Raw genomic sequence first — 231,687 nt, forward strand, 5'->3', positions numbered from 1 at the left:
ACCACCTTGCTGAAGCTAAGCAGGTAGAGCAGCCGCTCACATACAGTGGTATCTCGGGTTAAGTACTTAATTCGTTCCGGAGGTCTGTACTTAACCTGAAACTGTTCTTAACCTGAAGCACCACTTTAGCTAATGTGGCCTCTCGCTGCCGCCGCACCACCAGAGCACAATTTCTGTTCTTATCCTGAAGCAAAGTTATTAACCTGAAGCACTATTTCTGGCTTAGTGGAGTGTGTAACCTGAAGTGTATGTAACCTGAAGCATATGTAACTCGAGGTACCACTGTATTGCCAGAAAAGAAGAAAATGCATCTCTGAAAGGGGGGACAGAAGAGGATATGGATTTTCATATATTAATTTAAATGTCTAGGGGCAGATTTAGAGTTTAAAAAGAAAAAGATAAAGGTAAAGGACCCCTGACAGTTTAGTCCAGTGGCGGACGACTCTGGGGTTGCGGCGCTCATCTCACTTTACTGGCCGAGGGAGCTGGCATTTGTCTGCAGACAGTTTTTCTGGGTCATGTGGCGCAACGTTCTGGCGCAACGGAACACCAAAACCAGAGCAGTGTGCGGAAACGCCGTTTACCTTCCTGCCGGAGCGGTACCTATTTATCTACTTGCACTTCGTGCTTTCGAACTGCTAGGTTGGCGGGAGCTGTGACTGAGCAACGGGAGCTCACCCTGTCGCGGGGATTCAAACCGAATAAAACAGCGTTATGGGATTTTAAATTGGCCGCAACTTTTATTGATTACAGATGTAGGTAGGCTTTTGATCAGGCATTGGGTGTATATCTATTTTCGGGATCCATATGGAGGGCTGACGCTTCAGCAGTGTCGCATCTGACAGGGCAAATTCGAAGCTTGCGATACCGGCTGGCTGGGAGGCATTCCTGGCTGTGGCAAAGTCATTTCTCCCTCTGGGGATGTGAAGGGCTTCTGTGCCAGGCCCGTCATGAAATTCTACTCAATATTGATCCAGAGCAGATTCCAGTGTGTAGTTAGCAGAGTAACAACTTAAACACATTGCAGGATTCCCAAAAAAATAGACCAGGGGCAATTAATATTTCATCCAGCAGATCTTTACTGCTACTGAAGGCAAATGGGCATAATGGTCACAAATCCAATACATTCAGGATTGGCACCGTCCATAAGAAATCCAGTTGCAGCAGACTTAACTTAAGCTTACAATAACTTATAATAAGTCTAAACCTTATGTGTTAAGTTGTGGGTGAACATATCAGACCACACAGCAATTCTTCAAACAGCTCTTGTTTATTCACAGGCCAGAACAGAACTAAACTGAAGGGTTCAGTCAGCCTGCTTATATAGAGCTCCACTACAACGCAACTGTAACAACTTTCTGTAACTGTCCAATCACTGAACATCACTTTCAATCCCTTATTTACATATGTGGACCTGAGTGAAAACTATCTACAGTATCCCCTGCTGGCCCAGGGTGAGAACTTCAGTACATAACACTAAGCATACTATGTACAGAACACCACACCAGAAGGAAAAGAGATAGAAAGAGAAAGAGAAACGCAGGCTCCTTCTGGCCTATTACAGTGGAACCTCTACTTACGGATGTAATCAGTTCCAGAGGTCCGTCCATCTGAATCGCGGTAAACCCAGTATTTTCTTCCGGGTTTGCTGCAATCGCAACTTGGATCGGGCCCAAGTAGAGGCAGTCGTAAGTAGAGGTTCTACCAGTGGAACCTCTACTTACAACCATAATCCCTTCCAGAAGTCCGGTCATAACTAGAAACGTACATAAGTAGAGGCACACTTTTCCATAGAAAGTAATGGAAAAGTGAATCAATCTGTTCTAGATGATGAAAAACGCCCCCTAAAACAGCAATTTAACACGGATTTTACTGTCTAACGAGTCCATAGATCCATAAAATGAAGGCAATAATCAATGTACTATAAAATAAATAAGACAGTATTGTAGATGAAAAAATTAACATTTTATTTTCCTTACGTGCACTGAGAGTGGATGGGCTTACTTGACTACAAGCTGCGGGTGGGGCAGTAAAGTGCTGGTTCACTTTGGCCAGGGTCACTTTTTTTTCTTGCCAGGCCAGGTTCTTCTTTGGAATTCCTCAGGTTAGTTTCTCGGTGGGGTTTGGGGCTGCAGTGTGCCTCTGTGCCTCTTGCAGGCGGAACCTCTTCCATAGTTTTGGAGGTGGGATGGGGGCCCTCTCCCTGGCAGCAGAGGCCTCAGCGCAGCTCTGCAGCCGGCCAGGTGAGCTCCGGGCTGCTGGCAAGGCCTCTGTTTGTATCTAGAGGAAAGTTCATAAGCCGAAGCACCTACTGAAGGTTGTAACTGGAATCGTACGTAAGTAGAGCCGTACATAAGTCAAGGTTTCACTGTATGCATAGGTAAAGGTAAAGGGACCCTTGACCATTTGGTCCAGTCATGGCCGACTTTGGGGTTGCGGAGATCAACTCGCTTTATTGGCCAAGGGAGCCGGCGTACAACTTCCAGGTCGTGGCCAGCATGACCAAGCCGCTTCTGGCGAACCAGAGCAGCGCACGGAAACGCTGTTTACCTTCCCGCCAGAGCGGTACCTATTTATCTACTTGCACTTTGATGTGCTTTTGAACTGCTAGGTTGGCAGGAGCAGGGACCAAGCAACGGGAGCTCACCCCGTCGCGGGGATTCGAACTGCTGACCTTCTGATCAGCAAGTCCTAGGCTCTGTGGTTTAACCCACAGCGCCACCCGCGTCCTAGGAAAGGTTAAAAAAGCAGCATATGCATAAAGTATAAAATGCATACACTGCAGAAATCAAAAGTTATGTAAAGTGATTGTGTTCAAAATGAACAAGATATAATCTTGGCTATTGCTTCATTTTCCTCATTCCGGCTGAAAACTGGTTATACAATAAAGATGGAGAACTGGTCATTCCACTTGCTAAAGCTTGGAAGTGTTGTTTACATGACTTTAAAAGTTCTTAAACTTTTTCTTCCTTACCAAGTTACCTCTGTTATAAGAAAAAAACCTGCTCTTTTCCCCTTATGGGGTACCCAAGAGCCCATATAGAGTCCTCTTTTTAGGTTCTCTGTCTATAGGAGAAAATAACAGAGGCCAACCAGAGAATATTGAGAAGCAAGGCAGCTAGTAAGCCTGATTGTAAGCTGTTGCAACAGGGTGCTCCCCCCATATACGGGGGGGGGGGGAGAGAGACCTGGAGCACAGGCGCATAAGCCCTTATATAGACATTTGAAATTGCCTGCCCTGGAGAACAAGACCACCTCCAAAAGCATCATAAATACATCACAGAAGGGGTGTAGCCCAGACCACTCCCTTAACAAATCTGGGTGTGTTGTTTCTTCCTGTCTGGCAGGTTAGCTGATCGGATTAAATGGCATCCTGGCCACTCTTTTGTTATGATAACTAATTCCTGACTCTAGGTCACAGGCTCACACCCTGATCATATCTTGAATGTGCCCTTAAGACAGGATTTGTGAGGACAGGATTTGTGAGGAAAGAGACAATGGGGAGGTTTCCCACTTTGTCCTTGCAGAGAAATATTTGAGATCAATTTGTTCAGGACCTTTTCTATGGGGTTTCAGACATGTGGTTTATTTATACAGTTATGAATATTTTTAATATATATATGATCTTAAAATTCTTATAACACCTCCTACGCCTATTTGTGTCTGCAATTGTTCATATGTGCAGTAGGCAAGACAGCGAGAGAGACTGGGGTGGAATCTAGACGCGTATTAAAAACATTGTGAAAATGTTTCTTTAAAAAAAAGTTTTGAAAAAATATATTGAATTTGCTATAGCTCACCATCGCCGTAAAGTGTCTCATTTGTATAATGCCCTTTACAATACACTTGAAACGTTTTATTTGCAGCTGTGTAGCTGAGTCCTGGGACGCGGGTGATGCTGTGCTCTAAACCAATGAGCCTAGGGTCTTTATATCCACTCAGTTGCCAAGTGCTTTTGTGACATCACAAGAAACCCACAGCCAATGGCAACAGCTGGGGAGGCATCATCTTCATTGCTTTGAGCCTCACAATGGCGGGTGGACCTATCAGTGATTGTGTTCTTGTTTATTTGGGACATGGGTGTGCTGTGGTCTAAACCACTGAGCCTCTTGGGCTTCCCAATCAGAACGTTGGCGGTTTGAATCCCTGTGACGGAGTGAGCTCCCGTTGCTCTGTCCCAGCTTCTGCCAACGTAGCAGTTTGAAAGCATGCCAGTGCAAGTAGATAAATAGGTACCGCTGCAGCAGGAAGGTAAACGGCGTTTCTGTGCGCTCTGGTTTCTGTCACAGTGTCCCATTGCACCAGAAGTGGTTTAGTCATGCTGGCCACATGACCTGGAAAAACTGTCTGTGGACAAACGTCAGCTCCCTCGGCCAGTAAAGTGAGATGAGCTCCGCAACTCCAGAGTCGTTTGTGACTGGACTTAACTGTCAGGGGTCCTTTACCTTTAGCCGAGTCCACTGAAAGGGCCAAACTGAAGCTGTACCTCCATGATACCTGACACTCATCTATGGAAACAAACCCAATGATTGATTTCACTCCATTTCCCAATAGAGGCATTGCAGTCAGCTAATTGAATCCAGCTAGTTTTGCCATGTCCTGATGATAATCAGCAGGTGTGCCAAGGGGGGTGGGGGGGTGGGGACAGGCCCCCCAAGTTCTGCAGTGGCTGTGCGCACATGCCACAGGGTGTGCTCACATCACATGTGCAAACACGGGGCATCCACATCACAGATAAGCACGCCCAGTGCTCTGAGATAGCCACAGAACCACCCATATTTCATATTTCTTTATAACATTTTTCATCGGTGTTCTCCTTGCTTCCTCCTCCTTGTTCCCAGAAAACCTTGCAAAAAACAAACTCAGTGTAAAAGGACTTTTATGACATCACAACCCCGTTGCCCTGGGAACCTCTTCCTTCTTCTAGGCTTGCCATACATGAAGAAAATTCCTGACATGTCCTGGTTTTCGGGTGTAAAAATGGTGTCGGGGGAAGATCTACAAAATGTCCGGAAAAACTCAGGTGTATAGAAAAAGCAGCTTATAATTACAACAATTTTGGTGGTTCTCTTTTAAAAAAGCCCAACAACTTTGCGGGTGTCAGGAATTTTACTTTCTGAAATATGGCAACCCTACCTTGGTTACCTTGGGCCTTTTGCCTTGTAAGATGGCTTAATGGCATGTTTTTTGGCTATCCCCTTATATTCTACTCAAGGAAAAAATGCCGTGGTTTTTTTTACAGGAAATAAATATTTGTTAAGCTGTGAAACCTTTTATATGTATGTACCCAGAAGTAAGCCCCTTTGAGCCCAGGCGGCAGCCTAAGAAAGGGAATTGAAGCCAGCACTAAACATCTGGAGGGGACCTCAACTTCCTCAGCACCGCACACAATTTTATTATTTTGGCTCTGAGGTTATGTGTGCACACAGACTCTTTCACTTCAGCGCCAGCTGCTACACAGAGCTATTTAATGCTGTAATCCTAACTCTATGGCAACTTTATATTGTGGCAGGTGCGGCAAGGCAGCTTGTTCTGTAGCTCTTGTTCTTAAGGCATCCCTTCAGCTTACAACAGACTGGGGAAAGCGGAGAGGAAAAACCTATGCATGTTCCATATATCATTAAAGGCCTGAACTGTGTAAAAAAAAAAAAAAAGAGGACACTGCTCTTTAATGTTTTTATAAAGGACTAATAGGATGTGGTATGAATGTATACATAGCAGCAGTTGCTACAGTTTTAGTCTCCCCTGAGGTGCGCCTTGATTCCTCCTGCATATTTTTCCAGAAACTCCAATGTTCAGACATGGTTCAGGTAGACTTTATTTCTTTACCTTTTCAAAGGGCATGCTTCTTTATTCAATTTAGCATCCATTGGTGCCTTCCTTCCGTCCATCTTTCTTTCTTTCTTTCTTTCTTTCTTTCTTTCTCTTTTTTCTTTAAAAAAGCACAGTGCATTTTTAGTTTTCTCAAACCTCTCCTGGATTGAAGGATGAGGGAGAAAACCATATTGTCAGGAAAGCATTGTTTAATGTCTGGACAAGATATAAGGATCTATTTGAAAATAAAACTCCAAGGTGGCTGTCACCAATGGAAGCGAAGGCCCAGAAAAAGTTCAATATGGAGGCCAAATGGCCGAAATATTGGGAAATTCTGGAACAAGAGGGAGATAAATTGAAATTGCAGAGCTTTGAAAAATTAAAAAATAAAGTGCGAGATTGGCTTCACTATTATCAAATAATGGAGGCATACAATTTGGACAAGAAAATTGGCTTCCAGGTGGAAAAATCAAAACTGGAAACAGAACTGTTAGAACCTAAAGTTAAGAATTTGTCAAGAATGTATAACTTGCTGCTGAAATGGAATACTCAAGATGAAACAGTGAAATCTGCTATGATTAAATGGGCACAAGATGTTGGACATAACATTATGATGGCTGACTGGGAACAGTTATGGACCACAGGTATGAAGTTCACGGCATGTAATGCCTTAAGAGAGAATATTATGAAAATGATATACAGGTGGTACATGACACCAGTCAAACTTGCAAAAATTTATCATTTGCCCGATAATAAATGTTGGAAATGCAAAGAAACTGAAGGTACATTCTTTCACCTTTGGTGGACGTGCCCAAGGATTAAGGCTTTCTGGGAGATGATCTATAACGAAATGAAAAAGGTATTTAAATATACCTTCCTGAAGAAACCAGAGGCCTTTCTCCTGGGCATTGTCAGCCAATTGGTGCCAAAGAAGGATAGAACTTTTTTTATGTATGCCACAACAGCAGCAAGAATTCTTATTGCAAAGTACTGGAAGACACAAGATCTACCCACCCTGGAAGAATGGCAGATGAAGGTGATGGACTATATGGAACTGGCGTAAATGACTGGCAGAATCCGAGACCAGGGAGAAGAGTCGGTGGAAGAAGACTGGAAGAAATTTAAAGACTATCTACAGAAATACTGTAAAATTAATGAATGTTAGAATGATGTTGGAATGAAGCTAAGGGGTTTTTACCAGCAATGTTATAAGGAGTATGTAAAAAAGGACTGTTAACAGATGAGAATATATAGTTATTACATATTAAGACAAAGGTTTAAGATAAAAACAAAAGAGGGAAAGGATTTGCTGAATTAACTTACTGAACTGGAATACAAAAAAGGGGAGGTGTGAGGAGGTCAGGGAAACAAGTGATTGAAAGACAAGATATGGAAAGATTGATTTGTTTTTAATTGTTTTTACTTTTTTGTATTTTGTACTCTTTTTTCTTTTTTTAATTCTCTTTTCTTTTTCTTATTATTACTATTGTAACTTCTTTATTTATTTTTGAAATTTTAATAAATATCTTCTAAAAAAAAATGAAGGATGAGGGAGAAAGGGATGTCCTATTGTGACATCACAGAACCAACCAATCAGCATCATGCACACCGGTGGCCAGCTTCTGCTAACAATGAGTAGAATTAGTTTCCTGAAGCTCAGCTCTGGAAAGCGACATTGATAGCTGACCCGAGCATGGTGAGTATGCTTTCAGAGTTGTTCCAATGTAAATTTGCAAATTCCGAACTTAAAAATGGAAAGTGTAATGCTGGTGGGCAACAAAAGAGGTTTAAAGACTCTCTCAAGGCAAATCTTTAAAAATGTAGTATAGACACTGACAACTGGGAAACACTGGCCTGCGAGCGCTCCAGTTGGAGAACAGCCTTGACCAAAAGTGTCATGGACTTTGAAGACGCTCAAACTCAGGACGAAAGGGAGAAACGTGCCAAGAGGAAGGCACGCTTGGTAAACCCTTACCATGATCAACTCCCGCCCGGAAACCTATGCCCCACTGTGGAAGGATGTGTGGATCCAGAATTGGCCTCCACAGCCACTTATGGACTCACTGTTAAAAGCCTTTGTCTTTCAAATTCTTTTTTAACATTCATCTGCTTGAGGGGGGGTTAGTTTCCTCTTTTGATTCAGATTTGACCATGTTGGCTTTTCTTGGCAATTGGCCATGTACTTGTATATTTCATTTAATAGCACTATGGCTACTGCTTCCAACTGGCTTAACAGCACTTCTTATACCTCGTGCCAGGTTCTAGGGTCACCACTCCTCTGATCAGTTCCATGAGCAACTGTTCTAGGGCAGAGTCATATTAGGGTATCTAGAAATTTTTCCTTTTTGTTGTGACTGGAACACATATGTAGCCAGTCTATGTGAGACTAGTTCTAGTAGCCCATTACTAACATAATCAACATTTCTTCTTCTGGATGCTTCCTTGATTTCATTCTTCTTAAGATTTCCTTGAGCATTTTCATCAGTGGGACGATAGCACACCCCCTGTACTATGTTATTCTTAGGGCCAGGTTCACCACCCACAATGTTTCTGTGGAGTAGTCTGTCCCTTTTGGGATTTCTAGCATGTTGGGCTCGGTCAATGACCTCTTTAATATACAGAATGATACCAGCTCCAGTACATTCTTCTCTGACCTTCCTAAAGCATTGTATCCAGATATAACAATGTCCCACTGGTTTCTCTATTCCTCCAGTTTTGCATTATTCCTATTATATCAATGCAGTCCTCTAAGACTAAGCACTCTGTTTCACCCATCTTGGCTCAGAGGCTTCTAGCATTAGCATATAAACACTTGTATATTCTCTCTCTTTAATGGACTATGACTCTTGCTTTTGGACCTGTGGTGCTTTGGCCTTGCTGAATTACTGTCCTTTGCTCCTGCACTCACAATGCCTAGTTGTACAGTCATTTGCCTCCAGAGGCATTTACTTATGAATTACATTCCATTTCTATTACTCCAGAACATGAGATGATACAGTTAATCTCGTATAATTTCCTGATTTTTCTCTATAACCAATGCTTCCTGACTTCATTTTATCTGCAGATTTCACCACTCCACATGTACTTTAGATTTCTAGCAAATGTTAAAGACTATATATTTCTGTCCGTTTCCTTGAAAAAGCACTCTCTTGAACTCAGTGGGACTTCTTCCAAGTAAACATTCCTAGGTGCAGAATGTGGGTTGCCACAGCTCTCCTGAGATTCTAATGCTGAGATTTAGATAGTTTGAGATCAGGATTAGTGCTTGTGAGAGGAAGCTGGTTTGCACTGATGACTAACAGATGAAAGAGGAAGTCTACCAAATCAGTGTGTGGTGAGTCAAAAATGGAAAGCTAGATTTATTGTGAGCAGTGTGAATAAGGAACAAAGGATTACCACCTCTTCCAATGTAGGGAGACTTACATTGGCTCCCAGTACGTTTCCGAGCACAATTCAAAGTGTTGGTGCTGAACTTTAAAACCCTAAATGGCCTCGGCCCAGTATACCTGAAGGAGCATCTCCACCCCCATCGTTCAGCCCAGACACTGAGGTCCAGCTCCAAGGGCCTTCTGGTGGTTCCCTCACTGTGCGAAGTGAGGTTACAGGTAACCAAGCAGAGGGCCTGCTCAGTGGAGGTGTCCGCCCCGTGGAACGCCCTCCCATCAGATATCAAGGAAATAAACAACAATCTGACTTTTAGAAGTACTTTATCTCAAAATGTCAGGAAACTTAGAAATACTTTTTGAAAACTCTGTATGCTAAAATAGGAACTTCAAAAGAGCTTCAAAATTTTCAGTTATGATAAGGAAAAGCATAGTACATAGAATATTAGCCATATCTCTCCTGTCTCATGAAATATTGTTTTGATTAATTTTAACCCAAACTAGATTCAGTATGAATTGAAAAAAGAACTTGGCTGTATTTTAAGACCACAATGTAGACTTGGCCTTATATGTCTATTCAGTTTACCCTGCATTACTTTGCAAGTGCAATTATGTAATTCTTAATCCATATCATTTTCTAAATAAGCTGCCTGCCATTTCCTCTATGTTGCTACATTTCCCTTCAAAGTCCATCAAATTTGTAACATTAGTTTCTGAATGATGCATTATGCATCAATAAAACAAGTGATTTGTTTCAGTTAACTTTTTGTATATGTACCATAGTCTTTTATACATACAGTACTGGGGTTATGCTTTACCCCAAGGGATGGGAATCTCTGGCCCTCCTGAGATGTAGTTAAGACTGCAGCTCCCATCACTCTTGACCAATGACTATGGTGGCTGGGGCCAACATCTAAAGAGCCCCAGGTTCCCCACTGCTGCTCTACCCTCTGACCCCATGGATTGCTAGAGTGCCAATTCAAACCCAGTTAAAATCTTTATTATTATTTATTAAATTTCTATAACACCCTTCACCTAAAAAATGCAGAGCTGCTTGCAATATAAAAACATAAAAATACATACCATAGCAACAAACAAAAACACCCCCCTCCAGTTTAAAAAAAACATAATTATTTGTGGGATGTAAAACTGCAGTCAAGTACAACATTTCTACAGTAGACATGTGACTTGAAGAGGGTATGGTCTGTTGTACTAGCATGGAGGAGCACACGGCCTCCACATTATGATCAGTGTGTGTGTTCTCCATTTTGGATGTTGCTGTATGCTTGGATACAGTCACTTGGGACTAACTTCTTTATGGAATAGTTCTAGTTGTTAAGTAACCTAAGTCTGCCTTCAGGGATATGTCTGTGAACCTGAATGAATCTGTGAGTAAATTATTTCTTATATTAACGTTAATCAGATTCTTGTTCTTATTCTTTTTAAGAGGGAAAGGCAAGGGATTTTACCAGGAATGAATCTTTAATATTGTAGTAGGACTCAGATGAGTCAGCAACAAGCTGATCACTGCGTAATCTAAAAAGGGGGATGTTTGGAACTCTGCTAGAATATGGGACTTGCTAGCGCAAGTTTGGAAGGATATTATTAAATAATATATCCTCTCCTGCCTCCCTAATCATCCCATTATTTAGCGTATTTACTCGAGTCCAATGTGCCATCAAATCTAATGCACACCTAAATTTTCAAAACCGAAAACGTTTTCGCTGGCAAATGTAAATGTGCCATCAAATCTAATGCACAACTTAAATTTTTGCAATAGTAATTAGTCAAGGCCTGGGAGACGGGGAATGTTTTTGCCTGGCACCTAAAGATAATGAAGGCGGCAGATGAGCCACCGTGAAGAGAGCATACCGCAAATGGAGAGCCACTGCAGAAAAGGCCTGTTCTTATGTTGCAACCCTCTGGCCCTCTCCTGGAGTGAGCACACAAAAAGGGGCCTCAGATGGTGATTGCTGAGTCCAGGTTGATTCATATGAGAGGAGATCCTTGAGGTATTGCAGTCCTGAGCCATTTAAGGCTTTATAGGTAAAAGCCAGCACTTTGAATTGGACCCAGAAACTAATTGGCTACCAGTGCAGTCAAACCAGGATGGCTTAAACTGTCTTGCTTCGGTGAGCAACTGGGCCTCTGAATTCTGCATTTGCTGAAGCTTCCCAACCGTCTTCAGAGGCTGCCACACATATTATCACACGATAATATATTTTTCTCTCTCTTGGTTTTTAGTCTTCAAGGAAAGGTGCACAAGAGATCAGAGTCCAGCTTTCCTATACAGTCATACCTTGGGTTACAGACGCTTCAGGTTGCGCTTTTTCGGGTTTCGGACCTGCTGAAACCCGGAAGTACCGGAACGGGTTACTTCCGGGTTTTGGCAGTCGCACATGCGCAGAAGTGCTAAATTGCGCTTTGTGCATGCGCAGAAGCGCTGAATCGCAACCCACGCGTGCACAGATGCGCCACTGGGGGTTCTGAACACTGCAGGTTGCAAACATGCATCCCGCCCAGATCACATTCGCAACCCGAGCGTCCACTGTATGTCGTGTATAGAACAGCCGTTGACAAATAATGTTAGCAGTGGCTTACCAGCCCCTCTTCAGAATTGCCTATTTTTTATCGGAAGAGAACCTGCCAATGAGTTTTTGTTTTCCTTACAGGGGATACGTTTAGATCTGCTCAGTATTGTCTTATAAATCTTAGTTCGTCTTGTGTCCATTGCCTCCAAGCAACATGCCAAGAAAACTCCACCTGTTGCAGAAAGGAAGCCTCTCTTCGCTGAAGCAAGGGAAAAGTTGTAGCTTCGCAGAAATGGGAGTACATATTTACAGGGGGCAGAGGACCTGGCAGGCTGTAACGAAACGGCCACTTGCTCCCACTTTCCTGGCAAGGTAGGACAGGCACTCCCTTCACAGAATTTCCTAAATCTGAATACATGTAATCTGAATTTATTTGCGGAGAAAAGGCAGGGCTTTTTAAAGAAGACTCCCCTTTTCCTCCTCAAACCTTGGAGCGCAGATTTAAAGGCCAGTTAGCACTGCGACAGTCAAATATGTTTTCATTTTCTTTATGTTGTGAACTGCCCTGTGAGGTTCAGCTGAAGGGAAGTGTACAAACGTAAGAACTAACAAGACAGAGAGCAGCAAAAGGCATCCCTGTCAATGGAGAGGTGTGCGGCCAAGTTACTTTATCATTATTTTTTATATTTATGATTTTCAGTTATTTCAATAGTTTTACTGTCATTTTCGAAACCTGACCTCTTTGTGCCGTTCCTTAATTTATTTTATCATTTCCTGCCTATTCTAAATTAACTTCTTTTATTCATTGACTTTAACTATTTACTCTTATGAAACTGCTGGTTATTACAATAATCCTGCCAATGCCCTTGTTGCCGGGAATATTTCTTCTCGGGTGCCTGCATAATAAAATGTGTGTGTATACACACACACGTACATACACACAAACACAAATTTCCAGTTTTGCCATTTAAAATACTCATTTAAACATCCTTAAAATCATTGACTTCCCTTCTTCTCTTTCCATAATTCATTTTGGATACCATAAATGCCAGCATATTTTACAAAAACTAAACCATGCAGTATTCCATTTTTGTATCCATCAAAACGGGTCGAGACCCTTTCGACCGGGCGCCTGAAGCGCTCACCTGTCTCCTCAACGCCAGGATTAAGCCCGCCTGTTTCAAAACCTTGGCCTTCCCATCCCCGCATCTTGGACGCCACCCTGAGCCGGCCACCGCAGCCCCTTCGGTTCCCCTCAGGGTTTTCCCGCCGAAAGCCAACGGTCCGCGTGTTCAAACAGACCGAACGGAAAAGGATGCTTAACAGCGGCCAGGGGAAGTTTCACGCCGCCAGCCCTCACATATAAGTCGGGAAAGACAAGTGCGTGTGCGAGGGGAAAGAAAAACAACACAGCGGCCCCTTCCAAGCGCTTTAGGGCCCGAGAAACAAGCAGCCCGCCCGCCCGCTCCTTTCCTCCGCCGCCTCCTCCTTCACAAGAGATGGCGGAGAGCGAGGGAGAGAAGAAAGGAACGGCGGCGGCCTAACCCCGCATGCGCACTTGAGGGTTTCAGGCCCAGCGAGCGGTGGGTGGGTCGGTGTGTTTGTGTGTGTGAGTGAGAGAGAGAGAGCGCGCGCGCGCGCCGCTGCCTCGCCGGCAGTTGCGGGTTTTGAATTTAGCGTCTAGACCTCGGCGAAGAGCCCCGCTCGGCGCCCTATTGGTTGAGCGCGGGTCACGTGCGGTGGGGGCATAGGCGAGCGGAGGAGGAGGAGGAGGAAGGGAAGAGAGGGAGGGGCGGCGCTCGAGCGCGCGACGGCCATATTGGTTCGGAGCAGAGCCCGCCTGTTTTGTGTGTTCTGCCCGGGGAGGAGCGGCCGGAGGCGGGATACGCGAGGCTGGCCGGGCGGGTGGCTCCGCTCCTTGCAGCGGCGCCGGGTCCCAGCTGAGCAGGAGCCGCTTCTCCTCGCTCCGTTTCTTTATTTGCTTGGAACATCCATTTCGCCTCAGCGAAGCACCTGCAGAGCCGCCTTCGTTTCTTTTCGCTCCTCCTCTTCCCCCCCCTCTTCTCCCTTTTTTCCCGCTCGCTCGCTTCCTCACCCTCGCGGGTTATTATCTTTATTCATTCATTTGCATCCTCGGTTCGCTCCCTTTCGCGCTTAACTTTTCCCTCTCCCTGCCTCGCTGCTCGTTTGGCAATTTGCTTTTAGGATTGCTGTGCTTTTTTTTTAACCTTTGCATTGCCAAGCTCTCCGCTTTTGAACCCCTTTCGGGCTCTTTTCCCCTCTTTTTTCCCTTTGGGCTTCTTTCCCTCCCCCCCCCTTTCCCCGCGCGTTTTTTGCGCGCCATGGCGGCGGCGGTGGCGGCCATGGCCTCGACGCCGTCGGGGCAGCGCTCGCGGGGCAGCGCGGCGAGCACCCCTCTGAGCCCCACGCGCATCAGCCGCCTGCAAGAGAAGGAAGAGCTGCGCGAGCTCAACGACCGCCTGGCCGTCTACATCGACAAGGTGCGCAGCTTGGAGATCGAGAACAGCGCGCTCCACCTCCAGGTCACCGAGCGAGAGGAGGTGCGCGGCCGGGAGCTCACCGGCCTCAAGTCCCTCTACGAAGCCGAGCTCGCCGATGCCCGGAGAGCCTTGGACGACACGGCCCGGGAAAGGGCCAAACTGCAGATCGAGCTGGGCAAGATCCGCAACGAGCACGACCAGCTCCTGGGCAAGTAAGTGGCCGAGGAGGAGACGGAGACCCCCTCGATCTCTCTTCCTTTCTTGGCTCCAATAAGAGTTCATAGGAGCCAATTCCTAGGGCTAGCCCCCTCCCCCCATCAATAAAATATGTGAGAGGGTCTGCCCCCCCTCCCCAAAGCTGATGGGCATTCAAATGTTGCGCGTGCACAGCATCATGTGATTGTGTGAGGCGGGGCTCCCCCCCCCCCCCCAATATTTTACTCCAGTTGGCACTCGGTGTTCCAAACTCCCATTGTTCTGGGCGCGTTTTGCGTGCTGTTTCTGAGCCCTGGGCACAGCACTGCGCCTTAGATTTTCGATTAAAACTGCAGAATGGAAGGAAAGGAGGAGCTTTTCCTGCCTCCCCGCTTCCAAAGACAGGAGAAGAGACCCTCTTAAGGATATTAGGGGGGTGGGCTAAACCAGGTGAAAAATGAACATAATATTTTAGCTGCCGTTCATTCATTTGCAACACTGTATTCTTGTTATAGAAAGCATGTGCCCAGACATTCAGTTGTTGCGCCTGTAACCTCGTTTTAAGGTGCCGTTTAGCTCCTAGCTTTCATATCCCACTTTCTAACACTGGCTGGCACCCTTGATGGGGTCATCAGGCCAGGAGCATGTGGCCTCTCTTGGTCCCCAAGAGGATCCCTTCTCACATTGCACCACATGACTGAGGCTGACTGCCTGCTGGGGAGACCTGGGTCTGGGTCTTACTCCGCTGCTTGCATGTTGACGTCATAGACCCTCTTCCATTTCCTGCCTTCTAAATAACTGCCTCCGACCCCACCCTGTCCCTTGGAATCTCCACACCATACTTCCTCCCACCCGTGCCTTCTCTACCCCTGCTTGGGGTAGCCACCTTAGATTTGCGTGCCCCCAAATCAGTTAATATAGGTCAGTGTGGAATTCCTCCATGAAGTTGGTTTCATAAGAGGGTTTGATAACTTCCCCTCACTTTCATGTTTGGGGAGATACCATGTCAGAAGTTAGAATCATGCTATCTACGGAGAAATGTTGGTGTGAGAGAACTCTTTATTCATGTGTTTCCCTCGGCAACACTTTTCATCCTGTTTTATAGAGATGTGCATGATGTTTGGTTCCTCCTTTCTGGCTCCTTCTGTTAATTTATTTGTATTTTCTGTCCATGCATGTTCTCTATGCTCTATTTGTAAAGGTGAGCAGTAAAGTAAGAGCATGTTTTGTAATCTTCACTTTAAAACAAGGCAAAACTTGAGCTAACAACAGATTCAAAATCCACCTTTTTACTCCATTGAAAGATGAGAATCAGGCATGGTTCAGAGCGTGTTATTGTCTCCTCCCCTTTCCTCCCATTCATTTCTCGAGTAGTGAGCATATTAGTCTGACTCCTCTAGCTGCTGCCATGTGCTATAGCTAGTGTGGTAATATTTGAATGAATGAAAAAGAGGCCTGGGAGGTGGTTTCTTAAGAGCAGTTTCCGGTCTAACTGACAGTATGAGGTGTATGACACTGGGGTGGGCCATGTTTTCATCATCATTTCATATGTTCTGATTTGATCTAGATACATGGGTCATTAACGTGATACTTATCTACAAAGTTGTCAACTTGCACAATTTGGCTAACTTTTTAAATAGCTTATCTAAAGTGGTAGTCCCCTTTAGAGCTAAAATAGAAGGGGAAGTTTTTCTGTGTTTGCTTTTGTTGATTTTAGAAAAAAAACCCACAAGATATATTGCAACAACATAGGTACTTACTTTAAATGCAGTTCTTGAAAGAGAAGCGTTTAATACGAATTTTTCCCTATTTTGGTAAGAGCATTCCTGTTCAAGCATTAACAATGCATGTGAGAATTGAAATCACTCCTATTTATGTTCATGTTTCGTTTTTGAGCTTTGCAGAGCTGCCTGCCTAAAGAAATGTGTGTAACTTTGGAAGAAGGCAGATTGCTCCTTTTCTCCAGTGCTCAGTGAATAATTTGGTTCATAACTCTATGGAACCTTTTCATTTTGTATGCTTTCTGGTATTGGGCTTGTTCCTTTTGCTGGCTGGCTTCACTTCTTTGGAATGAACAGGTGCTTGCTTGCACTGATAAGCTTGATTCATACACCTCCAGAGCTCTGCAGAGGAATGCTTTCAGGGGTGCCCTCAAAGCTTTCCTTTAACAGTTGTGTGCTGTCAGTTTGCTGTTGCTTTGCCTTTTTATTTTTTGTTAATGGCATTCAAAATTTGTTTCTTAGGAAGCTTTCACTTGTGCTATTTCTTGTTTTTTTAACCATTTTCAAATCTGGTGTGTGGCCATACACTTGGGGTGAGAAGACTTTTCTCCCTGTAGACCTCTGTTTCCCCAGTCTTATTCTGAAACAGAATGGGCATAGTGGAGGGGTAGCAGAAAGGCACTAAGAAGTCTTGTTGCCTGCCATTTTTCCTGTTCTCTTCTCTGATCCCCCTCCCCAGCTCTGCGTTTGTTTGTTTGTTTGTTGGCAGTGTACAGCTGCAATCGTGTAAGTGAAATTGGGTAAGATGTATTTAATTATATGTTGGAAAAGCTTTTTAAAATTCATTTAGGACAATTTTGTATTTAGGACAATTTTGGATACCTTGAAAAAATGGTTCAGGTGTTGCAATTTTTGTAGTATATTTCACAGTGAAAAACTATGCAAAGTAATCATCTTTTGCTCACTTCATCATCAAAGTTGGCCAACTTCTGTATTCTTATGGCAGTACTCCTGGAATTACAACTCTGAGGGGGCAGTAAACTACAGTTCCAGAATTCTTTGAGGAAAAGAATGTGCTGCAAATGTGCCTCTCCAGTGGCCTAGGAGAAGTAGAATGTTTTTGCCTGGTGCCTAACGATATGTAATGAAGGCACCAGGCAATGTTAGAAACTGGGATAGAAAAGCTAGGAGCCAAATGGCTTCTGGGATCTGGCTTGTGGGCACCAAAACAGAATGTCTAGGGGTGGGGGTGGGGCCGGCAACAATTTTTATTTATTATTTTGATAAGCATGAACTAATATGCAATTCACATAAGTCACACATTGTTAATACATGTTTAATTTGGTGTTTACAATAAAAAAATTGGTACCATGCTTCAGTTTTCAAAACACACTACTCTTTATTGTGAAACTCCTTAACATATTGTCTATCCTTAATGTACACTTCAAGGCTCCATACATTTCAGTAATCCTTGAGTGTCAGCCAGGGGGGAAAATGGCATCCAGACTTTTTGAGGTGCTCGCAAATGGGGAATCTTTAGGTGCAAAATGCTCCTGACACCCTTCTAATTTCAAACTCTGGTGCCAGGGGAGCCTCCCTGTGGAGATCATCCTGCAAACAGGGAGCCACTGCAGAAAAGGCCCTTTATCATGTTGCCACTCTCCAGGTGTCTTGTGGAGGGAGCAAAGAAGCGCCTCAGATGATGATTGGAACTCCTTGCGGTCTCTTTCTGTTTTTAATGCTCTGAATAATTTGGTGTCATCGGAAAACCTGGTCAATTCACTGCTCACCCCAACTGCATAATTTAAAATATATATATATATATATAAAGTACAGTGGACGCTCGGGTTGCAAACGTGATCTGTGTGGGATGCACATTCGCAACCCGTGTCTGCGCACATGTGGGTTGCGATTCAGCGCTTCTGCGCATGCGCAACCGCCGAAACCTGGAAGTAACCCGTTCCAGTACTTCCGGGTTTCAGCTGTCCATAACCCAAAAAAAAAACGCAACCTGAAGGGGCTGTAACCCGAGGTATGACTGTACTAGTTCCAATACAGATCCTTGAGGGACCCACTTCTTACATCCTGTCCATTTAAGCCTACACTCTGCTTCTTGTTCTTTAACCAGTTACTGATCCATAAGAGGGTCTGTCTCTTATCCCGTATGTTAAGATCACTTTGGTAAGGGACCCGATAGTAAAAGCTTTTTGAAAGTACCATGTATGCAATGTCTGTTGGATCATCCCTGTCCACATATTTAAATTGGATAAAATTGCTGCAGTGGTTGCATCTTACCTGCTGACTGCCTTTGATCCATGATCTAAAAGTTTCTTCAAGAAGAAAGTTATGTTCATTTTGCTGTTATGCTTATGGCGTCCTTCTTTGCGTCTGCTTGCATGCTTTTCTTGATTCAACTTGCACGTTTGAACTGCTAACTGGTTTTTTAATGCTATAAATTAGAGTTCAAAGCTTTGTTGCCACCATATTCAAAGCTCTGTTTTACTAATTGTGCCTTCTCAGCAACATTTGCTGTGGTATAATTTGTGGTGGGCAAGTTTTAAAGCTTGGGAAAAGCTACTTCTAAACATTAGTAATAGTCTCAGATAACAGCCTTCTCGTTTTGTGAGGTGTATTAGTATATATAAATATTTGAGAAGAAGAAGAATGTGTCTAGCTGCTGCAGCTTAGGGACTTTGTCTTGCAATGAGGAAAAGAAGGTGATGCTATTATTCCTGTAGAGCCAGGTATGTATCTTTTTGAGTTAGGAGATGCGTTGCACATCCATCAATCCATATGTGGTGGTAATGGAGTCATGAAGGATAAATTTGTAGAACCATCTATCTGTACACACACAAACACACACTCGTTAATTTTTTGCTGGACACTTTCAAATTGACTAGAGTGGTTGAGATAAAATTATGTTTTCATATGTTGGCAGTAGAATAGGAGAATCCACAATATTAGGTTGGAGTTACGGTGTTCTGCTTTTGTGAAGACCATTGCTTGTGGCTTGGTGGTGGTTCTTAAATCTTGAGGCCATCTTTACTGAGTTTCTGTTGCCTTGCTCTTTTTATAATTAGGTTTCTATGTAGCAGTAACTTCTAGGGTTTTGTATAGCTGGGCTAAATTGTAAGGGTGAAATTAAGTGTGGGAATTATGCATGTCAAATGGCTTTTAATCCAGCAGAAGTGTCTGCTAATTAAAGAGATTTTTTATTACTTCTCAGTCCACTGCATTCTCTCCAATAATGTTCTAGATGGTTTTGGGGGACCCTCCTGTGGTAAGTGGCATGTAGAGGAGGGATGAAGAGGGAATCGGCAAAAATGCCTCCTCTTTTCTTAAGTTAGCAGATGCCTCTGCTGGATTTTGCCCTAAAAATCATTGCTTGAAAAAGCAGTGCATGGGTCCAGAAATGATTGCAGGAGGATGAACTCATTCATTCCTTCTGTCTTTAGATACAGTGGAAGAGTGCACCTTTGGGGGTATAGTCAAACCATTGGAGAGTTACAGCGTCTGCTGTGGCTATAGAGATCAATACAGGAGAGACATGTTTTACTGCAGCTGGGGCAGATGAAGGCATCTGGTTTCACTGCTACAGATGTGTCATGACATCTCTTCTCTCTGTGCTCCTCCAGCAGCCATTTCTCCTGGTCAGTGCTGTGGATACATGACCTGTGTGTCTCCAGGCACTTCATCATTTGTCAGTCAATTCCAAAAAGAGTAGCTTTGTTAAATCGGTAGCAGAATGAAGTTGAGAAATATTGTGCTTAACTGTTGCCCCTTTTCTTGTTGCTTCTGTTCAAGTTGTATGCTTTCTAAATTACATTTATTCTTTTTTTAAAAACCGGGAAAATAAACTAGTGCTGTGCATGTGTTCGCTTGCCATAATTAGCTCTGAAGCATCTTATAGTAGAAATATGATGTGGTTTTCTGCCTAGTGACTGAATAGTGTAACTCTTGATATGGATTCTATTTCTCTGGAAACTCCAGCTTACCACTGACAAGCTGGATTTGCAAATTGCTAGAGTAATTATGGTGAATGGGATACTTTGAGATCAAAGTAAATGTACATCTTTTGAAGGGACAGGAATTTCTGTGCAGACTACCCCCTTAAACCTTTAATAAACAGGCTTTTCCATATTAATGAAAACAAGGTTGGAAACCGGGGGTGGGAGGGATATCTTAAAGTGCCAGTAATTTGATTCTCATCTATTTGTTTTAAATCCTCAGGCCCTGCTTCTCATCTTAAGGCCTGATTTGCACATGATTGGCAAAAGCAAAGCAGTTTATCTAGTTCCAAGCCCATGTGGGGTATTTAGATGTCATGTTCTAATTAATCGGATGGTGGTTGAGTTACTGTATTCCTACCTCAAAAACGAGTTGAAACTTTATTTATTTATTTTTTTGCAAAGGTTTTGAGTTAGAAGCAAATTTTATGTGATTTAGAAGTAGGGCTTGGATTAAAGTACATCTGTGGTAACTCCTGTTTGAGCTGTGAAATGTGCACTTACACGTAAGTATAATACTTAGGTTTAATATAATCACTGGTTCCTTTGTTACTTCTTATATTAGCTTATATTAATAGCCAGATAAAATGCAGAAATCTGTGATTCCTAATTGTGGGTGGTGTGTTTTGACACATCTCTTAAGGTTGTATTCAACTTTAAGTAGCAGGTTGGCTTTCTGGAAGCTAAGAAGGGAAAAACCAATATTATAGAGAGCTGCTTTCTCCATTAATGTTAAGAACAATCTTGTATAAGCACTCAGTTCTGGGTGAGCTACTTAACTTCTGCTGTTAAAATGAGTAACAACCCAGTGAGAAAGACCCTTGTAAGAGATATTACTGTATACAGGTGAGCACCCTGGAGAACCATAGTGGCTCGTGAGAAAACCCACCTGAGATCCCAAAGAGGACCTCTTCGGGCTCTGGGAAGGATCTCCTCGCAAGCTGGAGGGGCAGTGGGGCTTTATTGAGCTGCTCAGCCTCACTTCCTAGCATCAGACGTGTCCCCAGAACCCAAAGAAGATCTGTGTGAGCTGGAGGGGCAGCAGGGCTTGCTCAGCTGATACACTGGGATGCGGCTGCTGCTGCGCTACCCGGCACACAGTGTTAGAAACTGGGATAGAAAACCTAAGAGCCAAATGGTCCCTGGGACCTGGATTGTGGATGCCAAAACAGAATGTCTATGGGCCATTTTGGGGGAGGGGGGTCAGCCACACTTTCTATTTATTATTTTGATAAGCATGAACTAATATGCAATTCACATAAGTGACACATTGTTAATATCACATTTTTAGCAGAAATTGTTAATACTTTTTAATTTGGTGTTTATACTAAAAATATTGGTATCATGCTTCAGTTTTCAAAACACACTATTTATTGTTAAACTCCTTAACATATTGTCTATCCTTATTGTATACTTCAAGGCTTCAAAGCACATATAGTTCAGTAATCCTTTAGTGTAAGCCAGGTGCAAAAAATGGCACCCAGACTTTTTTGAGGTGCTCGCAAATGGAGAACCTTTAGGCATGAAATGTGCCTGGCACCCTTCTAATTTCGAACCCAGCCTGCACTCAGTTGTTAGGCAATGAGGCTGAACAGTTCAACAAAGCCCCGCTGCCCCTCCAGTTCACGATGAGATCCTCTGGGGTGAGTTTCCTTGCAAGCCAGGAGTGTGCTCCCTATTTCCGGATACCCGGCACCACGTATATGTGCAGTCACATACAAATAGATCACATGTAAATGGGAGTGGCCTGCATACATATAGCAGTAAATAGGATGGATTTGTGTTCTTGGTAAGTGTATTGCCTATTACCCTTGTGCATTCTACTGTAGGAAACAGAAACCTAGCTGCTTGTTAATTGTACCTCAACTTTGCTTCATTCCTTGTGCTGCTACTGCATGATTTTGAATATGGTCAAAATAAGTTTGACAGGGTTGGAAAAGTGAAATGGATATGTGAAGTTCTGTGGTATAATACTTAATGCTTGTAAAATCTGTATTGGGTGGCATTACCTGAAACCAAATACATCAGTTTCAAATTGCTTGAAAGATTGTGAAATCTTGCCTAAGAGTAAATTGTAAAGCATGGTACTTTTGCCATCTAAATATTATTGTGGAAAACTAGACTTCATATCAGTAACAGGGGCTTCTGTAATCTTCAGACTTTGTGTCTTAATTTTCCTCATATTATTTAAATGTGATGAAAAGTAAGTTTTAAAACAGTTAAATAAATTAGAACACAATTTAAAAAGAATATACTGCATGTAGTGCCAATTTCACATTAATCAATACCATAGTGTTTGAAAGTTCTGTGGTGAATAAGTGTATAGACTATATTTTGGAACTACTAGGTTGAGGATTGCCAGAAGAGAAACTCTTAAGCACACAGCTGCAGACGTGAAAGGTTGTACAGTATCTATTAGCTGTCAATCATTAACTTACATAGTAAGATTGCCAGCAGCTAAGAGGAACAGAATCTTGTACAATTTTTTTTCCTGTTACTATCATCCAGTTCCAGGAACAGAAGATTTCTTTTAAGGAAATAACGTTTTTTTCATTCTTACTTTCCTGCTTCCTTTTTTAAAAAAGGCATATTTATGAAATTGCATTGAAAATCTACATCCCTATGGGCCTGTTATTAAGACAATGACTTGATTGATTCAGCAAGTGTTAAGTATAGTTCAGCTGGTGCACAGGGCAACTGTTCAGAGGGTAAACATAGTTGAAACAGCTGTCCCAAGTCCATATTGCTGTGTTAAAGTATGGACCTCAATAGGAGAGTTAGTATAATCTGATTTAAATGAATGTTTCTCCCTCAGTTGCAATTCAGACTATTATCCAAATCATCCCTTTTGCACATGGCCGTTGTACTGATGGCACAATGATTATTTTCAGTGTTTGAATCCTTGTGCTTATGAAATCAGACTATAGGTAGATGAAGCTCTTGTCTGTCATTTACTCTGATTCAGCATACAACTACTATAATTGTAAGCTTTTCAGTGATTTGCCAAATGTGGCATATGGTTACGGCAAAGTAAGGCAGCTGGGTCACTTCAAGTATTTACTGAAAACTGTCCAATTTGTCATGTGCTGGCCCCACGTGTTTGGTGTAACACAGTACTCTTAAATCAAGAGTTTTTGAACTTTCATGAATTTAATATGTCTCAGATACTCCTTGGCATACCCCCCCGCCCCCAAATAGGGCATGGATGTAGAGTGGCATTCTTTTCAAGATAAGATAGGTGCACACTATCTGAGCTTTCTAGAAACAGAGAATTTACCAGCTGGGTGACTGGGTCTCTGCCATGAGTGTCTATTTTGTATTGTTTTGATTTAAATACATCTGCTGTTTTTGTGTGTTTAACTGTGTTTTTGCTGGTTTTATTGTACATCATCTTGAGCTGATGGTGTAAATAGCCATTGATAACTAAGGACAATAATAATGCAGAGAGAAAAAGCTAGTCAATATTATTCTCTTAAGGTCATTGATGCTGAATATTACAGCCTGTAATAATTAGGTACTATATGTTTTTAAAGGCTGTGCTTTGTAGCAGGAACCCCCCACCCCAATCGTTCAGTTTGTACAAACTTCACACACTCACACTCACACACTACATATGCCACACTTCTGTTATAAATTCATAGAAAAATCAACCATACATCGGATTTGCACTGTTCCATTTTTATTTTACTCCATATGACAAGGACTATCAAAGGGGAGTGGCTTGGTTCTGGTCAGCCATAATCCCTTCACCATCCCAGCACATCCACAGGAGCCCTGCCCAGTTGCTATGCCAACCCTGATGGTCCTAGACAGAAGACCATCAAGATCACAAAGAACTTGCATATGGGAGTGGATTCAGCATGGACTGAAACAAAGGACAATGATCAGATCTTCCCTCTGGGGGCAGGAAACTGCCAACTCCCCTTTGTCTCCTGGAAGTGACTCATGGGCAGGGGGAAAGGAGGAACCAGCCAGGTGACAGGACACTCAGGTTACCACCACAACTCCTCCCTCAACCCCTCCTTTCTGTAATGTATGCATGATGTTTCTGGGGGTGGGCTTGACCTAGAGGAGGGGAACTTCAAAAGTTTTTATAAGGTCTTGCACACCATCTTTCTGGGTCTTTCCTCTCTCTTGCAAGTGAGGGGAACACCCTGTTGCAACAGTTCAATAAAGGCCAAGCCTACAGGCTGCTGTTTTGCTCCAAGTTATCCTGGTTGGTGTCTTTGTTTTTGTCCAAGGGAGCCCTCGGATTTTTCCGGTAACACTTGAAATCTTAAAACTAAGTTACTTTTCACTGTATTTTTTTTACTGCCTTATCACTTTTTAAAAGCATATATGGGGTAGGGGTGGGGAACAAACTTAGGTTCCCAGGAAAGAGAGAACAAATCACCATCTACATTACAGTAATTTACTGTTTTTTGAATTGGGTGCCAAATTTAAAAAAGCAGTTAAGTATACCACCAGCAGCAAATGAAGACTCAAGAGTGCCCTTCGAATGCACTCCTGATGCTTGGTGATTAATTTGCCACACAGGATTACCTGTGCTGCGCCTGATGCCAGGTGATAACAGGTGGGCATAGTTCAAGCCAAATCATGTCATGGGCCCAATGGGGAGGCCTGGCAGACCTAACCCTAATTAGGCTCCAGACTGGAGGTTTCCTAGTACCAAACTGGCTCGGTGGCATGTGTGAACCTAGCACCCCTACTGGTTTGTTTGGCCAGCAGCTGCCTGCTTCCTTTACATTCCGTCTAGCCAATTGAATTGCAAGCCCTAGCTGTGGTGAAATGGCTGTAGTGGCCCTGAAACTCATGTTTTGTGAATAGTGTTGTGGCAAAGGGTTTGAGACTACTTGCATTTTTACCTAGGAGACTCAGAAACTGCCCTTTACTAAGCCAGACCATCTTGCTCAGTATTCTGGAAACCCAGAAGGGTAATAATAAGTAAAAGAAAAGAAACTCAGTTTTGCCCAAGAGGTAAACCAGGCTCCTGGTAAAAACGAATAAATGTGTGGGTTCTTAGTATGTTCCACCTCTTGTTATCTCTTCTGGGTCAGACTAATCTGTTCCCTGAGCTATTGGATTTGGAAACCGCCTTCCTTGCTGAGAATGGAATTTCTGTTTCTTCTCTGTAGCCCGGACTCATTTTGGTGACAGTATGGATAACAATGGATATTCCAGTTATGGGGTATGGCACCCCACAATAAGGAACTGCATTATAACATTACACAGCTTTGATAGCTTTAGCTGTGAAGTTGTTTATAAATAAACAAATACATAAAAGCCACAGTTGTACAACACTTAAGCAAATAAGCAAATGCTTGGAAAAGTACTTGTTACATATAGAAAGTCTCTAGTATGTTCTCATTAAGATGAGGATTTCATACGCTGGCTTCCTATGAAACTTATGAAGGCCCACCTCAGTGTTTGCATTGGGAAGAATGGTGGTTTTTTTGGTTTCCGCTGCAGGCCTGCCCACCAACTTATGTACTGTTGGGGTAGCTTCCGTTCTGGGGCCTGAAGGACCTCAAATCAAATCACTCTTCATCTAAGTTTTCTACCTAAGAGCTCTATAGATGTGCAGCAAGGAGAGAGAAAATTATAGGTCATATCCCACCAAGTTTTACTCAGCGTAGACCCATTAAATTTATTCCAGTGGCTGTGAGTGGAGTTTTAGTAACTTGAGTAGCTGCTTGCCTTTTCCCCATGACTAGGAAAAGGAGAGTAGATTGTACAAATTTGTTCTGCTTATGTATTTTATTCTGCTCACAGAACTGCTTTCCCTGGCACATAATTTGGATTGTACAAAATTCAAAGTTTTTTGTAGATATGTTTTGGGCTTTTACTTTTTACAGTGCTAGTGTCCCAGCTGCACAATAACAATTTTATGATGGTGCTAAAAGCAGTTGAGTGTGCTGAATAACTTGAACTTCAGGTTCTACAGTCATTCAGCAAGTTAATATTGCACTTTGGTTTTTCTCTATAAAATAGAGGCTATACTTAATCTTAGCATCTTTGCAATCTTATTCTTCACTGTTTTGGCATAGAGTGCTTGCATTGCAAAAATAGCTAAGTGTTTTTGATTGGTTTATATACAGCCAGCAAAATCTTAATCGCTTTTGAAAATCTAGCTATGTACTATGATGAAATATTAGTTTAGTGTTACAGTGGTACCTCGGGTTAAGAATTTAATTTGTTCTGGAGGTCCGTTCTTAACCTGAAACTGTTCTTAACCTGAAGCACCACTTTAGCTATTGGGGCCTCCTGCTGCTGCCGCACTGTCGCTGCACAATTTCTTTTCTCATCCTGAAGCAAAGTTCTTAACCCGAGATGCTATTTCTGGGTTAGCGAAGTCTGTAACCTGAAGCGTCTGTAACCCAAGGTACCACTGTACTAGTTCTTCACTAGAAAGGATTACACAGAATGAGGCTTTTATCTTCACATGGCTTATATATTAAGAACTGTAAGGATGAAGTAAATTACATCTCACTAGAGTTTAAGTCTTTTAGCAGATTTTCCATTCCCCACAAACCAGTGGAATCCAACTATAGTCATACAGCTCTTTTTAAGTTTCATCTTGCATTGAAGAAAATATCTGAGGTACCTTATTGAACTTCGTTTTCCTGTTTTTTAATTATTGTTGTTTTTAGCTATGCAAAAAAAGAATCTGATCTAAATGGAGCAATGCTTAAGCTTCGAGAGTTTGAAGCTGCTCTGAATGCTAAAGAAGCTGCACTTGCCACAGCACTTGGTGACAAGAAAAGCCTGGAGGTGGACCTTGAAGATTTAAAAGATCAGATTGCTCAGGTAAATATATAAGTTACTACACAGTGCGCTTCAGGCCAGCTTGGAATAAGCAGCAACAGCATCTTACAAATGTGGCTACAGCTCGTTGAGTAGTTAATAATGCTCACTATTTTAATTAAAACAAAACTGGTGAGTGTGTTGAGAAATTACGGGGTGGGATCTGCACAACAGAGCAGATTTTGGGGCGAACAGGAGGCTACAATGGGGGGTGGGAAAGGAAGGTGAAGTCTGTTGTGCAACCTGAAGTCTATTGCACTTGTGACACCATAGGAAGCAACTTAGTTTCTCATAATAGCCTAGTTTGGATGTAATGATAATGGTTACTGTAATGTACAGTAGCCTAGATCTCATGCACTCGCACCTCAGCTGTTTTGGTGCAGCCAGGAGGCAATCAAAACCTTTAACTTTTGATTTAGATCAATTACAGTTTAGCATTGTGGTCAGACTGTAAATTAGTTAATCCTAACTATGGTTATTTGAAGCAGATCCGTTTTCCTAAACTATGGGTTGAAATTTACTTGTTTTGGCCAATCATTGCTATGACCAGTATTTGACATTAGCCAGGTGCCAGGTGCATTTTGCAGCTAGCTTTTACCACTTGCAACCATGTGAAGATTCCAGGGTGCCAGGATGGCATCTGGCATATCCACCATCTGGGGATCATTGAATGGACTGTTTTCACACACTAAGACCCCATCTTGTAGAATTCTATTAGTTATATGTTATCTGCACAATCAGAATGAATTTCTGGAACCAAATTACTTTTTCTGTGCACCCTGAGCAGGCACAGTCACCATTAAGAAAAAGAGGTTGGAATAGGCCAGTATATATGTGGACTGCTCCTGAATCAAGTGACTTTTCTTCTTTAAGTTCTCAATGCTCTTGACCTAGCCCAGAGTCGTCATCTGAACTAGCCATATGTTTAACTGATAATCACAGTCAGTCCATTTGAATAATAAGGCTATAGAGCTGTCTTGCCCCAAAATGGCAACTAGACATTCCATTTTGGTGAGTGTAACCTTGGTTTAAGGGGAGCTATTTGGTGCCTAGTTTATATATGCATTTTTCACACTGGCTAAGACTAACTGTGGCTTGTCTGGGTTCACTTACCTAATGTTAGTTTTGAACTGACGCAAAAACCTCCCAGCTCTTTATGCCAGGCAAAGGGGTGCAGTGTGTAAGCCCCAAGACTTGCTGTTGCTTGTTCCCATGATGATAAACCAAACAACGGTACGTGAGACATTGTGGATCAGTAAATGAGCAGTACTTAATGAAGAGTGAACTTGACTTCAGTGCATCAAATGTGCTTTATTCTATAATTGGCCAGCTTTATGAAAACTTTGCCAGATGGCACTTAATTTTTACTTGTGATAATTATTTTATGCTGGAATTGTGTTTTTGCTAATTTGTAATTATTTCTTTTAAGCTTGAAGCAGCTTTAGCTGCTGCTAAGAAGCAGCTCGTGGATGAAACTTTACTGAAAGTGGATCTTGAAAATCGCTGTCAAAGTTTGATTGAAGACCTGGAGTTCCGAAAAAATATTTATGAAGAGGTAATATAGTTCAGGTTCTAAGGTAATGTTATGCAGTGACAAGCCAGTGTGCACCCTGGCTTCAAATCAGGTCTCTGTGTCTGCCTCCAAGTAGTGATAGACGGATCAGTCTATTTCTGATCTGTGTCAATTTTGCACATGTGTCTATCCCAAAGTCTGTCCTGTTACAGCACTAAACTTCGATTTTAAAAACAACAACACAAATTGGTGTTTTGATTTGAGCTTAAATATGGATGTGTGCTATGTCTTAATGTATGTATTTCTAAAGGTGATTTATCCTAAAATACATGTTTTATGCATTTTGGTAAAAATTTTGAGTAGAGAACAATCATAACATTTGCGAAAGCATGCTGTCCGAAGGATTATTGCGTTTTGATCCATGTATTAGTATGGGAAGTGAGTATAAGGTTGGTTGCTTATAAAAGCAAACCGAATACATTTCTCCATCTTTACTTCAGACTCTCCAAGGCTGTGGATTTTTTGTGCTTGTATTCCTGTCTGTCTCAGCATTGCTTCCAGTCAGTGAAGGAGGAGATATACCCTCATTTTTCTATACCTGAAGCGTTTCCAGCTATTTCCTGTGCCAGCCCATTGCCCTAGCTTACATGGCAAAAGGGGGGTATTTAAGAGACATGGCCAGGACTGTTTACTTAACAGAAGAACTGGTTTGACCTTTTTAGCAATATTCTCAGATCCAGTCTTACAAATAAAGAACCCTAAGACTGGAAGCAATCCCAAGAGGATACCCATTCTAATCCCCAAGCTCATAAAAGTAATATATTGGAGCACATTTAGTAAGAAGATTTGGGGGGGGGGGGCACCCTCGTAAAAGTGGCATATCAAAAAAAAATATTTGGAGTATTTCTCTTAAAAGCTGAGCCCCAAGAAACCTATTTAAGCGAGACTTTCCTTCTTATCAGTATACAAAGCAATTGCAATCTAGCTGGAAAGCCAATGGGGTCATACTTTATTTAATATGCCATCCTTGCTTTTCTTTGCTTAGTGAAATTGTGTTATTGAAAAGTAATGTTATTCCTCCTTAGGAAATCAATGAGACAAGAAGAAAGCATGAGACCCGTCTTGTTGAGGTGGACTCCGGGCGTCGGATAGATTATGAGCACAAACTTGCTCAGGCGCTTCAAGAAATGAGAGAGCAGCATGATGTGCAAGTGAAAATGTATAAGGAGGAGCTTGAAGAGACATACCATGCCAAAGTATTAATATTTACTCTTGCATATAATAAAATCCTGATAGTTGTGTTACAGAAACTTTGTCTGAATAATTGAAATAGAAACTGTTTCTGGATGTGAGCTTAAATTTCATTTCTTCTAGAGATTGATAGGTAGTAATGGGTTAAACACCAATATACAAAATAGAAATTTCCTTTAACGTGAATGCTTCTTTTAAAAACAACTTATTTTGAACTAGTGTAGCTGTAGTGAATAAAACTCAACACAATTTCTTTTAATCTGGGCAAAGAAGCAAAGTGGAATATATATTCAAGTCAACAAGGGTGCATGTTAACATTTCAGAAAAGCTTTGCTAATGTTAAAGATGAGTTACTGTAGACAACTGGAATGTTTGAAGAGCAGGGCGTTTTCTTATAGTCAACCTGGGGCTGCAGGCTTCCCTGTGTCATACTTGACTGATCTAGTACAGAATGAGCTGTTCAGAAACCACTTGCTTAAGAAAAGGTAGTGCGGGCCCGCACCATTTAAGTGCTATCCAATCAGTGCAGCCAAAGTTACTGCTAGTCCTCCATATCTGGCCAACATTCCAGGCTATCCCATTTCCTTGTCTTGTGCATCCTACTTGAGCTGAAAGGGCCTTTGCTATGCACCTAAAGACTCCTGCTCGCATTTGTAGATTTACTTCTATGGAGATCCTGAAGGTCTTAACATGGTGAATACAGTGGTACCTCTGGTTACGAATGGGATCCGTTCCGGAGGCCCGCTCGCAACATAAGCAGAACGCAACCCGCGTCTGTGCGGGTAATGATTCGCCGCTTCTGCGCATGCACATGACGGCATTTTGAGCATCTGCGCGTGCACGAGCAGTGAAACCCGGAAGTAACCCTTTCTGGTACTTCCGGGTCGCCGCGGGATGCAACCTGAAAATGCTCAACCTGAAGCAAACGTAACATGAGGTATGACTGTAGTGCTTTTCCAAGACGGAGTCATTCGGCAGTCAAATGAATTTCCTGCTTACTGTGCTTCTTTCCTTCATATGTAGCCTTAAAACTTAGCTAGCCTCAGAAGGCATTCTTAAAATACTGTATGTTAATCTTTGTGCTGTCTTGTGAAGCTGTACTTCATTGCATTGGAAAACTTGCAACTGTAGTATAGCTGGTGTGGATTGTTTTCTTTTAAAAGCATTAAGCAACAACACCATTACCTTCAACTAAGTTGAGTTCACTTGTAGCTATATGACTCTGAACAGTTTTGGATCACTGTTGAAAGTTATTGAGGAGCCATTCTATAAGTTCAGAAGGTCACTTTGATGGTTTTTCTAGTAAATCCTTGCATTCCTTTGAACATTATTTGCTATCATGGTTCCTTAGCTTATTAAATGCTTCCATATTTAGTTGATGAAAAAGTTGAGGAAATGGCACGTGGCCTAAGGGGAAAATAAGGATAAAAGGATCTGATTTTTTTTTGTGGTTGGAGGGGTTGTCCCGGAGAAATATTACATATGTTCTTAGCTGTCAGATTTTCAGAAAAGCCTGCATGACAGGTTTCCTGTATTACACGCAATGTGTGCCTTACTTAATGTTGTTGCAGATATTTTAAAGTACAAGCACTTGCTTCTCTATTTGTTGGCAGACCAAATGTGGAGTGTGTTCTGCTTGTTTTCCTGCAGCTTGAGAACGCCAGACTCTCTTCTGAAATGTCTAGCTCTGCAGCCAACACTGTCAGAGAAGAACTCATGGAAAGTCGCATGCGCATTGACAGCCTCTCTTCCCAACTGGCTAATTTGCAGAAAGAGGTAAGGGATTCCACAGTCCTGTCTTTATCACCTTAGTAGCAGGTAAGTACTTCTCAGATATTTTATGCATTACATTACAAGTAGTTCAGTGGTTTTCCAGGCTACTGTTGTGTGTGTTGTACTTTAATCTTTTTATTCTTTTTTTAAAAATCCTGCATTTGAAATAGACTGGGCCAATTTGTTGTCCATTTTGGGGTCAATTCCACCTTTTGTTCCCCTCTTGATTTATGAAACTCTTACTATTGTTCAGTCTGACTCCATTGTATTGATTACCGAAAATGAACAAATGCTTCTTTTTAGACAAGAGGAATTCATTGTGTGTTTGTGCTGTAATTCTGCTGGAGCATAGAATTCAGTTTCCTGAGATTCTCAGCTTTCATTTCTAATTTTTAAATAATAAACTGTGTTTTTGACCCTTAGGTTTATGAAGATTTGCTGGAATGTTTGTAGGGAATACCCAAATTTTGGGTGACTTTGTTGGCCAACTAAAAACTTGTCGCTAGGACATGCCCAAAGGAGTGGGGACTTCTCCCTGACCTTATGCTGCATCTTTGAAACATAGCACTTCAGGAGCAAACAGAAACTCCTCTATTGTTCCTCTCAAACTTGCCAATGGGGAGGGGTGGATTTGTTTGTTTTTGCCTGTCAGTTGGTGCTGCAGCCCCTCTCAAGGTTTGAAGTCAGTGAGGGGAGGTCAAGGATGGTTTGGGATCTCATCTTGTACCCAGTAAATACAGAGTTAAAACAAATGACAGACTTTCATCCCCGCGCCAGCACCCCATAGCTCTGGTCCCAGGAAGAAGCCTTTGGCTCAATCTCAGTCAGCAGAGCCTGGTTGACTTCTCTCACCACGTCAGGATAGGAGAGTGAAATTGACATACGGTAGTGATATGTAGTGATTCCTCAGAAGATTAGAGGGGCCCAAACATTATTTGCAGGGTCTGGGGTAGGGCTTCAGGGTCCTCCTTAGCCCCTTCTTTTAACCAGTAAAATCAAAATGGTCCTTCATAGCCAACCCAGGCATTTATGTAAGCTTGCTTAATTTACAGAACTATATGGGTTGCAAAATTGAGATTATTTTGGTTCACTTTCAATTTTCTGTTCAGTGTGCACAACATCACTGATTATCATCAGCTGCATCTTAATGCCATTCTCTTTCTTAAGCCATGCCCATGCCCTTTGCGTAATATGCTAGCAAATGAGAAAATATAAGTGCTTCAGCTTGTCTGTGTTCCAGTAATGAGCCAGTTCTGCAATTGTTCAGTGACTTGCTAGATTTATTCTTGCCCAACATAGGAAGTGTCTGTACGTGTGTGTGTTCTGTTTGTGCTTTTTTTGAAAACAGATTCACAACCATAGACATCAGCTTTGTCACTTTTAAATATGAAGCAATAGACACAATACCTTGCACAACAGGCAATTTGTATTAAAAACAGGAATGTAACACTTGCATAGCTCTTCATATTCATTCTATGTCTTTGAATATTGGCTTTTAGAAATTAAAATTCCTGAAGTTGGTGTCTGCATTTTTTATTTTCTTTTTTAGTCTAGAGAATGGCTAGAAAGGATGCAAGAACTGGAGGATATCCTGGCTAAAGAAAGAGATAACTTTCGCAGGGCACTGTCTGATAAAGAGAGAGAGATGGCAGAGATAAGAGACCAAATGCAACAGCAGTTGAGTGATTATGAACAACTCCTTGATGTAAAATTGGCGCTTGACATGGAGATCAGTGCATACAGAAAGCTCTTGGAAGGTGAAGAAGAAAGGTAAGAAATAGTTGTCATTTTACAGGAGAATGGAAGTTATCCTAAAGATTATGTACTCCAACTACCTGCCCAATTATTCCAGGCACATGCAGTCCATGTTTAAGAAGGGGAAGGGATATTGGCTATATGTGAAGAGCAAAATATTTTAACAACTAGAGATGAATGATGGAAAGAGCTTCTCAGTCAAGTGTAAAACTTTTCCCCAGTTGCTGAATGTGAACACTAGTATCTCTCCAGGTATAATGTCTTATGAAATAGAAGGCATTTAAATTATGGTTTATAGGTATATACAGCCAAACTATTCCTCTTATGCTTGGTGTTTTGCAAGGTAAATATTTTCTCTTGAAGTTTTAATGGTTGATTTAAATGTTGCTCTTCACCCTGGGCACTCCCAACTGAAATAGTATAATAATAATTTTTAAAGGAAACTTAATCCCTCATTCCCAGGCCAACCCTGTCCTTGAAAACCCTTAGTCCCAGCCCTGGTTCTTCCCACCCACTCTAAATGGTGGGGAAATAATCCAAAATGCACATACTTGCTTGAAATCCAACCTTGCAGGTAATTAATATATTCAACGTAATTATCAGAGTTTACAAAACATGTTACTAATCCATGCTGCCTGAGGAGAGAGATGAAAGCACACTTGAAAAGTGTGTGTTGATGGGTTTCCTTTTTCCCCCCCCTTCCGCAGATTGAAACTTACTCCCAGCCCATCTTCTCGTGTGACAGTCTCTCGGGCATCATCCAGCCGCAGTGTGCGCACAACCAGGGGAAAGAGGAAGAGGGTTGATGTTGAGGAATCTGAGGCCAGTAGTAGCGTTAGCATCTCTCATTCAGCTTCTGCTACTGGAAATATCTGCATTGAGGAAATAGATGTAGACGGGAAGTTTATCCGCTTGAAAAACACTTCTGAGCAGGTATGGAAACCTGAATAATCAGATGAGGTGGTTAAAATGTAGATGACATTTCCCTGGATGACCGGAGAAAGAAGCAGCAGCAGCAACAAACAAATGTTCTCCTGTGACTGATGACTTGTCCTGCAAAAGTTGAGAGTGGCTCAAGAGTGTAAAACTCTTAAATGGTCTTACAAGATGTGTCCCAGGTGAAACAATAAGGGTTGCATAGTGATCAAGTTGATATTGATAGAAAGGGTTAGAAGGCATATCTATTTCACCATCCTCCCTGTGTTTTGAATGGCTTGATGTTCAAGTGTATATAATGACTTATATGGTAAGCCAGCTACTTAAACGTTCCAGGGATAGTGCCTAAAGCCAAAATCATATCTAGTTAAAACAAACTGGGCGCCATGGCAGGTGGGATTGCCAAAGGCCTCCCCCCTCCAGATGCCCCCCTTCTTTCCACCCCATTTTTAATTAATATTTTTGCCAAGCTGAATGCGTACAAGACCAGCAGAAGACAAAGTAAAGTACAGGTACAATTATGAAGAAGATCTGCAGAAGGGACATGGAAAAGAGTTAAGATCCTCGGACATAAGATCACCAGGTTGATGGACTAGATGGAACAGACAGAAAGGACTGACAGAACCCGAGACCAGGAAGAAGAGACGGTGGATGAAGATTGGCAGAAAGCTTAAAAATTCATTTAGAGAAATATTGCAAAATTAATGACTGTTAGGAAAATCTTGGAATGAAACTATTAGGCTTTAGTAGAAATGTTATAAGGAGTTATGTATAAATAAGTTTTTAAGTTCTAAGGTGTGTTTTTTTATGGTAAGATAAGGCTAAAATAAATTAAGACAACTAAAGGACAGAATACAGTGAAAGATGGAAAGGATTTGCTGAGATAATTAATAATTAGAATACAAAAAAGGGAGGTTTGAGGAGGTCGAGGAAACAAGTTAATGAAGATAAGGGTATGGGAATATTGGATTTGTTTTTAAATTTATTCTTTTGCTCTTGTTTTTGATTTTAGTGTATTGTATGTTTTGTACTTTTTATTCTCCTTTTATTGATTTGTATTGTTTAATCTCTTTTTTCTTGCTTTTTCTTTTTCTTTTTTTTATGTAACTTTAAATTCCCAATAAATATCATTTTTTAAAAAAAATAATGAATGCGCACATGTTAAATGCATATAACTTGCAAGTGCACTGTAGTGACATTCTATACATTGATATTCAGAAGTATGCCCCATTGAATTCAGCAGGACTTCCTCCCAGGTAACCATATATAGTCGAAGTGGGGTACCTCTGGCCTGTGGTCTTAATCATGCCCACCAGAGCATTTTGTCCCAAGCCATGTGCACCTGTCCTACATTTGACATATATGATGGGTTGGGAGGGGGCAGCTAAAAACCTTACTAACTGAAAGGGATGCCTGCAGGCACTAGCAGTTGGCAAAGCCCTTTTCAATGTGCTGTGCAAGATCACAGAGGGATTTCTGAAGACCCCTGCAGTCAGAAAAGGTGACGTCAGGTGATTGACAGGTGGGCAGCCTGTCTGTGTCAAATGTTGTTCATAAGGGGTCAGGTGGGGATAAAAACAACCTGGTTTATAAGACTAGTCTTAATGTTCAGAAATAAGTACATAATGGCTTGACATTAAAACATCACCTGCTTTTGTTTAGGACCAACCAATGGGAGGTTGGGAGATGATAAGGAAAATAGGAGACTCTTCTGTCACTTACAAATATACCTCAAGATATGTGCTGAAGGCAGGCCAGACTGTTACAGTAAGTGAAACCTACTTTTTGAGATATCAAAATGTAACTTGGGATTAGCGTGTTGGAAACGTGCTTTGGGTCTAACGTGGGTTCTTTGGTAATTGCTGCTGCTGCTCCAATCTAGGTGTATGTATTTCATTTTCTATTAAGGACTTTCAGTGGCTTCCTAAAGAGTTGCAAACATTGTTACACACAGTGATCCTAGTAAATTCATCTCTTGAAAACCCTTTGGTGGAATAATAGGAAAATGGTGGTGGAATATTTATCTGGTTGGAACAGAATGAGCTTTTAACCTTTTCCCTGTGCCAGTCTCGATATTTTTCTCTCAGACTTGGGCTGTTTCTTCTACTGCCAGGCTTTCTGGTGCTGAGCCTGGTTAGAAGCAAAATGTAAAAGGTGGAGATGAGTGGGTTTGTCACTCCTCCCCAACACCAGTTTTCCTGTGTCAGTATTCTGAGGGAAACAGTAACTCCTGCTTAGCGAGTGATGCTACTTTGCACTTAGGCACCTCTAAACATGAGAGGGAAATAGAGCATGCATGAGCAAAAAGTGTGTCACCAACTGGAAAAGTTTGGAAAGCTCTGGTGTGAGCCATCTAACCTGCACCCATGGCAATTACAGAACTCTCCAGAAAGCTGTGGGTCCTGGGTCTGTTTTGGAAGGGCATGACTCCACCCTGCAGATATCTACATTATCTACAGATATTGCAAATGGGGTGCAACTTGTATGGTACTCTATAAATCGCTTTTTATAAAGTTCAGCTAAGAAAATTTAACTTATTACAAATGCAGTTATTATGGATCAATCCCTTTAAGCTGAATGTATTTGTCTAGGTCTTCCGCCATTTATTTGCTTCCAGAACTATTGCTGTAGATAGAGCTTGCATAATTCTTTTCTGGAAGACGTATTTTAATCCTGATTGACGTATCTTTCCCTTTCCCAGATATGGGCTGCTAATGCTGGAGTAACAGCCAGTCCTCCTTCTGACCTCATCTGGAAGAACCAAAACTCTTGGGGCACTGGCAAAGATGTGAAAGTTGTGCTGAAAAACTCTCAGGGAGAGGTAATGTTGGAAACCTGGCTAACCTATGCTCATCACAAACTAATTTGTATAGTGAGAATAGCCCCCAAAGTGGAACAGAACTGTACTTTTTGCTTGGATATATAGTGTACTGGTACAAGCCACTAGTACAGTCTGTGTCAGATTCTAGATTGACAACAGTCATACTAACATCCAACAAATGGTCACTAAAAAATGCCAGATAGCTTAACATTACCTTAATGTTGCAAGCATTGACTAACTGAACAGCTGCATCTGTTACAGGAAGTTGCTCAGAGAAGCACCGTCTTCAAGACAACTTTACTTGAAGTTGAAGAGGTGGAGGAAGTAGATGAAGAACCAGCTGAAGCTGTAGAAGAAGAGGATCTATTCCACCAGCAGGTATCTTATAACTTACTTGCACTGGTATGCTTTCGAACTGCTAGGTTGGCAGGAGCTGGGACAGAGCAACAGGAGCTCACTGCTGTCATGCAGATTTGAACCGCCAACCTTCCAATTGGCAATCCCAAGAGGCTCAGTGGTTTAGACCACAGCGTCACCTGCTTCCTGTAACTTAAATAGTGATGTGGAAAATAAACCTATTTCCCTAGTGACCTTGGCAGGAGAACAATCCAGGTAATTGGTTTTAAAAAAATCAAAATATTGGTATTTGGAAGAATTCCTGCAACTCTTTCATATTGCCACAGTGAAGTAAAGTTATGTCCATAGTAACCTTCTGTGTATCTAAAGGTCTTAAGATGTAGCAATTTTAGTGGCCACTATGAGGTAAGCATTATGTGAGTCCCAAGCAGAGCCCAAAGGTGGGGAACCTAGCCCTCCAGATGTTATTGGACCAACTTCCATCAGCCCCAGCCAGGATGACTTAATGGTCAGGGATGATGGGAGTTGTAGTCCAACAGCAACAGGAGGACCATGGGTTCCCTATGCCTAACATAGGCTCTCATTGGTAATTTGAGAATCTCGGCTGCAGAGACACTGATGTGCTAGAGAACATGTGGGCCAACTCTGGCTAAAAGGGCTGAAACTAAATTGTATTGCTCATCACAGCTTTAAACATGCATGGCTTGCATTGCACTAGATCAAAATCATGACCTAGAGCTGTGGCAGGCAATATTCTGTTTAACTCATTGTGCAGCCTACAATTTTATGCCAAGCATTACATTTTGAAACTTGACTTTCCAATAAGGCACTATATTGTGGAAAGCAGTGGTTTTGGTTCCTCTCTGAGCAAGATCTCTTTGCTCATCAGCCATGAATTTAGAATGTACTGGTAGTTACCCTTTGCACATGAACTCCTGCTCAAGCCCTTCAAAGGTTTCCATCCCTGAGCATTGCTCATGCTGGCAGGGACTGATGGGAGTGAACAATATCTGAAGAAAGTACATGTTCTCCACCCCTGGCTCAAAGTGTTTCCTGCTTGATAAAACATGTGCCCATGAATTTGTCCACAAGCAGTTCCCATGACAAAAAGCTCAGTGAAGAAGGCAGACTGTTAAAAACAGTTCATCAAACTACAATTATTGAAAGATATTTAAAATGTCCCTACTTTAACCTTAATTAAAGCTGTCTTTTCTCTCTTTAAAACAGGGAGACCCACGAACAGCCAACAAAAGCTGTGCAATCATGTAAACTCGTCATCTGTATATCCTCAGTTATGTTAATCCCTTCCTGCAGAGAAGAACTTGCTTGGAAGCACAATATTTTTGTATTTCCTTTTGTGAATTTTAAAGCTGTGTCTGGCCTTAATTTCATTTGTCACAGAGATGGAGCTTTTTGTAAGTGAAACCCATATATATAGCTTTTTGAAATGTGAAATATTGACACTGAATAATGTACTGTTTTTCAAAAACAGCCCTCATTTTTATGCTGGTCCTTTTCTAATATCTTCATTTAGGAATAATAAACTACTGTGTGGGGGGTTTGTTAGTTAGATTAGGCATCTACTCTTTGTCCTTTTACATTATTAGATTTTTTTTTTTTTTTTGGAAGGGGAAGTAAAGGGGCACTCAACAAAAAACCTTTTATACTGAAAACTTTTGTATTTTAGCTATCAGGTTATACAAGTTTTACTTGGAACATTTGTAAAGAACATTATCCAACAATTGCATCATAAATAGAAGGATGAAGGATTCAATAAAATTCTTTTGCTAGTTTTGCTTCACTTAGAAACTTTACCACAAATCAGGCTTATGATAATGTGTTAGGTGTGTTTTTTAAATTCTAGTGTAACCTGCATACCTTTTCATGTCAAATTAACAAATAAAAGTTACCTTAAGAAGGGACTTGTATTTTTTTTGGCGGGTGGGGGGGTACTCTTTTCCTTTAGAAATGAAATGTGGAACCATCAGATTTGTTGGTGAAAGAAACTGTCTTTAATGACCGGTGTACCTTTTGTGCTTAGACCAATTCTTTTTAGCTATGTACTTGTCTTTATTTTTATTAAACATTTATTCAAAAGTTGCAATACAGCTTTGTCCACTGCCATAATATCACAGAATGATCACTCCAGTCCTCAACCCCAATTGTACTTGCCTTCAACATTTTACAATATGCTTGTCACTTACACCTTTAAAACATCAATCAGCTTTCAGTAACCACAACAAAATACTGCTTAGATTTTTCTGGGGTGTTTGTGTGTTTGGAGTTTCACCACCTGATGTTGTACCCAGCCTATAACAAGATGGGGAGCAGTCTTCCTGCTTTTGTCAAGTCTCTTGTAGACTGGATGCTTCTGAGGGGCATTTCCCCACACTTTTCTCCAAGGCAAGGAGGTGCCTTGCACCCAGCCTCAAGCATATTTGGGAGACCATCCCTCTGCTTTGCAAACCATCCAATTTAATTCAAGGTCCGAGAGATCCTTTGCTCCTCCCTGCTCTTCCAAGACATGAGAACCTCAATGTCTTTCTCCCCTTAGGCTGTTTTCTAAAGGCAAGCAAGAATTGACCTGTAGACCAGGGATTCCTCACCCCTGCAAAGGGCCACCTGCATTTGATATTTAGAAGAAATTATTCTTTCATGCTAATAAAACACTAATAGAAAAGTTTGATATGTGAAGTAGGTAAGGAGTGTTCTAGTCCTTTAGCCAACCTTACATTGTCTGCATCTACCATGTCTCAACCAAACTAGAGAATCAGTGCTTAGAGCTGGGTCAGCAGCATCTCAGAACCATCTTTATTGTTCATAGATGCTTTTCCTTTGTTCATTGGTCTTATTACAGATTGCCTTTTCCTTATTGAGTGGGTGTTAACCCTCGATTATTAGCTGGATTGATTAGAGCTCCTCAGGTTGGCTACAGAGAAGCTTTGATATAGTTGGTTATAATTGGGAAAGTGGAATGTGCCCTTTTTTGTTAGTGTTATCAGTTAATGAAAGTGAAAAAACATATTCTGGCTTGTAGGTGCATTGTTTTAAATGTTTTGCAAGCAGAAATGTTCCTTTGCCAGGATCATAAAATCGAGCTAAATTGGTTTCCAGCCATCAAGATCAATGTTCAACGATACATATTTTGAGAAAGGATACTGAAATCAGAAATAGACATGACCTATTCTAAATGCCGTGAAAGCCAAAAGTTTTCTCTGGCGATTCGTGTTCTACAGTGATCCATTCCGCCACAAGATGGGAGTCTTGCTATTGGAGTGTTCATTGAAGATAGGAAAAGGGCAATTCACTGATAAAATTGACTTCCACTTTTGCCAGATTCATTACAGCACCGTATCAAACCCAAGAAGTAAACGTTTGAAGTACTGGAAATTTAAAATGTCTAATAATCTGCTTAATGTCTAAGAAAGATGCTACATTCATATGCATTATTGGCTATCATATCTTACAACAGTTGTTACCTAAGGATATGAATGTCATTGAAATGAAACAACACCCCAGAACACTTTTCACTTCTGTTACCCTTCCCCACAAAGCCTTTCAATGTGTGAAGTGGAGATTTGGACTGTTTATCCCCCCAAAGAGGATAAACTGGGTGGTGCTTGGTTCAAGCTGAGGATGGAGGAAAGTGGTCTGTGTTGAACTCAGGTTGATAACGTGTTTGAAATAGGCTACAAGTGTCTCATAGGGTGTGTGAAATAAAAAGATAATGTTGATGAAAGGACCTAAAAGTGGCCATCCTGCACCTTTTCATTCTGTATAAGTAATGTTGTTTGGCAGGGAAGTGTGTAAGAAAGTTGGTAAATTTTAACCAAAATTAATGCCCCATTTAAAGTTTAGTCTTGTATCAGAAATAGAATTTCTTTTGGAATCCTGGAATTGCATCAGTTTACACCTTGCTGGTGCTCTAGCTAAATAGCTCTGAGAAGAAGCCATGAAATTCAGGTTTGTAGACATATTTGTTCTTCTCGTTTATCAAAATAGTGTAATGGAGTCCTGAGAAATTAAAAAAAAAATGGGATTTGCTTTAAGGATAGCTTGAAAATCATTCTAGATAGTAGACTTTGTGTGCTGAGGAGCTGAAGTAAAGTTGCTTACATGTTAGATCTTTTGCTCTCCAGTACTGTTAAGACACCAGGAAAGGGACAGTTACTTATTGATTAGCATCTAATTTGATAATTATCATTTTTTGCAGTGTCATAAAATATCGTCAGATGGTGTAATGTTATGTAAAGGATCTTTATAGGATAAATTGCCTAATTCTGTGTCTTGTGTTTGCGAGAGAATCTTGGCAAAAGTAGTATACCACCTTTTTCCATGGTAGAAGAAAGACCGCGTTAAGCCAAGAGGTCACTTGACAGTATGCATATTAATAGGATTAAAAGAGAGAGGCAGTCGCTAGGCCATATTTTGTCTCTCTCCCCCCCCCCCCCATATTTATGTACAAGTTCATCTAACACATGCAGGCAGTCCCTCTCCTGTTATAACAGGATACTGGATGAGTTGAACATGTAGTTGAGGAAAAATAAATATCAACCTAGATCGACCTTCCCCAGCTTTGTTTCCTCCATAAGCTTTGAGCTTGCAGTTCCAGCCAGCATATCCATGCTGACTTGGGATGATGGGAGTTTGAATCCAAAACATCTGGAGGGTACTAGGCTGGGGAAGCTGACATAGACTCTCAGAATCATAGAGTTGGAAGGGATCACAAGAACCCTTTTGTCCAACCCCCTGCGATGCAGGAATTCTTTGCTCAGCGTGAGACTCAAACCCATGACCTTGAGATTTAAGAGTCTCCTGTTCTGACCGAGCCATAGTCCCTCTTATCAGCTATCCTGATGGGTGTCTTTGATGTGCAATTAGGAAATAATTAAATGTACGATTGTATTTGAATGTCAGCTAAAGATGCTGTGATGAGACATGTTCTTTCTTTGGAGGAGAAAGTGTTACATATTCTATTGCCAGCAAGCTCTGCCTCATCTTATTTTTGAAATTTCCTGTTGGGTGACAAGCCAGAAAAGTGAACTTCCAGCTGTTCTAATTTGGTTAGTTCTGGTCAAGGCATTTTCTTGGGAGAAATCCGAAGCCTTGCTTGTCAATAACTTCTATACCAAAGGCTGAAGTAGGATTTGCACTTTTGCTAAGTGTCAAGGTGTACAGATCTTACTGCTTTGGCAAAGCATCTTGAGACAATCTGAATCTCCCTGCATGACGTAGGATGGGGAAGGGGCTTCAGTGGAAAGAGATTTTCACGCCAAATCAAGCTTGTGTTGAAATAATATCTAGAACTAGGAAGTGTTCATTAGGTTGATGGCTGCTGGTTCCTGTTAGCTGTAAAAAAAAAAGATTTTTTGCTTTTCATATGATAGTTTGAATTCTATCTAGTTTGGGGTTTTTTGGCCAAATCTTGGCATCTTGTTCAGTAGCTGGGAGAGGAAGCTTGGGAAGAAACAAGCAACAAACAAACTTCTTCATTGGCTTTTTAATTCCATTTGTTCTAGACAAATTTCCCTTTACAGCTGCAAGGAATAAATTTATCATAACCTGTATAATTTTTCATCTCAGTTTGTATAAAAGCAAGCCTTTCAAAAAGTGGCACAAAGTTGCTTTGGAATTTAACATGGTAACAAAAATTACAGGATAGGAAAAAAAAACCTTTTTAAAAGCATAGCTTTCTGCTGAGAATCTGTCAGATGGCACAAGCTATTTACCTGTATTAAATACCGCTGATCCTCTTGCTTGAAATGCCTCTCTATATTATATAACTTTCTGTTGGAAATTAACAAATCTGCTACTGTGAAAAGCTGTTTGCAACCACCACCATCCTGGTTTACAAACATTTATTGAAATTGAAGTTTCATTTTTGTTTTAGTAGTAATTTCAGATACGTGGTGGCGGCTAATATTTCGAGAAGGCTCCAATGTTATCTTTCCCTATATAATTGTGAATTGTAGCAAATGTTTTGCCCAAGCCTAGTAATGGCTCATTGTGATATGTTTACAATATCTAGCTTCATGGCTTTTGCTCTGGAGGCTGTTTGCACAGAGAATTGGTTTTTCAAGGGAAGCCTTATTGCTTTTTAAAATTATATCTTTCTCTGCTTTTTTTACTTGGAGTAGCTAAGATTTGCCTGGACTATAGACCCAAAACAATTGTTTTCTTTCTAATGAGGTACTAGAGGTAGTTGTTGTTTTGCATTCTCTCTTTCCCTCTCAATTAAATATCAGGGCTGTCTTAACAACACTCCGAGTTTCTTTGGATTTGGCAAGTCCTTAAACATAACCCCATTTTTTTCATGCTAAATTGTTAATTAGACTTGTCATTGCAACATAAGGTGTAGTCTTCGTATCTCAGCAGGTTTGCTGCATTGTGGTATCTGCTAAGATTTTACAATAATGCCTGTATTTTATAACATTCCCGTTCCCAGTTTATTTTACTGTCTGAATGCATCGCAATGGCAAGTTCTGTATCTGTCTGCTTTTTGTACAAGGTTACAGCCAGGCATAGGCGGTAGTCAGATGATAGAGAGGTGGGAGCTACAAAACATCTCCCAAGAAGAAAGCCGTGATGCAGACACCCTTCATAGATAGCTCTACTAGTAAGTTTTCTTAGCTGAGACGCTGTTCTGCCTGCTTTGCACCCCAAAAACATAAATTGACCCTGTTATGACTATATTACACACTTAGGTGCTCCCCAACCATTTCATTCTTTGGTCACCTTGCTATTTTGTGTTTTTTTAAGCTACAAGGTTTCTAGACTTGTTTTTGTTCATTCTGTAATGAAGTTAATCACTTATAATCTCCCCTATAATCGCCACACCTCCCCTAAATTTATATTGGACAAACAGGCCAAACCCTACGCCAAAGGATAAATCTGACATCAGGAATCACAAGACAGAAAAACCAGTAGGAGAACACTTCAATTTCCCAGGACATTCTATACAAGATCTCAAAGTAGCTGTCATATTACAGAAAATTTTCAGAAATAGACTGGAAAGAGAAGTTGCTGAATTGCAACTTATTACCAAACTTAAAACCATGGAGAGACCTGGTCTGAATAGAGACATTGGATTCTTATCTCATTATACATGATAAAGCTATTTTTAGCCATCTCACCCCTTGCTTTTTCCTCTAAGTCCAATTGCAGTCGTAACTCCAATTCCCACCACCCTTCTGAGTAATACCCCTCCCCACCCTCTCACTATATATAAGGGTCTGGTGACTTCTGTTTCAGTGTATCTGAAGAAGTGTGCATGCACACGAAAGTTCATACCAGTAACAAACTTAGTTGGTCTCTAAGATGCTTCTGGAAGGAATTTTTTATTTTGTTTCGACTACAGCAGACCAACACACCTATCTACCTGTTACTGGATTACTGTTTGTTACATCTTGAATAATGATCCTTCACAGAATGCAACTTCATGCATAAACCAATATCCCAAGTTGAGAGCTTGGTTCTGCTTTCTCCCTGGGTTCATCTCTTAACATAATGTTGGTCATCCCCTTAGCTTTCCTGGACCATAAAACTGGTTATTTACCAGGCAGGTAGTGAAAAAGCTTTCTTGTTGAACCTCTCTGTGTTCTCCGTGAAAGCACTCAGGGTACAGTCAAAAGCAGCTATACTTTGAAATAAGTCTCACTGTCTTGCTCGTCAAATGTATGTATTAGAACTTCCATTAAACTAAATTTCTGATTGCACATTGATCGAAATGTTACAACAGTATCACAAACTCCCTCATCCAATTTTGCATCAGAACTTTGCTACCAATGCTAAATATTTTCTCTTGGTTAGATGGCAAGGTACCCTAGATTAACTTTTTTTTTGTCTCTTGGTGACACAGTTGCTGCTTGGGAAGCACTTCTTTCTGCCTTCTGCTGAGCTAAGCAATAATGTAAAACCTACTTCTTAGATCAGCTTTATTCTAAGATAAAAACCACACAGAAATATTTCTCTTTGCTTTCCCTATTGAATGTACTCTTACAATTAAACTGTAAAGTGTGAAGATTTTGGTATCTACTAAGATCAGCCTTTCGGATTCTGAAAGTTAAAAATGGATTTATCACATGTCTAAAATGCTGATATCGGAATTCTCACATTGCAAGGCTGCTGTCCCTAGGGAGCCGCAGGCAGCTGCTAAGGAGTGATGGAAATCCTTTCCTTATGCTTCTCCCCTTTGCTGCCCCATCTCATATTTTTGCGCCTGAGTTGGGTAGATGAGGAAACAGCAAAACCTGAAAAATGCCTTGCAAATGATTCTCAGTTGCGTTAACTAAACAATAGAGAGTTGTTTCTCAAATTGTATAACCCTGAGATCCTTCTCTACCCAGGTACAAGTTGATTGACAAGTCAACACTCACATTGGAAGTTTATGTTCCTGTCCTAAGAAAATGGACAGGCTTTTTGAGTCTTCCCTGTGCACCGACAAACTGGAACGAGGCATTTTACCCCTTTCTAGTTTGTTCATTGCACTATTTATGGTTCACTAGGCCAAACACACCCAGAGGACCACTTCACACATTCTCAAAAGGAGAATAAAATTGCATAAAATTTGCGCCTGCTAATTTATAGGTGCCAATCCACTATAAGTAAAAATACACTACATTTTGCCATAGTGGGGAAGACTGGCACCAGGTGGTTTCTGTCTCTGCTCAGTCTGTTATGCATGTGTTAAATGTTTCATGGGCATCTTCAGTTCTCCCTTATAGTTCCTCATCAACACTTGGATCCTTCAAAATAGAGACTCCTTTGAAGACTAGGATACATGGTGACAACTCATCCTCTGAATATGAGAGCCTACCAGGGCTTAATGAACTTAGGTTTGTTGCTGCATATTATTTATTATTAGTGGTAGTAGTCTGGGCAACTTTCAAACATAAAAAACTTCCCAATACAGGGCTGCCTTCAGATGTCTTCTAAAGGTTGTATAGTTACACCTTGACATCTGATGGCAGGGTGTTCCACAGGGCGGGTGCCACTACCGAGAAGGCCCTATGCCTGGTTCCCTATAACTTCACTTGTGCAGGCTGAACAATGAGGTGCAGATGCTCCTTCAGGTATACAATCTAATCAGCGGGCCAATCTATGTGCTTCTCCGTCATGAAAGCCCGCTTAGGCACCTGCCAGTGTTCTGGGAAGGGGTGAGAAACCCCTGCATAAGGCGTAAGTAGGCCTTCCAGTGCCAAAAGCCTGAGCAGGCATAAATCCTTGGCTCTGGAGTCTTAAGTCACATAGGTGCTATGATGAAGCTGCAGAACTAATCCTTTGAATAAGCCTCAGGACTTTGGCACTCGTTGCTCACATACCAAGCAGGTATAGATTAGGCAGTGGGGGGCCATTTTAATTAGGGTTTTGAGTGAAGGACCTCAGGCTCTGGTGCACTGCTGAAATAAGAAATGAAATACTGAAGTTGTCCTAATATCGTAGCTTTTACTGGATTGTCATTTCGAAGAATTCTGCAGTATCTAAAGGGCACCCGTGCTCTTGTTTTGAATGTATTCAAGATTATATAAGAATACATTCATTTGTTCAAAAAGTCAGGTGGTCAGACTTCTAAGTTTAATTACATGGGGTTTTTTGTTTTGCCAAATAACAGTTGCTTATTCCATCTGAAATATAAGCCATATTTTTTACATATCCCCTCCCATTCGACCCCCCACAACTGCACAGGAAATACAAGCCAAATGCGGGGCTTGCCCCCTATATATTTGCCATGACTTAGAAAAAGATAATAAATTGCACATAAGCTACATGTCACCGCCTTGCCAGCGGTAATTGTTGGTACAAGCAAGTCCATTTGATAGCTTAACTCTAAAATGGATAAGGGGACGAATAAAACAATTCTTTTTTTCTCTTTAGGAAGGGGCAGTTGTAAGCAAGGCGTACCACAACCCAGGAATTTTTTTTAAAAAATTCCAAATTGGAATTGGCCACAATTACAAAGCTTGCTGTAAACATTTGTTCACAAATAGACCTGAAGTCTCACTGGTACGAAGAAGTAGTCTTATATACTCTCATCTAAATTTACCTGTCAAGCGGAAAATCCAGCAGAGAATTGTAGCTTTACTTGATTGTTATGCAACTCAGGCCCAGACTTCCTAGAACATGTCTAATGAGGCAGTCCTTTATGTATGCAGAAGCTCCTCTTACAAAATAAATCTGGAGAACTAGGGCAAAACTCTGTTCTGATGTAACGTGGCTCACTCAAGATTTACACCAGTATTTACGGCACTGATATGTTTGATATGTGAGGTATGAAGCTACAACATTACTCTGGCCTTCAAGAGTAATGCCCCAGCATGTTCTGCTATGAATCCCAGAAGGAGGGGATCGATAGGGAAAACATGCAGAATCTCCTGTCTATCCCTCAAGGAAATTTCATCTGGTCAGATACAATATCGGATGTTTTAGACTACAGTTTTACCTCGGGTTACAGACACTTCAGGTTACAGACTCTGCTAAGCCAGAAATAGTACCTCGGGTTAAGAACTTTGCTTCAGGATGAGAAGAGAAATCGCCCAGCGGCAGTGGGAGGCCCCGTAAGCTGAAGTGGTACCTCAGGTTAAGAACAGTTTCGGGTTAAGAACGGACCTCCAGAATGAATTAAGTTCTTAACCCGAGGTACCACTGTACAACTGTCAGCCCCAGCTAACTTTGCTGGGTGATGTGGGAACTGTAGCTCAAGCTTCTTCAGGGGCCAAGGCTAGCAAAGCCTGTACTATACATTGCCTATTCTCCTCTGCAAACTCAGCATTCATGGTTAGCTATAATCCTATTCCTACTTTCCTGGAAAGAAGTCTCGCTGAACTCAACTGGACTTATTTCTGACTAAACGTGTACAAGACTATTGTTAGTAACCAGTCCACTATCTTTAAATGTAAAGGACCCTGACAGTTAAGTCCAGTTGCGAACGACACTGAGGCTGCAACACTCATCTCGCTTTACAGGCCGAGGGAGCCGACATTTGTCCGCTCTGCAGACAGTTTTTCCAGGTCATGTGGCCAGCATGACTAAGCTGCCTCTGGCGCAACGGAACACCAACACCAGAGCAGCGCACGGAAATGCCCCTCCCGCCAGAGCGGTACCTATTTATCTACTTGCACTTTTTGGAGAGCTTTCAAACGGCTAGGTTGGCAGGAGCTGGGACTGAGCAACGGGAGCTCACCCCATCATGGGGATTCGAACTGCCGACCTTCTCATCTGCAAGCCCGAGAGGCTCAGTGGTTTAGACCACAGCGCCACCCGCGTCCTGTCCATTATCCTTAGCATGGCCAAAATAAGTGTTTTCTTCCTTGTTTTTCTCTGCTCTTAAGATGATAATTTTAAAATAACCAATCAAAATATTTTAACCTTGCATGGAGCACATGAGTGGAGCAGACCACCCAACATTTGGCAGATTATGCTAATCGCTACCTAATTTGCAGGTTTTAAGCATTTTAAAGCAGGGGAGGGCAGATGCTGGACTCCCAGCTTTCATTAGCTGCAGCTAACATGGTCAGTGGTCAGAGATGGTGAGAGTTATAGCCCGATACTTGAGCAGCAGCTACCTTCTTCCCCATTAGCGGGGGAAAGGCACGCAGGAGCAGAATTTCATCTGCCATTGATTGGGAAGCTCTTGTTCCCATGGTGTGCATGTATGTATGCTAACCAAATAAAGGGTGATCAGTAAATAGACTTTCTTTTGCACATTTGGCAAGTCTTTGTGAGGCTTGAGCGGAAAATCTTAAGTCTCTTATGAGACCAATGTGTGTGTCAAACCAATACTTCTCTCTCTTTTCAAATGGCATTTCACTTATTAAAGTTCAATTGCAGCACAACATCCTCCTATTCTTCTCGTTCAATGTGGGTGGGAGAGGAGGAATGCGGCAGGAAACCTGTCAAACCACTTAAAGAAATACCGCCACAGACGTGTTTTGCATTGTTTGCCATCATAGTTTAATAATCTTTAAACAACAATAAAAAAGGGTTGCATCCCTAGCGATGCAGCTATATCAACATGGGATTGAGGAATTTCATACAGTATCTGCTAAAGTTTAAGCAGGTTTGGCAGCTCAGCAAATATCATATGATTGCAGCATCCATGATTTCAATTCCAACAGTCGTGTCCTCTCTTCGTCATAAAGAGTCTTGTATTTTCATAATAACCACTATCAGGTTTGGATGGAATTAGACCCCCGCATGTAGTTCATGGCCCCAGCTCATGATTATCACAATTAAACGATTGTCTCTTTTGAGTTCCTTTTGACCGAATGCAGGCCCAGCAATGACTGCTGGTTTGAAGGGATGCTGACAGACTTTGGGATGAGGAGGATAACTCTTTGATTGGTCCGACGCCATTCATTATATAATCTACAGTGGTACCTAAAGGATACCTGCAGGAAGAACAAGGGGAAAGGGCATATTTGAGATGAGAAGAGGGAAACATGGAGAGCAAAAAAATAAAATAAAAAAATTGCATTTCATATAGTGCATCTTCACTCAGCTATAGCATTTCAAGGTCCAGCATTAATCTGAATTTATGATATGGCTTATCTCTATAGATCGTGGCATAAGTATAAGATTAACTCAAATATGACATGAGACCCTCCATGATGAGCTTTGGTGATCCTGGAAGAAGCCAGATTCCAGCCCCCTGCTGAAAGACATTTGGGCATATCCTGAGTTGACCCATAAATGACCAGAAGACAAACACATGCAAATTTAGTTTTCAAGTACAGTCGTACCTTGGAAGTCGAACAGAATCCATTCCAGAAGTCCGTTTGACTTCCAAAACGTTTGGAAACCAAAGTGTGGCTTCTGAATCGGAAGCCGCAAAAGCCCCATTGGGAGTTCGACTTCCAAAAATAGTTTGCAAATCGGAACACTCACTTCCGGGTTTGCGGCGTTTGGGAACCAAAACGTTCGAGAACTGAGCTGTTCAAAAACCAAGATACGACTGTACATGATACTAAACTCCTCAGTGAGATCCATCCCCACAATGGTAAGGTGATGTAAAGGCAGATCACCGACAGAGATGGGCAGGTGCAGATACTATTGAAGTCTTTTGCTCTTTTGTTAAGCAATCAGGAACATGATGGCCAAAGATGGGTAAGGTGAGAACTAGACAGCAAAGTCTGGAAGGGATTGTGCAAATTGTCGGACACATTCTACAGCCCCTCCCCTCTCAACTGGCATACCTTGGCAAAAAGGTATACAAAAAACCATTATATACAGGTAAAGGTGAAACGGTAAAGGACCCCTGGATGGTTAGGCGACTATGGGGTTGCGGCGCTCATCTCGCTTTCAGGCTGAGGGAGCCGACATTTGTCCACAGACAGCTTTCTGGGTCATGTGGCCAGCATGACTAAACCGCTTCTGGTGCAACAGAACACCATGACAAAAACCAGAGCGCACGGAAACACTGTTTACCTTACCACCACAGCAGTACCTTTTTTTTTTTTTTGCAGTTTGCAAGTTTTTTTTTTTAAAAAAAATATTTTATTAAGGATTTTCTTGTTTTACAGAAGTGTAGTGCCTCGTATTTTTTTTCCCCATGTAACATTTTTACAAATCCGTTTCATTTGTTGAGGCCACAGCAGTACCTATTTATCTACTTGCACTGGTGTGCTTTTGAACTGCTAGGTTGGCAGGAGCTGGTACAGAGCAACGGGAGCTCACTCCATTGCAGGGATTTGAACCACCAACCTTCTGATTAACAAGCCCAAGAGGCTCACTGGTTTAGACCACAGCACCACGAGGTTAGTTGGCTAGCTGCAACAGGACAGCACTTACCCCAGTGCTCCTCAGGACTCAGCATATTTCTGCTTTACTTAAAGGGTAGATAAACTTCCCCCACCCCCTCTTCAATTCAAGTTTATGCCCACGTTTTTGTAAGCCTTTCAGAACAGTTAGAGAATCTTCTACTCTTTAATCAAGGTGTGTATGTATCATAATTTGCTAAACTGCTTAGAATTTAAGTTTGCTGTCTAAAGCAGCATCTTTATAGATTCTGTCACTCCCATTTCATCTAATAAACCAAACGTCCTTTATTTCTTTGTGAGAGCATCCTGTGGTCATAACGTTAACACACGTCCATAACAAGCGTATGCCATAACACCAGCTAAAGATCCCAAACCTCTCAGCAGTTGTGTATATGAACGTCCATGTGAGTCCAGGTGTGCACTCATAACAGAACCAGACCTATTAAACGTTACAGAAGAAGGTTGAGGTCCAGCCATCGAGAAGAAGTTCTGAGGCTCTTGCAAGATTATAAAGAGCTACCCAGCTGTGCAATGTATAAGCTCACAGTAGGGAGGTATGATTATTTCATTAACTTATTTCCTGCCCCTCCTCCTCCCAAAGGAGCCCAGGGCCACAAACACATCAATACTGAAAACACTGTTGATAGCATTCTAAAAAACGGTTAAATACATTTTCTCAACCAGTGATTTCAGTGGTGCCAGGAACGATGGGCAAGATTCACTCAGCAAATCCTGTGAGTTGAAGCCCTGAGCAAAGACTTCTGCTTGCACAACAGGGCTTCCCTCCCTGTATTCCCCCACCCAAATGCCTTGGGGGTGTTGGGGGAAGAGAGGGGAGTTCTTTGCATCTGGCAAGCTAAAATGCTTGCACTGATGGGATGATTGTCTCAGAGAGACACTGAATTTCACCCAGTACCTTTCAGCCATCAAATGTCTGGAAGTCAGTAAGGAAGACAGATGGACTTCATTAAGGTGGGCTTTCACAAATGGGGACCTACCACCCAATAGGCTCTGCCATGGGTCAATGCCTATTGGACAGCCCCCAGTGATGGCACCACCAATCAAAGGCTGGTTCTATGCTCTATGTCAGGGATGGGAGATTTGGCTCTCCAGGTGATACTGGGCTCTAGCTCTCATCAGCTGCAACCAGCATGGACAATAGTCAGGGATGATGAGATTTGCAATCCTACAATATTTCTCACCCCTTCTCTAAGTCTGTTCCAATCCCAGCTCAGCCAAAATTCTGGCAGGATTTAATAGCACAACTTAGCACAACTTGTTCTTGTTCTATGTCCATGTATTTTAAATTATTTAATTTAACAACAACAAAAAATTTATACCCGGCCCATTTGGCTGGGTTTCCCCAGCCACTCAGGGCAGCTCCCAACAGAATATTATTATTAATAATAATAAAGCGATAAAACATCAAACATTAAAAACTTCCCTAAACAGGGCTGCCTTCAGATGTCTTCTAAAAGTCAGATAGTTGTTTATTTCCTTGACATCTGATGGGATGGGCACCACTGATGAGAAGGCCCTCTGCCTGGTTGCTTGTAACCTCACTTCTCACAGTGAGTGAACGGCCAGAAGGCCCTCGGAGCTGGACCTCAGCGTCCGGACAGAACAATGGGGGTGGAGACGCTCCTTCAGGTATACTGAGCCGAGGCCATTTAGGGCTTTAAAGCTCAGCACCAACACTTTGAATTGTGCTCGGAACTGTACTGGGAGCCAATGTAGGTCTTTCAGGACTGGTCTAATATGGTCTCGGTGGCCACTCCCAGTCGCCAGTCTAGCTGCCGCATTCTGGATTAATTGTTGTTTCCGGGTCAGCTTCAAAGGTAGCCCCACGTAGAGCGCATTGCAGTAGGACTTAGTACATTAGCTTTCCACTCCCAGTTCCACATAACACAACCAATAAATGCGTATTAAGAAAAGGAAGTACATTCAATCCATATTGTGGATTGCCACTAGAAAAAAAAATCCCCTCTGATGAGAAACAAATTTTAATTTGCTAGCAGCATCAAAATTGCTGATTATTAGATGCCGGGGGGGGGGGGGAGCTATATCCCCTGATATGATGTAAGACTTCTAAATAACAGGGGGACCCTCCAGAAGTAGAAGACTTCCCACTTCGTAAAAATGATGGTCAACTGTTAAAAAGGAGACTGACAGGCTGGAGTGGGCAGATCTTGCCAGATGTGTGGGGAAGGAACCTAAGAGAAATGAATGCTTGAATATAGCTAGGTGGTGTCACTTGTGCCCACTGCTGTCAGTGGTCAGTGGTCACCACTGTCATGAAACCCCCAGGTGGTGCGCCAACAGGCAATGTAGCACTCAGTTGAAAATGATCCCCCATTTTAAGCCAAAGAAAAGTGATTTGGGTTGGGTTTAAAAAAATATTAAGTGCTTGCAGCTGCCTAGTTCACAGTGGCCATTGGGCTTCCATGTTCGCCATCATACTGATATCTTTTTGTAGGGCGGTGAACAACCACCTGGGTACAATTTAGGATGTAAAATTCTGGCTGGAAAAACCTAGTGGCGCCTCTTGAAAAAGCAGGATTTTCTCTTAAGATCGCCATGCAAGCTCAAGCAAGGCTTCTCCAGGAATAGCTGCTTTGTTGAGCCAGGCTCCAAGTGGCTGCTCGTTTGTTTAAGACATTTTCACAGGATATCCTAGTTAAGCCTGACAGCTTGTTTACAACGGGTTCTTGCCTTCAGGCACTCTCCAAGTGATGTCAGCTACTGAAATTTCAGCAGCGGCCAGGACAGCTCAGCCTCGCGTTTCGCCAGCAAGCTCTCTGGGCAGCAGCTGCAACTTGCTCAAGTGTTAGAGAAATAGTTCACAAACCCAAAATGTGAAGCCTAACCATTTCTAAATTCCCCTTTGAGTTTTCTGAAACACTGTGCAGCATCTTTGGTGAACTATCAGCCATTCTAGGGAGACGTAATTCTGTGCAATCTTGCTGAGGTGAGGCTCAATGAGCCAAGGAAGGATTTGCCCCTTCAATGCTTAAAGAAAACACGCACCCCAGAATCTTGGATTCAAAAGCTTTCCTGTGCAGAACAGAGACGAGGTTTGTGTGTTGATCATGGAAACAATGATGAGATTCATTCAAATGGATAAACAGCAGTCTCTATGGGAGACAGGATCTTATTTAAGGATGACGGAAAAGAGCTTCTCTGCAAATGTATGGGTCTCTGTTCCTAAAATAGTTACTTCCACTAAACTCTTAAGTTCAATGGGCTGCAGTAGTGCATTGATCACCCAGAGGGCAGCTTTTGATATATGCATCACTTGGTGTTGGCATACCCTCCAACATTTATCCGCTGAAAATACAGTGGTACCTCTGGATACGAACTTAATTCGTTCTGGGGGTCCGTTCTTACCCTGAAACATTCGCATCCAGAGGTGCACTGTTCTGCACAGGCGTGGGTAGCGGTAGCCCGCTCCAGCGCAGGAGCTGTCGGCGGAAACCTTTACTTTACTTCCGTGTTTGCCGCGTGCATAGCCTGAAGCATTCACAAAGGGGGTGGTTCATATCCAGAGGTACCACTGTTGTTGTTTAGTCGTTTAGTCGTGTCCGATTCTTCGTGACCCCATGGACCAGAGCATGCCGGGCACTCCTGTCTTCCACTGCCTCCCACAGTTTGGTCAAACTCATGCTGGTAGCTTCGAGAACACTGTCCCACCATCTCATCCTCTGTCTTCCCCTTCTCCTTGTGCCCTCCATCTTTTCCAACATCAGGGTCTTTTCCAGGGAGTCTTCTCTTCTCATGAGGTGGCCAAAGCATTGGAGCCTCAGCTTCAGGATCTTTCCTTCCAGTGAGCACTCAGGGCTGATTTCCTTAAGAATGGATAGGTTGGATCTTCTTGCAGTCTCAAGAGTCTCCTCCAGCACCATAATTCAAAAGCATCAATTCTTCAGCGATCAGCCTTCTTTATGGTCCTGCTCTCACTTCCATACATCAATACTGGGGTACCAGTGTAGGGACAACCTATTCCATAACAATGATGGTGATGGTGATTTTATTATTTAAACCCTGCCCATCTAATCTGGGTGGCTTCCAACAGGCAACTCTGTTAAGGGAAGTTTTTAATGTTTGATGTTTTACTGTATTTTTAATATTCTGTTGGGAGCCGCTGGGGAGTGGCTGGGGATGTCCAGCCAGATGGGCAAGGTATAAACAAAAAATTACTACTACTACTTCTACAGGTTGTCTAGTTACTTATCTCCTAGGCTCAGGGGTCGCATGACTCCACACCCTCCAACATTTCTCCAATGAAAAAGTGGGACATTCCGCGATCAAATCAGAAACCAGGGCGGCTTCTAAAAGTCTGGGTCTGTCCCTGGAAAAAAGGGACCCTTGGAAGGTCTGTGTTAGGGACAATGTAACTTAAAAAAACACACCTTTTAATGGCATGGTACCCAAATCATAAATAACCACACCTGAAATACAGCTATTAACAACTATTGGTTTTCTCTACCATACCCTCCAACATTTCTCCGATGAAAATAGGGACATCCTAAGAAAAAGCAGGACATTCCAGGATCAAACTGGAAACCGGGATGGCTTCTCTAAATTAGGGACATCCCTGGAAAATAGGGACACTTGGAGGGTCTGCTATGATAACCATTCCTCTAGGCACTGCCATTACGAAACTCAGAAATGTCCTGAGCAATTCATTTGGCCTCAACTTATCTGTGGGTATCTCAAAGCCAAAATTAAATGGGTGACACTGGGTGGCAAAGTTTAATCAAGCACCCATGGATTCAGCTATCCTCTTGCGATCCAACTGGCACACAGAATGCTTCTCTTTGGCCAGTACTCAGTTGTGGCAGCCAAAAGCACTGCAAGGCAGCAAATGGACTATTGGAAACAGAAAAGCCAGCACATTTTGGAAGCTAGCAGCCTGAGGTCGCTACCAAACTTAAAGTTTGGCTAGCTACTTTCTGTGATTATTTGGCCGTGTGTGCGATTAGGCAGCGTGGATTATCGGAGCTGCACTCATGTCTTTCCTGCCGAAGAGTTTTTAATGGGCTAAAAATAATCACCATACAACATTTGAAACCAAAGTGCTCAGGGAATATTACAGCCGAATGTTATGAGTGTTTGTCCGAGCAAAGGAACAATTAGATTCGCCTATAACGATCACTGTGTAGTTTGGGGTCACCTGCTGGGCCATTGTGAGTGAATCTAAGAACAATGATCTAGTGTCAATACTTTTAAGCAACAGGACCTAATGAAGCACACTGAAATATCAAAACTCGGCATGCAGCTGGACAGAAATTGAGATAGGGCTTGAAAACATCTATATAGCATCCCAGGAGGTTAGTTGTACCGAGCCTTGCCGGTGAGATCAGTCGGTTAGATCGTGGTGCTGATAACGTCAAAGTCATAGGTTTGAGCCCTGTATGGGGATATATTCCTGCATTGCAGGGGGCTAGACTAAAATATCAGGGGTCAGCAAACTTTTTCAGCAGGGGGCCAGTCCACTGTCCCTCAGACCTTGTGGCGGGCCGGACTATATTTTTTTTTGGGGGGGGGGGAATGAACAAATTCCTATGCCCCACAAATAACCCAGAGATGCATTTTAAATAAAAGGACACTTTCTACTCATGTAAAAAACACGCTGATTCCTGGGCCGTCCGTGGGCTGGATTTAGAAGGCGATTGGGCTGGATCCGGCCCCCGGGCCTTAGTTTGCCTACCCTTGGATGATCCATGGGATCCCTTTCAACTATGATTCTATGACTTTGGGGCAACTATGTTGACCCATTAGGGGTTCAGCTGGCAAGCAGATCAGAATTGCCTCTCAATCTCAATAGTGAGGACCCCTACACTATATCAAGGCAAGTCATTCCATACTCTGCTCAACAGTGCCTTACAGAACACCTAAAGACACAGTTGTACTTTGGATCTTGAACGCCTTGTGACTTGAATGTTTTGGCTCCCGAAGGCCACAAACCCGGAAGTGAGCGTTCTGGTTTGGGAACGTTCTTTGGAAGCCGAACGTCCGATGCGGCTTCTGATTGAGTGCGGGAAGCTCCTGCAGCCAATCGGAAGCTGCACCTTGGTTGTCAAATATTTTAGGAAGTCGAACCAACTCCCGGAATGGATTCCATTCGACAACCAAGGTATGACTGTACTTGAATGTGAGGGTTGGTTTGCCTGTAGGGCGGCCTCTAGACTGGACAGAGAGCCAGGCGAGAGTAAGGCTGAGGCTCGTACCATCTCCCATTATGTACAGAACCTTTAATGTCAACCACAGCCTTTACGCTTGGGCCTAACAACATCTGTGCCCCACTTTTCATGGATGAATCATGCCGGTTGCCCTATTATGCACTAAAACTTCCATGTGCAGTGGAACGCAGGAAGTTGTCATACACGGAGTCGGGCAACAGGTCCATCTAGCTCATAATGGTCTGCGCACTAGTAATGGTTCTCCAGGATTTCAGCCAAGGGAAAGTCCCAGCCCCAGTGGTGTGGCGTGGGGAAGGGGGCCACAGGGGCGGTTGCCCCGGGCACAAAATTTCAACACCTGGCGCTGTCTCAATACAGCTACATGCTTCCATCTCTGGGCTCCACTGAAAACAACTTCTCAATGAGAACCAGGAATGACCTCTCCAGACAATACAACTCTTCTTTTCTTAACCCTGCACCTGTGATCTCCTGGGTGATGTGGACACCTTAGGCAGTTGCGTGTGCATGCATACTCCATCCATTTCCTTCCTACCCTGCTTCTGTGCAGCCCTGGGCACTGGTAATCCATGCTACGCCACTGCCCAGCCCTACCAGGAAATGTTAGGCATTGAATCTGGGCCTTTTCTGCATGTAAGGAAGATGCTCTACCACTGAGCTATGCAGCCATTCAGTGGGGGAAGTGTGTGAGCTTGCAGCTTCCTCCAGCGCATAGGCCACATGCTCGGGCCACGTGTCGCATAGTTTCCTATGGAACTTGTTCCCATTATATATGTTTAGCACTACAGTGTACAAGTCCTCTGTATACACACTGCGTCCTCTTATTATATTGCCAGCTTTGTGTTCCAACTGTTATGCATGTTCCCTATTAAATTGAGCCCCTGCTGATACACAACGAAAATCTGAAATCTCTTCCTCGCCTGAGCTGGAGAGCACATTGCCTCATTAATAAAGCCCCCTCCTGTTGGACCTAATAGAATAGGAATGGAATCAGATCTCCCACTTGGCAGCAAAGACAAGCTATAGGTTACCATGCAATTGATAATTTATTAGAAGTACACTCATCTATCTAGTATTCGTATCAGGCTTATGACCATGATATATAAAAATGGGAAACAATGCAAAAAATATGTGAGGCTTATAGATATTTTGTTCCTGGCTGAAAAATACTTTAAAAATAATAATCTCATGAGTTATTTTAAGATGCAAATTATTCTGAGGAGTTGCACTGATAAATAGTTGTTAGCATTCGCAGTTAAAATGCATATTCACCTGAGCAGCGATTAAGCATATTCACGGTGCAAGTTAAATACTGTGTTTCAGGAAAGAACTCCTCCTACATCACTCCAAGTCACTAGCAGCAATTTGGGAGACATAATAAAAAATAGGAAGCTTTCAGGGCCCAGAGAAAGAGCGGCCAGCACCCTATAGTTAAAATGTCAACTTAAGATGACATTTACAGTCCATGGAGTGCAGCAAAGAAGCAGAGGAACATTACTGGAAAATAGAAACCATCAGTGATAAAAGTGTTAATATGCTCTGTATGCTCTTAATGTGCACAGAGTAATAGTTTCACAGCCCTTTTCTTTGAACAGCTATTTTCTGGAGAGAAGAGAATCTGTTATGAAAGGCTGACCACCATGTAAATGCTTATTAAAGAAATATAATATACTAGAGAAATATGAAAAAGATCTGTATTAAAAAGAGGTATTACTTTCCCTCCTTTGTTACTTGCCTGTTTTTTCAGTGTCTATATGTGTTGTGTTGTGTTGTGTTGTGTTGTGTTGTGTTGTGTGGTGTTGTGTGTGTGTGTAGTCGTACCTTGGAAGTTGAACAGCTTAGTTCCCGAACATTTTGGCTCCTGAACATCAAAAACGAGGAAGTGAGTGCTCCGGTTTGTGAACTATTTTTGGAACCTGAACGTCTGACAGGGCTTCTGTGGCTTCCGATTGGCTGCAGGAGCTTGGCTGTAGGGTTGGCTCTGCTATTAGCGGGGGCGCCATCTATGGGGTCCAGAGGGCCGAGGATCCCCCAATTGTTTGTTTGTGTGTGTGTGTGTGTGTGTGTGTGTGTGTAGAATGGTACCTCGGGTTAAATACTTAATTCGTTCCGAAGGTCCGTACTTAACCTGAAACTGCTCTTAACCTGAAGCACCACTTTAGCTAATGGGGCCTCCTGCTGCTGCTGCGCCACCAGAGCACGATTTCTGTTCCCATCCTGAAGCAAAGTTTTTAACCTGAAGCACTATTTCTGGGTTAGTGGAGTCTGTAACCTGAAGCGTATGTAACCTGAAGCGTATGTAACCCGAGGTACCACTGTGTGTATATATAATTTAGTTTTACAAATTAAAATTTACATTCAAAATCATGAATTATGAAAAAATAAACAACAATTCAACCATATCTCTGGATTCCCCGCCCACCCTTCCATGGGTTCCGTCGCTAGTCCTTTTCCGCTGCATATTTTAAGTCGCTCCAATTTTTAAATATCCCATATATCCCAAGTTCTTGTTACATTACAAGTGTTATTCAGATCCTGCTAAAGAGCTCAGCTGTGTGTGGTGGTCTCCAAGGTAAGTTATAAATTCTCCCCATTCTTTATTGAAATTCTGTTCTTCCTGGTTTCTGATTTTCCCAGTCATTTCCGCCATCTCCGTGTAGTCCATCGGTTTGGTCTGCCATCCCTCTCTGGTGGGATCTTTTTCTTCCTGAGGATCCTCCAAATTTTAAGCAGAGAGATGGGGCCCCCTCAATATTCCTTGGCGTATGACAGCCCTCGCCGGCCCCCTCCAGCTATGACAGGCCCCACTGGGCCCCACCAGTGGCCGGCCCTGTCAGACATCCTCCTGCCACATGACGTCAATTATGTGCACTGGGCCACCCCTAAGTTGGGCGGAACCCATCCCCTGTGGGTATTAGGCAAAGTGATGCAGGTGCAGATATTGGGGGACGGAGCCTTCTATGCCATGGGGCTCATCTTAGGCCCTCTAAGCTAGCCTACTGCCCTCAAGCGAGAAGGTTGTGGGGTGCTGTCACAGCAGCCATGATGAAGCAAGATTCAGTTGCCAGCCTGATAGGATCCTGTACATGGAAATGGCGAGATAAGTGGTACCATCATGCCCATCATCTCAGGCAGGCCAGCCCTGGCAGACAGCACTGTTTTATTTTAAGAGATTCTGCGTCTCCACAAAAACCTTTCATATTTTGTCTGGGATCCTTAATCCACCCCATTCAGAGTCCCCGAGGTGAACGGCAGCTCTTAGCACCACTTGATATAAAGCAATTAAAGAAATGGTGATTGCAGAATTTTCCATCCCTCTTAAGAGCCTGCTATTTTAGGGCATCGCAAGTATGATCTGCATTAAAATGTTGCCGCGAAGAGTGTTCTTGTTCATTGTTCCAGGCAGTCAGACCACACCCTCCTTCAGGACAATCCATTCCACTTCTCCCTCCATTTTCTATGTGCCCCCCCCAAATAAAACCACTCCATGGTTACTGAGCACATTCAGTTCTCAATGAGCTGTTTTCCGCACGCAGAATGATCACCCCCCTTTTAAAGGAGAAGTTAATTTCTGCAAACTTTAGGATTCCTGCAAGCCAGAAAATACCACCTGCTTGTGTGCAGATGGTACCAATTTAGCTGCATAATATTTCGTTTATAACCTATTCCCTTTGTATTTAGAGGTCCTATTCCTCCCTCAGCTTGGCAGAAAGTGAAAATAGTTGTTTCCAGGAAAGCTGCCATTGTCTCACAGCTATATGGGTACTGGAGTGACAATAACTAATACCACAGCTTCCTTCCCTGAAAACCTTTGCTGGTTGCAGAGATAAGGCTGTTGTGTCGCAAGCTGCTGTCGTGTTTAGGTGTGGAGATTTCCTTAAGGGAGGGTGGACCGGGTCAAACTGAAGGCTATAAAGATTTCTGCAGCGTCACAAACTGGTAGAGGAAACAGGGAACAGGGCACCAGCCACCCATTGATTTATGTTGAGTATTATGAGCGCTAAACAACACAAAGAAATAGCAGCCCGTCTAAAATTAAACGGTTTAACTTATGCAGAGATTGCACAGCTGACAGGCACCAATTTCTTTTGGCTGCTTTGGAACATTTATTTCATTTACTTGGTCTTAAGATAAATGCCAAAGATGCAGTTCTTGAAAAGCAGAGCAGGAAAATATGCACCTCAGATATATATATATATATATATATATATATATATATATATATATATGTCCACTCCAGTGGTTTCCTAACTGGGGGCAGTCAAAGAGCTACTAAGCACATGGCATTTCTTTAGAAAGGTACATATTTGGAAGGGACCAAAGCAAATCAGGTTCCAAATCATTTGGTTTACTGACTGGAGGAGACTGCTTGCACTGTAATCAGAAAACCGGTGACTTTCAAAGGCTGGAACAGATAACAAACAGTGGGGTGGTGGCAACAGAAAAATGTTAGTGTGAAATTACAGACTATGAAATTGGGGAGGCAGATGGAGGCAAAAGAAAATAAGGTCAGAATTACACCTGGAAAGAGTCTTACAGCACAACCCTACAATAATGATGATGATGATGATGATGATGTAAGGTAAAGTTAAAGGACCCCTGGACGGTTAAGTCCAGTCAAAAGTGACTATGAGGTTGCTGTGCTCATATCGCTTTCAGGCTGAGAGAGCTGGCATCTGTCTGCAGACAGCTTTCCGGGTCATGTGGCCAGAATGACTGAACCGCTTCTGGCACCACGGGACACTGTGACAGAAACCAGAGCACATGGAAATATCGTTTACCTTCCCACCGCAGTGGTACCTATTTATCTACTTGCACTGGCGTGCTTTTGAACTGCTAGGTTGGCAGGAGCTGGGACAGAGCAAGAGGAGCTCACCCCGTCGCGGGGATTCAAACCGCCGACCTTACAATTGGCAAGCCCAAGACCACAGTGCCACCCGCGTTCATAATAATAATAATAATAGTAAATCCCTCCTCATCTGACTGGGCTGCTCCAGCCACTATGTGCAGCTTCCAACATATACAAAAACCTAATAAAACATTAAATATTAAAAAACTTCCCTATACGGGGCTGCCTTCAGGTTGTCTAGTTACTTATCTCCTTGACATCTGATGGGTGGGTGCCACTACCAAGAAGGCCCTCAGTCTGATTCCCTGTAACTTCACCTCTATCAGCTGATTGTCTAATTTTTCAATGTGAGATACTTTCATTACTTTATTGTTTATATGACTACATTTGTTACATCTTCTGTTAGTGATTACACAACATGTTTTGATGCCAGGAGCCACCTTGAAGATGGTTTACTATGGAAAGGCAGCATTCAAAGACGCAAAGATGGCGATAAGTTTTAAAAGTTGGATTTTCTGAGATATTGGGGGGGGGGGGAGTTAATGACATTGAATGGATGCTCTGTAAAAGGTGAGTGGAACTCACTGTGGCTGTTCTCCAGTAAGAGCCCAATGTAAAAGCTGCCAGAGTCTTCTGGCACCTTAAAGGCAAAACAGATTTATTGTCACATAAGCTTTTGTAGACTAAAGCTCACTTAAGCAGATATATGAAGTGTCATTCTCATTTTGCAGAGGGGGGGGGGGGATATGACCGTTGGTTCCAAAAGATCACGAAACGCAAGAGGCACAGTCACAGAATGTCAGACTGTATCTCTCACTGCATGACCTTTTGGTCCTGCTGCTTACTATTTTCTTTGTAGGTCTCTCTCTCTCTGTAATTTCTCTCTCTCTCTGACAAATGAGGATAACACGCCAGGCATCTTTGAAAGCTTATGGCACACTAAATCTGCTAGACCTGTAGATATGCCCATAAAAATCACTAGCCTATCCCCCCCAAATACTAGCCAACTAAGAGGCTTGTCACCTACATTCTCATCCTTCACAGCCATTGTAAAAATGCTGACTACTCAACTTCCACTGGGTAGGATGACAGATGAGAGACACATCACTCTACATCCTGTTTGCCATTTCCATGCTGGTGATGGAAGAACTTTACTCCCTTGATGGCTAGCACAGAAACCAGGTGGGCTTCTGGGAGAGGTATGGAGATTCTTCTTCTTCCTTCTTCTTTGGCAATCACTTGTAGCCGAGTAAGATTGTCTTCCATAAACACAGTTTTAACAATGAGTCTGTAAGAGACTGTGGAGGCAAATGCTGGAACCACATGTCCTTCCACAGTGTTGATCACGGTGTGGATTTGCCAAGCATGCCTTCCTCTTAGCACGTTTCTCCCTCGCGTCCTGAGTTGAAGCGTCTTCAAAGCCCATGACATCTTTGGTAAAGGCTGTTCTCCAATTGGAGTGCTTGCAGGCAAGTGTTTCCCAGTTGTCGGTGTTTATACTACATTTTTTTTAAGATTTGCCTTGAGACAGCCTTTAAACCTCTTTTGTTGACCACCACCATTACGCTTTCCATTTTTAAGTTCAGAATAGAGTAGTTGCTTTGGAAGACGATCATCAGGCATCCGCACAACATGACCAGTCCAACCAAGTTGATGTTGAAGAATCATTGCCTCAACACTGGTGATCTTTGCTTCTTCCAGTACACTGGCATTAGTTCGCCTGTCTTCCCAAGTGAAGTGTAAAATTTTTCGGAGACACCGTTGATGGAATCTTTCGAGGAGTTGGAGATGGCGTTTATAAGCGGTCCATGTTTCACAAGCATACAGTAAGGTTGGTAGTATAACAGCTTTGTAAACAAGCATTTTGGTTTCCCTGCGAATGTCCCGGTTCTCAAACACTCTGCATTTCAATTGAGAGAAAGCCCCACTCATAGAGCTCAGGCGATGCTGGATTTTCGGCATCAATGTCGGCCCTTGTGGAAAGATAACTGCCCAGGTAGGAGACGTGATCGACATTTTCCAATGTTACACCATTGAGTTGGATTTGTGGTGCTGAAGAGGGGTTATTTTGTACTTGTTGGTGCAGCACTTTGGTTTTGGAGATATCTGTGTCTCCGTCCACTAAGCCACTCTTACTGCATGGAATTCCCAAGGCTACTTTAAGATGCCACAATATTTTTCGTTCACAAAACTCAAAATATCTATTTAATGCAGGGATGGGAAATCTCAGGCCTAGGGCCCGAATGGGGCCCTCTGTTCATTCTTTGGGACTCTTCACGCCACAGCCTCCTTGAGAGATTCTGCCTGGCTGGAATGTGTCCTTGAGCTATGATGATGCCCACTTGCTTCCCTGAACAGAGGCCGGGGAGATATGCATCTGTACAGAAACTTCTGACATTGGCGTGGCTCAAAATGTAGGCTTTTGTGCTCAGATAAGAGTCGCAACTGTTGGTCCACCTGCCTCTCTCTCTGCCCACCAAAGAGATCCAGTCCCCGCATGAGGGAATGCACCCAAAAAAGGATCCCACCCTCGATTTAGTGTGTCAACAGGTTAGTTATTGCACATTGCTGAAAACCTGAACATAGATGGAACTCACTTGTTTCCACTACTACAACTTTGATTATTACAACAGGCAGGGTGCATGGAGGAGCAGATCAGGTACTGCAAAATTTCAGGTAAGGAGAAGCAATTTCAGGGATGTCAGTTTTTGCCTTTCACATCAGGGTATTTCAGATGTGATGTACACACAGTTTAAACTTGCTATCTCATAGTAACACACACACAAAAGTGCAAGTATTGCAAGCGCAACTTCGAAAGCACTTCTACTTCCATGTCAAAATGCCTGTGGGGTGCTGACCTCAGACTCTCATCTGCTGCAACCAACATGCCTAATGGTTAGGGATGAGGGGGAGCTGGAGCCCAGTAACACCCGGAGGACCAGAGGTTTTTCCATCCCCATCCCTGCTTTATAAGCTGCTCCTTTCCCCAAATCCGTGTACCACAATAAGACATCTTCCAGGCAAGAGAATTCAGTGCAATTTCTCCATGCCTGTGCATCAGACTGGCAGTCCCCTGGAAACAGATAAGGCCAACTTGACGTATTCATGTATTCTGTCTCCAACGAACTTGTGATCGAGCTGCCAACCTTTCCCACAGATTAGAGGAGCAAGTTCAGTCAGTGACACCAAGTCACAGATGTCTAGACGAGGAAACCAGATTGTATTTTTAAAAGTGCTAGAACTCAAATTAGTGCAGTAAACCCCCCCACAAAACCAACCTTTCAACACTGTAACAACATTATCGTTGTCTAACCTACAGTGTTAAACTAACAGCTTCAGACTTGTTATTTCTGAACATCACTGAGCCTTGGAAAATGTTGACTTTTCAGTACTCCATATCAAAGGAATGAGAATGGTTCAGTTCTTTCCCACTGTAGTTCATTCAGTGCATTCCAGGTTGCTCTTGCCCAGTGTCAACAGAAGACCTATTTAGGGAGACTGAGAAAGGTCTTGTGAGCTTCTTGTCCTGAGGCAAGTTCAGCTGTCTTGCAGAATTTGCATTAGAATAAGAAAGCACACTTGTCTCAAATGTTTTCTTCCAACACCCACTAACTGAGGAAAGGAATGTATGCTGGGTGGGATCCCTATATTCCAGATTTTATTTTGCATTTAGCTGATATGGAAAGGTATTGCTTTGTAGGAGGGAAGCATCCACCTCTCCTTTGCGTGTACACATCGGAAACTGAAGTGCCCTGCCTCTTCAGCCCATTTTTCCAAGTCCATTCAACTTCTCCCTTCTCTAATTAGAGTCTGTCCAAAGTTCCTCTGTTTAGAGGCTAACTTTACATCTCTCAGGTGCCAAAATCCCAAAGGAGCAGAAAATACTATTGATGTATGCGACCACGGCTGCATGGATGTTACTGGCCCAGAGATGGAAAGAAGATAAAGTCCCTACCAGAGAAGAATGGCAGATGAAGTTAATGGACTACGCTGAAACGGCTAAAATGGCGGGAAGAGTCAGAAATCAGGAAGACCAAAATTTTAACAAGGAACGGAGGAAAATTTATAACTTATCTTAAAGACCACTCTAAACAGTTAAAAGCGTTGGTAGGGTTGGAATAGCACTCATAGTTTAAGGTTGATTCTGGACATAATGGAAGAAGTAAAAGGTTTGGATTATCATAAAATATGTGGGAGGAACTGATTAATAATAGGACTCACATTGGGGAGGATGGAAGTCCAGGATATTCCTTGGAATCTTGTTTTTATGATTTATTTTTGATATATTTCTGTAAATTTTTAAGTTGAGAAATCAAATAAATAAATGTATAATAACTTTACATCTCCACAGTCAAAATCAAAGTTATGAAGCTGGATCCTCTTTTGATAGAACAAGAGTTGTGCGGGGTGATCTCTGAACACTGCTACATTATGGCAACATGAAAAAAACCATGGCTCTCCAATCTAAATGAAACTTAACAACAAAACAACAAAAAAAGAGTACTTACTAGTGTCCAAAAGAGGTAAATTGTGAAGAGTGCGACAGTGAGTGCAATGAGGCCAACAGCTTCTAGCCTACTACTAAAGTGCAGGTGGTCCACTGCTCCCCGAAGACACAGCCAGCCAGAGATGGTAGCCAACGGAGTAATAAACAAGAAGCACACCATGTCCCCAAACAAAGTTCGTTTCTCGTGCTGGGGGCCGGGATTTCTTAGCCACTGTAGAAAGAATTAGCATAGAATAAGTCTCAGCAAAATCAATGCTTTCATCGGGATAACTTGGCTCCCTTCCCTTAACACAACTCACAACATTCCACTGTCTTTTTAGTTAGTTCTCTGCTCGGTTTGTAAAACGGATGGTTCAAACAACCCAAAACACAAGCCAGTTGATCGCAAAGAAAGAAAGGAAGGAAGGAAGGAAGGAAGGAAGAGGGAGGGAGGTAAGGTTCACAGGCTATGGAGGACTTGATCACAAATTTATTGACAGCTGCATGAATTATTATAGCTGGAAAGTGGAATATAAAATGGAAGAATGGTATGAAGAGGTGTGGGATATAGCTATTAACAAAAAATTAACATGTGCCATTATGGAAAGACGGGGAATATGCTGGAGAAATGATTTTGAAGAGATGTGGAGGATGTTTGTAGAATTTGTACTGTAAAAACGGAAAGGTGTCAAGCCATCACAAGAGGTGTTGAAATTTTGGGAGGTTGGATAGTTACAATGGAATGGTTTCAATGGTGGGGTGCACATGTTTATTCTTATTTATTTATGATTATTACTTTGTCAAAACAAACAAACAAACAAAAAAGAAAAAGAAAATGCTGTTAAAAACCACTATTAAAAAGAGGTAAAGTGAAGGTGTGTCATCTGAAATAGGGTAAGTTGGGTTTATTTGCTGTTTTCATTGACTTTTTTTTTCATTTCTGGGGTTCGATACTTGCAAAAAGCTGATAATTCACTCAGTGCTGTAAAAATTATTTAAGAATTTCTGTGCCATGTTGCAAAACAAAGTCCACACCCCACACACCCTGCTCCAAGGTGGCTTACAATCAAATGGAAAAAGATAGACAATATAAGACCAGTATATAAAATGTTAAAACAGCATCACGAAATAACTCAGACCAGGAAACTAAGTCAAATGTACTGTAATTTAAAAGCATTTTAAAAGCAGTATCAGTTTAAAACCCACCCCACCCTCTTTCTCTCAAAGAGAGAAAAAAAAAGTATTTAATGCTTATTTAAAAGAAGATAGGGAGGGAGCCAAGCAAACCTCTTGAGGGAGGGAGTTTCAAAGATATGAGGTAGCTGCTGAAAAGGCTCTTAGGAAAAAAAACTTATACAGACCAAGTATATAGGACAGAAAAGCACTTATTCTCACCCTTTCCCAAATCTGGACATTTCACAGCTTATCTGGGGAGTGCTGGCTTTTACAGGTGTGTTTTGTAAACTGAAGGTAAAACTAATTTAATGAAGACTAGTAATGGCTCTCTTGTTGAAACAGCATCAATAACCTGCCTTGTGATTTATTTACATATTTGTGAATGGATGGGCATGGGCATAGGAACAGGCTGAAAAGATCACTCTTTTTTATAATTTGCCAAACCTCTAGGTAGAGTCTGGGAGAGAGAAAACCACTGGCTGTTAGAGGTGCCATGAAACCTGTTACTTACTTACTTACTTTTTTAAAGAGGGAATTGCTAAAATGCAATGCTAAACAGTTTCGGATTACAATGCAAGAGTAGTCCATGTATTACAGTTTGGGACCAGGAAACCTAAAAGATCGTTTCCCCCCTTATATATCCCACCAATCATCAAAATTGCCTCCTGCGGATAACATCTTAACCAGGAGATGCATGCAATGTGGGAATCTGGCCTTCAGTGTGGTGACACCTATTTTTTGGAACTTCCTTCTGTTACATTAGACAGGTACCATCCATGTTGTCTTTTTGGAGCTTCGCCTTTCAACAACGCTTTTCGGTGGAGATATTTATCCTAGCTTGCACATATATTGGAACTACAGTGGTACCTCAGGTTAAGTACTTAATTCGTTCCGGAGGTCCGTTCTTAACCTGAAACTGTTCTTAACCTGAAGCACCACTTTAGCTAATGGGGCCTCCTGCTGCTGCTGCGCCGCCACTGCACAATTTCTGTTCTCATCCTGAAGCAAAGTTCTTAACCTGAAGCACTATTTCTGGGTTAGCGGAGTCTGTAACCTGAAGCGTATGTAACCTGAAGCGTATGTAACCCGAGGTACCACTGTATTTTAACTGTTTACACACACACACACACACACACACACACACAACAAAGTTTTTGTACTTTTCCTGTTTTATGGTTGTAACTGTTTTGTTTGTTTCATAATTGTATTAAAAAAAAAATGCACCCCACCCTGGGATGTTATGGTAAAGGTTAGCCAATAAAGCTAATGAATAAATAAGTTGTGCTGCTGAACTGCTGTGTCTCTCTTTTCTCAAACTAGCAGAGCCAATGCACTTAAAATCCTTAACTCTTAAAACATCTATAGTATCCTTATTCACTTACCGTAGATCCCAGCCCCTAGAGAAATAACTGTACAGATCACTATCCCTGCTTATAGATTGCACGATTGTTGCTATTCAGTTAATTATACGTGCATCTTGCCTTTCAAGGCAACGCACACAGATATCCTCCCTTCAATTTTATCATTGCAGCCACCTTGTGGGGTCGGTTAGGCTGAGAGAAAGTGACAAACTCAAGGTCACCCAGTGGAGCTATTACTACTACTTATGAGAAGGGTTTTGACCACACTGTTTTTCACTGATCATTATACTAGAGGTACAAAAGTATTCCACACTCAAATCTTGCCGATCAGAAGGTCGTCGGTTCGAATCCCCACAATGGGGTGAGCTCCTGTTGCTCGGTCCCAGCTCCTGCCAACCTAGCAGTTCGAAAGCACTTCAAAGTGCAAGTAGATAAATAGGTACCGCTCTGGTGGGAAGGTAAACAGCGTTTCCATGCACTGCTCTGCTTCACCAGAAGTGGCTTAGTCATGCTGGCCACATGACCTGGAAGCTGTACGCCGGCTCCCTTGGCCAATAAAGTGAGATGAGTGCCACAACCCCAGAGTTGGCCATGACTGGACCTAATGGTCAGGGTTCCCTTTACCTTTAAAAAAAAAGAAAATCTATATGGCTCATGACTTGTATTTTTTCCTGCTGAGTCTAGAGATTTTTCTAGCAACAAATCATGTTCCAAAGTGACCACTCTGCTTGATATTTGGAGTTGTGGCTGGGGTCTCTTCCTGCCTTAGAGCAAAGGATTTGACTAAGTTGACTCTTGTCCTTTCCAAAGTCCTAATTTGCAGTATCTCAAAGCACTTTTCACAATGAACTAAGAGAGGGTAAGGCTGCAATTGAGTTTTCTAACCTAAGAAACTTCTCCTGTGTTACTGAGATACTAAAAGTAATATGAAGCCAGTAATAAATCTCAACCGTTGAGAGGAGGAGGGAAAAGGGCAGAGGAAAAGAAGATGGGAAGAGCTGAAATGTCACCAAGTCCGCACAAAATAGGAAGGAAGATTTGGAAAACAAGAGCAGAGAAAACAAATGTCTCAGTTCCTACAATTGTAGCAAGAAGCATACAAAAACATAGCTCTAATGGCTACATTTCCCCCTCTAAAACAGGGTTAATAATATTCCCCCACCACCCCAAGTTACATTGTATGCTACGAATCATGAACTGAGTAATAAACCAGAAAGGTAACTGTAGCAAAGAAATATCAGGTCTCATATCTGTAGCCTTTGACTTGTTCTAATTATTTTTTATCCGACAGTTCAATTACTTTTGAAACCTAGATGGCAGCAAAATTTAACTCCTGTTAAAAAAATGAGAAGAATGCAAAATTCTCAAGTGTTAATAATTGTAAAAAATATTCATAAAAACCACCCTGATAAATGCATCTTTTAGTAGATCCAAAATAATTTCAAGTCATTTTCAGGCTGTGGTTATTTTGTGGGTGGGATTCAATCACATCCCATGCAATTCAAGCCGATTTGATGTCCTTGTGCAATAAACTCCCTTCCATAACAACAAGAACAACTACTGGGGAAATAGACAAGTGTGGAATAGCAATGCTCAGTAAACAGTGAACATTGTCTAACCTCCCAACACACCTTCTGCAAACAAATCAGGGTGAATGAGAACTAGAGCAAAACTAACAAAATGATTTTGACTAAACATCAGGAAGACCTTTTATTATTATTATTATTAGAAATTAGACTGGCCTCGACCAGAGCCAGGGCCTTTTTGGCCGTGGCCCCGGCCTGGTGGAACCCTCCCCCACAAGAGACCAGGGCCCTGCAGGATTTGACATCTTTCTGCAGGGCCTGCAAGACGGAGCTGTTCCACCAGGCCTTTGGGAAGGATGTATTTTGACTCACTTTCCTTTGTATAAAACAAGCCTGAAGGAGGCCCCCCAACCCACTCACAGGTCCTTGTATGATCAGTGGAAACAGTTGGTGCTGGCAAGTATTAACCACTCTCAATTAGACCCTGATACTTGCCACCTGCCCAGAGTTTAACTTGTCTGAATTAATTTTAAGATGTATTTTAATTAATTGATATCTGTTTTTATGCTTATTGTGTTGTTTTTATGATGTTAGCCGCTCTGAGCCCGGCCTCGGCCAGGGAGGGAGAGATACAAATAAAATATTATTATTATTATTATTATTATTATTATTATTATTATTATTATTACCCACCCATCTGGCAGCCACTCTGGGTGACTTCCAGCACATATAAAAACAGAATAATACTTTCTGATGGTAAGAGCTCAACTGTGGAATGGACTCCCTTGGAAATGGTGAGCTCTTCTTCCTTGGAGGTTTTTGGGTGGCTACCTGCCCTGTAAAGGGATGTGGGTGGTGCTGTGGGTTAAACCACAGAGCCTAGGGCTTGCTGATCAGAAGGTTGGTGGTTCGAATCCCCGCGACGGGGTGAGCTCCCGTTGCTCGGTCCCTGCTCCTGCCAACCTAGCAGTTCAAAAGCACGTCAAAGTGCAAGTAGATAAATAGGTACCGCTCTGGCGGCGGGAAGGTAAACGGTGTTTCCATGTGCTGCTCTGGTTCGCCAGAAGCGGCTTAGTCATGCTGGCCACAGGACCCAGAAGCTGTACGCCGGCTCCCTCGGCCAATAAAGCGAGATGAGCGTCGCAACCCCAGAGTCGGTCATGACTGGACCTAATGGTCAGGGGTCCCTTTACCTTTACCTGCCCTGTATGATCTAGTTGAGATTCCTGCATTGCAGGGGGTTGGACTAGATGACCCTCGGGGACCCTTCCAGCTCTACAGTTCTATGGTTCTATGAATGCTCAACAAACAGGTCACCTAGAAGCAACCTTTTCTCTTATCACTGGGCTGTTGCCCACAGTGTCACTCAGGAGACAGTAAGGTTCCACCAGCGAAATAGGGGCGGATTTGTGGCAATTCCATGTGCAACTCTCCCTAAATCCATTCCAGAAAGTTGGGGGACCCTCCAGACCAAACATGAGGGGAGCACATGAACGGCTTCAAATGGTAAAATATTCAGTGTGGACTGTCAGGAGTTCAGCCTACACTCGAGTAGGACTCTGGCAGAGACACATGCCCGACTGGCATGCTCTCTCCCTCCTGGTCAATCATTCGGGAGCTTCAAAAGCTTTCTTCAGCCCGAACATCACAGCGACCGATGCCAACTGACACTGGCACACTTAGGGATCTGCAGAGTTTGCGCATCATGCTTAACAGACCTCAGCAACTCAGCATTTTGGCTAATCTACTTTATTTACATATAAACACACACGGAGCACTGCAATATGGCTCCCTCTCTTTCTAGCATCAGACAGCAAAGAGAAGAAGAACAAAGGACAACAGTCCCACTTCACGGAACACAGTAACACAAACATCCTGTTTCCGTCACTTCCCCCTCTGTGGAGTCAAAACATATACTGTCATGTGATAGACAACAATCCTATGACTGCAATCATGGAGCAGGAAGTCTAACATTCATACAAGCTGAAAAATGAAAGTGTGTGAGACTTATTTGTAGCTTTATTTGCTACATTCTTCAGTGAAAAAATAAGGTCGTGGCACATGTAGATCCCACGAGTCTTAGATTCTTTGGCTTCAATGTTTTAAAGCACGATAGCCGCACAATTGTAATAACAGAACCAGGAAACCAGGCCTAGATGCAGGAAAGCAGACCTAGAACATTCCCAGAAATTGGCTGTTGAATTGTTCTTAATTGTAAGAGGAATTTCTCCTGATGTCCAGCTGATTCTACCATCCTGTAACTTAAACCCTTAACATCTTGCCCTCTCTTTTAGGGCAGCAGTAAACAAGTCTTCCTCCCCTTTTTGTGGCATTCAGCTATTTGGAGATGCCCTTATGTTTCCCACTGCTACCACCACCTCAGTTTCCTCTTCTCTAGGCTAAACATACCCAGTTCTTCCAATTTTTTTTCCTAGGACTTATTCTCCACACTGCTGGCAATCTTCGTTTCCTTCCTCTGAACCTGTTGCAATTGGCCTATGAGTCTGTAATCTATTTAACACACACACAACCCAGACGTCTTTCCTCAAGGTTGTATTTCCTTTGTGAGAATAATGGGTTCTGTGACCTGTCTAAATTGCATGTCTTCTTATTTTAATCCTATAAGAGATCGCAACAGTGATTTCTGGCGATGCTAACAAGGCCATTCCCTTCCAGAAGGCTAGAAATGCCATTTCACAAACATTCTATTTTGTTTTTCAATATTTCTGTTTCAGGCTAGGAAGGCGCAGCACTTTAAAAAATAATCTGAACATTTCTTAGGGAAGTCACTTGGGGTTGAGATTGCGAGATGTTTTTCTGTGCCCATTGAGCTGGCACCAGCAAAGACTATGATGTAAAACTTTTCCAAAATAGAATAAATAAAATAAAAATCCATACAGAAAATTCTTCACAATCTAGGATAATCATTTCCTTTAGGCATCACGTCCATCCTGAAGCTCTAATAAAACAGGTAGAGATAAAGAAATTTCTTTTCTTTTTTTTTTTTAAATCATATTTATTAGAATTTCCAATAATATAGAAATATAACAGAAAAGAAAAGATAGAATACATTTAGAGCCTTACTTTCGTTATCTTCTTTCTAGGACTCCCTCCTCCCCCCCCGACTGTATTCCCCTTTCATTAATTTGGTTTCACAAGCTCTCACTCCCAGTTTAAAACTTAATATGTTTAACCCATTAACCAATTTAAATTATACAATTTTATCATCATCCCTCATCATTAACAGAAAAAGAAAAAAGATTTTTCCCCAAGATCAACCCCAATTTCCTTCCACGAATTCCCTTTTTTTTAAACATGCCAAATCAAAATACCATGATATACAAAAGTTATATAAAGAAATAGAAGATAAAAAGTATAAGAAGGTTCAAAAAGATGGTTACATTAGCCTTTGGATTCCAAAACTCCCCCTTCCCTTCCCCGGTTTGAATTCCACATGTCCATCAGTCTATATAAATATAAATATAAATATACCTTTATATAAATATAAATATAAATATAAATATACCTTTATAAAATATGCATGTGTGCTTGGGCCCAGGGTCTTTTGCCTCAACATCCCCACTACTGACCCCCTGTTGCTACTCAACTGCAAAATAAAAATAAAAAAGTGTCCCCAGATTCATTAAAAAAAAATCTGGTAACCATACTTTAGGGGGGAACCGGGGAACCGCCCCCCCCCCCAGAACAGTGAACAGAGGGAGGGGGCGTCGTTCTATCTGGCAAGCTGAAAAGCTTGCATTTCCAGAACAACCACCATAGCACCTCTTTGAACTGCCTAGATTTAATATCAGCATAAAATGGATTAGTAGGATGCCAACAACACAGGAGAAATTGATACGGCGCCTTTTCGAATGCAATGGCAAAAAGTTAACCGGCAGGACACAATCTGGAAAGAAAATGGCTCTACTCATGAAGGATGAGAGGTACAACAACTGCCATTGTAGAAACAAAGTGAGACTTCGGCTCAGATAAATAGTGAAGCTCTTCCATGAAATGTTCAATCCATCAACCAGTAGCCACATTCCCTGCTAGAGATATAAATATCTGCCAAGCTTTCCTGGTCTTAATGCAGCCTCCATGCTTCAGCACCACAGAGATGATTTTTCACACACAGCAGAATCTCTTTCGTGCCTGCCGTGCACTACGTGTGGATATTTTTTTTTTACTACAAGATAGCGGGTGGCGCTGTGGGTTAAACTACAGAGCCTAGGACTTGCTGATCAGAAGGTTGGCGGTTTGAATCCCCGCGATGGGGTGAGCTCCTGTTGCTCGGTCCCAGCTCCTGCCAACCTAGCAGTTCGAAAGCATGTCAAAGTGCAAGTAGATAAATAGGTACCGCTCCGGCGGGAAGGTAAATGGCGTTTCCGTGTGCTGCTCTGGTTCGCCAGAAGTGGCTTAGTCATGCTGGCCACATGACCTGGAAGCTGTCTGCCGACAAACGCCGGCTCCCTCAGCCAATAAAGCGAGATGAGCGCTGCAACCCCAGAGTCGGCCACTACTGGACCTAATGGTCAGGGGTCCCTTTACCTTTACCTAGGATGCAAATGCCAAAGATAAACTGCATATACGCGATTGGGAATAAAGGTTTTTTACATTCACCGCTGGCCAGTTGAAGGAAATGCTGAAACACGAAGCCTCACCTGTGGCAACATCTTGAGATCTCAACTCCTTGAGTCTGAATTCGCCACTAGGCCCGTTGCATTTTCAGCCACGCTCTTTACCTCTCTCTTTTATAATATTGTTTTATTGGTTTTCCAAATTATTACAGATCAGACCAAATTACTTTAATACAATTTCTTTTTTAAAAAATCAGGTTTCCCGCTTCCACTTCATCTCTTCTTTAATATCCACTTCATCCTTCACTTGAAGTTAGTCCATTATCACAGCTGACCTTTATTCTCTCCTTACATACAGTGCCTGTTACTTCTCATAAATATAAAATCCATTTCACATGTGTAGTCCCTCATAAACATTGTACTCGGACCTGGTGTGTTTGCTCTTTACCTCTCTTTTTTTAAAAAAAAATTTTTTTTATTAACTTTTCCATTTTAGCAATACAGTAGAAACCACATCAAAACATTCAAAATTATAATACAATAAAAAAGCCAAATATTCATGCCAAATTATATATCTTTGGGTGACTTCCCATGTTCTGAAGTTCAGGGAGTGATGATCTAATATTGATCTAATATTGTACTGCATTCCTTAATTAGTCCAAACAGTCCCAATAAAACATTTCCAATGCTGATCCTTCATTTATTTATAACAGCCTCTGAATTCGTTTAGCAAGTGGGTTAGGCCTTTGTAGTTCTGTGCGAAATATTTTAATTTTCTCCTTCTTTATTTTCCTGTTGTGATCCAAAGTTCTCATTGACACCCATCCACTTTCGCTTTCTGCGCAGAAAGGCAATTCTCAGTGCGTCACATCCAAGACAAAGGGAGATCTAGCCTTCCGCCATTAGTGCCGGGCAGATATCCAAAATTCCCTTCTGTGATCTCGTTCCAGTTCTTTACCACTCTTGACCCAGTCAGATCCTGTAAACAGGAGTGACTATCTCAACATGCCTTCACACCAGCTTGCCTATCGATTGTTACTGTACAGGAGGAATGGGGAAACCCCAACGCACAAGTCTAGCTAGGCTTGCCAGGCACCTTCAGTTGACCCACGAGGCCATTTTGTCCATGTCACAGCCACCTGCTCAACACCTGACATCATTTATGACATTGATGGCACCAGGAAAGCCCCTTTCAAAGATATGGGATGGGCTTCTTGTGATCCAACCACGTCTTCAGAAGGTCCTCTCAAGGTGCTTCTAACTGGACTTCAGATCTTCTTTTTTTTTTTTTTTTTTTTAAATGATATTTATTAAGATTTTCAAAAATACAGAAAGTAAGAATTAAAATACATTCAAAACCTTATTTTCATACACCCACTTTCCGGGACTCCCCCCTTCCCCCACCCCTACCATATTCCTCTTTCATATTGTTGGCTCCACAAGCTCTCAGTTCTAATTGAAACTTAATTTGTTTAGACCATTATTCGAATTTAAAATTTATACACTCCTCATCAATACCCTTAATAAAAAGACAAAAATTCTCTCCCCAGGGCCCACCCCATTTTCATTCCACAATTTCCCTTTTTTTTAATGATAAGGACACCCCACACAATAGAAATATAAGAATTAAGAAATAAAAAGTATAATAGATGAGAAAAAGCTCATTCAGAAAAAAAAAGTTGACAAGCCTTTGGATTTTAGTTTCCCCCCCCCTGTCCCCGGTTTAATTTCCCCCTGACCACCAAACCATGTTATCTGCCTGGAATTCTTAAAGTCCATAAATCACCTATTTCCCCCAACTCCTTGCTGGCTTTTTCTTTTTATAGTTATTTTTTAAAACATTTAACTTCAAATCTTTAATAAAACTCCCCCCATTGTTCTTTCCAAGTTGTAGTCCAGTTTCCTCTTGTTCCGCTGCTGAAACGTTCTAATTCAGAAGCTTAATGACTCTGCAGGGATTATTATTATTCAGGAACAAAAACTTGCGTTCAGTCCCTTCCTTTCTTCAATAGAAAATTCTATTGTCTCCTTTAGCTGAACACCCTGTAGACAAAATATTATTTCCGTTTTGCAGCTTTCCCAGAAGATAACCAGTCCTGTAAAATTCCAATGGTATTTTTCCACTTACGACCATCTTTGTAATGTCCCAAAACTCCTCTAGGGGGATTGTTGTAACTTTGTTTTCTCTAGTCCAAAAGTTCGGTTGTTATCCATGTTTTCGCCATTTTGTATCCAAATTTTAGCGAGTTATAGCAAATTGTAACAAGTTTAACCAGCAAAGTTCTCATAATAAAATCCTCTCTGCTTTCCGACTTTGACAGCTACTTTGACAGCTGTCAAAATCTCCGACTCTTTTCACCAGGCTCTCTCTTCAATCACCCCGGTTCCCAGGGGGGGGGGGGTTACGTTTCTTCTCCCTCAATTCTTCCTCCAGCACAGTTCTTATAGTTCCCCATCGTGGAATTCTTAGTTTTAATCAGCAATACACATCATTTTGGACCTTGGTTTCCCCGTCCTTGTTTTGGAAGGTTTACAGTAGGGGGGGGGACTGACTTCCTTTTTGGATCCCCCCCCGCTCGTGTCCAATCCGGAAAAAAAAATTCTTTTTTTTTTCTCCTTTTGAACCCGGTTTCCAAATTACTCACGGGTTGTTGTTAAGAAGTCCGAATTTTCAATGGAAGAAGTCAGCGCTCTCCGCCGGATGGCATGCGGCTGCGCTCGGCAGGGATAGCAGAGGACTCAAAGCACCACGCTTCTCCCCGGCACCCGATCCGTAGCCTTTAAAAAGGCTCCTTCACGAGTCGGGAGGGCGCTAGCGGTGCCAGCCGAGTCTCCATGTCCACGGCCTCCGTGGCCGTGGTTTTTAAGGGTCCCCGCATCGCCGGTGCGGTAGGACCCAGCCCCTGCCGAGCAGGCTCCCTCCGGAGCTCGGAGGGAGTCCGCCATTCGGCGATGGCGCCAACCCGGAAGTGGACTTCAGATCTTCAAAGTGGCTTCTGAAGATCCCTGTGGGCAAAAAAAGGCTTCCTGACATCATTGTGACATCAGGAGATGGACAGGTCCACCCACCTGTCTAACATAGCCCATGAAGGGTGAGTGAGAGAAAAACCAGTCCCACTAGGCTTGAAAATTCTCCACTCCTGCTCTACAGATCATACAACTGAATGTGTACAACGACTGCAGTGAAACAATGTATTTTGTAGGGACAACAGGAGGTGTGAATACTCTCAGGGCTGCAAGATGTGCAACAGCTCATTTGTACATACAGTCGTACCTTGGTTCTCGAACAGAATCCATTCTGGAAGTCCATTCAACTTCTGAAAACGTTCAAAAACCAAGGCACAGTTTCCAATTGGCTGCAGGAGCTTCCTGCATACAATTGGAAGCCACGTAAGCTACGTCAGACATTCGGTTTCCAAAAAAAGTTCACAAACTGGAACACATACTTCCGGGTTTGTGGTGTTTGGGAGCCAAAACGTTCAAGTCACAAGGCATTTTTGAACCAAGGTATGACATTTCATGTTTATCACCAGAGGCTGAAGTTACGAAGGAATGATTAGCATGTATTAACCATGGGGTATACTTTTGGAGGATTAATTCAATGGCATTTTTAAAGAAAATTCTGGAACAGAAGGTCTTTGCAAATGCCAAATTTTGCTTGAAGGTGGGGACTAAATGTTCAAATTTCCTTGCATATCACTTATTGCTGTCACCTCAAGGTTAGTCAAACATTTTGGCAAGGCAGTTGGGAAGATGACATTTTAGAAAAAAAACACACAAAGCGGCGTGTTAAATTACATTCAGACAGAACTCTTGCGCAGTTCTTGGGTATTTTATGCAAAGTTGAAGGGTTCTGTTGTTAGGATTTATCTCATTTCCTTAGAAAATACCGCTGAGGATAGCAGCTGGATGAAGGCGCTGTTGCAATCCCTGATTACAATTGGGCTGCTTCTAGACATGATTGATTGCAAGCTACACCTTGTTCAATTTCCATGAATCCTTGTAATGAGAAACTGTAAGACAACCAAGAGGAACTTGAAAGTGCTTCTTTCAAAGCCGACTGCCAAAGAGTTGGAGGGAAAGTTGTTTGCTTAAAAGGTGACCTGCAGCGTTAGAGAATGAGCACCTGGACTTTTCATTGATTGTGGTGGGAACTGCAGGTGCAGAACCTGAGATCAGTCTACTGGGAACTTCTCTATGCACAACCTCACTGAATTGAGTTTGTTTTCTTTGACCCCTAGTTTCCAATTCTACTTTACTCAAATTAGATTCCTTAAACTGCATTTGGGGCGCAGGTGGCGCTGCGGGTTAAACCACAGAGCCTGGGACTTGCCGTTCAGAAGGTCGGCGGTTCAAATCCCTGCGACGGGGTGAGCTCCCGTTGCTCGGTCCCTGCTCCTGCCAACCTAGCAGTTTGAAAGCACGTCAAAGTGCAAGTAGATAAATAGGTACTGCTCTGGCAGGAAGGTAAACGGCGTTTCCGTGCGCTGCTCTGGTTCGCCAGAAGCGGCTTAGTCATGCTGGCCACATGACCCAGAAGCTGTATGCTGGCTCCCTTGGCCAATAAAGCGAGATGAGCACCGCAACCCCAGAGTCGTCCGCGACTGGACCTAATGGTCAGGGGTCCCTTTACTTTTTAAACTGCATTTGGTCAAGCTATCCTTCTACAGTGGCACCTTGGTTGTTGAACAGCTTGGTTCATGAACAAATCAGCTCCCAAACCCCGCAAACCTGGAAGTACCGTAAGTGTTCTGGTTTGCAAACATTTTTTTGGAAGCCGAACATCCGACACAGCTTCCGTGGCTTCCAATTGATTGCCAGAAGCTCCTGCAGCCAATTGGAAGCTGTACCTTGGTTTATGAATGGTTCCAGGAGTCGAATGGACTCTCAAAACAGATTAAGTTTGACAACTAAGGTACCACTGTATGCATGAACACAGGGATGGCGAAACGGGATTCCCTGCCCTTCAAATTCTTTTTTCCTGAAACAAGAAAATGAGACAGGAAGCCAAAGTGTGGGATTAAGGTAGCATCTAAATTTGGACCTCACATTAGTGTCACAATGGCATCTGGCTACGTTCAGGTGCCCAAGACTAGTACTATTGCAAGACTGGATATGACTAAAATAAATAAATAGAAGCACACCACCCCCACACAAATATATTACTGGAAAAACTTCACCATACACAGAACACAACTGAATACATTACATGTTATTTTACCCTCTGGTATAAATTAAGATGTATGATATTAAGCATCAGCAGTTACTGAAAATGGCATATGCATACATCCTAATATAGCATGCACTAATTTCTCCTAGACATGTTTCTGTTCTAAATGTAGTTTCCAGGCTGTGTTTCAGAAAAGTGCACTGTCAACCTACTCTACAGAGGAAAAAGTCAAGCCAGCAGATCCATTCATGGAGGCAAAGGCTGCACAATGATCTCGATAAAGTGCTGAATGGGCTTTTTGATGCAGACATATGGTAGGTGCTAGCAAGCTGTGAAAGACTCCTGTCTGGGGTGAAATGCGGAGGTGACCATGCACAGAAACAAATTAAAGCTATAGAAAATGTCAGTGGGGAGAGATCTGTTAAGTGGATGGCTATTAACAACAGAGGCAAACAGCAGAATTATTATCCATGCTCCGGTGACCCTAAAATATCACATACTATGGGGTTGTTTTTTCTTTCTCCACAAAGCTCTGCAGAAATGCATTTCTGTAAGCTGTTGTTGTTGTTTGGTTGTTTAGTCATGTCCGACTCTTCGTGACCCCATGGACCAGAGCACGCCAGGCACTCCTGTCTTCCACTGGTTCTCACAGTTTGGTCAAACTCATGCTGCTAGCTTCCAGAACACTGTTCAACCATCTCATCCTCTGTCGTCCCCTTCTCCTTGTGCCCTCAACCTTTCCCAACATCAGGGTCTTTTCCAGGGAGTTTTCTCTTCTCATGAGGTGGCCAAAGTATTGGAGCCTCAGCTTCACAATCTGTCCTTCCAGTGAGCACTCAGGGCTGATTTCCTTCAGAATGGATAGGTTTGATCTTCTTGCAGTCCATGGGACTCTCAAGAGTCTCCTCCAGCACCATAACTCAAAAGCATCAATTCTTCGTCGATCAGCCTTCTTTATGGTCCAGCTCTCACTTCCATACATCACTACTGGGAAAACCATAGCTTTAACTATACAGACCTTTGTTGGCAAGGTGATGTCTCTGCTTTTTAAGATGCTGTCTAGATTTGTCATTTCTGTAAGTACGCAGTTTAAATGGGAAGATTCATCTGAAAGTTGCACGAGCCTGCCACAGTCTGAAACACTTGAGGTAGACAAGGATTGGGATAATTCTCCCATCCTCTTAATAAACTGGCAGTAATGTTTACTCATCAATCCTAGGGATGTGGGTGGTGCTGTGATCTAAACCACTGAGCCTCTTGGGCTTGCCAATTGGAAGATCAGCAGTTCGAATCTACGCGACGGAGTGAGCTCCCGTTGCTCTGTCCCAGCTCCTGCCCACCTAGCAGTTTGAAAGCACACCAGTGCAAGTAGATAAATGGGTACCGCTGTAGTGGGAAGGTAAACAGTGTTTCCATGCGCTCTGGTTTCCATCACGGTGTTCCGTTGCGCCAGAAGTGGTTTAGTCCTGTTGGCCACATGACCCGGAAAGCTGCCTGTGGACAAACGCCAGCTCCCTCGGCCTGAAAGCAAGATGAGCGCTGCAACCCCATAGTCACCTTTGACTGGACTTAACCGTCCAGGGGTCCTTCACCTTTTACCTTTACCCATCAATCCAGCTATCCAACTGTCTGGGATGTCACCTGTTTTCAATGACAAAAACATCAGGATCGGAAAAATGAATGGCTTCGTACATCTTTCTAATCATTCTGATTCTGAAATGGCAGTGACTTGGAGAGGATCAGCAAAGAGGAGTGGGACAAAATACCTCCTGAGATGTGTGCAAACCTGGTGGCCACCTACAAGAAACGTCTGACCTCTGTAATTGCCAACAAGGGTTTCGCCACCAAGTACTAAGACATCTTTTGCAAAGGGATCAAATACTTATTTCACTCATTATAATGAACAACAATCTCTGACTTTTGTCTTCTGGGTTTCTGGGGGTTTTCCTGTTGTTATTCTGTCTCTCACAGCTACAATAAACCTACCACTAAAATTATGGACTGGTCATTTCTTCATCAGAGGGCAAACAGGCAAATTTAGCAGTGGATCAAATACTCCCCCCTCCCTCACTGTATGCTACCAGATCTTAATTTATACTCACATATATCAATATATAGTCTTGAGCCTCTCTTGTTTTGTACAAAAGAAATAAATAGTTCATAGAACCTGAAACTTTCTTTGTTAGGCCGAATTGCTGCTATCAAGATGAATGTATTGCCAAGGATGTTGTTTTTATTTCAAACACTTCAGGTTTTGGACAAAAAGGAGTGCTTTCAGAAGTGGCAGAGAGATATTTCTAAGTTTGTCTGGCAGGGCAAAAAGCCCAGAATTAAGTTTAAGATACTAACTGACGCAAAACAAAGAGGGGGCTTTGCCCTGCCAGACCTAAAGTTGTATTATGAAGCCGCAGCGTTCTGCTGGCTAAAAGACTGGCTACTTCTTGAAGACACTGATGTGTTAGATCTGGAAGGGTTTAACAATACTTTTGGATGGCATGCATATTTATGGTATGACAAGGTTAAAGCAAATAAGGCCTTTAAGAACCATATTGTCAGAAAATCACTGTTTAATGTCTGGACAAAATATAAAGACTTGCTGGAAAATAAAACACCAAGGTGGCTTTCACCTCTGGAAGCTAAGGCCCGAAAAAGACCCAATATGGAGGCTAAATGGCCAAAATATTGGGAAATACTAGAAAAGGATGGAGACAATTGGAAATTGCAGAGTTTGGAGAAAATGAAAGACAAAGTGCGAGATTGGTTACATTACGCTCAGATTAAAGAAGTTTTTAAAAATGATAAGAAACTAGGGTTCCAGGTGGAGAAATCGAAACTAGAAACAGAATTGTTAGAACCAAAGATTAAGGTACTTTCAAGGATGTATAACTTGCTGTTGAAATGGAATACACAAGATGAAACGGTTAAATCGGCTATGATAAGGTGGGCACAGGACATTGGGTACAATATCATGTTTGAGGACTGGGAAAGGTTGTGGAGTAATGGATTGAAATTTACTGCATGTAACGCTCTGAAAGAAAATGTAATGAAAATGATTTATAGATGGTATATGACCCCAGTCAAACTTGCAAAAATTTACCACCTCTCTGATAATAAGTGTTGGAAATGTAAAGAGTGTGAGGGAACGTTCTTCCACCTCTGGTGGACTTGCCCTAAAGTGAAGGCGTTCTGGGAAATGATTTATAATGAATTGAAAAAGGTATTTAAATATACCTTCACTAAGAAACCAGAGGCTTTCCTTTTGGGTATTGTCGGCCAAGGGGTGGCAAGGAAGGACCAGACATTTTTTATGTATGCAACAACAGCAGCAAGGATACTTCTCGCAAAACACTGGAAAACTCAAGATCTACCCACACTGGAAGAATGGCAGATGCAACTGATAGACTACATGGAACTGGCTGAAATGACCGGCAGAATTCGTGACCTGGGAGAAGAGAGGATTGAGGAGGATTGGAAGAAATTCAAGAATTATTTACAAAAACATTGTAATTTGAGTGAATGCTAAATAAGATGCTAGACCAAAATAACTGAGCACCACTAAAATTAGAAGTTCTTAAGAAAATAAGTAAGACTGTGAAAATTTAACCCCTTTTGAGAACTATAAGATTATGAAACATAGAAGGGATATAAGAATCTAAATAAGATGATAAATTGCTGACAAAATGTTATAACGATGAAAGTGGGAGCGGGAGATGTGAGGAAGTCCAAAGAAAATGTGAAACTATGTTAAGACAAATGTTATATTGTTTATTATGTTTATTTCTATTGTAAAACCCAATAAATTGCTTTAAAAAAAAAATAAATAGTTCATAGAACCATAGAATTGTAAAGCTGGAAGGGATCATCAGGATCATCTAGTCCAGTCTTGGGTCTCTAGCTGTTTTTGGACTACAATTCCCATCATCCCTGACCGCTGGTCCTGCTAGCTAGGGATGATGGGAGTTGTAGTCCAAAAACAGCTGGAGACCCAAGGTTGGGGAACCCTGATCTAGTCCAACTTCCTGCAATGCAGGAATCTTTTGCCCAGTGTGGGGCACAAACCCACAACCCTAAGATTAAAGAGTTTTAATTTTACACAGCTAACAAGAATGAACACTGAGCACTTCTTAAAGGAAAGTGTGCCATTTTTGTACAGGCACTTTTCAGAACAGAAGCAAATGTCAAGCAATCATTTGCCTTAGGTGGATTAAATGGGAACTCTTGACCTTCTCTAGATGAGCAATTAGCATATAGTGAACACATCTCATAAGACTCTGCACATATTCTAGCTAGCCTGAAGATCTAAGTGCAATTTCCAACACTCAGTCATTTAAATCCCTGGGGAATTTTAAATTCATCAGCTATTTAAATAGGAATGGATCCACAGCTAGAGCTTGAATATTTGGGTTTATCAGTCCTATCCTAACCATGTTGATTCAGAAATAAGTGTCACTGACTTTAATAAGACTTTGGCCTAGCTATATTTGCGTAGGATTACAGATGTACACACCTCGATCCTAAAATGCTGAGATGTTACACCACCATGTTCAATCAAAGGCACTCCCCAAGTAAGTGTGAATAGCATGTCAATCCTATGCAGAATAATTTGGGGAGCAGATTCCATGCACTTAGTGGAATTTATTTCCAGGGGAACGTATACAAAATCTAAATTTTCACCAGTGAAAATCAGCAATGTTTAAGGGTCAAAGTAGGCTCAGGCTGAACACACAAGCTGGATAACTTTGTAGATTTGGCTGTACAGAATCTTCCAGCAGGCTGCAACAGCAAATGTTCGACCTATCAGATATAAGGGGGAAGGTTATAAAGGACATGCGATGACCACCATCGGCAACAGAAGCCATTTTAAAAGGTCACAGCATGTTTTCAGCTTGTGTTAAGAGAAATTCACGTGCTAGAATCAATACGCAGGCTTTATCGTAAATTGGTTTACTTCATCACAGGCAAGAAGACACTAAAGTCATTGTTTTGTACCAGCTGCCAGGAAATATGCAAGACAAAGAGTAGGATTTGGGAGATTTAAAAATGTCAAATTACAGTAATTGGATAAATATACACTTCTTAATCTGGACTTTGAAAGCTGTCGGGCTTTTTCTAAAAGAGTACACGGCAACAACGCTCAGTGGAAGTTCACAATGAGAACACATAACAGAGTGTGTGCGTGAGCAAGCTAGAAACCCAAGATTGGTGCAGGAGCACATGGCGTGGGAGGTAGCCAGATTAGGAGTTTTTATGCCACAGCGGCACCTGAGCTACGTATATCGCACCAAAAAATGTTTTTGGGGTGCTAGCAACCATTTTTAAGTTACCACTCAGCTGAGGTATATAGGATATAGCTACAAGGTCTCATGTAGATCTCCTGTTGGTAGTGGGATCATTATTACTGTTATGTACTGAGTTGAATAGGCTCCAAAATGCAGCAGTATGATTGGTCCTAGAACAACAGGATTCAGAATGCAGCAGTATGACTGGTCTGCAGGAGCCACTCAATCCGGCTCCAGATTCAAGTGAATCCACAACCTAATTGGCCTACAGGAGAATTCCGGAATTAGCCAATCACGTGCAGCCCATTGTGTAAATAATGTATATAAACCAGATACTTTGAGGGGACTTTCAGTCCTCCTCACCACTATGAGCTGAATAAAGAGCATGAAATCCACTCTAGACTCAGAGTATATTTCAATTACCAGACCCCAAACATAGGAAGGTAAATGGCGTTTCCGTGCGCTGCTTTGGTGCGCCAGAAGCGGTTTAGTTATGCTGGCCACATGACCCGGAAGCTGTCTGTGGACAAACGCCAGCTCCCTTGGCCTATAGAGCGAGATGAGCGTGCAACCCAAGTCATCCGTGACTGGACCTAACGGTCAGGGGTACCTTTACTTTTACTATTTACACACAGAGTGGAGCCCATTCAGCATTTCTAAGCTGTTTATTCTAGCTGGGCATCATCATTTTTATTCTGTCCTAATGTCTCTCACTGCTCTCGTTTCTTACTCTTTGAAATGAGCTTTTAAAAGAAAAAGATAAATCTTTCAGCCCTGCCTTTAACCACCTCAGGAGAGTGTAATGAAGTTGTCCCCTGTTTGGCTTCAGCAGGGTGGATTGCCAGCTCTTGCCTCCGTTAGCCCTTAAAGCCAATGGGCCATTTCATCTCGCTGATTACATGCCGAAAACCCCTTTTCCCTTCTAGCCTTGACAGTGATCTCTTTGTGAACTGTGTCGGAGAGCATCTGGCCTTCTGCTGTGGTAACAGGATACCAAACTCCTGCTTCGCTGAACAGCGGAGGGCTGGGATGTACAAAAGGGAGGACGGAACGGAAGTCGGTTCAAAGCTTTACATGGAAAAACAGTCAGATGAGCTTCATATTTCAGTACAAGGCTTCAGAAAGCTTTCAATTACCAAGCAAGCTCATCTTAATCCTTTCATGAAGCTGACTGCCCATCCCCCAGCAACAGCTTCCCAGCTGCCAAGTGACTGGTTAAAAAGAGAGAGAGAAGAAAGTAACAAGTCCTAATCAATGATATTTATTGCAGGGCTCAAGATGCAAAGTTCAGTAGGAGCATCAAAGGATGGCTTGCATGTATTTTTAGATTGCATGTTAACTTTTATTATACTAGATTATAGCATTCCCTGCATTTTCTTTTAAAGTACATGTTCAATATGTGCACGACTGTGTTGACGTGCAACACACCAACCCAGAAATGTCATAAAGATGTCACTGAAATGCCACTAAAAGGGCAGAACGGGGGGCACAGTCTTCGCAGGCTTTTTCAACGGGTTTACATTATACGTGGTTTTACTGATGTGTGCGGTGCCTCAGAACTTAACCCTTGCACGGGTATAGGGGGCACTAAAGGCTCCAGCCCCCTCAATATTTTGAACCAGGGGGCCCAGCCCCCCAATAGTCAGGGGGCCGACATCCGCCGCCGCCACCCTCCGGGTGCCTCACCCCCCACCCGGGAGGGAACAAGTGAGGGGGAAGAAGAAGAAGAAGAAGAAGAAGAAGAAGAAGAAGAAGAAGAAGGGGAGGAGTTTGGATTTGATATCCCGCTTTATCACTACCCGAAGGAGACTCAAAGCGGCTAACAATCTCCTTTCCCTTCCTCCCCCACAACAAACACTGTGAGGTGAGTGAGGCTTAGAGACTTCAGAGAAGGGTGACTAGCCCAAGGTCACCCTGCAGCTGCATGTGGAGGAGCGGAGAGGCGAATCCGGTTCACCAGATTATGAGTCTACCGCTCTTAACCACTACACCACACTGGCTCTCTGTGTGTACTGTCCCCCACCGCATGCCCTGCGGCATGTCCCACTGGGCAGGGCATGTCACATGACATCACTTGTTGCGTCACACGATGCTTCCCCCTCCAATGTGTGGGGAGGGGTGCAAGTTGTCACCCCTGCCCTCGCATAAATGGGGGGCTGCCTGTATATAGTCCTTTATGATCTGGTAAGAGGTAACACGATTCTTTGTTACAAGAACACAGTAGTAACTTATAAAGTAACCCATGACTCTATTTTTAAATTTATGTGCACCTGAGCACTGGAAATAAAAATATCGACCCGGAAATTCATGCCCAAATTCCTTATATAGTGGTACCTCGGGTTACATACGCTTCAGGTTACATACGCTTCAGGTTACAGACTCCGCTAACCCAGAAATAGTACCTCGGGTTAAGAACTTTGCTTCAGGATGAGAACAGAAATTGTGCTCCGGCGGTGCAGCAGCAGCAGGAGGCCTCATTAGCTAAAGTGGTGCTTCAGGTTAAGAACAGTTTCAGGTTAAGAACAGACCTCCAGAACGAATTAAGTACTTAACCCGTGGTACCACTGTATTACTGACACCCAGAGTATAATCCAGAAACCATTCACTCTTTACTATATATTAAAGTCTGTGGGTATACTCAAAAATAAACCTTTTCTAGTCTTGCGATCCATGTCACTGAGTTTAATTTTCTAGAAGTTCTACTGTGCTTTTCACAAGAAGCAGCAGTGCAGGAATGGGCTGCCCATTTCATATAGGACTCTATGATAACACACGTTTCTGTCACGTCTTCATGCAGTGTGTTTTACTCCTTCAAATTACGTTTAAGCAGTTCTAAGATAACAGAAGAGAAAAAGAAGAAATGACATTTATCGGATCAATGAATGATCAAATTTTGTCATGGTGGAGCTCCTCCAAGTCAGGAAAATCACTAGTTTCCCCACATATAATTAAGACAAAAGCAAATTTGCCTGCAACACCTATTCTCTCCTTCATTCATGAATGGATCGGCAGTTATATTTTTGAAAATACGGGAGTCATTCCACATGTGCAAACTTAGCTAAATGTAACACGAAAGGGCAGTTTGAATTAAAGACAAAAATACAAAATCTGATGTGGAATTCTGGGCATGGAGAGAACTGCCACCTAACAAACCAACTTACAAATCTGTCCTTGGTTTAACAGGGATGAGAACCTGTGGACCTTCAACTCCCATAATCCCTGACAACTATTATTATTATTATTATTATTATTATTATTATTATTATTATATTAGAAGTTATATACTGCCCTATACCCAGGGATCCCACTACAGGTTCCCACCCCTGGACTAACACCATCAGCTTAATGGCTTTGTGATCCTCTTGTGCAGAAAATATAGGGTAACTCTTATCTATTAGTGTGTTTGAAAGTTTAAAAGCTGGCATTTGTTCATCCAGCTCAGTACGGTGACTGGCAGCAGAATTTCAGATGGGTGTCTTTTCTACTTGAAGATGCCAGGAATGGAAACTGAGACCAGGTGCAGGAATTCCACATAAGGAAGGACATGAACTCACTTTTATTACTAGCGTGGCCAAATGTAACATCAAATGAAGGTTTGAGTCTGTTTTAAAAATCTGTTTTGCAGGGTAGCTATCAGGCGTCAGGGAATCCTATCCCCTCCATGGTAGGCTGCCAGGAATAGATAGTCAAGAAAGGCTCTTACTAATGTCTTTTATTCAATATTCACAGAGAGAGGCTTAGAAATGCAGCCTCTTGGAGTAATGGCATTTCTCTGAGTAATCTCCACCCCCTTCTCTCCTCAATCGCCAACAGCAGGCATAGGTAAACTCAGCCCTCCAGATGTTTTGGGACTACAACTCCCATCATCCCTAGCTAACAGGACCAGTGGTCAGGGATGATGGGAGTTGTAGTCCCAAAACATCTGGAGGGCCGAGTTGGCCTATGCCTGGTCAATAGCATCACACACCTTATGGTGGCCACTTAAGGCCGTTTGCTCTCCTACTTTCAGTGCTTGCCAGGTTCTGGGAGAAGAGGGATCTGGAATGCTTTCTAGTAATAACGTGTTAGCCAGCTGCCCCTCTGGCTCTGCCGCCTCCTCCTCTCCCATTATTTCCCAACGTCGCCCCTCATCTACCTCTGAGCATTGACCTCCCGCAAACCACTGTTGTAAATCTATACTGTCTTCCTCTTCTCTGGAAGGTTGAGGAGGCAGAGGCAGTCTACACCATTCCTCCTCCTATCCTGTCCCTGACAGTAGCACAAACCACACTTCGCTGGTTGGGAGAAAAAGCAACCCATGATATGCCTCAAACCAGGAATGGAAGCAGGGAATTGCCATGCATAAAAGTCCAACGAGAAGGAGAGAGAATGTGTGCATCTGAGGCCCATCCCAGTCTCATGCACATGATGGTAGACCATAGTTTAGTGGTTGCTTTCTTGGGTCCAGCTGGGAGGAAAGAAGAGAGTTAAAATTCTACATGGGTCTGATACATCAGAATAAAATATTATTAAAAAGTGTGGAGTGCTGTGCTATATTTTGGCTAGTGAACTGCAACTTCCTTTGGAAGACCGAGTTTTGCAGCATTTCACAGCAGTAGATAAGGCATGCACCGTCAGCGATGCTCATTGCAAATGTGGTTTTTTGTTTTCGTTGTCGCAGTAAAATATAAACTGGTCCGCCTTCAGAATGCCTATTCACTATATCACTTCCGCTACATTTTTATGCCTGATCTTGTGAGAACAGAATCTCTGCTATTTGGTTAAAACTTCTGCCGCCTGCAGGAAACAAGCCTCTTTTATATTGCTCGTACAATTCTTATCTATAGCACTGTGGTCTTTTAATAGGAAAAAGAAATGAGAAAAATCTAATCTCTCCCACTAGGGCCAAAAAAGAAAAGAAAAAGATGCCTCTTATCAAAAGGAAGATCAAAACATCATGCAAAGCCTGGCATCTGAATTTTCATTTTCCTGGTTCCATTTCCTCACAATTATAAAGTATGCAGCTGACCTCATAAACTCTGCTCTAGGATTATTGTTCCAAACGGAAAAAGATCTTAGGCTAGACTGTGAAATAGTAAGAGAAGACCTATAATGACTGGCCTTTGTTTAAAAAGCTATGCTCTAGGTTTACTCTGAAAAAATGGAGCACAAGTACGTTGTTGTAAGATAAAAATGGAAAGGAAGCTGTGAACCAGGGGTAGGCAAACTAAGACCTGGGGGCTGGATCCGGCCCAATCGCCTTCTAAATCCGGCCCATGGACAGTCCAGGAATCAGTGTGTTTTTACATGAGTAGAATGTGTCCTTTTATTTAAAATGCATCTCTGGGTTATTTGTGGGGCATAGGAATTTGTTTACCCCCCCAAAAAAATATAGTCCGGCCCCCATAAGGTCTGAGGGACAGTGGACCGGCCCCCTGCTGACCCCTGCTGTAAACTGAAGCCTTCAAGCCCACCTGCTTTGCGCAATGAATGAGGCATAAGGCTAATGTAAAGTCAAGGCAGATTCTGGCACAAATCCATGTTCTCTGCAAAGCAAAACAAAAAAAGCTACAAGAGACTGGAGGATTAAGCATGTCACAGAAGTCGTCTTGTCCAACAGCTCATTGAAAGTTGTACCCAATGGAAACGTGTCTACTCTCTAATTTCATCAGTCGTATAAAGTATAATAGAACTCAGCAGTGCAGGGCTACCATCCATGAAGAACGATGGCAGGATACTTTTGGGCAGCCATGCTGACTCCTCAGTTTTTACACTAGTGGGGGGGGGGGGAGTTTACTCTGGAAGGAATACTGGTAAAAACATTGAAGCTACAGGCTTGGGGTGAGGGTCTGGAGTGGGGGTCAGCAACCTAAGGCCCATGGGCCACAAGTGGCTCATGGGGGTCGTATAACTGGCCCATGGAATCCGGCCGCCCACTAGGGTGGCTCCCGTGCACCGTGCTAAACCGGCACGGAGCAGAGCGGGGATCGCCTTCCGCGATGCTGGCCGGCTTCCCATTGGCTGCAGGAAGCTCCTGCAGCCAATGGGAAGCTGCGCACGCCTCCTCCGTGCAAGAAGGAGCACCGGAAATAGCGTTCGCGTGCACACACACTCCGGCCCACCGCAGCGTCCGTGGGACCGTGAACCATCCCAAGCCACAAAAACTTTGCTGGTCTGGAATGTCCATAGGCTGGGATAGGATCAATATTTTGCTGCCAGGTTACAGTGTGCATGCTCAGCCCCCACATCCACCAAGGGTCATTTAGTAGGGCAATGCCAGGCTTCAGGGAATCTGATCCCTCCCACAGTGGCAGCCAAGAAGCAGATAAACCAAAAAACAGTTCTTACCAAGTACCGTATTTTTCGCTCCATAAGACACACTTTTTTCTTCCTAAAAAGTATGGGGAAATGTGTGTGCGTCTTATGGAGCGAATGCAGGCTGCACAGCTATCGCTGAAGGCAGCACAGCAAGAGGGAGAACTGTGCAGTGCCTCTCGTTGTGCTGCCTTCCCAGCGAAGCAGGCTTCAGAGATAGCTGCTCAGCTTGCTCTGGCTTTTCAGGGAGGTGGGAGAAAGGGATGGAGGGCAGCCTGTCAGTTCCTTCTCCCACCTCTCGGAAAAGCCAGCAAGAGCCGCTCTATCTTTAAAGAGCCGCACTGAGCAAGCGTGCCTGCAGCTCTTGCTGGCTTTTCTTGTATTCCTCCACTAAAAACTAGGTGCGTCTTATGGTCGGGTGTGTCTTATAGAGCGGAAAATACGGTAATATATTCACTATGCACAGAGAGAGAGACAAAGGAATGCAGTCTCCCCTAGATAATGGCATTGCTCCGAGTAAAGTCCCACCCACTCCCTCTCTCCTATTCTACATCATCCCTACATCAGCTGAACTGAGCTTTCTGCCCCTGAGCTTTCAGTTCTACTACTCTCAACGAACTCCTGGTCCTGGGAGAGGGGGGTCAGGAATGCTTTTCAAGAACATTGAGTCTGTCAGCTCTCTCTGTGCTTCTTCCTGCTGTTCCTCTTCCAATATTTCCCAGCTTCTCCCTTCTGCAGCCTCTGAACTATGTCCTTCTGCAAACCATTGTTCTAAATCTATACAGTGGTACCTCGGGTTAAGAACTTAATTCGTTCCGGAGGTCCGTTCTTAACCTGAAACTGTTCTTAACCTGAGGTTCTTAACCACTTTAGCTAATGAGGCCTCCTGCTGCTGCCATGCAATTTCTGTTGTCATTCTGAAGCAAAGTTCTTAACCCGAGGTACTACTTCCAGGTTATCAGAGTCTGTAACCTGAAGCGTTTGTTATCAGAGTCTGTAACCTGAAGCGTTTGTAACCTGAAGCATCTGTAACCTGAGGTACCACAGTACTGGTCTCTGGAAGGTCCAAGACGAGGGGGGCGATCTTCACCATTCTTCCTCAGTCTAGTCCCTGACAGGCAATGGAGTACAGTCGTTACCTCAGAAGTCAAATGGAATCTGTTCCGGAAGTCTGTTCGACTGCCAAAGCGTTCGACTTCCAATTGCGGCTTCGGATTGGCTGCAGGAAGCTCCTGCAGCCAATCAGAAGCTGCGGAAGCCCTGTCAGACATTCGGCTTCCGAAAGAACATTCACAAACCAGAACAGTCACTTCCGGGTTTCAATCGTCTGAGTTTCGGGGCATTCAACAACCAAGGTACGACTGTACACACAGCCTGTGGCTAGGAAGCCACTGCATGTAGCAGTTGACATGTCCAGAGGATGCGGGAAAGGTGCTCCCCTATGTTTATGATTTGCAGGTCTTATGTTATATTTATGATTTGCTTATGATTTGCAGGTCTTAAGTTATATTTCAATAAATATAACCATTCCACGAATATGCCAGCTCTTAAGTCGTAGAATCATTGATTGTGGAGTTGGACAGAACCACGAGGCTCATCTACTGCAACCCTAGCATTGCAGGAAAGTTTTGCCTTGAACCCGCAACCCTGAGATTAAGAGTCTCATGTTCTACCAACTTCTTCAGGGGATAATAGAAAAAATGCCCATTTGGGGAGGAAATCTCATACTGTATATCAGTTCAGCGGCTTTACTGTTTGCATATGTTCCTCTTAACTGTACTTTGATATTTTATATACTTCCAGTTCTAATGAAGCCTTAGTTCACTGGCTTTCTACAAAGTAACAATCTCTTACATCTCTTACATCTCTTACATATTTTTTATTTAAATCAGAACAGGGGTCAGCAAACTTTTTCAGCAGGACTACTGTCCCTCAGACCTTGTGGGGGGCTGGACTATATTTTGAAAAAAAATCAAATGAACGAATTTCTATGCCCCACAAATAACCCAGAGATGCATTTTAAATAAAAGGACACATTCTACTCATGTAAAAACACACTGATTCCCAGACTGTCTGCTGGTCGCATTTAGAAGGTGATTGGGCTGGATCCGGCCCCCGGGCCTTAGTTTGCCTACCCATGAATTAGAACTTTGTTATTGCAAGCCCTGCAATACCAGTCAAATGTTTACTGGGTAGGATAACTGAAAAGTCTGCAACGATAAAATAGTCACTAGTATTGTGAATTTTGTTTTCCTGAATTTGGTTACTACTGTTCCTTTGTTTTTCCCTCCATTGAGCAAACGAACACAAATGTATTTATTGCTTCTTGATTTCGTCTGCTTTTTTCCTTTGGCCAGAGGGAATGTTCATTTCTCCATAGGATGTTAAAAAGCAAAGCTTCTCCAGCTCTGGAAGGGTTAACGTTCAATTTCAACTTCCCCAGTCACTATTAATTCTCAAGAAATGTCACATTCCATTTGTGCAAAGAACATTTTCAATCCCAAAGGTGAAATTGCAATAAATTGGGCCCAAAAATCTATTTATTTACTCAGTGCTATCTTGTGACGATTTCTTTATCTTAGTAGACTTACAGTCTGGCCCGCCCCCCTGCAAAAGTTGCATTTACTGATAATCAAAAATGTTGATTTTGGGCTTCTGCTGTATAAGACGCCTGTTCAAGATGCCACTGTCTTGTTATCCAAACTTAGCTGCTTAACTGAAAGCTAAAGCTCACGCCACAATAACTTTAGGGTACCGCAAGACTTTGTCAAATCAAACTAACCATGAAACTCGTAACTGCCAGAAAGAAGACTTGGATCAAATTGCCAGTGACCTTCAGACTGCAGTCCTTGAATGGAAGGACCCTTTGGCAAGGGGTTAAAGGGCTACTGGATTCCTAGGCCTCCTCCTTGCCAGGAAGAATATGGTGACAAAAAGATGACAGCGTGGCTCAAGCCATCAGTTGGAGACTGAACAGAAGAAGGCAGCTTGATTTCCTGCTCCCTGACCGAAAGAATACTCTCCTTCAACTGCCATATACCCTTGCATTACAAAATCCGAAGGGAAGCACATTCTGGACTGTCAGGGGCTGCTAAGCTGTGCTGCACATGCGTAGGGAATTCTTTTGTTGTATTACCAATTTGTTGCGGTCGGCATTTACATTTCAAATGGAAAGGGTAGTAGGTTAATGGCAGAGTTTTGCACGTAGAAGATCCCAACTTAAACCCCTGTCATCCACAGGAAGGGCGGCGAAAGACATCTGCCTATCAGTACAGACAAAATAATAATAATAATAATAATAATAATAATAATAATAATAATATTTATTATTGATACGCCACCCATCGGGTTGGGTTTCCCCAGCCACTCTGGGCAGCTCCCAACAGAATATTAAAAACATGATAAAAAAATCAAACATTGAAAACTTCCCTAAACAGGGTTGCCTTCAGATGTCTTCTAAAAGTCAGATAGTTGTTTATTTCCTAGACATCTGATGGGAGGGCGTTCCACAGGGCAGGTGCCACTACTGAGAAGGCCCTCTGCCTGGTTCCCTATAACCTCACTTCTCGCAAGTGAGGGAACCACCAGAGCTAGATGGGCCAAACAGCTTCCTATGAAGCAAGGCTCCACTGTTGTAGACAAGCACCCATGCAGTTTTGCATGATCAGACATATGCTGCCCCCACTGTGATTGATATAAGTTATTTTTATGTTGTCATTTTCTCAACCAACTTTCTATAATTCATTGTATAGCTGACTCTGAATTCTCATCATCACAGCTCTGTTTTCAAATTCCTAAAGGAAAGAAGTGACCTGTAATAATATCATATTTCAAAAGAAAGGAAGAGACTGCGGCTGCAGCCCAGAGAGCAGATTGAAATTTTATGTGCAGTCCAATTTATTTAAAATAATTGTATCCACAACCTGCAAGTCTCAGACCGTAAGTAACCAGAAGAAGAAAAATTGGCTGATGTGACTAATGTTTGGCCAATAAACAAACCAGCGTTAAAACTATAAAGTGGCAATACAAAAAATCCGTCCATGGGGTGACTTTTAAAAACATTAATCCTTGATCTACATTTTACAATCTGCAGTAATGTGTTTTTTAAAATAGTGTTCTGTAGATCTATGTTCCCCCCCAAGAGGTCTCCGTTAAAGCAAAGAACAAAATATATGCTGTAAATATTCTCCCCCAAAGTATGCAGAGTCCTACAAAGGAGCCAAACCATTTGTCCTATTGTTCTCACCCATGTTCTTTGAGGAAAAATGAAGGTTTTAATTACGGTTGCCCTCTTCCTGCCCTTCATTCCCCGCCCCCCGCTTCTAAAAACACCCCAAATGTATAGCTTTTCTTTTGCTTCATCGAAGCTGCAAATCTGTTGTGATCCTGGTGTAAAAACAGACATCATTAAAGCAAAGCTTGGGAGGACATGCCCCGTTTACTGACCTCGACCAGCGGCCTTGGTTTGCGCTCTACTGCAAACCTGAAGTGGCAGAGTTCACAGTAAGTGGTATTCGAAGACGACAGCCAGTGCTCCAGGCAGCTGCGATGTATAGTCCCCAGGGTTCCCGTACATTCACAGGGAGAGAGCAAGTCTTCTTGACTGCTGCCTTCGTGGCAAATCCTACACATTGGTCGGTCATTGAAAGGGCTAGAAGACAAGGAAGAGGGGTCGTGGGTTAGTATCGGAGTCACGGAGGGGAGGAAACGGGATGATTATCTGGCCCAACCGCATTGCCACGCCAACTCATCGCCACATGATAACAAGCCTTTCCACAGTAACCGCACCGTACAATAGTATACAAGGTAACTTCACTCATCAAGAGGACTCAGTCACATCCCACCCCAAATTAGGTGTACTGTATTTTTCTGTGTATTGAATGAGGTTTTTTGACACAAAAATCATGTCAAAAAACTGGGGTCGTCCAATACACGGATAGTGGCATGGGGGGGAGATGCCGCTGCTTGCAGGGAGCAATCTGGGGGTGCTGGCTAGTGGCACGCAGCTTCCCCCGATGCTGCTGCGTGAGGTAAACACTTGCTACCTGCCCGCGGGAAATGATCTAGAGAGTGTTTCCTGCCCGCAGCTGTGTGTGGGGAGAGGCTCAACAACTTTGGGCCGTGTCCCCTCATTTTCCTAAAATTGAGTCCCCCAAAATAGTGTGTGGGGGGTGTCTTATACATGGGGGTGTCTAATAGATGGAAAAGTATGGTATCTCCTCCATCTCTACTAGCTAACCTGACCTGGGGTGACATTTTTTCTCCCCCGCAAATATGGAGAACAACCAACTGCAGAGCAAATTCTGAGACACAAACTATCTAGAGAGGTGTAACATCTTTGGTCCCATAGTACAGCGGTACCTCAGGTTACATACGCTTCAGGTTACAGACTCCGCTAACCCAGAAATAGTACCTCAGGGTAAGAACTTTGCTTCAGGATGAGAACAGAAATTGCGCGGTGGCGGCAGCAGTGGCGGCCCCATTAGCTAAAGTGGTGCTTCAGGTTAAGAACAGTTTCAGGTTAAGAACGGACCTCAGGAACGAATTAGGTACATAACCAGAGGCACCACTGTATAGTTTCTCCCAGTGTTTTGTTTCTGTGCTGCAACGTACACTACAATTCAGCCAGGTAACAGCAGCAACAACAATTTATTATTTATACCCCGCCCATCTGGATGAGTTTCCCCAGCTACTCCCTAGTAGCTCCCAATAGAATATTAAAAACACGATAAAACATTAAACATTAAAAACTTCCCTAAACAGGGTTGCCTTCAGGTGTCTTCTAAAAGTCAGATAGTTGTTTTATCTCCTTGACATCCAATGGGAGGGCGTTCCACAGGGCGGGCGCCACTACCAAGAAGGCCCTCTGCCTGGTTCCCTGTAGCTTTACTTCTCGCAGTGAGGGAACTGCCAGAAGGCCCCCAGACCTGGACCTCAGTGTCCAGGCTGAGGAAGAGAACTCTATTTACACTAGTTGCTGGCACAACTGGTATTGTGTCCGTTTCTTTTCTCTTGTGCCTTAATGCAGCAGGAAAGATTGAAGGAACTGGGTATGTTTAGCCTGGAAAAGAGGAGACTGAGAGGAGATATGATAGCCATCTTCAAATATCTTAAGGGCTGCCACATGGAGGAGGGAGCAAGCTTGTTTTCTCCTGCTCCGGAATGGCTTCCAGTTGCAAGAAAGGAGATTACAACTAAACATTAGGAAGAACTTTCTGACAGCAAGAAGGGTTTGACAGTGGAACAGTCTCCCTCAGGATGTTGTGGACTTTCCCTCAGAGATTTTTAAGCAGAGGTTGGATGGCCATCTGTCATGGATGCTTTAGCGGAGATTCCTGCCGTGGCCTAGATGACCTTTGGGCTCCCTTCCAACTCTACAATTCTATGATTCTAATACAAAACCACATTAGTTAAAACCACAGTTTCTTTATTTTGACCAAACCACAACACTATGGTTTGTTTTTAAGGGACGCAGGTGGCGCTGTTGTCTAAACCACAGAGCCTAGGTATTGCTGATCGGAAGGTCAGCGGTTCGAATCCCCACGACGGGGTGAGCTCCCGTTGCTCAGTCCCAGCTCCTGCCCACCTAGCAGTTTGAAAGCATGTCAAAATGCAAGTAGATAAATAGGTACCGCTCCGGCGGGAAGGTAAATGGCATTTCCGTGCACTGCTCTGGTTCGCCAGAAGCAGCTTAGTCATCCTGGCCACATGACCCAGAAGCTGTACGCCAGCTCCCTCGGCCAGTAAAGCGAGATGAGCGCCACAACCTCAGAGTTGTCCGCGACTGACTTAACAGTCAGGGGTCCCTTTACCTTTACCTTTTTATGGTTTGTTTTTAGCCAGGGCTCAAGCTGTAATTTCTTTTGGTTTGGACTTTAAGCTGTAGTTCAACACACTCCTGAAGTGCTGCTTTAATGCTTTAGAGAGAAGGGAGTTTGTGGATACTGTTACATTTGAACCAGGCCAGTGACTTTTCCAAATTATGTTCATTGGGACACACCAACCTAGGTTTGTTTTCTCACTAGCACAGTTAGGCTATAAATGCACTAAAGGCATTGGGACCTTTGTGTCTACCACCCACCGACTGAACAATATATGCACAGTCTGCTCTCCCCTCTATAGCAGTAGCAGAGCATTACTGTGCAAACGGTTGCATGCTGTAAAAATGGCAGGGTATACTAAAGTCTTGGGTGGTAAAAGAACATTTCCTAGCCATTACTTTACACAAAACATGAATATTTTAAAAAAGAAAATCCTTTGTTAATGTTCTTTGAGTTCAGCGAGGTTCTTTGCTCAGATGATTATTTTGCAGTCTGTTTAAGAATTTTTTCGCCTCTTTTCCTTGGAAACCATATTCTGCTCCCAAGTTTTAATTTTTAATGGACGATGTATAGCCATTAGTTTTTATACCTATGGTCTTTCTCAGTCTCTCTAGTGTATTCATAGTGTGCAGTTATATGCACTCTACAACTCCTTTTGGCCAGGATGAACAGGCTACGCGTTTTCAATCTGTTCTCCATTCCTGTATTCATTCTGGTTATTGCACTTGGTGTATGCTCAAGAAGGGTAAACTTAAAATTGCAACAAACATGACCAAAACTGTATCTTCTCTTCCAAGTGAAACCTTAGGTGGTGACCCTTAAAGACAGGATTAAACATTCACTCTCTGACATTACCTATGCGTCATTTGTCAAGTACAAGGTTTTTATGTTGCAGGCCCCAGATACAGCCTCTGCAGCTATCAGATCTAGATGGAAACACAAGCTCTCTTGTCATCTTTAGCAAGTCTACTTTCTGTGGAGATAGCAATTCTATTTCCTGATAGAATTTTGCTGGCTAACATATGATCCCTAGCAGGTATCGATCCCTAACTTCCTTTCTGCTGTCTTCTCTTCCTTATGTCATAGCTATCACTTCTCCTCTTCCAGGTAGAACCAGTTCCTGTCTTTCCTACTCTCTTCTCCCAAGTTCATCGAAAGGTTCAATCTGTACTTCCAGTTTTCTTTTATGCTGGCTGGATTTGGCTTTGCCAAGATCAGGTGCGCTGTCTCTTGTTCTTGTTTGGTGGCAAGCAAGGAGTAGGAGGGGGAGGCGGGTGGCGCTGTGGGTTAAACCACAGAGCCTAGGACTTGCCAATCAGAAGGTTGGCAGTTTGAATCCCTGCGACGGGGTGAGCTCCCGTTGCTTGGTCTCTGCTCCTGCCAACCTAGCAGTTCGAAAGCACATCAAAGTGTAAGTAGATAAATAGGTACCGCTCCGGCGGGAAGGTAAATGGCATTTCCGTGTGCTGCTCTGGTTCGCCAGACCAGGACATGATCCGGAAGCTGTACGCCGGCTCCCTTGGCCAATGAAGTGAGATGAGCGCCGCAACCCCAGAGTCGGCCACGACTGGACCTAATGGTCAGGGGTCCCTTCACCTTTAAGGAGTAGGAGAGGCTTGCTTTGTTGAGGAGAGGCATCCTGCCCTTCTAAGGAAGAGTTATCATTGGTGAATCTCAGAGGCTTGCAATGGCCTGGCACATTTAGCTCAGCACAAACATGTTGAGTTCCAGCCACAGTCATTTTGCTCTTTGTTGGTCCTTGCCAATCAGAAGGTCAGTGGTTTGAATCCCCATGATGGGGTGAGCTCCCGTTGCTTTATTCCAGCTTCTGTCAACCTAACAGTTCGAAAGCATGCCAGTGCAAATAGATAAATAGGTACTTCTGCGGAGGGAAGGCAAACGGTGTTTCTGTGCATTTTGGTTTCCGTCACGGTGTTCCATTGCACCAAAAGTGGTTTACACATGCTGGCCACATGACCCAGAAAGCTGTCTTTGGACAAACGCTGGTTCCCTTGGCCTGAATGCGAGATGAGCGCTGCAACCCCATAGTCGCTTTTGACTAGACTTAACAGTCCAGGGGTCCTTTACCTTTACCAAGCTAAGCCAAGGTTTGGCTTATTGTGACATCCAAACTTGGGCTCACGGTTTCAATCCCTCATGGTAATCATGAGTCATAAACCAAGAGTCATAAACCATGGTTACAGCTCACGGTTAGCCCATAGAGCAGGGGTAGGCAACCTAAGGCCCGGAGGCCGGATGCGGCCCAATCGCCTTCTAAATCCAGCCTGCAGATGGTCAGGGAATCAGCATGTTTTTATATGAGTATAATGTGTCCTTTTGACAGCATCTTAAAAAGCAAAAAGCAGAGAAATCACCTTGCCAACAAAGGTCTGTATAGTTAAAGCTATGGTTTTCCCAGTAGTGATGTATGGAAGTGAGAGCTGGACCAGAAAGAAGGCTGATCGCCGAAGAATTGATACTTTTGAATTATGGTGCTGGAGGAGACACTTGGGAGTCCCATGGACTGCAAGAAGATCAAACCTATCCATTCTGAAGGAAATCAGCCCTGAATGCTCACTGCAAGGACAGATCCTGAAGCTGAGGCTCCAATACTTTGGCTACCTCATGAGAAGAGAAGACTCCCTGGAAAAGACCCTGATGTTGGGAAAGATGGAGGGCACAAGGAGAAGGGGACGACAGAGGACGAGATGGTTGGACAGTGTTCTCGAAGCTACCAGCATGAGTTTGACTGCGGGAGGCCGTGGAAGACAGGAGTGCCTAGCGTGCTCTGGTCCATGGAGTCATGAAGAGTCGGACACGACTAAATGACTAAACAACAACAACGTGTCCTTTTATTTAAAATGCATCTCTGGGTTATTTGTGGGGCATAGGAATTCGTTCATATTTTTTTCCCCAAAATATAGTCTGGCCCTCCACATGGTCTGAGGGACGGTGAACCGGTCCATGGCTGAAAATAGTTGCTGACCCCTGCCGTAGAGAGAGCTAAACCATCAGCCTAGGTTTAGACAACACGCTCAAACCTCGGCTTGATGTGGTGTGGCAGCAGCAAGGACTGTCAAGGAGCAAAGCGCCTGCAAGCTCCCCACTTGTGGAAGACCACCAGCTCATCTGCCACCACTTTGATTCTTTATATCTCTGTATGTGCTTGCCTGTTTTTCATGCTCCTTAGGCTTCCCAGACTCTTTCATGAATAAGGATTGAGGAAAGGATTGTTAAAAAAACCAACAACTATAAAAGGAAAGTGGATTATCTCAGAAGAGATGAATGAATCAATGTGGCTGGACCTTTCCTTAAGCTGAGGGAGGTGGAATTCTAGAATTGTAGAGTTGGAAGGGACCACGAGGGTCATCATGTTTAACCCCCTGCAATGCAGGAATCAACCTCAGGTAGCCCTATATACCTGAAGGAGCGTCTCCACCCCCATCATTCATCCTGGACACTGAGGTCCAGCTCCGAGGGTCTTTGGGCAGTTCCCTCACTGCAAGAAGTGAGGTTACAGGGAACCAGGCAGAGGGCCTTCTCAGTAGTGGTGCCAGCCCTGTGGAACACCTTCCCTTCAGATGTCAATGCTGAAGAAAGATTTAGCCCTGTAAGCTTTTGTACATGCAATTCAGAAGGGGCACCATATTGTCTTTTGCCTCAGGCAGCAAAACGTCTCAGGCTAACCCTGCCTATCAAGCAGCTTTAAACTGAGTTAGGCCCAGGGCTTCTTTTAGGGAGAACTCACAGGAACTCAGTTCCAGCACCTCTCAGGTGAGCACCATTGCTTTTCTAAGAGAATGAGGGAGGTGTTCATGGTGAGTTCTGATACCTTTTTTTCCTAGAAAAATAGCACTGGTTAGGCCTGTGGTTGATTCTAGACCAGTCTCCAATCTCAGCATCAGGGTTCCTGGATGAAACAGATTACCTAGATCCATTTCAATCTGGTTTTAGGCCTGGTTGTAAAAATAAGACTGCTTTGGTTACCTTGGTGGGTGATCTGCATTGTGAACTGGACCTCTCAGTGGCTTTGGAGACCAACAACCATGGCATCCTTTTGGACTGTCTCAGATGGGACTTGAGGGCACTGTTTTACATTGAATATTGTCCTTCTTAGAGGGGAAAGTTCAGAAGGTGGTGCTGGGGTGTGTGTCTGCCATTCAATCCTGTGGTGGTTTAAATATGGTGTCCCTCAGGTCTCCATCTTGTCCCATGCTATTTAACATACGTAAACATGAAACCTCTGGGAGAGCTCACCAGAGTTTTGGAGCCATGCTGATGACACACAACTTTGTCTCTCCTTTCCATCAGAACCAAGGAAGCAGTCTCCTTAACACAACAAGAAAGGTTGAAGGAGTTGGGTATGTTTAGCCTGGAAAAGAGGAGACTGAGAGGAGATATGATAGCCATCTTCAAATATCTCAAGGGCAGTCACATGGAGGAGGGAGCAAGCTTGTTTTCTCGTGTTCCGGAAGGCAGAACTCACACTCATGGCTTCCAGTTACAAGAAAGGAGACTCCTTCATCAGAACCAAGGAAGGCCTGATCCAACTTTTGCCAAGCCAAGAAAAGGAGACTGCCTGTGCATATTTTCATACATTGTTTTCTTTCTTAAACATTACCATTTGCTCAGCTGTCTTATTCCTAATTCAGATTTACATCAATTAAAAATAGCTTAGCAATATGATCCTCTTCTGCTTATTTTAAGTATTTCCATTTCGAGGCAGTATACCGTAGTGTAGCTTCTCCCAACAGCGTGGCATTTTAGACCACCATTCTCATCAGCCTCAAACCAGCATGGCCAATGGTCAGCTATTATTGTGACTGTAGTGCAAAACAGTTGGGTGGACCAAAGTTGCGGAAGGCTGGTGTAGTAGGTTTGGAGGCTCAAATTCCCTCTCAGTCATGCATCTTTCAGGGTAGCCTTTATGCACAGCATCACCTCTCACTAACCCTGAAGGGTAGTTATTGCAAGGATTAAACAAATTTCATGTATCCTGCTTTGACCTCCTTGGAGAAAAAGCATAGGATACAAATAGGATGGATGGATGGATAACTAACTAACTAAGTAAGTAATTGCACTTTTTTTAAAAAAAGCACACTAACACTGCTATAAAGGTAAAGGTAAAGGGACCCCTGACCATTAGGTCTAGTCGTGGCCAACTCTGGGGTTGCAGTGCTCATCTCGCTTTATTGGCCAAGGGAGCCGGCGTACACCTTCCGGGTCATGTGGCCAGCATGACTAAGCCGCTTCTGGCGAACCAGAGCAGCGCACGGAAATGCCGTTTACCTTCCCACCAGAATGGTACCTATTTATCTACTTGCACTTTGACATGCTTTCGAACTGCTAGGTTGGCAGGAGCAGGGACCGAGCAACGGGAGCTCACCCCGTCGCGGGGATTTGAACCGCCGACCTTCTGATCAGCAAGTCCTAGGCTCTGTGGTTTAACCCACAGCGCCACCCACATCCCTTGTCTACACTGCTATAAAAAAGTATTTAATAATAATAATAATAATAATAATAATAATAATAATAATAATTTATTACTTATACCCTGTCAATCTGGCTGGTTTTCCCTGTACACCATACTGTCACCCAGAAAGAACTTGCTGCCATAGTAAGGAGGCTGGTCAGTGATAATCATAATCATAATCATAATCATTTATTACTTATACCCCACCCATCTGGCTGGGTTTCCCCTGCCACTCTGGGCAGCTGCCAACATAATATTAAAAACACGATAAGACATCAAACATTAAAAACTTCCCTAAACAGGGCTGCCATCAGATGTCTTTTAAAAGTCAGATAGTTGCTTATTTCCTTGGCATCTGGTGGGAGGGCGTTCCACAGGGCGGGTGCCACTACCGAGGAGGCCCTCTGCCTGGTTTATTGCAAGGCAAATCTATGAATTTAAAAATGTAACTAAAGCACAGCTCTTCATACACAAAACTTTGTAGAAAGAGAGCAGCTTGCTCTAGGTGCTTCCAGTCTACCCTTCTGAAAAGAAAGGTATAATTAAGGGCATGACAGGGGATTTTTTTAAAAAATCCACCTTGGTTGAACAACATGTGTGTCCCCCCTTACAAAATATAACTATTTTCCTAAATACTATATTCTACACGCATTAACTGATTGCCTACCCATAGACATACCAAGCCATTAGACATTCTTCTAAATGGACTTAAATATATATATATAACACGACCACTGCTTACTTACACCATATCAAACTGCTGCCTGCCAGCGGTGAAAAAAATCTCATATAATACCACCCCCAAGACCCACTCCAATCCATGGACATGAAAAAGACCAGCAAATTCTGTACCTAGACAGTGGGCATTGTGTTGAATATCAAGTTTGCCCAGCTGCCCAGCTACACAAAACGTGGTCTAGAAGTATAAAAGATGAAAGTCCACAATACTCCACACAGAACGTGATAGGCTAGATATGAGTTTTCCTCTCAATCTCTCTCACACACATGCAAACGTGAAACGACAGCCCTCACTGGGAAGCTGCGAGCACCATGCTCAAGTCAGCAGAATGTCACTCCTGAACTTTTCTCTTTCGCATCAGGAGGATTAATGGCCTCTCCATCCCTTTGCCACCTGCCTCCCCCAACGGTCCCCGCACCCCCTTCCTTGCGCGAAGCGGAACGAGTTGAATCGCTGGGGATCGCGACAAAGTTGCAACACATTACGAACTCGAAGAGGAGTCGAGCTTTTGCTCTCTTTAAAGTGAGCAATGCTGTGTGCATCATTCGGAAAGCATGGCTATGACAATACAGAAGAATTGAACGTGCAGCTTCCCATTTGCCTGCCCCTGAAACGGACCTGTGACTTCGGAGATGAAAGCCCCCAAGTGCACTTAGGGAGGTTCGGGTCTTGCAATCACAAACCCCCTCCCCTTCCCGGCACTTTCTCCCCCTGCTTAACAAGCAATCTGATGTTTCCTTGGCTCGGTACGACCGTACCTCTGTGTGGCAAGCGTCCGTACTACTGATGACAGCAGCTGCCCGTCCTTGGCCGAAACTTGCATGACATACTGCGGTTGCCCATTCGCGAGGCTGCTACAGTCCTCCACCGTCTTCACCACCGGAGCAGCCGAGCTGGTGCAGTCTGGTAAGACTTCGGGCAGGTGACTGCAGCGGCTGGTTGTCATGGTAACAGACAGCAATTACTCTGCTAATGGCTTCCACATTCATACAGGATTTCCATCTAGGAAAGAAAGATTAGAAAACAATTTATCGAAGGCAGGGGCTGCTGAGAGCGGACGCCGGGCAAGTCACACATGCAACAAACCACCAACGTCTCCGTCATTAAAATTCAGCAGGACTCAAAGAGCACTGCTTCCCATTAGAAAATATTCTAACACAAAGGTGGAAAAGGGGGGGGGGAGAATAGAAAGGCAGGAATTGTTAATAACAATGCAGTAAGCACCTCTGTGTACAACACTGTCTTATTGATTCTCTTTGAAAATGAGATATTTCTCTCTCTGGCCCCCCTGCACCTCCTATTTATTCCCCCCCTTTTTAAAAATTGCTCCTGCTATTTGCAGGGGATGGGCAGCCTCACAATTACGTGGAGTTGAGAAACTGCGTCTCTATGAAGTGTGTATTATCTTGAAAAGCAATTTTTCTCCCTTTACTTTTCTCCACAGACTTTAATGCCTTGGTGATAAATGGAAAGGCTGAAAACCTTTTGTCTCTCTCTCTCTCCCTTGCCGCCACCTTCCACTCCCCCCCCTCCAGTTGTGAGGTGCTAAGGACACCTAGCTTGGGCTTGCTTCAGCTACACGTCAGCCTCTTCCCCATAAACGCAAGAAAAGTACCAAATAAATTCGCAATCTCTCGGAGAAAATAACCTGTTATTACGAAGTGCGTTACACCATCAAATAGGGAGCACAACACCCAAATCAGTATTTAATGACAGAGGGGTTTTCTTCCCCCAACCCCACGACTCCGGCCCCTTAATGATAACCTGCATGCAGTAATAACAGAGGCTGCAAGGTAAGGTTAGAGGGGGGTGGCGAAAAAGAGAAATCATACTTGTGTATGCCACGCTCTTTTCTCCCAAGCATTTCAAGTAATGACATTTAAAATGTTTTGCTGGACAGTAATTGTACAGGAAAACAGAACTTGTGATAGGCAGGAGTGGGCAACCCCCCTCCCCCAACAATTTAGGGGCCAATTTTTCACAGAAACACAAACAACAGAAATATGCGACATTAGAAATTGTGGGTTAATTTACTGGGAAGTGCCATGCCCTGCTCTCCTCAACCAGGGTGAGAGTATAACAACACCTCCAGGCCTTATAGAGGATGTGAGTGTATTGTATTGTTGGTTATTATACTACGTATTTGTGTGTGTGTGTTTATGCACATAAAAGACCACATACAGATTGTTCAAATACGAACATCACAGAACAAGCCCTTTCCTTAGAAGTCAGCGGCCCTAATAGCGAAGGACGTTTCAAAGGCCTGACTGCGGCTAGCTGCTAATTCCGTAGGTTCACTCTACTGATTTAAAAACAGCCAATAAAACAGGAAGAATAAAATTACCAGATAACATAACCATCAACTTCATCATCATCAGCAATAACATAGAAAACTTAAAAGAAAACGAGTGGCATAAAATATATTCCACAGTGGAATGCAAGGTTCATATTTCTACCAAACATACCAAATATTCATGGACGTTGCCAAATAAACTCATATTTGAAAGGACTGAGCCAACCAGGAGAAAGATTGGTCATATAAGTCACAAATGTCCCCCAAGAACAAGCAAAGTTGGAGGGGTCTGCATCATCCCTGGCAGTGTGTATTTTATTTTTTCCGGAAATGGCAATGGACACGACTTCTTTAAACCATCGAGCCACAGGAGAACAAGACGCATCTTTCCATCCTTGAGAGATCACTAGATGAGCAGCAACCAAAGGATATAGAATTCCCTGTTGAGAAGTTAAGGTCAGTAAGGCCAAATGGCTAAGAGACATAGCTTAGGGTCCAAGGAGGCCTGTTTGCCAGCAATAATGCCAATCTCAAATGTAACCTGCTTACAGAACTTGTGTACATAATGACATCCACACCACATATGCCAGTATGTTTCTCATACCTTACAACTCGGTCAGTGTAAGGGGGAACTATATCTTCCAATACATATTTTTATACAGTGGTAGACAGTGGTACCTCAGGTTAGGGACGCAGGTGGCGCTGTGGGTTAAACCACAAAGCCAAGGGCTTGTTGATCAGAAGGTTGGCGGTTCGAATCCCCGTGACGGGGTGAGCTCCCGTTGCTCGGTCCCTGCTCCTGCCAACCTAGCAGTTCAAAAGCACATCAAAGTGCAAGTAGATAAATAGGTACCACTCCAGCGGGAAGGTAAACGGCCAGAAGCGGCTTAGTCATGCTGGCCACATGACCCAGAAGCTGTACGCCGGCTCCCTCAGCCAATAAAGCGAGATGAGCGCCGCAACCCCAGAGTCGGTCATGACTGGACCTAATGGTCAGGGGTCCCTTTACCTTTACCTCAGGTTAAGAATCAATTCATTCTGGAGGTCTGTTCTTAACTGAAACTGTTCTTAACCTGAAGCACCACTTTGGCTAATGGGGCCTCCTGCTGCCACTGCGCCGCGGCTGCACGATTTCTGTTCTCATCCTGAAGCAAAGTTCTTAACCCGAGGTAATATTTCTGGGCTAGCGGTACCACTGTACTGTAAACTGCCCTGTGATCCTTGGATGAAGGGTGGTACGTTGAAGAAGGAGAAGGAGGAGGAGAAGAAGAAGAATTAAGAAGCCAGCCCCAACCTGGTGCTCTTTCACTGCCAATGGACTTCAACTCCCATCATTGTGCTGATAATGCCATGGTTTTAGGTTTGATCCCCGTATGGGACAGCTGCATTGCAGGGGGTTGGAAGAGGGAATCTTCAGGGTCCCTTTCCAACTCCACAATTCTATGATTCTATGATCTCTTGCTGTTGACTGTGCTGCCTGGAGCTAATGGAAGTTGTAGTCCAATACATCTGCAGTCACAGGTTGGGGGAAGGTGGCGTTAAAGCACATTAAAGGTAGAGAAAGAAATGTGCTTTAGTGCCCCTGGCATTAATTCAAAAAATGCCACCTAACTGCTTATCTGGGGAATACTCCTATCCAATGTATTTTATTGATTTTCTCCCCCCCCCTTCTTTTTTAATGGTATTCCACTGTCCTCTCACTGTTGAGGCTCAGTGTAGCAGCCACTGAAAACAGTTGCGCAACAGGAAAAGAAAGCTGAGAGTGGCTATGGGGCAACACATACAAAGAGTTCTATGCGCTTGTGTGTGTGTACCAGCAATCATTTTCATATTCTCCCCCTTCCCATTTCTGAGCCCTATCCTTTGATTCCCGTCCTCCCCAGAGTGAGTGCTTGTGTGATTCCTTGGGGAAAGGTTTATTCCCTCTTTCTTGTAAATCATTTTTATAGTTTTTTTGTGGAGCACAAAAAGGGCAGGAGAACACTTTGGGAATTCTGACTCCCCAGGGCTCTTCCCCACTCCCCCCCCCCATGTCTTCACAATGCTAAGGGCAGAACCAGGCATTATGGGAAATGCACTGTCGCTCCAGCAATCAGCAGCTTCTGGTACCCTACTTTTCTCAGACTCCTGTAGCAAGTACTAAGATGATGATTTTGTCACATTCTAAGATTCTGCATTATCAGCTCTGCTCCAATGGCTGAGATACCACAGGCAGAAGCCACCAATCTGGCCACACACACACACACACACACACACTGTAGATATATAAACAACCATGATAGAGCATGGCAGACACAATCCAAATACTGTACTGAACACCATTCTTTTATTTGCGTGTTCAGACCCAGAGACCTCCCCCCTAAATAAACACACATTTGATTCAAATTTTAGTTTTGGTTTTTGGCAGAATTTAGGCCACAACTTTATTGATTACATCAAGTGAATAGTTGCATAGGCTCTGGTTCGACTAGCTCCCTGCACGCTTGCAGGTAGCGCTGACCCAGAGCTCTATCATAGGTCAGCCAAAGGTGAACACCTGAGGTAGGTGGAAAGCCTGGGAACAGACTCTGTCCACTCCCTAGATGCTCCCCTGAACTCAGGCACAGGCACAACCCCCTCTTGGGGCTTGACCAAACCAGGTTGAGTCCCTGGATTCCTTTAACGGAATACCCTTCACATAGGGATGGTGAGACTGTTCTCCCATCCCTATCACCTGAATCAGTGCCTATCTGCAACCTTACAAGTTGTGACGATTTGCTACCCAAAATGGCAACAGCCAATCAGTCAAGTGGGGAAAATTCCTGCCGTGCCCCTGTCCCAATGACAGACGACGCATGACGGCATAGCAAGGTCAATCGCAAAATTCCCTAAATATAGGGAGAGGTGGGTGGGTGTTCCAATGAACAAGCTGAAAGAGGAAGCTCTGGGTCACGTGCATAGGTATATATAGGTCCCTTGGCCCGTTTAGACAGCTCCCCATTGGCCAGATTAAACCCAGCAACGAGGGACCTACCAATCGGGTGTTGTGGCTGTGCAATATACCCACCCACAACCAAGAGGTCAGTCTCCAGGTCTCACCGCAGCACGTGCCCTCTTTTAGGGAGGACATGCTTTCCTTGCCTTAACACCAAAATAATTTAAAAATCGAAACCTTGGCCATTCCTTTTGTAGTTTGATAATCAACTGGCACAACGCACTTTGTGGCACTTTCCAGAGTTAGCCAAGCAGCTGGCTGAGGCAAGAAAGCAATTGGATCTAGGCAGAGAGACATCAGGGATGCCATACCACTCCCATAGATCACCAGTGTAGAAGCAATGATTCTTCAACATCAACTTCGTTGGACTGGTCATGTTGTGCGGATGCCTGATGATCGTCTTCCAAAGCAACTACTCTATTCTGAACTTAAAAATGGAAAGCATAATGCTGGTGGTCAACAAAAGAGGTTTAAAGACTGTCTCAAGGCAAATCTAAAAAAAATGTAGTATAAACACCAACAACTGGGAAGCACTTGCCTGCGAGGGCTCCAGCTGGAGAACAGCCTTGAACAAAGGTGTCATGGGCTTTGAATACACTCAAACTCAGGACGCAAGGGAGAAACGTGCTAGGAGGAAGGCACGCTTGCCAAATTCACACCATGATCAGTTCCTGCCCAGAAACCAATGTCCCCACTGTGGAAGGATGTGTGGATCCAGAATTGGCCTCCACAGTCGCTTACAGACTCATTGTTAAAACCGTGTTTATGGATGACAATCTTACTCGGCTACAAGTGATCGCAGAAGAAGAAGAAGAAGAAGATTTACGAACAGGGCCGAGTGCTTGACGATACACCTATCATTGCGGGGATGGCTTTAGCTACTTTTGCAGAGAATACATTCCCTAGGGAGCATGCATGTTGCCTATGCGCTACTTCGTAGCAGTTCTGACGCTTAAAGAACAATGAAGAAAAAGAATAGCGTTGTGATCCTCATATACAATGACAATGGAGCAAATGACTAATTCCAAGACCATTAGCACACAAAGAAATGCAAAAGAATGCAGCCTTATGAGAACGGCAGCCACAGACTCTCAAAGGAGCGTGCGTAGGGACATGGATTATGAGCTACATTTTAGTTTTGAAATGCATGCTGAGACTGTTCAACGAGAGTATGCAGCAGCACAGTAGATGCCTCATTAAACTTAAATAGCCTAGACAGGGCTGTGCTTATAGACCCATGCTACAGAATTATACATTTCCTTGCTCACTGCTTCGCTGACCTCATTATGTACAGCAGGAAGATTATCATTCTGCATAAAGTGACCATCCATGCTTTGACAAAGGCATCCATCAGTCAGTTGAGGAGTTTAAGGGTATTTCTTAACCACCAGATGATGCCATTAAGAGCAAAATATTAATATATGCGCAACTCTTTGCTTTAGCGGCTACTTAAAAGAGAGAGAGAGCTATTTGGGCAGCCCAGCAGAATATGTTTCTTCTTAGCAGCTTGATAACATATTTTTAAAATAGGAATATCTGACTATTAATTTCAATGGATATGGGATTTCTGCTATGCAAGGCACTTGAAAATCTGATGTGGGTCAGCTATCATTTGTGTTATATGGAAAACAGAAAGCGAGGGAGCAGCTTGGCCAAGGCAGCTGACGTTCATGGCCGACGTTGACATTTGAAAACAGGTCTAATCCCAGCATTTTACCAGTGGCACCCTGATTTCCAAAGTTCTGATTTTTAGAAAAGCTCTGACAACACAAAATAAATACCAGCCTTTTGAACATTTATTAAAAATCATAATAATTCAACCCCGGCAGAAGCCCTATAATGCAATTCATTCAATTCCAACAGTTGAGTTTGTTTTCAATATTCTCCCTCATAAAATGCAGCATGATATACACTTTTGAAAATGGTGTAAGTAATAAGCAGCGCGTATTGAACTCTGGAGGTAAATATCAAGAATGATTGTTCTGAGAAGTACCTATTGACTAAGGCAATGCCAGTGCATACAAAAGCAAAAATAAATCTTGCTACCTAAGAAAACCCCGGCTGAATAAATGCTGCTGTATTCTTTTTATGCGCTTTCATATGAAACACATGGAAATAGCTTTTGACCATGAGCAGGTATTGTTCATTTTCAGGGCCATAAGGTTCATTCAGAGATGCTGACAAGGCCTATATTGTATCATTATAGCGGAGAGTCAGAAAACCAGGGGAAGCCAAGAGACTGAGTACTGGACCTACCGGAAAACGATCGCCAAATCACAAAAGTCAGAATCCAAAAGACTACCACAGGGATTTTCTAGTCATTCACACATTGCATCACGGTTTGGCACAGCTGTTAAGAGCTGTTAAGACATAGGTCTGAGGTGGTGAATATAGGCAGAAGACATTTGCCGATTTATATGCTTAAGGAATGATCTAAATTCTGCACCAAGAAATCTGAATTCTGCAACCTGCCTAAGTCATGCAAATGTACATGTATTTACTTATCTTGCATAATTTATTCTGATTCTGCTAATCATATTTTTTTGGGGGGGAGGGAGCAGAGAGCAATGCAGAACAGTGGAACATTGCTTTCTGGCCACTAAAAATCCTGCTAAGCTTCCTTCGTTGGCTCCAGTGATCTCACTGACACTTCTCATCTAGTTTCAAGGCTATCTTTGTAACCTTATGAGCTAGACAACAGAAGCGGAATTTTGGCACTGAATAAATACAACACTGAACCAAAACGATCATGTAGGTGTCCCAGAAGTACATTTTGGGGAGATGTTCAAAAGATGGGGTGCTGCCACTTGGCACTCATCTAATCTCCAAAATGGGGAGCCTCTGAAAAAGGTCATCTTCAAGCCAGTCTTAACAAACAAGATGGCTGAAATGAGAAAAAGTGGTCCCTTGCTATTAGAAACCATTTTTTCTGTCTGTAAGTCTGGTTAAACACAGAAATGCAGAGCTGCATTTCTAGCCTTCAGTATTCTTGTGAACAAGTTGCTCACCCAACTTCACCAAGTACTTTTGATGTGTTTTCCAATAAGCTCTGCAACTTGTGGGTTATAAGCAAGATCCTGCACCTTGCTCAACAGAGGAAAGGGCACCAAATGGAGGATGTTCCCTTTATCTGGTTCGCCCCGTTCAGGTGACACGTAAGTTCAAAATGTCATCATACCATTGCTGCATCTTAAAACGAATGCTTGCCATACTGCATTTTGTTTCTTGCAGTGTAGAAGGCAGAGGTCTGGGAGGAAAGTAGGCAAAGGGAAATTAAAATTTTAATGGAAAAGCGATGAAATACCAATGAAAGAACAGTGGCAAGAAAAGTTGATGGAATACGCTGAAATGGTGAAAATAACTGAGAAAGATAAGGACAACAATTGCCTTCAAAAAAGATTGGGAACCTTTTATGATGTATATACAGAAACAATGCATTGAAATGAACTCACTTGCAGGATTTGAGTAATACACTTACAATGGACAAACATAAACAGAAAATATAAATATGAGGTTAAAATGTTAACAACAGATTGACAAGGTACAATTTTAATTTTAGTACATGAGGCATATAAAATTATAAGCAGAAGAAATAAGTACCGCATTTTTCGCTCTATAAGACGCACCCGACCATAAGACGCACACAATTTTTAGAGGAGGAAAACAAGAAAAAAAATATTCTGAATCAAATGTTGTTGAAGAGGCTTTGCGTGGCTATCCCTGAAGCCAGAACAGCAGGAGGGATTGCTGCGCAGTGAAAGCAGCAATCCCTCTTGCTGTTCTGGCTTCTGGGATAGCTGCGCAGCCTGCATTCGCTCCATAAGACGCACACACATTTCCCCTTACTTTTTAGGAGGGAAAAAGTGCGTCTTATAGAGCGAAAAATACGGTATGCTATAAACCAAAAACAGAAGTTGGGGGAGCTGGGGGGGGGGTTAATTGAAAATGTAAAATGTAATTTAAATTTTTGATTATGCTAAAACTTCTTGTAAATTTTAAATAAAAATACTTTTTAAAAAACGTAAGATTTTCTTTTGCAGAAGGAGGAGAAAGAAATTACACTAGCTGCTGCAGAGAATACTGTCATTACAACCCGCTTGTTCCTCAAGGGAGCATCACGGAGTCAGGCGAGTATTTCCCTTTTGCATTTCTGCTGTTGATTTAAATGACAGGTGTGAAAAGTGCAGGGAGTCAGACTGTTCCCGACTGACTCCTCGTGTGTGGATGCTGAATGGTGATGGCACTGCAACACACACAACCGCCCCTCCAAGGAGTGCTAAAAATCTTGCAGCTAATGAATTGGCTCTCCTGTGAGGCATGGATATAGAAAAGCAATGCTATGTATAGCTAGAGCATTGCAGAGACTGGGGAAGCAATTTTGGCAGAATGCAAAGAAGTTAGGACAGTCTTAATACATAGTCTTCTGTTCTCGTATCCTCCAGGTGCAGACCTGTACTTTTAACAATTTGCTGGGAAGATCAAAGATTGCATTTCAGGAAGGCTAGAATTAGAGCTGGGGAAATCCTCCTGTTTTCAAGGAGGCATTAATCATCTCATCGATGCAGTTTGTCAAATCTCCGCTTGCTAGATGCTATCAGCCAAGTAGGGCAAGGATGGAGCCCGCAGGTAGAAGGTCATGCTTCTCCTAGAACCGTATCTATCACTTCTTTATTCTCAACACGGGGTAATCTTTGTTTGGAGTACTTACAGTAGTACTTCAAGCATGTTGGCTAGCCAGGTAATAGCTTGACCTTCACACTTCTAGTGGGCTTTAATGTTTCCTACTAAAAGAAACTGTCTTTTCCCCACATGACCCATTAGACCAACCTACAGAGCCTTCCAATTCACACTGGAGAATGGGAATCAGAAACAGGATATTTGTGGCTGACCTAAAGTTGTGCGATTCACTTCTCTTAGAAATTTGTCCAAGGCTGAGCGTTTACTGAAAGCTTTCCATTAGCTAAAAAAAGAAAGAGCGAGGCTGTGATTCAAATCTGTTGGGACTGGTGAATTTATATTAAGGTGTGGGCATTTTTATTCATGCCTAGTTTTCTCCCAGCGCTGTAATCCGTTTTCAGCCTGCAGGTTCAGACACCCAAAATAATACATTAAATAAAATAATATAATATTAGTCCAATAAAATATTTTTTCTTTCCTTATTCTGTTCCATTAATCCACTTCAGGTCAATATTATTTTACATACACAGCGGTACCTCAGGTTACAAATGCTTCGGGTTACAAATGCTTCAGGTTACAAACTCTGCTAACCCGGAAGTAGTTACCTCGGGTTGCAAACTGCCCCAGGATGAGAACGGAAACCGCACACCAGTAGCGCGGCGGCAGCAGGAGGCCCCATTAGCAAAAGTGCACCTCAGGTTAAGAACGGTTTCGGGTTAAGAACGGACCTCCGGAACAAATTAAGTTCGTAATCCAAGGTACCACTGCAATTTTATCATGTCACTCCCTCTGTATGTGTTCAAAATTTGAATGTACAGTGGTACCTCGGGTTAAGTACTTAATTTGTTCCGGAGGTCCGTTCTTAACCTGAAACTGTTCTTAACCTGAAGCACCACTTTAGCTAATGGGGCCTCCTGCTGCTGCCACACCTCCGGAGCACGATTTCTGTTCTCATCCTGAAGCACTATTTCTGGGTTAGCGGAGTCTGTAACCTGAAGCGTATGTAACCCAAGGTACCACTGTATACACTATGGAGCTCAGGGGTTGCTCTCTTTGGTATCGTGTTTGAGAATTCAAAATGTCACTGCCGATCACTGTGGCGTTTGCCCTCCTAGGTGTGTGACATCATACTGGGTTCATAAGGAAAGGGATAACTAATTGTAAAATGACTAACCAATGGGAACCCAAGGGGAGGAGTTAGAGTTAGGGTGGTTGAGAAGTCAGTTTGGAGTTAGAGAAGGACGGAGGGAGGATAAGTCTGTGGGTTGGGCTAGTCTGATGTGTGAGAGTGAGAGAATTTGTTAAGAGGAGTCAGTCAAACAGTTGATATAATCAGTTAGAAGGTATTACGAAGGTATAGGCCAGTAAAGAAACTAAAGTTAAGAAACCGACAGGAATGATATCTGAGAAACCATAAATTTGTTAATGCTTCTAAAATAAACTTGTTTATTTGGTTCAATTTTAAGAACTGTCTGGACTCAGTGTTTTACCCTGTGGTGGCACAGGGATCAATAGACAGTTAAACGTCCATGGACCCTGTGTGATCGCCACAATCACTCGCTGAGAAATTCCAAGGCAGTGAGGGACCCAGTGTGTAAGTTCTCATGCCAAGACAATGCCAACAAGGCAATATTATTGTCAACGTATTTGCAAGAAATTCTGCAAATGGTCCCATCAATGAAGTGCTCGTTTTCCATCGCGGAAGGACTGCGTAACAGGAGATGCGTGGCTCTGAAATCAAGGAAAACGGCAGGACTCCACACATGCCTGCGAGCGAGGCCCAGGGATTCTTATTAAGTTATAGTCAAACATATGGAGATGTCAAACGGCAGCCTTGCCAGCCTGGAGATGAATTTCAACACGGGCTCATTTGCATTTACAACAGAAAGCCAAGTTGGAGCCCTCATTGCACTTTTGACTACCGTGCATAAATTGAGCTCGTTTCTCCACTGCATCAAGAACTACCATGTTGATGAATTCAATTACCAAAGTGGATCTCCCCCCCCCCCCCGCCCATTTCAACAAGGAGAGATTCCCCTCAGAGCCGCTGCAGAAAACCCTGAGTGGTTTTTGATTCACATGAGACAAAAAAAGCTCTCATACTGTAAGCTGTGGGAGGCAGAAGTTATACAAATATTGAAGTAGAGCTCTTATGTGAATTTCCCATTTGTGCCTTTTCAGCACCTTTATTAAAAACAGCACAGAATGCATCCGCAGTCTTCAAACGCTTTCAAGCACTCAGAAACCCACACTAAACTTCCTATTTCACAGTATTCCCAGGAGTCTCCTATTAAGTTCCAAGAAATGCAACTCAAAAACTTGTATCCTGCAGCTTTGAGACTTTAAGACCAAGGGAAGAAAAATACAACTAGCTTGTTACCAAGGGAAGCTGTCCTAACAGCCGGGCAGCCAGTTATTTAAAATAGGGAGTTAGGGGAGAATCACCCTTAGAATGAAAAATATGTGTGTTGGGAAAGCAAATAATCATCCTTGGTTTTTATATTCTGTGCAAGAAACTATAAATTCTGCCAGCATGCGGTAAACATGCCATGTGTATTTTAGCTGACGTTCAAATATATTTAATTATTAAAATGCCATTGATTGTGGAAGTTAATCATTATCCACGGTTAATTATTTTCCAATTTAATATGAAGCTAAGGGCTTACAGCCTATTTATGAATCTTTTGAAACTGAGATACAAGTTTGCATAATTTCACGTTTCTGCAAATCACCCCCTGCATGTAGAGACAAGGGGATATTTTGACGTCCATTGAGAACTTCTGATGTAAAGGAAAGCGAGAGAAATGTAAAGCAGAATGAGAACTGATTTGACTAACAAAATTTAGCAAAAAAACATAGTCTTATACATGAAAAAATATCCTATTGGGGGGGGCACAGGTTCTCCATCCCAGAACCTGTTGCCCCAGCACATGGAATGCTGGGGTGTGGGAGAGAATGTTTCTTATTTAGTTAACTGGGAGACAACCAAAGATGCTGTAACACATGATCTCAGTGATCAAGGTGCAATGGAAGGGTTTGTGTGGCTGCTAAGCTATATTTAATGTAAACTTCCCAAAACGTGATGTCATACTGGGGTTGCAACATCATAACAGCAGCGCCAACACTATCTGCTAGCAAATATGCTCAGTAGGCAGAATCCTTTTCAAAGGTACACTGAAATCTCAGTTTGTAGACTGGAGGCACACAAAGGGCAAAACTATCACTGTCATTAATCAGAAGAGAGGGGAGCCAGGTTAAGTTTGAAATTGTGGGAGTTTAAATATGGATAGTTTCGCATGATAGGTATTAAGTAGTGGGTGGATATAGCAGACGACACAGAGATTTCTCCAAGTAGTTCTTTATAAGTAAGCTGGAACTGAACTGAACAGCTCAGCCAGCGTGCTTTTATAGGCAGCTGGCTGTCAACATTGTAACAACAGCAACCCAGGATTAACTGACGTGGACCTGAGTGAAAACTATATACACAATACCCCTGGTGGCCAGGGTGAGAACTTCAATACAATAGGGATGCATGCAGTAGTCCCCTAAATAAAGTTTGCCATGCTATTCAGAAATTAAAGAAAGTAAGGATTAGTATCTTAGAATTTTAGAGTTGGAAGGGACCACAAGGCTCATCTAAAAAGATAAAAGGTAAAGGACCCCTGGACGGTGATAAATCCAGTCAAAGGCGACTATTGGGTGTGGCGCTCATCTTGCTTCAGAGCCGGTGTTTGTCCATGGACAGCTTTCTGGGTCATGTGGCCAGCATGACTAAACCGCTTCTGGCACAACGGGACCTTGTGACGAAGCCAAAGCGCATGGAAACACTGTTTACCTTCCTGCTGCAGCGGTACCTATTTATCTACTTGCACTTTGACGTGTTTTTGAACTGCTAGGTTGGCAGGAGCAGGGACCGAGCAACGGGAGCTCACCCCGTCGCAGGGATTCGAACCGCCAATGTTCTGATTGGGAAGCCCAAGAGGCTCAGTGGTTTAGACCACAGCTCCACCCGTGTGCCGAATAAACAAGCACACAATCACTGATAGGTCCACCCAGCATTGTGAGGCTCAAAGCAATGAAGATGATGCCTCCCAAGCTGTTGCCATTGGCTGTGAGTTTCTTGTGATGTCACAAAAGCACTTGGCAACTGAGTGGATATAAAGGCAGGCCAAGGGGAAAGCCCTTTTCCATTTACAGCAGGACACACCTGGCAATGGAGGTGACATTCAGCACTGCCCAGGTTTCTTCCACTTGGAGGAGGCAAACTGGTGAATGGAAGGAGGCAATCCTTTGGCAGTGGGATGCTAGGGAGCAATAATAAGGCAAGTTTGCTTGCTTGAAGGCTGCTGGTATCTGTGGTTGGAAGCTGGTGGACATCTCATGATGGACCTAACAGTAGCTTCTGGCACAATGGGACACCGTGATGGAAACCAGAATGCACAGAAATGCTGTTTACCTTCCTGCCACAGCAGTACCTATTTATCTACTTGCACTGGTGTGCTTTCGAACTGCTAGGTTGGCAGGAGCTGGTACAGAGCAATGGGAGCTCACTCCGTCGCAGGGATTCGAACACTTCCATTTTGAGTGTTATGCTGAGGTCTGTCTCTTTTTGCTATTTATTTTGTGTTTTTTGTTTTTGCGGCTTTTTTGTTTTGTTTTTGTGACTGTGTGGAACCCAGTTCCACTAATGATTGATTGATTGCGTGACTGCAGTACATTGCTTATTGCTTTCATTTCATGGATAAATGGTCTTGTTAGATAGTAAAATTCATGTTCAATTGCTGTTTTAGGGGTTGTTTTTAAAAGTCTGGAACGGATTAATCCACTTTGCATTACTTTCTATGGGAAAGTGCACTTTGGTTTTGGAACGCTTTGGTTTTGGAACAGACTTCTGGAACGAATTAAGTTTGAGAACCAAGGTACCACTGTATATTGATAAAGGCAATTTTTGCTGAAGAAATGCTATTCTGCAAATCATTAGAGAGCACTACTACTGCCACTGATATATATAATAAGCCAAAAAATTACTTAGATGTCAATATTATATCAATGGAAGACATAACATGTCATGGGGGCAGGGGGAGATCAGGATTTTAGAGATGCTTAGATGGGGCACAGGGATGCGGGTGGCACTGTGGGTTAAACCACAGAGCCTAGGACTTGCCGATCAGAAGGTTGGCGGTTCGAATCCCCACGACGGGGTGAGCTCCCGTTGCTGGGTCCCTGCTCCTGCCAACCTAGCAGTTTGAAAGCACGTCAAAGTGCAAGTAGATAAATATGTATCACTCTGGCGGGAAGGTAAATGGCATTTCCATGCACAGCTTTGGTTCGCCAGAAGCGGCTTAGTCATGCTGGCCACATGACCCGGAGGCTGTACGCTGGCTCCCTTGACCAATAAAGCAAAATGAGCACCGGAACCCCAGAGTCGGTCACAACTGGACCTACTGGTCAGGGGTCCCTTTACTTTTACCTAGGTGGGGCACAGCCAAAAAAGGTTGGGAACCACTGGTCTAAAGTGTGAGCAGTTGTTTCTGCTTGTGTGAGCTCCCTATATAATGCAGATGCTCGCAAAACCAGAATTCTACATTGCATCAGCCTCCCCTACTTTGTGCTTTGCCCTCTTTCCAGAATACCCGAAGAAGGTATTCTGGTTGGAGGATATAGGACACTATCTCACAACATGATTTCGGACACCACACAGACAGTTTTAAATGATTGCACTGTGGTCATCTGATTCTGCCCTCTTGACAGGGACAAAAAAGTGTCATTTGAAAGTCTCGCGGTCCACAACAAGCAAACCATTGATTTTCCAGCTCAAACGGAGAATCAGCGAAAATCACTTGCTGCTCTTGGAAGCTTTTGCCATCAGATCAAAGAGCCTTCCATCAGTGGAGGGAGACAACTGGATGCAACCCACTGGATTTTGTAGTAATCTTTTTCAACATATAGCCATGCCAGATTTAATCAATACAGAAAAAGCAAATCTATCTGGTTTTCTTTGGGCTCGTATCACCCTTGCTTTGGATTCTGGGGTATAGGAAATTTTCAGCTGAGTTGGTCTGAAAGTAACTGCACAGAGCTTTGAGGGTCTTCTATGAACATCTATATAAATTACCTATGCAGTGCAACTGGGGGAGCAAGGAGCTGTTCTCCCAGAATTAATGATGAGTTTTAGATAAAGGGGCTAAGGCAATCCATTGTAACTACTCCTCAATTTATTGCACACTTATAAGAAAAACTTTCAGTGCACAACCATGACTCACGATACTTCTCAATATGCCTTAATTTCATTTTCAAGCCATTTGCTGCCAATGGTTTCTTCTTCTTCTTTTTTTGCTTTGCAAAACTGAGTAATGAAATCCATTCACTGGCAACGCCATTTCACTACATGCACAGTTCATGGAAGATTATACACTGCAATAAATGGGTAGCAAAAAATGGAAAAGATGATAAAAGTAAAATACAACGATGGAAATTGGTGTTTGGAATAAATGTCACTGATTTGGAATCTTCCAATATCAGGGTGTTTTTTTAAAAATATATATTATTTTCAAAAGTTTTTTTAAACATGGAGGAGCAAACCGCACACTGTGTGCATGAATAAAATGATGCCTCAGGGAATTTTGGAAGTCTATGGTTGGATGTGCCATCTGATTTTGAGTGACTCCCCACCCCCGAAAGTCCCCTCACACCACCCCAAAGCCCCCAATTTCCCAGAGAAGTTATTCAGATGTGCCAGTGGCAGGGGATGCTTTTGTTCCTTAAGTAAACTTATCTTAGGACTGAAGCCACTGTATTTTCTTTTTTTAAAAAAAATATAGATATATTACTATGTGTTGCACTGCGAACATCCTGCTCAGTAGACGATGTTTTAACTTTTTTGTGGATGTTGTGTTTGCTTTTTGTTTATTTATTCTTGGCTGTCCATTAAAATGGGAACTGGTAATGTTTGGATAAACAGCTCTAGGTCCTTTGTATTTCGCGATAAGTCAATTCCATCTTGTAATGAACCGCTATCTCGCAACTTCAGCAGCAACAGCCTTCATTGAATCATGAATCTTGGCAAATCTCTCTTATCGCTGGAGGAGCCACAGAGCAAAATAATGGCTGGGTGGCTGTGGCTCAGAAAGGAATTGGAGGCGGCTTTCCTTATTTCTTGCAACGAGGGAGAAAGTCACAAGAATCTGTACTCTGCAGAAACGGTGACCTCCTATCTAGGCGCAGATAAAAAGATCCTTTACTTGCAGTGTATTTTCAAAAATAGGGAAGGCTTAATTCGATCCTATGACACATTGATTTACTACAGCGCATCTTTTCTTCCAAGCCTGACCTCAGTTTGACTTTCACATTTACTGGCTAAAGTGAAAAACTAGACCACTGCACGTTAGCATGGCTGCAAAAGCCAAATGAGAAGGTGACAGAGTGCGCTCTGTGCCACTCTTGGGTTCCATAAAAAAGACCCCTGGGCTGAACTAAAACATTGATTAGGTTTACACCTCAGCATTTGGCGGGTTTTACTAGTTTCCTACAAACTGGAAGTGCCACACAAAGTCATATCTCTGGGCCAATGCCGGATTTACGTATAAGCTAAACAAGCTATAGTTTAGGGCCCCACTCTCTTGGGGGCCACTGAAAAATTATGAGTCTTTGTAAATTGTGTTTCTAAAGGAACTTTTGTTATTGCCAAATGCCAATGTGTTTGCATTATTAAGTCTGTTGTGAATAAAAAATCATTTTAAGTTAGAGCTTAATGATTATTTCACTATGAATATACTTCTTCTTAATTATATTTCACTATTAATATACTTCTTAATTGTATTTCAGTTCAGCAATCACTTCAATAAAATGCATATTTTGTTATGTGCAAATGGCTTTAGATACCTATTAGGTCCATAAATTACCATATAGCATATATTCAACACAAAAAACAGCGACAATTTGTTGTTGAAAAAGGACAGCTGGACATATAAAGGGCCCCATTACCTTCAGTGGCTTAGGGCCTCATCAAACCTAAATCTGGCCCTGCTCTGGGCTACTGGAATACTGGCACTGTCTGTCTTCTCAAATCCTAGCAGAATTTTTCTGCCTGGTACCCAGCTCTACGTCTCTTTAAAGCAGATCCAGTGAAGGTGTGAAGGTCCTGTGTGAGTGTCTGGAGGCAGTTGGAGGATGGATGGATGGCAGCTAACAGATTGAGGTTGAATCCTGACAAGGCAGAAGTACTGTTTTGGGAGGACAGGGTGTGTGGGGTATGTGGGAGACTCCCTGGTCCTGAATGGGGTAACAGTGCCCCTGAAGGACCAGGTGCGCAGCCTGGGAGTCATTTTGGACTCACAGCTGTCCATGGAGGTGCAGGTCAATTCTGTGTCCAGGGCAGCAGTCTATCAGCTCTATTTGGTACGCAGACTGAGACCCTACCTGCCTACAGACTGTCTTACCAGAGTGGTGCATGCTCTGGTTATCTCCTGCTTGGACTACTGCAATGCGCTCTATGTGGGGCTACCTTTGAAGGTGACCTGGAAACTACAACTAATGCATAATACGGCAACTAGACTGGTGACTGGGAGCAGCAAGCGGCAACAAAGGGCTTTTTCATTTGTGGTTTCCCAGTTCTGAAACACTCCCAAAAAGACGTACACCTTTTCCAATCTCTTTTTAAAGGCCCCAGCTTAAGATGATTTTATCCTGGCATTTTAATCACTGGCAATTTCAGAAATTTTCGAAATTGTTTTACTAGTCATTAATATTTCACCATATATATTTTTACTGCTGTTGCTTTGGATTTTTAATTGTCTTGCAAGCCATTCTGGGGAAAATGTTTATGAATGTCAGTGTACAAATGGCTGGAATTATTATGTTCACTACAGCTTTGTATTGCGACTTAATACTTCTTAATACTTTTTCATGGTTCCACTAAGCATGTGCTCTAGCCTTAAGAATTAAGTGATGTGAAGACAGGATGAAAGTTTCATTGTATGCCAAGCACACCTCTGGCACATCAAGTGTTGTCTCTTGCTTAATTAACACAGCTATTATTGAATTTCCTGATCACCGTGGAATAGGTAAGCAGGTCACGGCAGCTTAATCACAACCGTGTAACAAACTCCAAATCCTGTGCCAAGAAGACCCAGGTTTTTGGACTGAACTCTGCTAAATAAGAAATGTGCATGCAGATTATGATTCATTTTCACGCTATATTCTGCTTAACTGAGGAACGAAGGAACGAAAGCACTTAAAGATTAGGGCTAGAAGCACTTTAGAAACAGTGAGAAATGGAGTAAGAATGTTGGACCCTAATGTGTAAGCCCAGGGTTTCCCAAACCACAGTTCCTGCTAGCTAGGGATGATGGGAGTTGTAGTCCAAAAAAACAGCTGGAGACCCAAGTTTGGGAAGCCCTGCTCTAAGCCAATGGCTAGCAGAAGGCTTCTTGCTTCCGAAGGTTCTTAAATTATGGTTTTATATATATATATAGGTATATATGTGTGTGTGTGTGTGTGTGTGTGTACCTCAGGTTACAGATGCTTCAGGTTACAGACTCCGCTAACCCAGAAATACTACCTCGGGTTAAGAACTTTGCTTCAGGATGAGAACAGAAATTGTGCAGTGGCAGCGCAGTGGCAGCGGGAGGCCCCATTAGCTAAAGTGGTGCTTCAGGTTAAGAACAGTTTCAGGTTAAGAACGGACCTCCAGAACGAGTTAAGTTCTTAACCCGAGGTACCACTGTAGAATATAGCAGCAATCCTTTAAAAACTGGGGGGGGGGGGGTGGAGAGGAAGGGGGGAAAGAAAGACTTGAATTACATTGGTGACAAAATTTCAAGGAGCATTTAATGGGGCATGTGAGGTTGCAAAATACTAAAGCCAGTATGTCTGCTCATGCACTTCTTCAAAAATAAAAACCTTCCACCTTTTAAGAAGGATGGCATTAGGAGATATGGGTGTATTGTACGAATAAGTCAAAGCAGTGAGAACTGTCTAGGTTAAATGAGATCACAGGGGCATGAACTGAAGGTTATAAAACTGACCATTAATACATTGAGAGGAGTCCCTGCCATCGTTCGAAACTCTGAAAGATCCTCTTTTCATGACAGCAATCCCACTTATGTGCAATTATCAGGATCTCTCTCCCCCCCCCCAACTCCTCATGCACTTTTAATTCTTCAAGTTTTCTATTCACACAGTTGAGATGGCTGAATTGCTCCTGGTTAATTACAGTTCCCACACCATCTGGGCATTGTTCTGGGTTATTCATATGTGATGTCAATTTGTTTAATGGTCTGTCAAAAGCAACTCTGGTACAGCAGATTGTTTCCTCTAGAGTTTATACTTTCCAGTAATTCCCTCCTCCTAGGTTCGTTATATCCACAGCTGGGGAAAGAGAGGTGGGGCAGAGAAAAGAGAAGCGAGGAACTGTTGGATTTCAGACACAATAGTCGGGCTGCAATATAAACATGATGCGTAGCTTTGGTGCCTAAAAAAAGTCCATTGTTTCTTTTTAAACTCCCCAAACCAGAAGGAAACAATGATCCAGAAGGATGTCTGCTTAGCATGTGTTCCCACACCATCTATTGAAACTTCTTTCCTAAAAAGAAAATTTAGTGAAAAAACTCCCATCTGAAGACTATAACCAAAAACAGAACAGGGAATTACAGTGTATTCCTATAAATGTCTACTCAGAAGTAAGCCCTACTGAGTTATAAGACTTATTTCAAGGCAAATGTGTATACAACTGCAGACACAGCAGTGATGAGATGCATACGGATGGGTAATGTAATCTATTTTTAATTGTCAGCCTACTCCAGCATTAAGCAGTATAATAAATAATGATCGCTTTTATTTTTTTTAGTTACAGCTTTTATTAACCCACCCGCCAGTTCATGGTCCCTGGACAGAAGTTCATATATGACATTAAAACAATAAAATAACTCATCTGAAATCCAATACTCACAAAAAAATTAAGTCAATACTTTAACTGTCAGAAGCGTGCCCCACAGAAGCAGCCGGCAAATCAAATCAATAACTGAGGATAACAGAACTGACAATAAACCTCCCTCTGTCCCCAAAGCCTGGGCAAACAGGTGTGTCTTCACCTGTTGACAAAATGCCACGAAGTCAGAACAAGGCTTCAGCAGGGAGGTCGTGCCGCAAGTTCTCACACCACCAATCCTCTGTTGGAATCACAATTGGGGTTCACTGGTAGATCTTAAGCCCATAGGCAGGCCAATACTGGAGGAGGAATAATTTTAAATATTCCCAAGAGGTTCACAAGATGTCCAGGACTTTATATTTAGATATAAGCACCTGGAACTGAGCTCTGAAGAAAATTGGTAACCTGTGCAGTTCGTTCGTTCATTCATTCATTTATATACATACATATTGTACATACAGACATACTTTTCAAGTTTATACAGTTCACTAATTTTATACATTTCACTAATTTTACAATCATTTAGACATTTCAGAACTTGACTTCCTTCCCCCTCTTTCTGTAGTTCCTTAAATTTGTTTTTAATATCTTCTGCATATCCAAATTAACTTAATTTTCTCATTTATTCATCTTCTTTAAATATACAGTCGGACCTTGGCTGCTGAAAGCCTTTGAACCAGGGGCATAGGAAGGGCGGGGCAGGGGGCAGCAAGCCCTAAACTCTGATCAGCAAGCCCTAGGCTCTGTGGTTTAGACCACAGTGCCACCTGCATCCCTTAGTCCTATGGGACCTTGGGCCAATTCAATAGGGCCAAACAGTCACATTACAATACTATCCTCTGAAAGTTACCTTTCAGGAGAACCACTGTGTCTCCAATTCCCTAGGGAGAAGCTGCAAGGGGATGCTGTGGTCAACAAGATCAAAAGCTGCTCAACAAGGTTGAACTCCCCCTGCCTCTTCCCTGATGACCAAGGTAATTTCAAGGTAAGGGCCTGAGGCTTCTTAGAATTTGGTCCAGATAAATTGCTTCCTCCAAACATGCCAGAAGTTGAGCTGATACCACCAGCATCCCATAAACAATCTACAAGCAAGAGGCAAGTCCCTAACACCTCAACCTGCTGGAGCATTGAGCGACGCAGCTGTATGAGGAGAAATAAGTACCACCCATTTAGTTATTTAATTTATTAAAGTATCAGCTAAAAGTGTAGCAAGAGCACTGCAGAGGCTCTGTGTGCCAGGAGCTAAATTCATGGTGGTTAACTTTTGTAAAAATGTACAACTTCTGATAGGCCCGTGCAGAGCTTGTCTGAAGCCCAGGGCGGGAATATTGTAAGAATAAGGTTATAAACTCAATCTCATAAGGGACGCGGGTGGCGCTGTTGCCTAAACCACTGGGCCTCTTGGGCTTGCCGATCAGAAGGTCAGAGGTTCGAATGTGTGTGACGGGATGAGCTCCCGTTGCTCTGGCCCAGCTCCTGCCAACCTAGCAGTTTGAAAGCACGGCAGTAGTGCAAGTAGGTAAATAGGTACTGCTGTAGCGGGAAGGTAAACAGTGTTTCCATGCGCTCTGGTTTCCATCATGGTGTCCCGTTGCGCCAGAAGCAGTTTAGTCATGCTGGCTACATGACCTGGAAAGCTGTCTGCGGACAAATGCCGGCTGTCTCGGCCTGAAAGCGAGATGAGTGCGCAACCCCATAGTCGTCCGTGACTGGACCTAGTGGTCAGGGGGTACCTCTACATTTACCTTAGTCAGATTTGTGCTGTAACTAACAGGTTGGGGTAAGCATGAAATCTAAAGACCCCAAATCAATCGTATCATCATACCATCGCGAGTAGATAAATTGGTACCATTGTGGTGGGAAGGTAAATGATGTTTCCATGTGCTCTGGCTTCCATCACGGTGTCCCATTGCACCAGAAGCAGTTTAGTCATGACCTGGAAAGCTGTCTGCGGACAAACACCGGCTCCCTCCGCCTGAAAGCGAGATGAGCGCCACAACTCCATAGTCGCCTTTGACTGGACTTAACTGTCCAGGGGCCCTTTACCTTTAACCTATAAACTCAAACAAAAAAGCAGCCAGTCCCTGGTGGGGGCCCCTGACCAATTTATCCCTCCAAGGCCTGGGGCAAGTGTACACGACTGTCCCCTGTCCACTCTGCACATGCCTGGCCGAGGAGCTGATTCCTAGTGGTGACAAGCCTACAGAAACTAAATTTCCAGCTCTACTCTAGTAGGAAAGTATTGAGGGGCCACAGTGGACAACAACCAAACAACAACCAGAAACCCAGATTCAATCCCATTGTTAGAGAGGAGGAGGAGGATACCACCCTGATAGAAAGTTCTGTGGGAACGTTTATATAATTTAGAAGAGTTTAAATGATCCCCTGTTTAAGTTTATGCAGCGACAAGCGGGTTGCTAACTCGTTTGAGTCCTATCAATAATTATACCTTCCTGGTTGATAATCCCTTTCTGTCCCTCTTAAAGAAAACACGCATGAATCTGAATCTTATTAACATATACTACTTTGCTATCGTTTCCGTGCGCTGTTCTGGTTTGCCAGAAGCGGCTTAGTCATGCTGGCCACATAACCCGGAAGCTGTACGCCGGCTCCCTCGGCCAGTAAAGCGAGATGAGCGTCGCAACCCCAGGGTCGGTCACAACTGGACCTAATGGTCAGGGGTCCCTTTACCTTTTTACTTTACTATCAGATTCATTTAGGTTTACAGAGTTGTTTCTGAACGCAGGCTCAGATAAACTATATACTAGATTGTAGTGAGTCATGAGAAGACTGCATCTGAGCAGTTACCAGTTAACACTCCTAGCAGCAACTGACCAACCGACCAACTGACCAAACTGCCTGCCACATAGAGGCAGTTAGTCCTCTCGGAATGTTGGACTTGACTGACAGCTTTGTATCCTACAAGTTTCACACGTGCCAATGGAAATGTCAGCTATAAAATGTAAGCTTAGCATTCATCTCAAGCTCATTGCAGGCCTTAGTTTTAGTTTAAAGGGGCAACGTATAAACGAAATAAGTTTTATTCACTCTTTGCAGATCCAGGAACCCCACCTTTACCCCAGACTTGCATTTGGAGACCGCTTGATCATTTCTTTCCGTCAAAGCTCAAACTTCATTGCTTCATGATTTCTGATCCTGGCAATTTCATTCGTTTGGCTCATCTTGCCCCCCGGATCCCAAACTTTTGGAGACACTATTAAATTTATTAGGGTATATATGGATGCACAGATGCTATTGCACATTTAAAATATTAACAGACGTGTTTGTGGGATCTGATCCCATTCAAACGACCACATATAGCCTTATAGAAAGCATGCATAGATTCATGGCAGGGCAGTGAGTGACATAACGAAAATGAAATGCGGCAAGAGCGTTCACCTTGATGCACCTCTTAAACAGCAGCAGTGGTCCTCAGGCTTCTTTCTGTTGCTTCTCTTCTCCAGAGACAAGGCTGTCATTTCTGATGAGCTACCACTGGCTATTAGCACGCTAATGTTTATGCAATAAAGAGCCTATGGCAAGTCAGGACTAACCAGCCATTGTGCTCCATAGAGCTGAAAGGGGGGCAATTCTCGCTATTACGATTTGTGCCTGAGCAGGTAGGCAACACATTTTCCAACTGCCTTTGGCTTAAACTGTACTTTGCTTTTGTAATACTTTGATGTTTGCATGCACTATTCTCGGAAACCTATTATCGTCACAGATAGATGATGGACCCAAAGAAGAAAGGAAGTTGGCGGTGTTTTGCAGAGTGGTTTGGACAGATTGCTAAAATAAAAGAGTGATGGGCTCAGTAATTCTACCTACAGTCTAGTTGCTGAAGGTTTGGTGTGAAGGTAGAGGAGAGAGAGATTGGGAAGTCTTGTCACAATTTTATTTTTTTAAAAAAAATTGCTACTATCTTCCAAATACTCTGACATCGCCCCATAGGCACTATGACCTTGTTTAATTTTATGTCCTTCCCCTTTAAATCCAAGTGCAGCTGACAGGATTACATGCTGATACAATGCATTGCATTGTGAATCGGTGACTTCAGATAAAAAGCGGGCGCACATGCTTATCTGCTTCATTTTGGATAAATGAGGACTCCAGTCGCGCTGCATATTCACTGATATGCCTCCAACATTACTAGGTACAGTCCACTGGTTAGAAGCCTAGGCCACAAATCAGGAACTAACAGTAAGTTCAGACTCTCCAAGTGTCCCTGTTTTCCAGCGACAGCCCCAGATTTACAGAAGCCGTCACAGTTTCTGATTTGATCCCGGCATGTCCTGCTTTTCCTTAGGACATCCTTGTTTCCACCAGAGAAATATTGGGGGGAGGGGAAATGGAGTTATGCAACCCCGAGCCAAAGAGATAAGTAACTATACAACCTTCAGAAGACATCTGAAGGCTGCCATATATAGGGAATTTTTTTAATGTTGAATGTTTTAATATACAGTGGTACTTGGGGTTAAGTACTTAATTTGTTCCAGAGGTCCGTACTTAACCTGAAACTGTTCTTAACCTGAAGCACCACTTTACCAATGGGGCCTCCTGCTGCCGCCGTGCCGCTGGAGCACAATTTCTGTTCTCATCCTGAAGCAAAGTTCTTAACCTGAAGCACTATTTCTAGGTTAGCAGAGTCTGTAACCTGAAGCGTATGTAACCTGAAGCTTATGTAACCTGAGGTACCACTGTATGTTTGAAGCAGCCCAGAGTGGCTGGGGTCCAGTGAGATGGGTGGGGAATAATAATAATAATAATAATAACGGAATAGAACGTCCTAATTTTCATCAGAGAAATGTTGGAGGGTATGTAAGTTCAGTTTCAAACCAACCTCTGTGACATCAGAAATATGGGGAGAAGGTATACCTATTTCACAGGGTTATTATAAGGAGACCAAGGTCTGTCTGTGGTGCTTAGCTGCACAGTGCTAAGTAGTTTCTATTATTTTATCAATTACAAAAAAAAGAAAATAAATAAATATTGCAATATTGGGGGCTTGTTGCATATCCTGTATGTTTACTCTTTTCATAGGGATGCGGATGGCGCTGTGGTCTAAACCCCTGAGCCTCTTGGGCTTGCCGATCAGAAGGTAGGTGGTTTGAATCCCTGCAACAGAGTGAGCTCCCATTGCTCTGCCCCAGCTCCTGCCAACCTAGCAGTTCAAAAGTATGCCAGTGCAAGTAGATAAATAGGTACCACTGTGGTGGGAAGTTAAACAGCATTTCTGTGCATTCTGGCTTCTGTCACGGTGTCCCAAGCTACTGTTAGGTCCATCACGAGATGTCCGCCAGCTTCCAACCACAGATACCAGCAGCCTTCAAGCAAGCAAACTTGCCTTATTATCGCTCCCTAGCATCCCACTGCCAGAGGATTGCCTCCTTCCATTCACCAGTTTGCCTCCTCCAAGTGGAGGAAACCTGGGCAGTGCTGAATGTCACATCCATGGCCAGGTGTGTCCTGCTGGAAATAGAATAGGGCTTTCCCCTTGGTCTGGCATTATATCCACTCAGTTGCCAAGTGCTTTTGTGACATCACAAGAAACCCACAGCCAATGGCAACAGCTGGGGAGGCATCATCTTCATTGCTTTGAGCCTCACAATGCTGGGTGATTGTGTCAGTGATTGTGTGCTTGTTTATTTGGGACACGGGTTGAGCTGTGGTCTAAACCACTGAGCCTCTTGGGCTTCCCAATCAGAACGTTGGCGGTTTGAATCCCAGCTCCTGTCCCAGCTCCTGCCAACCTAGCAGTTCGAAAGCATGCCAGTGCAAATAGATAAATAGGTACCACAGCGGCGGGAAGGTAAACGACATTTCCGTACACTTTGGTTTCCATCATGGTGTCCTGTTGCGCCAGAAGCTGTTTAGTCCTGCTGGCCACATGACCTGGAAAGCTGTCTGTGGACAAACGCCGGCTCCCTTGGCCTGAAAGCGAGATGAGCACCGCAACCCCAGAGTCGCCTTTGACTGGACTTAACCGTCCAGGCATCCTTTACTTTTACCTTTCTTCTTCTTCTTCTTCTTCTTCTTCTTCTTCTTCTTCTTCTTCTTCTTCTTCTTCTTCTTTGCTCTTTTCATATTTACTTTAAACTCCCTAGATCAGGGGTTGGGAACCTGTGACTTTCCAGATGTGGGTGGACTCCAACCCCCAACAGCTCTATCAGCCTGGCAGATAGTCAGGAATGATGGGAGATGTAGTCCATCTGGAGGCACGCAGGTTCTCCAACGCTGCTTTAGACCACTGGTCTTCAACTGGTGGGTTGGGGCCCAGTAGTGGGCTGTGGCCAGATCCACAACAGATGACAATAGGAGAGCAACCGCTATGCAAATATATGGAAAAAAAGTTAAGAATTGGGTATCCAAAGGAGTGTTTCAGTTAAAAGTGGGTTCTGTGTCATCTTGGGAAAAGTTATGGAGGGAGGACTGAAAATTTACAGCATACTGTGCGTTGAAGGAGAACTAATTGAAAATGATGTATCGTTGGTATTTAACACCCAAAAAATTAGCAAAAATGTATAGAACTGCTTCAAATGTATGTTGGAAGTATAAGAAGGAAGGCACGTTTTGCTATATGTGGTGGATGTGCAAGATGACAAAAGCATTCTGCTTTTGAATTGAATTGAGTTGAAAAAAATGTTTAAAATAACGTTTGTGGAAAAAACCGAAGCTTTTTTACAGGAATTTTAGATGCAGAGATACCAAAGGAACAGAAACGATTATTCATGTATGCGATGACAGCAGCGCGGATACTACTGGCCCAGAGATGGAAAGAAGATAAAGTCAAGATCAGAGATGAATGGTTGATGAAGATGATGGACTACGCTGAAACGGCGAAATTGGTCAGGGAAATCAGAAACCAGGAAGATAGAAATTTTAATAAGGACTGGGGGGAAAATACAATTTACTTCAGAGAACACTGTAAACAACTAAAAACTTTGCCAGGATTTGAGTAACGCTTGTATTAAAAACTAAGGTAAAAATGGACTATTTTAAGAAAAATGGAGAAAATATATGATGCAGTAAAAAAAGTTTGATAATGGAAACCATGGAGGGAAGTCAGGGAATCTTAAATGTTGACGATTATGATTAATGTTTGAATTCAAATGTATAGTGTAAAATTGAATAATAAAAAAATAAAAGTGGGTTCTGTGTCTGAAGATGACTGCTGTAGACTGAACAAGTGACTTGGGATCTTTTTTACGTACCATGAGTTGATAAGCAGAAAAGGACGACTGATCTTGTGCCATTCCTATGCCTTTATTCAGTCCTTCGAAAAGCAAACGCCTGCCCTGTAATGGACTTATGACAGCAAGGCTCTGCCAGCGTTCAGCTAGCTCAGATTTGCCAAGCATCTGGCATGAGTAAACAACGCCGCTTTCCAACATTTTAATGTGACAAATTCAGACGGCATTTGTATTTGTGCGTGCGTGAGAGACCACTGGCAGGAGAGAAATAGTATACATTCATAAAAACCTCTGTCAATCACTGCTTCAACTGTAGCACAGGAGGTGGCGGCGAAGCCACTGCAGTTCGTTTAAGGGCTCTTCAACAGACACAAAGAGCTTTGCACTGAAGTAAATGGCTTGTGGATTTTAGCTGAAAATGACAGAACTGGTATTTGGTAGCTTAAATGCAGGTTATTAATTTGAAAAAGCAAACAGTTATAGCAGAAAATAAAATGTCGGATAACAACTGTGGCTCAGTTTTGCACTGTCTTCTACTGCCGCTTAGCATTTATGCAGCACATTTCAAATGTTTGAAGAAGTTCATATACGTTATCTCAATAATTCTGCTGGGGTGGGGAGTTAGCAGCTAGCCTAAGGCCACCCAGCGAGTACACAGCGACATCTCATCACAACAGCAATTCAACTTGATGTTTAGTTGGCATCAAACTGAAGACTAATCGTTGAGAAAAGGAGATCTGTTAGCTTACGGAAGGAGAGGGAAGACTCAGTTAAGTCCACTCACGGCTGCTGAATCCATGTCAATATCAGTCTTGTGTCACTGCTAGATGAAAAACACATGGCACTTGACTCCATCCCATTCCTCTCACACGACACGGGCCCTACATTGCCTGAAATCACTGAGGTGGGCAGAAATGGCTGGCTGGTTGAACGATAACTGTTTCTCGAGATAGGCGAGTTGTCACAAGCTTGTTTTCTATCACTGGGGTTTTGTCACATGAGGACTATTACACTAGACAATTTGACCAGTGGGGGAAATAACTGCATGGTGACTCTTTCACTAGTTTTTGATTGCAAATAAGTTTCAAAATGGAAGGGACTTTACCAAACCACAGACTTTACTCCACGAGGTCTTATGTTTTGTCAAACTTGGGACATAGCCAGTGTTTCTCTGTGGCGAGGGGTAAGCCATCATATTCTGAGGAGATTTTTTACATTTCATTTCCCTGTACACCATACTGTCAACCAGCAAGAACTTGCTGCCATAGTAAGGAGACTGGTCAGTAATCATCATAATTTATTATTTATACCCCACCTATCTGGCTGGGTTTCCCCAGCCACTCTGGGCAGCTCCCAACAGAATATTAAAAACACAATCAAACATTAAAAACTTCCCTAAACAGGGCTGCCTTCAGATGTCTTCTAAAACTCAGGTAGTTGTTTATTTCCTTGACATCTGATGGAAGGGCGTTCCACAGGGCGGGTGCCACTACCGAGAAGGCCCTCTGCCTGGTTCCCTGTAACCTCACTTTTTGCAGTGAGGGAACCACCAGAAGGCCCTTGGAGCTGGACCTCAGTGTCCTGGCTGAATGATGGGGGTGGAGATGCTCCTTCAGGTATATTGGGCTGAGGCCATTTAGGGCTTTAAAGGTCTGTGCCAACACTTTGAATGGTGCTCAGAAACGTACTGGGAGCCAATGTAGGTCTTTTAGGACTGGTGTTGTATGGTCTCAGCGGCCACTCTCAGTCACCAGTCTAGTTGCCGCATTTTGGATTAGTTGTAGTTTCCGTGTCACCTTCAAAGGTAGCTCCACGTAGAGCGCATTGCAGTAGTCCAAACGGGAGATAACCAGAGCATGCGCCACTCTGACAAGACAGTCTGTGGGCAGGTAGAGTCTCAGGCTGCGTATCAGATGGAGCTGATGGACAGCTGCCCTGGAAACAGAATTGACCTGCACCTCCATGGAAAGCTGTGAGTCCAAAATGACTCCCAGGCTGCGCACCTGGTCCTACAGGGGCACAGTTACCCCATTCAGGACCAGGGAGTCCTCCACACCTGCCCCCCACCCCCAAAACAGTATTTCTGTCTAGTCCGGATTCAACCCCAATCTGTTAGCCACCATCCATCCTCCAACCACCTCCAGACACTCACACAGGACCTTCACTGCCTTCACTGGTTCTGATTTAAAAGAGAGGTAGCGCTGGGTTTCATCCGCATACAGATGATAAGCTATCTCAAGTCCGGCATCAATCAATAAAGCAACACCTTGGCAAAAGATGCAACAGCTGAACTTGCTGGTACAAGAAATACAACTGATTAGAACCTTGTCTTAGAGGTTTAACCCCACTTAAAACTGCAGGTCCTTCCATAACAGGTGAGCACGTTGAAGTAATATCTCAAAGCAGAATCAGCGGGTTACCTGCTCTACCAGGTAAACCACAACTTCTGGAACAGCCCTAATCCTAACCCGGAGGGAATATCAGCAAACATTAGACAAAACATTGCCTTGCCTTTGGAAAGGCTAGCAATGAGTCATTGCTATTCAAGACCATCCAGTGATTAAAACCAGGTTACCACTCACATATTCAGAGCTAATCTAAAGTCCCTTTTTCTAGTTACATTTTCTCTTTTAAAACAAATGAGCCAGGACTTCATTAACATGCTCATCTGCTCAGAAACTTTTATGAAATAGCTGCAAACACTATGACTGGAGGCTTTCAGTTCAAAGCAAATTCTTCTTGCTTAAAAAAAAAAAAATCCAACTATTTTGTCCTTAGCAGGTACAATGTTAAAACGGTATCTCACAAGTTAGAAGAGGTCAAGACAGCACATTTCTTTTCACTCCTCGCTCTCTGCTAATAAAGCCTGAGACTGCATTATATGAAATTAAATGGGAACCGTTATCAACTTCCCTTTTTCCCCTGGAAAGTGCAGCATCATTGGTGCTCATAGAGTCCTTTTAATGAACTACCAATTACTACAAAGGACCCCAGTGGCCAGAAATCCTCAAGTCAGTCATCTAGCACAAACATCTATGCAGCTGCACTATAAATTCTTAGAGGACTGGACTGTTAGCCTGCTAAATCTCTAATGTTTCAGGTGCAAGAGATGACCTGCTCTCTCCTCGTTATATTTCTAAGTGGGAACCCAGCCTTTCTTTTCAGTTCATTTGCCAAGGTGCCTACTGAGCCAGTAAAGTTTCGACTGAGCGAAGGACTGCCATGGCATCCTCTGCTGGCAATGATGGCAGAACCACCCAACTGCTAGGCCATAGAATTAGTGAATGGCTGCAAAACAGCGGTATTTATTTCATGCCAATTCAGTCAAAATGACAAGCTAGCTTGTGTTTCAGTGTTTCTTGGTTAACCTCGGCAACTGCAGTTTTTCATTCGAAGTGTATTCATTTTATTTTATTAATTTGTATTTATACTTTTCAGGTCAACAAATTTGTTGTCTGCATTTTTTCAGAGGACAAATCTGATGTGCTGAATCCAAAAATCACATTGGTTTTGCTCAATCAGGTCAAGTTTTTGAGCTATGGCCACATGTCGTTTTTTTACGTTTTTGTTCACATGTACGCTTGTGTGGAGCATTTTAGAAGAAGTTGGTGGGGGTAAAATGCCATGTCAAATAATTGTTTTGATTGGAAATGATTATTTTAATGACAAGAAGTATTCAGGTCCGATAGTTCTGGGTGATTATGTCAAAAAGGGATCAGTTTGAAGTCATAAAACCTCGAATTCTTCCATAAATTGGTGTGGCAAAGCATAAAGTGGCTTACCATGCTTATTTTGGTATTAAACTTGGTGACCAGGATAAAGCTTGGGCGCCACACATGGTGTGCAAGGCATGCACCGAGACTCTACGTGGGTGGACCAATGGCAAGAGGAGTCTGAACTTTGGAATTCCCATGGTTTGGAGGGAGCCGACAAACCATGTCACTGACTGCTACTTCTGCGCTGTTGATGTGACTGGGATCAACAGAAAGAACCAGAGCAGCCTCAAGTATCCTGATCTTCAATCAGCACGTCGTCCTGCAGCTCATTGTGATGAAATTCCAGTGCCTATCTTCGGAGAACTTCCTGACATTAGAGACGAAGATGCCTCCAGTGTTGAAGGACATGAAGAAGAAGAAATGGTTCTTGAAGATGATGTTCCACATCCATTTTCCCAAAAGGAGTTGAATGATCTAGTTCGCGACCTCAGCTTGTCAAAGGACTCTGCCGAACTGTTTGCATCCAGATTGAAGGGAAAAAACCTCCTCTCTGACAGTGCTTGCATCAGCTTCTTCCGCAACAGGCATCAAGAGTACCTCCGTTTTTTCTCGGAAGAGAAGGACTTGGTGTACTGTGCAGATATTGCGCAGCTTCTGCTCAAGCTTGGAGTGCCACAGTACGAACCCAAAGATTGGAGACTGTTCATTGACAGCAGCAAGCGATCACTGAAATGTGTTCTGCTACACAACGGCAACCAGTTTGCCTCTATACCCCTGGCTCACTCGACTACACTGAAGGAGAACTATGAAGCGGTGAAGTATGTGCTGGAGAAAATTGGTTATGATGAGCCTAAGTGGTTTATTTGTGTTGACCTGAAGATGGTGAACTTTTTGTTGGGACAACAGTCTGGCTTCACCAAGTACCCATGTTTTCTGTGCATGTGGGATAGTAGGGACCGTGCTCAGCATTACACGAAGAAGGACTGGCCTGTGCGGGAGGAATTGATGCCTTGCAAAGAAAGGAACGTCATCAACGACCCTCTGGTGGACAGAGACAGAATACTCTTCCCACCGCTGCACATCAAGCTCAGCTTAATCAAGCAGTTCACCAAGGCTCTGGACAAAGATGGTGACTGCTTCACTTACTTGTGCCAGGCTTTTCCAGGATTGACCATGGAGAAGTTGAAAGCTGGCATCTTTGACGGTCCTCAGATCCGTCAGCTCATCAGAGATACAGAGTTTGGAAACTCAATGAATGAAGCGGAACTGGAAGCGTGGAAGGCATTTGTTCTGGTAGTGAAGAACTTTCTTGGCAACAATAAGGCCAGAAACTACGCAGAACTTGTCAACAACATGCTGACTGCTTTCAGAAACCTGGGCTGCAACATGAGCATCAAGATGCACTACCTATTTTCACATATGGACCAGTTTCCTGAGAACCTGGGTTCAATTAGTGACGAGCAGGGGGAGAGATTCCATCAGGACATGAAAGAGATGGAGACCAGGTATCAGGGTCGCTGGGACGCAGTCATGATGGCTGACTACTGTTGGACTCTGAAAAGAGACCTCCCTGCCGCTGAGCATTCCAGGAGTTCCAAGAAACAGAAGTTCAAGCCCTGAAGTTTGAAAAATGGTGAAGCAACATGCAATTTACGTGTACTTACCTTTATCAATGCCCACCATTCAGTTTACAGTAATCGATGTTTCTATCAGGTAATCAATATATGTTGTTGGAAAAGTATTTTTTTCTCTTAAAAACATATTTAGGATGATATGTGTTGACAAAAATCAGCTGATAATGCCACAAAAATGTAATCGATTTTGTCACAAGATCTGACTTTTTTCAAATCAACATAGCACAAAAACCTGACCTGATGGAGAGAAACGGATGCCAGTTCCTGATTCAGCAGTGCAAAAATACCCTAAAGCAGTTGTAGAAATCTAGACAACATTCAAAAAGTAAAAATTTTTTGCCCAGTGTAATCTTCTGCATATCCAAATTCATTTAATTTGCTCACTTGTTTATCTACTTTAAATATACACTCTTATTAAACTGCAGGTTATTACAATAATCCTGCTAATGTTTTTATCTGTTTGAAATTTATCTGTAAATATTCAATAAACCAGTTCCATTCTTTTATAAAAAGTTTGTTATCTTGATTTCTTATTATTCCAGTAAGTTTTGCCATTTCTGCATATTCCATAATTTTTGTATCCACTCTTCCTTTGCTGGGACTTCTGCTTCTTTCCATTTTGGGGCAAGTAATGTTCTTGCTGCTGTAGTAGCATACATAAATAATTTTCTATACGAATTAGGTAGTTCTGTCCCTTCTGGTTTCTTTACAAAGGTTATTTTAAACATCCTTTTCAATTCATTATATATCATTTCCCAGTAAGCTTTGACCTTACTACAATACAAACTCATATTAATTTAAAACATTTGTAGATGGTATAACTCAGTTGGTAGAGCCCAAGCCTCTTAATCTCAGGGGTTCGATCTCTGCAAATATTCCTGGATTGCAGAGGGTTGGACTAGATGACCCTTTTGGCACCTTCTACAATTCTATGATTCTGTGATTTATTTACCGCACTTTGTCAAAATATTCCAAGGTGGCATCCCAAAATGCAAATAAAGTCCAACTAAAATGTATTAAAGTCCATCTTCACAATCATCAAACCAGAACGCCCCACTAGCACATCATTAATGCAAATTAGCAGCTTGAAGTTAACTGCCTTTTTGTTCTGAGTTTTGTGAGCTCATATGTCACTGCTATCTGACATTTATACTCTTGCTGTTCCATCATAAGGCTTTAACGTATGCTATACCCATTATAAGGGACGCAGGTGGTGCTGTGGGTTAAACCACAGAGCCTCGGACTTGCTGATCGGAAGGTCAGCAGTTCGAATCCCCGCGACGGGGTGAGCTCCCGTTGCTCTGTCCTAGCTCCTGCCAACCTAGCAGTTCGAAAGCATGCCAGTGCAAGTAGATAAATAGGTACCACTCTGGCAGGAAGGTAAACAGCGTTTCTGTGCGCTGCTCTGGTCCGCCAGAAGCGGCTTAGTCATGCTGGCCACAGGACCCGGAAGCTGTACGCCGGCTCCCTCGGCCAGTAAAGTGAGATGAGCGCCGCAACCCCAGAGTCGGCCATGACTGGACCTAATGGTCAGGGGTCCCTTTACCTTTACCTTATACCCATTATAAACAAGAGCTAGAAAGGGGAGCAGTTAAAGCAGGAATATTCAAAGTCCCTTGCAGGGGGCAAGATGGAGCAATTCCATATGCATCCCACTCCCTAGAAATCAGTGAAATCAGCTGAGAGAGAAAAAGGAAACACATAACCAACTATAAGCAACAACTGATTTAGGCCCATCTGAATGACACATAATTGCACATGTGTGCACAGTGCCAAAGCCAGAAGTGGCCCCTAAAGGGCAGGGCAGGCTTATGCACACTCCTCAACCTGCACGGGAGTCTGGAACATAAAATAAGTACTGCCTGCATAGACCCACAAAATATTTCAATGAACAAGCAAATCCCAGCTGCGGTTGCAATGAACTCTGAAGACATCCTTGGTTAGGGACTTAAGGTACACAATTTATACAGGGCAATACTGGGAACAAAATAAAAAGAAAAGGAGATATCCTTACACAAAAAGCCACAAGACTCCTTTCATCCACCTGGTACTTTTCAATAGGGATTTCGTACTACTTGGCTGTCTAAAATCTATTCCGCATATACCTGTGTCTCATTCTCTCTCTGATGCCTGATCTTTTACAGATTGTGTGTGGTTTTGTGGGTGCCGTTTGAACATTCAGAATCTTTCATACTGTTCTGCAACACAAAGTTCATTGCCATGAATTATTTACGTAAGGAGAGCTATTTGTAAGGAGCGAGATCGTCACGAGAACATCAGATATGCAATTAGATAACCAGACTTCTTGTCCTCCCTTTGAAATGGACCAGATGATTGAATCTGGGCCAAGACAATTTCCTGTGTCCCTCTATTTTCCCTCCTAAACGTTTGTTAGATTGTCTTCTGACATTACACCTACTTCATGCTAAAGCGTTGCAAAAGCACTCATGTTCCAGTAACATTACCTATTTATTGTGGGTCGGTTGTTTATTATCCATCAATTGCCGAACCAAGCGCTTCCATCCAAAACAGGAATATTGTGCTATTCTGTATAATAATAATAATTTATTATTTGTACCCCGCCCATCTGGCTGAGTTCCCCAGCCACTCTGGGCGGCTCCAAATCAAGTGTTAAAAACAGTACAACGTTAAATATTAAAAACTTCCCTGAACAGGGCTGCCTTCAGATGTCTTTTAAAGATAGAATAGCTGCTATTTTCCTTCACATCTGAAGGGAGGGTGTTCCACAGGGTAGGCGCCACTACCGAGAAGGCCCTCTGTCTGGTTCCCTGTAGCCTCACTTCTCGCAATGAGGGAACTGCCAGAAGGCCCTTGGCGCTGGATCTCAGTGTCCGGGCTAAACGATGGGGTGGAGACGCTCCTTCAGGTATACAGGACCGAGGCCGTTTAGGGCTTTAAAGGTCAGCACCAACACTTTGAATTGTGCTCGGAAACATACTGGGAGCCAATGCAGATCTCTCAAAACTGGTGTTATGTGGTCCCGGCGGCCACTCCCAGTCACCAGTCTAGCTGCCGCATTCTGGATTAATTGCAGTTTCCGGGTCACCTTCTAAGGTAGCCCCACGTAGAGCGCGTTGCAGTAGTCCAAGCGGGAGATAACTAGAGCATGCACGACTCTGGTGAGACAGTCCGCGGGCAGGTAGGGTCTCAGCCTGTGTACCAGGTGGAGCTGGTAGACAGCTGCCCTGGACACAGAATTGACCTGTGCCTCCATGGACAGTTGTGAGTCCAAAATGATTCCCAGGCTGCGCACCTGGTCCTTCAGGGGCACAGTTACCCCATTCAGGACCAGGGAATCCCCCACACCCGCCCGCCCCCCGTCCCCCAAAAACAGTACTTCTGTCTTGTCAGGATTCAACTTCATATAACCTCATATGTATAAGCCTTCAACAACCTGGTGCTCTCCAGGTGTTTTGGACTACAATTTCCAACAGCTCCAGCCAAACCCTTCCATATTATTGTGATGGTTCAATGCTGATGGAGCAAGCCTGCACAACTTGTAACTCAACAAACCCAAGATGGCAATGCTCTGTTGCTTGACATTTACCCAACATTTTGTGTTCCAGGGAAGCCGTAAAAAACAGAAGTTTATAAACCCACCTACCTAGCTGGCAGGATATTACAAATAATTTGGTCTGGTTGATGTGGAAATAACACCTCTATTCCTTTCAAATCTTTCCTTTCAACCTGCTATAGCATAGACAGATGCAACCCCCCCCCCCCCAAAGCCAACACACAGGAAGTCAGCATTTAATTGTAGCCGTAGTTTGATATTTTAAAAACAATGAAAGGGAACTTCCAGTTCCTTCCTCAAACCAGCCAAATAAGTGAAATGCCTTTACACTTCCAACACATTGTTTGGTATTTCTGAGATAGCCAATGATGCACAAAAGTTAAAGGAGGAAACAAAAAGTATTGTCGTACTGAATGGCAGTGGCTCAGTGGCTCTGAGTTGGGGTCTCTCCCAGCCCAGACCTGGAAATGCCGAGACTACACCTAGGAGCACCTTTGCATGCAAAGCACTGCACGTATCACTGAGCGATGACAGTTCTATTTCCTTGGTGATATCGCTGTTTTATCATGGTTTATCTCCCAGCCTTACATTCTCGGGACTGAGGAATGACAACAAAGATAAGCATCAAAGGATCATCCTTGATTCTAGACTATACATCCTCACAGGTCAACCCATTCTTCCCCCCATTCTTCACATTTCCAGACTCAAGTTTGAAAAGGGATTTTTTTTTGGAGGGGTAGGAAAGTATTGGGAGGGTGGGAAAGAGAAGATGAAAAGAAGCCAAAGAATGATGTTAGAAAACCAGGAGCACAACCGCTAGCCTCAGGGCTGAATGTTTTAAGTGAATATGACCTATTAAACATGGAGAAATGGAGCGTTTATAGTAGATATCACACCAGCCCTTTTTAAACTAATAAAATATTTACAAAGAATACACAGTGGTATCTTGGGTTACGAACTTAATCCGTTCTGGAGGTCCGTTCTTAACCCGAAACCATTCTTATCCTGAGGCACGCTTTCGCTAATGGGGCCTCCCGCTGCCGCAGAGCCGCCAGCGTGTGATTTCTGTTCTCATCCTGAGGTAAAGTTCTTAACCCGGGGTACTACTTCTGGATTAGCGGAGTTTGTAACCCGAAGCGTTTGTAACCCGAGGTGCTTGTAACCCGAGGTACCACTGTATGATGTCCTGGCATCGTGCCTTTTGGGATTACAGTGGTACTTCGGGTTACATACGTTTCAGGTTACAGACTCCGCTAACCCAGAAATAGTACCTCGGGTTAAGAACTTTGCTTCAGGATGAGAACAGAAATTGTGCTCCGGCAGCGTGGTGGCAGCAGGAGGCCCCATTAGCTAAAGTGGTGCTTCAGGTTAAGAACAGTTTCAGGTTAAGAACGGACCTCCGGAACAAATTAAGTACTTAACCCGAGGTACCACTGTATATGTGTACAACACACATACACCCATTGGAATGTGTGGGGTGTATACACATCAGAAAAGGGACAATAATCAGGTGCCAGATTACCTTTGACAACTGGGAGTATTGTTTAGCCCCTTGTGGTATTGATAAAAATGCTACATTTTATAAGTGATATTGTGAAGAAAATCCTGGGCATCTGTTTCCATAGGAAGGATTCCATACAGCTTCCCCATTCCCAAAGAAAGCTACTAAATCATCATATGGGGGTGGGGGGCAGTGTTCAAAGAATCATAGAACTGGAACAGACTCTAAGGGGAATCTAGTCCAACCCCCTGCAATGCAATGGTTAGAGCAGGATAGTCAATATAATGCCTTCCATATGTTCTTGAACTGCAAGTTGCATTTGGCAGGAATGGCTAGGAATGATGGGAATTGTAGTTCACCAACATATGGAAAGTACCATGTTGGCTACCCCTGGGTTACAGTGTTGGATTAGGGCTGTGCTCACTGAGTTATTTTGGTCCATACTCACCCCATACCCTCCAACATTTCATTGATGAAAATAGAGACGTCCTATTCCATGCCTTCCAACCTTTCTCTGATGAAAATCCTAAGGAAAAGCAGGACATTCCAGGATTAAATCAGAAACCAGAATGGCTTCTGTAAATCTGGGACTGTCCCTGGAAAATAGGGACCCTCTCTTCCAGCCTAGGGTTTTCAGAAATATAAGAAACTGAAGTTCTAAGTATTATTCAACCTTCCCCATCTGAAGTTTTGCTTTGTTGCATAATTTGGGATAGTAGGTGATTTTTCAGATCAATTCACTTGAATGCTTGCTATCTCTCTAGCTTGTCACACCATTTCTAGGCTAAAGCTCTCGGTATGTATAATTTCTTTTCATAAAAGCACTTTCAGAAATACATTCCACTCCTTTTAAGCTAGTGCACCTTTCCACCTTCTATTTCCAGCTACCAAAAAAACCCCACACATTAAGAGAGAAAACAAAAGTTATTTTGAAAAATATTGCTACTCCTAAGTCACATACTGAGAATTTGAAGACTGGTGGAATTCTAAGGACATCAAAGGCTAGTTCTCTTTCTAGGCTAGTTTTCTCAAGCTTGGTGCCTTCCAAATGTTTTGGACTACAGGTCCCATCAACCATGCTGCCTCTGGCTGCTGGGAGTTGTATTTGAAACCATCTGGAGAGCCTCAGGAGAAGGAAGACTGCCCCAGAAGCACAACCAGCACTGCTCACCCAGCTTCCATTTTGCTTCAACAGAGGCTATGCAAGAGAATGGTGCCCTGTTTTGCTTTCTCCCTAATTCTTCAAATGAACCAGAAGCGACTTCATGTAGTACCCTACAACCTTGTGTAGAAAAATCTAGACCGTTTGCTCTCACAACCTGACCTGAGATGGAGCGGTTCTTAACATTTTGGATGCATGTGCTTAAAATTCTTATTTTAGTCAGCTGATAGTCTTCATTCAAAAAATAAAAATAAAAAAATGTATCCCAAAGTCTCCAGAAAAACCTAAGCTGCATTTTCAGAGCCTTATCATTCCATTCCATTCTGCAGTTTCAATGCTCATAGGATACCAAAGCTCACCATGTTCGTAATTTTTTTACTGCCCATAAGCCATTTCAAATGGAATGAATTTAGTGGCAGGCGATTGCAGTCATTCGCCTCATAACAGAGTCTTTTAAAGACGGGTCCAATTACCCCTTATATTACTCCACTATTTCATGCAGTTACTTATCTGCTCACATGGAAAATTTCCCCCTAGCAAGCATACGTCTGTGAAGGTACTCCAACCACAGGATTCCCATAAAAGACAAAGGGACGAGCTGGATAAAGAAAGTGGCTGTGCTCCTTAGCCCTGCGCTGTTTTGTTTCTCTGAATAAAGAGTGACTTTCCTGGCACCTTGTGAGCTATTGCTGAGCTGTGCCTGAATCTTGCCTTGACGTGCTGACATTTCTGAGAAGGATAATTCTGGTTTCAAATCATTTCTTTATGGCAAATGTTGACAGGCAGGGTTGGTCCTAGAACATCAGCTTTGCATGTAAAAAGCTCCAGGTTCAGTTCCAGGTATCTTCTGCTTGAAACCCTGGAGAGGGACTGCTGGTCAGTGTACAGAATACTTAGATGGGCACTAGCAATGATTCTTCAACATCAACTTCATTGGACCGGTCATGTTGTGTGAATGCCTGATTATCGTTTTCCAAAGCAACTACTCTATTCCGAACTTAAAAATCGAAAGCATAATGCTGGTGGTCAACAAAAGAGGTTCAAAGACTCTCTCAAGGTATGTAGGATAAACATCGACAACTGGGAAACACTGGCCTGCGAGCGTTCCATTGGAGAACAGCCTTGACCAAAGGTGTCATAGGCTTTGAAGACGCTCAAACTTAAGACAAAAGGGAGAAAAGTGCTAAGAGGCAGGCACATTTGGCAAACCCTCACCATGATCAGCTCCCACCCAGATGTCCCCACTCTGGAAGGATGTGTGGATCCAGAATTGGCCTCCACGGTCACTTACAGACTCATTGTTAAAACTGTGTTTATGGAAGACAATCTTACTCGGCTACAAGTGATTGAAGAAGAAGAAGAAGATGACAACTTAGATGGATCAATGGTCTGGCTCAGTATAAGACAATTTCCTGTATCCTTGTAATATGCACGTTTATCTTTGCTGATACCTGGCAAACAGGAGTGCTGCTGAATTCCGTTCTGGTAAAACCTTATGGGAAATAGATGGGCTGGAGACAAGAGAAGACATTTGACCCGTAGGTGTAGGCACAGGGCGCAGGTTTCTTGGCAGCCTGGTCCATACCCTCCAAGTGTCCCTATATTCCAGGGACAACCCTGGAATTACAGAAGCCATCCCGGTTTCTGATTTGATCCCGGAATGTCCCGCTTCTCCTTTTTCCTCCCCTCCATGTCTCGGAGAACAATTAAAAATGGGGTTTGTGTGTAGGTGTAAAAATGGAGTTTATACTGAAAATAAAATACCTGCACCAAATGAAGTCGAAGCTACAAACATGAGCCTGACCAAACTGCGGGAGGCAGTGGAAGACAGAAGTGCCTGGCGTGCTCTGGTCCATGGGGTCACGAAGAGTCGGACACGACTAAACGACTAAACAACAACAACACCAAATGAAAGAAATGGTGAGGTGGGCATATGAAGCCCTTCCCATAATTTTGAAGGAAGAGGTCACCAATCCACTTTGTTATGATGGTGATGGTGATACCCTGCCTTTTCTCGACAGGGACTCAAGACAGCTTATCACTAAAGGAATATTTCATTCCATTTATCAGTGGAAGATGTTGCACACGGTCCCTTCCCTCACACATTTTTTCTTTGCAATAATCCTGTGAGGTAGGTTCAGCAGAGAGGTTGCCATTGGCCCACAGTGACTAATGTATAATTGTCTATGAGATATACATATATTCAGTGAGATCAAATGCGGAAGAGGTTTCCTGATGTAGAATAGAACGTCCCTATTTTCATCGGAGAAATGTACATAGCTGAACTAAAAGCTGATGCTATGTAAAAGCTGATGTTGTGGAAGTTGGGTGTTTTTTTGGGGGGGGGAATGCTCACTGCTATTATGATTATTTCTAATTATTTCTCATACATTTCCTGCATTGTTTTACTTACTAACCACTTAATATGCCGTGAATCACTTACAGAACAATTTTCGGGGAAAGTGGCACTCGAATAAACAGACGGTGATGATCTCAGGCAGGAAAGCATTAAGGGTGGCGTTCAACTATGTTTTACTTGGAGTAAACCATTGGAATTAATGAACATGACTTAACTTTGGTCCATTCATTTCAACAAGCCCAGTCCGAGTAAAACCTAGCTGAAAATCACCCGAAGAATATTGGTTTAACTGCAAACATAATTCCTTTTATTAAACATTAACCATGTGCTCCCATAGGGGAAATATCCAAGCAGCCTTGAGGAAAAAATGAAAATCCTGGCTATTAACATTTTTATTGCCCTATTAACAAACCGCCTTAAAAAATCCCAACTGCAGACAATGGGCTTGGTGTTATAGAAGGGCCAATGCCCTTCCACCACTTAATTCTGCAGCTCTGTTTTGAATGCAAAGCTCCGTCTTGCGCTGCCCATTAACAAAGCCATTTTTCTTCCAGCTGTTAAGGGTTAGATGTGCAACATCCATTAAGAGAGCTACTTGATGGCATGACTGGCAAGGATGCTGCAAAAGGAGAAAGATCATCGCAGGCCCGGAAAATTAATGCATCCTTCACAACAGAGCTCCCACCATCCATTATTACCAAACATTGATTAAGCATCAGTGTGATCAGCAGAACCAAATATTTTTTATTGCTAACATAGGAAGATGTCATGTCCAGCGTTTAGGGCTGGGTTAGGGAAGGGAGAGCATTACACTAGCAAACACATCACAAGGAACCAGTGGCGTGACATTAGCATCCAACCTTAGGGCAGATGTTGGCGGGTCCCAATGAGTGTGCGTGTGTAAATAAAGCACCTACCTCTTTATTTCTTCCAGCTGAACATAGGGTGGATTTTGAACTACAGTGGTACCTCGGGTTAAGTACTTAATTCGTTCCAGAGGTCTGTACTTAACCTGACACTGTTCTTAACCTGAAGCACCACTTTAGCTAATGGAGCCTCCTGCTGCCACCACGCCTCCGGAGAATGATTTCTGTTCTCATCCTGAAGCAAAGTTCTTAACCTGAGGTAATATTTCTGGGTTAGCGGCGTGTGTAACCTGAAGCGTATGTAACCTGAAGCGTATGTAACCCGAAGTACCACTGTACTGCTAATCTCAGAAAAACTGAAGCTTTGAGCTGCAATTTGGAAGCGGGAGAAACACACAGGAAGACTGCCAAACAGTGGAGGTTAAACCAACCCATTTCCAGCCCCAGGAGAAGCAAGCAAGCGTTTGCACGACACACCTATACACACTGCAGGTGTCGCAATACACAGTTTGGAAAGCTCAGCCTTAAATGAAGTCTGGACTCAGCATCACAGGGGAGCAACTGGTGACCTTCAAGAGAGACAAGGCAACACGGGTGACCCCAGTCCCCTCACGCCAAGTTTTGAGTAGCAGCAGAAGAAATCCTTACATTTTTAACATTATGAAGTTTCTCTGCAGAAACACACAATCAAAACCTATGTTTTCTACCTCCTGACTCCTGGACTGGACACCTCTGGTTTGTGACATTTAAGCCAGAATTCAAAAAGATGTCACAAAGGAGGGCAGGTCACTGTTACCTTGACAACCCACCTACCTGGACACTGCTCCTCAGTCTTCAAAGTTCTTCAGAACTTTGAGGCACCTGATACATATTGTTGAAACATCTCTGTTCATATTCGTATCTCCATTTCAGTTTATCCTGATTTCTAAGAGAACCACCCCAATCTCCTTTTAAATACAATATGAAATGCATGTTGATAACACAGCATTAGGCAATCTTCTTTACAAGCAGGAGGACTCAGGTTCAATCTCAAACATCTCCAGGTAGGGACAGTGCTTTTTTTCTTTAAAAAATGTTTAGGGGTACTCTCTTTTAGACTCAAGAAAACCAACATTTTATAGTTCAAATCGGGGGAAATAAATACAGTAAATGGACCAAAGATTTACAAAATGTTTAGGGGTATGCGTACCCCCAGAAAAAAGCACTGCATACAGGAAAGGCCTGTTTGGGGTAGAGGAAGGGTGGAGCTTTCTAAATGTAAAGTTTACAATATACAAAGGAAATGTGCAGAAAAGGGAGCGTCTTTTGACTTGTCTCACTTTTAACCAGCAGGGAAGATTTACCATGGCTCTGCAGTCACAATGGTTTGGGGGAGGGATAAGTAAGTAGAAAGAAGACCACACAGAGGAAAGTGAATCCATTTTACTTACCTGCAATCAACTTTAAAGCACAAAAGCCCCTGGATCTGTTTGTCTGCAATTTGACGCGTTTGTTATTCAGGAGCACCTCTCGTGTGTCTCCAGTTTTCAAGCCACAAAACACTATGGGTGATTAAGCGATTCCTTTTTTTCACACCTCCCAAACTGCAAAGCCTGTTCTTGCAGGAAAAGCATCACAGCCATTCTTCTGAAATTTGGCAGGGATGCCTTTGCTGCAAATTTCATCCGGTTCTCCCCTCCAATGAACAAGTTTGAGGCAACTCCTTTTTCTACAAAGAAACAAAATGTCCAGCCCTCCAGCCCCCTAGATGGATTTGCTTGTAATTTGGCAGTCTTAATCCACTCTGAGGGGCGGCTGCTATGCCTACAAATGTCATCCACTTCTAGAAAAGAAGGAAACAACAATAATAATAATAAAAATAATAATACGGCCACTTTTTATTCCCTCTAATACTGAATGGTGAGAAACAGAGCTTTGTTTTTTAGCTAAACCGCTTCAGACCAGAAATAAAAGTATAATTGGATGGTTCAGAAAAAGACTCAGAATAGATCAGACTGCTTCCTAAAATGAGAGACAGATCTGAACCCAATCCTGTGGTCAGTGCACAATCAAATAAAATAGAAAGTTTTAATCTTATGGCGTATGAGGGTGGGAGCAGAGGGCAGGATCTGAGTGCATAATATATTAGGAGAAGTTGACTGGGGGCAATCGTCATGTAGGCAGAATATTAATTAGGAGGAATACAGTAATTTAAGAAGACTTAATTTAGAGGAGGTTTGGGGATAAGGTCTGCGCCACACAGCGGGACTTACTTCTGAGACACCATGCATAGGATCAGTTTTTGCCTGCTGAGATGGAGGAGATATTTGAGTGCTTCATATTTGAAGCATGTAAAGGACCCGAAGTAAAACCATTAAGTTAATTGTCTAAGATTTTTAAATATATACAGTCGTACCTTGGATCCCAAATAGCTTGCAAGTCGAACATTTTGGCACCCGAAAGCCGCAAATCTGGAAGTGAGTATTCTGGTTTGCGAACGTACTTTGGAACCCGAAGGTCCAACAGGGGTTCTGTGGCCTCCGATTGGCTGCAGGAGCTTCCTGCAGCCAATTGGAAGCCGCTCCTTGGTTTTCAAATGTTTTGGTAAAGGTAAAGGACCCCTGGACAGTTAAGTCCAGTCAAAGGTGACTATGGGGCTGCGGTTTTCAGGAGGAGGGGGCCACCGTTTGTCTGCAGACAGCTTTCCGGGTCATGTGGCCAGCATGACTAAACCGCTTCTGGTGCAACGGGACACCATGATGGAAACCAGGGCGCATGGAAATGCCATTTACCTTCCCACCACAGTGGTACCAGTTTATCTACTTGCGCTGGTATGCTTTCAAACTGCTAGTTTGGCAGGAGCTGGGACCAAGCAATGGGAGTTCACCCTGTCTCAGAGATTCGAACTGCCAACCTTCTGATCAGCAAGCCCAAGAAGCTCAGTGGTTTAGACCACAGCACCACCCGTGTCTCCTGAGTCAGCAGTAGCTTCACACCTTCCCTTAGGAAATATGCAAAACCTGTGGGAGAAAAAGTGACTGCAACATCTCCCAGGTGGGACAGAAAATAATGGCATAGCATCAATTTCCAGACTGCAGCCTTGTATCCCCTTTGCATCTTAATCACCTCAACTGTTTCTTCCGTTTGCCCAAGTTTAATTTTAGGTGACTAATCTCAAGTATTTGTCCAGGGATTTCCCCACCTCTAAACAGTGTTATCAACAACTGAGATAAGCTTTGCAAGAACTGAAGATCAAAAAAGCACTCTTTGGAAGAGTTCCTTTCAAAACCGAGCTGGTGCATGAGAGGTTGCTTGCAATACATTTTAGGGAGATTTGAACATGACACATGATGTCTACAGCAGATTGTTGCAGTGTATCAGAGGAGAGTGCAAAATATGGTTTGGAGCTCAACATCAAAAAAACGAAGATCATGGCCACTGGTCCCATCACCTCCTGGCAAATAGAAGGGGAAGAAATGGAGGCAGTGAGAGATTTTACTTTCTTGGGCTCCATGATCACTGCAGATGGTGACAGCAGTCACGAAATTAAAAGACGCCTGCTTCTTGGGAGAAAAGGAATGACAAACCTAGACAGCATCTTAAAAAGCAGAGACATCACCTTGCCAACAAAGGTCCGTATAGTAAAAGCTATGGTTTTCCCAGTAGTGATGTATGGAAGTGAGAGCTGGACCATAAAGAAGGCTGATCACCGAAGAATTGATGCTTTTGAATTATGGTGCTGGAGGAGACTCTTGAGAGTCCCATGGACTGCAAGAAGATTAAACCTATCCATTCTTAAGGAAATCAGCCCTGAGTGCTCACTGGAAGGACAGATCCTGAAGCTGAGACTCCAATACTTTGGCCACTTCATGAGAAGAGAAGACTCCCTGGAAAAGACCCTGATGTTGGGAAAGATGGAGGGCACAAGGAGAAGGGGACGACAGAGGACGAGATGGTTGGATAGTGTTCTTGAAGCTACCAGCATGAGTTTGACCAAACTGCAGGAGGCAGTGGAAGACAGAAGTGCCTGCCGTGCTCTGGTCCATGGGGTCACGAAGAGTCGAACACGACTAAACAACAACAATCCTACCCCTCTAACAGGAATGGTCCTAGTCAAGATTCCAGCTGGTCAGGTCCTCCTCCAGACTATGATAACCAATGAAGACGTTGGGATGTATTTCAAAGTAAACATGCTCAGACTTGCCCTGAAAGACTAGAGAATCACAATGGATTTTAAGGGAACTGACCAATTAGAAAGAGAGACTTTGTTTCCCATAACGTACACACAAAGTTCACCAGCGCTCTAGTCAAATGCATTTCGGAGATTTTCAAAACCAAGGTGGAGTCTACACACAGATAAAAAAACGTTCTGAAAATGCTTTGTTTTAAAAGCGTTTTTAAAAATACATTGAATTTTCCATGAGGCTCACCATCGCCATCTAGTGTCACATTGTATATTGCACTAAAAACACACTTAAAATGTTTTATTTGCAGCCGTATAGTTGAGTCCCAAGTGAAAATCTGAAGAACAGATTGTACCAGAGGCAAATGGAGGAGGCATGTAGAGATTAGGAGTGATTATTCCTTTTCTTCAGCCTAAGAAGTCAAGCAAATCATTTGCTATGTAAAGACATTAATCTTGCACCGTCCAATTCCAGCCCCTCTCTATATTGGGAAAGCATTCACAGTAAAGTTGGACATATTTGGACTGAGTAAATGAACCAAGGAGAGATTGTATCATCTCCACGATACTGGAACCTAAGTAAGGGGGATGCAGTGGATATTTAGCAACTGTATCTGAATGCTTCAGCCAGTGATATAATGCTTAACATATCAAGAAGAATCATAGGCAAACATAATTCAATTACCCAATTAGAATTTGAGTAATTTCCCTAAGGTCAGGATACAGAATAATTACCTTTTACCAAACCTTTGCCTAGGTTTATATTTTAAATATAGCACAAAACCCAGGAGAAGCTTGTACAGTCGTACCTTGGAAGTCAAATGGAATCCGTTCCGGAAGTCCATTTGACTTACAAAATGTCTGAAAACCAAATCATGGCTTCTGATTGGCTGCAGGAAGCTCCTGCAGCCAATCAGAAGCTGCGGAAGCCCCATCAGATGTTTGGGTTCCAAAAGAACTTTCCCAAACTGGAACAATCACTTCTGGGTTTGTGGCATTTGGGAGCCAAACCGTCCGAATTCCAGGGCATTCGGGATACAAGGTACGACTGTGGTTCCGTTGAATGAATCCTGGCTTGCCATTGAGCTAGAGCATAGAAGACAACACAGAAATAATACCTAATAGTGTGTGTGTGTGTGTGTGTGTGTAGGGGGGCAGGGATTGTATACAGACCTCTTCTTCCGTATTGATTTAAAAATCAACAAATTGATTATTTTATTGAATTAAGATGCAATTATCACACACAAACACACACACCAACGAAAGTGCTTTTAAGGATCAGGAAGGAAGCAAACAAACAGGCTTGTCTGTTTCGTTAACTGAAAGATTGTTTGTTTGCTTGCTTGCTTTTTGCAAAATACTATTCTTTGCCTATATTTCAAATTTTGAAATATAAAGCATATAGCCGAATTAGAACCACATCCATAATGGGCACCTACAAATTAGCATGTCAAAGACCTACGCATCACTACTGTGGGAAATTCAGGTTTAAAGAATATACTGGCACCTATTTCACCTGAACGTCAACAACACTGCTCAAAGCTATAGTGCAAAATGTAGAAAGCTTCCTTAGGGCAGAACTATGTGGGAAACAAGGATGCATGGAACAAGACTCAGAATCACTTCCACCAGAGTAGGGGTAGCTAACAGGATGCTCTCCAGATGTTGACTACAGACTCATCCTTTCTAACCATTGATCCTGGCGGTTGGGGCGGATGGGAGCTGCAATCTGGAAGACACGTAGTCAGCTTGGTCTGCTCTAAGGAAGAGAAGTTTTAGAAATGAGTAATTTTGAGTAGAGAAGCTCTGATTACAACAACAGACCCTCCAAGTGTCCCTATTTTCCAGGGACATCCCTGATTTAGAGAAGCCATCCCAGTTTCTGATTTGATCCTGGAATGTCCCACTTTTCCTTTGTTGTTGTTGTTGTTTAGTCGTTTCTGACTCTTCGTGACCCCATGGACCAGAGCACGGCAGGCACTTCTGTCTTCCACTGCCTCCTGCAGTTTCGCCAACTCATGCTGGTAGCTTCAAGAACACTATCCAACCATCTCGTCCTCTGTCGTCCCCTTCTCCTTGTGCCCTCCTCCATCTTTCCCAACATGAGGGTCTTTTCCAGGGAGTCTTCTCTTCTCATGAGGTTCCCAAAGTATTGGAGCCTCAGCTTCACGATCTGTCCTTCCAGTGAGAACTCAGGGCTGATTTCCTTCAGAATGGATAGGTTTGATCTTCTTGCAGTCCATGGGACTCTTAAGAGTCTCCTCCAGCACCATAATTCAAAAGCATCAATTCTTCGGTGATCAGCTTTCTTTATGGTCCAGCTCTCACTTCCATACATCACTACTGGGAAAACCATGGCTTTTACTATACGGACCTTTGTTGGCAAGGTGATGTCTCTGCTTTTTAAGATGCTGTCTAGGTTTGTCATTGCTTTTCTCCCAAGAAGCAGGCGTCTTTTAATTTCGTGGCTGCTGTCACCATCTGCAGTGATAATGGAGCCCAAGAAAGTAAAATCTCTCACTGCCTCCATTTCTTCCCCTTCTATTTGCCAGGAGGTGATGGGACCAATGGCCATGATCTTTGTTTTTTTGATGTTGAGCTTCAGACCATATTTTGCGCTCTCCTCTTTCACCCTCAATAAAAGGTTCATTAATTCTTCCTCACTTTCTGCCATCAAGGTTGTGTCATCTGCCTATCTGAGGTTGTTGATATTTCTTCCGGCAATCTTAATTCCGGCTAGGGATTCATCCAGCCCAGCCTTTCGCTTGATGAGTTCTGCATATAAGTTAAATAAGCAGGGAGACAATTTCCTTAGGATGTCCCTATTTTCATTGGAGAAATGTTGGAGGACATGGAGTTATCTGACCTCCAAGCCGTCTGAAGGCAATCCTAGATTCAGGTAGGAAGCCGTGTTGGTCTGAGGTAGTAGATATCTATCTATCTATCTATCTATCTATCTATCTATCTATCTGGTCCAGTAGCACCTTAGAGACCAACTAAGTTTGTTCAAGGTATGAGCTTTCGTGTGTTTTATTTATTTTATTTATATATGAAGGCAATCCTGTATAGAGAAGTGTTTTTTAAAAAATGTTTAACGTTTTATTGTGTTTTTATATATGTTGGAAGCTGCCCAAAGTGTCTGGGGCAACCCAGTCAGATGTGTGGGGTATAAACAGTAAATTTATTCAGTGGCGTAGCGTTGGTTGTCAGCACCCGGGGCAAGGCAAGTAATTTGCACCCCCTAACCCGTGGATTTGCGCCCCCTAACCCTAACCCCCAGAAGTTGCGCCCGGTGCGGCCGGCCCCCCCTGCACCCCCCACGCTACGCCATTGAATTTATTATTATGGTATGGGACGTCCTTATTTTCATCGGAGAAATGTTGGAGGGTATGCAACAATAATACAAACAACATGAGCTATTGTGTTATTTGTATTTTTAAAATATATTTTACATAGCCTATATGGCTGTAGGTTTTAAAAGAGATCTAGGACTTCACTTAATTTTCAGCTCCTCAGGCTTGCTCTTTCATGCATAACCTGCAACATTTATTTTTTTAAAAACAAAAACAGAAGGAGAGGATCATTTGGCCTAATCTTCAGGTAGGAAAATGTATTGTGCTGGCACTGTCAGCCGCCAACAATTAACCACAGTAGGAGGAGATTTTAATAAGATTTTAATTTCAATTGATTAGTGGGTGACATTAATCAACTAAAGTGTGCAACTTTCCACGTGGGTTTTCTTTTCATCACCATGCAGACATGCATACATCTTTCCATACATTTTATTAGCAAGCAAAATTGCTGCGAAAATTAGCTTATGGGTTACAGGCATACCTCTCTTTCTTTTAAGCTCCCCGCTTTTGCAATCGAGCCGCTGAGCCAGCATATATGGTAGTGACTTATATGAAGTACATGCAGCTGCGTGACCCAAATGCCATCCTCTGAAGTGTATACTCGGGCCACGGAACGGATCTCTGCTGAGCTGGTATTTTGCCTAATCCATTGCAACTGCCCCAGAAGCTACTGAAATGTCATGGTGATAATGAAGCGCCTTGCCTTTGTAGACCTCCATTCTCAAATTAACCTGAATTGACTTTCAATATGCAAAAGAGCAGGAGCTTGTCCTTAAAAGCATCGCAAAAGGACTTAGCATTCCAGTAAGTGTTGTATGCTGCTAAGAAGGCACAAGTCCCTTTGTTTCGTGGTCCATTCAGCCTGGGTTTCGGAGAGAGTCAAAGCAGTCTTTCTGATCCTGCAGACCGCAAGAAAACCAACCACATTCATCAATCACATCCTTGCTTTACTTGTGTCACTTTCCTGAGTGAAGAATCGCAGCTTCCTGCAGTCCCTGCCGGCCACGTGTTTGCAAAAGAGCAGTAGCTTCAGCAACAGCTGATTCAACATTTGCACCACCTAGATGATCCCAAACAGCGTGATGAAGACAGACAGAAGCAGCTGGAAGAAGCAGCCCCAAGCTCTGAGTGGTCAGCAGTGTTCAGATGACTGCTTTCTTTCTGCTCAGCTCCGGAAAGGATTCTTGTAAACTGAGATAAAAGTAAAAGATGGTGGGATTTTCCCTGGAGTCAGCATAGGATCTATTTATTCATTTTAAACTTCAATTCCTATAGAGTAATTGCCATGGTGAACTTGTTCACTAGGCAAAAAGGATCTCCAGGCACAGTTCTGAGCAAGGTTAGGCTTCTAATTCTGGGAATTTGCTGGCAAAAGTGTAGGAGTTTAAGTAACTTCAAGGTCCAGAGAGAGTTTTCTATGGCGTGCAACAGATACCCAACTAGAAGAAATACTGGGTTTTTATCAAAAGGCAATCACATTGTGTCTGCACTTCAGCCCAACAAATCTCTGCAGGAGCTTTTGAGAAACAGTGAGATTTCTTGTCAACACCTGAATCCTTATTTGCAACCAATGGAAAACCAATGTTACTAGAGAACAAAGAACGGTTGAGGAAGGGTGAGACAGCAAGCAATATTGAAAACAAACCTAGGTACATAAGGCACCAGCAAACCATGGTTTCAGACTGTGGTTTGTTGTCAAGCCATTGTTATGTGTGAACCTTGTCCAGCAATTTAGGATGATGCCATAGTTTAAAAAACCATGGTTTAATATTATGTGTGACCTAGGAAGAGCAGCCAGCATTTGTTGACCCCAGGACAACTCAAGAGTTTTGTTTTGATTTTTTAAAGAGCAGAAACTATGTTGATGCCTTTGTGATATTGTGTCATCTTTTGACACTCTGCTAAGACCGTGTTCATGGAAGACAATCTTATTCAGCTACAAGTGATCGCCAATGAAGAAGATTGTGATGGAGGGCCAAGAATTAATCTTTGAATATACTAACTAAATTCACCAGCAAACTTCATCAATTTTGGCAAATTCTCCTGTGCTAATCTGGTGCAATTCTTATTAGACGTTGTCAGGGAACTGCCATCAGAGCTGGAGGCAGAGGGAAGGCTCCAGAGGGATGCCGGAGAGGGTCCCAGTAGGGAGAGAGGCAGCCCGTCCGCTGGGGAAGGAAATCAGCGTAACACCAGTGGAGAAAGGGGGCAGATGGGGGAATCGGAGAGGAGGCTCCAAGACTCTTCGCCGGAGACCAGCAGAGAGAGTACGGGTCCTCCGCTGCCCACACCCTCCCTGCGCAGAAAGCTTCCGCGCAGGGAGACTAGGCGGAGACTAGGTGTCAAGGAACTTTTGTGCTGGAAGAAGTTCAAGAAACCCCCACTGACGGATTTTGCCAGCGACTGAGACAGCCATGAAGCTAGAGGCTGTCCGGTCAGAAAGGGTTCAACCAGGTAACCTAGCCAGGAGTGGAGGCAACTTACGCACGAGCAACCCCTAAACCCATTACATAGAATCATAGAATCATAGAATCATAGAGTTGGAAGAGACCACAAGGGCCATCGAGTCCAACCCCCTGCCAAGCAGGAAACACCATCAGAGCACTCCTGACATATGGTTGTCAAGCCTCTGCTTAAAGACCTCCAAAGAAGGAGACTCCACCACACTCCTTGGCAGCAAATTCCACTGTCGAACAGCTCTTACTGTCAGGAAGTTCTTCCTAATGTTTAGGTGGAATCTTCTTTCTTGTAGTTTGGATCCATTGCTCCGTGTCCGCTTCTCTGGAGCAGCAGAAAACAACCTTTCTCCCTCCTCTATGTGACATCCTTTTATATATTTGAACATGGCTATCATATCACCCCTTAACCTCCTCTTCTCCAGGCTAAACATGCCCAGCTCCCTTAGCCGTTCCTCATAAGGCATCGTTTCCAGGCCTTTGACCATTTTGGTTGCCCTCCTCTGGACACGTTCCAGTTTGTCAGTGTCCTTCTTGAACTGTGGTGCCCAGAACTGGACACAGTACTCCAGGTGAGGTCTGACCAGAGCAGAATACAGTGGCACTATTACTTCCCTTGATCTAGATGCTATACTCCTATTGATGCAGCCCAGAATTGCATTGGCTTTTTTAGCTGCCGCGTCACACTGTTGGCTCATGTCAAGTTTGTGGTCAACCAAGACTCCTAGATCCTTTTCACATGTACTGCTCTCAAGCCAGGTGTCACCCATCTTGTATTTGTGCCTCTCATTTTTTTTGCCCAAGTGCAATACTTTACATTTCTCCCTGTTAAAATTCATCTTGTTTGTTTTGGCCCAGTTCTCTAATCTGTCAAGGTCATTTTGAAGTGTGATCCTGTCCTCTGGGGTGTTAGCCACCCCTCCCAGTTTGGTGTCATCTGCAAATTTGATCAGGATGCCCTTGAGTCCATCATCCAAGTCGTTGATAAAGATGTTGAATAAGACCGGGCCCAAGACAGAACCCTGTGGCACCCCACTAGTCACTCTTCTCCAGGATGAAGAGGAACCATTGATGAGCACCCTTTGGGTTCGGTCAGTCAGCCAGTTACAAATCCACTGAGTGGTAGTATAGTCAAGACCGCATTTTACCAGCTTCTTTACAAGAATATCATGGGGCACCTTGTCAAATGCCTTGCTGAAATCAAGGTAGGCTACATCCACTGCGTTCCCTTCATCTACCAGGTTTGTAATTCTGTCAAAAAACGAGATCAGGTTAGTCTGACATGACTTCTTTTTCAGAAATCCATGCTGACTATTGGTGATCACAGCATTCCTTTCTAGGTGCTCACAGACTGTTTGCTTAATGATCTGCTCCAGAATCTTCCCTGGTATTGATGTCAGACTGACTGGGCGGTAATTATTTGGGTCCTCTCTTTTCCCCTTTTTGAAAATAGGGACAACATTTGCCCTCCTCCAGTCTGCCGGGACGTCGCCTGTTCTCCAGGAATTCTCAAAGATGACTGCCAGTGGTTCTGAGATCACATCTGCCAGTTCTTTTAATACTCTTGGATGCAGTTCATCTGGCCCTGGAGACTTGAATACATCTAGACTAGCCAAGTATTCTTGTACTATCTCCTTAGTTATTCTGGGCTGTGTTTCCTCTGCTGAATCATTTGCTCCAAATTCTTCAGGTCGGGCATTGTTTTCTTTATCGGAGAAGACTGAGGCAAAGAAGGCATTGAGGAGTTCAGCCCTTTCTGTGTCCCCTGTTTGCATTTCACCATCTTCTCCTCTGAGTGACCCCACTGTTTCTTTGTTCTTCCTTTTGCTGCGAACATACCCATAAAAGCCTTTTTTGTTGCTTTTAACCTCTCTAGCAAGCCTGAGTTCATTCTGTGCTTTAGCTTTTCTGACTTTGTGTCTACATGTGCTGGCTATTTGTTTGAATTCCTCTTTGGTGGTTTCCCCCCTTTTCCATTTTTTGTACACATCCTTTTTAAATCTTAACTCAGTTAAAAGTTCTTTAGATAGCCACCCTGGCTTCTTTAGGCACCTTCCATGTTTCCGTCTCATTGGTATTGCCTGACTTTGTGCTTTTACTATCTCCCTCTTAACAAACTCCCAGCCATCATGAACTCCCTTTCCTTTTAGTATTACTGTCCATGGGATCTCACCCAGCACTTCCCTAAGTTTTATGAAGTCGGCTTTCTTAAAGTCAAGAAATTGAGTCCTAGTATGCTTGGCTGCTCCTTTCCGCTGTATAGTAAACTTCAGAAGAGCATGATCACTCGCGCCTAATGATCCTTCCACTTCTACCCCACTAACCAGGTCATCAACATTGGTTAGGACCAGATCTAAAATGGCTGTTCCTCTTGTTGCTTCTCCCACTTTCTGGACAATGAAGTTGTCTGCAAGGCCAGTGAGGAATCTGTTTGACCTTATGCTCTTGGCTGAGTTTGACATCCAACAAATATCCGGGTAATTGAAGTCCCCCATTACTACTATCTCCCTTCTTTTTGCATGCTTGGCCATCTGTTCCAGGAAGGCATCATCTATGTCCTCGGTTTGGCTTGGGGATCTATAGTAAACTCCCACAATGAGGTCACTGTTATTCTTCTCTCCCTTAATTTTGACCCAAATGCTCTCACTTTGGCTTTGAGGTTCTAAATCTTGGATCTCTTCACAGGTATACACATCCCTGACATATAACGCCACTCCTCCTCCTTTCTTGTCTGGTCTGTTTCTCTGAAATAGATTGTATCCCCCCATTATTACATTCCAATCGTGGGACTTATCCCACCAGGTTTCAGTGATGCCTATTATGTCATATTTAGTTTGCTGTACCAAGAGCTCAAGCTCATCTTGTTTATTTCCCATGCTTTGCGCATTAGTGTACAGACATTGAAGTCCATTAATCATTCCCCCGTGTCTCTTATTTAAGGATTTTTTCCTCCCACCACTAGGTCTGCGTGCTGTTTGCTCCATTTGGTCTATGACATTTGGATGATCATCTTCATCAATTGATAGACTCCTACCTTCAGGAGCACTGTCTCCCTCCCCCACATTAGTCAGTTTAAAGCCCTCCTGATGAGGTTTCTGAGATTTTTGGCAAAAACATTTCTCCCAACCGTTGTGAGGTGCAGCCCATCGCTTGCCAGAAGTCCATCTTCAAGAAACTGCAGTCCGTGATCTAAGAATCCAAACCGTTCCTGTTTACACCATTTGCGAAGCCAGCTGTTCACTTCCACTATTTTTCCCTCTCTCCCTGGGCCACGTCGTTCAACTGGGAGGACAGATGAGATGACAATTTGTGCATTTAATTGCTTCAATTTCCTGCCCAGAGCCTCGTAGTCTTTTTTGATCTTCTGGAGGCTATTGCTTGCAGTGTCATTGGTTCCCACATGAACCAAGAGGAGGGGGTATTTGTCAGTGGGTTTTATGATTCCTTGCAGTCGTTCAGTTACATCTTGGATCTTAGCCCCGGGGAGACAGCACACTTCCCGAGACATCTTGTCAGGCCCACAGATCACTGCTTCTGTTCCCCTCAGTAGGGAATCCCCTATCACCACTACACGCCTCCTCTTAGGTTTGGTCGGGGTTCTTCCGTGAGCTGTCCGTTCCAAGGTCGCCTGCACATTCCCTGAGGACTGACTTTGCTGCTCGTCTTCATATACCTGATCGACTGTAATGAGGGAGAGATCCTCAAATGGAGTCTGCTCTTCGTCTTCCATGCTAGGGGAGAGGACCTCAAAGCGATTGTGTATTTCTAAACAATCAGAGCGAACCCTGGGCCTCCTACTTCTTTGAGTCACGTTTCTCCATATATCTGGCTCTTACAGAACGTCTTACAGACGTTCTTTGAAATGAAAGTAAAGGCATGGTCATAAGAATTCTCCCATAATATGTCAGTTCGGGGGGGGGGGGTTTAGATACTCTAAGGATTATGAACACTTTAAATGGTGGGTCTTGAATGGCGAAGCAAAAGAATCATCTGCAGCTTCATTATTTCAACAGTGAAACAAAGAACGTTTGAAACCATTAACAAACACATTAGTGTCTTAAAGGAAAATGACTGTTCAGTCTTCAGTTCTGATCCTGAATGCTAATTACATCCAAGAATAATTGCTTGGATAATCATCAAAGTTGTTTTTTTCACAACATATAATGAGTTTAGGTATGCTCACATTTTTTTTTTGCCTGAGTATTTTTTGCAAAAATATTGAAGCAACTTGAGCCAAAAGAAAATGAACACGTGCCATGACATCCCATACAAATTTGCTCAGAAGTAAGTCCTGTCACCTTCAGTGGATACAAGGCTGCAGCCAAAAAATAGACGTTGTTTTTTAAACATGAGTGCTCAATAAATGGAGGCAAACTTTGCAAAAAAAAAAAATCACAGCTTTGACACTTGGTTATATAACTTTTTACATAAACAAATCTCTTTAATTTCAGTTCCTTCCCCCTTTCAGTTCTTGAATCTTTTTCCAAAGCATGTTCTGGAAAAACCACCAACAAGCAAGGTTAATTTCCTTACTGCCAGTGCAGAATACCCAATAGAAGTTTCCTTAAAAAAACAGGATAGTTTGAAGAACTGTTTTAGTCATTTAACAGCATATCACACTTTCCCCCAACCTCGTGCTCTCCAGGTGTGTTGGTCTATAATTCCCATTATCCTCAGCCAGCACAACCAATGGGGAGGGACAAACATCTGACCAGCACCAAACTGGAGAAGGCTGGGATACTATTTCAAGACTATCTATTGATTTCCAAGTCTCTCCAAGTGGTATTTTCAGGAGCATAAATTGGAAAAAACCAACCCAAAAAACTACAGTGGTACCTCTAGTTACGAACTTAATTCGTTCCGGAGGTCCGTTCTTAAGCTGAAACTGTTCTTAACCTGAAGACCACTTTAGCTAATGGGGTCTCCCGCTGCCGCCGTGCCGCCGGAGCACAATTTTTGTTCTCATCCTGAAGCAAAGTTCTTAACCCAAGGTAATATTTCTGGGTTAGTGGAGTCTGTAACCTGAAGCGTATGTAACCTGAAGCGTCTGCAACCCGAGGTACCACTGTATAGGGATTAGAGGAGAAAAATGGAACATGCCTCCTGGTTGTGATAATAACCTCCATTTTAAAACTGCTGTTTTGGTTGCCCATTCATTTCCAAACCCAATTCAGGGTTTAATTCATTGTTATCAGCCACTTTGGGAGTTGGAATCATCATGCTATAGCTACAATGATTCAACTTTATTAAAAAAAATTAGTATAGAGTAGTTCATTGGATGAATGGTAAAAACTGGATAGGGTACATTTCTTACGTCAGCCGGCTAACTTCCTGCCATGACCTCCTTGCTCATGTTGCATCATTCTCACCTGCCCTGCACTGCTGCCATCTTGAGGATTACTGCCTATGCGCTCGCAGCACTTTCTCATAAGATGCCCTCACCCAATTTTACCTGGTGGCCTGCTCTCAATGCAGCCCTCCCAAGTTTTCAACCCCTGCAAGTGTCCCTATTTTCTAGGAGAAGTCCCAGAGTTACAGAAGCCATCCCGGTTTCTGATTTGATCCCAGAATGTCCCCGTTTTCCTTAGGACGCCCCTATTTTCATCAGAGGAACGTTGGAGGGTATGGAGTTATGCAACCCCCAAGCCAAGGAGATAACTATGTAACCTTTAGAAGACATGTGAAGGCAGCCCTGTATAGGGAAGTGTTTTCAGGTTTAATGTTTTATTATGTTTTTATAAATGTTGGAAGCTGCCCAGAGTGGCTGGGGCAGCCCAGTCAGATGGGCTGAGTATGATGATGATGGAATAGGACATCCTTATTTTCATTGGAAAAATGTCGGAGGGTATGACTTTCATTCCTCAGGCTTTACCTGAGGTTCTCTGGATTCTTAGGAGAGGCTTTAGAGAGTGAACAGGGTCTCCACTGGGGAGGAAGTAGCAGGAAATTCCCCCTGCACAATCATCCACGTGCCACATTGGATATTGATCGTTATGTACTACAACTTCTTGCCATTAAGCAAATCTCTTAACCATGTATACTGGTACCTCGGAAGTTGAACGGAATCCATTCCGGAAGTCCGTTTGACTTCCAAAACATTTGGAAATCAAGGCACGGCTTCCGATTGGCTGCAGGAAGCTCCTGCAGCCAATCAGAAGCCGTGAAAGCCACGTTGGACATTTGGGTTCCAAAGAATGTTCACAAACTGGAACACTTACTTACAGGTTTGCGGCCTTTGGGAGCCAAGACGTTTAACTCGCATGGTGTTTGGGATCCAAGGTATGACTGTACAGTGGTACCTCGGGTTACAAACACCTCGGGTTACAAAGATTTTGGGTTACAGACTCCACTAACCCAGAAGTAGTACCTCGGGTTAAGAACTTTGCCCCAGGATGAGAACAGAAATCGTGCGGTGGCAGCGGGAGGCCCCATTATCTAAAGTGGTTAAGAACGGTTTCAGGTTAAGAACGGACCTCCAGAACAAATTAAGTTCTTAACCAGAGGTACGACTGTACTGCAAAGCCGCGAAGACATTTACTAAGCCTTATTCTACAGACACAAAGTCAGGACTCCACATTTGAAGTTTGGATCGACATTCTGACTTTTTTAAAAATGAGAACTTGGCACCCTGAGATCCTAAGCTTTGTTCATCACTTGGTTTTATATTAAAATGCATATCAAGTGATAGAGCAGATGTGTTGAATGTCAGTAAATGACTGCCAGATAAACTCGGCAAATTGTAAAAACAGAATAAACCAACACTGCATTAGCCTTGGCTTGGCAGAGATTCCTCTTGTCTCTGGCTTGAGTGAAAACATTTGTCATGAAGCCAATAGCACTGATCAAGCAACTGAAACCAGAAAGGATAATATAAGTGGGTGAAGGTGGAGGCGATACAACTGGCCTGAAAATATCGTTGGCATCAGTACAGGATCCTCATCTGCAATTCCAAAGGTCCTCAGTAGGACTGGTTAAGCTTTTCATATACTGCAGTAGCATTAGGTAGCCTCTCTTGCAGAACAGCTCAGACAGCACTGACAGCTTCTTCTATAATTGGCCATTCCTTTCCTTGTATTGCATTATCATAGCTTTATTTGAGATGTTCTCCACAGAGACAATGGCTTGGATCCAGACTGCTTAAGAGCTGAACCCTGTTCACAGAATGTCCCCACTTGCAGAAGCGGCGAGGCCCTCACAGCCCCCTCGACTCTCCAAAAAATCTACTCTAGAGACTCGCCAGAGCAGTATGGAAGGAAAGGAGAATTGGCAAAAATTGCCTCGCTATTCTGCCAGTAGGAGCCTTCATGGTCTCTTAATGGAATCCAAGCCCATTCATAGAGAGGAAACGTTCTTAGAATGCGGGAAAGCAAGAGTTTCCTTACTGGATCCAAAAGCAACTTCCTTCCAGCGACAAATAGCTGATTGCATCGGGGCCAACTTGAACAAAATACAGTGGTACCTTGGATCTCAAATGCCTTTGGTACTCAAACGTCAGAACCCGGAAGTAAGTGTTCCGGTTTGCAAACGTTTTTCAGAAGCCAAACGTCCAATGCGGCTGTTGGCTATAGTTTCCGGGGCACCTGTACCAATCAGAAGCTGTGCCTTGATTTTAAAACATTTTGGATGTCAAATGGACTTCCGTAACGGATTAAGTTTGGCGCTTTTGTTTTTGCTATTTATTTTGCACTCTTGTTTTTGAGGCTTTTTTGGTTAATTTGTTTTTGTGACTGTGTGGAACCCAGTTAAGCTACTGATTGATTGATTGATTGATTGATTGTGCAACTGCGGAAATGGATAAAAGCCCCCCATCCAAAGAATGACGATCATCAGTGCAGGTATGGAATTTTTTTTTTTTTAAAATCATCATCTACAATACTGTCTTATTTATAGTACAGTACATTGATGACACGGGTGGCGCTGTGGGTTAAACCACAGAGCCTAGGACTTGCTGATCAGAAGGTCGGCAGTTTGAATCCCTGTGATGGGGTGAGCTCCCGTTGTTCAGTCCCAGCTTGTGCCAACCTAGTGGCGGTTCGAAAGCACGTCAAAGTACAAGTAGATAAATAAGTAGATAAATAGGTACCGCTCTGGCGGTAAGGTAAACGGCGCTTCTGTGCGCTGCTCTGGTTCGCCAGAAGTGGCTTAATCATGCTGGCCACATGATCCGGAAGCTGTCTGCAGACAAACGCTGGCTCCCTCGGCCAATAAAGCGAGATGAGCGCCACAACCCCAGAGTCGGTCACGACTGCACCTAATAGTCAGGGGCCCCTTTACCTTTACCTTTACATTGATGATTGCTTTCATTTTATGGATCAATGGTCTTGTTAGATAGTAAAATTCATGTTAAATTGCTGTTTTAGGGGTTGTTTTCAAAAGTCTGGAAGGGATTAATCCATTTTGCATTACTTTCTGTGGGAAAGCGTGCCTCAGTTTTGGAACGCTTTGGTTTTGGAACAAACTTCTGGAACCGATTACGTTTGAGAACCAAGGTACCCCTGAATGGGGGGGGGGGCACACCACACTTCTCCCCCCTCCTCGCACTTCTGCAGCGCACACCTTCTGACCCTGCTTGCGACCGGGCACAAGCCTCCCCTTTCCCCCCTTTTTTTGCCTCTTGCCCCCCCGCATGCCTGCAACAAATTTCTGCCTGCACACCCACCTCCCACACCCTGCCGCTTGCCCCCATGCCCACCCACCACCTACCTCTCCTACTGACCTCTCCAGCTGCCCCGGCTCAGATGTGCTTGGAAATGGTGCCAAAAGTTGGTAGGCAAGTCGGGAAAAGATGGTGGTGTGTGGCTGGGGGGGGGGGCAGGGAGGTGTCTGCCCAAGGGAGGGAAGAAGGCACTAACTTGCAGGAAATGTTTTTTTGGGGAGCTCCCCTAAATACTCTACTGGGGGGGTTGAAGAGACCAGGGCCCCATAGATTTGGAGCCTATGGCAGCTTGGGGGGGGGGGGAGAAGGGAGTTAGTGAGCTCTATGACCCTAACAAAAGAGTTGAACTTTTTCTCTACCAATCTAGACAGCCCCCTCTAAAGAGAACCCCAAACAATCAGTTGTTACCACAAACCACACAAACAAACACACAAACTTAGTGTAATGCGCAGTTTAGCGCTCTCGACCCTTGCACCAAATTAGTTTCCTTCAAGCCACATGGTGACCAAATATTTGCTCTGCAAACACTAACAGTTCCAGGGAAAGTATTTGTTAAGCCCAAAGTGGGGGGAGGGGAGGGTGGAATTGGGTAAAAGGAGTCCTTAAGCGCTTATCCAAAGCTTCCCAAACTCATCAGATTTCCTTCATCCAGTGATTTCTAAAATTTGTGTTGTAAAAGAGAAAAATGACTTGCCTAGGCCCACAATTAAAGGATAACTGTTGGCTTTGCCCCTGTTCAAGCTCAAGACTTGCGAATCCAACACCATGATCTAAGCAGGCGCCATCTTTGAAATGGCTAGGATGGAACTGGTTTCGAATGCTCCAGATACAGAACTGCCCACCCTCTAAAAGAGGGCCCATCTCTGCAAAGGTCTCTTCTTTGAACTCTCCTCCTTCAAAATAAACAGGAACACCAAAAAGAGTAACTTATTTACTCATATATGTATACTTTCCAGGTGTAAAAGTCAAATGCATGACTGGATTTTAAGTTCAGGGAGGAAAAGAAATGTTATGTCACAGAGGTCTTGCATCACCTCAGTTAACAGAAGTTCAGAGTGTCACGATGACCCTTTTACATCAACCTCAACTGACTTCAGACGCTACAGAGTCCAAATTTAGCTTGAATTATGACAAGGGGGTGGGGGACAAAAGGGGATCTGAAATCCAAAGTGTTTCAAAATCCCCTGGCAAAATTCAGGGAGAAGAACAAAATTTGTGAGAGCGAGATCCCACTGCTATTCTTCCAACAGCTGCTGACTCCTCATCCTCCCACCGCCCCCAAAAATCCAAAGAACACAGCTATGTGGTGACATAATATCACTGTGATGTGATATTGGGGGAAAGATAGCAGCAGCCAGCCGGCAACAGAAAGCAACAGTTTCATTCCCCCACCCATAATCATCAAAATGTTCCCCATGTCACCACCTGCAAATGGGGCAGTAAGACATTGGGAAGGCAATTTCGGCTTGGTCCTGATTTTCATAAAACCTGAGAAGGGTCTTCCTTTTTTTTTCCTCCCCCCCCCCCCCCCAGTTTTAAAAAATGCTTTATTGCAGTATGGTAAAATATCAGTAGGGGCGCGAGTGGCGCTGTGGGTTAAACCACAGAGCTTAGGACTGGCCGATCAGAAGGTCACGGTTCGAATCCCCGCGACAGGGTGAGCTCCCGTTGCTCGGTCCCTGCTCTGGCGGGAAGGTAAACGGCATTTCCATGCGCTGCTTTGGTTCGCCAGAAGCGGCTTAGTCATGCTGACCAAATGACCCGGAAGCTGCACGCCGGCTCCCTCGGCCAATAAAGTGAGATGAGAGCCGCAACCCCAGAGTCGGTCACAACTGGATCTAATGGTCAGGGGTCCCTTTACCTTTACCTTTAAAATATCAGTAAGGTATAATTTCCTTAACAGGAGGGTTTCAAGTGACGGTGACTATCATATTGACAAACTTTATTCAAATCTCTTTTTTTCATTATAAAAAAATCCCTAATATATGTCCCACCATGGGCCATTTCATTAGTTGATTGTGAATATGTGAATACCGATATAAAAAATATCACCACCATTGGCTGAGAGCCAGGCCGCATATTATGGTTATCTTGAAGGTGTAATCTTATCACAAGGGGCTTGGTACTGCATTTAATGGTCTGCCTTCTCTCATATGTACTTTCTCAACAGTTAATATAATTTTTTAAGACCTTTATGCGGGTTCCCGCTTTTCAGAAGTTAGGTGAGTGGCTTCTTTGTTTTGTCACCCAGATTTCAGAATTCTTTCAGAATTTTTGGTGCTGTCATAATTGTCACCATGGTATCAACATCAGTTTATGCTGGTTTATACTGTGTACAATACCTTAATCAAGGTTAAAACCTTTTTTTTATACTGAACTGTTTGTTTTGTGCTACAGTGGTACCACTATTTTCGAACGTAATCTGTTTCGGAGGACTGTTTGTGTTCTGAAATGTTTGAAAACTGAAGCATTTACTTCCGGAAGCATTTACTTGCAAAAAACTCAATACGGGAACCGTGTTTAATGTTCGACTTCCGAAAAGCATTTGAAAACCAAAGCATTTATTTCCGGGTTTTCAGCGTTCGAAAACTGAAACATTCGACTTCCAAGATGTTCGAAAACAAAGGTACCACTGTATCCTTTTTAATGTCTGATATAAGTCGCCACCACATATTTTCACAATAAGAAGTCAGTGGGGAGGGGGATTGAAAATACGTGAAAGAACACCTGGCAATTTTTTTATGCTGCCCTGCCAGGTTTTTTAGGTTAATTTCTCAGCATGTTTTCTGTGATAGTTAAGATTATTTATCTCAGCTGCCTTAACTTTGGTTTCCATTTCTTTTCTTTTGTGTGTACCAAACGGTGTATTTTGTCTTGTACAGATGATTATACAGATTAATAGGCAGAACAAAACAAAAAAGGTGATTTCTACAGTCATCGTTGCCGATTCAGCATCAGTAGGCAGATCAACAAACGAAGGCTAGAGAGGAGGGGGACCTGTTCCCTTTCATAATTCCTAATTGCATTGCCTTCCCACGGTCCGAAAAAGGTCAGTGGACGTGGTAAAATTGACCAGATGGAAATCAACAAATAGCCTTCGTTACAATCAATTTCGCTAGCGAGAGAGAGGAAAAAGGGAGACGGAATGAAAATACTTTCCAATAGCAAGGCAGTTGCTGAGAAGGGTAGCCATACACAAAACACAATGGTTGTAATATTAGTCACATCATCTGAACAGCACGTAGGGGAAAAGACAGTGAGAAAACAAGTGCGGATCTGCTCTAATTCACAGACTACTCTTGTGGGATTTCTTTCTTCTTCTATAACGGTGCCACAAGCAGAAGATGGAGATGAAGAAGCAGTCACCTGTCATATCCCATGGTGGATCCAGCTTTTGACTGAGCAGTGCTAACCATTCTTTTGAAGTGCTTGTAGTGATGTTTGCTATATCAGCGGCTCTACTTGTAGCAGATAGATCAGATAACCACTTGCTCGCCTCTGTCTTTCCTTCTTCAATGACAGGAAAATAAAAAAAGCTACCACCCAAGCAACAAAGAAAAAGATTTATAGTAATACGGAGTCACTTTTCTTCCAGCTAGACAACTAAGTGGCTGTTATGATCTAACCCATATTAGCCTGTGACAAATTAGAAATGGAATATTCCAAATACCCTACTACAATGACTAAAACTGGAAGAACTCTCTCAGTTTCTGTGGCATTAAGGACACAGGACTCCACATTCTTGTGGTAGCATATTTACGATGTAACAATTCTGAAATATTTTAGAACTAATTGATTCTAAAATATTTTAAGACTTAACCAGTGGGTAATAAGTGGCTTCTTCTGTCATTAAATACTACTCTTACTGATCCAGAGCAGAACTCCGACATATAGTTACCAGAGTAAAAACCTAAACACATTGCAGGATTCCCCAAAAATAGACCAGAGGCAATTAATATTTAATCCAGCAGAGCTTTACTGCTACTGAAGGCAAATGAGCATAATGGTCACAAATCCAATACAATCAGGATTGGCCCTATCCATAAGAAATCCAGTTGCAGCAGACTTAACTTAAACTTAAAATAACTTATAATAAGTCTAAAACCTTAACACTAAGCATACTATATACAGAACACCACACCAGAAGGAAAGAGCGATAGAAAGTAAACCCTGGCTCCTTCTGGCCTGATTATTATAGTCAGCATGATCTTGACAGAAAGAGATAACAGAGCCAGTTTAAGCCAGCTGTACTCAGCTTCTCTGAAGCAATAACCCAAACAACATGAACCTTCTGCTTGTTTCTTTCACACAGAGAAGCTTTCAGAACCCTCTTGAATTAATTAGAATAGGAAAGATCTCCACACATCAGATCAATACTTTCAGCACTAGGAAATGCAAACCGACATCTTCTTTAATTTATTATGAATATAAAAACATAAGAAGAACCTGATGGATCAGCCCAGTGGCCCCTCTAATCCAACATCCTGTCCCCACAGTGGCCAACCAGAAGCCCATGGGAAGCCCATAAGCAGGACCTGAGCACAAGAGCAATCTCACTTCCAGTGTTTTCCAGCAACTGGTACCCAGAAGCATACTGCTTCCAGCCCTAAAAGCATAGCCATCATGCCTAGCAGGCACTGATAGCCTTATCCTCCATGGATTTCCCTAACCCTTTTTAAAACCCAACCACGTTGGTCACCATCCCTGCATTTTGCAGGAGCAAATTCCACAGATTTAAATATGTTCTGTGGCTAGGGACTTCCGGGTTAGCGCCATCGGCGAATGGCGGAGTTCCTCCGACCGGAGGAACTGGCTCTGTGGAAACTGGGTCTTCCTGCCGCGGTGAAGGTGGGGACCCGCTAGAAATCCCAGGCGGAGGAAGCCTGGGAACGTGGGGTTCGGCAGGGCACCAGGAGCGCCCCCCCTACTCACCGGGAACCCCATTTTGGGGCTCCGGAGTGAAGTGGGGTGAGCGGCGCGGTGCTGCGAACTGATTGCTACTTTCACGGAGTGAAGCCGCACAGCCATTGCCGGAGAGCGCCGACTTTTTCCTGTGGACAATTGGATTTAAAACAAGTGCCCGTGAGTAGAAACGGAAAATTGGATCAAGAAATATCTTAATTTGGCACCGAAGCGGGAAGGTTCAAAACAGGAAGTCCCCCTTCCGCTTTTTGTACATAGACTGAAGCAAAAACCTTGTAAGCTAAAGCCTGGAAAGTCGTTAAAAAAGTTTGAATTTCCTTCATTTATAATTACTGAAACCCCCTTGGAAGCAGGAGAAAAGGGGGGGGGGACTTTGTTTGACGCCTGCAGGAGAGGGAGTGAAGAAAGATAAGTTTCCACTGTCTCTAACCTGGGAACGGGGTGTCAGAGACAGAAATTCTTGGAGAGGTTCATTGACTGTGAATGGAATACTTTGACAGATAGCTAAAGAAGAGAAATAAATTGATTCCAATGTTGCCTTTTGCATTCTAAAGAAACAAAATATCTGAAAAATGAAAGTAATTTTCCTTTGTTGGACTTGCCTTAAAAAAATGGATACAAATAGAAACTGTCTCCTCTAGAGGGAGCTTGCTAAATTGTTGCTGCAGTCTACTTGAGGACTCTACAGCTGTCAGATTAAGATCGTGGGACCAGTCCTTTTTGACCTTGACTAAATATGAGCTGGGAGGAAGTTTTGGTGCTTGCTTTATGCAAGACAAGTGCCTTGTTGGAACAGATGCATGAGAAGATGGATTTGATGAATGAGAAAATGGATTTGATGACTGTTGTGGTTAATAACTGTGGACAAACAGGGAATATTGATACAGAAACTATTCAGGGACCAACTCAGGAACCTGTATTGATTGGGCAAGTGCAGAAGATAATGGAGGAGGTTGCGGTTGCACCTCAAATAATACAAATGGAGAGACCCGAGGCCCTACAGGAGCATAAGCCGCTGTCTTTGAAGATTGAAGTTGGAGTCGGCCAGGGGGAGTCTGGAGCTGAGGAGGTTCTTAACTTGGGAGAGACCTCGAAATATGTTTTTAAATATATTTTGGACTACATTGATGACTGTGGGGAGTGGGACTCTGGGGAATGGGCTGGTTTGATGAAGGGAGACGAAGATAATTTTGGGTTGGAATCCCCCAGAGACCTACTCCCCAATGAGAAAGGAAAGAAATTAAGAAAGAGACCAACAAAAGACAAGGAAAAGTGCAAGTATAAACAAGAAGAAGAAGATCTGCAGAAGGGACATGGAAGAGACTTAAGGGCCTCGGACATAAGATTACCAGGTTGATGGACTAGATGAAATGGACAGTAAGGACTGACACGACCCGAGACCAGGAAGAAGAGACGTTGGTTGAAGATTGGAAGAAAATTTATAAAGAAATTATTTCCCCCCCCAGGGAATTAGCCTAAAATTAATTAGGGAAAATGTTGGAATGAAATTATATGACTCTAGTAGAAATGATATCAGGAGTTATGTATAATCGAGTATTAAGTGTTAAGCTTTAAAGTATTTTTTGGTAAGATAAGGTTAAATAACTTAAGGTAATTTGAATAACAGAATATGGGGAAAAGATGGAAAGGATTTGTTGAGTTAATTAATAGGTTAAATTGTTAAGATAAATTATTTAGTAAAAATTGAGAAAGATGGAAAGAATTTGCTGAAATAATCAATCAAACTAGAATACAAAAAGGGAGGTGTGAGGAGGTCAATGAAACAAGCAAATGGAAGTTAAAGATATGTAATATGGGATTTGTGTCTTTTTTCCCCTTCTTTTTTTATCTTTTTGCTGTATTGTTGCATTGGTTTTTATGTCTTTTTTTTGTTTTTTTCTATGTATTGTAGTGTTGTTTTTAATTTTTTTCTTTCTTTTCTGTAATTTTGAAATTATTAATAAATATTATTTTAAAAATAAATAAATAAATATGTTCTGTGTCTAAAGAAGTATACAGTGGTACCTCGGTTTTCGAACGTCTCCGTTGACGAACATTTCAGTTCCCAAACGCCGTAAAGCCAGAAGTAAATGCTTCGGCTTTCGAACACGCCTCAGAAGTCAAACATGCCACGCGGCTTCAGCTGACTGCAAGTGTCAGGAGCTCATCCTACACTTAAGTAGGTCCCTGGCAGAGACACATGCCCGACTGGCATGTTCTCTGCCTCCTGGTCAATCGTTCGGGAGCTTCAAAAGCTTTCTTCAGCCTGAACATCACAGCGACCGATGCCAACAGACATTGGCACACTTAGGGATCTGCAGAGTCTTTGCAGCTTGCATAACAGACCTCAGCAACTCAGCATTTTGGCTAATCTACTTTATGTACATATAAACACACACGGAGCACCGCAAAATGGCTCCCTCTCTCTCTAGCACCAGACAGCAAAGAGAAAAAGAACAAAGGACAATAGTCCCACTTCACGGAACACAGTAACACAAACATCCTGTCTCCGTCACTTCCCACTCTGTGGAGTCAAAACATATACTGTCATGTGATAGACAACAATCCCATGACTGCAATCATGGAGCAGGAATTCTAACAGCAAGATCTGGGGGCGTAGCTGTTGGCTATTGAGTTTTCAGTTTTTGAACATTTCAGAACTTGAACTGTCTTCCAGAACGGATTACGTTTAAAAACCAAGGTACCACTGTATCAGACTCTCCAAGTGTCTCCATTTTCCAGGGACACTACCGGATTTACAGAAGCCGTTCCAGTTTCTGATTTGATCCCAGAATGTCCTGCTTTTTCTTAGGACATCCCTATTTTCTTAGGAGAAATGTTGGGGGTATGGAGTTATGCGACCCCCAAGCCAAGACAACCTTTAGAAGAAATCTGAAGGCAGCCCTGTATAGTTTTATTATGTGTATGTGTGTACACACATACACACACACACACACACACAGCCCTTCAAGGCATCTGGGGCAGCCCAGTCAGATGGGTGGACTATAAATAATAAAATTATCATCATTATTATGGAATAGGATGTCCCTGTTTTCATTGGAGAAATGCTGGAGGGTATGGTATATTTTGATGCCTGTCCTGAATCTTGCAACACGTAGCTTCACTGGATGCCCATGAGCTCTTGTGTTGCGAAACAGGCAGAGAAACTTTCCTCTATCCGCTTTCCCCATGCCAGGCATCATTGTATACATCCTTCCTGCAGAATTTGCTCTAGCTCCTTGATCACTTTGCTTCCCCTGTTCTGAACCTCTCCCAGTTCTACAATAACCATTTATTAGGTAAGGTGACCTGAACTGTACACACTCTCACTCCTGGTCAGTCGAGGCCACTTCAGAATCCATGAGTGTACATGTGAAATTAGGATTTTTGGCCACCAGCATGCCTCACTTTATGCTTGTTTACGTTGAATTGCGTTTGCCTTTTTATGGCCTGTTTTGTCGGGTTGAATAGGTCCTTTTGAAGCAGTTTGCAATCCCTTTTTGTTGATCTTGAACAATTATGACCAGCATATGATGATATGCTTATACTTAACTCTAGATCAGAGTTTCCAAATGTTTCCATCTGTTTTTGGACTACAACTCCCATCATCCCTACCTAGCAGAACCAGTGGTCAGGGATGATGGGAATTGTAGTCCAAAACCAGCTGGAGAACCAAGTTTGGGAAACCCTGGTCTAGATTGTTTATGAACAAATTAAAAAGCACAGCTTCCACTATTGACACTTTGGAAGACTCAACTTTCTACATCCCTCTGTTGAGAAAACGGTGCATTTATGCCCATGCTCTGCTTCCTGTTATGCACCTAGTTCATGACCTACAAGAGGACATTGATTTTATTCTATGACTGTAGTGGGTATTGGCTTACATGTAAAAATAAAAGATAAGCTGTGTCTGGCATTGAGATTTTCCAAGCACTTCAATTATTGCATGCCAAGAGCAAAGAAGAACTTTAAAAGCTGGGCTATTAAAAATCTTATAATTTACTGCATCACATAGAAATGCACGGATTGTCAGAATTTTTGGTGCATGATGTATTGGGACACAACAGCCATAGTAATTTAGTATAATTTATGGAGCATGGAGTTGATTTTACAGGTGCATGCTGGCCTGAACACGCTAATGAAAAATGCTGTACTGGTGTTTTAAACTAATCATGCAGAAGGCCCGGGTGATGCATATAATGCTAAAATAATATGAGAAATAAACAGGAAGGGAAATCAGACCTCTACAAAAGTATCTGCCTTAGGGATATTATTACTGGTTTATCTTGCAGGATCATTGTGCAAATTACCAAGATAATATCTTACATACATTATTAAAATAGTCATTCAACAATACCATGATACTGAAGGTTTATAAACTTTAATGTTTTAATAATCATAGACCAAATTCATTATTATTATTATTATTTAATTTATTAATCATCTTCTGTATAATTGCCTCAATGTGATGTAAAACACAAAACAGATTTAAAACATTTAAAAACATACAAGGAAACGCAAGCAGATACATTGAAAACAAAACAAAAACCATACAAAATAGACACTCGTGGCAGAGACCAGTTTATCTAGCTGGAAAAACCTGTCAGAACAAAAATATCTTAAATAGTTTCTGGAAAGTGCAGTTAGTCAACATATGCAATTTTCCCCCCCCAGATGGAGCTCAACGGACCTCAGTTCTGGCACCTCTCAGGTGGGCACCATTGCCATTCTAAAAGAACAAGGGTGAGCTCATGGTGAGCTCCAGCTCCCCCTTTTCTAGCAAAATAGCCCTGGATAAAGGTGTCCCTCAAGTAAGCTGGTCCTGACCTGTACCATACCTTATATATTAATGCAATGGGTGGCGCTGTGGTCTAAACCACTGAGCCTCTTGGGCTTGCCAATCAGAAGGTTGGCGGTTTGAATCCCCATGACGGGGTGGGCTCCCGTTGCTCTGTCCCAGCTTCTGCCAATCTAGCAATTCGAAAGCACACCAGTGCAAGTAGATAAATAGGTACCACTGTGGCAGGAAGGTAAACAGTGTTTCTATGCGCTCTGGTTTCCATCATGGTGTCCTGTTGCTCCAGAAGTGGTTTAGTCATGCTGGCCACCTGACCCGGAAAGCTGTCTGTGGACAAACGCTGGCTCCCTCGGCCTGAAAGCGAGATGAGCGCCGCAACCCCAGAGTCGCCTTTGACTGGACCTAACCATCCAGTGGTCATTTACCTTTACCTTTATTAATACAACCACCTTGAACATGGCCCAGTAGCAGACTGGCAGGCAGTGCAAATTCTTCCAGCGGGGAGTTATATGCTGGGTGAAGTTTCCCGCCCTAAGGAAATTTCACCCTGCAAGATAGAAGAGCTGCCTTTTACAGAAATTGAACTAATTGCTGCTTTCATCTACTCCTGTCTACCTTGAATGAGAGAAGTTTCTCTTTCAAGCACCCATTCAAGCAGGGGCGAAACTAGGCTTTATTTCCAGAGGTGGAAAGAAGATCAAGTCCCCACCAGAGAAGAATGGCAGATCAAGTTGATGGATTATGCCGAAATGGCTAAAATGACTGGAAGAGTCAGAAATCAGGAAGACCAAAATTTTAGTAAGGAATGGAGAAAATTTGTAACTTATCTCAAAGACCATTGTAAACTTAAAATAGTAGGATTGGAATATCACTTGTAGTTTAATGGTGAATTTTTATATACAATTGAGATAAAAGTTTTGGATTATTATAAAAGATACAGGAGGAAATGATTAACAATAGGACCCACAAAGGGGAGGAGGGATGTCCAAGAGATTCCTCGGAATCTTGTTTATGTTGTATGTGGGATATGTGACTGAGAAATTTTAATCTGAAGAGCCAAATAAATAAATTTCGCCTGGGTCAAAGACCTCGTTTGACACCCTCATGCACATTTATGTACACACACACACACACACACACACACACACACAGAGGCTAGGAGCCTCAAGGCAGAAAAAAAGGCTAACGCACCCACCCCCTGTAGCTATGGGTCTGTTAAAACATAAAACTTAAGTTCAAACATGCAACACACATCCTGCATGTGAGCTTGGTTCCATTTTAAAGGGAGGTAAAAAATCCAATACATTGTCTTGTTTTGTTTTTATTAAATATTTTCTTGTTTTACAGAAGTAAGTGTAATGTCTCTCGTATTTTTTTCATGTAACATTTTTACAAATCTGTTTCATTTGGCGAGACATTAGGGGGAGAAAAAAAAAAGGGGTTGAGGGAGGAAAGATGGGTGGGGGTGGATTTCTATTATGCTTAATGTATGTAGGGTTTGGTGTCAGTGTCACTTGTGCTGTTCACTTGTGTTCCTTTGGTTGTGAGAGAGGTTGGGGTTGGCCTAGGGTGTGGTTGTTTGTGATTGGCTGTGGTGATCTTTGTTTTTGTGTGTGAGTGGGGTGAGTGGGTGTTTTGGATCAGGTTAGCCATACTGATTTGTATGCCGTTGGTGGATTATTGTCATTGTCTTGTTGGGATGTGTATGTGATAAAGGGGAGCCATACCGGGGTAAAGGCGTCTTCTTCTGTTTTTCCCTGTGTCAGTTTCAGTTTATTGGTTAATTTTTCTAACAGGGCTGTTTCCCATACTATTTGGTACATTGTTCTGGCCAAAGTGCAGCATTCAGGATAGGATGGTGTGGCCCCCCTTGAACTACTGCTTGTAGCACCAGCCATTATGCATTTGCAGCATCCCAGATACTCCTTTCACCTGCACATCAACTCATCATAATACTGGAACAGAACATGTCCCAATCTCTTTTCCCACACTGCCTGCGAGTCACGCAGTATTACAAAGGTTTTCCCTGAGTAGAAAAATCCGATAAGTACAGTAAAGACTGGTACAGCTGTGAAAACCAGGTGTTTCAACTCAAAACTGTTCAGCATTTGGAAGTGGTGCTCTTCTGACTCCTTGTGTGACACTACTTCATTTCCAAGAGGAGTCCTAGGAAGTCCCATTTTCCTTTCATGGTGGATTAATGGATGCTGAACGGCTACTGATGCAAAAATGGGCTGCAAAGACCAGGAAGATCTGTGGCAGTAGCAAGAGACCCCTGAACTACTGGGAGACGGGGAACAAAATCTAGGAGCAGCTTAAACAATATGCATTGTTTTAAGCATATTGCTCAGGAGATGTCTGCATAATAACAACAACAACAATAATAATACTTATACTCCACTCATCTGGCTGGTTTTCCCCAGACACTCTGAGTGGCTTCCAGGGCATATACAAAATTGTAAAATATCAGACATTTAAAATTTCCTGATACATAGAAAATTAATAAACGCTCTAACAAAAAAATAAAAAAAATAAATTTTCCCTATACAGGGCTGCCTTCAGAGGGGCACCATGCAGTTACATCCACAGTTACCTATAGCTGTAAAAAATCTTAAAAGCAGACCAGATCTTTTACACCATTGGAAAACTAGCCCTATTACCGTATTTTTCGCTCTATAGGACGAACCGGACCATAGAACGCACCGGACCATAGGAGGGGGAGAACAGGAAAAACATTTTTTTCTTGTTCTCCCCCTCTAAAACAAGGTGCGCCCAAGGTGTATTCACCCAAAGCCTCTGGAGCACAGCGGGAGTTACTACCTTGGAAGCCTGGAGAGCGAGAGGGGTCGGTGCGCACTGACCCCTCTCGCACTCCAGGCTTCAGTGAAGGCAACCCGAAGCCTCTGGAGCGTGGCGGGAGTACCCGCTGGGTTCCGGAGGCTTCAGGTTCCTTTCGACCTGCTTTTTGGGGCTGGTGGGGGGGAGCGCTGCTTCCCCCCACCGCCAGTCCCAAAGAGCAGGTCGGGGAACAGCGCACAGCGCAAAGGCTGCACGCAGCCTTGCCGCTGCCCCCCGAGCTTGTGGGGCTGACGGTGGGGGGAAGCGCTGTTTTCCCCCACCGCCAGCCCCAAAGAGCAGGTCGGGGAACAGCGCAAAGGCTGCGTGCAGCCTTGCTGCTGCCCCCCAAGCTTGTGGGGCTGGCGGTGGGCGAAAACAGCGCTTCCCCCCACCACTAGCGTCAAAGATCCCTGAAGCCTTTGGAGCGCAGCGGGACCTCGTGCTGCGCTCCAAAGGCTTTGGGTACCTTTCGCTGACCCAAAGCCTTTGGAGCGCAGTGCGAGTTCCAGCTGCACTCCAAAGGCTTGAGGCTTTGGGGACAGCGTATGTAGCCTCCGCGCTGCGCAGCGCTCCATCTCCCTGTTCTGGCTTTGGGCTTAGCCGCGCAGCCTCCATTCGCTCTATAGGACGCACACACATTTCCCCTTAATTTTTGGAGGGGAAAAAGTGCGTCCTATAGAGTGAAAAATACGGTAATTTCCAATGATATTTTATTCTTATTAGCTCCTCCAAGAAAAGAAAAGAAAAGAAAAGAAAAGAAAAGAAAAGAAAAGAAAAGAAAAGAAAAACATGTCCTGCTGACATCACTCTCCATTCACCCACCAATTAGGTGCTGCGGGTGTTATTGTACTCTTGGTAATGGATGTATGTGAGGCTTTGTGATGGAGCGCAAGTTCTGCTCTGCTATAAACAAAAGTTCAGGTACAGCTATTACACATATCAGATGCTACAGGAATTACAGGTGTGGGCAGATGGCGTAAAGCTCAAAGAAGTGTGAAATGGTTTGTGGTAGAAGAAGAATGGTGAGCAAATTTGTATGACTCAACAATCATTTCATGATTGCCTGAAGTGCTGTTGCAGACCCTCCAAGTGTCCCTATTTTCCAAGAACATTTTCCTGGATTTATAGAAGCCATCCTGGTTTCTGATTTGATCCCGGAATGTCCTGCTTTTCCTTAGGACATCCCTATTTTCATTAGATAAATGTTGGCGGGTATGGAGTTATGTGACCCCCGAGCCAAGGAGATAAGTAACTTTGCAACCTTTAGAAGGCATCTAAAGGCAGACCTGTATTGGGAAGGTTTTTGGGTTTTTTTTTTTAATGTTTAATGGTTTATTATGTTTTTACGTGTGTTAGGAACTGCCCAGAGTGGCTGGGACAACCCAGCCAGATGAGTGGGGTATAAATAATAAAATTCTTATTCTTAGTTAATTGGACGTCCCTATTTTCATCGGAGAAATGTTGGAGGGTATGCTATTTGTTGCAAATACTTGAACTGAACATTCTTTTGGTTTTGCTGCATTCATATGGGGCTTCTGGCTGAGGACCAGACATCATCATCACCATCATTTTGTCAGGAGCTTGTCCTATATTCGAGTAGGACCCTGGCAGAGACACATGCCCGACTGGCATGTTCCCTCCCTCCTGGTCGATCGTTTGGAAGCTTCAAAAGCTTTCTTCTGCCTGAACATCACAGCAACCGATGCCAACAGACATCAGCACACTTAGGGATCCGCAGAGTCTTCACAGCTTGAGTGACAGCAACTCAGCATTTTGGCTAATCTAATTTATTTACCATATTTTTCGCTCGATAACACACACCTGACCAGAACACGCACATAGTTTTTAGAGGAGGAAAACAAGAAAAAAAAAATTCTGAATGAAACAGTGGATGTATCATTTTTGTGCTTCATGCTGTGGCCACAGACATGTGATTTGACGGTGAGTTTGGGGTGACCCAATGCAAAGATCCTGAGGATCCATGTGGATCCATGCTTTGTAACCACTTTTTTGCACCATTGCAGCCCCAGGTAACAGTGGGTGCGTGATTTTTTTGGTGGAGGCTGTAGCCATGGACATGCTATGTGATCTGATGTTGAATTTGGGGTGACCCAATGCAAAGGTCCTGAGGATCCATGTGGATCCGTGCTTTGTAACCACGTTTTAAGTGGGGAGGGAAGGAAAAACATAGAAGGGACAGGGAGCACCGAGAGAGGTGTGCGGAGAAGCAGCTGGCTAAGAATGCAGGAGAGGGGTTTTACCGGAGGGAGGAAAGGAAGGCAAAAGTCCCCCCCCCACACCCACACACCCAAGCTAGCCAGCTCTCTCTTTCTCCCCCACCTGCATGTTGCAGCACCGGAGCACGGAGAGGAATTAGAAGGAAGGACGCTCTGCTTTCCCCTCTGCTTGCCTGGAGGGGAGGGGTTTTCTCTGCTCTTTGTTCCGTTTGAGCAAACACAGTAACAAACAGAAGCGGGTGGGCAGTAAGACCCTGAGGCAGAATGCAGGAAAGCAGCAGCTTCCTCTTTTCAAGGCTTCCCTTCTCTGGACGATTGATATTTGCCTGATTTTTGCCTTCACTCGCGCCTGTCGGCTCCAGGGACCACACATTCGCTCAATAACACGCACAGACATTTCCCCTTACTTTTTAGGAGAAAAAATCTGTGTGTTATAGAGGGGAAAATACGGTACATATAAACACACATGGAGCACTGCAACATGGCTCCCTCTCTCTCAGACAGCAAAGAGAAAGAAGAACAAAGGACAATAGTCCCACTTCACGGAACACAGTAACACAAACATCCTGTCTCCATCACTTCCCACTCTGTGGAGTCAAAACATACACCGTCATGTGATAGACAAAAATCCCATGACTGCAATCACAGAGCAGGAATTCTAACACATTTATACCCCACCCATCTGGCTGGGTTTCCCCAGCCACTCTGGGCAGCTCCCAACAGAATATTAAAAACACGATAAAAGATCAAACTTAAAAACTTCCCTAAACAGGGCTGCCTTCAGGTGTCTTCTACAAGTCAGATAGTTGTTTATTTCCTTGACATCTGACGGGAGGGCTTTTCACAGGGCGGGTGCCACTACCGAGAAGGCCCTCTGTCAGCGTGCTCCATTAAAGAAATGCTGGGTCCTAAAATGAGATTGCCTCAAATTTCATCCCAGGAAACACTTGGAAATTGCAGCTTACGGTATGTATAAAGGACTTCGCATGGCTCCAAGGCCTGTAGTTCCTGTGAGTTCACGCAGATTAGGATGCAGAGCCATTTTATTTCTGCACTGATCAACACAACTATGATAGGCAGAAATGATGCAAAATGAGTTGGGCAACTGAATCAGCACAAAGCAGTAAGGAAGCAGAGCAGCTAAATGAACTAAATGGCCTGTCAAAAAGAGAGAGCACGCAAAATAAGAAAATATAGAACTTAAACGTTCCAGGAAGTTTGCTTATGATTAAGGACCGAGCCAAAGTGCTGCAGAATTGAGATGGCTCACATTGTTGCAACATGTTTTCATGCTTAAATTGTTTTTAGGCACAATAACAGATGGGGAAAGCAACACAATCCATTGCTACATGCAAAAATATGAGCCACTGCTTCCAACTTCTTCTTTTTTACTTCTTGTGCATCTCCACAAAGTGACATCATAGTAAACTCAGGTGGTTATTTTTCTAGAAAAAGAGGTGCTAGAATTCACCATAAACACCTCACTTGTTGCCTTGGAATGGCAATGGCACCCACCTGAGTGGTGCCGGAACTGAGTTCGGGTGGAGTTCCGACTGGAAAAAGAGCCCTCACTGTAGTCGAAACAGAGTCAATGAGAAAGAAGAGGAAGACACTCAGGGGAACTTTGGTTTTGATATTGCTGCAAACCACAGTGATATATTTTTTAAGATACAGATAGGTAGCCGTGTTGGTCTGCCATAGTCAAAATAAAAAAATCCTTCCAGTAGCACCTTTAAGACCAACTAAGTTAGTTCTTGGTATGAGCTTTCGTGTGCAAGCACACTTCTTCAGATACACTGAAACAGAAGTTGCCAGATCCTTCTATATAGTGAGAAGGTGGGGAGGGGTATTACTCAGAAGGGTGGTGGGAATGGGAGATTGGCAGATAGCTGAGATGAGCCTGCTGACGACTCTTAACGACTGTAATAGGTCTTACAGGAAAAGGCAAGGGGTGAGAAGGTGAGAAATGGCTTAGTCATGTATAATGGGATAAGAATCCAATGTCTTTGTTCAAACCAGGTCTCTCCATGGTTTTAAGTTTGGTAATGAGTTGCAATTCAGCAGCTTCTCTTTCCAGTCTATTTCTGAAATTCCTTTGTAGTAAAACAGCTACTTTGAGATCTTGTATAGAATGTCCTGGGAGATTGAAGTGTTCTCCTACTGGTTTCTCTGTTTTGTGATTCTTGATGTCAGATTTATGTCCATTTATTCTTTGGCGTAAGGTTTGGCCTGTTTGTCCAATATAGAGAGCTGAAGGACACTGTTGGATGGCTCCAACTTTTATAAGTTTCCCCTTTTACCCACAACACCCTTAGTGAAGCATCACACATACATCATTTATACATCACAGCTGTGTCACAATCTGGGAAGGGTCTCCTGGCAGAAACCTGAGTATTAGGTTTGCCCCCATCCCTCCCTTGACCTCCACTTCACACCATTAAGTAAAACAAAAGGTGAGTACATATGTACATTTTCCTGTTCTCCCAGTCAAGTTAATCACACCCCTTTGTCTTGACCAAGATCCTAATAAACTGAGGTTGGGTTTACCATTGTTTCTGGAATGGCTACCTGTCTGGCACTCAAGGGCCAGGATGCCAACAATTTTCATCCAGGCAAGAGGCTGCTGAGTATGTGGTCTCAGGCTTGAGGGATTATGGCTGCCCACATTCCAGGCTTCCCCCTTGGTAGCCATTCCTTCCCTGAACAGAACAAAGTTGGAATGGCGCAATTCTGATGCTGGAGCGATTTTATATGACTTTCTAAAGCTTTCCCAATGAGCCAGTAAAGGTAAAGGGACCCTGACCATTAGGTCCAGTCATGACCAACTCTGGGGTTGCGGCGCTCATCTCGCTTTATTGGCTGAGGGAGCCGGCATACAGCTTCTGGGTCATGTGGTCAGCATGACTAAGCCGCTTCTAGCGAACCAGAGAGTGCATGGAAACGCCATTTACCTTCCCGCCGGAGCAGTACCTATTTATCTACTTGCACTTTGATGTGCTTTCGAACTGCTAGGTTGGCAGGAGCAGGGACCAAGCAACGGGAGCTCACCAAATCACGGGGATTTGAACCGCCAACCTTCTGATCGGCAAGTCCTAGGTTCTGTTGTTTAACCCATCCGCTTCCCTAATAAGCCAGTACATACATACATTTATCAGTGAACATTTGGTAATGTGCAGAGGAGGCCCTTTGAATAGAGGTGGGGGGGGACTGTGTGATGAAGTGTTTTGTGGGGACATTTGCAGGAGTGATTGTGTTGATTTTGGTAGTCGTGGGGGGTGTATGATATCGGCTGGAGGAGCAACACCCCCCCACCTTTCCATAAGTTCCAGTAACAATATATATAACTCCCCTCAGAAAACAGTCCAGTGAGGTCTACAGAATGCAGAATGACTACCGGGAAAGAGAAAAGTGGAAGGTGGCAGAGGGAAATAATAATAATTAATAATAATAATAATAATAATAATAATACCTTTATTGTTAACGTACAACCTGTGTACAATGAAATTAACCAAGCCTCCCCCCCAAAAAAACACTCAATCTCATTGCACTCTGTGTGCTTGTCGCACAAAACACCAACCCCGAAAGTCAGTTGCACTATATTATTTTCCGTTCAGCAGCCTAATAGCCCACGGATAAAAACTGTTTTTTAGCCTGTTGGTACAACTGATTATACTTCTAGATCTCCTGCCCGAGGGTAGAAGATTAAAGAGGTGCTGGCCGGGGTGTGAATCATCCCTGAGAATCTTTCTCGCTCTCCTAAGGCAAGGATCCCTTGCGATGTCATCTAGCAGGCTCAGGGGACAGCCCATGATATCATGTGCTGTGCTCACCACCCTCTGTAAAGACTTTCTGTCCATGGCTGTCAAGCCAACGTACCACACTGTGATACAATATGAGAGGACACTTTCTATTGTGGACCGGTAGAAGGAGGTCATCAATTGTTGTTTAACGTTGTTCTTTCGCAAGACCCTGAGAAAATGGAGTCTCTGCTGGGCCTTCCTAACCACCTGAGTTATATTGTTTTTCCAAGTGAGGTCTTCACTAAGGTAAACTCCCACGAATTTAAAGGAGGAGACTCTTTCCACACAAACCCCCCCCCCCCGATATACAATGGGGCTAGTTCCCCTCTCTTCCTCCGAAAATCCAACACCATCTCCTCTGTCTGACATATCTGCTGACATATCACTTGTCTCTTCAAAATAACATTCTTAACATTGTTTGCTAGAACTACTAGTACCGTTGTTTTCTAGAAGACACTCTGCCCAGGAGAAAAGCCTATCTTGTTGCCATTAGTTGCCATAGCAAAGGCTGATAAAGCGCATCGTCAACATCACATCCTTTCTCAGGAAAACTTTACAAGAGTCAAAATACAAAAATCCAACATTTAACACCCAGATTTCTAGGCAGAGCAGTTTCAGTTAAAAATGGTTCCTGCATGCTGCATTAACCACCTTTACAAGCGATTACGAAAATAAATTGAAGACAAAGGACCATATGGCTATGATGAGACAAAGGCATTTTATTATTATCCCCCTTTTTAGATTTTCCAGGGTATTTTGTGAAGTTCAGATCTGGCACAATAGTGCTCAGCCAAATGCACAAGAGCATAAACTTATCTAAAAAGTGCAGAGCTGTCCTTTGTTGCTGTTGTTTAGTCATTTAGTCGTGTCCAACTCTTCGTGACCCCATGGACCAGAGCATGCCAGGCACTCCTGTCTTCCACTGCCTCCCGCATTTTGGTCAAACTCATGCTGGTAGCTTCGAGAACACTGCCCAACCATCTCATCCTCTGTCGTCCCCTTCTCCTTGTGCTCTCCATTTTTCCCAACATCAGGGTCTTTTCCAGGGAGTCTTCTCTTCTCATGAGGTGGCCAAAGTATTGGAATCTCAGCTTCAGGATCTGTCCTTCCAGTGACCACTCAGGGCTGATTTCCTTAAGAATGGATATGTTTGATCTTCTTGAAGTCCATGGAAGAAGAAGAAGAAGAGTTTGGATTTGATATTCCGCTTTATCACTACCCGAAGGAGTCTCAAAGCGGCTAACATTCTCCTTTCCCTCCCCCCCACCCCCACAACAAACACTCTGTGAGGTGAGTGGGGCTGAGAGACCTCTGAGAAGTGTGACTAGCCCAAGGTCACCCAGCAGCTGCATGTGGAGGAGTGGAGACGCGAACTTGGTTCCCCAGATTACGAGACTACCGCTCTTAACCACTACACCACACTGGCTCTCAATGGGACTCTCAAGAGTCTCCTCCAGCACCATAATTTAAAAGCATCAATTCTTCAGCGATCAGCCTTCTTTATGGTCCAGCTCTCACTTCCATACATCACTACTGGGAAAACCATAGCTTTAACTATACAGACCTTTGTTGGCAGAGCTGTGCAGGCCAGCCCTAATCCCCATGCCACCACGCATAGCAGCACCAATCGTTTCCACCTGTTGGAAATGGAAGGAGATGGAGCAGTGGGCATGGGGATATGAGATGTCTGCACCCTCACACCTTTGACTGAACATTTGGAGAGTGTGACAACCCTTCCGTATTACAATTTATGGAGATGAATAACTCACCTCCACACAAACACAGTGTGTGTTTGTATACCTATATCTTAATGGGAAACCAAAATGCTTGTTTACAAAGCTATGGCACTACCAACCTTACTGTCTGCTTGTGAAATGTGGTCCACTTATAAACGCCATCTCCACCTGCTTGAAAGATTCCATCAACGGTGTCTCCGAAATATTTTACATATCACCTGGGAAGACAGGCGAACTAATGCCAGTGTACTGGAAGAAGCAAAGATCACCAGTGTCGAAGCAATGATTCTTCAACATCAACTTCGTTGGACTGGTCATGTTGTGTGGATGCCTGATGATCATCTTCCAAAGCAACTACTCTACAGTATTCTGAACTTAAAAATGGAAAGTGTAATGCTGGTGGTCAACAAAAGAGGTTTAAAGACTCTCTCAAGGCAAATCTAAAAAAAGGTAGTATAAACACTGATATATTGTGTCCTCCCTTAAAGAGGGCACGTGTTGCGGTGAGACCTGGAAACTGATCCCCTGTGTTGTGGGTAGGTAAGATTGGTCAGCCACAACACATAACTGGTAGGTCCCTCAATGTTGGGTGCAATCTGGCCAATGGGGCGCAGTCCAAATGGATCGAGGGACCGACATATACCCATGCACATGACCCAGAGCTTCCTCTTTTGGCACGTGCATTTGGAACACCTGCCCACCTCTCCCTAATTTTAGGGCTTTTGCGCTTGACCTTGCTATGCTGTTGTGTGTTGTCTTTCGTTGGGACAGGGGTACGGCAGGAATTTTCCCCACTTGGCTGATTGGCTGGTGCCATTTGGGTTTCGCCTGCCGTGTAGCAAATTGGCACAACTTGTAAGGTTGCGGAACGCTCTCACCATCCCTATGTGAAGGGTATTCCGTTAAAGGAATCCAGGGACTCAAGTGGTTTGGTCAATCCCTGAGAGGGGGTTGTGCCCGTGCCTGAGTCCAGGGGGACATCTGGGTGGCGGACATAGTCTGTTCCCGACTTTTGGCCTATGTAGGTGTTCACCCTTGGCTGACCTATGCTGGAACCCTGGGTCAGCGCTACCTGCATGACAGGGAGCTAGTCGAACCAGAGCCTATGCAACCAGTCACTTTCTGTAATCAATAAAGTTGTGGCCTAAATTCTGCCAAAAACCAAAACCAAAATTTGAGTCAAGTGTGAATTTATTTAGGGGAGAGGTTTCTGGGTCTGAACACGCAACTGGGAAACACTGCACTCCAATTGGAGAACAGCCTTTAGCAAAGGTGTCATGGGTTTTGAAGACGCTTCACCTCAGGACAAAAGGGAGAAATGTGCTAAGAGGAAGGCATGCTTGGCAAACCCTCACCGTGATTAACTCCAGCTTGGAAACCTATGTCCCCACTGTGGAGGGACATGTGGATCCAGAATTGGCCTCCACAGTCCCTTACGGAGTCACTTTTAAAACTGTGTTTATGGAAGACAATCTTACTCGGCTACGAGTGATCGCCAAAGAAGGTATCTTAATACATATATCTGGAAGTACATTTCAGCCCAGGAAGTCGGCTTCCAAAAAGAACATTACTACCTGAAAGGTCCACAAAATGTAAGGTCAACCGTAGCCAGTGGCGTGTGGTGAAATGTTTCGCAGGGGAACAGACACCAGCTTCCAATGGTGATGTGGGACATTGCACGTCTGATATTGTGCATGTGAGCATTGCGCCTTCCTCCCTAAGCCGGGCAGGTTTGGAAAGGAGGTTCCCGGCCTCTGACAGGATTCTGGAGCCGCCCTTTCTCCTTCCCAAATCCACAGGAAGGTGGCAGGAGGGACTTTGGACCCGTCAGAGAATCATGCCTCCCTCCCTGAGCTGGGCAGAAGCTTTTGGGGCTTTGGGAAAGAGACGCCAGGGGAACATTTACGGAACGAGCCCTTCAGAGGTTACAAAGGCTGCATGAAATCTGAATGTTTGGAACTAGCAGCACCCCTAGGAAAGGGGCGCTGCCCCCAAAGAACTGGCAGGATGATTACAGAGCAGATGCAATATGTGGATTTATTTCCAATGCGTGCGGGCTTTTATTTTTTGAAAAATAAACCAAAATTGTCTTTTTTGGAGACATTTCCCTCACAAGTCTCTTCCTGACCGCCTCCCCCAGGTGTCCCCTGGGCATCTTTCAGAATTATAAGAAGAGCACAAGGATGAAGTGGCCATTCTTCTTAGAGGCCATCTGGATAACATAAACATACAAGCAACTCATTTAATGAACCTGCGCATCTTGCCGACTTTATGAGCACTGCATTTCACAGCTGTGATGGCCACACAATCTAACCTCTCCAAGGCTCAGCGTAGGAATAATATTGATTTGTATGAAAAGTATAACATTTCCATAAATCTCATTCTGCCTGTCGGAAGAGTAGCTTTCTGATGAGAGCGAATCTGCACTCAGAGAGAAAGAGAGAACACCCAGGGACCACGTTGATGCATTCATAGGATCAAATTGGGTCCAGCACTGAATGAAAAGAGTCAGTAAATTAAGCTCAGTTGTCCATATTTTCTGCTAGCCCTTTTATTGCATAACTTAGGATGCTTTGTGGGTTAACAGGTAAGCGGGATCTGTGCCAGAAGTAAGGAGTTTCATACTCAACAACACTCTTGAGGCCTCTGGTAGAAGCACCAAGCTGTTCATATCTAGAGGTTTTCTTGGCAACAACAACAGGAAATCTGCTATTGTTTTAAAATGAGTGTTCAGTTTTTTGCATGATAGCTCCCAGATTCTGCACTAAGGATGCCTTCTGTGGCACAATTTCAAACCATATAGTTATCTACACTTCTTTGGTCAATGTGAGCAGTTCTGATCCTGCTATTGAACCTAGCTGATGTTACAAATAGATTGCCACGAACAATTCTGGACATAAAACCAGGCAGATGGAAGGTTTATTTGGATACAAAGAAGTAAAAATTGAGTTTGGTGAGGGTTTTTTTTTTAAAAAAAACAACCTGAAATTTAATTAAGCATAAAAGGTTGGATTTGTTTATTAGATCTCTATCTGAAAAAACAGCAACAGTATTTTGCAGGTTTGGCCAAGTGACTCCAGCATTCTGGCTAGAAATGAGACACAAATCAATGCAGCCTGCTTCCATGTACTGCAACGTTTTCAGAGCCAATCCTATTTTCCCTAAAGCTCCACATCACCACCTGGCCCATCTCAGACACTTAACATAACTCAGTGTTTATAGATTACAAGTTTGGAGAATTAAAGCAATTATTCTTCATGTCACACACAAACACAAGAAAGGAAATTGTGCAGTTAATTTTCAAAGCTGCCTAGAATGGGGCCTGTATATACATATATTTAAAATACTTATATTTGATTTATAGGTTACTCATAAGTTTCTGTAAATAGGCTTTATCTTTCCCAAATAAAAAGTTTTTTTTAAAAAAAACACCTTCCATTACTTCAGGAATTTCTCATCATGACCAATATTAAATCAAATCAGGTTGACAAGAACACACACAAAACACCACAATCTACCCTCATTCATAGCTCACTGTCTTGCACATGGTGACTAACGGAAGAAGGAAAATACACACTGCAATTCCACACTGTAGGTGCTGCATGATTTTTAATTGCATTTTTATTACTGTGTGGGGAAGTTTTTAATGTTTGATGTTTTATCGTGTTTTTAATATTCTGTTGGGAGCTGCCCAGAGTGACTGGGGCAACCCAGCCAGATGGGCAGGGTATAAATAAATTGTTGTTGTTGTTGTTTATAAATAAATTGCTGTTGTTGTTATTTGGAGCATCATACTTTACTTTAAAAAGGTCCATATAGTAAAAGCTATGGTTTTCCCAGTAGTGATGTATGGAAGTGAGAGCTGGACCATAAAGAAGGCTGATCGCCGAAGAATTGATGCTTTTGAATTATGGTGCTGGAGGAGACTCTTGAGAGTCCCATGGACTGCAAGAAGATCAAACCTATCATTCTTAAGGAAATCAGCCCTGAGTGCTCAAGGGAAGGACAGATCCTGAAGCTGAGACTCCAATACTTTGGCCACCTCATGAGAAGAGAAGACTCCCTGGAAAAGACCCTGATGTTGGGAAAGATGGAGGGCACAAGGAGAAGGGGATGACAGAGGATGAGATGGTTGGACAGTGTTCTTGAAGCTACCAGCATGAGTTTGACCAAACTGCGGGAGGCAGTGGAAGACAGGAGTGCCTGGCGTGTTCTGCTCCATGGGGTCACGAAAAGTTGGACACGACTAAACGACTAAACAACAACAACACTTTACTTTAAAAGGAATTCTACCCCTCCCCTCCCCATTTTGAATACAAATAATAATAAAAACAACCCAGAAATGGCACCTGGAAAAGGCTCATCAACCAGCGTTTGGGGGGAAACGCATGTCTTGATGTGCCTTCAGTGTTCCCATGTGCATGATCCATGCCTTAGTAGACAGACGTGAAGTATGAGGTTACCCACAGCTGACCTGGCCCAGAGTGAACGACACAGACATTTCCAGCTTGCCTTCCCCGAGGGAGCAGAGCCTGTTAAATTGATTGAACAGTTTTTCCTATGTTGTCACCCTCATCTCTTGTGACACAGAGTCCCCGTCCCCCCCGTAACAATACATGCCTCTAGTCATTGAAGGCAGCTGTCTATTTTTGTGACTGAGGACAATGCAAGAACCCAGGAAAGGTCAAAACAACTAATTGGTTACAGAGACGTTTCTCCCGATGCAGAAACCTGTGGTGAAGGAAGGGGTGTACTTATGAAGTAATCATCTTGACATAGCTGGATTAGTTGCTGCAGGTATTGCTGTCATTTGCAACTCTGAAAACGGTAATTTCTCATTCACTTTCCAAATGGATTAAACACAATCCTGTCGTACATCTCTCAAGGAGAACATTAGAACTATCTCACTGTAAACAAACGGCTTTGTCTTATCTATTTTCAAATAATTTGCTTTCCTCCAAACCTCAGAGAAGCACATTTCCCTCTTCTAATTTATCCTCATAACACACCAATATGGTGATCATAGTCCTCATTTTACTAGGCAGGAAAACTGAGGCTAAAGGATGTTGCCAGAGGGTTACGGTAGTTTCTGGTGAAGCAAGTGCACGGTAGTTTATTTATAAAAGATTTGCTGTGGAACATTCAGATGTCTTTCCTTAAGGCAGAATTTCTGCCCAAGTGACAGTTGGTTGGATCCCCAAAGCAAGGAGTCTTTCACTCAAATAAGATGCACTTTTGTGGATGCAAGGGTCTTAGATCTTAGAGTCTTCCACAAGCAGAAGTAGGGGCTTGGGAAATTCCCATCAATTCCCCCCCCCATACCACCTCCCATGCTGTTTCTCCATGTCCCCAGCCTTCTGGAGTAGGTTTTCAAGAGGCAGAGAGTTGCTGAGACAAAATAGGGCCCCATTCCAGGAGCTGAACTCATGGAACGCTGATTCAATCTTTTTTCTTTTCCCCAGAGCTCAAGTCTCACTTCAAAATCCGGGGAAATGAAATGAGTCCTCTCTAAGCTTTAAGAAACACTATAGAAAGACATCTGAAAGGAAGTTTTTAATATTTGAGGGAAGTTTTTAATATTTGATTTATTATTATTATTATTATTATTATTATTATTATTATTGATATTGATATTCTGTTGGGCGCCACCCAGAGTGGCTGGGGGAAACTCAGTCAGATGGGTGGGGTATAAATAGTATGTTGTTGTTGTTGTTATATAAGGTTATACAGTGGTACCTTGGGTTACGAACTTAATTCGTTCCAGTGGTCCGTTCTTAACCCAAAACCGTTCTTAAGCTGAGGCACGCTTTCACTAATGGGGCCTCCCGCTGCCGCCATGCGATTTCCGTTCTCATCCTGGGGCAAGGTTCGCAACCTGGAGCAACTACTTCCGGGTTAGCGGAGTTTGTAACCCAAAGCATTTGTAACCTGAAGCATTTGTAACCTGAGGTACCACTGTATGATCTTCAGAAGTCCCTGTTGGACAGTGCCAAATAGTGATACATATCCTCAGTGCTTTCTTTCTAAAAAAAATGTTTAGGGGTACTCTCATTTTGACTCAAGAAAATCACCAATTTATAGTTCAAACAGGGAAAAATAAATACAGTAATTGGACACAAGTACAAAGAACATGCATTATGACCTCATATTACACAGCTGACAGCTCACAGTAACTTCCACCTTGCCATGAAGCTGTGTGCACTAACACCTTCCTGATTCCTCTGATGAAGAATAGTTAGTAATTTTCCTACTCATATTGAAATACTGCCCCTCCGTGAGGCCAAACTTTCATCAGTAAAACACCACACATCCACATTCCACACTGCTTCACACATTAAACGCTCGCTTCTGTCTGAGACTCAGGAAACACCAGGAAAAGAAATGAGGCTGCCATTGGGGCTAGAAACAGAACTGACGATTCACCGTGCTAGAGAAGAAACTTTTTTAAAAAAATTAGTTTCTTCTCCCATTAGATTCACAAAATGTGTAGGGGTATACGTCCCCCTGCGCCCCCCCCCCAGAATAAAGCACTGCATATCCTCCCCCACTGCAATCCTGCCCACACTTGGGTCAAATTTTATTTCCATTTCCATTCAAATTTTAATTTTCTTTAGAGGCAGAGCACTCCTCTGCCATGCCATGAAACACATGGAGGTCTTTAAAAACAGTAATATAAGCCAACTAAAAATTGCCAGCGCTACCGGAATCTCCCACTGCAACAACTTTGGGGTTGTATTCTCTCTTGATACTCTGTGCTCCAATTAGATACTAGATTACAAAATATACACATGCACCCAATCAATTGTGAAAGGATATGAAGAGCTACATTGCCTCTTCAAACACACACACAAATTTCCAAGAAATGGATATGGAGCACACCTATGTTCAAGAGTCAGCAACCTAAGGCCCATGGACCACAAGCGGCCCACGGGGGTCGTTTAACCGGCCCATGAGCCACCCCCGAACCAAGCCGCCCGCTCAGTGAGTCCCTGAGCACTGCACTAAACCGGCGCAGTGTGGGCACTTGTTTCTGCGGCAGCAGAAATAGTGTCTGCGCAGATGCCGGAAATCGCCAGCCCACGGAAGGATCTCCGCTGGAGTGAACCGGCTCAGGCGAGGTAAACCTTGCCGACCTCTGCCCATGTTCATTTTGAAGGGAAACAATTCAGAGAAATACAAATGCTTTGCGGTTTTCACCCACCATTCCTAGCAACTTCAAAAATAATCTGGGACATTTGGTAGGGGCAGGGGAAATCATGGAAAGTTTCAAAGGCCTAATCTTAGGGACAGAGAAAATCAGTGTATATCTAAGAAGATGGCACTGGTCTCCTCTTCCATTACTTGGGAACAAGATGTCACTCCACTATAGTTTGATCCGAGTTTGAACAAGCATTGCATGGAAGAGGGTGATAAGTCTGAGACTTAAAAGTCTCAAAAGTTTGAGAGCCAGTGTGATGTCGTGGATAGAATTCTGGACTAGGGACTTGGGAAACCAGGGTTCAAAACCCCACTCAGCGAAGAGGTTCGCTGGGTGACTGTGGGCCGGGCACTATCTCTCAGGCTAACCTACCTCACAGGGGTGTTGTGAGGATAAAATGGGGAGCAGGAGAACCATACGTGCTGCCTTGAGCTGCATGAAGAAAAATTGGATACTTATGCAATAATGAATGAACAAATGAATGAATGAATTAGACAGCTGTAAGGCCTCAAGTGGATTGCCATCAAAGGAGTTGATAGCCAAGGTGATAGATATACCACCACGTTTTCAATGTCCAGCTCTGTTAAGTATAGTAATTTAATTCACTGAAATTGTAAATGATTGCATGCTTTACTATGTGTTTAAATTTGACTGTTTGGTAACTGAATTCTAGAGAGTTCTCTAGTAGTTTTCATGTAATTGGCTAATGTTACGGTTCCAAGGGGTTGCTCGTGAGCAAGAAGGCAAATATCTCCCTGGCTGGCTGCGAAAGTAAACTTTGTCTGTCCGGAGCGCCACTCACCCGTGGCTGACTCAATCGCTGGCAGAATCCGTGAGTGGGCATTTCTTGAACTTCCTCCAACAAAGAAGCTCCTTTATGCCCAGTCTGCGCCGTCCCTCTCTGCGTGAATGCCTTCTGCGCAGAGAGGGCGTGGGCAGTGGAGGACCCCTTCCCTCCTCGCTTCTCCCAGGCAAGGAGTCCTGGGACCGCCTCGCCACATCCGATGTCTGCGCCTCCTCTCCACTGGACCTGCGTTTATCCTCTTCCCTGGAAGAGGAGCTACTTCTCCCGATCCCTGGAGGCTCTCTATAATGCATCTGGCTTTTGCTCTCTCCCTCCGGCACTGATGGCAGTTCCCTGACAGCTAACACTGGACACATGGAAGGTAACCAGTGATTTTACATGCTTGGACAAGCATGTAAATATTATGTTCTAATTCATCAATAAGTTTCTGCAAGTAAAATTTTGGAATGTTAAAGTCTGGACATTTGTTTAATTTCCAAAGAAGAGTGTCAAGTCATATATTTGATTTAGCAGTTCGAAAGCACACCAGTGCAAGTAGATAAATAGGTACTGCTGCGGCAGGAAGGCAAATGGCATTTCTGTGCACTCTGGCACTCGTCACAGTGTCCTGTTGCGCCAGAAACGCTTTAGTCATGGTGGCCACATGACCCGAAAAGCTGTCTGTGGACAAACGCCAGCTCCCTCGGCCTGAAAGCGAGATGAGTGCCGCAACCCCATAGTCTCCTTTGACTGGACTTAACCATCCCGGGGTCCTTTACCTTTTTTTACCTTTATGATTTGAGCTTCTTGGCTACATTTGCACTATCCTTACTTCAACAAGCTCCTGGTACCCACCTTGCCAAAGCGGTGCTGTGTGGAGACATTGTCCAGTGTCAGCCTCCCAGAAAAGCAGCATTTCCAGTCTCGGTTATTTGCTTCAATAAAAGCAACAACCTCATAGTCCAGGTGAGCATAAAGGTGAGCTCCGCTTTATTACCCGGTCACTCAGTTTTATCCTCATCGCTGGAGACAGATCGCTGGGACGTCTCCAGATTTCTAAAAAAATACATCAGTGCTGCTCTCTGCATGAGCCAGGGGTGGGGGAAAGATGCTGGAGAGCTGAGAATCTGGCATCTTCCCAAGAGACCAATCACGCTGCCCCCATAATGTGCTTACAACTCCTTTCCCCCCACCCTCCAAACCCTTGTCTGGCACCAGAGAGAATGAAGCGAGACAGCAAGGCAAAAAGAGCTATGCCTCTGTTTGCGGCAGCAGGGAGCAAAACCCTCAAGGGCAGAGCACTCTGCAGACCAATCTATTCCTTTCTCATTTAAGCAAAAGGAAGATGCTCCTGGGCTCAAAATCCTCCTGTAGCATCCTTCTTCCAAACATGTGTGATGCCCTGCTGTTTTCGGCAGGAACTCACCCCACCACGGTTTCTTTAAAATAATTGGGGGAGGGAGAGGGAATACTAGGTCATAGGTCTTGGCCTTGAGTAAGATGATGGACTTCAAAAAACTTCAAAATAGTCCCTTGCCCTGGTAAGCTTCATGTCAGGTAAAATATGCCCATGTATTGCATGTAACTCTCTTAAGGGTGGGGGGTGGGGGATGGGGGAGGAAGCCTAGTAACAGCCTCTTAACTGCAACAGCTCCACAGCCATCTGTGCAGGGTACCCTATGTTCATAAGCTTAGGTTATTTCTGCTGTTTGGCAAATGAAGGAATACTTGCTCTCATAACAGATTCAAATTCAATCATCGCTGCATGCTTCCATCGATGCATCCAAATAACCCCAGGCATTTTGGGCACGGATCCAAGTGCTTAATCTAGCATGAGGGGATGGTTTCCATCACCATCCAAAGCAAAGATTCAAAGTAGCACCAGCAAACACAGAATTAGAGACGGAAGAGAGGGTCCACTCTCTCGTGATGAATGGCAATGTGTTCTGCAAGCTTTTCAAACGGCCTTTTCAATTTTGGTGTGTGCTTTTATCGATACACAAATACCTGGCTTGGGGTTCCACCCTGCTTCTTAGCTTGCTGCAGAACCTTGCAAGTCACAGAAAGCCGACTCTTTCATTCCTTCTGTTCACAGTTTATTACCCACACAAAAAAGGTGAAGATTGCCAAACGAATTTATTTTCCCCAAATGAAATCCTCCAAAATATTTTCTTCTTTCTTTTTTTATATGCACTAGAAGCAGTGCTTTTTTTTCAGGGGGTACCCAAGGATACAAAATGCTGCCCCCTCTTTTGTTGTTGTTAAAAAGTGTGGCATCTACTGTACTGCATGGTGAGTTCCAGCACCTCCTTTTCTAGGAAAAAAAAGCACTGTTTGAAAGCCACCCAGAGTCAGATGGGTGGAGTACAGATATAAATATAATAATAATAACCAAATGAATAATTCTAAGAATATGGTACTACTCAGCTTACAGGGATCCTGGGGAACAGGGATCCTGACAGCCCAGGTGTCATTTTGCACAATGGTGTTTGCAGTTGCTGCCAAGCCGACTCAAGCCTCATCAATAAATACCCAGTGTTTATGCAACAAAGTGCTGCACAGTTTTCTATGGCATATGGTTATCTCAGGGCACATCCACATGGCAGCTTCCCACGCTGTTGGTTCAGTGCGCAAACAAGAGCATGGGAAGTGTCCTCGGAAGGCAGATGCTCTCCTCCAGGAGTGCCCGGAAACAAAAGCATCTCATCCACAAGATTTGGGGCTTGCTACTAATCCATAACGAAGCACAGAAATCCGTACGTATTTTCATGATTGATTAGCAGCTTTCAAACTGCTCTCCAGGAAACCCCAGGGTTTCTGACCAACTGCATAATTGGGAATTTCTCAATCATTAGCAGCAGATTACAATTTCTCTAAAAGAGAGTTCAGCCACCACTACTTATCTTTGCCTTGTGCAGGGCCCATTGCATGTGGGAGCATTACAGTCCCAAGAGGTTGGAATGCATACATAGCATTCTTAACAATACAGTGGTACCTCAGGTTACAGATGCTTCAGGTGACAGACTCCGCTAACCCAGAAATAGTACCTTGGGTTAAGAACTTTGCTTCAGGATGAGAACAGAAATCGTGCGGTGGCGGCACAGCAGCAGCGGGAGGCCCCATTAGCTAAAGTGGTACCTCAGGTTAAGAACAGTTTCAGGTTAAGAATGGACCTCCGGAACGAATTAAGTTCTTAACCCGAGGTACCACTGTAACAAGAAGAAGAAGAAGAACAACGAGAACAACAACAATTTATGATTTATACCCTGCCAATCTGGTTGGGTTTCCCCAGCCACTCTGGGCAGCTCCCAACAGAATATTAAAAACACAATCAAACATCAAACATTAAAAACTCCCCTAAACAGGGCTGACTTCAGATGTCTTCTAAAAGTCAAATAGTTGTTTATTTCCTTGACATCTGAAGGGAGGCAGGCGCCACTACCGAGAAGGCCCTCTGCCTGGTTCCCTGTAGCTTCACTTCTCACCATGAGGGAACCGTTAGAAGGCCCTCGGAGCTGGACCTCAGTGTCTAGGCTGAGCGATGGGGGTGGAGGCACTCCTTCAGGTACACTGGGCCGAGGCTGTTTAGGGCAGGCATAGGCAAACTTGGCCCTCCAGATGTTTTGAGACTACAATTCCCATCGTCCCTGACCACTGGTCCTGTTAGCTAGGGATTATGGGAGTTCTAGTCCCAAAATATCTGGAGGGCCAAGTTTGCCTATGACTGGGTTTAGGGCTTTAAATGTCAGCACCAACACTTTCAATTGTGCTTGGAAACGTACTGAGAGCCAGTGTAGGTCTTTCAGGACTGGTGTTATATGGTCTCGGCAGCCGCCCCCTGTCACCAGTCTAGCTGCCGCATTCTGGATTAGTTGTAGTTTCCAGGTCACCTTCAAAGGTAGCCCCACGTAGAATGGCGCATTGCAGTAGTCCAATGTATGGTAGAGGAAAAGGAAGCACATGCGTTCTTTCACCACCCATGGTTAGAGCGTTAGACTAGGACACGGGAGAGTAGGGTTCAAATCCCCACTCCTCCAGGAAGCTCACTAAACCCGCCTCATGCACAACACCTTGAGATCATTGGGAGATAAAGCTGGTATATAGACATTATTTTAAAAATAAATGAAAATAAATGCCCAAAGGCAAGATCCATGTTGTGCTCTGATCAAGACTGATTCATGCAGCACAGTTAGCCCAGCCAAGGCCTATCAGGCTGTTGATAGGAAGCATTTGTATGGCATTTTAAAACTTTGTGGCGGCGAGGGAGAAAAAACCAGTAAATAAATAAATCAGATTACTCATTTATTATTAAAAAGCGATGCTGGGGAAAAATTTATTCTATGATCAACAGTTCACAGAATGGAAGCGGCCGTTCTAGTAAGTTTTTGGTGGCGATCATAATTATTAATTCCAATATTAAAGCTTACCTCCCAGCTTTGTTGCAAAAATGGGAGGGGTAAAGATTTTAACACAGAGAAAGTGCCTTATGAATGCTAAGCTGTGCTTTCGGCACCCCCATTCTTAGAAGCAAGCACTACAATATCATTACGCGTAAAGATAAACTTAGATATTTCATCTTGTTGGTCTTGCGTAGCCTGCATCTTAATAATTTGAGATTGCCAAGGACCTAAATAGAAACTGTGTCTTTTATCAGGCTGATTTGCAAGTAAGTTTCCTTGTGCAGGGGGAATGAAGTCTTGATATTTTATTTTCCTCAGTGAAAACCACTCTTACCAAAACAGCACATAGAGCAGCAACTCTGAAATAAATACCAGCATGCTTTTTTAGTCGAGTTAAACATATCTGATGATATAGCATGCACCACAGTCTCTGAGTGGCAAGAGATTTCAGTGGGTACGCCTCACGCCATGGGGTTTGCTTCCTTTGAAAAAGGTTACTGGAGACCTATGGGGTTTCTGTGATAATGCTCTATTTATGAAAGCAGACCAAACAAATTATGGGGGAAGGGAGGGGAATCATAGTATCAACGCTCAAGCAGATTCTGCTCTCACATAAGGGACACAGGTGGCGCTGTGGTCTAAACCACTGAGCCTCTTGGGCTTGCCAATCAGAAGGTCGGCAGTTTGAATCTCTGTGACTGGCTGAGCTCCCGTTGCTCTGTCCCAGCTCCTGCCAACTTAGCAGTTTGAAAGCACATTGGTGCAAGTAGATAAATAGGTACCACTGCAGCGGGAAGATAAACTGTGTCTCCGTGTGCTCTGGTTTCCGTCACGGTGTCCCATTGTGCCAGAAGCTACTGTTAGGTCCATCATGAGACGTCCTCCAGCTTCCAACCACAGATACCAGCAGCCTTCAAGCAAGCAAACTTGCCTTATTATCACTCCCAAGCATCCCACTGCCAGAGGATTGCCTCCTTCCATTCACCACTTTACCACCTCCAAGTGAAAGAAATCTGGGCAGTGCTGAATGTCACATCCATTGCCAGGTGTGTCCTGCTGGAAATAGAAAAGGGCTTTCCCCTTGGCCTGCCTGTATATCCACTCAGTTGCCAAGTGCTTTTGTGACATCACAAGAAACCCACAGCCAATGGCAACAGCTGGGGAGGCATCATCCTCATTGCTTTGAGCCTCACAATGGCGGGGGGACCTATCAGTGATTATGTGCTTGTTTATTCGGGATGCAGGTGGTGCTTTGGTCTAAACCACTGAGTCTCTTGGGCTTGTCGATCACAAGGTTGATGGTTCAAATCTGCATTATGGGGTGAGCTCCCGTTGCTCTGTCCCAGCTCCTGCCAACCTAACAGTTCGAAAGAACACCAGTGCAAGTAGATAAATAGGTACTGCTGCAGCAGGAAGGTAAACAGCGTTTCTGTATGCTCTGGTTTCCGTCACGGTGTTCTGTTGTGCCAGAAGCGGTTTAGTCATGCTGGCCACATGACCCAGAAAGCTGTCTGTAGACAAACACTGGCTCCCTCGGCCTGAAAGCGAGATGAGCGCCTCAACCCCATAGTCGCCTATGACAGGACTTAGCCATCCAGGGGTCCTTTACCTTTTGCCTTACCCATATAAGGTTTCAAAAGTGCCTCAACACTGGGTTCTCACAGAGCGGCAGGCTTCTGTGTTCCCTTCACACAAGACTGCTAGACTGTTGCCCTCTTTATCTCTCACGCAAGGCACCTTGGGAGGGGAGGATAAGCCTAGATTCCCAAATGGCTCTGTCCTTTCAAGGAGAAACCATCCATTGAGACAAATCACCTTAACAAAAGCAGGTAGTTGACCGCTCTTGCCAGAGCTATCAAGTCAAGATAATCTCCACCACTCCTCCTGGTTTTATTTATCCTCTTCTGATCAAACTTCTGTTTCACAATCAAGAATCATGGGGCTGTAAGGAACCCCTCAGGTGAAGACATTCAGACTAATTTCCCAGTGTGAAAATAAAGAAGATTTAAGTTTCAGATGCACATATTTCTAAAGTCAGTCCATTGTTGTTGTTGTTTAGTCGTTTAGTCGTGTCCGACTCTTCGTGACCCCATGGACCAGAGCACACCAGGCACTCCTGTCTTCCACTGCCTCCTGCAGTTTGGTCAGACTCATGTTTGTAGCTTCGAGAACACTGTCCAACCTTCTTGTCCTCTGTCGTCCCCTTCTCCTTGTGCCCTCCATCTTTACCAACATCAGGGTCTTTTCCAGGGAGTCTTCTCTTCCCATGAGGTGGCCAAAATATTGGAGTCTCAGCTTCAGGGTCTGTCCTTCCAGTGAGCACTCAGGGCTGATTTCCTTCAGAATGGAGAGGTTTGATCTTCTTGCAGTCCATGGGACTCTCAAGAGTCTCCTCCAGCACCATAATTCAAAAGCATCAATTCTTCGGCGATCAGCCTTCTTTATGGTCCAGCTCTCGCTTCCATACATCACTACTGGGAAAAGCATGGCTTTAACTATACGGGAAATCTACAGGCAGACTTCTCATTCACAGCTGTGTACCCTCCAACATTAATCTGATGAAAATAGGGACAATAATAATAATAATAATAGTAATAGTAATATTTATACACCTCCCATCTCACTGGGTTTCCTCAGACACTCTGGGTGGCTTCCAACATGTATAAAAACATAATAAAACATTGAACATTAAAAAACTTCCCTATTAAACATTAAAAAAATTCTTCTAAAGGGTGTACAGTTGCTTATCTCCTTGGATCGGGGGTTGCATAACTCCATATCATCCAACATTTCTCCCATGAAAATAGGGATGTCCTAAGGAAAAGTAGGACATTCTTGGATCAAATCAGAAACTAGGATGGTTTCTGTACATCTGGGTCTGTCTCTGGAAAATAGGGACACTTGGAGGGTCTGCAGTTGGTTGCCATTGTGAGAAGAGGACGTTAGATTAGATGGGACTTTGGCCCAATCCAGCAGGTCACTTATGTTCCTAACGTATTCTAAAGCTCCTTTGTTCCCCCTCTTTTTCTCTCTTTCATATCAAAATATCCAATGTTGGGCTGATCTTGCATATGCGTTGAGCCACTTTCCAATTTGCCCAAACTTGGTTTCCCCAAAACAGCAATTGGTGGGATATTACTGTGCTATAAAATCCCAACAGAAAGGGGTTCACACAAAGCTAGACTGCAGTATGTGTATACTGCAAACTTTTACAGACTAGAAGATTTTTGGCAACTCATTGAGAGATTGGATGGGGGTGGGCAGATGATGGTTCCATTTGTCTGAGAGAAAAGCATCAATCTACTGTGTAACTTTGAAAGACTGCACTAGGAGATACACAATCTAATAACACCCAGCACAGAAGATCAAATACCCTTAACAATAGCTGAAAAGGAAATAAAAGCAGATGTGTCCCACACTATAGGTGCCCATGGTGAAAGATGGCACCAACATAGGAAAGAGCTGGTGGGAGGGCATTCCACAGGGCGGGCGCCACTACCAAGAAGACCCTTGGCCTGGTCTCCTGTAACTTCACTTCTTGCAGGGAGGGAACTGCCAGAAGGCCCTCGGAGCTGGACCTCAGTGTCTGGGCTGAACGATGGGGATGGAGACATTCCTTCATGTATACAGGGCAGCCTCTGGGCTTTAAAATGAGCACAATTTACTGGAAAAGTGGGATACAGTGGTACCTCAGGTTAAGAACTCAATTCGTTCTGGAGGTCTGTTCTTAATCTGAAACTGTTCTTAACCTGAATCACCACTTTAGCTAATGGGGCCTCCTGCTGCTGCTGTGCCGCCACTGCACGATTTCTGTTCTCATCTTGAAGCAAAATTCTTAACCTGAGGTACTATTTCTGGGTTAGCGGAGTCTGTAACCTGAAGCATCTGTAACCTGAAGCGTCTGTAACCTGAGATACCACTGTACATAGTTCGCAAATAAATATACACAACAAAGTGGTTAAAGGTTTGCAATTTTCAGAAAATAACTTGTGGGTTATCACGGAGCAGATGAAGCCCCTTCCTATGGCAGAAATCACAGCAAATGGGTGGCCACTTCTAAATCTTGACGTTTATGGAAGCTGGTTTTAAAACCGAGGTTTTTGGCATCCTTTTCATTTTCCTCTGCAGAAGGAGACGCTGCTCTCTCATGTGTTTTTATCCCTTCTCCTCCACCCCCCCCAAGCTTATTTCACATTCCTGCTACACCACAGCAATTGCTTCTTTATTACAGCACAGACATTGATGTCTCGCATGGTTCTAAGATCACAGCAGCAGACAAGCCCAAATACTTCAGTTACCTTTTCCCGAATGAAAAAGGGCATTATCCGAATTGGGGAAAAGAGGGTTCCCGCTCATTCTCTCCGACTGGTATGAATTCAGATAGTTCAGAAACTCTTTCAGATGGCAACAATGTACAAAGAGGAGTGTCAGGGCTGGTGGAAAATGCATCAGTTCGGCTTACCATGACATTTCCTGTCTCGTGTCTGAGATGAGTGACTTCCTTGTTCAGCTCTATAGGATTGTCAGAGCTTTTAAAAACCTCAAATCTGAAACGCTAAATCTTTATTTTAGATCTGCCCACCACTGGTTCTGAAAAGCACTGCCTTCTTTGTGTGGTTCTTTTATATTCTTCTGTCTGTTATGATACAAAGCCACACTCTGTGATCCTAAACATATTTGTGCAAGGGGAACCATTTAATAAGAGTGTTCCAACTTTCCAATATTGCTTGCATTGTTCCCTAGCTGCCCTTGCCTTGGTCTCATCATTCTCTCTCGTCAACATTTAAATTGTAAGCTTCTTTTCACCTACGCTCCTCTGTGAAATGCCATGTACATCTCTGGTATTAATATAAATGTTAAAATATACTAATGACACAGTAAAGCAGGGGACTGCTGGCCACCTCTGCCAGGTGGGTGGGGCTGCCTGCCTGTCAATCACCTGACATGGTGATGTCAGGTGCCCCTGAGAGGTTCAAAACTTTGCACAGGGTCCCCTGCAACCCTGATTATTAGAGCCCTGTGCAGTGCTTTGAAGCCGTGACAATCAGCTAATCATTGGGGCTTTTGAGAATACTAATTTTCAAAAGGTTACAAGCTTAATACATATACATCTTCAATTCCTCCATAATTTTCAACTAACATTTGACTTCCACTCCACTCCTCCGTGGAGTGGAGTAATTTCTAATATTGCTGCATGTTATGACTTACTTTGCACCCTATCGTCTCCATATTATTTCATTTTTTTAAAATAATTTTTTATTAAGGTTTTGAACACAGAAAAAAGAAAAACAACACACACAAAAAAAAGACAATACAAAATTTAACAATAAAAACACAAAACGTAACAATTAAAAACAAACTCTCTTTTCTATTCCCAATTTTACATTACTTATTTTCTGGACTTCCTCATACCTCCCTCTTTTGTATTCCAATCCACATTATTTGTCGAGCAGTTTCTTTTCCACTTTTTAAACCCAATCTTTAATTTAATAAAATGTTAAAATATATAACTTCAACTTTTTTAAACCTAATCCTTATTCTTAATGTCATATACCTTTAAATTTTTCCCTTTTATTATCTAATTTCCATTTCTTTAAACATCTTTAATCATGATCTTTAGTCTTAATCTGTCCTTAACTTTAACCTGTACAGCTGGAAACCACTTATTTTCAACCCAACATCGCTCTAACATTCCTTAATTTTGCAGTGTTTCTGAAGATAGTCTTTAAATTTCTTCTAGTCTTTCTCCATCGACTCTTCTCCCTGGTCGCGGATTCTGCCAGTCATTTCCGCCAATTCCATATAGTCCATGAGTTTCATCTGCCATTCCTCCAGCGTGGGAAGTTCTTGTGTCTTCCAATACTTTGCGATGAGTATTCTTGCTGCTGTTGTCGCATACATAAAGAAAGTTCTATCCTTTTTTAACACCATTTGGCCCACTATGCCCAGGAGAAAGGCCTCTGGTTTCTTAGGAAAGGTATACTTAAATACCTTTTTTAATTCATTATATATCTTTTCCCAGAAAGCCTTAATCTTTGGGCACGTCCACCAAAGGTGAAAAAATGTACCTTCAGTTTCTTTACATTTCCAACATTTGTTATCGGGCAAGTGATAGATTTTCGCAAGCTTGACTGGGGTTATGTACCACCTGTATATCATTTTCATAATATTCTCTCTTAAGGCATTGCATGCCGTAAATTTCATACCTGTGGTCCATAACTGTTCCCAGTCAGCAAACATAATGTCATGTCCAACGTCCTGTGCCCATTTAATCATAGCCGATTTTACCGTTTCATCTTGAGTATTCCATTTCAGCAGCAAGTTATACATTCTTGACAAATTCTTAGTTTTGGGTTCTAACAATTCTGTTTCTAGTTTGGATCTTTCCACCTGGAAGCCAATTTTCCTGTCCAATTTAAATGCCTCCATTATCTGATAATAATGAAGCCAGTCTCGCACTTTGTTTTTTAGTTTTTCAAAACTCTGCAATTTCAGTCTATCTCCGTCTTGTTCCAAGATTTCCCAGTATTTCGGCCATTTGACCTCCATATTGACCTTTTTCAAGGCTTTCGCTTCCATCGGTGACAGCCACCTTGGGGTTTTGTTTTCTAACAAATCCTTATATCTTAACCAAACATTGAATAGCGCTTTCCTGACAATGTGGTTTTTAAATGCTTTATGTGCTTTGACCTTATCATACCATAGATATGCATGCCATCCAAATACATTATTGAAACCTTCCAAGTCCAAAATGTCAGTGTTTTCAAGAAGTAGCCATTCTTTCAACCAGCAAAAGGCTGCTGATTCATAATAAAGTTTAAGGTCTGGCAGGGCAAATCCACCTCTTTCCTTTGCATCTGTTAGTATTTTAAATTTTATTCTAGGCTTCTTGCCCTGCCAGACAAATTTAGAGATATCTTTCTGCCACCTCTTGAAACAATCCATTTTGTCCACGATCTGCAAAGTTTGAAACAAGAACAACATTCTAGGCAATACATTCATCTTTATCGCAGCAATACGGCCTAACAGTGAAAGCTTCAAATTTGACCAAATTTCTAAATCTTTTTTCACTTCTAACCAACATTTTTCATAATTATCTTTAAATAAATTCCCATTTTTTGCTGTCATGTTAATCCCCAGGTATTTAACTTTCTTGACCACTGTTAAACCTGTCTCATTCTGAAACCTCTCTCTTTCAAACGGTGTTAAATTTTTCTCTAAAACCTTAGTTTTTGATTTGTTCAATTTAAATCCTGCCACTTGACCAAATTCTTGAATCAGTTCTAAAACCCTTTTTGTACTAGATTCTGGCTCCTGTAACGTCAATACTAAGTCATCTGCAAATGCTCTCAATTTATATTGTTTAATTCCGACCTGTATACCTTTAACCATCTGGTCCCTTCTGATCATATTCAGCAGAACCTCCAGGACCGATATAAAAAGAAGTGGGGAAATTGGGCAACCTTGTCGTGTCCCTTTTTCAATTTTAAGTTCTTCCGTAACAACATTGTTTACAATTAGTTTAGCTTTTTGTTCTGAATAAATTGCACTTATACCATTCTCAAAACCTTGGCCTACCCCCATACCCTGAAGGTTCTTCTTCATAAAATTCCAAGAAATATTGTCAAAGGCTTTCTCCGCGTCTACAAATATCAACACTGCTTTAGTGTTAATATTCACTTCTAGTTTTTCCAGGATATCGATTATATTCCTCAAATTATCAGACAAATGTCTTCCTGGGAGAAAGCCCGCTTGGTCTTTATGAATCTCTTCCAACAGCACTTTCTTAAATCTCTTCGCCAAAATATCTGCAAAAATTTTATAATCCACATTAAGTAATGATATAGGGCGGTAGTTCTTAAGTTGTGTCTTTTCAGTCTCTGTTTTTGGTACAAGTGTAATGTACGCTTCTTTCCACGACTCTGGTGCCCTCTTCCCCTCCATAATTTCGTTACAGACCTCTTTCAATGGTTGGATTAACCATTCTTTTAAAGATCTATAGTATCTAGAGGTCAAGCCGTCTGGTCCTGGAGATTTACCCAGTTGCATATTTTGAATGGCACGTTCTATTTCCTGTTCAGTTATTCTGTCGTTCAAAATTAGTCTCTTTTCTTGAGATATTTTTTGTAATCCATTTGTTTTCAAAAATTGGTCTAAATCTGTTTCTTTCACTGGCCCTTGAGTATATAGTCTTTTAAAATACTTCTGGAAACAACTTCTAATCTCTGCAGGGTTCTGTATATTCCTTCCTTCCACTTCTAGATTCGTAATCGTATTTAATTTTTGTCTCTTTTTCATTTGCCATGCCAACAATTTACCACATTTATTAGCCGATTCAAAAGTCTTTTGTCTCATTTGTTTAATCTTCCATTCTATTTCTTGATTCATTATTTTCATATATTGTACCTGATGTAACTTTAACTCTCTCAGAATCTCTTGAGATTTGGGATTTACTCGCAGTCTTTTTTCACATTCATTCATTTTATTCATAATTTTATCCTTCTTTTCATTTTGAGTTTTTTTCTTTATCGCATTCTGTTGTATTAGGAACCCTCTCATAACCGCTTTACTTGCGTCCCAGATTACTCTTTTCTCCACGTTGGAACTGAGATTTATCTCGAAGTAATCTCTTAAAGTTTTTTGGGCCTTCTTAAGAAATTCTTCATCTCTGAATAAGGTGTCATTCATCTTCCATCTGAAGGAGCCAGTTGGTGTTAGTCTCATTTCCATCTTAACAGCATTATGGTCGGAGCAAATTTTCGGGCAGATTTCCACCTTTCTTGTCTTTGGTGCCATTCCTCTAGTTATCCAAATTTGGTCAATTCTTGTCCAAGTCATTTTGGCTTCAGAAAAGAAAGTTCCCTCTTTTGCCAAGGGGTTTCTAATTCTCCAAATATCCACTAAGTCCAAGTTGTCTGTCATGTCGAAAAAAGTTTTCGGTAGTCTACCATCTTTGGTGACTACCTGTCTTTGTGCCTTGTCCATATAAGTAGATACCACTCCATTCATATCTCCCATCAAAATCATGTTGTAATCCATATGGTCCATCAAGGTCTCATGCAACTTCTTAAAAAAATCAGATTTCCCATCATTTGGTGCGTAAACTCCTACAATCAAAAATTTTTCTCCTTGCATTTGAATTTCAATTGCCACAAATCTTCCTTGGTCATCCTTAAAAACAAATTTTGGTGATAAATTGTCTTTTGCGTAAATCACAACCCCTCTCTTTTTAACTTTATCTGACGAAATAAATTCCTGACCAAGTCTTTTATTTATCAACAATTTCCTGTGTAATCTTGTTATGTGTGTTTCTTGTAAACAAATTAGGTCCAATTGTTCCTTTTTTAATATATGAAATACTGACTTCCTCTTCTGAGGGGAATTCAAACCCCGACAGTTCCATGTTAGAAGTTGCAGGGCCATGATGTTATTGTTTTAATTCTCCTCCTACTGCACCTAGTGCCTGTTCCTCATCCGTCGGTGGTATCCCTTCTTTCGAAAGGTCTTTTGGTTCCGGAGATAGTTCTTTTTGTAGGTCTTCTCCGTGGTCTCTACAAAATTTGTCTTTGTCGTCTTCTGATCTTATTTTCCTCTTCTTTCCTTTGTAGCTAAAAGACAGGCCTTGAGGAAGTTCCCACCTGAAATTGATATTGTTCCTTCTCAGCAGGATAACCAAGTCTTTATATTTTGATCTGAGATCCAGAAGATATTTCGGAATATCTTTGAATATTTCCACCCTTGTCCGATGGATTTCCAGTGCCTTCTTAAAATGTAGGCCCAAAATCTTATCTCTCTCTTCTTTTGTTCGAAAAGTAATCAGACAGTCTCTCACCTTCTTCTCTCCTCTTCTCCCAAGTCTGAAGGCATTTACTATTCTGAAACTGTCTTTTACCAATTCTGGATCCCAAAAGTCCAAAAATTCCTGCGTGAGAAATTCAGCTAGATTGTCCTTTTCCGCCTCAGGTACCGATCTGACCCGAAGATTCACTTGCTTCTCCTTCAAATCTATCATAGACAGAGTTAGTTTGTGGTCTTCCAATTGTTTATGCAGTGTTGGTAATTCCTCTTGAACCTCTTTAACTTCCGTAGCAGAAGTTGTAGCAATTTCTTTAGCCTCTTCAGCAATCTGGCGAATTGAGGCCGATTCCTCTAATAATTTCTGGATAGTCTCTGTGTTAGTATTTACTTTTTGGCCCAAATTATTTATACTTACTGTATTCTGATTAGTACTTGCTGTATTCTGGTTAATACTTGCTGTATTCTGATTGATACTTAATGTATTTTGGTCAATCTTCTCAGAAGCCTCTGCTACTTGTTGACTTATTTTATTCAAAGATTCATTAACTTTGGCCAAAACATGAGCAAAGGCTTCTTCACTTGTCGTACTTTTTACCTTTGATTGTGCCGATGAGGCTATTGTTGAGGTTCCAGAAGGGCCTGAGGCCGAAGATCTCCTTTGTAATCCTTCTTCTGTGCGAAGGGGCCTCCCCGATCTTGTAGTCGAAGCATCCGCCTTCTCTTTCCCCTCTGCCATTCCTTAGATAACTCCAAGGTCAGTCACGTATTTGAAGTTAAACAGTGGAAATTTCCTAGCCAAGCAGTGTGAGAACTCCTCAAGTCTGCTACAGTTTCAATTGTAACAAATTGTAACAGTTCCAAGTTCCACTAGGGGGACACTGTAACAGTCATAAAAGTTCTTGGATACTTTAATTCCTTTTTTTTCCAAGCCCCCCTAGTTTTTTCAGAACAGAAGCAGTCTATTCAAAATTTTTAACTTAAGACCAGGAGAAATATATTCACATAAATTGTCCAAACTTTTATTTCTTGTGCTGGACTAGCTGTCAAAATATATTGCAAGACAGTACCTCTCTTTCTTTCCTGAGATCTGGAGATCCTTTCCCAGGGAGTTGAGTGGTGGTTCAATCCCTCCTTTTCCACCCTTCATGAAGAAATCACATCCACAATTTCCCCCCTTTTCCCTCAATTTGAGAGGGGGAAAGTCCAGGTTAGATGATTGGATTAGAATCCGCTAAAACGTACTTTCCAATTGCTTCCGCTTTCAAGTTCAATGCTTTATTTTATCTACAAATAAAGAGGCTGACTTCCTTTTTAAGCCTCTTTCCGTTTTCGGCCAGATTCCAATTTTATACAGTTCCAATTAAATTGTATCCTACTCACGGATCGTTGATTTTCAAGTCCGGATTTTAAGGAAGAAAGGCAGCGCTCTCCGATCAACAGCTTGCGGCTTCACACCACGAACGAGCAGACAGCCCACAGCACAGCGCTCTCCCCGCTCCGCTTCAAAGCCCGTTGCCGGGCTTCCTACCGGGTTGGGGGGGTGCCCGCTGGGTCCCAGGCTCACAGGCTTCTCCCGCCTGTGATTTTTAGGGGTCCCCCGCTACGCCGAAAGCGGGATCCGACCCTTAATTCGCAGTGAGATTTCCTCCGGTGGAGGAAATCCGCCATTAATCGCTGGCGCCGCCTCCGGAAGTTCTTCTCCATATTATTTCAAAAGACATAGTTCACGGCTGTTTGTTATTCAAATCCTACTTGTGTTTTAATATGTTTACGATCACTTTTTAAGTATTTTATAAAAGGTTTACAATCCTCCTTAACTACTCCACTTTCTTCAACCACTACAAATCTTCAAGACTTACAAAGAACCACAAACAGCCTGCAAACCCCTTTTTTGGCTTAACCATTACTTGACCCAACCCACACCTGATATAGGGCAAGTGGATGTGGGCTTGACCAAATAAGGAGGCCAGTCATGCCTTAATTGGGCCTGCTCTAAATCAAGACGGAATACAACCAATCCTAAATTTTTTAAAGAATTTAATAGCAAAAATATCCCTTGCTCTAATGTTTGTTATAATAATCTTAAGAAGAGCTTCTGATAAAAACTATAATTGACGGGCAGGCTCAATATACATAAAGGTAAAGGACCCCTGACCGTTAAGTCCAGTCACGAACGACTCTGGGGTTGCGGCGCTCATCTCACTTTACTGGCCGAGGGAGCCGGCGTTTGTCCACAGACAGGTTTTCCGGGTCATGTGGTCAGCATGACTAAGCCACTTCTGGTGAAACCAGAGCAATGCATGGAAACACCATTTACTTTCCCGCTGGAGCGGTACCTATTTATCTACTTGCATTTTTTGGCGTGCTTTCGAACTGCTAGGTTGGCAGGAGCTGAGACTGAGCAATGGGAGCTCACCCCATGACGGGGATTCGAACCACCAACCTTCTGATCAGCAAGCCCTAGGCTCAGTGGTTTAGACCACAGCGCCACACGTGTCCCTATAGAGAGACTTTAAAGCTCTAAACCAGTGTTTCCCAACCTTGGGTCTCCAGCTATTTTTTGGACTACAACTCCCATCATCCCTAGCTAACAAGACCAGTGGTCAGGGATGATGGGAATTGCAAGACTAGCACTTTGGAGTCCACCTAGCAGCAAACTAGCAGACAGCAGAGATCATTTAGGCACTGGTGTAAAACGTTCTCAGTGGTCAGCCCAAATGTGCCAGCTATAGTTGCAAAAAGCTTTTTAAAAGCAGCTCCATGGGTGATGCACAGGGATGGAGCAATCCAGCAATCCTGGTTTCTCATTTCTCCAATCTTATATCCAGTTCACCACATTTCTGCACCAATTTGCCATTTTTATATACCAATATTTATCCAAAACCTGATAAGCATTTTCATGCACCTTACTCCTCTTTCATACATTTTTGTACACATTGTTGCCCAATATACACATTTTTGCAAGCCGTTTCCCTGGGATATAATTAATTTTCTACACATTGCTTTCACTAATATACACATTTGTGTACACACTTTCCCCAAACATACATTTTTGTCCCTACTTTGCTGGGCAAACTACATTGCAAAATGCAGAGAAGTGCAAATTTCACAGAATCCGAGACCAGGGAGAAGAGTTGGTGGAAGAAGATTGGAAGAAATTTAAAGACTACTTACAGAAATATTGTAAAATTAATGAATGTTAGAATGATGTTGGATTGAAGTTAAGTGGTTTCTAGCTGTAATGGTATAAAAGAATATGAAAAAGTTGGTTTTTAATATGTAAAATCTAACGTTACAATATATCAGGACTAAGGATTAGGATTAAAAAGGAGGGAAAGGAATTGTTGGATTAACAAATTTAATTGGAATACAAAAGAGGGAGGTATGAAGAGGTCCGGGAAACAAGTAAACGTAAAAGAAGTGAGGAAAAGATGGAATTGTTTTTAACTGATTTTTCTTTCTTTTTCTACTTTGTATTTTTCCTTCTCATTGTTAATTTTTTTTTACTAATGTGATTTTTTCCCCCTTTGAAACTTTAATAAATATTATATTAAAAAAAAGAAGAAGTGCAAATTTCAAAGGATTGATGCATTTTAGTTTATGTGCAGGAATCTGGAATTAAGAAGTGAGGACATTCATGTGAACCCTAACCAAATTCTGCCCTATTCCATAGGATGTCATTGGAGATGGAATAACTGTGACCGGAGCATAGCTCTCCAAGGAGTGGTGCAGCTGGCGTACATGCCAGAAGTGATGAAAGGCAATATGAGCTATGAATGCCACCTGTGCACTTATCAGCAATCAGGGATTTAAAATCACACCCAAGCTGCAGACCTGATCCTTAGGAGGGAACACAATCCCATTCAGAACAGGTTGAATATCCTTTCCCTCAGCTGCCAAGTGAACGACCAACAGCACATCGGTCTTGTCTGTATTAATCTGTATACTAACCCACATCCAGCCCATTACTGACTCCACCTACCTGTTATTTATTTACAGTTACACCAGGTTCCAATGAAAAGAAGAAGCAGAGTTGGGTGTCTTCCACATATTGATAGCACCCAACTTCAGATGACCATTCCCATAATGCAATATAACAACAACAACAATAACAATAATAATAATATTACATTTATACCCCACCCATCTGGCTGGGTTTCCCCAGCCACTCTGGGCGGCTCCCAACAGAATATTAAAAACACAATCAAACATCAAACATTAAAAACTTCCCTAAACAGGGCTACCTATCTTCTAAAAGTCAGGTAGTTGTTTGTTTCCTTGACATCTGATGGGAGGGCGTTCTACAGGGCGGGTGCCACTACCAAGAAGGCCCTCTGCCTGGTTCCCTGTAACCTCACTTCTCACAGTGAGGGAATGACCAGAAGGCCATCACCGCTGGACCTCAGTGTCCAAGCAGAACGGTGGGGGTGGAGACGCTCCTTCAGGTATACTGGGCCAAGGCCGTTTAGGGCTTTAAATGTCAGCACCAACACTTTGAATTGTGCTTGGAGTAACATGGGGACAGAAGAGAACTCTGTGGGATACCATAAAACAAGTACTATGATACCCCATCTGGCAACATCACCTTCTGGAACCAACTTGCAGATCTTCTGAGAAACAGTGTTTCCAATTTACTTTCAGTCATGAGATCCAATAGAATAATCAGGGATGCACTCCCCATCACACATCTGGCATAGATCAGTCATCGGGGACAATCAAAGGGATTTCCATTCCATAACCAGGTTGGAAGCCACAATGAAATGGGCCCAGAATATCAGTATTGCACCTGAAGCTTTTAAGTACACTTGCTCAAGCATCTTGCCTCCAAAAGGAGATTTGCTACTAGATGATAGGCAGAGAAATAATGAGAGTTCAAGAGAAGTTTCTTCAAGAGGAGCATTACAACCACCTCTGGAAGAATTAAGGGAAGAACAATGACCAGAGGTTGGCAAACTACGGCCCGGGGGCCGGATGCGGCCCACCAGGCTCGTAAATCCGGCCAGAGGACCCAGCCACCTGCTCGGTCAGTCCCCGTGCTGAGCTAAACTGGTGTGGCGAGGCATCCGCGGCTTCTTTTCGGCCATCTGAATGGTCGGGAGAAAGCCTGAGCACAATCATCATTTTGATGGGTTCCAGAGGGCCTACATGCATGCAAACAGCACATCCATATGCTCTGCACAAGGGGCTGCTGAACACACCTGCGTCACAGTTCCCCATGCTCTCAGCCTGATCACTCCATGTTCCTGCAGCAAAGGGAATGAATAGGCTAGCATGCCACCACCTGCGTCATCCGAGTGGCAAAGGGGCTCGTCTCACCTCCCCAAAGCGCCAATAGAAGGACGGACAAAGACAACCCCCTTCCCTTCAAGCGTTCTCACTGGAGCATCGGAAAACATCTTTCTGTTACTTGCGGCGGAGGCCATACCTTTGACGCTGGTTGTCATTTCGGCAGCAAGCTTTAGATTAACAGTGGTGGTGGTGAAACGCTCCAACCTGGCTCGCTGGGGCCAAGGTCGACCCCCAAACCTGAAATGTAATGAAGAAACAGAAAGACGTGGTGAAAAAAACTATGCTTCTTAGCTATGCGCAGAAAAGAAAACTCACTAACTCACAAGTTACTACTGCCTTTTCAAAGATGCTTAATCAGTGCTAGAAACCCAAGATATATCAGCTACGTGCCAAATGGCTGCTTAAACCAAGGTTACAGTGGCCAAAACAGAATGCCTGGTTGTCTTTTGGGGACAAAATGGCTCGATAGCCTTATTTTTCTTTCTTTTTTTCAATTTTTATTTATACTTTCCAGGTTTATGTATTTCACTGATTTTACAATCATTTTGACATTTCAAAACTTGACTTCTGCAGTTCCTTAAATTTATTTTTAATATCTTCTGCATATCCTGATTAACTTAATTTGCTCATTTGTTCATCTTCTCTAAATATATACTCTTACGAAACTGCAGGTTACTACAATAATCCTGTCAATGTACTTATCTGTTTACAGTTTGTTTGTAAATATTCAGTAAACCATTTCCATTCGTTTATAAAAAGTTTGTTATCTTGATTTCCTATTTTTCAGGTAATGTTTTCCCATTTATGAATATTCCACCAGTTTTTGTATCCATTCTTCCTTTACTGGGACTTCTTTCCATTTTTGGGCAAGTAGCATTCTTGCCACTGCAGTCGCACACATGAATAAATGTCCATACCTTAGAGTTTGGGTCACCCCCTTCTCCGGTCTTCGGAGGCTGGCTGGAAGTGGGGAGGCAGAAAAAGCTCCTCCTTTCCTTCCACTCTGCAGTTTCAATCTGAAATCTCAGTCACAGTACTGCACCCAGAGCTCAGAAACGGCTCATGTTAATGAAATTCCCTGTCGCAAAAATACGCCTGGAACAATGGGAGTTTCGAATGCCGTTGAAGACGTCAGGTGTCATCCTGGCACCCAGGCATCTTCGCTTGGTCGCAAGCGGCCGATAATCAGGTGTAAAATGTGTCTGGCTAAGTTTGAACGCTGGTCTTAATATTGTGTTAAAGGTAAAGGGGCCCCTAACCGTTAGGTCCAGTCACGGACTGCCTCTGGGGTTGCGGCGCTCATCTTGCTTTATTGACTGAGGGAGCAGGCGTACAGCTTCCGGGTCATGTGGCCAGCATGACTAAGCTGCTTCTGGCGAACCAGAGCAGCACACGGAAACGCCGTTTACCTTCCCGCCGGAGCGGTACCTATTTATCTACTTCCACTTTGACGTGCTTTCGAACTGCTAGGTTGGCAGGAGCCGGGACCGAGCAACAGGAGCTCAACCCGTTGTGGGGATTCGAACCACCAACCTTCTGATCGGCAAGGTTTAGGCTCAGTGGTTTAACCCACAGCGCCACCCGCGTCCCTTATACTGTATTACCATGCATCATATAATATTGTGTTACCATGCATCAGTTCTCACCTTTTCCTCATAAAATCCAATGAATAATCTCTCCATTTCAAAATCACTGGGATTGTTTTTTTTAAAAAAATAACAACATAATGAGGATTGTGACCCTGGTAACAGGTATGTTTTTAAAATACAGTGGTACCTCGGGTTAAGTACTTAATTCATTCCGGAGGTCCGTTCTTAAGCTGAAATTGTCCTTAACCTGAAGCACCACTTTAGCTAATGGGGCCTCTTGCTGCTCCCGCGCCGCCGGAGCACAATTTCTGTTCTCATCCTGAAGCAAAGTTCTTAACCTGAAGCACTATTTCGGGGTTAACGGAGTCTGTAACCTGAAGCATATGTAACCTGAGGTACCACTGTACACATTTTGCTTTTTACTACACACCTTACTTTTTAATGGCACTACCAGCCACAGCTGCGTTGTAAGAAAGCAGTCCTGCCAGGTGCGGAGCTAAATCTTCTACTGAGGTTTATCTGCATTGCAAAATGTGGGCGAACACCATCACTCCCAAGGCTCAGCTCCACCAAATAGCCTAGCACAGATGGAAGTAGTCTGTAGCATACCTAGTTAAAACGGCGTTTTAAAAAGCCTGGTGCCATTTCAGCTCCAAAACAGCTGCTTTCGTGCATCATAAAAGAGCTTTCAAAATACAGGGTGTGCACAAGGGGGGGGGGAGAGAGAGAGGAAGCAGAACATGCCCGGCTGTGGCTTTACCCAAAGAGCATTGCTCAGATTACTTGAGAAATATTCCAGCTATGTGTGCCCATTCCAGAATCTTAAAAAAAAAATTAAAAAAATGCAAAAACTTATGCTATACATTTTGTATGAATTCATGCTGCTTTGCTACCTGGAGAAGTTAGGAAGTGAAAACACATGCATGCCCTGTTCGATAGACAAGCCAATTGAACCTGGTATTTTATCAATCAATCAGATTTTTCTTCTCCTTCTTGCCTTCTCCCCTTGTATTATTAATACGGCAATTTTTGGCATACCGTGTATATTGACAGCAGTCAGCTGCTGCCAAGAAATCACACGAGTTTCTGTTCTAATAGCTTTGTTTTTCAACTTGCCTGAGCGTAGGAGAACGTATCGAATGCTGCAAGACATTTGCAAAAGTCTTCTGAATAAACAAGGTCTCCCCCAATGAACTTGATTCACTGTGAACTGTGTACCTGGGGAAATGCCAAGAGAGGCTTAGAGCTCATGATTGCTTTCCACTGAGTTCCACACAAACTTAGCTGTTACGGAAGCAGAAAACAAACCAGTTGTGCATGGGTCGGCAAACTAAGGCCCGCGGGCCGGATCCGGCCCAATTGCCCTCTGGCAAACGGTTCTGCAATCGCCGCTTGGATCAGCGCAGTCGCCATTTTTTGCAATTTGTTCTCCTCCCTCCCTCTTCCTGGCTTCTCCCCGCCCTGCGGAGGAAGGGGGCTGGGCTTTGATAGGAAGCCTCACCGCCCACCTCTCCCCATGGCTGCGCTGTGGGCTGGAGCTTGGTGCGCCTACTGGCCCTGTGCCTGGTGTCCGGGAAAACTGGCCCGAAAAGGAGAGGCATTTTTGTTGGGATACGGCCAGGGAGACAAAAGAAGAGAAGAGGAGGAGTTTGGATTTGATATCCTGCTTTATCACTACCCGAAGGAGTCTCAAAGCGGCTAACATTCTCCTTTCCTTTTGAAGGTACACACAGTCAGCAATAAACACTCAGGGATGCCATAAAGATTCAGTCAAGTGTAGAGGCATAAAAGCATATTGGTAGCAAATATCTACAGACATTCACCATGGCCATGGTGAAGAAGAAGAAGAAGAAGAAGAAGAAGAAGAAGAAGAAGAGTTTGGATTTGATATCCTGCTTTATCACTACCCTAAGGAGTCTCAAAGTGACTAACAATCTCCTTTTCCCTTCCTCCCCCACAACAAACACTCTGTGAGGTGAGTGGGGCTGAGAGACTTCAAAGAAGTGTGACTGGCTCAAGGTCACCCAGCAGCTGCATGTGGAGGAGCGGGGAAGCGAACCTGGTTCACCAGATTACGAATCTACTGCTCTTAACCACTACACCACACTGGCTCCTGACCACACTGGCTCCACACTGACGGAGGCATCAGGCAGGCCCCCAGTAGTCTCCGGACGATCGCCGGTCTCCTGTGGAACAGCATCGGTCAATTAGCTACATGAGCCTCAGAGACATTTGAGCAGAGTGTGTAAGTCTCCACAATGAAAGATGCAGACAGAGAGAGAGCATGATTACAGCTTTATTCAACGTAGTTCAGAACAAAGGAAAAACATGACTGCTTGCCTACATGTCCAGGAAAAACAGCAGCAATACAAAAGCTATATACAAACAGAAGTCCCCAGCGAGAGCTGGAAGTAAACAGGCATGTGATACACCAGTCATGCCTGCTCCTTTTAAGGTGGAATGGAACTATATCCTAACAGCGCTGCCACCGCCGCCAGCTCCCAACCGCAGGCAGAGTGGCGGAGGAGGTAGGCAGGGGGAGGGGAGGGGCTGGGGGAGAGAGAGGGAGAGATAGAAGCCCCCTCCACCAAGTGCGCACGCGCCTACGCAAGCAGTCCAGCCCGCCACTAGGTCTGGGGGATGGTGAACCGGCCCCCTCCCAAAAAGTTTGCTGGAAAAAGTCAGCGCTCTCCGGCAACAGCAATGCGGCTTCACTCCGTGAAAGAAGCAGTCGATTCAAAGCACCGCGCCACTCACCCCACGTCGCTCCGGATCCCCGAAAACAGGGTTTCCCCGCGGGTAGGGGGGGCGCAAAGGTGCCAGCCGAATCCCACGTCCACAGGCATCTCCCGCCTGTGGTTTTTGATGGGTCTCCGCCTCGCCGTGGCGGTTCAGACCCTGTTTTCCACGGAGCGGATTCCTCCCGATCGGAGGAAATCCGCCATTGCCAGAGGCGCCAACCCGGAAGTCCCGACAACTGTTCTTGCTCTGTTGTAATTTTAAAGTATGGATTTAGTTGGTCTCATCGTTTATAACAGATCATTAATATATCACTAGGGCCGCTTTGCCTTTCAGCAAGAACACAATCCATTTCTGGCAACGAGATTAAGGAAAGGACGGTGTGTGCTTGTTTCTTGCCTCTCTGGGACACCGGCTGCTTGCCCTGGTAGAGGACATTGTTATTGTCAAGTTGTTATTTTTCATAAAAGAAATGTTACAGCATTCCTTGTTACCAAAATGTGAATTAATCCAAGCGCAGCTACACAAGCACGACAACCGCTTCTTTCTATTTTTGATTACAGGATTACAGGGAGAAACATCTGGGCAACCAAACATGCAGTGGTTGGGCGCTGTGTTACAAAAGTTGAGTTCCACTCCAACTGTCTGTTGAGCTGCAGCAAGATCTCAGAGGGTTCCAGGCACTCACCCAGGGCCTGTGGTCCTTTGGAGAACTGAGACATGGTGGAGACTGTCATAGTTTTAAGAAATATGGTTTATTCACCTTCAGTCTGCATGGAGGGAATCCAGATCTTACAGCACGGTCATTTCATTGTCCTCCACAGCAGTCCATGGTATCCAAGCCATCTCTTTCAGCCAGCCTTCAGCCAGCCTGCCCAAGATGGATCCCAGTCTTTTCTCTTCCTGCTTCTTCCTCCCAGAACAGCCTGTTAGAACCTCACACCCAGTTGCCCTGGCAACCTTTCAAACCTCTGTTGACACTTCAGAACAAGGGGAGAAGGACAGTTCTCTTGCATTGCCAATGGCCCTCAATGGTTTCTTAACGGCCCTAGCTTGGCCAGGTCATTTTGCATAGTCTTAGCCCAGGAATTCTCTGACTTTTCCCTTCACATCCCAAATAATCAAAACCCTACCATTTATTAATTTCTAGGGTTTTGATTATAGAAGGAAACAGCTGGCTGACCAAACAGGAAGTGGTCGTGTAATGGATTTAGGGGTTGCTCGTGCGTAAGTTGCCGCCACTGCTGGCAAGGTTACCTGGTTAAACCCTTTCTGACTGAACAGCCTCCAGCATCGTGACTGTCTCAGTCGCTGGCAGAATCCGTCAGTGGGCGTTTCTTGAACTTCTTCCAGCACAAAAGTTCCTTGACGCCTAGTCTCCGCCTAGTCTCCCTGCGTGGAAGCCTTCTGCGCAGGGAGGGTGTGGGCAGCGGAGTACCTGTACTCTCTCCGCTGGTCTCTGGCGAGCAGTCTTGGAGCCTCCTCTCCGATTCCCCCATCTGCCCCCCTTCTCCACTGGTGTTACGCTGATTTCCTTCCCCAGCAGATGGGCTGCCTCTCTCCCTACTGGAACCCTCTCCTGCATCCCTCTGGAGCCTTCCCTCCGCCTCTAGCTCTGATGGCAGTTCCCTGACAGGTCGGAAGCTATTTCCACGATGGAGGTGGATTGGGAGAAAATGCTACTAGAGAAAGCACTTCTACAATGGCAGAAGTGATTCTAACACAGTCCAGATTTCCCAAACAGGTGAGCCAGTGAGCATGGTCCCTTTCTCCCCTCTACACGATTCTTAAAATCATATGAATGAACACCCAAATAAGGTGAATAAAATACAGTGATACCTCGGGTTACATATGCTTCAGGTTACATACCCTTCAGGTTACAGACTCTGTTAACCCAGAAATAGTGCTTCAGGTTAAGAGCTTTGCTTCAGGATGAGAAGAGAAATCGTGCTCCAGAGGCGTGGCAGCAGCAGGAGGCCCCATTAGCTAAAGTGGTGCTTCAGGTTAAGAACAGTTTCAGGTTAAGTACGGACCTCTGGAACGAATAAAGTACTTAACCTGAGGTATCACTGTACATAAGAAGACATACTTATGTGCCAATGCGCTCCCCCCCTCCTATGGGAACTCCCCTATGAAATTTGAATTTTGTTTTATTGTGGTTTCATTTCCTTTGCTGAACTGTCACCCAAGACTGGATTCACTATGCACTATTACTTCCATAATCTTTCTTTACTCTGGGTTGAAAAATTGGAAGGAAGTAATCGTAAAGTAACAGGCAACGGCTAAGGCTCACTCAGCCTGGGTCCCTGCTGTTCGTGAAGATTACCGCAGGACATTTATATAACAGATTGCTAATCCTGTATAACAATAGTGAACTTTGCCGTTTGCTTGCTGCCTTGTAAAAAAAAAAATAAATCACATTCCAACTTCTTCACTGAATTTCCAATTTCCGTCAATATTCTAGAAATACCCCACAGTGAAGCAAAATAATTTTGTGCATACCATACTTCTATCAGGGAATGCCACAAGTAAAGCCTAAAGCATGTCTAAAGTTTGCCATTTCTTATTTATTTCGCCCTTTGCCAAATGGTGGTCGAGAAGGTGCAAAAACATCACAATTAAAATAACAAAATAGAATCACACAAACAAACTGATATCAGAATAATGAAACAGCAGCGCGGCATTATGGAAATTGGGCTCCCAGCAGAAGTAGGACCTAAATGCTTTCTGACACTTCAATGAAAAATGAAAATTCACTGGTGGCAATACTGTAGCTTTATTGGTTGGCAAACTGGAGAGGGGAAACGAGGCGGCTTCTCTTTCATATCTCATTATAAAACAAACAGAACTCAATATTCGCAGGACGCATTGATCCTGATGATCTTTCAGGGGTGCCATTGGGTGGGCCTCTTAGGAAAACAACAGGAGAAAGGCCCACATGACCAAGAGATGAAGATGTCATGGTTATGACTGATGAATGTCTAGTTGCAAGGCAAAAACAGGATTTGTTTACTGCTCAAGGTCTCCTAACGATAGTTTCTATTTAAAATTCTGAAGTGCAGTGCTTCCAAGGTAAGGCTAGACGGGTTTTTTCTTTTCTTTTTTAAACTTCTAGGATCAGTAGAGACAACATTTGTATGAAATTGTGTATCTGAATATTTGGTGCGGAACAATGATTTTAAGACAAAGATGCATATAATTGCCTTTTAAAGGGGACATTTGCTTTCCAAAGTTATTTTTTAAATTTCCCAGTGTATGGCAATAGCTGTAACTAATGTTCATTTAAATGTGTGCACAGGAACCTCAGACCCTCCAAGTGTCCCTATTTTACAGGGACATCCCAGATTTAGAGAAGCTGTCCTGGTTTCTGATTTGATCCAATAAAGTCCCACTTTTCCTTAGGACGTCCCTATTTTTATGAGAGAAATGTTGAAGGGTATGGAGTTATCAGACAACCAAGCCACCTGAAGAAAATCCTGTAAAGGGATTTTTTTTTAATGTTTCATGTTTTATTATGTATTTAGTGGTACCTTGGGTTACATACGCTTCAGGTTACAGACTCTACTAACCCAGAAATAGTACCTCTGGTTAAGAACTTTGCTTCAGGATGAGAACAGAAATTGTGCTCTGGTGGTGTGGTGGCAGCAGGAGGCCCCATTAGCTAAAGTGGTACCTCAGGTTAAGAACAGTTTCAGGTTAAGAATGGACCTCCGGAAAGAATTAAGTTCTTAACCTGAGGTACCACTGTATATATGTTGGAAGCCACCCAGAGTGGCTGGGGCAACCCAGTCAGATGTGTGGGGTATAAATAGTAAAATTATCAATATGGAATGGGATGTTCCTATTTTCATCGGAGAAATGTTGGAGGGTATAGAACCTTCAACACCTTTCACCTCTCAGGAGATGCCGAACTCTTTGCCCTTCCATTGTGATATAGACTTTTCACCAGAATGGTTGCTCTTCACCTTTAGGACTTTCTCAGACCACTGGCTTACTCTTTTAAAAAAAGTTTTACAGACACTTGCTTAGCACTATTTTTAAAGAAGGACAGGCCCCAATCCTGAAGGAGAGCCACATTCCTTGGCATGGAATCTATTTTTGATCCAGATCACAAGAGCCATGAATGTGAGTGACTCAGTAGCGAGGTCAACAACTCTATCTGCTCATATCTCATCATGTTATTTCACATGATCAGGATTGCACCTTGTATTAAAAACCAGAGATGGTATAGCAGAGTGGCAGAGAAATTGGACTACCAATCAGGAGGTCCTTCAATAAAATCTCATCTTGGCCATGAACTCACTGGTAGGCTTAGAGATGCCATTTCTGCCTCAGTCCTCCCATCTGCAATATGGGGAATAATACTGTTTTACAGGGTTGTTGCAAGCAGAGATGGCATGTGAAAGGCACTGATGTTACATACTGTTACATACTGAAAGGCACTGATGTTACATACTGTTACATACTGAAAGTACAAATGTTACATACTGTTACTTCTTACTGGTAAATCGGGTCCTCCCTTAAAGAGGGCATGTATTGCGGTAAGACCCAGCAAACCGACACCCTGTGTTGTGGGTGGGTACGAATGGTCAGTCACAACACCCGATTGGTAGGTCCCTCGAAGTTGGGTACAATCTGGCCAATGGGACGCAGTCCAAACGGTTCAAGGGACCTATATAAACCCATGCACGTGACCCAGAGCTTCCTCTTTTGGTGCGTGCATTCGGAACACCCGCCCACCTCTCCCTACTTTTAGGGTTTTGCACTTGACCTTGCTATGCCGTTGTGTGTCGTCTGTCATTGGGACAGGAGCACGGCAGGAATTTTCCCCACTTGGCTGATTGGCTGTTGCCATTTGGGTTTCGCCTGCTGCGTAGCAAATCGTCACAACTTGTAAGGTTGCGGATAGGCTCTGGTTCAGGTGATAGGGATGGGAGAACGCTCTTGCTATCCCTGTGTGACGGGTATTCCATTAAAGGAATCCAGGGACTCGATGGTTTGGTCAACCCCTGAGAGGGGGTTATGCCCGTGCCTGAGTTCAGGGGGACATTTGGGTGGCGGAGATAGCCTGTTCCCAGCTTTCCACTTATCCAGGTTGTTATATACTGAAGTTCTCACGCTGGGCCAGCAGGGGGATACTGTAGATAGTTATGCAAATGAAGGATTGAAAGTGACGTTCAGTGATTGGATAGTTTTAGAAAGTTGCAACAGTTACGTTGTTCTGGAGCTCTATATAAGCAGGCTGACTGAGCTCTTCAGTTCAGTTCTGTTCCAGCTTACAAATAAAGAACTGCTTTGGAAGAATTGCTGTGTCGTCTGATATGTTCACCCACAACTTAACACAGGTGTTCACCCTTGGCTGACCTATGCTGGTGCCCTGGGTCAGCGCTACCTGCATGCCAGGGAGCTAGTTGAACCAGAGCCCATGCAACCAGTCACATTCTGTAATCAACAAAGTTATGGCCTAAATTCTGCCAAAAACCAAACCAAAAATTTGAGTCATGGGTGCATTTATTTAGGGGGGAGGTTTCAGGGTCTGAACACGCAAACCTTGGCTCAAATTAGGCCTACAGCTAACAGTGGAGGATATAACGTAATAGTTATCTGTCCAAGTTGTGGTGTCTGGTGTTATTTATCTGGGATTTTCATTTTTATTTGTCAGAAGTTATTTGGAAGCTGTTTGTGCAAGCTGTTTTACTGTTAATAAATGTCAAAAGGCAGATCCAGTAAAAGAATATTACTTCAGATAAACAGGATGCTGCCTATTAATGTTGACTTTCTAGAAGACAGTAGTTACTGCAGTATTGCTAAACAAGCAAGAAGGAGGATGTCATACGGAATCTATCCTGAAACAAGTATATTTTGGGCAGAGCTTTTACTAGTTACATGGGTGACCAAATAACATTTCATTCCATTTATTTTCCGGCCAAATATGAAACTTACAGCACATGGCGAGAACCCAAAAACCTGCTTTGACATATGCAGCTTCCACATATACACAAAAGGGCTTCTCAAACATTTCTAAAATACAGTACCTAGCATTGCAATGGACAAAGACCATTGATATTGATTGATTGATTGATTGATTGATTGATTGAATTTATATACTGCCCTATGCCAGAGGTCTCAGGGCGGTTCTCAAAAAAGATCACAATATATAAAATCAAAATAAAAACAATAACTCAATAAAGGTAAAGGGACCCCTGAACATTAGGTCCAGTCGTGACAGACACTGGGGTTGTGGTGTTCATCTCACTTTATTGGCCGAGGGAGCCGGCGTACAGCTTCTGGGTCATGTTGCCAGCATGACTAAACTGCTTCTGGTAAACCAGAGCTGCGCACGGAAAAGCCATTTACCTTCCCGCCGGAGTGGTACCTATTTATCTACTTGTACTTGGACATGCTTTTGAACTGCTAGGTTGGCAGGAGCAGGGACCGAGCAACAGGAGCTCACCCCATTGCGGGGATTCAAACCACCGACCTTCTGATTGGCAAGTCCTGGGCTCTGTGGTTTAACCCACAGCGTCACCCGTGTCCCAGGTCAACCAAAGGCCTGGTTAAAAAAGAATGTTTTTGCCTGGCACCTAAAGGTGAATAATGAAGGCGCCAGGCGGACTTCCCTGGGGAGAGCATTCCACAGATGGGGAGCCACTGCACAGAAGGCCCCGTTCTCATGTTGCCACCCTTTGGACCTTTCGAGGAAAAGGCACACAGAGATCAGAAGACGATCTCAGGGTCCGGATAGGTTCATATGGAAAGAGGCGGTCCTTGAGGTATTGCGATCCTGAGCTGTTTATTATTTTGGAGTGGCTTCTTAGGTAACATGGGGTCACAGGGACCAACTTGAGCAGAAGATGGGGGGACAATGACATGGGCATGATGTCTACGTGACACAGGGACACTTGGAGAAGCCTGGTGGTGTTGCTGAATGCAGCGGCAGCCCAGTTTCAATGGCTGGCAGATTTGTTCCTGCCCCTGTCGCCCCCACCATCCTGGGCTTGCTTCCCCCTCTCTTTCCCTTCCATGGCAGGAGGACAAAGAGGAGGTGGAGAAGGAGTCACCAGCCACAGAAGCCATTGGGCGCTCGGCTCCTCGCGCAACCTCTTCTAACCCCAATTGTTTTCAATACTGGGGGGGGGGTGTTCAAATGTTTTATGAAGCCCCTGAAGGGATCTGGGCCCCTTAGAGTAGGTGCCTATGCATGGGGCTCCTCAGACTCTCCAACACACTCACAAAACTCAGCATGAAACTCAGTTATGGCCCATTCCTATGGAATGACAATATGGCAATAGAACATGCTCTGGTTACCTCCCGCTTGGACTACTGCAATGTGGGGCTACCTTTGAAGGTGACACGGAAACTACAACTAATCCAGAATGTGGCAGCTAGACAGGTGATTGGGAGTGGCTGCCAAGACCATATAACATCGGTCCTGAGAGACCTACATTGGCTCCCAATACGTTTCTGGGCACAGTTCAAAGTGTTTAAAGCCCTAAATGGCCTCAGCCCAGTATACCTGAAGGAGCGTCTCCATCCCCATCGTTCTACCCAGACACTGAGGTCCAGCACCGAGGGCCTTCTGGCAGTTCCCTCACGGCAAGAAGTGAGGTTACAGGGAACCAGGCAGAGGGCCTTCTCGGTAGTGGCGCCCGCCCTGTGGAACACCCTCCCATCAGATGTCAAGGAAATAAACAACTATCTGACTTTTAGAAGACATCTGAAGGCAGCCCTGTATTGGGAAGTTTTTAATGTCTGATGTTTTATCGTGTTTTTAATATTCTGTTCAGAGCTGGCCCGAGTGGCTGGGGAAACCCAGTCAGATGGGCGGGGTATAAATAATTTACTATTACTATTACTACTACTGCTGCTGCTGCTGCTATTATAGAACTGTCACTTCAGCACCCTAGTGGTGAAAGTCCTCTATTTCCATTAAGGCATGTAAAAGGTCACCTATATTTCCATTGCCATTGCATGGGATGTTTTGGAGACACAGATATATCCTTTCCACATATCCATGAGCGTACAAAAAGCTTGCAAGAATGCATTGTTCCTGCATCTCACTTCTAGATGAAAGGCTTTGCATGGCTTTTAACATTGAAGCCTAGTCAGCACAGACTGCACAATATATATATATATAAAGGTTCACGAGCAAACATCTGATTCTGCAGAATTCAACTTTACAATATTGTGAGAAAGAAGTTAACATTCACCGTAATTCAAGAATTAAACTCCTCCTTGGCCTACAATTGTTTTGGCACTCATGTGCTCTGAAGCAGATGGCTTCTAAAAATGCCTCCAAATCAAACTCCACTTCTTATAACAGCTAAATACATAAGTTGCATAAAACTGGGAGATATTCAAGACGCACACTTTAAACATTTGTTAAAAAAAACCCTAGAAGCTTTTCTCTTGGGAAAGATGGGATTAGAACTACCCAAACAGTATAGACATTTATTTCTGTATGTGACTACAGCTGCAAGAATGTTCTTTGCCCCAAAGTGGAAGGATGAAGAGGTCCCGACGAAAGAAGAATGGATACAGAAACTAATGGAGTACGCAGAAATAGTGAAACTTACTGAAGAATAAGAAATCAAGGCAACAAACTTTTTAGAAAGGAATGGAAATGGTTTATTAAGTATTTACAAACAAACTGTAAACAGATCAAGACATTGGCAGGATTATCGTAAAAACCTGCTGTTTTAAATATATATATATATATATATATATATATATATATATATATGAGAATAGATGATTAAAAGAATAAGTTAAGGCTATTTGGAGTATACAGGAAAGGACAAAAATAAATGTAAGGAACCGCAGAAAGAGGGGGAAGGGACTCGGAATTTAAAATGTTAAAATTATGGTTAAATAATTGTCGTAATGCATATAAATGAAAATTACAAATATATATTTTTTAAAGACATACACTTCAATAATTTAGACACAGCAATTCAGAACTCAGAATGAGCAATCTTTCCATTTTGCTTTGCTCAAGAAGTTCACAAACAGATTTCCATTAACTGATAATATTTGTTAGTTTGCTAAAAGCAAACATGGCACTCGCAAATTAATATTAAAATATTAATAGTTTTTACATATCAAAGTAAGGTGACATCACCATATACAACTAGAGATTACAGCCAATTTGTATACATGAGCCTTCCCCAATCTACATGGCTATGCCAATTGGAGTAATGGTTCGAAACATCTGGAAGACGGAAGATTGGGGGAAGCTGGCATACATTAAGAAATTAGCTAAAAAGATCCCGCATAGCTCCCTCAAACTACCTGAATTTTGGGGTTCGGGCATTCACTTGTTCATCAAGGGCCAATTATGATAGTGATGGGTATTTTGTGTTGCCATTTCCATTGTTGATCAGTGACCATATGCAGATACCATCAAGGATGCTCAACTGTTGGTTTAGAGCTAACCTGAAAACAAACCTCTTGTCTATACTGGAAAGATTCCTAAGAAGTTGTTGATAAAGGCAACAAAAGAGTGTATCAGACCACTGTGTGTTTGCCCATTTTTACCTATATATACAGGGTAATGTTATCACAACAGAGGACAACATAGAGCTTATCATCATCTAGGGATACTTCCTCTTGCTTTCAACATTTGTAACTCAGTCTCTATAGTGTAAACAAACCTGACTGGAGCAGGTGAAGGTACTATAGTCACAGAATAACAGAGCCATAAAATGAATTGGAAATTGTTTGAATTCCATGCATGATCATATTAAGGTTGCCATATGTCCTCTTTTTGCAAGACACATCCTCTTTTTCATGGGTATGTAACACAAGAGTCGTCATGGCAATCCATAATTAAAAGTATTATTATTATTATTATTATTATTATTATTATTATTAATTACCCCACCCATCTGACTGGGTTTCCCCAGCCGCTCTGGGCGGCTCCCAACAGAATATTAAAAACATGATAAAACATCAAACTTCCCGATACAGGGCTGTCTTCAGGTGTCTTCTAAAAGTCAAATAGTTGTTTATTTCCTTGACATCTGATGGGAGGACGTTCCACAGGACGGGTACCACTACTAAGAAGGCCCTCTGCTTTGCTTGGTTCCCTGTAACCTCACTTCTTGCAGTGAGAGAACTGCCAGAAGGCCCTCGGAGCTGGACCTCAGTGTCTGGGCTTAACGATGGGGGTGGAGATGCTCCTTCAGGTATACTGGGCCGAGGCCATTTAGGGCTTTAAAGGTCAGTGCCAACACTTTGAATTGTGCTTGGAAACGTACTGGGAGCCAATGTAGGTCTCTCAGGACTGGTGTAATATGGTCTCAGCGACCACTCCCAGTCACCAGTCTAGCTGCCGCATTCTAGATTAGTTGTAGTTTCTGGGTCACCTTCACAGGTAGCCCCAAGTAGGCAAATGTGTCCTCTTTTTTGCTCTTTGAAATGTGGCAACCCTAGATCATATGGAATTTTCGCTACTGAAGTTATACCTAAAAAAATAATTCATCTCCAGATCTGATCAGATATTCACACAAACCCAGTGTAAACACTCAGGCCTTTTTTTCTACAGGAGCAATGCTCCTTGCGCCGTTGTTTTCGCACACTGACCTGCGCATCCCTGTTTCATGCTGAAGTTGCCATTATTTCAGGACAGGTGAACTTATGCCAAGGTGCAAGTTTGAATGTGTTGGTGAACGGCAATGAGATGGTTCAGATTTTATTAGGAAAGTTACCCCGTTCATTTCAGCACTACCAAAAAGCTGCAGCTTCCAGGACTAAATTAATTGGGAGTCCGGTCCGGTCCCCGTTCTTGTGCATGCTTCACTCGGCATAACATTATTCAAGGTCAGTATTACAGGCTCATCATTTCTGTGTCGGATGACAGATGAGGCTGATGGCTTCTGCCTCAGCTGTCATCAGAGCACCCATGAAGAACTAGCAAGCAGTCAGAGTTCTATTTTAAAGACCCAATTCTCCTCACTCGCAGGGGTCTAACAGCACACGTGTCCCTCAAATCCAATTCACTCGGGCTGCTTTCAGATACTGCAGTATAAGGGCTGAGAAGCTGAACTTGGAAGCAGGAAGCCACGAATTTTAGTCTTGCCTCTGTCAAAATTCAGTGGCCTTGAATAAACCTCTCTGTCTGTCTGTCTGTCTCTCAGCCTGCCCTTCCTCCTCATATATAATAGGGATCTATATTAAGGGGTGGTTGCAAGCAGGGCTATTTTTTATAGAAAAAGAGGGGCCGGAACTCACCATGAACAACTCCCTTGTTCTCTTATAATGGCAATGACGCCCACCTGAGAGTTGCCGGAACTAGGTTCCGGTGAGATCCAGCTGTAAAAATGCCCTGGTTGTAAGGATTAAACATTAAAAGTTCAATGTAAGCAAATGCGAAGTGATGCACGCTGGGGCAAAAACTCCTAAATTCACATATACATTAACAGGGGGTGAACCTTCAGTGACTGACGGGGATCAAGACCTTGGGGTCATGGCGGATAGTCCTCTGAAAATGCTGACTGGCTGAGGGGAGATTGCAACATTTGGGCCTTTGTAGTTAACTCAGGGACGAAACATGTTAGAAGAGAATATCATTGTGCTTCGCGTGGAGAAAGGGGACAGAAAGATGTTTTCCTTGCTCTCTCACAATGCTAGATTGTAACACATAGTTAAAATCTATGGCATTTGATACCACAAGATGCAGTGATGGTTGCCAACGTCATAGCTTCAAAGGGGGATTAGGCAAATTCATGGCGGGTAAGACCTTTAATGACTACTAGGCATTGTGGCTATATCTCCTTTATTATCACTTCTTCTTCTTCTTCTTCTTCTTCTTCTTCTTCTTCTTCTTCGTCTTCTTCTTCTTCTTTATACCCCACCCATCTGGCTGGGTTTCCCCAGAGGCAGGATACTTCCATATACCCGTGAAGTGTTTTGAACTATATGCTTATTATAAAGGCAAGAAACTCATACCCTCCAACATTTCTCCGATGAAAATAGGGACGTCCTATTCCATAATAATAATTTTACTATTTATACCAGGGGTAGGCAACCTAAGGCCCGGATGCGGACCAATCACCTTCTCAATCTGGCTCACGGATGATCCAGGAATCAGCGTGTTTTTACATGAGTAGAATGTGTGTTTTTATTTAAAATGCATCTCTGGGTTATTTGTGGGGCCTGCCTGGTGTTTTTACATGAGCAGAATGTGTGCTTTTATTTAAAATGCATCTCTGGGTTATTTGTGGGGCAGAGGAATTCGTTCATTTCCCCCCAAAAAATATAGTCCGGCCCAACACATGGTCTGAGGGATGGTGGACTGGCCCACAGCTGAAAAAGGTTGCTGACCCATAATTTATACTCTGCGCATCTGACTGGGTTGCCCCAGCCACTCTGGGTGGCTTCCAACACATATAAAAACATAATTAAACATTGACAAACTTCCCTAAACAGGGCTGCCTTCAAATATCTCGGGGGGTCAGATAACTCCATACCCTCTAACATTTCTCTGATGAAAACAGGGACATCCTACCATACCCACCAACATTTCTCTGATGGAAATAGGGATGTCCTGAGGAAAAGCGGAACATTCTGGGATCAAATCAGAAACCCAGACAGCTTCTGTAAAACCAGGACGGTCCCTGGAAAATAGGGACAATTGTAGGGTCTGGAAACTGTATCAGAAGTTCTCCAAAGACATTCAACGCATGTCATTATAATAACGACTTCAAACACACAGGAGAAATGAAGTGAAGCTGGGTGAAGGAGGCAGCTCAGATTGAAAGCTGTAGTACGGAAATAACTGTGAGCTTCATGCACATAGAAAATAGTTTTAGCGCTGGCCCTACCGTAAGGCAGGGCAAGGCAGCTGCCTCAGGCAGCAAATGCTGGAGACAAGGGAAGGGGTGACCAAGAACTGTGTGTATACACACACCAGACAGCCTGCCCTGTGTCCACAATATGGCAAAGAACATTGCCCTGTCATCAGTGTTGAAACATGATACAACTTCCAGTCTGGTCAGCTTCTGTGTACAGAAAGATGGTTGCCACATTG

At 43.3% G+C, this 231,687-nt stretch overlaps 2 protein-coding genes and 2 long non-coding RNA genes across 7 annotated transcripts; 3 read left to right on the top strand and 1 right to left on the bottom strand.

The window, feature by feature from the left end:
- Positions 1 to 10,562: 10,562 nt before the first annotated feature.
- On the top strand, positions 10,563 to 39,280 carry LMNB1 (lamin B1). 2 transcript variants are annotated; one of them, XM_080972761.1, is made up of 12 exons: positions 10,563 to 10,585; positions 11,939 to 12,100; positions 26,803 to 26,959; positions 28,386 to 28,511; positions 29,555 to 29,725; positions 31,371 to 31,496; positions 33,043 to 33,263; positions 33,956 to 34,181; positions 35,847 to 35,951; positions 36,886 to 37,005; positions 37,267 to 37,383; positions 38,590 to 39,280. In XM_080972761.1, the coding sequence occupies exons 1-12, from the start codon at positions 10,578 to 10,580 to the stop codon at positions 38,629 to 38,631; spliced, it is 1,581 nt and encodes a 526-aa protein (XP_080828887.1). In that variant the 5' UTR covers positions 10,563 to 10,577; the 3' UTR covers positions 38,632 to 39,280. The 2 variants fall into 2 exon arrangements, with proteins under 2 accessions (XP_080828887.1, XP_080828886.1); XM_080972760.1 differs by lacking the exons at positions 10,563 to 10,585; positions 11,939 to 12,100 and adding an exon at positions 13,508 to 14,441.
- Positions 39,281 to 46,147: 6,867 nt separating this feature from the next.
- Positions 46,148 to 47,557, top strand: LOC308458970. The gene is made up of 2 exons (XR_013977792.1): positions 46,148 to 46,196; positions 47,236 to 47,557. It is a non-coding gene; the product is annotated as an uncharacterized lncRNA (long non-coding RNA).
- A 1,730-nt stretch (positions 47,558 to 49,287) lies between these two features.
- MARCHF3 (membrane associated ring-CH-type finger 3) lies at positions 49,288 to 214,569 on the bottom strand. Of its 3 annotated transcripts, XM_080973179.1 has the most exons (6): positions 214,466 to 214,566; positions 143,963 to 144,040; positions 105,826 to 106,069; positions 96,481 to 96,685; positions 66,674 to 66,883; positions 49,288 to 49,748 (listed from the first exon to the last, which is right to left on the bottom strand). In XM_080973179.1, exons 3-6 carry the CDS (start codon positions 106,011 to 106,013, stop codon positions 49,590 to 49,592), a joined length of 762 nt encoding a protein of 253 aa, XP_080829305.1. In that variant the 5' UTR covers positions 106,014 to 106,069; positions 143,963 to 144,040; positions 214,466 to 214,566; the 3' UTR covers positions 49,288 to 49,589. The 3 variants fall into 3 exon arrangements, with proteins under 3 accessions (XP_080829305.1, XP_080829304.1, XP_080829306.1); XM_080973178.1 differs by lacking the exon at positions 143,963 to 144,040 and having other exon boundaries at positions 214,466 to 214,569; XM_080973180.1 differs by lacking the exons at positions 143,963 to 144,040; positions 214,466 to 214,566 and adding an exon at positions 149,332 to 149,350.
- Positions 148,508 to 170,927, top strand: LOC308458537. The gene is made up of 3 exons (XR_013977533.1): positions 148,508 to 148,944; positions 168,699 to 168,750; positions 169,411 to 170,927. It is a non-coding gene; the product is annotated as an uncharacterized lncRNA (long non-coding RNA).
- Positions 214,570 to 231,687: the final 17,118 nt, after the last annotated feature.

The sequence above is a fragment of the Podarcis pityusensis genome (assembly GCF_964106645.2).
Source record: "Podarcis pityusensis genome assembly, chromosome: 11".
In the NCBI taxonomy this organism is placed as follows: domain Eukaryota; kingdom Metazoa; phylum Chordata; class Lepidosauria; order Squamata; family Lacertidae; genus Podarcis; species Podarcis pityusensis.

What these genes read in the sequence shown, in the direction of transcription:
- LMNB1 (XM_080972760.1), top strand. Translation starts at nt 14,071, where the DNA reads ATGGCGGCGGCGGTGGCGGCCATGGCCTCGACGCCGTCGGGGCAGCGC. An exon ending in TGAAAAACTCTCAGGGAGAG is followed by an intron (nt 37,006 to 37,266) that starts GTAATGTTGGAA and finishes CATCTGTTACAG; the next exon opens with GAAGTTGCTCAGAGAAGCAC. An exon ending in AGGATCTATTCCACCAGCAG is followed by an intron (nt 37,384 to 38,589) that starts GTATCTTATAAC and finishes TCTTTAAAACAG; the next exon opens with GGAGACCCACGAACAGCCAA.
- MARCHF3 (XM_080973178.1), bottom strand. Translation starts at nt 106,013, where the DNA reads ATGACAACCAGCCGCTGCAGTCACCTGCCCGAAGTCTTACCAGACTGC. An exon ending in CGGACGCTTGCCACACAGAG is followed by an intron (nt 96,686 to 105,825) that starts GTACGGTCGTAC and finishes CTTGTCTTCTAG; the next exon opens with CCCTTTCAATGACCGACCAA. An exon ending in AACCAAGGCCGCTGGTCGAG is followed by an intron (nt 66,884 to 96,480) that starts GTCAGTAAACGG and finishes TTCTTTCTACAG; the next exon opens with TGGCTAAGAAATCCCGGCCC.